Genomic DNA, 288,358 nt, shown 5'->3' with positions numbered 1-288,358 from the left:
CACCGCGTGAAGATGATCCCACCGGCAGCGATGACTCTCACCACTCCGTGGATGACCCCGACCAACCTGGCCTCTCTGGTGTACAAGCCCCTGCAGCACCTGCGTCAGGTACATCTGTGCCAACCACCACCCCCATTCCTGCCACATCCCAGGAGACACCCAGGAGCCCTGCTCGCACTGAACAACACAGCCAGTCTGACCATGAGGGACAAGGTCCTCCGGGCACCCAGGAGGAGGCAGGCAACCCTGCAAATGCCATCCCTCTGGGGTCCCGGAGACCGGATGTACCCACAACGGCAGGCCAGGCTCGTGTGGGCAGGGGTGGTGGGAGTGGAGGCAGGCGGAGGCGCGAACCTGACCAGCCAGCTCAGGACCCCGGTCTGACACACATACTCAACATCCTGGACTCATACCGGCGTGACACCAGAGGCATGGACCAGGTTGTGGCCAGACTTTCCGGGATGCAGGGGACCCTCGATGAGATCAAGAACCTGCAGGTCGAGCATCATGCCAGTCATCAACAACACCAAGGACGGATGGAGGCAAGACTGGCTGAGCTCCTGGCGGTGCACAGGGACGTGGGACAATCACTCCGTCAGATCACCCAAAGCCTGGCAAACCCTCCCTGTATCACCAGGCGTAGACCAGCACCAGACACAGGGAGGGACGAGGAGGAGGATTCGTCTGACGGAGCGTCCCTGACATCGTCAAGGCCTGCATCTGAGGGTCCCCAGAGGAAGGTGGGTCGTCCACGTAAGAGACCGTGAGAGTTACCGGACCATCACCGTCTCCCAGGTCACCTGGCCTGGCACCTGGCCCTCTGGCGCAACAGCAGCACCTCACCCAATGACATTCTCTGCCACATGGACTTGCTGGTCACAGTCTGACCAATGATGACCAACACTGTGGTCTGGACTCTGATGACTTCCAATGCCAAGGATGCCATCTCCCCCTGTGAACTTTGGATTCTATTCCCCCGGTAGAGCACCTTGGCACATCTACCACAAGACTCACCCCACCAAAAATAAATTCACATTGTCCTGCACATGAGATGTTGCTGTCATTTTGCATTATTCAACAACATATGTGTGTGGAAATGTCTAACTATGCCTGAGTGTTGAACTAACTCCAGCCATCCATACGCTGGGATCAGAGTCTGGTACAGGACACACATGGAACACAAGAGAACAACCGGAACACTCCTGAGGCGGAAGCCGGGAGATTGAGCTTCTGTATTTTAAAAATTGTGTCACTAATCTTGTATTTTTAAACGCACACTTTCACTCCCTTAGCCCCTGCTTACTTGGCTGTTGGGAAACACCTGCACAGCGGACTTTATCGCTGATTGACGGTGGGGAACAGCGCTGCCGCCTTCGCGCGCTTGACCCGCAAACCACGCCCACTTTGAGGCCACGCCCACCGCCACCATAACTATGAACCCTCCCCGGACGCGCAGCGGACGAGCGCAGCGGGAGCGCCGACTTCGCGCCGAAGTCGAGCCAAAGTCCAGCCCGTCTGCGCCCGTCCGCGTTCGTACGCGGTCCAGGGCCCCAACCCCTGCTCCTCCACAGGGTCACATACGGTGGAGCAAGCAGGACTTACTGAACTTATGCCACAATATCAATGACTCCTGCAAACATAGCCTATGTGTGGAAAACGTTATGGGTTGCGAACACTGTCACTTTTCATTTGACAACGGTAATAATATAAACAGTATGGGCTACACCTTACATTGCGGATTACTTAACGTACGTTCACTGAGAAAACATAGGCTAGACCTCTATGACCTACTCACCGAAAAACAATGGGATCTTATGTTCCTAACAGAGACATGGCTAGATAATGAGTCTACCCCCTACGCCCTTGAGGCAATTCCAGGAGGGTATACTATACATAGACAGGACCGACCCACTGGCAGAGGAGGCGGCATCGCAATTATAGCCCGCAAAACCCTACGCTGCCAGCTCGACAGCTCTCCCATCCTGGACAGTGAAGCAGGGAGCTTCTCTGTCAAAGTGAATAACAACTACACACTAAAGGGCATGCTTATTTACAGACCCCCAGGCCCTATAGCCAGGTTCGAGGAGAGTCTGGTTGAAGGAATCATGGAAACCGTACTGTGCAATGATAAGTTTCTGGTTCTTGGGGATCTCAATCTACATCTAGATAACCCTTCAGATAACGTCAGCAAGAATTTCGGTCAGGCACTGAGAGCCCTCCAACTGAACCAAATTGTTAAAGGCCCTACCCACCAACTGGGCCATCTGTTGGACCCCATATTTGTCAACTGGGGGGAAGTGGAAGCCCTGACCCCTACTCCCATCCCTTGGTCGGACCACTATCTGGTCCCTTTCTCCATACGAATACCCGGATGTAGACCCCCACAGCCACCAGTCATGTACCACCTTAAACGGAAATGGGCAAATTTTTCTCAGTCCAAATTCTGTGAAGAATTGACGAAAGGAGGAAGCCCAGGGGGGGAGGATGTGGACACAGCCAATACTAACTTCTGCACACGGATTAATGAGGCACTTGACTGCACAGCCCCCTTGCTAAAAACCAAATCTTGGAGCCGGGTAAACAAAACCGCCTCTTGGTTCAACGCCGAACTAAGAGTCCAGAAAACTGCTCTAAAAAGAACTGAAAGAGAATGGCGTAAGAGTTTCTCTGAAGAAACCAGAACTAAGTACCTAACCGAGAGACGAACCTACCATGGACTAATCAGAAAAACAAAAAAATCATACTTTACGTCTAGGATTAGTGAGGCGGGTAATTCAACAAAAGAGCTGTTCACACTCTATAAAACTCTTTCAGGTGGAAATTCAGCTACTATCCCTGATGACTGCTCGCCAGAATTGTGTGACAAAATCGCAGACTTCTTTTCAGAAAAAATAACAAAAATATACTTAGCATTCCCTACGCAGCCCAAAACCGGGGCAGAGTTCGCCGAAAACCCTAGGGAATGGGGAGATAAACCTATACTTACCAACTTTGTCACCCCTCCCACGGAAGATCTTCTAAAAATTTGCAGGTCGGTGAAGTCGGGCTCTCCTCGAGACCCAACCACACCCAAACGCCTAACAGATAGTCTAAGAGTACTAGAACCATACATTAGACATTTGCTCGATGTATCTTTCAGCACAAAGACAGTACCTAGGGATTGGAAAAAGGCGGTTGTTCTACCCCTTAGGAAGAAAGCCACCATCTGTTTTGAGAAACTCGACAACCTCCGCCCAATTTCACTCCTTCCCTACCTGGCTAAGGTGGCGGAAAAAACGGTCAATATACAGCTAATGGACTTCGTGGAAAAGGCTGCCCTATTACACGACACCCAATTTGGATTCCGACCTCGCCACTCTACAGAGTCTGCACTCCTAACAGCAGTAGAGACCCTACGCCAGGGGGTGGATGAGGGACATACCATGGCCCTCATCCTATTGGATTTGAGTGCAGCATTCGACACTGTAGCGCACTACAACTTGCTACAGTGTCTGAATAATGGAGGAATATCCGAAGCTGCACTCCAATGGCTACAATCCTTCCTGACAGGGAGAAGCTTCCAGGTTCGCCAAGGTGACCACTACTCGAGAGACATAGGCTTGGGACAGGGTGTTCCCCAGGGTTCGTCCCTGAGCCCAACTTTGTTTAATCTCTATGTCTCTCCAGTGGCTTCAATTGCCGTGAGTCACGGATTGAGCATCGTGTCATACGCCGATGACACGCAGCTGGCTATCTCCCTATCGCGTGCACCCGGTCTTGCGATGGACAGTTTCAGGGATTGCATGCAAGAACTTGCAACCTGGATGTCCACCAATTGCCTTAAATTAAACGGCAACAAGACCGAGGTGCTCGTGGTGGGGAGGGACCCATCTGCTTGGTCATCGACGTGGTGGCCTCCATGCCTGGGCGAGGCTCCCATACCCACCCAGGGAGTCAAAAATCTTGGCATATGGCTCGACGCTGACCTATCTTTTGGACCCCAAATAGACCGAGTTGCAGGGGTCTGTTTTGGCATCCTAAAAACCATAAGGAAGGTCCTTGACCTTCTCCCTATGTCAGCACGGAGAACACTGGTACATGCCCTGGTGACATCACGCCTAGACTATGGCAATCTACTTTACCTGGGCACCACCTGCAAAGCCATGAACCGCCTTCAGGTAATACAGAACGCGGCTGCCCGTCTCATCTTAAACATCCCAAAACGATCAGATACCAAAGCCGCTCTCAAAACCCTCCACTGGCTGCCAGTTAAAAACAGAGTGGTATTTAAAGCCCTCTGCACCTGTCACCGCATCCTGGCTAAAAAATCTCCGATCCCACTCCAGAACTTGTTGACAAGGTATACACCAGCACGTGATCTGCGCTCAGCATATGGGGGTCTACTACTGGTTCCAAGAATCAAAAAGGCCCGCATGGGCGGACGCTCCTTCCGCTATTTGGCAGCAAAGAGCTGGAACTCCCTCCCTCTCCATCTTCGCCTTGACTCATCCGAAACCAGCTTCCGCAGGAACCTAAAAACATACCTGTTCTCCAGATAAAAGATCTCCGGTCTGCAACCCTCGCAATGAGTTTTTCAGTTGTAGCGCGGGGACACGCTTCTGCGTAACCATGCGCTTTATAAGCTACCCTTATTATTATGGGTCACAAGGTATCATTCAATGTAGGCATGGAGCACAACACTCACCTGTGATGGCCTCTGGCTGCTGAGGGGGGGCTTGCTAAACTGTGCGGACAGACCTATTTGGGAGATCATCATCAAGGCGTAGAGGTCATGGCCCATGTAGAGGTACCCGGGGAGGGAGTCCCAGGTATGTGTTGGCAGGTGGGAGAACAATGTCCTGTATGCTGGAGTACGGTGGATGTTAAGAACGGTGGCCAGGGCAAGGTTGGATGCACGGAGTTGGCCCAACGGGATCTAGGATGACAGACGCACAAGGTAGGTTTGGGGTCGGGGTTGTGGACTGCCTCCTGAGTGTAGGTGGGGAGTGTGGAGGTCATCCTGCAGCAGACAGTGATCCATTGCAGCTATCTATGGTGGACGGTGAGGTGGCTGGGGCGCAGGGTGTAGAAGCTGAGGTGTGCAGATGCACCCTGGAAGTGGACCAGGTACCTGGGAGTGCGGATGTACTTGCACCGTAGAGGGCAGGCCAGTATATGAGACGGATGTTGTCATGGACCTGGGGAATGGTCTTTCGTAACTTGGAGTGGATCTATCTGTGGATCATGTGCATGATGCTGAGGGCGTTGCAGCATGAGGCACAGATGCTGTGGACTGGCATGGCATATGCGAGCGAGCCAAACATGATGCACACCATCTCGTGTGTGTGGCCACTGGGTGCATGTGCAGGGCCCGCAGCAGCAGGCGCCACCTCCCTGGAAAATGCCCCATTTTGCACACAAAGACTAGGATGTCAGAAGGACAACTGCAACAGGCGCGTGTGTAAAGTAAGGAGTGTCCAGTGTCACATGGCACACCCAGAGACAATGCATGCACAATCACCAAAGAGCCATTACACCGGATCAGGAAACTGAAGGGCGACTTGCACACAGGAGACACACCCTTAGCAGCTGGTGATGGCCCATTGTGTGGTCGACCTTGCTAAAAAACATACACGACCATGTACTACGTGCCCAATAGAGAGCCTAATCCATGAGCAACTGCATGCATGTCGCTAGACTACACATGGACTCCTAAGCATTATCGACAGCAAGTATGCCAGAGATGCCGCATGCCAAGTGGCAAGAAACCTGCATTGACAGAGACGATGCACCTTGGAGTGTGACGAACACCTTTATTACTCAGCCTCACACAAATGGAATTGCATCCGTTGGAACAGTATCACAGGTCATTCGGCTGACCATGTGTGACCCACACTGGACACCCCCTGCAACACACAGATGTGGTACATCCTACTGAGCTGGGACACAAGTGAAGGTGTTGAGCCTCACACCCCTTGCTGCACATGGAGAGTGTACAATTCCCCATTGAGCCTCATATGGGTATGTCCCACACCACGTCCACCATTGGCATCCCGTATGTTCCTGAGGGACGTCATACACACATTGATGCCTTCATCACAATCCACAATCCATGACAGATGACTGTCAGGAAGGGTGACTATCAATTCATGGGAGCCATGCAACACGTCAGGTGGCCCATGGTGGATCGACATGTATGCACGGTAATACAACATGCACAGGAGCTGTCCCCACATATCACAAACACGTACCACCCACAAAACGCCTTGCTGCACTCCTTACCCAAAATGACTTTTCACCATGTCTGTGCATGTAACTCTGCTCCAGCCCACGTTGCGATAGTCATGAGGAATAGCAGGAGTGCAATGATGACATGAGCAGACGACAGCCGCAGGAAGCTGGGGAGGACAGACACACAACAAGTCAGCGAAGAGCTAGCAATCCGCAGACATGTACATGCACTCTACAGGATTTATGTTGTCACCATGCTAATTATGAGATATGTGTGCCGCGGGAAATTTGGGGAATGACATCATGACTTGAATGACACATCAGAACACACCTCCGAGTCACTTAGCACACAGTCAGGTCGACACACACATTGCAACACATGCCCCACAAGGCCCGAAGCGTGCAAACTCAGACACAGGGACTCACCATCATGAGAAGAAGTTGCGGATGAGCTGACTCCGGATGTCCTCATCCTCATCCTCACTTGCCCCGTGCCCGAGCCCCTCATCCTCCACGGGTGGATTATCCTGCTCATCCGGATCCAGGATGAGTGGCACGGCCTCCTCCACTGCCATGTTGTGCAGCATGCAGCACACAATGAAGATTTTGCAGACCTTCACCGGGGCATATGGGAGTGCGCCGCCGGTCTTGTGGAGGCACCGGAATCTGCTCTTCAGGAGTCCAAACGTCCTCTCAATCACGCGCCTCGTCTGCCCATGGGTGTCATTGTACCGGTGTTCTGGGGCTGTTCTGGGGTTGCGGAGTGGTGTCATCAGCCATGGCATGTTGGGATAGCCAGCGTCCCCTACATGGAAACATCATGGACAGAAGTGGGTCAGGAGAAGCAGTAAGATATGAATATACCGCTGAATACAGGACTAACAGAGTATACCCACCAACAAGACATGCACGTTTGTTGCACAGCTGCAGCATCATTTCAGGCACCCTGCTACGCCTCATGATGTAGGCATCGTGTGCTGATCCTGGAAAACGGGCACAGACATGGGATATCATCATGTTAGCAAGACATACCACAAGGGCATTGATGGAGTGGTAATGTTTGCGGTTACGGAAGGCTACCTCCTGTGCGTGTGGTGGTACCAAAGCCACATGTGTCCCATCAATGGCCCAATGACGTGGGGCATCCCTCCCAGGGCATAGAACTCACCCTTGACACCTGTCAACTGCTCACGAGTCGGGAAATGTATGAATTCATCCAGGTGTACCAACATGGCCTCTAACACATCATGCAGGACATGGCTGAACATGGTCTGGGACATGCCACCTACATCAGCTATGGTCAATTGAAACGTACCCGTGGCAAAGAAATGTAGGGCTGCCATCACCTTCATCTTGGCTGTCAGTGCAGTAGGATACCTGTGCAGCGGTTGGAGGTGTGGTTCCAGCCTTGTGGTCAAGTCGTCAATCAACGGTTGGGAAAAGCGGTAGCGGCGTATACAGTCACGTTCCCTCATGGCAGCCAAGTCTGGCATTGGTTGGGGGAGAGGCGGTGCCCTGCAGAATTGTGGAAGGAATGACGAAGATTGAGTACAGCAGTACACCACTGTCAATGTAATGAGCACATGTTCAACAGCTAATACACATATGCTACATACAGAGTCTGTACTGTGCAATGCATCGAGGACACGTATGCCAGCCAGGTGACACCCCTGCCAACAGTCAGCTACACACGTGGGTGCTCAATTTCAACATGACATGCCATGTAACTAGCTGTGGGCCAGTGTAAGTGAACAGGCAGACGCATTACAGGAGTGACAGACAACCACATATGTGCATGAGAAGGATGTCTCATCATACAGACCGGTTGCGGAACACCAGATGCACAGGTCACATGTCCTTGAAATAGGACAGTCCACACCTTGCCATGAAGGGGTACATGTCAGGAATGATCACACATAGATTGAGACTATGCAGATATGTCCTTGTCTCGCAAGGCCATGTGCGATGCATGCAGACAGCCGTTACGTCTGATCCCACATGTGGCCTGGTGTGCGTAATAGTGTGCCATGCCCATCAACACGCACACACATGTTGGATGCAGCAACTGCAGATGCATGTCACGGAACAACTACAGCAAGCTCATGGGAACACTTGACACACACATGACATAGTCACATCGTGCAACGCCGGTAGTCACATGTCAGGTGTCATTATCCGTGTACCTGGCATCAGGGGACAGTTGCGGGTGTAGGTGACTGTGCCATGCCAGTGATGCAGTGCCCGACTCTCCAAAGAGGGTAGCTCCTCTGTATCAATTGAGATCAAGTAAATTTGCTGTTGTGTCATGCTCCCCATTGTTTCCCAGTGGCATGGTGGCTAAACCAACTGTGTGGTGTAGGGCCTACATATGTTTGTGGTATTGTAGATGACACTCATGTTGCTGTTCATGCAATGCGCTGTGTCCTATGTAGTTTGGACTCATGTGTCATATGTCTACAGGTGTCTGATCATTTCCTGTCTCTTCACCTTGACCACAGCATCGTCGGGGGACACCGAGGGAGACACTGGCACGGACGTGGGGGAGGGATCCAGCACCGGGGCCACCAGTGCTGGGGAGTCTGGCGCAGCAGGTGGCACGGAGGCCGAGGGGAGTCAGGCGGAGGACCTGTCCAGTCCCATCACCGCCCTCCCACTTGTTCGGGTCCCTTGTGTCCGTGCTAGGCGACAACAGGTGCGTGAGAGGCAGCAAGGAGGTGTATTTAAAAGGTGAAGGGTGCACTTCGACTCCAGATCATTCTGTGGTGTGTAGGCAGATTCAATTGCATGGTGCATGTCATATGCACGCTCATGTTTTAGCTTGTATTCTGAAGTGAATTTGTGTGCCAGTCATGACCCCGTCTTGTGCGCTGCTTGATAATGGTAATTATGTGCTGTTCAATGAAGAAGCTGCTGTGGGATGCTTCCGGGAATTGCTCACATCGTGACTGTATCAGTACGAGTGGTTTTCTGTCATTACGTCCTTTTCCCACCCCCGCATGGCCGGCTGGATGTATCCTTCTGGCCTTCCATTCCAACCTTGAAAGCAGAGTTCAACAAGATGTGCAGAATAAGGGCTCTATTGTCTCAAAAACAAGTCGTGTTGACTTCGTACCGAAAAACATTTGTCCTTCGCGTAGCTCACACGCGCACAGAGGTGCAAGCGCTTTTGGACACTGCTCTCCCACTACATATTTGGGACTCGGATTCAGACTATCTTTCATGCCTCGTCAACAGGTGGCCTGAATGTTTTTTTCAGAATTGTGTGCTCTGGCCTCGTGACCTCCTTCCATACTCTGTTTGGTGCGATCCCTGCATTTCATCATTCGATTTGTTCTAGCGTCTTCGGAGGTCTCCCTTTGCTTCTCGCACTCATGGCTTGGGTGCTATTGTTGATCTGCGTACTACGCTGTGGCGTCACAACTTGCGTTAGAAGACAGCATGCACCGGCTGCTCCATCTTCAGAAACAGATGCTTGAATTCTACGGCACTCTGCCGCTGGTGACCTTAAGCAGTGCCTATGGATTGTCCTTCCAGTTTCCCTTCTTTACCTGTGTGCAACCTGTCTTTCATTGCCTAGATTGTCCATTCGAATGGGCTCTGGATTTGTGCCTGTGTAACTCGGTGTCTCCTGACCCGGATTATGATCGACTGATGAGCCCCTTAGTGGCTCATGAGTTGGACTGCTCTGGCGTCGGGATTATGGCCTGTGCTGCAGCACATGGAGTCCTTGGGAATTGGGACATCGGAACCACTGCAACTGAATTCTTATCCAGAAGTTATCTTGATGTCCCCACCTGTTGTCCACAAATGGCGCTGGATGCCCCGATTGTTGAGGAACACGTCTATTCTTTCCCCCTGCTGAACTGGATGGCAGAGAATTTTTCGGAACGTTCGAATGATTTCCTCTTGGAAGCTGTTGCGACTTATTGTGCCTACACCTTGCTGGACTGACTTTAGCCCTGCTCATTTCATGGTGCTTCCATCGATGGTATGTTTTTCCCCTTTTACATTGTTCATTTCCCTGCAACATCGTTCATCATTGACATATCTTTCCTGACTGTTTTCGCTTCCCTTCTATGGACTTCCAGTTCATGCCCTTGGTTCCGTTGTATCAGACTTGAACTCTGCGTTCTCGATTTGGCGCCCCTAGTGGTTAGTGGCACGAACAAGGGGGGGTGTAGTCATGATTCCTATCTCCCTATGTACAATGCTAAGTTGGCACCACCGCGTTAGTTGTTAGTGAGCCATCTTGCCCATTTTGCGGCTTTTGCACGCGACACTGTAGTTGCATGTAATCCTTTTAAAAATGCCTACTCGAGTTAGCTTCACATGAGGACTGTCAGTTGTGTGACATCCTTCACAGTGAGGAGCGAGCTTGTACTGTACATTGTGTACACACACATTCTGGGTGACTAGACGGTGCATGTTGGTGTGTGCAGGTTGATCGCAACACTATTTGGCCATGACATGCACGCAGCTGCAGATACCTGATAGACGAATGCTTGCCATATTGTAGTGCAGCACGTTTGAGTTTCATTGTGATGGGGAACTTTCGCAGGGGGAGAGACTAGATGATCCTGTGATGTGATACCACTGGGCCGATCTGTAGGGTGGGGGGTCCCCCGTTCAGGCCTGGAGACCTTCTATTAGTCGATTGATACTACTATTGTTTTACTGGCGACAGTAAGATTGCTGTTTCAACTGTCATTTACTCATGATTGCTCCTTTCATTGTCTATGATATTGAAACTTTTCATGATGCTTCTGAACTTAACCATTTGTCTGCTTATGTTAGCCACAGTACTGCATTTTAGGACGCGAGGTTCATTGAATGAACTCTTTCAACTTTACTGTGTCTGTGTATCTTCTGTTGTGGACTGATCAGAGAATAATGACGTACAGGTATGTCTGATTCCCAGCATTCGTGAGAATATTGTAATGCGCTTGTTCTGGGTTGTCTATACATTGGGACCGCCGAGCTCAACCTCGGCTAACGAATGGGACACTAAGCTAGTCGGATGAGGGGTTCTGGGTTCTGAGGGGAGTTTGTGGTACACCAGACATGTCTCCTTCGTGCCAGGCTCCGCACCCCCTGCTCCTGTCTCCCCTGCTGCCGTCCATGCAGAGTCTGTGAACATTCAGCGCCAGTTGCAGGTTGGTCAGACATGGCTCCTGCGTGTCCTCCATGGCCACACCAGACTGCTGACACGAATGGTGTCGTACATGGAGGGCATGTCGTCAGCGATGTCTGACCAACGGATGTTGCTGAGGTCCATGGACTCGTCACTGACGGCAGCAGTGGCTCTCCTGCAGCGCTCCGTCCCCCCCTACCCCGTCACCATCCGCACTTCCCACTCCCATGCCTGTCCCATACACACCCAGACGTCCCCATGCTCGCACCACACCAGACACAGGCAGCACACCACCAGGGGAGGCCAAGCGCACACCTCCTGTCACGCACACACAGGGGGGACAAGGCACAGGCACTGGGTCGGGGGGATTACAGCAGCCACGCTGTCACAGTAGGAGTCCGCAGTCCTCACGAGCCACTACCTCCGAACCCACTCCCCTTGGCTCACCTGCCCACCAGTCGGACAGGGAGTCCTTCATGGCCAGTCCGTCCCCTGCCCCAGTGTGACACCACCACGCAAGCTTTTGAGGGATTCCCCGGGCAGGGTAGTTGATTCCCCCCCCTGTCCACACCCTCCCACAGTTGCGCTGCGACCCATCCCTCTGACCCCCCCCCTCCTTGGGGCCTGTGGTTCCTTCAGGTGCAGGGGAGACACTGGATGAGCTTGCTGCCGTGTGCTGCGCCATACTGACCTCCTTCTTTGGCACTGCCCCACCCCCTGTGGTGGAGTCGTCCATCCCTGCACCCACGACACCTACCCGTGCCCCTCCTTTCCCTGCGGTGCCTGGTTCTTCCCCCCCACATGATGCCCCCCACTCTGTGGATGATATGGTACAGTGCACTGTGCAGGCAAGCTGGGGGAGACGCGTCCCGACGTGTCCCCCCCAGGACTACGCATCTGGCGTGGCCCATGGGCTTGGCGAAGAGTGTACTGTAGCTACTTTACTTCGACATGCTGATTGTGGTTTATATTTTTTTCCTTTGCAAACGTATGTTTTTCTGGTATTGCTGTTGGTGCTGCTGCTCCCTGAGTTGGGGTGGTGATGATGTGTTGTGTGTCTGGGAAATGTTGTGGTGTGCTGCTCATGGGGTGGACCCTGGTATCTGCATGCCGTCACAAGGTGACTGCATGTATTCTTAGGTGATGTCCCAAGGTGTGTTCCTTACTCTGTGGCACCTGCCATCTTCCCTGCAGGTTTTTTCACAATTGTTGTGCTGAGCTGTGTCAACATTTCCTGGACGTGTGACACGTCCCTTTGACCTTCGCCATGCATGCTCTGCTATGTCTCCACCTGCATCGTTTGTGGCATCCTTGCTGGACACTGTACTTGTGTATGGAATGTATTGACATGACTTCATGTGGACATTTTCCCTTTTCCGCACTATGCATGTGTGTACTCCCTGCCTCACACACATGTGTTACGTGTTCTGCAGGGTATTTGGGCACTTGACTGACAATTGTGGGCATTGTATCTGTGTGTCCTCCACCCTTTTCCTTCCATGGGAGGCTACAACTTGTTGGCTGCCCCGGCACCTGTGCATTTCTATCATTCCTGGTATGTGGGTGACAGTGTGTGTTCCCTTCGGCTCTCTTACTTTAGTGGTGTTTGACATGAGGATACTGTCTTGTTGCATGATCTCAGTGTGTGTATTGTGCTGCCTCCGCCAGGGGAGGGTATGCATGTGTAATTTGTCATCACACCCACATGTGGTGTGTAATGCAGTGGGGGAAGGACCTCCATCCTCATGGGAGTGGGACACTGCAGTCAGTGATGTGTTGTCATGCCACTCTCAACATTGTCGCACATTGTGTATGCCTTCATGCACCCATGCAGTTTGGCTCATCGCAGGGTGATGTACACACCCCCATGACTCTGTCCACTGCTGGGGGTCCTCTGCACCCAGCCCCTCATATGTCTGGGCACTGCTGGGAGAACTCTGCACCCACCCCTCCTGTGTCTGGGCACTGCTGGGTGTGATAGGCACCCACCCCTCCCATGTCTCGGCACTGCTGGGAGGACTCGGCACACACTCCTCATATGTCTGGGCACTGCTGGGAGTGATGGGCACCCACCCCTCTGTATGTGTCCACTGTCATGGTACGAGCCGTACCCACGCGCTGATGTCCTGGGTACGGCCCATACCCCTGCGGCACCCCTACTTTGGGGGTGCGGCCCGTACCCATGCCTTTGGGACGTGGGTACCGGCCGTGCCGCCATTGTTGGTGTGACGTAGGGGTGGGCGTGGTATGTGCCGTACCCACACGCTGATGCCCTGGGTACAGCCCGTACCCCTACGGCACCCCAACTTTGGGGGTGCGGCCCGTTCCCATGCCTTTGGGACGTGGGTACCGGCCGTGCCGCCATTGTTGGTGTGACGTAGGGGTAGGCGTGGTACGGTCCGTACCCACGCTCTGGGGGGCGTGGGGACGTCCCGTACCACCATTGTCAATCAATCAATCAATCAAAGCATTTATATAGCGCACTACTCACCCAGAGGGTCTCAAGGCGCTAGGGGAGGGGTTCCGCTACTGCTCGAACAGCCAGGTCTTGAGTTGCTTCCTGAAGGCGAGGTGGTCCTGGGTCAGGCGGAGGTGGGTCGGGAGGGAGTTCCACGTCCTGGCGGCGAGGAAGGAGAAGGACCGTCCCCCTGTGGTGGCTCTTCGGATGCGGGGGACGGTGGCGAGGGCGTGGCCGGTCGATCGAAGCTGGCGTTTGGGAGCGTAGAAGTTGAGGCGGCTGTTGAGGTATCCTGGGCCTTGGTTGTGTAGGGATTTGTGTGCGTGGGTGAGGACACGGAAGGTGATTCTCTTGGTGACCGGGAGCCAGTGCAGGTCTCTCAGGTGTCCGGAGATGTGGCTGCGATGGGGGATGTCCAGGATGAGTCGTGCTGAGGCGTTCTGGATCCGCTGAAGTCTTTTCTGGAGTTTGGCGGTGGTTCCGGCGTAGAGGGAGTTGCCGTAGTCCAGACGGCTGGTGACGAAGGCCTGGGTGACCGTCTTCCTGGTCTCGGTGGGGATCCACCGGAAGATCTTTCGTAGCATGCGCAGGATGTTGAAGCACGACGAGGAGACGGCTTTGACTTGTCTGGTCATGGAGAGGGTGGAGTCTGGTCATGGAGAGGGTGGTGGTGACGGGTACGCGTCCATGTCTACTTCCGTTGTGGCGGGACGTGGGATTGGTGGACATGCCCCCCGTTGGGACCCGACCATGGAGGTAATTATTGTGCAGGTTGTATATGTATTTTGAGGGGTGTGGGTTATGTTTCTTGCCCTTGCACCCCACCCCCCCCTTTGCCCCTGGGGGTTGTTCTGACCTTCTGCGGCGTCTGCGGCGGTTTCTGTACACGAGGTGGTAGGCTATGAGGGCCGGGATGACGCGTAGGTTGGGGTCCATGGCTGTCCGTCGCGTACCGGTACTCCTTGTTCGCGTTATCCACAATTTCCCGGCAGTTTTTGGCTCCCGTAAAAACTGCTGCGTGCGGAGTGACGTCGGCACGAATCGTACTTGCTGGTCCGTAGAACGCTGCCTGACTCCGTCCGGACGTCGCGTATGCGCCGTCCAGATTCAGATTTGTATGTATTTTTTTGCCGGTCGGTGTTTTTTACGACTCGTACTGAAATTGTGTTTCTGTGCGAATCGTACTTGCGAGTTTGTAAGGTGTTTTTCCCGGTTACGAGTCGGACGGAGAAAACGCTCCGTCCGACGATTCGTACCCGTTTTTTCCAGGATCGGAATCGACACCTTAATGTTCGGGTTGTGGGGTTTATAGGTATAAAGGGTGGGAAGTAATTTAATTTTGATTAATGAATGAATAATTGCTAATCAATATAATTTTTTTAATTACTTATGTTAATTTTGCAAATATATTTTTATTTTAGGTGTGGGATGTCGGGTTTATAGGGGTACAGAGTGGGAAGTAAATTAATTTAAAGTAATTAATGTTAATATTTTTATTTAATAATGGTGATTTAATTTATAGTTAATTATGTTAATTGTGTAATTAAATTTTGTAACTAAAATTTTAGGTGTGGGTTTGGGTATTGGTGAGGTATATGGTAGGAAGTTAATTACATTTTAATTAGGTTAGCATTCCTTTTTTAATTAATAATAAATATTAAAATGAAAATGTATTAGGTTGATGTTTTAGTTATTTTTTAATACTGTTGCTCTGACTGAAGTGGGAATATCAATGTTACCCCTCCTCAACCCAACACTTTCCCTGCTTTTGCACTCATTGGAGTGGTAATACTAAATTTTACCCCTCTGCAATTAAACCATTTCCCTACTTTTGCACTGATTCGAGTGGCAATATTACATTTTACCCCTCCATAATCCAACACTTTCCATAACTTTGCACTCATTTGAGTGGGAAAAGTAAATGTTATCACTCTTCAATCCAACACTTTCCCTACTGTTACACTCAGTTGAGTGAGAATTGTAAAGTCTGCCCTTTCGCAATCCAACACTTTCCCTACTGTTGCACCTATAGGAGTGGGAATAGCACATTTTACCCTTCCGGAATTTAACACTTTCCCTGCTGTTGTACTTATTGGAATGGGAATAGTATATTTTATCTCTCTGTAATCTAAATATTTTCCTAGTGTAGTATTAATTGTAGTGCTCTGCAATACAATGTTTTGTCTCATTTTGCATTTATAATATATATATATTTGGCCACAGAAACAATAAATTGCTGAAGCTCAGAAACAACTGAGCGATCCTCAGTGCTATGCCAAATCCAGTTTAAAACACTACAATATTGCCAAAGACCAACTCAGAAAAATCCTTTTTAAATGGAAAAGAGAAGGGATGATTTCAATGCAAGAATACCAATTTCTTCATGTATAAAATCCAGTCCTACCAAAACTATATTTAATACCAAAGGTGCACAAAGAAATATTTCCAGTTCCACGACGTCCCATTATATCAGCCATACAAAGTGTTGCTGAACATATCACTGAATATATTGATTATTTCTTACAGGACCTAGTAACAAGTTTGCCAATCTATATTAAAGACACTGATGACTTTTTAAGAAAGATCAGAAATATTCCCCAGACTGAAGATTTGATATTTATCACTCTTGATATCAAATCATTGTACACTAGTATAGAACATCATACTAGGTTAAAAGCATTAGAATATTTCTTAGGAACCAGATCAGCACATTGTTATAGTCATAACAAAATGATTGTGGAATTGGTTACCTGGTGCTTAAACAACAATTATTTTATGTTTGGCAATGAAATATATCTTCAAATGAGAGGAGTGGCGATGGGGGCCTGCTTCTCTCCCAGCTACGCGTGTTTACACGTGGGCTGGTGGGAGGAGCAGGTCCTCAGGCGCACACACCAAGTGGCTTTCTCAGGCCAAGTGCTAAAATGGATGCGATACATTGACGACGTTTTTGTTTTATGGAAGGGTGACGAAAGCAGTGCCAAGACATACATCAGAGAAATCAATATCAATCATGAAAATTTAAAGTTTACATCGACCATCGGTAAACAAGAAGTAGATTTCCTAGATGTAAAGGTCTTCTTTCAGGAGGGACAAATAGCTATCAAACTCCATAGAAAAAGCACTGCTGGAAACACTATATTACACGCCAGCAGTGCTCACCCCAAACATGTCATCAATAATATCCCCTACGGGGAATTACTAAGACTTAAATGCATATGCAGTACAGAGGTCGATTTAGCCAATTGTACCTCACAAGCATTAGAAAGATTCAAACAAAGAGGGTACAAAGATGTTATTTTAAATCAAGCACTTAACAAAATTCAGGCTAGGTCGAGAGAATCTCTATTAATAAATGACAAAATTACGAATACAGATACAGTGACAGGCAACCCAGATTCGTCTCTGAGATTTATAACTACCTATAACCGCCAAGAAAGGAAGATCAGGTCGATTATAACACACAGCTGGCCTATTTTATTAACAGACGCAGTTCTAGCTCCTCGACTTCCCAATACTCCAACCATTACATATAGGAAGGGACCTTCCATGAAAACTCAAATCAGTAGAAGTTTTCCAGAACTAAGTAAAAAACAAATGTGGCTGCAGTCCCGGCCGGGATTCGTCAAATGTTCCAGCTGCAGGGCTTGCAGATTTGGAACTAACACCACACAATATACCACCCCATTTAGTCCAGAAATGGTTAACATCAAGGGGTTCTACAATTGTAAAACCGAGTATGCCATCTATGTCCTGACATGCACCTGTGGCCTACGATATGTCGGCGGTACTAAGCTACAGGTGCATGTCAGAATCCTCCAGCATCTCCGGGCAATCGTTAATAGCGATAGCTCGTACCCAGTGGCCAGACACTTTAAGTCTGTGCATTACAATGATTTGCAGTGCCTCAAATATTTTGTAATCTCATCAATTCCAAAACCACAACGAGGAGGAGACAGAGACAAAATGCTGAGAAGGATGGAATCAAAAATAATTCTAGAACTAGATAGCAAATTCCCTAATGGACTCAATACTACGGAGGACTTATATCACTTTCTATAATAGACGGCATCAGGAAAGTAGGAATTAAGAGATCTGCACATATTATAATAAGGCACCCTCCCTGCCGCACTTTTTATCTTACTTCCTTTTTTTTATTTTCTTTTCTACTGTAGAATAATTTTTACAAACATAAGACTTTTTTGTTATATCAAATTAAGCCCAATTTTAGGGAATTCGACAACATAAAAACTATTATAGTTTTTATGTGGGTTATATTTTTCACTATTGCACTTTAGGGAAAAAAATAGGGTTGATGTTCTTTCGTTCTTACAAAAGAGATGAAATAATATGTTTGCAAATTAATTTTATTTAAGAATTAGGGCATGTTCAATCATTCAGCATTCAGGCTGTATACAGATATTGTGATTCCAACCATTATGATAGTTAATATGTAGTATAGCCAACATCAGCGCAATTTGCACAATCCAAAATACCTTTGTTTACATAATTTATTTGCGTTATGTTGCACATGTATATGTTTACTTATTGCGTATTTTGCACATTGTTGAAAAAATCTATTTATTTGCGAATTTTGCACTAGAAAAAGTGGGGAAAAAAAGCGATTTTTGCACATGGTTATAAATACAGGCTATAAATACATATATGAATAGGTTGCAGGTTTCTCACAAAAATAGTGAGAAAGGAACGTAAAGTCAACACTATCATAATATCGATATGATTGATGGTTAAAAAACTGATGCTCATTTACAAGAGAATACTGCATTGATGCCGATAAAAAAGTACACATGTTTTCTCTTACAAATTACGCAAACAGAAAATCTCCTTAACATCACAGGTCAGATGATATCTGACTAGGTAGAAGAAAGACTTACCCTTTGACAATACAAAAAAGTGGTTAATAGTGTGTTGTCTATGTTTAGTATCACGTGTGATGTTTACACAGTGTTTGTATATATAAATTAAAAAAAGAGTCATGGCACTTAACAAAGAATGGATATTGAAAATATACTGTGACTCAGCAGCTGCATGCAGCAAAACAAAAAGATGTAACAAATGTCATAATATGTGAACACAGTGTGCAATTAGTTCAGCTGCTCATAATGGGTCATGTAAAAAACAAATATGCACCCCTTAAATAATAATATGTGAAACAATGTAAATAGCAATGCCACCACTGCATGGATTGACACCGATGCACCGCTTCACACTGATGCCCTGAGACTTCAGAACAGGAGGCAAGCTGTCCTCTCTGGTGCATCTTCCTGGCTGGAGGTGGAGACAGCATTGTCAGAGGCAGACCAGGCCCATTCAGGTGAAAGGAAATCTCCTCACCCTTCTTTAAATGCAGCCCAGGTCTATTCAGCCCATCCCTGACCCATCTCGACTCTCTGGAGCTACTGCTCCTCCCCAGCCCCTGTCATCCCAAAGCCAGACAGTCAATCCACAAACCCAGCAGAGGCACCCTGGATGGGTCAGCAAGAAAAGACCTACTTTCTAAAAGTGGTATTTTCAAACATAGAATGTAAAAATCACCTTGACTCTGAGTTTGGGCATACTGAACCTTAGTTTTCTACCTTATTCCCAGGGGTAGTTATGTTTATAAAATGTTATGCGCTAACTTCCCATTCTGTCCTATGGGAACAGGTAGCCTTGCAATAGTGAAAAACAAAAATTGGCAGTAGTTCACTATCAGGACATGCTACACTACACCCTGCCCACAGGGGTACCTTGGGCCTGACTAATATGTAAGAAAAGGGAAGGGTAGGGCCTGGCAAGTGGGTGCACTTGCCAAGTCCACATGGCATTACTAAACTGCACACAGATACTGCAGTGGCAGATCTGAGTTACCTTTTAAGGGCTACTAATGTCGGTGGCACAATCAGTGCTCCAGGCCCACTAGTAGCATTTGATTTACTGGCCCTGGCAATCTCAGTGCACTTTGCTGGGGACTGACTAGTAAATCAGATATGCCAATCATGGAAACACCAATCCATAAAAACAATTTACAACAGGAGCACCTGTACTTTAACACTGAACAGCAGTGCACAGAGACACTAAACCAGCAAAACAAAACCAGGAGGTCCGAAAGCAAAAAGACAGGGAAATCACACCAAAAGATGCCAAGTCTAACATTATCCATCCCAATTTGCATCAAGGATGAAAATGAGCTCATAGTGAGGTTTTGATTTTGATGTTGAAATGTCTTGTGACTTGTGTGCAGGGACATTCATTGTGCCATATGCCAGCAAACACATTTCCCTGTGTCTGTCTTTTGTATGTGAGATATTGTCTTAGTTTGAAGATCTGTGTCTTCCTTTATCCAAGGTTTTGGATGATGAACCATCCTTCGTGTACCTGCAGATTTGATGCCTGCTCCATGTGGACAGTTAGCACTCTGTCCCTTTTTTTTTCAAAACAGATATTATTAAGTTTCCATTGTATAGGGTGGGCAATGCCCAAAGCATATATTGCAAATACAATTCAACATAAGAAGTACCACGTTTTTGAAAAAAACAACCTCAAACTGTCTGGCCATACATCTGGTTCAACAACTAAAATGTAGCACAGATCACCACAAAATTGCCTTAAACGCAAATGACTAGGTGTATGTGTCCTGACAACAGAGGGGCATATTAGCAAGACCGGCCATTATCACAGTTTTAGCGCAGGAAACTGCCGCTAAAACGGCGATAATGGGCTTGCTAATATGCGTTATAGAATTCCAATGGAACCCCAGGTTAGATGTGCAGGACATCTAACCTGGGCTTCTATTGGAATTCTATAACGCATATTAGCAAGCCCATTATTACCGTTTTAGCGGCAGTTTCCTGCGCTAAAATGGCGATAATTTTATCGCCGGTCTTGCTAATATGCCCCAGAGTTATTTATCTTAGATATTTTAGTAATAGTCGGCCCGATTCATAAAAGTAATCTGAGAAAAAATCCTAACTTTACGACTTTCGGTATTCACAAAAGTCATTAAGGAGTAGTAAAGTTAGGATTCCTAACTTTACTACTCATAAACTGAGACAAAATCCTAACGTTATGACTTTCGGTATTCACAAAAGACATTTAGGAGTAGTAAAGTTAGGAATCCTAACTTTACGACTCCTAAACTGAGACAAAATCCTAACTTTATGACTTTCGGTATTCACAAAAGACATTTAGGAGTAGTAAAGTTAGGAATCCTAACTTTACTACTCCTAAATGCCTTTTGTGAATACCGAAAGTCGTAAAGTTAGGATTTTGTCTCAGATTACTTTTGTGACTCAGGCTCCAGGTAAATTAACCGGACAAGTTCATGGAGGGTCAGTGTGTGGCAGAGGGGGTAGGTCTATGCCTAAATATGTCACCCAGCCAGACCATATCTTCCTATGCTTCTGTGGGCAGCCCCTTGCCTGATAGACTGCAATCTCAGCCCCCATACATCCATCCATTGCCGTCTTCCACCAACCCACTGTTTGCGGGGAGGACGCCTTCAACGCCTGGGCATGTCCCTCTTGGCAAGTGTGAGGCCCAGAAACAGCAAGTGTTTTTTGTAGCGGTTCCCACCTATCTCTTCTGTACTATGGAACAAGAACAGCCTAGGGTTGAGCAGGAGGGTCCAGGACAGGACACGGCCCAGGCAGGACTAGATTCTCCACCAGTATGGCTGTAGCGCCTCGCAGCTCCAGACCGTATGAAAGAAGGTGCCCTCTGCGCACCCACACCTGAGACAAATGGTGGTCTGGATGACACCCATTCTCTACAGACAGAACCGGGTGAAATATGCTTGGTGAATTTATTTAAATTGGATAAGGCAGTATTGTGTGGAGACAGCAGCATCCCGGGGACTGGCAAGGGCCTCAGTTCAATCATCGTCTGTCAAGGTCGGTATATCTGTCGCCAATGCCTCCCTGATCTTGTGTAGTGTAGTTCAAGTGTGGGCAGTCATGGTCTGATATATTTGTCATATCCTGTGTGCCCCCAGGTCACCCATTGGTAGACGGCCCTCCAGGGGGTGAAATTCTGATAATTCGTCCAATGGGCGAACCAAAGGGGTCAGGGTATGTCTCAGTTGCAGATACTTGTAAAACTGCAACTTACATAGCTGGAATTCGTTTTGCAGTTGTCGGAACTATTTAAGGGTGAGACCCTGCATGATATCACTTAGTGTGGAAATCCCGAGGAGGTCCCATTTATGAAAGCCAGAGAGTTCAATGAGAGGGCGTAGGTATGTGCCCTGCCATAATGGGGTTGTTTATGTAAGGCGCCCTGACCGGCCCATGTTTTTAACAGTATATCGCCAGAGTTGAATAACCGTTTTGCTGGCCGGAGGCAGAGAATCTAGATTCATTTGGCTGCAGAGGAGTCTCTAGACCCCTCCTGAATGACCAAATAAAAGGAGAACCACACAAGCGTTATTATAAAAATATGTATTAATTACTAAACACTCTCTAATAATTTCTTTATAAGGTTAGAGCACAAAGCACATAATATTAAATCAATAGAACGATAGTAAGATGGCACAATACACAGCGGGCTCCAGGGGGAGACCGAACCATATACTAAGAAAGTGGTATAACAACCACAACTTTGATAGACACAGTGCCTAGAGCACGTAGAATCGTTGGGACCCCAAGGAGCCACACAGAGGAGTGACACAGGGAGCCCACGGAGGATGGGTGAAGTGTGAGAACACAGGCGCGTGCTCCGTACAACGCTATGGGAAAGTCGCGGTTTGAAAATTACAGTTTAAGGACACTTTGGAAAGGACTTAAAGCAAACCCTTTGGAACATAGAAGGTCATAAGGCCAGCACCCTTGTGAGTACTGAGGAACCTGTGTTACCTATCCCAGAGGAGCCGGGTGCATAGGGGTCAAGTGGTGGTGGAAACCCTTGTCGCTTTCAATGGCGTGATGCGAAGAAGTGCTGCTGCCGGGAAGATGAAAAGTGTCTGGTGGAATCCAAGCCTGGATCCGAGATGAGAAGAACCTGAAAGCAGAGGAGACAGAGTCTGGGTCACTTCAGAGTGACCAGGGGCCTGATAGACGAATGCCCACTGATGTCGGGTGCTTCAAATGTGAAGATGAGATGCTTGACTCTGCAGCCACGGGGACCAGGAGATGTTGACGACAACCAATGTCCGAAGGTGAGCTGTCCCATGAAGGATGTTGAGCTGGGGGGGTCAGTGTCCGCATCGAACACCAACAAGCCTTGGCAACTGCAACCCACGCGGGCAGAGGAAACAAGCTACAGTGAGGACCAGCAAGGTCCTGGGAACTCTCCAAGCAATGGAGAGTCAGGGCACATCTGGAGCTACAAGGAAAGCCCAAGGAAAGTCAAAGTTACCTTCACAGGGACCCACAAGCCAACAGACCAGGGATCGCAAAGGGACCTTAAGCTGAATCAGGAAATACCAGCCCACGAAACACTCATGGAGTGTAGGCCGTAAATCTTCAGTGGAAATACTGCTCGGGTCAGGACTACACGTAGCCCAAAGCACAGCCTCAAGGATTGCCAAAAAGCATATGCTGCTGCAAAAGTACACAGGGGTTCGGGTTGCACGGTCCGCACAAGGGATACTGGTCTCAGGATTGCTGAGAGAGCAGATCGACCTCAGAGACGCTTGGAAACCCACCTCCTGTGTTGCATAAATCTTCAGAGTCCACAGGAGCTTGGGAGATACAAACCGGTCAGATGCATTAAGGTGACTGCTGCAGGGAAGTAACTCCTTTACTCCAAGGGAGATTCTTCTGTCATCCAGCGAAGTATAGACCGTCGAAGTACTTGGTTTCTGTAGCAGAGTTTAGTCCAGGTAAAATTCAAAGTCCTGTAGTCAGGGTTCCTACTTTATACCCAAGGAAGGGGTTGGACAAACTCTGGGGACCCACCTATGGGAGGGTCAGGACAGAGGGGTGGCTACAACCATGTCTTTTATCCAGTTTCACACCAGAGCAGGAGCAAATGGCTCCTGCAATCAATTTGAGCTGGACTATGCACAGGGCCACCAAATGTGCCCCTAGTGCAGACTTTCTGGCACTCTCAGAGTACACCCACCCAGCCCCAATACACTAAAGCCTGTCTGGGAGGTGGATACACCTTCCTGTGACATGAAACCTGTTTTCAGGCCTTCCCCTGCTCGAGCTCGGCTCAGCAGCAGGAGGGCAGACTCATGTCTGTGGCTGGCAGCATCCATTTTGTGATGCCCAGATCAAGAAAGCTGGTACCGGGTGTACTGGTGTTCCACATAAGTCCCTCTAGAAGGGTGGAATCATACCTCCCCCGCCAGTTACTGGTGCGGAGGTATGATTCCAAAGTGTTTGACTCTAAACACGACATGTTTCTAAGCAGCGGTTTTAAAGTTAGCATTTATCGCGAGGTTATAATGCACTTGAATATATATGGTTGGCTGCATTACAGACAACCCCGGAAAATAGGTTCCGAAGGCTGCAGAGGGGCTCTGCTCATGCAGGGGCACCCTCTCACATAAAACCCAGCACCCAGCCTTCAGGATTGATAAGGCCTGCCATAGGGGTGACTGATAGGTTTATATGTGTAGTGATTTAGAATAGATATAGGTAACCTACATCTAAGTAAGGGGTGCATGCACCACCTTACACAGGCTGCAGTAGCAGACCTGTGGTGCCATTTTGAATGGTCTCTCAGGGGTGGCACAATACATGCTGCAGCCCATGGGAGGCCTCTGGGGTACCTATGACCTGGGTACATGGTGTACCATATACTAGGGACTGATAAGGGTACCCCAGTATCCAATCTGGAGTGTACCTAAGGTACATGCAATCAATTTAGATGAGAAAGCAGCTAGGCTGGGGTCCTGGATAGCAGGATCTCAGTCAGTCTAAGTCGAAAACAGTGATATATCAGCAAAAAAATGGGGGTAACCATACGAAGCAGATCCTACTCTCCTACACCTTTGCAGCTCAGAACGAAGCTCGGTCCGACCCTTTTGACCAGTGTTGTTTAAATTGATCGCTGGGATCTGGGGGCCCGATTCACAGAACTAACTTAAGACAAAATCCTAAACTTACTACCATTTTCGTATTCACAGAATACACTTACTCATTTTGGTATTCACAGAAGACACTTACTCACTTCAGTATTCACAGAAGTTAGGAGTCCTAACTTTAGGGCTCCTAAATGCCTTCTGTGAATACCGAAAGTCTTAAAATTAGGATTTTTCTCAGTTTAGGAGTCCTAAAGTTGGGACTCCTAACTTTACTACTACTGAACTGAGAAAAATCCTAATTTTAAGGCTTTCGGTATTCACAGAAGGCATTTAGGAGTCCTAAAGTTAGGAGTCCTAACTTTACTACTACTAAATTGAGAAAAATCCTAATTTTAAGACTTTCGGTATTCACAGAAGGCATTTAGGAGTCCTAAAGTTAGGAGTCCTAACTATACTACTACTACTAAACTGAGAAAAATCCTATTTTTAAGGCTTTCGGTATTCACAGAAGGCATTTAAGAGTCCTAAAGTTAGGAGTCCTAACTTTACTACTACTACATTGAGAAAAATCCTAATTTTAAGACTTTCGGTATTCACAGAAGGCATTTAGGAGTCCTAAAGTTAGGAGTCCTAACTATACTACTACTAAACTGAGAAAAATCCTAATTTTAAGACTTTCGGTATTCACAGAAGGCATTTAGGAGTCCTAAAGTTAGGACTCCTAACTTCTGTGAATACCGAAATGAGTAAGTGCCTTCTGTGAATACCAAAATGAATAAGTGCCTTCTGTGAATACCAAAATGGTAGTAAGTTTAGGATTTTGTCTTAAGTTAGTTCTGTGAATCGGGCCCTGGGTTTCGGAAGGATTCCGGCAGATTTCAGCTTGGGAAACCAGAGCCTCAGTAGGCTGCGTCTGCCATGTTGGCTCGTCAAACCACACCCCACTTTGTCCCTTACTTGAGTGCTGTGACTCCAAATGGGACATTTTGATACCCTGTCCTGACTGTACAGGTAGGTAACCTATCCCATGCCCTGCTGGCTAGTCTGAGTGAATAGTGGTGGGTGAATGGCACGGGTCCACCAGGGGCATGTCAACCTGGCCTGGCAAAGCATAGGGTGTCCTAACATTGCTGTGTCCCAATGTATTTGAGTGCGGTGTACGTGCTATCTGACCTGTATGCATGGTAGTGATTATATGTAAGGGATTCATCTGTCTGAGTCCTGCTCTGGATCCACACTGGATCCTTCCTTGGTTGTCATTCCTGGCACATCCTACATTCCATTCTGGTTGTGTCTCCCCATGATGACCTGCCAATGTGCCCTGCAGTGAGGCGGAGATGATGGTGGATGTAGGCTGTGTTGGATACCTACTCTGAACTGCTGTACTCATCAGGACATAGGATGTGAGACTGTGTGATTGAGCCAATGGGGAGTGGCAATCCAGGTTGGACTGAAGTAGTTAATTTGTTGTTTGTAGACATGTATTGATCTGTCAACAATTGGTGCATCAGGTAATGTGAGGTGTGAGAAGGTAAACAAGCTAGGCCTAGGTTTTCAATCTGATGGGGAAAGCATTGTCTTGCTACTTCGTAGATCAGCTATAGTATTTGACTTCACTTTCCTGAGTGATTTCTACATGTTGTTGTTTCTTTTGAAGCTATCGAGAGTAGATAATGTACTTCTGCTATGGTGTTTTGCAAGTGGCAAGGTAATTAGGATGAATGGTGTCACTTCCTGCAATGTGACTTCCTATGACATGAGATGTTGTGGTCTTTGTATGCGTTTCAGATATTTGGATTTTGCCTTGGAACTGATGCATGTACGTGTGGGCATGGTGCCAGTTAATATGTCTCTGTAGACATACTTTTGTGAGTACACTGAAGTTCTGTTGCCCTGTGATGTTTCATTGTGTGCTGTGGTGTACTCATCACGCACTCACTTTGTAATATATACATGTATGTGGCTATGGACGTTCTTAGTGTGTTTCCCCCAGTATTTTGAGGTCTGAATGAACCTGCCTGATGAGGACATTCCCTAATTTGACATACACAACATGCTACGGAACCAGGGTCGGATTGGGAACACGAATAGGCTTGGGCACTCTAAGAGAAAGTGCCCACATTCTGTGATCATCCCTTTCATTATAGCCTCAGGGCATTTACCTGGCAAGGGATATGTCAAAAAGCAAACTGATGCTGATCAAGGGGGTTGGGAGTAGGTGAAAATGGCCAAAGTAAACTTGCCCCCCCTGCAAGGCCCCTGCATACAACCCACCCTCCCTGCGCCTGCAATGACCTAACAGTGATGGCTTGGTGGGGGAGATAACACTGATTCTGGCAGGGCATGCGAGGAGGGGCGCCAAGGTGAGAATGACCCAAAGGATTGCCCCCAGCCTCAATTTACAGCGCAGCTGGGGAGCGAACAAGACACTGGCACCACATTGAACTGGCCTGGCGGGGACTGGGGAAGAAAGTCCGTCTCATGGGGTGGTTTACAGAAGTCCCAAAAAAACAGCCCACAGGTGACCCTGGGGCACCGGCTCATCGACGAATGCCCGATTGCTTGTCTTCCCAATCCTAGCCTGTACGGAACACTTTCTAGTAGAACGCAATGCCCATTGGGTGCACAGGGCTTCAGCCCTCCCATCGTGTGTGTCAGCCCCGGCTGAGACAGCTTCCCAGACACACACACAGACAGTTCTTGAGCTGCTGTGGGTGGCTGGTCGGGCATCTTATCGCAGCAGCATCCGAGTATTTCACAGGTCTTTAAAAGATCATTTACTTAATGACGAGGCTTTGTTGGTTTTTCACCCATTCCTAGAGCCCCTGCAGCTCCACTCTGCCCATTCCTTAAAGCTGCAAATTACTTTTTCTGCCACAGTGTGCAAATGCATTTCCTGAAAAGTAACCTTAGGCTTTTATTTTTTGCAGTTTTATGCAGCTCGAACTCCACCCGAAGGTATTGCTGCACTTTGCGTGAGCACCAGTTACATTATTCAAGGACACATTGCTGGAAATATTAGCCCCCCCACTCTGAAATATGGCTCTAGTTGCGCCCTTGTTTTCTACTGTATTGTTTTTTATGGGGTAGTTACATTATTCAGTAAGGGTAAGTGTCTAACTGTCGGCGACGACCGCATAGGTTGGGGTTGTAATATTCATCACAGATGCAACAATTAACACAACACACAAAGGGTTGAGGCAAGGATCCTGCACCTATTACTAATGGTGGTCTGATAATATTGTGATGGTGCTGAAAAAAACAGGAAGTGCACCCTTCTCCACTTCCTATTGGGTAAACTCAAATACAATCAAAGACAGAAAACGGAATTAGCACCCATCATTTGAAAAGTCTCATTGAAATGAATTAGGACATGAAACATCCATAGCGACCAGTAGAAGAAGCAGGTCCAAAATGTGCTTGTAGTCGAAAATAAGTGTTCTTTATTTAAATATATTCAAATGCTTAAAATCCAAAGACCATAAAAGTGAATCTTTTAGCCAACGCATTTCGTCTCTATCGAGACTTCTTCAGGGCTAAAACAAAACATATATACATTATTTACAATCTATACATATATACCTATATACAGAAGAACGTTTTAATCTATACATATATATATACAGATCTATATACAAAAAAACCTTTGTCAATTCATTACTCTTAAGAGAACACTAAAAATCACCATTTGGCTGGTTTGTATAATCACCATTTGGGTGGTTTGTATAATGTGGTATCATAATAATTAAATCATTAAATTTAACGTGAATCCCCAGTCATTCAGGGAGGAGAGCATACAAAAAGCAAGTACAATCTGTGTTGATATAATCATTACTTTCGTAGTTTGTCGAAAGAAAGATTTGCTTCATTACTTTATGCAAACACAATCATTTCCATCATAATATCATCGCATATAATTTTACAAATTGATTCCTGCACTGCATAGTATAACATACCTCAAAGTTAAATATTTGTAGATTCAATTGTATTCCACTTAGGAAAAGAAAAGTTTCAATGGCACAGATAAATGTTGTTGCACAATAGTTGTCTGGAAGACAAACAAAAAGATAGCATATAAAACCACATCTTAATCCTATAGATATGGGTCCTATTGGCCAAAATAAAGTATATAAGTACATGGCCAAAGTAAATAATCACTTGTGCAATCTTTTTCTAAGAAACAGTTTTGTTCTAACATAAAGTATATTAAGTAAAGGGACAATTTTGGCTTGTCTTAAAACTTTTCAAATTAGCAATGCTGTCTCATCAATATCGATCAGAACGACTCATATTGACATGTACACCATATCAACTACACACAAAAATCAACATGTGCAAATCTTAAGTTTGTTTAAACCCGTTGTATCTTGTCAAAGCTACTCTCATAATTATTATTTATAAAAGAGTTATTCTCCGCCAAAGAATGAACATCTGAAATGCAGCCTGGATATGTGCCAAACTTTGACTCACTCAATACTTATGGTAACTCGTTCACTCTTAAAAGATATGAAAATACCATTTTAAGATGTGAAAATAACACTGAATATAACATTTGCGAACCGACCACATCTGAGAAACATATCAACTACTATGACCGATATAAAATGGCCACATTTATCTTAAGTTAAAGATAAAATTAGTCGTCAGGAAAAATTAAATTAATGCGAAAATTCCGCTAAAACAGACCAAATATCATGTAGCATGTTAGCAGATAAGGATAACCTATCATTCATTGCATCTCATACGGGCCGTTTTTACCACAATTTTAAATTTGTATCTGCCCCATAATTTATGTTTCATTGTCTGAGCACATTCAATCCAGACGATATTAATATCATATTGTCATGGTTTTAATTTAAAACACGCACAAAAAGTGAAAAATAATACCTTAAGTGAGTTGTCATCAAATAATAACTGAAGAGAGAGGAGAAAAAGAAATATTATAACTTAGAGGGAAACCAGTAGGTACTGCCAAGCAAAAGATTTATTCCCGAAAAAGCTGAATGACGTTTTCATTCATTTGTTACATACCAAGATAGGCAGGGTAGCCAGCAACGATCTAAAGCGTCCGTATTCCAAAGCGGTAAACCGACTAATGAAATCTCTTCCATTTTTATATTGTATAACTTACTTAATTAACTTCACCTGTGTTATTAAAACTAGAGAACAGACAAAAAGTTAAACCAGTATCTTTTGAATAAAGTTGCGGTGGCCATGTTGGTGTGGGCTGCTTGTGGATAGGCCTGTTATTTACCGTATGTGGCCATATCCTCTTACTCTTCATTGTCCGTGATGCCACTGTCGTACTTTGGTATTCGGAACCGCGTAAGGGACAGGGCCTTACCTCTGTCCATTTTGGTATTAGCGAACCGCAAATGGTAAATGCGGCACGTACGAGTGCTTTATGTGCCGTTCCAGCTACGAATGCACTGTGTACACGTATTCTGCTCAACTACGCGGGTTCCATTTTGGAAGCAGTGGCCATCTTGTCATTGCCCTCACATAGGCTATGATGGAGTTAATACGGGCCTTACAGTACACGGGCTTTCCCTCTGACTTCTCTGTGACCTGGGCAGCTGGCTCTGCTGCCCCGGGTCAAACCGGTCTCACGAGCTCCCCTTCCTCCTTCCACCTGTGATTCGTATCAGGGCTTGACCCGTCATAAAACCCTTTCATTCTACACAATCTCCCGGCTAATCTCTTCCACACCTGCTTGTTCTTGCTTTATGACTTGTTTCTCTAAACAGGAGATGCCCATATTTATTGGGGGGTCTATTTACTTCAAACATGGGATCTGAACCTTCCTGTGTAAATCATTGTGGGCTGGCCGAACTGGAATGTGGGATGGTCATCATGACTCTGCTTTTTCGTTTGTAATGTATACTTATAATGGCCATATCGTAAACCAAGGAATGTATGCCTGGAGCATGATATTTTGTACTTAAGGAGAAGCCCGTTCCTATGATTTTCAGCAGTCTCCTGAGAACATACACGCTGTTGTACTTCTAGGATATCTGTCATTGGTCTGCAGCCAATAAACGATTCTTTGACTTCACCCAGAAGACTCTGTGTTTCTGTAGGTCCGGAACAGGGTGAAACCCCGAAGTCATAGGGTGTGTGCCCCTGCACCGCTGGGTCTAAAATACCCAGTACTTCACCACCAGCGGCCATTACGCAAAAACAGAGAGACTAAATATATTTGTATTTTTGAGAAATATCTGATATCATTGCAGAATTAAAAGTGACGTACCATTGAGAAAACAACTCCACTTGAGACTGTACAGATTCGAAGGCTTATAACACATCACAATCCACCGCCAACAGCCGGCATTTTGGTAAAGTTCCGATCTCTCAAACAAACACGGTACACGTCTAATAAATGTAGAAAGAGAAAATTATATTTTAACCTTAAATGAGAATTAATGCCACAATAAAATTAAAAAATAATCAGCAAAAATAAGATTTTATTAAAAGCTATAACACATTTTTTTATAGTTGCTGGCGACAGCAAAAGCGGCCATTTTAGCAAAGTTCCAATCTGTCAAATGACCAGCGAAGTTAGTATCAGCCATATTGGTAAATACGCGATGTATCCAAACGCAATGTTATATTTTCATCCTTAAACGACGGCTAATGTCACAGTATAATTAAAAAAGGAAAGAAATATGGATAAGGGGACGATTTCAAACAAAACTGTAAGCATTTGAAGCCATATCCCCACTTATAATCGATCACGGTAGCTCTAGCGTACATTTTGATAAAGTTCTAGTCTTTGAAACCACCAGTAATGTTGCTGTCGGCCATATTGGTAAAGATATAGAATATCGAAATGTAATGTGCTTGTTAAATCCAATCTGAAAAGACCCTGGTGTTATATCAATACAAGGACAATAAGTGTCAGAAATTCATATGCAAAAATAAGCGCCTCTAACATATATTTATAAGATGTTGCTTCTATTACATGATCATCCATATCTTTTTATCAATTCTGTACAAATGAGTGTAATTAACAATATCCTACATCAGCAACACATTTTTTTCTCTCCCTAAGGACCATTCAAAATCCAACTATTTTGTTCAGTAATTGCCATGTCCAACAGCAAAGGAAGACATAAGCACAATTGAATGCAAGGTGATAGTAACATAATTGAAACCTTAGCGAATACAAAAAATAATGGAATTCGTTGTTTTGATTAAGCCCAAATTTCACACTACAGAGACGACAAATCCACTTTGCCTCAAGCTGTCTTAGATACAGCTCTCTGTTTCCACCTCTTTCATTCAATTTCACGTGATCAATAGCATGAAATCCAATGATCTTGTTATTTGGATGTTCATCATAGATGTGATTCGCAACATGATATTTGAGATCTGCATTTTTAGTAGCCCTAACATGTTCTTGAATACGTATTTTCAAACTGCGTGTACTGCTACCAATATATGCTTTACCACAGTAACATATAATTGCATAAACGGTAAATGTAGTATTGCAGTTAATGAAGTAGTCTATTATATATTCTTTAGAGCTATTGTACAAAATCTGGTGGTTTTGTTCTTCCCAAATTTACATATGCAGCAACCACTGCATGTAAAAAAACCTTTTGGTTTATCTGGCAACCATGTCTTCGTCAATGAGTTAGATTTGACGTAGCTAGGACATAACATGTCTCTAAAGGTTGGTCCTCTTCTATAGAGAACCTTAGGTTTCTTTGAGACAGTGCCCTTTGGGATAAAATCAGAGCCCAAAAAGGGCCAGTTTTTTCTAAGCACATTGTAAATGTGACTGCTGTAGGAGTTATATTCAGTAATGAATATAACTTCTGTAGTGTTTTGCATAGTGTTCTTTCTTTGTTTCAGACTAGGGGGGCGATTCCGATGGCCAGTCGGTCAGCTGCCTGAAGTCTTACCCTGCGACCGACACGTACCCGGAGCCGGTCCGTCCTGTTGAGTAAGTACGATGCGCATAACTGCCAAAAACATGACCGACACGTAGGCTGTGAATCAAGCCCCATTCTCCGTCCGAGCCGTAACTCCCAAAGAGGAACCGTGTCGCCCGGAAGCAGCATCCATAGCAGTTTCCAGCATGACAAGTACGATGCGTACTTCCTACGCGCCGGACGGGTCGTCACGTACGGCACGTCACAGTATCCGGAAAACAAGCATATCAGCTATGATTCGCGCCACAAATCAATACACGGCTACGAGACGGACCAGCTTGCATCAGGTGCGAGATGGAGCAACAAGCAGCGTGTACGACACGAACACATCATGAATCCCATTGCGCAGGTCATACCAGTACTCTACATCTATGACCGGATCAGGGACCGATGCCAACGGCACAGGCAGTAAGTCAGACACCTACCACATAAACAAATGACACGTACCCGCAAAATGGCACACACTCACAGGGGATCCATATCCTGGCCACTAACAACAGCCCACCATAGTGGTTGCATGGCCAGCACCACTAACACCCCCACCCATACGGGGCCTGTTGCCCATCACTACTGCCACCCCCACCCATAGGGCTTATGTTGCCCATCACTCCTGCCACCCCCACTCACAGGGGACCTGTTGCTCATCACCCCTTCCACCCCCAGCCATAGGGCTTATGTTGCCCATCACCCCTGCCACCCCCACTCACAGGGGACCTGTTGCTCATCACTACTGCCAACCCCACCCATAGGGACTATGTCGCCCATCACCCCTGCCACCCACACCCATGGGGACTATGTTGCCCATCACCCCTGCCACCCCCACTCACAGGGGACCTGTTGCTCATCACTACTGCCACCCCCACCCATAGGGACTATCTTGCCCATCACCCCTGCCACCCACACCCATAGGGACTATGATGCCCATCACCCCTGCCACCCCCACTCACAGCGGACCTGTTGCTCATCACTACTGCCACCCCCACCCATAGGGACTATGTTGCCCATCACCCCTGCCACCGACACCCATAGGGACTATGTTGCTGTTGGACCCGGCCTCGTAGAATGGCCCTCCGTGCCCCCGCACCACCGAAACCTGGTACATACAGCCCAAAGCCCCCGGCCCAGCCGAACCTCCCCACCAGGACACACGCACCGACCCGGACATCCCCGTCCCTGGCCTCTCCCCTTTCGGCCACCACGGGCCCGCGTGCCCACTTCATGCACCAAGATGGCCGCCCGGCCCCAGCGCGACCCGGGCATAGAGGCGCCACTCCGGCTGGAGGACATCCCGCTTCCAGGGGATGAGAGAGGGAGGAGCCGTTTCTATCGCACCTCTGAACTCCCCCGGGACGATGGGTTTCGATCGACCCTCCGGCCTCCCTGAGGGCTGGCTCCACGCCTGCTGGGTGTCTGGGACTCCTCCCGACCCAGCCGTGAAAGAATCAAAAGACTATAGCAGGAAATCCCGACAAGCGACCCCCAGGTGACAAGACCCCTGCCTGCACAGACTCCGGACATCAAAGAGGGGTCGAACTATAACAAGGGGTGCTCTGGGGCTGTCCGGCAGATTCGACGCTGGAACAACGAGAGCCTGCTGACGTGGTCGCGGCTCCTGGAACTGGAACTCACCTGAGCCCTACTGAGTGACTCGCGGCTCCCTGAAGATCGTAAGACCTCCGAACTTGTACCTGAGCCCTGCTGAGTGACTCGCGGCTCCCTGAAGATCGTAAGACCTCCGAACTTGTACCTGAGCCCTGCTGAGTGACTCGCGGCTCCCTGAAGATCGTAAGACCTCCGAACTCGTACCTGGGCCCTGCTGAGTGACTCGCGGCTCCCTGAAGATCGTAAGACCTCCGAACTTGTACCTGAGCCCGCTGAGCGACTCGCGGCTTCCACAGACTCCACCGGTCCCGCCGGACCCCACGACAACCAGCCTACCCCCCAGCTCGAGGATTGTGAGCTGTGCGCCGGGTACGTCCCTCCTTTGAACCGTTACCAGAGACAGTCCCGCTACCCCCTACCTTTCCGAGACTCTTGAGCCCGTGCTCACCTTGTACATATTTGCAGTGATACCTGTGTGATAAAGCTTGTTCTAAGAATACCCAGTGTGGTCCCTCTGTGTCGTGTGGTGCCAGAGGTACGATCCTAGTTACGAGAGTCCTCCCCCTGGGGAATCTCCCGCCAGTGCCCGGCTACGATACTTTGAGGGGGGGTCTCAGGGTAGTCAGGACCCCTTTCCGGGCTCCTCTGAGGTCGCCGTCTAACATTGGTGGCAAGCGACGGGATTCGGGCCCATCACCTAGAGATCGTACAGTAAACGACGGACGCACGACCAACAAAGATGGCAGAAGGAAGCGCCACGAGCTCCGCAGAAACCAACGCCAACAGAGTGTTCCAGGTGGAGCATCTGGAAGAATACACACACAAAGAGCTAAAACAATTTTGCAAAGAACTTAAAATCGCTACCACTGGCCTCAACACTAAGGAAGACTTGCAGAAAGCACTGAAAACTTGGGTGGAGACCGGGGCCTCCCGCCCGGAAGGCACGGGGGAGCGCCCCGACGAAGCCGAACCCCCCCAAAGTGGAAGCAGTAGCAATCAGGTGCGAGGCATCGTACCAGACGGGGGCCTATCCCCGGAAGAGCTCGCGGACAGAGAGAGAAGCCGCAGTCATGAACTCGAGTTAGCCAAACTCAAAATCGAGGGCGAATTGAAGCTAGCAGAGAAGAAGCTAGCAGTAGAGCAAATGCGTGTACAAGGCGAACTGGAAGAAAAAAAGCTCCAACGGGAGCACGAAGGAAGAAAGCTCCAACTGGAGCACGAACGGAGCTTAAAGGAACTCGAGCTCAAGGCCCGAAATGAGGACGGGAGGCCCTCGGGGAACCGAGAGACGGCCCCCCCAGCGGAACAGAAGGTCCACATCCCCAAGGATGTGGTCAAAGAATATTATAAAAACGATGACATTCAGCAATGGTTTCGGGCCTACGAGGTCGCCATGACCTCCCATCGGATTCCACAGAAGGACTGGGGGGCGGGGTTGTGGGGACGGTTTCTGAGCGAAGGAAGGGACACCCTGCTCGACCTACCCCTCTCCCTGCAGACCTCCTACAGCCACATGAAAGAGGCTCTCCTCACAAGATACGGCCTCACCCCAGAAATGTACCGCCAACGGTTCCGGGACTGCAGGAAGATCCCGGGCACCACCTGGGTGGAGTATGTAAACTTTTTTAGTCGGGCCTTCGATGGGTGGGTCAAGGGCAGCAAAGTCACCACCCTTGCCGAACTCACTGACCTCATGTTATGGGAACATCTGGCTGCGAACTGCTTCGTAGAGCTACGTCAACATCTGCTGGATAGCAAGCTCACAGATCCCCGGAAGCTGGCCGTGGAGGCCGACCGCTGGACCAACACCCGGGTCTCCCGGGGCATGGTAGGAGAGTACCCCCGAACCAGTCAGGGACCACCCCGCCAGAGAGGGGGAGGGAACCAGGGAGGGCCGAGGCAGTCCCAGCCTAGCCCCCCGAAGACACCACCCCCAGCTTTCCCGGCGCCCCCCCACCAGTAACAGGGCCCCCTGGGAGACGGGGACACCGGGTGACCGTCACATGTTTCCGCTGCCAGAAACCCGGGCACTACGCCAATGACCCAGAGTGCCCCATGGCCACCCAAGTCACCCCTGCGAGACAGATAGCCAACGTAGCCCTAGGGGAGGAGGTTGAGGAAGCCGAGGAGTGGGAACCAGCCGCGATGGCCCTAGTATCCCTGGGAGATAGGGAAATGATCCCTGGTAGCCTCCTACCGTCCAACACACAGAAATATGGGCAGCTCGTCAAGATCAATGGCCACCAGGTCGAGGCCCTGCGGGACACCGGGGCCAGTATCACCGGTGTCCTCAGGCACCTAGTTCCCGAGGAGCAGATCCTCCCCAATGTCTTTTGCCCCGTGATATCTGCAGACAATAGGGAAAGTATGTGTCAGGTGGCCCTGGTGCCATTTGAGTGGGGAGGGGTGATAGGTAAACTCAAGGTGGCCGTAAGAACCTCCCAGCCGGTCGACTGCCTCTTAGGGAATGACCTGGAGAGTTCTCCCTGGAAGCACGTAGAGCGCAAGGCCCACCTAGGAATGATGGGACTCCCCGAGTGGGTGTGTGCCACCACCCGATCTATGACAGCCCGACTCACTCCCCGGAGAGAAATCGAGAGCACCCCGGTCGAAGTAGCCAGCACCGTCCCCGCCGAGGGTCCTCCCGTTCCCCCATCGGAAGGGTCCGTCGCCAGCGACGAACCCGCACCATCCGACCCCGCCCCGGTCCCCGAGTTGGGGGATCTACCCGAGTTGGCCCATTGGCGCAACGAGGGCGGGCCCACCCGAGAAGAATTTTGCCAGGAGCAAGCCACCTGTCCTTCCCTGGTCGGGCTGCGGCGCCAGGCCGAGGGCCAAGCCGCAGGTGACCAGACCGGAACGCACCGAATCTATTGGGAGAATAACGTCCTGTATAGTGAGCAGAAATCAGTGGAGCTGGGATCCGGACGGGTACTGGTGGTACCTCTCCGCTTCCGGGATTTCCTCCTGGGCTTAGCCCACGATGTCCCCCTCGCCGGTCACCTGGGTCAGGACAAGACCTACAGCCGTCTCGTGACCCATTTTTATTGGCCTAAGATGAAAGCAGCGGTAGAGGCCCACTGCAAGTCCTGCCCCACGTGCCAAGCCAGTGGGAAGAGTGGGGGGAAGCGTAAGGCTCCCCTCCAACCCTTCCCGGTCGTCAGTACCCCCTTCGAACGAGTCGGGATCGACATCGTGGGGCCACTGGACCCCCCCACCTCCCAAGGTCACCGTTTCATCTTGGTCCTAGTGGACCACGCCACCCGCTACCCAGAGGCTATTCCCCTACGCACCATTACGGCCCCCGTGGTGGGCCGGGCCCTGATGGGGATCTTCTCCAGGGTGGGTTTCCCCCGCGAGGTCGTGAGCGATCGCGGCACTAATTTTATATCCAGGTATATGACGTCCCTGTGGCAACAATGTGGGGTGTCCTATAAGTTCACCACCCCGTACCATCCCCAAGGGAACGGCCTAGTAGAGAGGTTTAATAGGACTTTGAAAGGGATGATCGCTGGCCTAGAAGAGCCCCTCCGGCGTAAGTGGGACGTCCTGCTCCCCTGCCTCTTGTTCGCTTACCGGGAGGTCCCCCAGAAGTCCTTAGGGTTCAGCCCGTTTGAATTACTCTATGGGCACCCCGTCCGAGGTCCCCTCAGTTTAGTTAAGGAAGGGTGGGAGGCAGCACCCCAGACCACCCCCCGAGATGTGTTCCAATATGTCCTGGCCCTCCGGAACCAGACCAGGAGGTTCCGAGAACTGGCCGAGGCCAACCTGGAGGCGAGTCAAGAAGAAATGAAGCGCTGGTACGACCAGAATGCTACTCTGGTCGAGTTCCAGCCGGGCCAGCAGGTGTGGGTCATGGCCCCCGTGAAGCCTGGCGCTCTCCAGGACCGATGGACTGGGCCCTACCAAGTGGTCGAGAAGAAGAGCCAAGTCACCTACTTGGTGGACGTCCAGTCGCCTCGGGATCCCCTCCGGGTCCTGCACGTGAACCGCCTCAAGCCTCACTTCCAGCGGACAGAACTGAGCCTCCTGCTGGCCACCGATGACGGGGCCGAAGATGAGTCGGATCCCCTCCCGGACCTCCTGTGTATCAAGGAGCAGGATGGCTCCGTGGAAGGAGTGAACCTCTCCCCAGCCCTCACTGCCCAGCAACAAGCGGACTGCCGCCAGCTCCTAAGACAATTTTCTGACCTCTTCTCCCTGACCCCCCGGGTCACCAACTGGTGTGTTCATGATGTGGACACCGGGGACAGCCCGCCGGTGAGACACCGAGCCTACCGGGTTCCTGACCGGGTCCGGTCCTGCATTCAAGCGGAAGTCTCGAAGATGTTGACCCTGGGGGTGATCGAGCCCTCTGACAGTCCCTGGGCCAGCCCCGTGGTCCTGGTCCCGAAGGCAGCGGCCCCCGGTGTCGCCCCCGAGCTCCGATTCTGCGTGGACTACCGGGGGCTCAATGACGTTACCCGAGCCGATGCCCACCCCATTCCACGAGCCGACGAACTCATTGACCGACTAGGGGCAGCCCGGTTCCTCAGCACATTCGACCTCACCTGCGGATACTGGCAGATTGCGCTCACCGAAGGGGCCAAAGAGCGGTCCGCTTTCTCCACCCCCGATGGGCACTACCGCTTCCGCGTAATGCCCTTCGGGATGAAAAATGCCCCGGCCACTTTCCAGCGACTGGTGAATAGAGTCCTGGCCGGGCTAGAGCAGTTCAGCGCGGCATACCTGGACGACATCGCTGTCTTCAGTTCAGGGTGGAGTGAGCACCTCCAGCACCTCCGAAGGGTGCTAATCGCCCTGCGCCAGGCAGGCCTCACAGTAAAAGCCAGCAAGTGCCAGATCGGGCAAGGATCCGTGGTCTACTTGGGGCACCAGGTCGGGAGTGGCCAGGTCGCCCCGCTACAGCCAAAGATCGACGCCATCCTGGCCTGGGAACCACCCATCACCCAGACGGAGGTCCGAGCCTTTCTGGGACTCACGGGCTACTACCGAAGATTAATTCGGGGGTATGGCAGCCTTGTCGGCCCTCTCACAGAACTCACGTCTAAAAAACAGCCAAAGAAAGTGCAGTGGACGGCTGCCTGCCAGGAAGCTTTCGATGCCCTAAAAAGGGCCATGTGTACTGCCCCCGTCCTCCAGGCTCCCGACTACGCCAAGGAGTTCATAGTCCAAACCGATGCCTCCGAGCATGGCATTGGGGCCGTCCTGTCCCAAGTAAATGACCAAGGCCTAGACCAGCCCGTCGCCTTCCTCAGTCGGCGGCTGTTGCCCCGAGAACAAAGATGGAGCACCATAGAGCGCGAAGCCTTTGCCGTGGTCTGGGCACTCAAAAAGCTACGACCCTACCTGTTTGGCACCCATTTCAGAGTCCAAACTGACCATCGGCCCTTACGTTGGCTCATGCAGATGCGAGGAGAAAACCCCAAGCTACTGCGGTGGTCAATCTCCCTCCAGGGGATGGATTTCACCGTGGAACACCGCCCTGGTACGGACCACGCCAATGCTGACGGCCTCTCCCGGTTCTTCCGCCTCAGCGAAGAGAACCCCCCAAGCTGATGGGCAGTTCTCTCCGGCTTTCAGCTGGGGGGGACGCGTGTTGGACCCGGCCTCGTAGAATGGCCCTCCGTGCCCCCGCACCACCGAAACCTGGTACATACAGCCCAAAGCCCCCGGCCCAGCCGAACCTCCCCACCAGGACACACGCACCGACCCGGACATCCCCGTCCCTGGCCTCTCCCCTTTCGGCCACCACGGGCCCGCGTGCCCACTTCATGCACCAAGATGGCCGCCCGGCCCCAGCGCGACCCGGGCATAGAGGCGCCACTCCGGCTGGAGGACATCCCGCTTCCAGGGGATGAGAGAGGGAGGAGCCGTTTCTATCGCATCTCTGAACTCCCCCGGGACGATGGGTTTCGATCGACCCTCCGGCCTCCCTGAGGGCTGGCTCCATGCCTGCTGGGTGTCTGGGACTCCTCCCGACCCAGCCCTGAAAGAATCAAAAGACTATAGCAGGAAATCCCGACAAGCGACCCCCAGGTGACAAGACCCCTGCCTGCACAGACTCCGGACATCAAAGAGGGGTCGAACTATAACAAGGGGTGCTCTGGGGCTGTCCGGCAGATTCGACGCTGGAACAACGAGAGCCTGCTGACGTGGTCGCGGCTCCTGGAACTGGAACTCACCTGAGCCCTGCTGAGTGACTCGCGGCTCCCTGAAGATCGTAAGACCTCCGAACTTGTACCTGAGCCCTGCTGAGTGACTCGCGGCTCCCTGAAGATCGTAAGACCTCCGAACTTGTACCTGAGCCCTGCTGAGTGACTCGCGGCTCCCTGAAGATCGTAAGACCTCCGAACTCGTACCTGGGCCCTGATGAGTGACTCACGGCTCCCTGAAGATCGTAAGACCTCCGAACTTGTACCTGAGCCCGCTGAGCGACTCGCGGCTTCCACAGACTCCACCGGTCCCGCCGGACCCCACGACAACCAGCTTACCCCCCAGCTCGAGGATTGTGAGCTGTGCGCCGGGTACGTCCCTCCTTTGAACCGTTACCAGAGACAGTCCCGCTACCCCCTACCTTTCCGAGACTCTTGAGCCCGTGCTCACCTTGTACATATTTGCAGTGATACCTGTGTGATAAAGCTTGTTCTAAGAATACCCAGTGTGGTCCCTCTGTGTCGTGTGGTGCCAGAGGTACGATCCTAGTTACGAGAGTCCTCCCCCTGGGGAATCTCCCGCCAGTGCCCGGCTACGATACTTTGAGGGGGGGTCTCAGGGTAGTCAGGACCCCTTTCCGGGCTCCTCTGAGGTCGCCGTCTAACAGTTGCCCATCACCCCTGCCACCCCCACTCACAGGGGACATGTTGCTCATCACTACTGCCACCCCCACCATAGGCACTATGTTGCCCATCACCCCTGCCACCCCCAGCCATAGGGCTTATGTTGCCCATCACTCCTGCCACCCCCAGCCATAGGGCTTATGTTGCCCATCACCCCTGCCACCCCCACGCACAGTGGACCTGTTGCCCATCACCCCTGCCACCCCCACTCACAGGGGACCTGTTGCTCATCACTACTGCCACCCCCACCCATAGGGCTTATGTTGCCCATCGCCCCTGCCACCCCCAGCCATAGGGCTTATGTTGTCCATCACCCATGCCCCCCCCACTCACAGGGCTTATATTGCCCATCACCCCTGCCACCCCCACTCACAGGGGACCTGTTGCCCATCACCCCTGCCACCCCCACTCACAGGGCACCTGTTGCTCATCACTACTGCCACCCCCACCATAGGGACTATGTTGCCCATCACCCCTGCCACCCCCACTCACAGGGGACCTGTTGCTCATCACTACTGCCACCCCCACCATAGGGACTATGTTGCCCATCACCCCTGCCACCCCCAGCCATAGGGCTTATGTTGCCCATCACCCCTGCCACCCCCAGCCATAGGGCTTATGTTGCCCATCACCCCTGCCACCCCCACGCACAAGAGACCTGTTGCCCATCACCCCTGCCACCCCCACTCACAGGGTACCTGTTGCTCATCACTACTGCCACCCCCACCCATAGGGCTTATGTTGCCCATCACCCCTGCCACCCCCAGCCATAGGGCTTATGTTGTCCATCACCCATGCCACCCCCACTCACAGGGCTTATGTTGCCCATCACCCCTGCCACCCCCACTCACAGGGGACCTGTTGCCCATCACCCCTGCCACCCCCACTCACAGGGCACCTGTTGCTCATCACTACTGCCACCCTCACCCATAGGGACTATGTTGCCCATCACCCCTGCCACCCACACCCATAGGGACTATGTTGCCCACCACCCCTGCCACCCCCACTCACAGGGGACCTTTTGCTCCTCACTACTGCCACCCCCACCCATAGGGACTATGTTGCCCATCACCCCTGACACCCACACCCATAGAGACTATGTTGCCCATCACCCCTGCCACCCCCACTCACAGGGGACCTGTGGCTCATCACTACTGCCACCCCCACCCAAAGGGCTTATGTTGCCCATCACCCCTGCCACCCCCAGCCATAGGGCTTATGTTGCCCATCACCCATGCCTATGTTGCCAATCACCCATGCCACCCCCACTCACAGGGGACTATGTTGCCCATCACCCCTGCCACCCCCACTCACAGGGGACCTGTTGCCCATCACCCCTGCCACCCCCACTCACAGGGGACCTGTTGCCCATCAACCCTGCCACCCACACCCATAGTCCTTATGTTGCCCATCACCCCTTCCACCCCCACTCACAGGGGACCTGTAGCTCATCACTACTGCCACCCCCAGCCATAGGATGGGTGATGCGCAACACATCCAGCATACGCAAACATCAGGTATGTCCTCAAAATACATCCCCGATGACATCATGACAACAGTGTGTAGTCTGTGACAAATGCCCACAACAGTGATTATGGCTACGAGCAAACAATGTAAGTAACAGCACATGTGTGACCAACACATGAGTGTGACATACACAAGGCAAGCATCACCATAGCACTGTGGCAATGTAAAAAGAACACCCCCTCACTGTGTAGAGCAGAAGTTAAGTGGGGGCTCACAAAATGCAGCAGATGTGGAGCATTGTGGTGATGGGGACCAAACCCCCCTCAACACAGTGCCCAAAAGGTAAGTGTCATCATGGTCAAAGCTGCAAATAACAAACAGCATGTATGATCCCTGCTCCCAACACATCAAACACTTCTGGGGCAAACTAGTGGTTGTGTCCCATACACACAGAGATGTGGTGAGGCTAACAGTGCTGTGAAAACATAACACTCTCGGCCATGTGCAGACAAGCACCACACATGGCGGCTGACAATGCACACAGCGTACAATGACACAACAGCAGAAGTGACCATCACCAAGCATGCACACATCTCGAAAATAGACACGCCAATCAAAACAACATGTGTAGACTGTAGGTGTCAGCTCACAAACTCACATTCCATGCCAGCAATGGCACCCAACAACCAGGATGAATGTGTACAATGATGTGAAATGACTCACAGGGACAGCATGCAAAATCACACAAACAGCATCCAGACAAAGGCCCACAACAGCAATACCAATGCACTGATGCAGATGCACAAACAGGCAAACCCACACTGCACATCGGACACAACATGTGTGTGTGTGTCACAGTATCCCCAGGCAACTACACAACACATAAGGGGGGCTGAACCACAGTGACACAGATGTGGACACAGTACCATACAAAAGTAAACCATCATTGGGACACCCTCAGTGGGCAATCAGGCGTTGGGAGATGAGAGGAAGCACAACAGACACATGTGACACAAGCTGGAATGAACACCAACTAACACAGCAAGAGACTGACAGTCTGACACACAACACCACTACCCCCAGGTAACAGACAGTGGGGGGACACAAGCATTCATGATACCTCCACTGTGATGACAAAGGCAGAAGTCGTACAAACTGGGAAACCCAGACATGTGTCCTGTGCCACAAATGTGCATCACACATACACAAACACAAATCACTCAGCATGGCCCCTCATCCATGGACAAACGGGAGCTGGGGGACCATCCATGCAAACATTCACATCAGTCCACCATCAACACCACACACCTGAACTGCAACAATGTGTATCTGTGAAGTCCTATGGACAGGTGACATTGCACATGCACCCATGACAAACACAGGAATGTTGCCAGGAACTAAGGTGCACACACACATCACACAAGGACTGTTTACAACCCTGGGGAATGACAGACACACTGCACAGTATGCGGTACATTGCCATGACCTCAAAGGTCATGTGGCCTTCAGAATCCCTGCCACAGTCCCAGGACTATGCAGATGCCAAGGAGGAACACAAGGCACCCATGCTGACACCTGCCAGCATCGCTTCCATGAACCCGACAAGTGGGAGCAGTCATACACACATACAAATGTCTCAATCACTAAAAACTACCACCTAGGGACAACTACATGATATTGTGAACAAACAAGTGCCTTGAGGAACCCTGACTGTGTCCCATCTGTGTCTGACAACATCATCAACTCTCAGAACTGACAAGTCACAATGATGATACACCAATTAATAGTAGTGAGTCGTGCACCCACACATCTGGTAGCCCATTGGAAAAGTAGTGGGATTAATCCAGTACCACTCAGCAAGCATCAACAACAGGAACATATCAAGTGAACACTGTCTGTGTATGAACAGAGATGCGGACACACACACATGCACATACAACACACACCATGGGCCCAGGCCATGTCACTGGACAACACACTAACTTGAGGGGACACAACTCCTGTGGGAGGGCAGCTATGCCAAACATATTCGCCGCAAGTTCCACTCATGTCTGCAGAACACTTGGTCAGTCAGCCATCAGTTACCACACAATTAAGGCTTGTGGTCACAACAGCCTGGGTATGGGAGTCTCCCCTAAGTCAGCTGCACATACCCCAAACATATGTCTAGCAAGTTGCACAGAGGACCCAGTTGCTCCTATTACAATGATGCCGATACCTGTAGGGCCACTAGTGATGAGCACGAAGTATGTTGAAGTGACAATTTGGACAATGGTAAGCACATCATATGTGCAGGGGTGCAAGCCACAGATGTGACCATGGCAATGAAATGCTCACAGAGAGATGTACACAAATAGTTGAACCAGACACACCCAGGTAGCTGCAAAGGATGACATGGATACCCACCAGAATAGGATACATATCTCATGGACCACAGGGAGTACCTCACATCAACACATCAGTATGCAGCATTGTACACCAAGCATTACAGGTGCAAGGGCATGTAAAACAACATCAACATGATGTACAGCTAAATCAAGTTCACAGGGACAAAGTAAAAAGCTTTATTCAGCATATGAAAAGTGAAACGTCTGTTCCAACAAAAGGCAAATGGCCAGTCCATGTCCAAATGGCAAGGAGTGAACTAGAGCGACAAATTCAGTATATGAAATGCTAAACGTCTGTGCAACCGAAAGGCCAATGGCCAGTCCATGTCAAAATGCCAAGGAGTGAACTAGAGTGACAACTGTCACACCATGCTTGCCTGCACTGCTAATGACCGGGGTCATCTCCTCGGAGGGGCATACATGGGGGCAGGCCAGGCACTGTAGGGACAGGATCAGGGTGCAGCAGAAGGAGGCAGTGAAGAGGTGGGGGATGCAGGCGAGACACTTGCAACTGCAGTGGAGATGACTGAAGTGGTGGGTGCTGTCACAACTGTGGGGCACAAGTCAGATGGGGTGGATGCCGGCACAACTCCAGTGGGCAAGTCAGATGGAGTGGATTGGCCCACCACTGCAGTGCCCAAGTCAGACGGGGTGGTCATGGACTCCAAAGCAGTGCCTACATCCATGGGAGCGGAATGGGGACAGGTGAGGACTGCAGGGGGTGGGGACACGGTCCCCATATCAGTGGCACCAACTGTCTGACCAGGTGTGGAGGAGCAAGTGCTAGGGGGGGATGGCCTTAGCATTTTGGGGATGGTGTATCTGTGTGTGGGGGAACCCGGGGCAGGGGTGGCGGGGGAACCTCTGGAGTGGTGGCCTGGGGGATGGAGGACGGAGACTTTGCCTTGGAGCTGCATGCTGGTGGGGGGCTCTTGCTCTTCTTGTGCCGGGGGGACTTGTGGGTGGGCGTCTCGGTCTGACTGCGCCTGGGGGAGGGTGTCCGGGTGTGAGGGGCACTCCCTTCTGTGTGTGGGGACTTCCTCTTCCCCTTTTAATCAGGATCTGCTGGGTCGGTGGGGAAGAGGCCAAGGTCACAGAGGAAGAGCTTCTGGGGGGATGGTGTTGCAGGTGAGGCAAGGGAAGGGGGCTGGGAGGGAGAGGTCTCGGAGGACTGTGGAGTGGTTGTGGATGACTGTGTGTGTTTCAGCAAACCAGCCCCTGTGAGTGTGGAATCAGTCCCCTGCGCTTGCTTGTGTGCACGTCTAGCCCTTGGTTTGGGGGTTTCTGTGCTTTGGACAGGTAGTGTGCTAGGAATCGTGGGTGGTGCAGGGGTAGGAGGAGTGTGGGACTGTTGGAGGAGGGACACTGCTGCCGTCAGGGAGGAGGCCACGGACTGGTTAGTCCTCTGTAGGGCAGACATGCCCGAGGAAATGCCCTCCATGAATGACACCAGTTGTGTCAACACACCTGTGTGTGCATGGAGGACCTTCAGCATCAACGTCTGCCCTACATGCATCTGTCTAAGTAAGTCCACAGACTCCTCACTCAGGGCAGCAGGGGACACAGGGGCAGGGGGTGCGGTGCCTGGCACAAAGGAGACATGCTCACGAAAACAGGAGCCCACAGGGACCTCTGGGATGGGAGCCGATGGGAGGGGGTGGTGGTGGTGGCAGTGGCGGAGACAGCCTCACTAGCTGGTGTGTGGTGGCTGCTGACACCCGCCTCCACAGGGGGGTCATCCTCAAAGCTGCTGTGGCCTTCAGCTGGGGTGGATGGTGCTGAGAACTCCTCTGTGTGGCTCAACTCGCCCTCCGTGCCACTGGGTCCACCTGACTCCTCTCCTTCTGTCCCTGTAAGGCTCTGTGGCTTCTCCTGGTCCCTGGAGCTGTCCCCTCCTGTGGCCGTGGATGTAGCTGGATAGGAATAGGAAGTAACAGAACAACATCAGCCACCTGCACCAACTGCACACACCACAGTGAGTATATCACATCACAGAGCAAGCCCTGGTATCATCAGCTGAACACAGCTCAAAGTGCCAACACTGTTTAGAATGAGACAAATGTCATTCTCAACATTAACCATGGCACACATATCCCTCCTTGACTTTCACACATATGTCCGTTGCATGTTGGATGCTAACACACCAATGTGCCAACATGCACCACGCACACATTAGTTGTACATGCAAGTGAACATGTAGGAGTATGTCACTAGACCCACAGCACATCTCTTGCGACTGACTCAGTACAGGTGTCCGGATGAAGGGATGGGCAGAGACTAAGTTCACATGCTTGGGATGCATGCCAGCAACACATACTATGATGTACTCATGTCCTGATGGGAAAGGCCACAATGGGGTGCATGGTGCACACTTGAACACAACGCAGGCTCACTCAGAGCAAGTTCAATGCCATGGCACTGGGATTCCCTGAAAGTCAGCCAACACTATCTCCTGTCACAGAGGCAGGGCATCCAGACAACAACAATATTCACTGACTCACAATCCTAGCTCAGGGGTAAATCTGACTCTGCAGATGAACGGCGCACTTGCCCATCCCATGCAAACAACATATCCAGGACCCAGAAGACCCCACATCATGCAACTCATTCATATGAGTCTCAGCAAACACAAATCCATGTACATTAACACATCACAGTCTGCTATGCATAAAACCCAGCTGCATGAGGGACAGAGTTGCATTCACCATTGTGTGCTGTCAGATGATCACACACCTATATGTCACACAGGTCTTGTCTCTCACAGTCACCTTGTAGATGTCATGCTGACCCTCTGAATCATGGACACCCCAGTTGTACGTAGCCACAAGCCACACCCTAATGACACAGAGGCACACACCTGAGGGCACATGTCACGAAGCACAACCTGCAATTTCATACACAGGAGTGGGATTACAGAGTGTTTCCGAATGCCCTTGAGGGGGCATGACTGGGCAAGACTAAGTGAAACAGTGTTTTGCCCCGGACAGTAGTCAGGTGGCTAAGCAATTGTGGCATACTTGATATACATACTCCTGATGCCCAAAAATTGGAGTCTTCTGCTGCATGGTTTTGTTTTGAATACCCCAGAAACATGTTGCGAGTCAGACCAGCAATTGGTACACATCTCAAGGGCACACACAGTTCACATGTCAAATCTCAGGCATTGTGTAAACTATTGAACCACCCATGAAACACACAACAGAGTCACAGGAACTGATGCTGACTGGTACCTGATACTTAGCTGACTGCAGGGACAGAGTTCCCTAGTGACACAAGCAAAAGACTATAGGGGCCACACCTGTGGAACAGATGAGGAGGGTGCATCACATAGATGAGGGACCTGATGTTGGGACTACAAGACCTTCGTAATGTGGAAGGGTGACCCGGACAAAAGACTGCTATTTGCATGTCAGACATAGTACACACATCGGGCAAGGACTTACCCCCTTCCTGCTGCTGTCTGGCCTTCAGCTGCCTATCCAGGTCCGGGAAGACTACCGCCAGTATCCGGAGCATGTGGGGAGTCCGCCCTCCTGTGTGGAGGTGACAGCTTCAGCTGGACTCTACCTATCCTCCGGGTCCAGCCCCGAAGGTCCTGCCACCTCTTCTGGCAGTTGCGGATGCGGCGCTTGTAGCCCCCCACAGAACTAACAGCCCGGGCGATGGTCAGCCAGATCTCCTGCTTCTGGTGGGCATCAACCTGTGAGGATGACAAAGTGAAAAGTACATTAACACACATGACCCAGATTTGTGCAGCACACAATTGGATATACATGTCATCATCACAAAGGGAAATAAATGACACAGGTGGTGCAACCATGGGGAATGAAAACTCACATGCATGTCTGACATGTTAACAATGCCTGGATAGTTTAAGCTTGCAATAATGCACTTTAGCAGCATGAAAACTATTCATTACATGTACCTACACACTTTGGTGGATGAAAGTAGTCAGTGAGAATGCTTGCCACTGCTGTACACACTGCTAGTACTGCTAGTCAGACAACATGCATAATTAGGAAGGCAGTGGACAGCACACTCACCTGCTCCCCTGGTGTCCCATAGAGCTTTCTGTACTCTGGAAGGAGTCCGTCCAGCAGGGCCTGGTTCTCCTCCTCAGTGAAGGCTGGGGCCCTCTCCAGTGTACGTACCCTAGCAGGAGCCAGAGGATGCAGAGACAGCAGCAGTGGTAGCAGGGATGTGGTCCAGTAGCATGTAGTGCAGGCAAGTGAGCTCCCTGGGGGCCAGCCAGCCTTATATCCGTGCTGCAGAGGCAGACTCTGTGCCATGTGTCCCAAGTGATAGGTCCAACACGGTTGCATTCTATGAATCTGGCCAATCCATTTAAAAGTAAGACTCGTCCACGCCTTCCGCATCGTTCAAATCTTCACCTTCAAGGAACACTTGAAATTGCAACATTGTTGTAGGCATCCAACTGAATTTCCAGTGCACAACTCGTACAAGTTTTGAATCCGCATCCGTCTCCATGACAGTCCTGAGCCAATGGGTGCGCCCGGGTCGTTCAACTGACTGTACAACGCGTATTTTGAATATACACATGCACCCGTCTCCGTACGATTCAATGGCCAAGGCGTACGCCTGTCTCGGACCATGCCTGTCCGACGTGTATGCATGATAGTCACCCGCATCGGACCTCATTGGTTTCAATGACAAGGCGTACGCAAGGCTCGGACATGACCCGTGTAATGCGTACGCATTGTCATCCGCGTCGGACCTCATTGCATGCAATGACAAGGTGTACGCACGGCTCGGACATGACCCGTGCAATGCGTACGTATTGTCACCCGCGACGGACCTCATTGCATTCAATGACAAGGCATACGCACGGCTCGGACATGACCCTTGCAATGCGTACGCATTGTCACCCGCGTCAGACCTCATTGCATTCGATAACAAGGCGTACGCACGGCTCGGACATGACCCGTGCAATGCGTACGCATTGTAACCCGCGCCAGACCTCATTGCATTCAATGACAAAGCGTAAGCACAGCTCGGTCATGAACCGTGCAATGCGTACGCATTGTCACCCGCGTCGGACCTCATTAGTGTGACTATTAGACGGATGCAACACACATATACTGGCCATGGACACCTGCATACACCTGCCACACTATAGCATTGGCCACACAGTGTCCCATGGCATGTGAGGCTGCATTCCCTGGGTGTTTGAGGGGGCCACATGTGTTTTTTTGGCTGGCACTTTGTGGAGCCACTCCCAGGCTGTTATCTTGTACATGGGGGCAGAGTCCTTTGTGTGTTGTGCACATTAGCACTGTGATGTTCAATTGGACAGTAATGGTCATGAGTGAAGGCCACAGTGTAAGGTTGGATATGTTTAAGACATGTCACATACACCCTGAGTCCTGGGGGTGATGGCATGTACGTCACAGTGAGACCTGTAGCCCCAATACTGATGTGCACCCACAGTCTGTGTGCATGTTTTGTCTCAGATGTGTCTAATCACATGTTACCAATGGGTGACAGTCTCCACATCCATGTGGTATATGCATCAACCTTGATGGGGTGTGTGTCTAAGAGACGTACATGTAGGGCCGGCATGAACAACAGTGGCCACTACCTGTGGGACTTACGCTTGCCTTGTGGTGTGTACATGCTACACCATGTCCATTGCTTTGTTGTGGGTTTCTGCATGGCAAAGATCTGTGATGTCTGGGATACATCAGACCTCAATTGTCACTGGGGTGTGTTTTTTGAATATTGCAGCAGCACATAGGTTGGGTGACACAGCCAGATGATTGGCCCATTGCACTACATGGCACTCATGTGGACATGTGGAATTGAGATGTGAGGTGGTGGTCTTGTAGGTGAAATATGTGTCCATGCCCAACAGCACACACCTCAGTACATTGTGTAATGTCATGAAATAGCATGTGAGAGTGATCGTGGTCATGGCCACATGGGTGGATGTACTGACAATCTTCCTTTGTGCATCTCTGTTCTGCAGGGCACCAGCTGTCCATCGTCCGTTCCCAGACCTTGCAACCATGCAGGAACGCGCCTGCATCAGACGGTACTGCTTCACTAGGCCACTGATTGAGGAGTTTGCGGAGCAGTTGGCGCCACATCTGATACCTGGCCGGACATACCCTACAGCACTTACGCCAGAGGTGAAGGTGATGGCAGCCCTGCACTTCTTTGCTACCGGTACCTTCCAGTACACTGTGGCTACTGCTGGTGGTATGTCGCAAACGATGTTTAGTCGGGTGCTACGCGATGTCTTGGAGGGGATGTTGCAATTCCTCGACCTGTTTATCAAGTTCCCGAGCCAAGATGAACTCCCTGAAATTAAGGATGCCTTTTATACACTGGGGAGGATGCCAAACGTTATTGGATCCATTGACGGGACACATGTTGCCCTGATACCACCACAGGCACATGAGCAGGCATACCGGAACAGGAAGCACTACCATTCGATCAATGCTCTGGTGGTCTGTCTTGCTGACATGTTGATCACACATGTGTGTGCACGGTTCCCTGATTCGGCGCACGATGCCTACATTATGAGGAGTAGTCACATTGCAACACTGATGTCACAGATGCCAGCTCAGCGTGCCTGGCTTGTCGGTGTGTACTGAATGTTTCTCATTGTGTGTGTTTGTCAGTGTTGTATTCCGCACTCCTACAAAACTCAGCTACTTGTTCATGTTTGTGTGTGTAGGTGACTCTGGATACCCCAACATGCCGTGGTTGCTGACACCCCTCAGAAACCCTGTGACAGCAGCCGAGCTGCGCTACAATGAGGCACATGGTCAGAGCAGGAGGGTGATTGAGCGGACATTCAGCCTCTTGAAAAGCCGCTTTCCATGCCTGGACAAGACCGGAGGGGCCCTCCCATATGAGCCTGCAAAGGTGTGCAAAATAATACTGGTCTGCTGCATGCTACACAACATGGCGGTGCGGAAGGAGGTGCCTCTCATCCAGGATGACGATGACGACGACCAACGTCCGGCACCTGTGGAGGATCCCGGCCTGGGCCAAGATGCCAGTGATGATGAAGATGATAGTGACGTCCGCTCCCAGCTCATCAACAACTTCTTCACCTGAATGTGAGTTTCCAGGGTTGTTATGTGAATGTATGGAGGTAGCCTGGGATGTGTTGAGCCAGCTCTGTTGCTGTCTGAGTGTGTCTGTTTGCCACTTGACTGGATGCGTGCTGTGATGTGTCCATTCAGGTGGTGTGTACTCCACAATAGGGTAGTCCTGCTAACTTGTGTTTGTGTAGGTGTTTTGCAACATGTTTTGTGCATGTGTATTGCATTTCTCTCCTGTTCGTCTGTGCTTTTGACTGTATCTTGTCTGTCCTTCCCAGGGTCCTTTGCCTGTTGTGTGGTCAACACTGACCCCCAACACCCAGAAGCCAACACCAGTGTTGAAGTTGACAATTCCCATCAACTGATGTACCACACATCCCTGGACTTCCATTCTCCAACACATTGTGAGCTTCTGTCCACTGTTACGTAGAATTACCGTGCAACTAGTGTGGAATAAACGTGTTGCTGATGTGTAATGAACCTGTGCTACGCTTTGTAATGTGCGTTGTCTGTCTTCCCACATCGGAGTGACATCTGCTTACCTCACCTGTGGACTTGTTACCACTGGCTGGGCTTGGTGTTGTGTCTGTGCATGCCAATGTGTTTCAGGTCAACATCATTGTGTGTGATGAGTAACATGACCATGGTGAGTATGTTTTGTGTTGCCATAGTGGTGTGTCTCCCTCACATGTGTCACATCCCCATGACTCACCTTACGTTGGTCACATTGTTGCAGTATTTGGCATGCTCTGTGTTGTGTAGCAGATCAACTTCGCCCTGAACATGACAAGTTGGAATCACAACAGAGGCAAGTATGGTGTACTGGTGAGTTTATTTACAAACATGTGTGAGTGAAGTGCACAGGATGGTGGGTGTTGTACAGTGGTTTGGAAATCCAAAGTTCACATTGGAGTTGGAAGTGCTAGAAGATGAAATGTCCAGAGTAAAGTCCACAGTTGTCTGCTACATTGGCCCAAAATGAACCCTCCATGTAATGTGGGCGAGTTGTGTGCAATTGGACAAGGTGAACGGGTTGCGCACAAAGAACATTGTCCAGAACAGGTTTAGAGTCCCTGGGGGATGTGCTGGGACATCTGCCTCTCACATGTCCTACTGCGGACGACCCCTCTTCTTCCGGGGTGGGGAGGATCCTCATGTGCAGGCCTCTGCAGTGCAGGGGACTCTCCGCCAGAGTCCTCCTCCCTCCCTGTGGCGCTGGCAGATGGTGTTGCGACAGATGTTGTGGGCACACAGGGTGGTGTGGACAGGTTGGTGTTGATCTGGCAGAGGCATTGTAATATGTCCCGATGCACCGCAGTAAGGGCATCCCACTTTGCCTCCATGTGGGCATGGTGGGCGACCTGCTCGTGTTGGATGTCCTTGAGGATCCTCACTTCCTGGCCAAATCCTCCGGTGCTATCCTTGTACGCATCTAAGATACGTGCCAGTTGGGGGTCATCATGCAGTCCAGACCCCTCTGCAAGGCATGCCCTGTGCCTCCCACCCCTCTCAGCACCCCTCTCCACACGGGCAGGACCAGCGGCGGTACGCACAGGTGACACAGGGACCCCTTGGGTGGTGTTGCAGGTGGTGTTGGCTGTAGCTTCCGGGGGGTCTTGTGTCCCTGTGCTGTTGGTGTTGATTGTCCTTGGCCTGTCCGTGTTGGCGGGGGAGCCCTGTCGGTGTCCAGATGCTGGAGGCGTGGGTACAGGGGGGCAGATGTTGCTGCTGCTGGTGCTGCATGATGGCTCACACCGGAGGGGCCAGGTTGGTCGTCGTCATCCGAAGAGGAGAGTGAGAGAGTCAGACCAGAGAGCTCAGTGTCCACCAGAGTCTGGGACTGGGTATCCTCGTCATTTGGCGCTGGGTGCCCAGCACGACCTGTGTTTGGAAGAGACACACAATGTGATTTATGTTTCTACATGCATTGTTGGTTCACAAACATGAAATTTTCTACTTTTCAAACAGATGCCTGCCTGTACACTGCTTTTTCCCAGCTTGTCACAGACAGACTTTGATCTTGTTGGCCATTTGCCAGCATGGCCTTGTGCTCCCCACAACAGAGCCCAGTGTCAGACATATTGTCAGTCCCTTCCCACTCCCTGTGAGGCGAGTATGGTTCGGTTTGATCTTTCTGGGCCATGTGGGTGGGTGTAGGTTGTCTGTGACTGAGAGTCCCATCATACTCTTGGCTACACCCCCCTTCCCAGCATGCCCATGCTTCCTCCCTCTTGACTCTGCTTCCCTGTGAGGGGGAGTGACATCAATGGCAAGATGGCTGACTGTGAGATCCTGGTGTTTGTTTGGCTACCAGTCCCAGAAAGGCCTTTTGCTCCCCACAACAGAGCCCAGTGTCAGACATCTTGTCAGTCCCTTCCCACTCCCTGTGAGGCGAGTATGGTTCAGTTTGATCTTTCTGGGCCATGTGGGTGGGTGTAGGTTGTCTGTGATTGTGAGTCCCATCATACTCTTGGCTATACCCCCCTTCCCAGCATGCTCATGCTTCCCCCCTCTTGACTCTGCTTCCCTGTGAGGGGTGTGATATCAATGGCAAGATGGCGGACTGTGAGATCCTGTTGTTTGTTTGGCTACAAGTCCCAAGTGAGCCCCTGTGCTTCACACAGCAGCACCCAGTACGAGGTATATTTTGCTGATATTTCAATGAGGTGTGTGTCAATGCATTGTACCCGGTGAGTTGTGTGGAGTTTGTGTTGGGGGGTGTCTCCCCATGCTGATTGGTATGGTCAGGGCTGTCAGTTCTCCTTCCCATCATGAAACGTGCTTCCATTGTAGGGCGTGCAAGTTGTCTTTCAGGATGTCAGTCAGTGGTGTCCTGCTTCTGATTTGCACACAAGCTATAGCAGGGCCTTGTGCTCCCCACAGCAGGACCCAGTGTCAGCCATCTTGTCAGTCATTTTCCACTCCCTGTGATGTGGGCATGTTTCAGAGGGGTCTTGATGGGCCAATCAGGAGGGGGAGCATTATCTGTGACTACAGGCCCCATCATGCTTTTGTCCACACTTACTTCACCTGCATCCCCACTATTCCTTCCTGACAGTCAACTGCACTGTGAGGTGGTGTGTTTGTGGAGGCAAAGTGTCTGGCTGGGTGTATTTGGCTTAGTGCCACTGGTTTGCTCTATTTGTTTGTAGGTTGGTACATGTCATGACACAGTTGCCAGTCACTATGAGATGGCAGGTATTGTGTTTGTGTGACTGGCATACACATCTTGGATTGATTATCTATTGGTTAGTGTAGCTTTGCTTGGGGTGCATGGTTTCACTGCCCCCTTGCCACACAATCTTGGGTATGTGTTTGTGTACTCACCAGGCTCTGGGATGTCTGTTAGGCCACGGACGCTCTCTGGTGGTAGGATGTCCCGCACCTTCTCCTCCCAGGTCCTGAAGTAGACTGGTTTGGCAGGAGGGCCACCGCCGGTGCGCTGACTCAAGGCGTGATCTTTATTGATGAGTTTCTTGACCCTCCTGCGCACGTCATACCACCTGTTCTGGATATCGTCGTTTGTGCGCAACGTTGGTGCTTGTGCGTTCACCTTGTCCACAATCCTCGTCCACATCTTGGTTTTCTGTGAGATGGGGGTCCTTTGAACCAATGTACCAAACAAATGTGGCTCTACTCTGATGATCTCATCTACCAGAACTTCTAACTCACTACCTGTGAACTTTGGATTCTTCTTTGGAGGCATGGTGATGAGTGGTGGTGGTGGGGGATGTGTGTGTGAGGGTGCAAGTGATGTTGGGTTGGTGTTGGTTTTGCTGTGTGTATGTGTGTGTGCTTTTGTATGAGGTTCTGATGGTGTGTGAGTTGTGTGATGGGTGAGTTGTGAGTGTGTCTGTGGTTGCTGTGTACTGGTGTTTGCTGCTGGCTTTGTCTCCTGTTTGCAAGGGATGATGGTAGTGATTGTAGTCCTTTATATAGTTGGAGTTGTGGGTGTGTCTTTGTCCAATTAATTATTTGGGGGTATTTATTGGCTTAGTCATTGCTTGTTTGGTCCTTTTTTTGTGTTTTTTCCTTTCTGTTTTGTAGGCATGAAGCAGATGTTCATGTGACGGAAACGGACGCTGCTGTTGTCTCATGCGAGCTTCTCTGCCTCGTTCACGCTGCCTGTCTTCTGTGTTTGGTATGTGTCGTTCGCGGCGGTCTCTATTGCTTGTGTGCCGGGTTGTCTGTGCGTGTCGGTCGTGCAGCTTGGTCTCCGTGCGGGTCGGTCTAGTTTTACATGCATTGCATCGTACTGCGCTAATCGTACATCGCGGGTACGGGTCGGTCGGGTTGATTCCGTGTTCGTGTCGGTCAGTGAAAATCGCGTCGGTTTTCCGGCCGGATCACTATTTTCCCTCCGGCTCGGTCATACGACTTGTGTTCCGTACGTGTCGGTTGTAATTCACTCACGTTGCATCGTACTGCACGGGTCATACAGCGCTGGTCAGTGTCTGTCAGTATTCGGTCCGGGTCCGTGTCGGTCAGTTTGTTTTGCGGCCGGAATCGGAATCGGCCCCTAGGTCTTATCATCTGTTTTCTATCCAGAACAAGTGCCCTGCCTTCAGCTTTGTCGAGACAATCCCTATCATAGCCCCTTTTTGCAAAGTTGCTTTTGATTTGATTTATATTCTTAAGAAAATCAATGTCACGGCTGCAATTTCTCCTAGCTCTCACCATTTCTCCATAAGGGATTGCTTTGATGGTGGAGCTAGGGTGTGAGCTGGTTGCGTGCAAAACACTATTGCACGCAGTACTTTTCTTAAAGATTTCACTATGTATGTTCCCTTCATACACATACAATCTTAAATCCAAGAATTCAATCTCACTAGTAGAGTGCTTAATCGTCAATTTCACGTTAAAACCATTTGCATTAAGATATGTATGGTAGACATTCAGACTCTCAGTCGAGCCATTCCAAATCATGATGATATCATCTATATAACGGGCATAAAAAATTATGCTGTCACACCAGGTTTCTGCTGCCGGGCCCCAGGCATGCTCCATCTCAAATAGACCCATAAAAAGGTTTGCATAGGATGGAGCAAACCTGGAGCCCATCGCAGTACCCTGTTTCTGCAGAAACCATTCTCCATCATGCAAAAAAGCATTTTGTGTCAATATCAATTCAGCCATATCCAATAGCATCAAAGTGTGCTCAAGTTTTTGAGCACCACGTTTAAACAGAAAATGCTTTAAGGCCCGTATGCCTTGCTCTTGTTTTATACAGGTGTATAGACTTTCGACGTCCATCGTTACAAAAAGTAACTCCACATGATCCCATGTGAAGTCCTCTAATTTGCTAAGTAGATCACCACTATCCCTTAAATAAGAGGGGAGATTTTGCACAATGGGCTTGAGATAGAAATCCACATATTCCGCTATACGTTCTGTAGACCCACCATTACCGGAGATAATCGGTCTACCAGGAGGGAAAATACCCCCCTTATGTACTTTGGGGAAAATATATATGCATGGAAATCTTGAGTGATGGGCCTGCAGGTATCGATATTCTTGATCGGACAACAAACATGATCCATGCCAGTCACACAGTCTTGCAGTGATGGCAGTTTCAATTAAAGATGTTGGATTTCGACTTTCTGCTTCTCTTATTACTAGATTTTCATCATTTTTCAGAGTATTCAATAAAGTCCAATCTTTTGTTGTCATATTTGTGTGATGTTTACATTTATTGGGTGATAGATGTTGTTCTTCAAGCTTATGAAGATCTCTAGTTACTTTGTTGTAAAATTCATCTATGACTGAATCATTAGATTGTGGTGGCATAAATTTGGAAGTGGTGCGTAACCTGCTGTCATTGTTAAGATCTTCATAAATGCCCAGCATATTGGTAAACTGTACAATATTGCCAATCTGATCCTCATCATATAAAGCTAGCAAATGTGAGCTATGAATATCTTCAATAGATGGTGTATTATCAGAGTGATTTAATACAGATATACGAGGCATGGTGGGATGTTCTTCAAAGTATTTTTTTATTTTTAGTTTGCATATAAACTTAAATAGGGCCAATTGAACCTTCTCAAAATTGCATTTATTAGTTGGACAGTAACTGAGACCTTTGCAAAGCACATCTAATTCGTGTTTCTCAAATTCCTTAGTGGACAAGTTAATCACACTTAATTCATTGGTATCAATGGTGTCACACAGGTTTAAATCAGCATTGCAAAGTAAGTTATCTATTTTTTCATGTTGGAACCTTGTTCTCTTACTTTTGTTTCTAATCTGGTATTTTTTGCCACCCCGCCTTGTTCTTCGTCTATGTTTTTCTTTCTATTGCCTAGACGGTATCTCTGCACCTCTAGTAAAAAAACAGACGATGTAATGTCTGTTGGGGCACTGCTGGGTCCTTCTCCTGGGTCACTCTCTACTGATGAAAGCGAGATTCTGCTAGATGATATACTGGTGTTGGCCCTAGGATCAGATGTCATCTGTGCTTTATTGGCAACATCATCATATTTCCTAGCAAAGGTGAATATACGTCCTTTCTTGTAATCACCCTCATCTCTTACAATTTTTCTGTGTTTTTTCTCCTTCAAATACAGTTGATAACTGTTAAGTTCTCTCTTTAGAATTTCATTATTTTTCAAAATCACATCTTTCAGATTGGATTAATTAATCTCTCTCTCTTGCTCCGTTATCTCCTCTCTGATTTTTGTCACTTTCCTCTCTGAGTTGGTAATAAGTGTCATCATCATTCTATAGGATGCCGTATATAAGCCTTCCTCCCAATCAGCTAAGAGGTCCTGATCCAAATCCTCAAAACTTGGAAATATCATGATTCTTAGACCTCTTGGAATGCGTTTGTTCTCAACGTGTTTCTTAAGTGTAGCACCATCCCACTACTTAGATAGCTCAGCTTTTTTCAATTTTTCAAGGCGTGTAAATTTTGCTTTTAATCCTTCATTTTTTAGAGTTGTTAAATCCTGCACAACTGACCTGCCCTTAGTCTTATCGCTAAATAAGTCATCAAACATTTGCTCGCGATTATCATTAAAATCCATTTTTCTATTGTACAATATATAATTGTTGTATAATACCAAGTAACAGTGCAGGGTGCCCACAATATAACAATTAACACAACACACAAAGGGTTGAGGCAAGGATCCTGCACCTATTACTAATGGTGGTCTGATAATATTGCGATGGTGCTGAAAAAACCAAGAAGTGCACCCTTCTCCACTTCTTATTGGGTAAACCCAAATACAATCAAAGACAGAAAACGGAATTAGCACCCATCATTTGAAAAGTCTCATTGAAATTAATTAGGACATGAAACATCCATAGCGACCAGTAGAAGAAGCAGGTCCAAAATGTGCTTGTAGTCGAAAATAAGTGTTCGTTATTCAAATATATTCGAATGCTTAAAATCCAAAGACCATAAAAGTGAATCTTTTAGCCAACGCATTTCGTCTCTATCGAGACTTTTTCAGGGCTAAAACAAAACATATATACATTATTTACAATCTATACATATATACCTATATACAGAAGAACGTTTTAATCTATACATATATATATATACAGATCTATATACAAAAAAACCTTTGTCAATTCATTACTCTTAAGAGAACACTAAAAATTATACCGAGCTAGCAGATCACCATTTGGCTGGTTTGTATAATGTGGTATCATAATAATTAAATTATTAAATTTAACGTGAATCCCCAGTCATTCAGGGAGGAGAGCATAAAAAATGCAAGTACAATCTGTGTTGATATCATCATTACCTTTGTAGTTTGTCGAAAGAAAGATTTGCTTCATTACTTTATGCAAACACAATCATTTCCATCATAATTTCATCGCAAATAATTTTACAAATTGATTCCTGCACTGCATAGTATAACATACCTCTAAGTTAAATATTTGTAGATTCAATTGTATTCCACTTAGGAAAAGAAAAGTTTCAATGACACAGATAAATGTTGTTGAACAATAGTTGTCTGAAAGACAAACAAAAAGATAGCATATAAAACCACATCTTAATCCTATAGATATGTCTCATATTGGCCAAAATAAAGTATATAAGTACATGGCCAAAGTAAATGATCACTTGTGCAATCTTTTTCTAAGAAACAGTTTTGTTCTAACATGAAGTATATTAAGTAAAGGGACAATTTTGGCTTGTCTTAAAACTTTTCAAATTAGCAATGCTGTCTCATCAATATCGATCAGAACGACTCATATTGACATATACACCATATCAACTACACACAAAAATCAACATGTGCAAATCTTCAGTTTGTTTAAACCCGTTGTATCTTGTCAAAGCTACTCTCATAATTATTATTTCTAAAAGAGTTATTCTCCGCCAAAGAATGAACATCTGAAATACAGACTGGATATGTTCCGAACTTTGACTCACTCAATACTTATGGCAACTCGTTCACTCTTATAAGATATGAAAATAATATTTTAAGATGTGAAAATAACACTGAATATAACATTTGCAAACTGACCATATCTGAGAAACATATCAACTACTATGACCGATATCAAATGGCCACATTTATCTTAAGTTAAAGGTAAAATTAGTTGTCAGGAGAAATCAAATTAATGCGAAAATTCCGCTAAAACAGACCAAATATCATGTAGCCTGTTAGCAGATAAGGATAACCTATCATTCATTGCATCTCATACGGGCTGTTTTTACCACAATTTTAAATTTGTATCTGCCCCATAATTTATGTTTCATTGTCTGAGCACATTCAATCCAGACGATATTAATATCATATTGTCATGGTTTTAATTTAAAACACGCACAAAAAGTGAAAAATAATACCTTAAGTGAGTTGTCATCAAATAATAACTGAAGAGAGAGGAGAAAAAGAAATATTATAACTTAGAGGGAAACCAGTAGGTACTGCCAAGCAAAAGATTTATTCCCGAAAAAGCTGAATGACGTTTTCATTCATTTGTTACATACCAAGATAGGCAGGGTGGCCAGCAACGATCTAAAGCGTCCGTACTCCAAAGCGGTAAACCAACTAATGAGATCTCTTCCATTTTTATATTGTATAACCTACTTAATTAACTTCACCTGTGTTATTAAAACTGGAGAACAGACAAAAAGTTAAACCAGTATCTTTTGAATAAAGTTGCGGCGGCCATGTTGGTGTGGGCTGCTTGTGGATAGGCCTGTTATTTACCGTATGTGGCCATATCCTTACTCTTCATTATCCGTGATGCCACCAGCGGCCTTTAAGCATAAACAGAAAGACTAAATATATTTGTATATTTTAGAAATGTCTGATATCATTGCAGAATTAAAAGTGACGTACCATTGAGAAAACAACTCCACTTGAGAGTGTACAGATTCGAAGGCTTATAACACATCACAATCCACCGTATTGTCAACAGCCGCCATTTTGCTAAAGTTCCGATCTCTCAAACAAACACGGTACACGTCTAATAAACGTAGAAAGAGAAAATTATATTTTAGCCTTAAATGAGAATTAATGTCACAAAAAAATTAAAAAATAATCAGCAAAAATAAGATTTTATTAAAAGCTATAACAATTCTTTTTATAATTGCCGGCGACAGCAATAGTGGCCATTTTAGTAAAGTTCCAATCTGTCAAATGACCAGCGAAGTTAATATCGGCTATATTGGTAAAGACGCGATGTATCCAAACGCAATGTTATATTTTCATCCTTAAATGGCGGCTAATGTCACAGTAAAATTAAAAAAGGAAAGAAATATGGATAAGGGGACAAACTGTAAGCATTTGAAGCCATATCCCCACTTATAATCGATCATCGATCACGGTAGCTCTAGCGTACATTTTGATAAAGTTCTAGTCTTTCAAACCACCAGCAATGTTGCTGTCGGCCATATTGGTAAAGATATTGAATATCGAAACATAATGTGCTTGTTAAATCCAACCTGAAAAGACCCTGGTCTTATATCATTACAAGGACAATAAGTGTCAGAAATTCATATGCAAAAATAAGCGCCTCTAATATATAATTATAAGATGTTGCTTCTATTACATGATCATCCATATATTTTTATCAATTCTGTACAAATGAGTGCAATTAACAATATCCTACATCAGCAACACATTTTTTTCTCTCCCTAAGGAGCAATCAAAATCCAACAATTTTGTTCGGTAATTACCATGTCCAACAGCAAAGGAAGACATAAGCACAATTGAATGCAAGGTGATAGTAACATAATTGAAACCTTAGCGATTACAAAAAATAATGGAATTCGTTGTTTTGATTAAGCCCAAATTTCACACTACGGAGACAACAAATCCACTTTGCCTCCAGCTGTCTTAGATACAGCTCTCTGTTTCCACCTCTTTCATTCAATTTCACGTGATCAATAGCATGAAATCCAATGATCTTGTTATTTGGATGCTCATCATAGATGTGATTCGCAACAGGATATTTGAGATCTGCATTTTTAATAGCCCTAACATGTTCTTGAATATGTATTTTCAAACTGCGTGTATCGCTACCAATATATGCTTTACCACAGTAACATATAATTGCATAAACGGTAAATGTAGTATTGCAGTTAATGAAGTAGTCTATTGTATATTCTTTAGAGCTATTGTACAAAATCTGGTGGTTTTGTTCTTCCCAAATTTACATATGCAGCAACCACCGCATGTAAAAAAACCTTTTGGTTTATCTGGCAACCATGTCTTCGTCAATGAGTTAGATTTGACGTAGCTAGGACATAACGTGTCTCTAAAGGTTGGTCCTCTTCTATAGACAACCTTAGGTTTCTTTGAGACAGTGCCCTTTGGGATAAAATCAGAGCCCAAAAGTGCCAGTTTTTTCTAAGCACATTGTAAATGTGACTGCTGTAGGAGTTATATTCAGTAATGAATATAACTTCTGTAGTGTTTTGCATAGTGTTCTTTCTTTGTTTCAGACTAGGTATTATCATCTGTTTTCTTTCCAGAACAAGTGCCCTGCCTTCAGCTTTGTCGAGACAATCCCAATCATAGCCCCTTTTTGCAAAGTTGCTTTTGTTTTGATTTATATTCTTAAGGAAATCAATGCCACGGCTGCAATTTCTCCTAGCTCTCACCATTTCTCCATAAGGGATTGCTTTGATGGTGGAGCTAGGGTGTGAGCTGGTTGCGTGCAAAACACAATTGCACGCAGTACTTTTCTTATCACAGATGTGCATTAGAGGGCTGACATGCACGATGAAATGCATAGCTGCATAGTCTCGGTTGCAGGAATTGTGTTGTGACGAGATTGGTAGTTGAAATACCCCCCTTCCTACTGCTCTGATGAGGTGGTTGGTCTGACAGATTTGGCATGTTGGAAGTACGCATCGTAATACGGCGTATTCAGAAGCAGCTCCGAAGTGCTCCATTCGGCGTTTCCGAAAGGCTTCTCGGTGGGAATATCTAGTCGGATTAAGACTGACTGAGTCAGTCGGTAAGCAATGGGTTTTGGGCATCATAATACGTTGGTTGGGAAAACCGCATCCGAAAACAATTCAGTCGGACGATCTGACTCTGACAGGTTCTCGGATGCCCTTCCGACTGACATCGTAATCGGCCCCATTGTGTCTAAGTTGAGCCTGACTACTTTTGTGCCAAGCTACCCTACCCAAGAGTCCAGCACAGGTTTAATTAGTGACTTTAGTGGCTCACCTTAACAATGATTGTGATTATTATTTAAGGTGTGTTTTCACCCCTTCAGCTAACTTTCCAATATTGTACATACTGACGGGTAATTCAACAACTTGCCCACTAAATTCAGTAATAAAGTGTCTATTGTCAAATTTAAGAAAGAGCCAAAAAAAAATCATGTTCAAGTCTTCGTTTGATATTTATTTAGTTCTATGCACAAATGTAGACTGTTACCTAGCACCAATAAGCTCCAGCGATGGTGTGCTGGGAAAATAACATAAAATAAAGTATGTATATGTTTTGCTGTTTTACGGGTCGTCGTGGCTTAAGAGCCTGACAAGGGACAATTGTCGCCAATGGAGGAAAATTCTTTGTGACATTTACCTACGGACAGCGAAGTTTTAAAAAAACCACACATATATTTCCCATATCCTAACAGCATTAAAATGAGAATAAATCAGCTTTTCTACAGATTGGTAGAGCATTTGCAGACTCACAAGTGTCATTTGGCTCTGCACTAATGTCTGGAAACGCCTTGCCAAATGAATTCGGAAACAAGGTTTATAAATGCACAATGGGGTTTTAATTTTAGCAAGCGACAGATTTATATTGTTCAAACTTTTCAGTCGGATTTCATGTGCCACTTAAAAATGAATTTTAATTTCGGGAAGAAATGCATTTGATTTGCAGAGTTTGTAGGCAACTAAATAATGAGCATTCTGAATGAAACTTCTTCACAGGTTTGAATACACAGTCACATTATACAGCAGCCTGTTAAAATTTGGCTCGGAGACTTGTCATTATTTTTATCTCCTAGTCTGGATTTATTTTTTTCCCAAAAAACGAAGCGTATCTTATTCCAAAAGTTTATAAAAAGAAATGTAGGCCTAAGTACTGCTTGAGAAAACAACGAATTCTTCAAATGTGTTAAAGAATATATCCACAATCCTAATTGGTGAAGTTAAGTAAAATATACAGCAGAGGACTAGAAAGTATTTGTTAGGGATGGGGTTCCTAGTTGGCTAGGGTATGCACCTAACTCAGGCAGAAACTACCACTCTAGTCACACACCCAAAATAACCTCTGCTTACCTCATTGGTAACCTGGCTGAGCAGTCAGGCTTATCCCAGAGGCAATGTATAAAGCATTTGCGCAACACACACACACATCAGGGACACACTAGGCACACCAGAAAAGAGACTCCACACAAGGTTATCTAAAAATATCACTTGATTATAAAACACATCAGACCACAATCAGATAAATCACTTTGCCAACTAGGCAATTGACATAAAATCACTGGTAGGGTAATATAAGCAATATAATAAACATATATATATTGCCCATGTCATCAGAGCATCATTACTATACATATTAAGTTTTTCCTGAAAAGGATACTTGTTACCCTAGCATGACCAGGTGTAAAAAAACATAACTCATAACATCAGGGCACCAAATGCAGTTAGGTTACACATGGGTCACCAGATAACAGTGTGCCCAAATCACCACTTTGTACCTTAAGTACGCAGCGACAGGGCCTCTTTGCTGCTTTCACAGGGTACAAAGTAATTACACAGTGCCCTGAGCAGGATTGGGGCCTCCGTCGAGGATCACTTCCCCAGTCCTGCTATCTGATTCCACTTCTCAGGGCCCCCATGATATCGACCAACCTGAGGGAAGGTTCCCAGACACTGCAGGGAAACTTGGGGAGATCTTGCTGTTTCTCCCTTGTGTGCTTAGGTACACAAGGCAGCTGTCGTGAGCACAGCGCAAAATGGACAGTAATTGGAGCCCTTTCAGCAGGATGAGGCTGCCTTTGAAGCCACCTGAACAGGGGCTACTGCCCGTGGCCCGCCTCATTAACGGTGCTCCTGGGGCAAGTGGGGCAGTCCCGGGGAAAGCCACTTGCTGTTAAGGGAGGACATGGCCTTCTTTGCCGGGCCCAACCTAACGCACAGTGTCAGCAGAGCTACTCCATCTGTGATGGGGCTACTGCCCTAGGACTGTGCCGGGCTCCCTTCACCACTGCAGACTCCTCTCTCCTGCTGGTGGAGGCAGAGCCAGGAAGTGGGGAACCCACTGAGGCTCTGGCATGGTTTACAGGTTCTGAGGTCAGCCACCCACCACGCTCTCCGGACTTGGGACCTGGGAAGCTTTTCTGGCCTGCCCCAATAGGGGATCGGCCACGTGCTGATCCCTCTGCTACCAGCAGCAGCCACCATGCGCTCTCCTTGGCACCACAAAATGAAGTGCTCACCATGTGCTTCTTTGCATAACGATGGGGAAAATGAAGTCCTCACCCAGCGCTTTGGGGCACAACAACAGGGAAAATGAAGTGCTTACCCTGCACTTTGTAGCACAACAGCAGGGAAAATGAAGCGCTCACCCTGCGCTTTGTAGCTGGTTTTAAAAAGGCAAAGAGCAGTCCAGTCCATCTCCTGCTCCAGCAGGAGCGGCCACTGTAGGTCGTCCTACCCCACATACATCAGGGGCAGTGCTCCTCACACAACTTCTCCAGCTCTCCTCCCAGGCAGGCTTTTTTTTTAATCCAGGAAGGATGTTTCTCTGAAGTATTTTATCTCCCTGAGACTTTCAACAGGAGGCAAGCACACACAAGCCCTTGGCGATTCTTCACTAGCAGGATACCACAGCAGGGCAAAAAGAGTCAGTCTTTTTCGTCCACCACAGACAGAAGCAGCAACTGCAGGCCAACCAACCTCTCACACAGAAAAGGCGGTGCTCCTCACACAGCTCTTCAGCTGTTCTTCTTGGTAGGGTACTCTTGTTTCCAGAAGTAATCTAAAGTCCTGGGGTTTACGGTCCAATGCTTATCCCCATTTTGTCATTGTTCTCTTTGTGACAGAGTCTCTGAGCTCAGTCCAAACCAGTTCTGTCCTCCCTGGTCTAGCATGACCACAAGGGGTGGAGACAGCATTGTGCAGAGGAGACACAGCCTATTTAGGTGCTAGCGAAACTCCTCACACTGCTCTAAATGCAGACCAGGTCTATTCATCCCAGTGATGAGTCACCCAGGCAAGGCATGACACACCTCAACCCACCTTGTGACTGTCTAGAGTGATTGCACATCCCCAGCTCCTGACATTCCAAAACCAGACACTTAATACACAAACAGTCAGAGGCACACAGAATGGTAAAGCAATAAAATGCCCACTTTCTAAATATGGCATTTTCAAACACATAATTTAAATAGGACACACACAAAGGAGGACAAAGAGGAGCAGAGGAACGCAAGAACTGTGGACTAGCTGTGGACTTGGTGCCAAACCCTGCCTGCTTCTGTTCTGACAATTGCAAAGACCAGACTTGTTTTGCAGCTGTACATCCTCCAAAATCCTCGGAGGGCTTCCAGCACTTTGATGATATGCCAGCTTCTCTGTTTAGGTGGAGGAGCCAATTACCTGCAGCCTACAGGTACGGACTTCACAGTGCAGTTCACCAAGCTGCTGACCTGCTTTTCCACAGCAGCCCAGGAGAACGTCACAGAATGTTCAGGAGGGCATCTCCATCGAACCATCCAGTCTTCAAGATTCTGATCCCCCTGGAGGCTCTCTGCACCAATACCTAGTGTACCTGATCCTGTTACAAACACCAAGGATTGTTTGTGTCCAGCCTGAACACTGCTGCTGTCAAACCCGACCTGCATGCCGAGGGCCTCCAACAGAGGCCAGCTCCATGTCAGAAATGGTCTTGCTGTGTTTCTTCTCCCTCTTCTGAAGATGCACTGAGAACTGTGAGAGCCTCAAACTTACCGACCCACTGGATAAAAAACACATGCACTGGAGCACCCGACTTGAGTCCATTGAAACTGACAGTGTCTCTGTGGAACTGATACCCTCAAGAGCCGAGCCCCACTTTGGGTTCTGCCAGACTGGTCCCCCATTAACCACTTGCAGCCTTTGTTTGCAGTACTCTTCCCCATTGACTTCAACATGTAGAGTTTGAGGCAACCCCACCAAAAAGCACTTCAGCACCTCAACACCCCAGGGCTGGTAAACTTGAACTCTTGGTGATTTCGTGGACATTGTACCCTACTTACCTTTAGTCCAGCAGAACAGTCTTGGAAGTCATTGAGAAGAGAACCTATGCAGTGTATGTTTCTCCCATAGGATAATATTACAGCGTTCGAGGCTCATGCCTCAAATCTGACAGCTGTATTTTCGATGTTTCTGAAAATCGCGAACTCGAAAAGTACTTACTTGATCAAGCAAATGAGTTTCTAGAGGCTTTAGGCAGGTGAAATATAACTTTTAAAAGTGCATTTTGTAAAATATGTGTTACAAAACTGACTTTACCAATGAATTGTATTTGTAGCCCATGATGCTACTTTTTCTCGGGTTCCTAGACAGAGATAACATTATTTAATTTAAATATTAACTCCCAATGCTTTCCTATGCAACAGGTAACCCTTCTGCATAGAAAATAGCTATTTAGGTCTTTTTACTTTTAAGGCATTGTTTAGTTTACACTTTTGCATGTCCTGCTCTTACATATCATAAACTCTGCCTTATGGGAACTTAGTGGTAATATATTAATATTTAAAAGGAGGGTTTAGGCCTGTCAAAATGGGTTTTTGACAGGTTGATTTGGCAGTTTAAACCTAAGAGACAGGTTACTGGTGACAGGCCAACTGCTGTGTTTGCATTGCTACTTTATTGGTGGCACAACATGTGGTGCAGTCCACTAGTGACATTTAACTGACAGGACCTGAGTACATTTTATACCATAGACTAGAGACTTATTAGTATGGTAAATATGCAAATTAGGCGTATACCAATTCAACATGATTTTAGGGGTCAGTTCACATGCAAGTGTAACTGGACAGCAGTGTCTCTGTGTGCAGAGTTCAATAATCTAGCAAATAAAGTAGGGTTGATCATGCAGAACGCTAAGAAGGCACGGAACAACAGCCATTCCCTTGGCAGTTCTTCTTGATTTTTAGAGGACAGAATGTGGGAAATTGCTCTACTTTGGTGGGGTCAGTTTCAGCCTTCTCAAGTGCACTACAAAGGTAGAATTTGAAGTTTTAGGACGACCCTCAAAGTCTACCTTTGACAGTACTGTTACTCTGTCACGTTCAGCCCCAGGTGCTATCCTGATCCAAGGAGAACCATTCCAAGCTGCAGACCCAACTAGGATAGCACTAACCCTATCCTACCCACAGAGGCAACCCGGCAGGTGAAAAGCACCAGCATGGCCAACAAGGTGATGTGGCACATCATGCCTCCCAGGTCTGGTTTCTATCCCCAAGTGAGAGCTTGTGCTCTTTAAAAGGCAATTGACCAACAGAGGTCACTAACAGTTGTCAGTGTCAGGAGCCAGACCCCTAGCCATCCGCTGACAGGTGGAAGTTTCAATCTGGTGCCTGGAATATCCACACTTCCAGCCTTGGGGCTGTCAAGGAGTCACCCACTTGCTCCAGAGGTCCCTCTGGCCTCTTAGGTCATTTCAAAGTTGGGGGCTACAACCTTAGGTTGCAGATACACTCATTACACTCTGACGTCTGCCCACTCAGGATCTGGACCCAGAGAATGAGCAGGTGCCTGACAAGCGAGGACTTCTAGGTGAGCATACTCTAGAGGTGTCTTGGAGGAGTCTGTCTCTCCCAGGTCCCCTGTGTCCTGTTGCTGTGACAGTGCAGGCAGCACCTCTAGGTCAGCAGTAGCCTCCCAAATGCCAGTCTTAGGGTTTTCTCTCATCATGGCAGTTAACCTCTGGCTCTCTGTTCCTCTCACGATGTGTGTTCTCCCTCCTACCATTTCTTCTTCTCCAGGGACTTCGGTACCCTTTGAATGGGGACAGTACTCTCTCTCTCTCTCTCTCTCTCTCTCTCTCTCTCTCTCTCTCTCTCTCTCTCTCTCTCTCTCTCTCTCTCTCTACATTTCGCTGTTGTCACCTCTGTTTTTGCTGGTAATAGATGCTCTGGGGGCTGTGCCACTGCCATTCAGTGCCACAGCGCAAATGCTCCCTGTGTAAAGATGACATGTGAATTGGTATATCCATGATTGGCTTATTTGGTTTACCTGTTAGTCCCTAGTAGCGTGGCCTGTGTTTTCCCAGGGCTGGTAAACCAAATGCTGCTGGTGGGCCTGCAGCGCTGGTTTGTGCCACCCACAGAAGCAGCTTGTAAAGTGTGTCTCAGACCTGCCACTGCAGTGACTGTGTGCAGCCTAGAGCTGCCATCTTGGCTGTGAAGTGCACCCACTTCCCAGCCCCTGAACCTTCCCTTGGCATCATGTAAGCCACCCTTAAGGTAGGGTGCATTGTATGTGTAAGGTAGGACATGCTCTGATGTGTATAGCGTGTCCTGGTAGTGAATTACACCCGATTTCGTTTTTCACTACTGTAAGGCTACCTGTTCTCCATAGGCCAGAATGAGAGGTTTGGCTATTACATTCTATAGTCCTAACTGACCCACAGAACATGGTAGAAAAACGAATTTAGTATGCCTGAGCTCAGAATATTAAAATACATCTTTTAGTGAAGTTTATTTTTATACCACTTTTAGAAAGTAGGTATTTTCTTGCCTAAGCCTTCCAGTGTGCTGTGCTGTTATGTGTATTGGCTGTCTGGTTTTGGAGGGACAGGGCAGGCTGAGTCAGACCTGGGTTGAATAGAGAGATCTGCATTGGAGTATGGGGAGGGGTAGCTCCTGGACCTGAATAGGGCTGTGCTTGGAAAGGTGAATGCGGGCTCCACCTCCCACTGTGCGTCTGATGGCAGACTCCCTCTTTCTGAAAGGAAGGATGCAGCCTGGTAAACAAAGTGCTCCAGGGCTGGGCAGAACTGGTTCTGGCTGGGTTCAGTGACTTGTAGCTTCTAAGAACAAAGACTTTTGGGGTATAAATATCTGTGCTGAAACCCCTACAATTTGTATTGCTCCTGGACAACAAGAAGAACCTCTGTCCGTGTAACTGAAGGAATCTGCAGGAGAGAACTGTCCTTGTGCGTGTGTGCTGTTTCTTGGACTGGCCTGCAGTGGTTACTACTGGACTTGGAAGAAGAGGAAAAGGACTTTGAAGGAACTTTTATTTTTGCTACAGCAATCACCCAAGGGCCAGAAGAGAGATAGCCTACTGCAGGAGTCTCAGGCACATCAGACTCCACCACCAGCCTCCTGTTTCCTCCCAGCGAGGATTTCTATCTGCAGGTGAGGCTCCTGTGAGTACCAGGGCCTCTAGTTCTACTGTGGAGAAGAGAGTGCTGAAAGTCGTCGCTAACGCACGTTAGCGAGCTGCCACAGCTGAAGAGCGTAAGGAAAATTATCGTGCTGCTGCCGCTGAGTGCTCGCTACCGGAGATCATCACATCACACGTTTGCAGGCTGCCAAATGCTCGCTAACCCGAAGATTATCGCATTGCATGTTCGCGGGCCTCAAAGTGCTCGCTAACCAAAGATCATCGCATCGAGTTCATTGCTTCACGACATCGCAGCGCGGACGCCGAGCGTTTGCCATTTTCATCGCATCAGGATCGTTGCTCCCTCGCGGAGCACCATTTCTTTTCATCGCAACAAGATCGCACACACAACAGGCTCGGCGCATCATCCTCCCTTCGCGGCAAAGATTTCATTGCATCGCCGGCTTAGCGTGTAGAAGTTTGTCGCTTTGTCCTGCACACAAATCAGCGCATCATCCTCCCTTGCGGCAAGGATTCAATGCATCGCTGGTTAGCGTAAGGAAAATCATCACTACAACTCCTCAGCGACATTTTGGTTGGTTTGCTACAGAATCCAGGTATCTTGTGAGTAAAAGGGTCGCAGAGACCACTGCCTTGAACTGAACACCTCTTTGCACATTTTGAACTATTTTTGCAGCATTTTAAGAGTAACCCTAATTTTCTAGTATTGTGGATTTTTACTGTTATTGGTCTTGTGTGAAGCCTATAGATAAAGAGATTATTTTTTATAACTACTTGTGTGGTGTCCCTGATCCAGCGGTAATTACCTGGTAATTTCCCTATTCAAAACCACATCACCTACGGTTTACCGCTGTAAAGGGTGAAAAATGATGGATTTTTTGATGATCGTGTTTCACCAAACAGGAGACTTTACATATATATAAAAATTAAATGCAAACAATATTAGAGGCAATAATGAGAGTGGTGAGTTATTTTAAAGGGTTTTATTTAAGTCAAAAGTTAAGGTTCTCTGACTCTTTATTCATTAGTCACATATCAATCAGGTTACAGAATTGAAAAATAGGAAAAATAGCATTAATACAGAACATATTACAGTCTGCATATAAGCATCACATATAGGAAGGGAAATGTGGCGCAAATTGTCAGTCAAAACTCTTAAAGAGTTTCTAAGAAAAAGAGTAAGTCTTACAAGGTTAATCAATAATTAATAATGGCAAAAATATCCCATAAAGAGAAATAAATGCAGTTTAGCACCTAAAATCTAAATCTGTTCTGATCCTTTCAGCTCTTTCCCTCTGCTTCGCTGTGCTAGTCTGTGTCTCTGTCTCAAGCTGCACCATAGCCCCCACAGAATGCAGCCCCTCCCTGTCTCTGTGTCCAGCACAGAAACTGGGCCTGGAGAGAGGCAAATAGCAAGGCAAAAAGGAGGCACTCCTCCCACTTGTAAGCCATATTTCAAGGAAAAGTTCACGTGCTCAGTCCTCATAGCTGGTCCAATCAGAACTTCAAGACATATCATCTCCCCATGGGCTGACTGGATACGTCATTAATCAGGCTTGCTCCTGTTCAAATTTCAGTCTTGTGATTTATGAAAAGAAAAGTGTGTTCTTCTCTCCACATTTAAACAGGCTACAAAAATATGCAACATTTTGAAGGTCGGAGGAAGCGGTAGGCAGGTTTTTTTTTATCAGAGCCCGTTCATTGAAAGTTGCTAGGGAAAAAGTAGCACATTCCAAACTGTTTCAGTTTAGTCCACTAAAGCAAACTAAAATCACGTGATTTTCTACACTGTGAAACTCAATTCAGCACATTTCTACTCTTGCAAAAATACATGATGCCATTTTAAAAGTACAAATACATTTTCTAAATGAATGTGCATTCTATAGTTAGATTACATATGGATTAATCACATATAAGCATGGCTGTTCAGCTAATTAAGCATGTTTTCACATAAAAGCACCTCCAAACTGAAGCCCTATGTTTTCAATCTGCTTTTCCACAATCTGCGTGCCATTATAAAACTCATGTCTGCAGCTTTTTGTCATATAATAATGCATACATTTTATAGGTGAAATCTAAGCTCCATCATCCCTTTGTAGTGTTCTTCACTGTGTTACTGTGTATGGTCATAAATGCTTCACACACTGCGTCTGAGATAAGCCTAGCTGCTCATGCTACGTTACCACAGGGTTGAGCAGGGGTTATAAAAGTGTGTAGTCTGCTTACTCTGATTTAGGACGAAGGGTCCCTACTTGGACAGTGGCCAGCCATTGCCAACTAGAGACCCCCATTTCTAACATATATATATATATATTTTTTTTTTTTCAATCTGCACTTTTGCCTTGTTAGCGCTTGGGAGTAAAGTACAGGGGTAACAGAGAACAGCGAACAGCGAGCAGCCCTGATGAAAATGAACTAATGACGCATTTAGATACACGTGAGAACTAGTAGATTTGGAGTTTTGCAATCCCATGTAACGTGAGTACTGACCTGAGATATTTTAATTTTAGAATTTATAAAATAACTTTTTTCAATTGGTCATGGCAGCACTTGAAAGGGAGACCGTGGTTTTCCCAGATCACATCTATGAATTATAGCGCGGAAACGAGCGTGGACAACATTTTATTAAGTAATTGAAATGTTTACATCTTTCAGTTCATCAAATTATCGAGTAATAATATAGGTGCACTATATTATGATTTGAAAAAGCAAAACAGGCAAGATGCTTGTCCCATTTATTTCTGTTCTCTCTCTACATTAACGATTTGGAGAGAAGGTTGGTTGCCTTAAATGTGGATTGTCCCAAAGCTGGAAATCGTCACATACCGGTTCTACTGTATGCTGATGATGCCGTCCTGCTTGCCAGGATGGCCGTCAGCCTACAACAATTGGTCAATGGATTTGTGGAGTTTATGGGCGAATTAGATTTGTCCGTAAATTTGAGCAAATCGTATGTCATGATAGCTGGCAAGAAACCAAGCAGGAAATTTGCTTTTAAGATAGGGTCGCACAAATTGGAAACAGTGAGCTCTTTTTCTTATCTGGGTCTACTGTTTGACGGGGATACAAATTTTGATCCGTTAATGTTGGATAGATGCAGAAAGCTGGTATCGGCAAATGGGGCTATTCATAACTTTGCTCGTAGACTGGGGAGGTGGTCGCCGGAACAGGTGATGAATCTGTATGTGGTGGTTAGCACTGCAAAAGCTATTTACGGAGCGGAGGTTTGGGGATTTAGAGATGTAAGGCCCCTGCAACTGGAGGAAGATAATTTTTTTAGGAGGATATTGAAGCTACCACAGGGTATCCCAGCAGGTATAACACACACAGAACTGGGGTTACCTTATATCACCGACTGGGTAAAGGTGAGACCCATTATGCTATGGCTTAGGTTATGGGTGAATCCCGCAGCGGAACTAAGCAGGCAAATAGCTCGGGACTGCTTGCAAATGGACAACCACCTACGTATCCCATGGCTGAGGTACATAAAAGAGACATTGGATTCAATCGACCACCTATCTCTTTTCAGTGACCCTACCTCCATTACCCCCACATGTAGAAACCAGATTAAGAGAGAGCTACTGGATAAATTTGAAGCACAAAGAGCAAGCACTGACTCCTTAAAGAAATCAGTTATAGCACACCACCGAGTGAGCAATGGAGCAGGAATGGAGCCCTATTTATATCTAATGCATAATCACCAGGACAGATTTTTAATGTGCCGTTTTAGGCTCAACCTGTTACACCACATTTTAGCTTATCCTCCAGGTTTCACAGTAACGGTTGAGCAGAAGGGTGCCTGCGGCTGCGACAATAGGTCTCCGCAGGATACCCTTCATTTTGTACATCTGTGTTCTTTTTATCAAATCCCCCGTCGCAAATTTCTTGTTCATATCCTAAAGGAGGCTAAAATACGTGAAGCCAAGAGTGCCCTGAATTTCTTACAAATGGCCGTGGACACCCGCACTTTGTGCTCGATTGTAAATTTCTTGAGAGTGTCGGTAAGATTGAGGAATACCCGTGACTGAATAATGATAAATTAATAATGTAATGTGCCCTTTGCAAAGTGCCTTTTTAAAGTTTCGTTTTTAACCTGTTTTTAATTTCCGTCGGCTCAGATCTAATGTAAATATACCGTACACTGTATATTGTATTTGTATTTTGTACTTTTTATGTTGATTTTGAATCAGCGAAATAAAGATTTACTGAAGCTGAAGCACTGTGAAACACAATTCAGCACATTTCTACTCTTGCAAAAATACATGATGCCATTTTAAAAGTACAAATACATTTTCTAAATTAATGTGCTTTCTATAGTGAGATTACATATGGATTAATCACATATAAGCATGGCTGTTCAGCTAATAAAGCATGTTTTCACGTAGAAGCACCTCCAAACTGAAGCCCTATGTTTTCAATCTGCTTTTCCACAATCTGCGTGCCATTATAAAACTCATGTCTGCAGCTTTTTGTCATATAATAATGCATACATTTTATAGGTGAAATCTAAGCTCCATCAATTCACCCTTTTGATAAATATCAAATCATTGTACCTTAAATGATTTCGAAATTTATCACACTAAATTTCAAGTTCAAAAGATCTTTATTAGAGAAATAAGGGTGTCATTACATAAGAAAAACTGGAACGTAACATCAATACGAGAGATGAATTAATAAACATGGCTGTGGAAGTAAACATGAGATTGAGAAATAACAAATAATTGAGGCTCTATAATAAAAAGCAGTATTGGGGACAATATGCATCAAAATGGATTATACAAATGCAACGGAACAAAAAAAGGTCAATCAGGGAGGCTTGGAGACCTCCTGCTGAGAGGGATGCAAGTGAGATGGGCGCTTAGCACAAAAATCAAGATACGATGTCACAGGAAGCCAAAGAGCATGTCGTTTTTTAGCCAAATTAAGAGGGTAGTTAAAAACAGTGTCCAGCCGATGATTATGACATACATTGTACCACCATGCTTTAAAGGAAATGTTAGCAAAATTTTTCCAATTAACAGTGATTTGCTGGAATGCAACAGCTAACAACAAATCAACAATCTGTGTATTAAAAACAACATCTGTCCAGCAGGAAGAGAGGCTTCCTAAAAACACGTTGGTGAAGGAGAAGGGAAATGTAGTGTGAAATATAGTATTAATCTGGGCCCAATCCAGTTTCCAAAAATTGTGTACAGCAGTACAGGAAAAAAGCATGTGGAAAAGAGTAGCCTTGGGTGTCGAGCAGGACCAACAATGGTCAGGAAGTAAAGGAAATCTCTTATTCAACATATGGGGAGACAGAAGAAGTCTGTTGTAGATAAAAAATAAGGTTTGCGTAAGGGAGGCAGCCCTGGAAGATTTGCGTAGTTTGGTCCATATTTTATCCCAAAGAGAGGTGGGCCAAGAGGTATCAAAATCAGACTCCCATTGTACCTCTACCATGGATTTTGGCCTGGGAGTAAGAGTCTGGTGAAAAGAGTGGTAAATTAAGGAGGCAGTAGTATGAGTACGGAGCAAGGCATGAAGGCGTCGAGTGGGATTGGAAGGGTCAGGCTGAACGGGAGAGTTGGAAAGTTGGGCATAGGTGGACAAAACTGCATTCTTGAGTATGAGGTATTTACGGGCAAAAGAGTGGGGGAGACTGAAATTTTGGCAAAGAACGGAGAAAGATAAAAAATCAGAGCCAGAGAAGAGGTGGTATACCCAAATCAGTCCTCTTTGTCTCCAGGATTTCCAATAAAAGGGCTTGTGATTAATAAGGATACTATTATTGTGCCAAATGGTGGTGTTAAGAAATTCGGCTACTGAGGAAGGAGGGCTTGGGGAGATGGAAAGAAGAAGTTTGGTGGTGAATTTGGGGATGGGAGTGGAAGTGAGTTGGGGTTTGCGAGAAAATGAGAGATATTCAGCGAATGTAAAGGGGGATAGAGATAAACGCTCAATAACAAGCCATAAAGGATGAGATTCAGCAGGATCTCGCAACCATAAGGAAGCTTGTCTTAGAAGGAAAGCTTTATGATAAGAGGGAACATTTGGAAAGTTGACCCCACCTTCTGATTTAGGGAGTCGCAGTCTAAACAAGGACATACGCGCCTTTTTGCCGGACCAGAGAAAGGCAGAGAGAATGGTGTTGATTTTCCTAAAAAATGTAGCCGGTATAGGAACTGGAATATTGGAGATAGTATAAAGAACTATTGGGGAAAGCATCATTTTAATCGTGTCTAGGCGACCCCACCAGGAAAGGTAGAGCGGATGCCATCTGGAAGTGAGATCAGACAATCTCTGTGTACACATGTTAAGGCATAACGAAACAGTATCGGGAAGGGAGGGAGCAATTTGCAAACCAAGGTATTTGATGTGTGAAGTATTCCAAGAGAAGCTGGATGCAACGAAATCGGGCTTGTAGGTAAACTTAGTAAGGGGTAAAATTTCACATTTGTCGTTATTAAGTTTATAGCCAGAGATTTGGGAATATTCATGGACTTCAGTTAAGAATGCAGGAATGGAGATGGTAGGATTGGAAAGAAAAAGAAGGATGTCGTCTGCATAGGCAGCAAGTTTAACGTGTGTTTGAGAAAATTGGAAGCCATGCCAATTAGGATTTTGGCGGAGTTTCGAGAGAAAGGGTTCTAAGGCCAGATTAAAAACGAAGGGGGAAAGGGGACAACCCTGACAAACTCCCCTACCTAAGTTGAAGAAAGGAGAGACTAGGCCATTGGCACAGACCGCTGCTCTAGGGTTGGAATAAAGAAAAGAAACAAAGGAAATAAAATTAGGACCAAATCCAAACCATCTAAGGGCGGAAAAAAGGAAAGTCCATTCTACCCTGTCAAACGCTTTTTCTGCGTCCAAAGCAATTGCTGCTAGTGAACCTTGGAATCGCGATGACTTGGATAGAACATTGAACAAAAGTCTGGTATTATCCGAGATGAAACGACCTTTGACAAATCCAGACTGCTCTGGGCCCAACAATTCAGGAAGAAAGGGGTCTAATCTTATGGCAAGGGATTTAGCATATATCTTATAATCAATGTTAACTAGAGAGATTGGTCTGTAGTTCTTACAATACTGGGTATCTTTTCCTTCTTTGGGTATTATGCAAATGTGGGCGTCTGAAAAAGTGCCAGAGGAGGTACCAGTGAGGATAAAGGAGTCAATAAGAGAGTGTAGTCTAGGTAATAGTAGTTTAGAGACTTGCAAATAAAATTCAACTGTAAATCCATCTGGACCTGGGGCTTTATCCCTCTTAAGAGACTGGAGTGCAATGTGTAATTCGGAACTGGAGATGGGCGTTTCAAGAATGGATAAATCAACAGGAAAATTGGGGGGAGCCTGAATACTAGAGAAAAAGGTATCAAGGGATTGGGTAGTAGGGTGAGTTCCAGAAGAGTAAAGCGTGGAGTAAAAACGGGAAAATTCCTCTAGAATATCAGCATCAATGTGCCTTAGAACGGAATTAACATCAAAAACAGATTCAATATTCAATTTATGTTGTTTAACTTTCAAATAGTTGGCTAACACCCTCCCCGCTCTATTCTTACCTCCATAAAATGTTGAGCTAGATTTCAACAGGTATAACGATGCATCATCAGTGGACTGCTTATTGAATTGCATCTTAGCTTCAATAAGGGTAGTCAAACTTTCCTGCGAGTGGGAGGTGTAAAAAGAATGCTCCAATTTTTTGATCGTGAGGAGAAGTTCACTAATACGTTGGCGGGCAATTTTACGCTTTTTAGCCACATAGTCAATGATGAAACCCCTTGCTGTAGCCTTATAAGCATCCCAGATAGTGTGTTTGGGCATGTTGGGCGTATCATTAATGGCAAAAAATTCTAAGGTAAATTCAACAAAGGAAGTTGTGAATTTGGGATCAAGAAAGAGAGTATTATTAAAGCGCCATCTTTTTGGTCCAGTGGATTTGGGTAGGATATCAATGTTAATCAAAACAGGGGCGTGGTCGGAGAACAGGATGGGTCCAATATCGGCATGAGTGAGGGATTGAGAAATGTGATGGGAAAGAAAAATATAATCAATGCGGGACTGTGAATGGTGAGATGGGGAGTAAAAGGTAAACTCTTTAGTAGTAGGGTTACATAAACGCCATGCATCAACAAGTTTGTGTTGGGATATCGCCTGACCAAATAATTTGTGAGACTTGTTAGGGATATAGGATGTTTTGGAATGCCTGTCTAAAAAGGGGTCCAGGGGCAAGTTGCAGTCGCCTGCCAGAATAAAATTATCATCGATGTATTCTGAGATACAGGAAGCCATTGTACGCCAAAAGGCGGTGTCGCCGCCAGTGGGTGCATAAATATTGAGAAGGGACATGGGGACACCCTTCGAGGAAAGTTTGACACACAACCATCTGCCATCGGGATCTGAATCAGAGGTCAGGAGCGAAATAGAGAGAGATTTGCGAATTAACACAGCGACACCATTTCTTTTACCATCTCCGGGAGCATAGATAACATTACCCACCCATCCCCTTTTGAGCTTAGCAGCTTCGGTATCAGACAAATGTGTTTCTTGCAAAAAGGCAATGTCTGTATTCAGCTTGGCTAGGTGGGAGAGAATTTTTTGCCGCTTAATGGGAGAGTGAAGACCTTTAACGTTCCATGATACAATACGAACTGACATTAAAGATTATTGAAAAAGCAATGTGGAAAGAGATTAGAGCATTGAGAAAAAGCCTCATGAAGAATAGAAAACGCAGAAAGAGAAAGGAAGAAGAAAAAGTAAAGAAGAACTAAAATAAACCAGAGAAAGAGGATTAGGAGAAGATTAAAAGGTACCATAGAGATAGAGGAAAACCAAAGTGCTACTAAAATCAGTGAGACGATAAAATGCAGTCTAAGGAAGGTCCAATAAGAGAGAAAGAAGGACATGCGTAAAGAGATCAATATAGAAAAAGGATGAGAGAGAGGACGGCTAAAAGGAGAGGAACATAAGTATGAGTCAAGGGGGAAATGAAGTGGTTGGGGGAAAAGATGGACAAGGAAAAAAAAGCATGACCAAAAGATGCAGTAAAGAGTAAAGAAAAAGAGGGAAAAAGAAAGAAAATATGAAAAAGGTCGCAAAGAAGATATTGACACCAATGAACCTGAAAACATAAAAAGACAAATCAAAGTCAAATGAAACAAGGCAAAAACAGACAATCCCATAAGGGTTTGAGGGATACTTACATAGGGTGGACTAGGGGAGAGACAACCAGGAGCAGGAACAAACAAAGACGTACGTAGAGACAAGGAGAGGGAGGTAGAACCAACTGGAGAAGGCAAGGCACTCGGGGTCCGTGAGACGTCCAACCAGAGGAACAAGACGGAACGCGGGAGAAGAAGCTATGAGCGAAGGAAGATAACAAAGTTAGGCGAGAACAAATGACAGAAGCACAAACAAACAATGGATAGGGTGAACCGAGAAACTACAACGCGAATAACAAGTGATTCGATAAACAGCAAAAACTCATCAGGAAAAATACATGTCTAAGAACATTTGAGTTAGAAAACTCAGCAATACATAAAATTGGAGCACTGTGCTACAACTTCGGAGAGAGTCACGGTGGGAGAGAAGAGGAAGGTTCAGAAAGTTCCATGTTGGTCTGGCCGCATGAGTTCAGGAAGCTCCTAAGTCGTATGGGTTCTTCGTATGTCGTAGTTTTATTGTTGTAGGTGACTTTGAATAAGCAAGGATGAAAGAGACCGTATCTGGCACCAATGGAGCGAAGGTCAGGTCTCATGTCCAAGAAGGCCTTACGGCGATTTGCAGTGGCTCTGGCATAATCTTGCGCAAAAAACAAAGTGGAGCCCGACCATGTGAGGCGGGGAGAGGCTCTGGCAGCTGAAAGAACTTTAAGGAGATCCGTGTATTCCAGGAAATACATTATTACACCTCTGGGCTTTCCTGGCGCAGAAGCAGAGGAGGGAACTCGTCCAAGCCTGTGGGCGCGCTGGATATTGAGCGTTGTGTCCTCGGGCAAGTGTAAAAGCTTGGGAAGAAAAGACTTGAAGAAGTTAATGGAATCACTCCCCTCGCATCCTTCCACCAGGCCATAAAGGCGAAGATTGTTGTGCCTGTTTCGATTTTCTAAGTCCTCCACCTGCTTCTGGAGAGAGGAGATCTGTGCATGCAGATGGGTGACCTTGGCAGCAGAGTCTTGGAGAGAAGAGACATCACGTTCCACTGACGACACTCTTTCGTCCATCAGAGCCCAACTGTCAGTAAGAACCTGTAGTTTGGCGTTGGTTTCCTCCATAAAAGGACGTAAGGCCCGTATCTCATCAAGAAGTAGCTCCATCGAGACAGTCGAAGAGGACTTGGGAGGCAAAGGTGGATCTTTTTTCAACCTCTTAGGCATCGTTTTCGCTGAAGACTGTGAAGAGGGATCCATCTGCGACGACATCTCAGTGAAGGAAAGGGACTGAGAGGCTTCCAGGTGGGCTAGTTCCGTGAAAAGCTTGGAATTTTTAATGTAATTGCGCTTATGGACTTTGGTGGAGCAATCAGCCATCAACGCGGCTTTGAAGTGTCGGGTCACTAGGATCACACAGTGCGACTGGAAGTGAAACAGACGCTTCGCAAAGTACCAAGAACACGAAAAAATAAAAATACAAAGAGAGTGAATATGCCAGGCCAGGGAGGAAAAATATCAAGAGCTGAGAGATGCTAAAGGAAATCTCAAAATGGCTGCCGGGCTTGAGGAGGACAAGACATATCCAGTAAATCACCAGAAAGCCATAGAAATAATAATAAAGTCACCTAAAAATGCAGGAGTGTGCCATCTGCGTCGCTAGTGGAGCTGGAAGCGTTGTGCAGTCATCCAAACAGCCAGAATGCCAATGCGCGGAAAGGCGCGTTGCTGAAGGGAGCCTGGGTGTGTAGAAAAAAAAATAAAATGGCGGCCGCGGCCGTTGCCGAGCCGCGACCGGGACAAAAAAGAGCAGCAGAGTCCCAAATAATACCGCCACAGCGGCGGAAATGAAATTAAGGCATTCCCGGCATCTTCTGGGGTTAAAAGCTTCCCTCTACGATTCGCGTGAGACTCGCGAACCGCCTGCAAGCTCCGGCTCGGACGGAGCCCTCACGTCGGCGCCACCATTCTCTTCGGGCGCTAGCCACGCCCCCCATCACACTAAATTTCGCATGTTACATTTGTTTAAAAAAAAACACATCATTAGTTGAGTCAAATATATGTTTTTCTCTACCTAAAATATTACTACTCATCTTTAGTACACAAGTGTCTAAAAGAAAACCCTACTAAATTAGTATGTTGTTTATCACTGGTTATTACAAAAGCTGAGCATATAACCATGTTACCTTTATTTCTAAGGCCACACAAATTTGGTCTGTAAGCAGATCATATATGGCCAAGATCAAATGTTGTTGTGCAGTTTTCTGTAAGTAGCTTCTTGGAACAGTTTGACAGTTCTCATGTATTTGTTTCAGCAAATGTTGGCTCTGTGTCACCTGCTTGCCTTCAGGGTGGCTCAAACAGTGTGGCATCCTTTACTTTTTCCAAGCATTTTGACCACTCAGGTGCTGAAAAACATTGACAGAGCACCATCAATTCTGTGCACTTTTCCAATCCAAGCCTTTCACTTTTATTTTCACTTTGATCAGATTCAGATGTTTCAGCTACGGGTGCAAATGATTTTTCAAGGGACCACTGCAAACGTTGTGGTTTTTCCTACCTCCACTCGTAGGCTCACAGCACTAATTTCTTCTATTGAGGCTGCATCTGACTCTTTCACCCTTTGGATACTGCTTTCATCTGAGTCAGTTTCTACTTTTTGCTTTTCAAGTGCCACCTCAGTTTTTTCTAGTGCTGCTTCAAACTCTGTGTGTTCCCTTACAGCTTGACTGACCCTCGTCTGTGGACTTTTGACCACTGCTGGCATTTTTTCTTGAAGAGGAGCTGTTCTATCAGGGGGACACAGAACCATACGTGTGTGAGAGGCATGCACCCAATTTGGAAGGCCAACAAATTTCACAACAGTCTTTGCCAGGATCATTTGGAACAGGCCTTTCCATTTCACAGCATCTCTCAGATCAAAGTTTTGACACCATTCATTATGTAGATCTTGTGTAGCAGCTGCAATCTGGTGAGAAACTGCACGCTCCACATCAGTCAGACCTTCACGGCAATGGCTAGTCTTTTCATTAGTCGTTTTCACAAGTGCATCTTCATGTAAATACTCAAGCAACTTTGGTGACGCTGAAACACAGTCTTTTGCAAAGTGTAACTCTGTGCTGCCTTTGTGTTGCTTTATTATGCTTGAAACTTCAGGCAGATAGCTACAATCCACTTCTTGTCCAGTCTGTGGTTTTGCACTCATCATCTTTGAGACCTCATTATGATCTGATTTCAGAGAAACTGGCAATCTATACCTGGGCATCAGCTTTTGCAATAACACATTTGAGACTAACAGGATACAATATTGTGCAACTGAATTAGCATTTCTCTTTCCCAGGACAACAGTGACTCTCAATTGAGAAATTATATTGCATGTTATGGTAAGGGCAATCAATCTCGAATTTTGGGCTGAGGTAAATGCTGACAGCCATGAAACTTTGACAACATAATGTATAGGAAGCACAGCATGTGCTGCTCTTAATGTGTCATTGTTGCCTTCCAAATATGGTCTATCTACAAAATGGTTGGGCTGAATCAGACGTTCATCATTAAAGTCTAACTTTGGTTTCAGGCAGAAATTCATGACATTTAAACATTTAGGTTCAGTTTGATCATAAACAGTTTCATTTGCTGGCTGTAAGCTAAAAACATTTGAATTTAGACATTTCTTGGTCACAATATTTTCCCAAAACAACTCCACAAAGGAAGCAACCATTACAATAATTGGAAATGCCATTATTATAAACTCACTCTTTTTATGACTGACATCTACCACAGCTACTAAATTAAGGCAGCTGGGCATTTCTGTGACGTTGGGTTCAAGGGTCATTGGGAAATACGTCACAGACCTTTGAACGCTTTCATGTTTTTGAACAGGCACTGAGAGAGCGCAGCCCTCCCTCTCACTGCACATCGGTGTATTTTCTTTTAAATAAACTTTCATTCCTAGTGTCGGGGCGCGACACCTTTTCACTTTCAACTCTAGGAATGTTTTTGTGCAATTGTTGTCCAATAGAAGCGGATCAGACACATCCTTGTGTGTCAGCCTCAGTAAAGGCTTAGCCACTAGGGAAAGGTTTAGTAACCACTCACTACAGCAGCTAACCATTCCCAAAAACTTCATGACTTCTTTCTGAATTTGAGGTGGATTCATCTGGTAAATTATTTCCACTCTCTCTGGTGACACCTTTCTACCTCCCTTTCCAATTATGTGTCCCAGCCATTCATTCTCTTTCTGACAGTACTCCTCACTAGTTTCATGCAATGGCACTGTGACATGAACTTGGCAAAAATCAATAACAGTAAACCATTCTTCAGCACATGAAATGTGAAAAAATATATTGGCTGGATTTGGTACCACAGGACAACATGGAAAAATTATGCTATTAATCTCCTGCTCTAATCTGTTCTTTTCATTTAGTTTCTGCGAACCTGTGATCAGAAAGTTACATAAACTTCCAATCAATTCCATCAAAAATCCTTTTACTGGTAAAATTCCTGCAACTGATGCTGTTCTTGAATACATGTCATCTAATTCTAATTTGAATGAGACATGCTCTGCACATTTTATTAATCTGACGTCTTTCTCTGTGAACTCTCTTATTTCTGTGTTTATTATTGCTTTCAAATCAGAAGGTAATTTTTCAACTGTCTTTTCTGAAAACAATGCTACAGCTGTCTCTTGTTGGGCCATTTTAAAATGTACATCCTCATCAGGAATCTGAAAATTAATATTATCTGGTGTACAGTAATCTGTGCTGTTTAATTTGCAAAACAATTGTTTTCCTGTCAGGCCTTGTTTCTGGAAATTATTCACATTTGCTCTGGACAACTTATTTAAATTAATTGTAGCATTTTCCATATTTTGTGGGACAATTTGGGCTTGAACAATTTCTGCTATAGGTACCTGTTTCTGAACTAACATTTGCATTTGCTTAGCTGGCACCTCTTGCACCTGCATTTCTCTCTGTTTTTTCACATTTCCTTCTGTTGCATCATGTTTACATTTGAATGTCTTCTTCCAGTGCTCAAATCTGTCACAAAGATGGTAAAAGGACACTTTTTCCAGCAGTACAACATCCATACCTGAATTTGCAGAAACCAAAACACCTGTATTTCCATCCTGTGGAACACCAAATCTTTCTTGAGCACTTTTTATCTCTGCTTGTGAAACATCACCCTGTACCACAATTGTATTCTCTGCAAACAGCTTTTTCTGAAAACGTTTCTGTGCAAACCTTCTCTGTACCATCATAGGTTTTTCTTCAAACTCTTTTGGCTTCATTCCCTGTCCAGCACAATAGTAACCTTCATCCTTCAGGTGCCAGTCTATTAGCTTTTGCTGTATGTGCACACTGATCTGATCAGAAAATATTAAACCAATAACCAACTGAGTCACAATAAATCTTATGCTAGTGGCATCAGGACATACTCTACCACTGTTTTGCTGAAACATTAAACACACACTTTCACAAAACTCATAAACCAATTTTAGCTCCTGTTTTGTTCTTTTAATCTGTACCCAATTAACATATTTTGCTGGCACTCTGCCCTTCATAAAAGTAATCACTGCTTCATTTTTCTCAACAACTAGAGAAAATGATGGTGCATTCATGCAAACATTTTTCACTGTCTCCTCACCTGGCCTTTGCACCGCAACTTTAGATTCAAACCATAATTCAGTTTGCATGGCAGTGTCCAAAATAATTTCCAAATTAATACACAACTCCTTTAAAATTTCGATAAATCCATCAACTTGTGGGTACTAGAGCATAAGTTTGTCTCAATTTCGGGAATGTGTTCAGAAATTCAGCAAGTTCACTTTTGTTCTATGGCACATCAACATGCACTTCTCCCACCATTTCTCTCAATGAGCAAGCAAAAGCTTCTCCCTCATTCTGCTTATTATTTTCCTCAACTAAATCAGGTGGTTTCTTTTTTTTTATCCAGTTTCCTTGCTAGGTCTGGTGGTTTCTTTTTCTTCTCATGTTTTCTTGTGCACTTGTCTCCTAATTTTTCAAACCCATTGCATTTAAAAATATATTTCGTTTCTGCAATATGCAATTGCATTTCTGAAGAACACATTGTCTCATTTGCCTCATCATCCACCTGTACCCTGAAACTTTTCTGAAATGGAAAGCTTCCTGAAACATTTATTTCATATTTTTGAGCCAAATCGGTCAGTCTACAATGTGTAGTTACTGCACATGTATTTGTTTCCTTCCTCAGGGAAATTAATTATTTTTCCTGACACTGGTTCATATTTCCATGATTTAAATAGCAAGGACTGTTAATTTCTTCGTGCTCAAATGTTGAATTTAAAACACTAAGCTGTTTCTCTTTTTCGGGGTCTGGGTTAATGTGTTCCCTCATGCTTTCTATCTTTTTAATTACCGCTGCTTCCTCAAAGTAGGTTTGAAAAATCCCATCTTCAAATATATTCATTTTATCCTGGGCTGTGGGTGCTGTAAACACCATGTTTTCCCCATCTTTCAATGCTTGGACTGTCTGGGGTAATTTTTGTTCAATAATCTGTGCATTCCGAGTTTCTGAAATAAGCCCTGACATATTTACTCCTTCTAGAACTCTTTGAACCTTTTGAGTAGGGCCCATATTAATTTGAACAGTCATAATTTGTCTAGGCACTGTCTTTACATCTGCAGCTTGTAGATTTTTCACTGAATCAGTCACATTTAAAGCAGTAACACCTGGAGGTATCACTGTCAGTGCTGAATCAACAGGTAGTGAGTCAATCTGAAATGTCTGCACATTTCTCTCATTCTGTATTTCTCTCTTTTCAACAGAAGCAGTAGCCACTGTAGTACTTACTGGTATACTATATTCAGTATTTTTAATAGGAACCACATAAAGTGGCGGACACTCAGTTAACAATGCATCCATTATTTCTTCCCCTGAATCATTATTTATTTGAAGCTTTTTATCATCATTAATTCCCTTCTCCTGCATCTGGTGCTTTACTTTTTTATCCTCACTTGCTTTGTCTCTTGCTGCTTTTTCCCACATGCTTAAGGCCTCAAATTGTGCAGCTCTAGATGGTGTCTTTCTTTCACATAACACTTCCCTTAATTTGTCAATAACTTGCAACTCACCCTCTTTTTCAGTAATCTTGCACCATTGGTGAACCCACATACATGAATTGTGTCCCAAATTGGTAGACATAAAATGCACAGGTGTTCCTTCAGGAGCATCACCAACAAAAAACGAATTTTTCACTTTACCTCCAAACAGCTTCTTTAAACCTTTAAACAATTCCATTTCTGCAATATTTTAATGCAATTTACTTTCTCCAATCCTGCCACAATTGACAGTTTCAGTCTGTTTAACTCCTGCTACAGACCCCTTCTTTTTAAACTGGGCTCACTTCACACCCTCTGTCTCGTCCAGTGCCAGCGTGGCCCTTTGGGACGTCAGTTTTCCTCCTGCTACTAGCCCTCCCTTTACAAAATTTGAAGGCAATCTTTTTCTTACGTTCTCTTTTACTCAAAATATGTTAGTAACGACATAAAAACGCCACCATTATCTGTTTCGCTAACCAAAGTATAGTTAATGACCTTTTTCACAAGAATTCCGTCTTTCCTGAGAGCAGCGCTTACCTCTGCCCTGCTACAGAATCGTTACTTCCGTTGATAAAGTAGCACATCCCTCTACCTTACCCTTCTAACAAGCATTAGCTAACCGTTTCTCCAGAGTTAAGACACATAGTTGGAGACCCAATGCTCCTGAGAAATAAAACCAGAGTTTCACAATTAACCTGAATGCTTTTACATTCACGCACGTTCACACAAGAAAAATGTAGTACATTCACACAGAATCCTGTCTTTCCCGAGAACAGCGAACAGTCTGTCCTACTACAGAATTATGACATATGTTAACAAAGCAGCGCTTACCTCTCCTTTGTCCTTCTAACAAGCTCAGAGAGTACCTATTACCTTTCCAGTGATAAGCATTATCGGAATGCCAGTTGGATCCCTGGTACCAAAGACCAGAAATTCACAGGTAACCTTCGCTATCATACACACTTCTCTCACACAGAAAATGTCTCTAATGGCAACACACGACGATGTCACCGAATCGAACCCAGACATTGCGTCGTGCAACTTCAATCGTTACATGTTTTCCCTGTGTACCTACAGGGCAACAACAATTCCGTCTTTCCCAAGAGCAGCGCTTACCTCTGCCCTACTACGGAACCGTTACAAACTTCCGACTTCCTACATCCCAGAAGCTGTGCAAACAACATATAACTCGACGCGACTCAACATAGAATGTTAGTACATAAATCAATAATCAATAAATCTGTCCTATGAAATTACCAATTCAATCAATAAAACAAAATAAAAAACATCAAGTCAAAATGAGCAAACTTTCATCCACAGTCAAAACCCTTACTATTTTTCAACACCTCAAAAACATACCTGCAGGCCCATTAACATTTCACAACCCTATTAATACTCACACCACTCCAGCAAGCTCCTTCTTGTATCACCTTTCCAGTACTGCTTTGCCAGTCTTCAGGTTCTGAGCACAGGAATCAGGACTTTGTCTAACTTGGGCAATTATTTTCCAGCGCTAGGCATTAAACTATTTATGCTCCTTTTGGTGATGGCACTAACCTTAACTCTGCTACCAAAAACTGATCCAGCGGTAATTACCTGGTAACTTCCCTATTCAAAACCACATCACCTTTGGTTTACCGCTGTAAAGGGTGAAAAATGATGGATCTTTTGATGACCGTGTTTCACCAAACAGGAGACTTTACATATATATAAAAATTAAATGCAAACAATATTAGAGGCAATAATGAGAGTGGTGAGTTATTTTAAAGGGTTTTATTTAAGTCAAAAGTTAAGGTTCTCTGACTCTTTATTCATTAGTCAAATATCAATCAGGTTACAGAATTGAAAAATAGGAAAAGTAGCATTAATACAGAACATATTACAGTCTGCATATAAGCATCACATATAGGAAGGGAAATGTGGCGCAAATTGTCAGTCAAAACTCTTAAAGAGTTTCTAAGAAAAAGAGTAAGTCTTACAAGGTTAATCAATAATTAAAAATGGCAAAAATATCCCATAAAGAGAAATAAATGCAGTTTAGCACCTAAAATCTAAATCTGTTCTGATCCTTTCAGCTCTTTCCCTCTGCTTCGCTGTGCTAGTCTGTGTCTCTGTCTCAAGCTGCACCATAGCCCCCACAGAATGCAGCCCCTCCCTGTCTCTGTGTCCAGCACAGAAACTGGGCCTGGAGAGAGGCAAATAGCAAGGCAAAAAGGATGCACTCCTCCCACTTGTAAGCCATATTTCAAGGAAAGGTTCACGTGCTCAGTCCTCATAGCTGGTCCAATCAGAACTTCAAGACATATCATCTCCCCATGGGCTGACTGGATACGTCATTAATCAGGCTTGCTCCTGTTCAAATTTCAGTCTTGTGATTTATGAAAAAAAAGTGTGTTCTTCTCTCCACGTTTAAACAGGCTACAAAAATATGCAACATTTTGAAGGTCGGAGGAAGCGGTAGGCAGGTTTTTTTTTTATCAGAGCCCGTTCATTGAAAGTTGCTAGGGAAAAAGTAGCACATTCCAAACTGTTTCAGTTTAGTTCACTAAAGCAAACTAAAATCACGTGTTTTTCTACACTGTGAAACTCAATTCAGCACATTTCTACTCTTGCAAAAATACATGATGCCATTTTAAAAGTACAAATACATTTTCTAAATGAATGTGCATTCTATAGTTAGATTACATATGGATTAATCACATATAAGCATGGCTGTTCAGCTAATTAAGCATGTTTTCACATAAAAGCACCTCCAAACTGAAGCCCTATGTTTTCAATCTGCTTTTCCACAATTTGCGTGCCATTATAAAACTCATGTCTGCAGCTTTTTGTCATATAATAATGCATACATTTTATAGGTGAAATCTAAGCTCCATCATCCCTTTGTAGTGTTCTTCACTGTGTTACTGTTTATGGTCATAAATGCTTCACACACTGCGTCTGAGATAAGCCTAGCTGCTCGTGCTACGTTACCACAGGGTTGAGCAGGGGTTATAAAAGGGTGTAGTCTGCTTACTCTGATTTAGGAAGAAGGGTCCCTACTTGGACAGTGGCCAGCCATTGCCAACTAGAGACCCCCATTTCTAACATATATATATATATATATATATATATATGTATATATATGTATATATATATATATATATATATATATATATATATATATATATATATATATATATATATATATATATATATATATATATATATCAGCAAAGCACTCTCCTCACTCTTGACAGAACCAACTGAGTAACAGGGAGCACGGACCACGGGATTCTTGTCCAATATCTGGTAGTTTATTCAAAGACCTCAGACAAACAAGACAGCCATTACGCCTTTCATCCCTCCTGGGGGACTTGATCACATGACCCAGATCTACCAATGGCATACGGTATTTAAAGAAAACATTTTTTTACATTTTTTGTATTTTTTTAAACATCATGTCTTCTGATTGGGCAGTATTTCAACAATGATTCCCTTTGCAAATAACATTTCTAATGTCGTTTAATCAACATAGATGTAAGCAAAATTTGGATTTTTAAATTTTCTTGAAAGATCTCAGGATAACTCCTGCAATGCTTACCAATGAACACTTATAGTATCAATTAGTGAAATCTGGACCCGTTTTGAAGTGATAGTCTGATATGACACCAATATTTTTCTAATGAAAATGAGGTAGAAATGTTGTAACTTGGTGCAAACCAAGTCTTCTCCAAAAATAGAGAGAGAGAAAATAAATAAATAAATAAAATATATAAATATATGATTTAAAAATATATATACATACATATGCATTCATTTGAAATTTCTCTTATAGTGTTAAAACCAACATGTTATACAATTTAGAAAATATATAAATAAACATACGCATGTCATAAAATATGAACTTATATGAATAAATATATTTCACAAATACTATTCTCAATTAGGATGGTTAAAAGCTGCTAAAAAGTTAATTGTATATAAATATATATTAAATTAAAAGCGTATAAATATACACAATAAATACCAAACCTTAAACATTAAATGTTGAATGTTAAATACCAATGTGTCTAAAAACCATCAATTGTTAAGAATTCAAAGTTGTCAAAGTTGGTTCACACAAAGTCTCACCAATCTGTGGACTACACTATCATTTTAGCTAGAAGGTCTGCAACAAGTTGGGTTGGGTCAAATGAACCAGAAAGTCATGGTGAGCATCCATTTCAATATATAAGTAAGTTGAACCACTGTTGGTGCCTGCCTATCAGATGACATAAGGTAGTGAGGGACTTAATGTCAAAAATAGTGAAACTAATTTTTCTTAAAATATATACTTAAAATATATTATAAGTACAGAAAAAAAAACACATTTAGTTGTGTGTAAAAAAATGTCTAAATCCACCGTGATAATTAAAACTGATGTGTTTGAGAGAAAGAGAGAGAGATCAGATGGAGGCAATGAATGACCTTATGACTCATAATTGGTGAATTTTTTTTTTAATTTTAACTTATCACTGCCACATTGCCCAAATATTTATGGCATGCTAGATAAGGTTTATGCCCTAAGTGACTTAGTGGTATAGGTGAGCAAATTAGATAGCACGGCCAAGAGGCTAAGGTGACTGAACATTTGGAGAAGTAATCGGTGGTAAACTTTGTTATAGACTCGCATGTAACTCCTCAGAGCTGTTGAGTCCATTAGGTTGTTTACTGTCCAAATTTAGAATGTAGTGCATTTCCAGTAATCTAAGGGATTTCTCCCTGTCACCACCCCTTTTGTTTCTAGGAACAGAATCAATGAAATAGTATTTGAGGTCTTTGGGGTTGCCTTCATGTTTTTCATGAAAATGCCGTGCTACCGGGTATGCCTGGTCTTTGTTCTTAATGGCTCGAAGGTGTTGGAGTACCCTTTTGTGGCCTGGTAATATAGTACTCCCTATATACCTTAAATTACATGGGCACTCCAAAACATAAACCACATAGTCTGTCTTACAATTAAGGGCTTTGGTAATGACTTTGTCTGGGCCGCCAAAAGGAGTAGAATAATTGGATGTTGAAACACCATGTTGACAGGCCTTGCAGGTCTTACATTTAAAAAAAACAAATCGTTGGGCCAGCCAAGATCCCTTGGCTGGAATTCCACAAGGATCATTGTCAACAAGTGAGTCCCTCATGGAAATCCCTTTCCGATAAGTCATCGAGGGTTTTCTTGGTACCAAGGTGCCTATAATAGGATCTTGTTTGACAAGGTACCAGTGTCTGTTGATGATTTTTCTCACTGAACTTTGGTGCTGATTGTAATCCAAGATGAATCTAAAATCATCGACAGTGTTGTCAGGGACCATGGACTGTACCCTCTTGGTTGGTGTGTTGTCTCTGTCTTGGAGGTTACATTTAAGGAGAGCTTTGTCAAGGCATTTTTTACTGTATCCTCTAGCCTTAAACCTGTTAATACAATCTTGTTGTGCTGCTATCAAGGCTTCTTGATGGCTACATATGCGTTTGATGCGTAAGAGCTCACCATAAGGGATGCTCTGTATGAGATGAATAGGATGTGCGCTACTCGCATGTATGATTGTATTTCCCGCCGTGGGTTTCCTGTGTAGTCTAGTTTCTACTCTGCCTTGTTCCACATACACTTCTACATCCAAAAACACAATTTTTGTTTTACTGATGTTGGATGTGAAGTGGAGATTAAGGTCATTGTTATTAAGAGATTCAATAAATTCCAAAGCTCCCTCCTCTGTACCCTCCCATACACAAAATAAATCGTCGATGAATCTCAATCAACATTTGACATTGCGTTTGAGGGTTTCTGAGTGTCTTACCATGAGGACCTGCTCCTCCCACCAGCCCATGTGTAAACATGCATAGCTGGGGGAGAAGCTGGCCCCCATCGCTACACCTCTCAGTTGTTGGTACATGGTGTTTTGGAACATAAATATGTTGTTCATTAAACACAGTTCAACCATATTTACAAGCATTCTGTTGTGTTCTTCATACTCAGTTCCCTTCTTTGCCAGATAATATTTCAAGGCTCGTAGACCATCATTATGTCTGATAGAGGTGTAGAGTGACGTAACGTCGAGGGTAATTAGATGGTATTCATCATTCCATTTGAAGATTTTAATCTTGGAAAGAAAGTCACCAGTGTCTTTGATATATGACCTTAGATTTTGTACATGGTCTTGAAGGAAATAGTCGACATAAATGGAAGTGTTCTCAAAAGTGCTGTTCCGGGCTGATATTATGGGTTGGCCTGGTGGGCTGGTTTTGTTTTTATGTACTTTTGGTATAAAGTATAGAATTGGAATTGTTGGATTGGGATTCCATAGGTATTTGTATTCATCTGATGTTAGCAAACCCTTTTCTCGCCATGCCATCAAGGTAATACGAAAAGACGCTTGAATCGCGTTCCAGGCCACTCTATTACTGTTTCCATAGCACGACTTGTCTTCCAAGTGTCTCATCGCTTCTTTAATGTACTCCTCTCTTTTCCAGAGTACCACATTGCCTCCTTTGTCGGCGCCCCGCACGACTATTTCCTTATCGTTTTTGATTTTGGCCATCAAAGAATGATATTGCAGTTCCTGTACATTCTTTTTACTGCGTTTTGGCCCATTCTGTGTCATTCTGTTTAGGCCTTTTAATTCAGTAATAACTTTTTCCTGAAATATATCAATGGTGTCTTTCATCATCAAAGGATAAAATGAGGAGGGTGGTTTAAAGGGTGTCACACATTTTACAGTTGTCGATGATTGGAAAAGGCTTCTTGGGATTCACATATTTGATTTCCTTCAGATGCTAAATCATAAAGTGTGTCAATTAATGATTGAGAATCAGGCATGATATTTGATTCGTTGTCCATTTCTTGTATCGGTGACTCGTTGCTGGCTAATGTTGTTACAGTTGCTGTATTCTTTTTCTTGGCCTGAGCGTGGAATTTTTTCAATTTTAGTTTTCTGACACTTTTGTAAATGTCAACTCTAGACTTGGAGTAGTTGAATGCACTTTCCGGGCAATAGGAGAGGCCTAAAGCAAGTAATTGTAATTCAGCTTTGTTCAAAATCATATCTGTTAGATTGATGACTGTCATATCACTGGAAACATCAGCAACACTAGGATTTATTTCTTCCAATATCTCTTCTGTTGCTTCTTTGGATACTTTTTGTATGATCGTTCTTCTCTGAGCTTTTCTCCTCTCTCTCCGTTTTTTATTTTTGATTGTGCCTGATTTTCCCCGGTTTGTTGTTTTCTCGGCCTTAGGGATTGTAGCCGTTCCATGCATAAAAAATCCAATTCATCTGTAAGGGAGTGCCTGCGTGATGTGCTTGGCTTAGCTTTGTTCAGAGTTTCCATTTCTGATCCACTTTCCGCTGCTGAACTTCCCTCAGATGCGGATGTTAGGTCAATTTGTTGGTATATATATTTCAATCTGCACTTTTGCCTTGTTAGCGCTTGGGAGTAAAGTTCAGGGGTAACAGAGAACAGCGAACAGCGAGCAGCCCTGATGAAAATGAACTAATGACGCATTTAGATACACGTGAGAACTAGTAGATTTGGATTTTTGCAATCCCATGTAACGTGAGTACTGCCCTGAGATATTTTGATTTTAGAATTTATAAAATAACTTTTTTCAATTGGTCATGGCAGCACTTAAAAGGGAGACCGTGGTTTTCCCGGATCACATCTATGAATTATAGCGCGGAAACGAGCGTGGACAACATTTTATCAAGTAATTGAAATGTGTACATCTTTCAGTTCATCAAATTATCGAGTAATTAATATAGGTGCACTATATTATGATTTGAAAAAGCAAAACAGGCAAGATGCTTGTCCCATTTATTTCTGTGATGTAGCATCGTGTATGTGTACTGTCTAGTTGTTATGCATGTGTTGGAGTTTTTATCGTGAAGATCCGACACTGTTTATGGTATTTATACCGGAGGTCTTCTCTGTCAAAAACACAAAGGGGCAGATTTACAAGCCCATTGCGCCACTTTTGCGTCACTTTTAACATGGGAAAAGTGACGCAAAAGTGGCGCAAGGGGCTTGTAAATCTGCCCCGAAGTGTGCAGTCACTAGACTAATTGCATTTTACTATGCAATGGTTGTCGAATAGTAATATTGATGCTCAGATATATTTAACATTTTGGCAATAGAACAGAGAATAGCCGCATCGGCAGTGTTCTTTCATGTCTATGCATCACGTGCACTGTTAAACATTTTAAATAGTGAATACAGTATGCCTCCTTGTTTGTGCGAGAAGGGCCGGTGCCTCGGCCGAAATGCGAAACAATGGCAGTTTTTCTAAATAAAGTTCTGTCTGGAATTTGATGAAGCTGCTGTAGAAAGAAATGAATGGGGGCCAGCATAGAAAATAGACAAGTTCAATCCTGCTAAACTTGTGAAATTTAACAGCTGTTCTGCTCTGTATCCGACGATTCAAGATAAGAATGTCTTGCCAGTGTGTGAACACTACAGTTAAAATTTGCTTTATAAAACAGCGCATCTTATTGGCGTAACAGCCGTGGCATACAATACTTCCTGGTTGAAGCATGCTTGAACGCTGTTTCTGATGACTCCCTGAGACATTTCCCTGTAAGCGCATGTTTCAGAGAGTCATTACAATATTATTTTTGAAGTTTCATTGTCCTTCCTCCACTTAATACAGTATCTCACAAGCTATCCGAAGTGTACCACTCTCAGTAAATTCTTGAGAGGGTATCCGGGCTTTCAGAATCTATAAGGAAGGAGCGTTCATATATATTAGAGTGACAGATGCTATAATTGTATAGTGTGACACTCCAGATGTGTACGTTGCCTTAATGGAAAATCACTCAGCAGCTCGCAGAAGACAAAAAGCAAGGGTTATGTTTAAACGAATGGGCAGATTGACAACCCCTATGGAAAATGCAGGAGCATCTTTGTCAATGTCAGCTGCCCAAAAGTATCCGATATTGGAGCAACTGATAAAGAAAGAAACCTCCATGTGGTGGGAGGCCACGCCATTAGGAAAATACCTGGAGGAAGGAAGAGTTCCCGGAGGCTTCAGAATATTGATAGCACTTTCATATGAGGAACCAGATCCAGAGCTAACAAGTGAGTAGGCCACCAACCTCACGGACTGTTCAAACCAGATGATGTCAATTTTAACCAAATATGCATGGAAAGAAGGAGAGAGCCTGTTGAAAATCATTAAAAGCCTTAAGGAAGAACTAAAAGAGGAAGGCAGTAAAGAAAATTACGACTCAAAGCTGGATGACATCTATAAAAGGAATGATAAACGCAAAGAGGAAATCATAGCTAAAAAACAGAGACAATTCCTGAGAGATCAGATTGATTATCAAATGGGTTGCATATTTACTTTCAGTAGAAAGTATGATACAATACGAAGTAATACGAAACCAGCAATGAAGGAGAAAGATCTGCACATTACTGATCTCCAAAGTGATGCCAGCGAAAGTGATGTTTCAGAAAAGAACTGTCAAAAGGATCGGGGAATTGGCAGAGGAAAAGGATCAAATGTAAGAGACAGAGGCAAAGGGAAAACAAATGAAGGAGAAAAAACATAATTTGCTGTAGCAAGAAAACAAGAAGAAGTCGGTGGAACAAGTGCATCTGCAACCGCATTGGGAGTGGAAACAAGGGGACAAAAGAAAGGTCAATGAAGATGAATTTGGTAAACTTATCTAAACGTATTTTGAATGATATAGAGATAAGAGTTTTAAGATATGGTTTATCTTTATGCCCCACTGCACCTTTTAATTACTCTCAGAGCAGAATTGACTTCTATCATTTCATTAGAAAATTAAAACTTTGTAAATGGCATAAGTTGAAAGTCAAAACAGCAGGTACATCTACAATTCAGCGAAATCAGGGCCTCATGTCTTAACTATCGGTGATATGGAAACACTGCTTACTTTGACTGAGCTACATTTAGATGGCATTGACCATACACCTGGTGATTTTCTACACTGTATTTTGTTATTGACGAGATCTGTCCTAACAATTTCCCCTCACTCCCTCCCAGTGCCATTGACACGTTTGGGGCCTTAATGGTGAAGGACCTAAAGCGTTTAGCAAAGAAGTCATGTTGGAAACAGGACAATCTGACATGAAAGGAAAGGCTGGCTTTGAAACAATTACAGGATGACCACAGTGTAGTGATCTGCCAGTCAGATAATGGAGGGAATGTAGTGGTGCAAAATGTTGAAGATTACATCAGCGAGGGTTTGAGACAATTGAATGATTTTGAATGTTATGAGACAGTCTCTAAATATCTAATAGAGAGCTCCAATGTCAAATACTGTGAAATGTTATCTGGGTGGGAGTAAAAGGGTCTTCTTGAATGGGATGTTTATGCCTTTCTATTGAATAGATTTCCAAAGATTGCAAATTTATATTTACTGCCTAAACTTCATAAAGATCCCATTAAAGCACCTGGGGAGCTCATCGTTTCCAGCCTAGGTTCCTTGCTCAAACATATCTCAAAATACGTTGACCATTTCTTGTGTCCGTATGTGCAAACTCTGCCCTCACACATACAGGATAGCAAACATTTCCTACACAAAATCAGGAATGTGGAATGGGAGCATGATTTCTTGTTAGTGACTTTATATGGGTGTAGTTTATATACGTCCATCAGACACACAGACGGGCTCAAAGCCTGTAGACATTTCTTGAAATCACAGTCGATCTCATATTTCCAACACACTGAGATGCTTCTATCCATAATAGAGTTCTCGCTTAATATCAACTTTTTTATTTTCAATGATTTGTTTTACAGACAGATACAGGGCACTTCGATGGGCACCTGCTTTGCTCCCAGTTATGCCAACCTGGTGGGAGCAGCAAGTGCCCAACAGCCACTCTCTAAATAGTGACCATGTGAAAATGTGGGTTCGCTATACAGATGATCTTTTCATTATTTGGAAGGGTGACAAGAAACAGGCAAATGGTTTCATTTTCAGTAACTTGAGGTTTGAGGGTAAGATCAGTGAGAGTGAGATTTAATTTTTGGATCTAAGGATCGAAGTCCGGGACGGGAAATTAACATCTTGACTGTTCTGGAAGAAGACAGCAGGTAACACTCTCCTACACGCTGACAGCCATCACCTTACAAATCGGGTAAGGAGCATCCCATATGGAGAGTTTTTATGGGCCCGCAGAAACTGTAGCTCTGAAACAGATTTCAAAGAGGAGTGTGAACGTATGTCTGAGAGATTTCTGGAGCGCGACTACAAAAGATCTGATATAGCCACTGCTTATAAAAAGATATCCAATGTAAGTCAGGAGACTACAGTCACTCCTAAAAGACCAGAGGAGAAACCTGAGAACAAACAGATTTGCTACATCACCACATATAATGCACACTCACAAGAGATTAGGAAAAGCCTTGTCAGGCACTGGGATGTCCTCAGAGTCAACTCTAACAGATGCCTTAGATGCATACCCTAACATCACATACAGAAAAGGGAATTTCCTCAGTGATAAACTGTGCAGAAGTGAAGTTAACCAGGGTAGATCTACAACAGAATCTATACATGGCTTCTATACTTGCACGACGTGCATGGCCTGCAAATACAGTACTAATGTTAAAAAGGTTTTCTTCCTAACACCAACATTTTTTAAATGATTGAAAAACATTTAACATGCCTCTCTGCAATTGGTGAAATGCACTGCCTGTTCACCTGAGAGTGCAGACAACCCTGTTTAGCTTCAGACAGCTTCTATAAACGCGTTTATTCCTTGCTGTCTATTTATCAGGTCTTTATTTGCCTGTGATGTGACACTCACTTAGACACTGCGCCAAGACGCCTTTCTGGTAGATGCATGTTTCACAAAATATATTAGCATAACATAACATAATATTTATACCTGTAGCAAGGGTTTTTTTGTGACACTAATATTGTGACAACGTTCACAATATCAAAGAAGGAGTACATTTTTCTTTGCAGTAACTATTGAAAGATGTTGATTGAAATCTTTATATTTTCAAAAATGTCATTAATATGTTAAAGTTGTGTATTGTTGTCAGGCCCCTGGAATGTTCATTTCTATGGCCAGCTTTGGGTCCCTTTAATTGTCTCCTCAAAGTTCCAGTTTGGGCTCATACAACTAAGAACTCTTTCAAAAGTGTCTGTGAGTGTCTCCTTTCTCTTTCCCATTTTGGTATCAATGCTTTTTGTGTCTTGTGGTCCTGTGAATCTGTATTTTAAAGTTAAAAGTTGGATCGTGGGCATCCAAAGGCTCACATGTTTATCTCCTGTATCTTGAAAAAGGTATTGATTGTTTTGTAGGCAACTGTCTCACATTTTGTTCTCTTGCCAGAATTGGTGAATTGTTGTCACTGATTAGGTTAGGTTTATTAAGCACGGGCACTTTCATAGTGAAAGAAACATGTATTTTGGAAACAAGTCTGCATGTAATAACATATTGTGATCATGTAATTTTGGAATTCATTAAGTAAATTGTTGCAAAATAATAATATTATATAAATTGGGTATGAAGTTTGTATGAATGAGGTATGAAAGACACATTTTTCCCAGCTGATGTACTCCAACATGAGACACTTGATAAGGTAACAGAATATCACATGGTACCGTCCAAAATGGCCAAAACATTTGTTTGCACTTTGAAAGTGTTTGAACTTTTCTCTGTTTCTACACCACACACGTTTGTATTGTTTTAAAAAGAGAAGGCAGGACAGATACAAATACAGTGAGCAAAGCATTGAGTCGATACACTTCTGTTTGTTTGTTTCACAAGGTGTATAAATAACCATTGGAGAGAATCCACTGGAGTGTTCTTTTGGAGTGTGGATATATATATCCCAATAATCTATCCTCCAATCTATCCTCTACGTAGCACAAAATCTCGACCTGTACAAGCAGCGGAACGGATCAATTCCGCATATTAATTGTACAACAAAAAAAACCTCGAACAGGTGCTTGGCTTCACTCCTTCAAGTCACCTCCAAAGCCCTCTTTCTCAATCTAACACTTGTTGGAGCAGTGTCTACTTCAGTCCTAAGTTAGCCTCCTGTGGTAAGGGCTGCCCACTTACAGCTACCAAGGCAGAAGCCACCTCCTTAAGCTCCTTAACTCTCTCTTCCATAGAGAGGACTGGCACTAATCTCCCCAACGTTTTGCCCTTACAGCACTGTGCACAGAGCAGCATCTTTCCTAAGTATTAGAGTACTACCCACCCCGCTTTCTCAACCTCTCAAAAATGCAATGCCTGCATCCTCATCACCCACTCATCACCCTTCTACCACATCCAGACAGGTCAGCCAAAGCTTGTTGCTTCCCCCCCCCAAAAGGCCTCTCTGTCACCCCTCTGAGTAAAATAGTGCCTGTGCGCACCTCTACGACCCATCACCTCTATCACAGGCTACACCAACGGACCTTGTATCTCTGAATCACCAAACAGTCAGCATATCTGAGAGAATCCATAACACTATTCTTGAAATGAAGAACATCTTACACCTCACCGATTCGCAAGTACCGCAAATAGATCTTCCGCGTTCAGAGATAAAAGGGTAAACAGCAACAACTTAAAACAAGTACCTCTACCCACCTCAACTACAAAAACAACACCAGGGAACTCCATGACACCGCTCTCTGGTCTTCTTCTTAATTGTCGATCAGCAGTGAAGCACGCCCCTGACATCGCCAAACTCATCTTAAATCAATCTGTTGATGTGCCAATCTTAACTGAATCTTGGCTTAACCCCTTCGATGCTGCGCAGATTCCGCCGCTGTGCTGACGGAATCTTGCGCGGGTGTGGTCATGACGGAATGGTTCCGTCATGAGCACAGCTCAACCGTGGGTCATGACGGAACCATTCCGTCATGAGCACCGAAGGGGTTAACAAAGTATCATCACACTGCATGGATTTGTTGGTTTCTCCAAACTACAACATTGTAAGGCTAGACAGACAAATTTAAAAAGGGGGTTGTATCGCCTGCATCCACCGCTCCGACCTCATCATTACCTAACTTCACTCTGATTCCCTTGACTCTTGCGAATACCTTGCACTCTCCATAAACAACGACTCTAACCTACTATGCAAACTGCACACCTTTTACCACCCCGGGTAAGAATGACCCATTCATCGACTGGGATGTGTAGTGCACTGGGCGCCTTGTCCAAGGCATCATGCACACAGTGGAGGGAAACTCTGTGAATATGTGCATTACCTTCCTTTCCTCCCTGTACACGCTGTGTGATCGCGACACTAGCCCTGTTAAAACTAAAAAGAATCCAGGTTAAAGACAAAAATCCCTGGTTTAATGGGTCCGTAAACAATGAAAGGAGAAATTTAAGGCTAACAGAATGGAAATGTGGACAACACCCCTACTCCCCCTAGCTAAATCTTCTTAGAAAGACCAGGAATGCATACAACAAAAGCATTCTTGAATCTAAAAAAATACTTCTTTAGATTGGAACTGGAGAAAACTAGAAACAGACCTCATAAGCTCTTTGAAATGGTAAATCAACAATCAAACAAACTGGCCAAATCCTCTAAAGAGGCAACAAAATCTCGAATAACCTGTGATGAGTTCTCCTCCTTCTTCTCAGCCAAAATCGGCTTGTTGGGAAACGAGCTGAAGTGCCCCGCTATCGGACAGACTCATCCATCAGCAGCAAAAATCACCGTGCCCATCAGGCAGCACCCAAAAATGAAGGCAACTGGACCACCTTCTATCTATAGGATGACCACAACACCTCAAAAACTCTGTCCTCCATAAAACCCAATAACCACTTCAATGACCCGCTCCCCTCAAATTGTCCATCCATAATCTACCAATTTATCCTACCCATCTGGACTACAATAATCAATGCTTCCCTAATGCAAGGTTCCATGCCCGACTCTCTAAAAACTGGTCAAGTCATCCCCATCTTGAAAAAACCACATTGAACCCTGATGAACCGGACAATTTCCGACTCATATCTAATATTCCCCTACTGGTGAAAGTGCTCGAGAAATGTGTGCAAAATCAACGTAGCCAACACATCGCTAAATTCAACCTGCTAGACGATTGCTAATCTGGTTTCAGGCCAGACCACAGTACTGAAACTACCATTCTCCATATACTGAATGATGCCCCTCAAGCCCTAGACCAGGACAAAACGCGTCTCTTAAATCTTCTGGACCTTTCATCTGCATTCAACACAGTTAACCATGAGAAGTTACCTCTCCGGCTCGAGAACAGGATGGGTTTAAGGGGAACCGGACTCTAATGGTTCAAATCCTTCTTAATGAACCGCTCTCAAATATTCTTAGTTATTCGTAATCTATCCTCTCCTTCCCTGATTACTATCGGAGTCCCGCAAGGCTCAACCTTCTCCCCAACTCTTTTTATCCTCTATCTGGAATCTTTAACTGAAATTCTGCTTAACGCCAACATCTCTGTCTATATGTATACAGATGACACACAGATCAACATCAAAGTTTCATCCCCAGAGGAGATCAAAACAATAAATGAGGCTCTAAAGCTGACTGTGCAATGGCTAGCTAGCAACCAGCTCAAACTTAATGCCCAAAAAACTGAATTCTTACTAATTTCCCCACCCAAAAGCTCCACTAACATACTGGAATGGACTAAATTGTTCTCCGCGCTGAACTGCACCCCGATCATTGTGGACTCAGCCAAATCACACCCGACAAGAACATGAACATGCAAGCCCACATCAACACACTGGCCAAAAAAGCCAGGTTTCACCTGAGCTAGCTTAGAAAGCTAAAACCATTCATAGATATGTCTGACCTCAAAATGGCAGTACAGGCTTTAGTTATCTCTAATATCGAAAACGGATGCACAACTCTCTCGGGTCTGCCCAGGATCTCAGCAGCTCCCCTAAAAGCCTGTCTCAACGCATCTGTAAGACTTTTAACAGGCTTAAAAATAATTGTCCAGATCTCACAGAACCTGAAGGCCCTGAATTGGCTTCCGTACGAAGACAGAATCCAACTCAAACTGGCTTGTATCACACACAAAGTGCTACACTCTAAGTCCCCTTTGTATCTTGCTCATAAAATCGAGGTATCCGGTGGAGGTAGGTACTCCCGGAGTGCCAAGGATCTTATGCTGAAACCACCCTCCTTCCGTAAGAAGAAATCTTAAAACAAAGCTTCCTCTGGGGCTGCACCTAGAATCTGGAACTCGCTGCCGCCAGTCATGTGAAGAATAACATCTCTGCCTAGATTCAAGAAGGAAGCTGAGACTTCTTCTTTATCTACAAACAAAACAAACTGCACAAAAATTAAAATTTCAAAATGTATACCTTTTATTTAGAACTTATGGAACACCTTCAAATTATTATAACTCACACACAGTGTAGTCAACTCAGTAGCTATGCTACATTACCCATAACTCGCCACTCTACCATGCACTGTGCTCTCACAAAAATTTGATTTGTGATGTCATAACTGTTCTAGTGTATACTATTATTTAAGATGGTATGAGTGAGATAATATAAATTGGTATAAGCAGTGCATGGAGAAGGCACAAGTTATAGTTAATGTAGTGGGGCTACCAAGTTGAATACACTGTGTATGGAGGTGTGAGAGTTATAATATTTGAAGGTGTTGCTCAAAACATTTCTTAAAGGTATAAGTTTAGAACTTTGAATTTTCTATAATTTAAGTTTTATTTGTAGATAAAGAACACATACAGTTTTATTAATTTAAAGGTGGCTCATACATTACAAATTTAAGGTATAAAATATAACTCAAGAATTTGTAAAGTTTGTATATTTTAGGTTTGGTCTGTATACAAAAAATAAATAAAATCTAACTATAAGAAAGGTTTAACCTTTGTATCTTTCATTGAATTTTAATGATTTTTTATATTTAGTACACATTTGTTTCAATTGTAGAGTGTACTGTTGTCGAGTGGAGTATCATTAACAGGAGTATGGTACAGAGAAGTGGGGGAGAGTGGTGTACAGTATACTGTCAGAGTATTGTGTCATAGAGTGGAGTTGACTGCAGGTGAGTAGAGTGGAATGTGGTACAATGGAGTTGTGAACAGTGGAATAGCACACAGAGGAGGGGTGTGCCATGGATTGGCGTGGAGTGGAATGCTGTACAGTGGATTGGGGTAGAGTGGAGTGGTGGAGAAGGGAGTGAAGTAGAATGGAGTATTGTAGATTGCAGTAGAGTAGAGTAGAGTGGAGTAGAGTAGAGTGGAGTGGTGCAGCGTACAGTGGAGCACATTGTTATATTCAATTCAATTAATCTTGTGTGTCATAAAATGATACATAAAAACTACAATTCATTAAAAATCAGGTATAGTAATATAAAACCAGATAAAAAAAAAGGCAAAGCACACATTAACATACAGCAGGTAAAGACTTTCTGCTCATTAATGTAGCACGAAGAAATCTTTAAAGTACCACGCATGTATACAGGTTTGAAAGAGTTTGCATATATAAGAATGCCGGCCTACATTGTTTTAAATTTAGAGATTTCATTAGGGGTACAATACAATAAAAGATCTTCTCAGATCTGAATAAAATTTACCAAAAAAAAGTATATGTATGGTTGATTGAATAAATAGGTTATCACAGGGGCAGGTTTTAATTCTCTTGACCACTTATTGACATTTGGGAAGCTTATTAATCGGTGAAAAATGTCCAATATAAAAGGAATTAGAACAAACCTATGTTGAGCATTAAGAACATTAAAAAGGTATGGTTGCAATAAAAAGGTAGTCAAAACCATTTGATTATGTTGAACTGTCGGTTTGGTAGATTCCACCCACAGCTTCAGATCCTACAATAAGTTTAAACACACTAACTTTAATGCCTTCCTTGTGATAGTTCTTAGTGTTTAAGGTAGGTCATGATATTCCGTACGACTAATATCTAACATACAATTCATATTAACTATAACCAGGAAATTTTTGAAGCCAACTCTGATTCACAGCAGTCCTTTACTATGGCACGATTAAATTCCGTATAGTCCGAGGTCCATATCTTGTGCCAGAGAAAGACTGGCTGGATCTTGATCAAATCTATTAAATGATTAGCGCCCAATTCAGATTGACATTCAAAGTTTGAGCAACTGGAAGGGAGTGCTAAAAGATTTTTTTAAAAGGCATTTTCCACCAACTGCAGTGATTCAGCATCTGCATATTTCCTTAATTCAGAACCATACATGGCAATAGCTCTACATTTTGCCTTGTAAATGGTTAACATTTCTTTCAGCTGATTACTCCCCAATTTCCTTGCAAAGTTACACAGAGCCATGATGGATCTAACAAATTGCAGTCTTCTCAAATTAATGGTACTTTTCCAGTTCCCTTCACAGTCAAATATAATGCCCAAATATGAGAAAGTCGGGTTTAGGGGAAGAATATCTTTTCCTATGAAGATGTTGCAGCACTTAGTTGTACTGCGGCCGGCTTCCATAACTAAAGTCTTATTTATATTGATTTGTAACCCCAGATTTTCTATATAATAGCCAAAACTATCCAGGAGATGCTGCAAAGCCAAAGGGGTACGTGCCATAAGTACCGCGTCATCTGAGTAAAGCAGAGCAGGTATTGGCCGGTATTTAATTTGTAGAAGATCTGTACACGTACTAGCAAGTGTGTCACCCAGGTTGTTTATGTACAGGTTAAGCAGAAAAGGTGTAAGTGCACACCCTTGAAGAACCCCTTTTTAAATACTAAAGGGACGTGTACATTCACCCTTTGTTCCAAAGCGGACCCTAGCATGACTGTTTGATTATAGATATCCTAAAAAAATAACAATGGTGCAATCTATTCCCATCGAGGTCATAGCAGACAAGAGCTTGTCAAGGATTACGCACTCAAAAGCTGATGATAACTCAACAATAACCATATACAAAGCACCCCTTTTAATGTATCCATTTTTCCCTAGTAATAGATTCAGGTTTATAGCTTGCTCCGTGGTCCCGATTCCCTCCCTAAATCCATATTGAAAGTCAGAAATCTTGTTGTTAAAATCTGCCCAGCTTTGTAATCTGCTTAAGAGTATACAGCCCACCACCTTAACCAGAGTATCTCGCAAGGAGATGGGTTTATAGTGTACGGGACAGTTACGGTGACCTTTCTTAAATATTGGCACAAAGTGCGACTCGGCTCAGGAAGTAAGAATCCCCACACTCTGACAGGATCTGAAAATAAGAGTCAAGTGGGGGCCCCAAAGATCAAAATTAGCCTTAAACAGGTCAATCGGGACCCCGTCCGGTCATGGAGCTTTGCCTCCTTTACTTGAACTAATTGCCAGGGTGACCTCTTCCAGAGTGACGTTAAGAAGGGACCAATCTAAGGTGGAAGTAGACTTCGGGGAATCTACCATAGGGGCTGGTGAAGGTTGGTTACTATCACATTTTGTTGAAGCTGCATATAAGTTAGAAAAATGGGCTACTAAGTCCTCTTCTGTTACTGCAACCTCTAATTTTGGCTCGTCAACCTCACTGAAAAAAGAAGGGTTGATGACACGCCAAAATGCAGTTGTATTGTTGCTTAGGCTAGCCTCAAACAGTTTATCCCAGGCCTCCTCTTTTAGAGTTTTTTTGCGTTTTTTTAGAGTGAGCCTGTATAAACGTCTCCGGTGTTGAACCTCCCCTGTTATCCTTGGTTTATTTTTCAGGCTCTTATTAAATTTTGATGGGCCTCGGTACAGGCATGATCAAACCAGCATTTCCTCTTGACCGCTCCTGTCATTTTTTTCGATGTGAACCCCACTTTAATAGGTCCGATAATTAGGCCAAAGGATTCCATAATCAAAGGGGCTTCGCCCGAAGTATCCAGACAGACTTCAAAGGCACTCCTTTGTTGCTGGATAAGTTCTTGCAGAAAGCTGGTCGGATCAATCATGGACCATCTTAAGGAATAGCCATTCGGTCTAGAGAGCTCTAAATTCTCCACGGACAAAATGTGATGGCAGTCCCATTGTTATATAGTTTAGTGGCATTTTATATAGTACAGTTGCTTGGAGGGCACTAAAGTGGAAAGGCATAGTGTGGAGTAATACATTGAAGTTGCATGTTGTACAGTACAGTGATCTGGTGTGTCATAGAGTATTGAAAAGTATTGTAGAGTTGAGTAGAGTGTTGTAAACTGGGGGGGTAGAGGTATAGAGTAGAGAAGAGAGTTGCACAGAGTGGTGTAGGGGTGTAGAGTACAATGTTGAATAGTGACGTGAGTGTAATAGGTTGTTGTGGAGTGGAGTTGCACAGAATGGAGTACAGTGTGGCACACCGGGGTGGTGTAGAATTAAGGCTTGTACAGTGCCATAGAGTGGGTTAAACTGTCATGCAGTGGAGTAGAGTGTAGTGGTGTCCACTGGAGTGGCGTAGCATAGAGTGAAGTACTTTGTTCTACAGTATAGTTGTGTGGATCGAGAAGGGTAGAGCGGCATGGCATACAGTGGCATGAAGTGTTGTAAAGTGGAATGCTGTGTGTTACAGTGGAGTGGACTAATGAGTTGTAGAATGTCAGAAAGAGTCCTAGAGTGGAGTACAGTAGAGTGTCACAGAGAGGATTAAAGTGTTGTACAATAGAGTTGGGTGGAGTAGAGTAGAGTGTGGTACAGTATGGTAGAGTAGAGTGGGCTAAACTGTCATAGAGTGATGTACAGTGGAGTGACATAGAGTACAATAGTGGAGTAGTGTCTCATACAATACAGTATATTAACTGGGGTAGAGCAGCATGGAGCAAGTTTTGTAGAGTGCTGTAGAGTGGAGCAGAGTGTCCCCAACAGCTATAGAGTAAAGTAGAGAGCTGTACAGGTATATTGAAAGGAGTACATTGCTTTACAATTCAGTACTATACAGTGGAGTATAGTACAGCACAATGTAGGGTTGTAGACTGTTGTTGAGTGGATTATAGTGTTGCTGAGCAGAGCATAGTGAAATGGCGTGGAATGGAGTTGGGTAGAGTGGGGTGGCGTAGATGGAGTAGCATAGAGGGAGTGGCATACAGTGGAGAGGCGTGGAATGACATACAGTGCAATGGCATACAGTGGAGTAACCTACAGTGGAGTGGCATAGAGTGTAATAGCTTAGAGTGGAGTGGGGTAGAGTGGAGCTACGTACTGTGAGATAAAGTAGTGTACAGTGTTGAAGACTGGAGTATTGTAGACTGGAATGGCATTGACTGCAGTGGCATAAAGTGTAGTGGTGCACAGTGTGACAGCTGATAGGGGAGTGCTGTTGAGTGAAGTGGTGTAGAGTGAAGTGGGATAGAGTGCAGTGGCATACAGTGGAATAGCGTAAAGTGGAGTGGCGTACAGGGGAGTGGCATAGAGTGAAGGGGTATATAGTGTAATACTATACTCTATAGTAGCATACACTGAAATATTGTACAATGGAGAAACGTAAACTGGAGTGATGTACAGTGGAGTGGCGTACACTGCAGTGCCCTACAGTTGAAGGGCATAGATTGGAATACCATACAGTTGAGGGGTGTAGAATGGAGTGGCATAGAGTGGAGTGGTATAAAGTGCAGTGGGGTACAGTAGAGTGGCTTACAGGGGAATAGTATACAGTGGCATGGCGTACAGTGGAGTGGCATACAGTGAAATTGCAGACAATGGAGTGTTGGAGAGTGAAGTGGCGCACAGAGGAGTGGTGTACAATAGAATACTGTATCGTGGACTGGTGAAAAGTGGAGTGGCATGGAGTAGGATGTAGGAGAGTGTAATATCAAAAGACACACAATTAATGGACGGCATGCAGAACAAATCAAAACATTCCCCCCCAGTCAAGAGATCTGGGTTAAATCCATCACTCTTTTGCTCACCATGCCACCCCAGTTTAGACCTGGCCATATGCAAATCAGTCTTGACCCTGTGCCTCATGGGAACAGTCCAGCCCTTACTGCCAAGTCAAGTCCTTGCTGGACCAGAAACAAGCATCCTAGGACCGGTTTCGGGGTTCCACTCCTTATCAGCCAGGATAGCTTGAATCCAGTGGCACAGTGAGCCCTGGACCCACGTCTGGGCATACCCGGCAAACTTTTGATGGACGGAATGCAGAATAAATCAAGCTGTGTCTGAACAGGGGTGTTGAGTTGAGCTAAATAATGATGATGGATTAAACCCAGATCTGTGACTGGGGGTGAGTGTCTGAAAAGTTTCAGCTCTCCGTCCATCATCTCCTTGTGTATGCTTAGTTTTCCCTAAGTTGACAGGGTATGCCCAGACATGGGTCCCGTGCCCACTTTGCCACTGGATTCAAGCTAGCCTGGCTGAAGAGGGGTGTTACCCCGGAACCGGTCCCAGGATGCTTGTTTCCGGTCCAGGGAAGAGATGGCTTGGCAGTTCGGGCTGGACTGTTCCCATGAGGCACAGGGCCCAGACTGGTTTGCATATAGCTGTGTCTGAACTGGGGTGGTGAAGTAAGCTAAAGATTCATGATGGATTCAACCAAGATCTGTGACTGGGGTGAGTGTCTGAGAAGTTTCAGTGCTCCATCCATCATCTCCTTGTGTTTGCTTTTTTTGACCTAAGTTGGCAGGGTATGCCCAGACATGGGTCCCTTGCCCACTTTGCCACTGGATTCAAGCTAGCCTGGCTGAAGAGGGGTGTTACCCCGGAACTGGTCCCAGGATGCTTGTTTCCGGTCCAGGGAAGAGATGGCTTGGCAGTTCGGGCTGGACTGTTCCCATGAGGCACAGGGCCCAGAATGATTTGCATATCGCTGTGTCTGAACTGGGGTGGCGAAGTGAGCTAAAGAATGATGATGAATTCAACCCACATCTGTGAATGGGGGTGAGTGTATGAAAAGTTTAAACAACCTGTCCATCATCTCCTTGTGTTTGCTTTGGTCGCCCTTATTTGACAGGGTATGCCCAGACGTAAGTCCCTTGTTCACTTTGCCACTGGATTCAAGCTAGCCTGGCTGACGAGGGGTGTTACCCCCAAACCGGTCCCAGGATGCTTGTTTCCAGTCCAGGGAAGACATGGCTTGGCAGTTCGGGCTGGACTGTTCCCATGAGGCACAGGGCCAAGACTGATTTGAATATAGCGGTGTCTGAACTGGGGTGGTGAAGTGAGCTAAAGATTGATGATGGATTCAACTCAGATCTGTGACTGGGGTGAGTGTCTGAGAAGTTTCAGTGCTCTGTCCATCATCTCCTTGTGTTTGCTTTGTTTGCCCTAAATTGGCAGGGTATGCCCAGACATGGGTCCCTTGCCCACTTTGCCACTGGATTCAAGCTATTCAGTCAAAGAGGAGCCAAAGAGGGAAAACGTGCCAGAACGCCCTCCAATCAACAATAGTTTCAACACAAAAAGTACTGGCACACTGTAGCAAACATTTATTTTTATTCTGGAATGAGTGGAGGAAGTGTGTTTTATCACAAACCACCCATGCTCATTATATTATATAGAATCACCCCATCCAGAATGCTACAAAGTTAAAAATTGTGTAAGTCAGTAAAGTCAGAATGAAAGAAATGTGAAGTCAGTCCACAGATAGAAAAACTCTACACACACCCTCGATGATGAAGAGGTGAAAAATGTGTAAAGAGAGAGAGAGTACCTCACGTGCGCACCACCAGAGGAGCTACTGGTTGGTTCTCACCAGCTTGCCCATGTCAATTTCATCATTGGTAACTCTCTCTCAGGAAAAAGGTGTGCAGTGTCCAGTGAAACAACACATAACACAAGACGGTGTAGTGTGAAAACAGAAAGACACATAAACTGTGCGAACAAGGACAGAAAAAAAAAAATGGGGAGGGGTATTAGACTCTCAAATAATTGTTTATTCTGGTTAGGAGTCTATCCCCCTATTTAAAAACACAGCATGTTGCATACCTTAATAATGACGGCCAACATGTTTCATTGCCAGTTCATTTGTGGCAAATTCATCAGGGCAAGAAGGAGTCAAAGATCGCCTTCTCTGGACACACACCTTTAAAAATGGACTGACAAACACAAAAGAGACGACATACAGCTTAATTGGTTCAGCGGGAAATATATACACTGTGCATCCCAAAAAAGGTTAGGATTATGAGCTCAGATCCATTACCTAGTTGGGGCTATGGGCCCACATACCAGCCACCAACCAATCGCAGGGGCGTTCTAACCTCTTTATTTTCGCCTTCCTGCTCTGCAAAGCACGACCGTAGTTGGTGCCTGCACCTGTGAAAAGAGTATGTCGATAATGTATGTCTAACCCAACAAGACACGATCCCTAATCTCGTAATGCTCCTAGAGCTCTCATGGATGCTTCACCTGACGAGTCGAAAGAGCACACTGGCGGCGATTCACCCATTTGTATAATGTACCGCAAGACTACCTAGTTCGTAGCTGTGTCTTCCTAAGTCACCAAGTTGGCTTAAAAACAACCCTCTAGCATGTGCCATGCTACAAAAAAGCTCGGGTACTACACACCATAAACTTCCATGCAACACTCTAAAATACGGGCAGCTTTCTCTCAGTGGCTCGTGTACCCCCCGCTTACCCTGTAACTTTACTGCCAGGCGGAAACTCAGCACTGGAACAGATTGCAGCCCGACCGTGTCTGTTTTCAAGACGGCTCTGGCCCCATCTCGCGAGACTCGGCGGCTTCACGTCTCGTAACGATATGTTCTTAGGAAATGCGGCGGCCATCTTAGAACTATCTCTGGTCCTATTTACAGATAGTGCGAGCCTTGTTGGAAAGAATGTTCCCAGCCACAGAGGGATAGTTGAGGGTGTGCCATTTGACTCTCCAGCTACGGGCATGCTCATTACCCATACCAATATCAACCAGAGGGTGAACAAGCCAATATAGACCATAGGGTGAAAAACGGGGCAGCCATCTTGACAGTGTGTTAGATATCGGAAGATATAATCACCTCAAATTTCAATAAAGTGTACCCCAGACTATAGCACAAAGCTCAATCATGGGTAAGAGGACACGATCGTGGGCCACTTGATATATTGCATAAAAAGAAAGTCTCAGCAGTCCAAAGAGAATTGTCCCACAGGCCCGGGAGCATTTCAGGGACACCATCAACCCCAATTGATCAATTCGGATCATAAGGCTATACCTATTATGTATTAGACTGCACTCAAAATATCACACATAGAACATCAAGAAAATGGCGAATGTCGTGGGGTCATGTTTGCATAATGTTATACTGAACTTACAAATGACCACCTATCTGCTCACTTTGTTCCACTCAATTTGGTCATTAATACCGATGGTATCCCCCTTCTCTGAGTAGATCCAGCGAGCTTCCTTCACAGCCAATTTTTTGTCTATTTCGCCAATGTCGCCAAAAACTTTTTCCAGAATGACCCATTTTAAAGATCTAAAGGGATGTTGCTGTTCTCGATAGTGTTGTACCAAGCGTGTGGTGAGCTTGCCGGCCCTGATCGTGCTCAGATGTTCCTGTATGCGAACCTTGACCTTTTTAGATGTTAGACCAATATAATGTAAGCCACATGGGCATGTCAGTCTATAAATTACATGACTTGTATTGCAATTGGTAAACTGGCGGAGAAATGCAAAAACAACAATTGATGGACAGAATGCAGAACAATGTCATACATTCACCCCAGTACAGAGATCTGGGCCTAAATCCATCGTTTTTTTTGCTCACCATGCCATTCCAGTTTGAACCCAGCCATATGCAAATCAGTCTTGACCCTGTGCCCCATGGGAACAGTCCAGCCCGAACTGCCAAGCCAGGTCCTCCCTGGACTGGAAACAAGCATCCTAGGACCGGTTTCGGGCTTTCAGCCCTCGTCAGCCAGGATAGCCTGATTCCAGTGGCATGGAGAGCAAGGGACTCACGTCTGAGCATACCCTTCCCACTCGGGGTGACAAATGCAAAAACAACAATTGATGGACAGAATGCAGAACAATGTCATACATTCACCCCAGTACAGAGATCTGGGCCTAAATCCATCGTTTTTTTTTGCTCACCATGCCATTCCAGTTTGAACCCAGACATATGCAAATCAGTCTTGACCCTGTGCCCCATGGGAACAGTCCAGCCCGAACTGCCAAGCCAGGTCCTCCCTGGACTGGAAACAAGCATCCTAGGACCGGTTTCGGGCTTTCAGCCCTCGTCAGCCAGGATAGCCTGATTCCAGTGGCATGGAGAGCAAGGGACTCACGCCTTAGCATACCCTTCCCACTCGGGGTGACAAATGCAAAAACAACAATTGATGGACAGAATGCAGAACAATGTCATACATTCACCCCAGTACAGAGATCTGGGCCTAAATCCATCGTTTTTTTGCTCACCATGCCATTCCAGTTTAAACCCAGCCATATGCAAATCAGTCTTGACCCTGTGCCCCATGGGAACAGTCCAGCCCGAACTGCCAAGCCAGGTCCTCCCTGGACTGGAAACAAGCATCCTAGGACCGGTTTCGGGCTTTCAGCCCTCGTCAGCCAGGATAGCCTGATTCCAGTGGCATGGAGAGCAAGGGACTCACGTCTGAGCATACCCTTCCCACTCGGGGTGACAAATGCAAAAACAACAATTGATGGACAGAATGCAGAACAATGTCATACATTCACCCCAGTACAGAGATCTGGGCCTAAATCCATCGTTTTTTTTGCTCACCATGCCATTCCAGTTTGAACCCAGCCATATGCAAATCAGTCTTGACCCTGTGCCCCATGGGAACAGTCCAGCCCGAACTGCCAAGCCAGGTCCTCCCTGGACTGGAAACAAGCATCCTAGGACCGGTTTCGGGCTTTCAGCCCTCGTCAGCCAGGATAGCCTGATTCCAGTGGCATGGAGAGCAAGGGACTCACGTCTGAGCATACCCTTCCCACTCGGGGTGACAAATGCAAAAACAACAATTGATGGACAGAATGCAGAACAATGTCATACATTCACCCCAGTACAGAGATCTGGGCCTAAATCCATCGTTTTTTTTGCTCACCATGCCATTCCAGTTTGAACCCAGCCATATGCAAATCAGTCTTGACCCTGTGCCCCATGGGAACAGTCCAGCCCGAACTGCCAAGCCAGGTCCTCCCTGGACTGGAAACAAGCATCCTAAGACCGGTTTCGGGCTTTCAGCCCTCGTCAGCCAGGATAGCCTGATTCCAGTGGCATGGAGAGCAAGGGACTCACGTCTGAGCATACCCTTCCCACTCGGGGTGACAAATGCAAAAACAACAATTGATGGACAGAATGCAGAACAATGTCATACATTCACCCCACTACAGAGATCTGGGCCTAAATCCATCGGTTTTTTTGCTCACCATGCCATTCCAGTTTGAACCCAGCCATATGCAAATCAGTCTTGACCCTGTGCCCCATGGGAACAGTCCAGCCCGAACTGCCAAGCCAGGTCCTCCCTGGACTGAAAACAAGCATCCTAGGACAGGTTTCGGGCTTTCAGCCCTCGTCAGCCAGGATAGCCTGATTCCAGTGGCATGGAGAGCAAGGGACTCACGTCTGAGCATACCCTTCCCACTCGGGGTGACAAATGCAAAAACAACAATTGATGGACAGAATGCAGAACAATGTCATACATTCACCCCAGTACAGAGATCTGGGCCTAAATCCATCGTTTTTTTTGCTCACCATGCCATTCCAGTTTGAACCCAGCCATATGCAAATCAGTCTTGACCCTGTGCCCCATGGGAACAGTCCAGCCCGAACTGCCAAGCCAGGTCCTCCCTGGACTGGAAACAAGCATCCTAGGACCGGTTTCGGGCTTTCAGCCCTCATCAGCCAGGATAGCCTGATTCCAGTGGCATGGAGAGCAAGGGACTCACGTCTGAGCATACCCTTCCCACTCGGGGTGACAAATGCAAAAACAACAATTGATGGACAGAATGCAGAACAATGTCATACATTCACCCCAGTACAGAGATCTGGGCCTAAATCCATCGTTTTTTTTGCTCACCATGCCATTCCAGTTTGAACCCAGCCATATGCAAATCAGTCTTGACCCTGTGCCCCATGGGAACAGTCCAGCCCGAACTGCCAAGCCAGGTCCTCCCTGGACTGGAAACAAGCATCCTAGGACCGGTTTCGGGCTTTCAGCCCTCGTCAGCCAGGATAGCCTGATTCCAGTGGCATGGAGAGCAAGGGACTCACGTCTGAGCATACCCTTCCCACTCGGGGTGACAAATGCAAAAACAACAATTGATGGACAGAATGCAGAACAATGTCATACATTCACCCCAGTACAGAGATCTGGGCCTAAATCCATCGTTTTTTTTGCTCACCATGCCATTTCAGTTTGAACCCAGCCATATGCAAATCAGTCTTGACCCTGTGCCCCATGGGAACAGTCCAGCCCGAACTGTCAAGCCAGGTCCTCCCTGGACTGGAAACAAGCATCCTAGGACCGGTTTCGGGCTTTCAGCCCTCGTCAGCCAGGATAGCCTGATTCCAGTGGCATGGAGAGCAAGGGACTCACGTCTGAGCATACCCTTCCCACTCGGGGTGACAAATGCAAAAACAACAATTGATGGACAGAATGCAGAACAATGTCATACATTCACCCCAGTACAGAGATCTGGGCCTAAATCCATCGTTTTTTTTGCTCACCATGCCATTCCAGTTTGAACCCAGCCATATGCAAATCAGTCTTGGCCCTGTGCCCCATGGGAACATTCCAGCCCGAACTGCCAAGCCAGGTCCTCCCTGGACTGGAAACAAGCATCCTAGGACCGGTTTCGGGCTTTCAGCCCTCGTCAGCCAGGATAGCCTGATTCCAGTGGCATGGAGAGCAAGGGACTCACGTCTGAGCATACCCTTCCCACTCGGGGTGACAAATGCAAAAACAACAATTGATGGACAGAATGCAGAACAATGTCATACATTCACCCCAGTACAGAGATCTGGGCCTAAATCCATCGTTTTTTTTTGCTCACCATGCCATTCCAGTTTGAACCCAGCCATATGCAAATCAGTCTTGACCCTGTGCCCCATGGGAACAGTCCAGCCCGAACTGCCAAGCCAGGTCCTCCCTGGACTGGAAACAAACTGGCGGAGAAACCAGGTTCTGCCACTACCTAGTACAATCTCAGTTGTTTTCTCCGTCAACTCACACACCCAGCAACTACCACAGGGATGATGTCCTGGGGGAAGGCTTACATTCTTCTTCCCATGCAAAGGTCTCGTATGCACCAGTCTGTCTTTTAAGTTTTGCGTCCTTTTGAACGCAAATCTGGGCTGGGGCATCTGAAAATCGCTGGTCGATAGCAGTGACCAGTGTCGCCTGATTATTTGTCTGATCTTGTTAGACAAAGGGTCAAACGTCAGAACTACTGGCAAGCTCTCCCTTGCTTCCTTTTTGTTCCTTTCAAGTAAGGCCTCCCTGGGTGTGTTGTGCGCCCTTTTGCGAGCTCTAGTGATGATTCTCTTAGGGTAAGCACGTTGTGCCAATTTCATACTCAAAACTTCTGATTGATGCAGATAGTCTGTTGTAGAGGAACAATTTCTGCGATATCTCAGAAACTGGCCAACCGGGAGGTTATCCCTTAGAGCTCTAGGGTGGTACGACTGGTAATGCAATAAGGAGTTTTTGTCAGTAGGCTTGTGATGAACGGCGGTCCTGAGTCTATCATCAACCACAATGATGTCAAGGTCAAGGTACGTTGCCGTTTCTCTACTGAACTGCCAGGTGAAATTTAAACAGGTATCGAGCGAGTTAAGCCATTCCAGAAATTCACAGAGGCGTTGTTGAGTGCCCGTCCAAATACATAGAACATCGTCTATATATCTCTTCCAGAGGCAAATGTGCCCCTGGAAGGGATTGGAAGAATGGTCCAGGTAGTGTTCCTCGAATTGGCCGACATAGATACATGCCAGGCTCGGCACGAAGGTAGCGCCCATAGACGTCCCAGAGGTTTGTAAATATAGGGCATCTTTGTGGCAGAAGTAGTTCCGAGTAAGGGCCAACTCCACACATTGCATGACAAAAGACTGGGGAGTATCGTAGAACCACTCCTGAGTCCCCAGGGCGCGAGCTGCTGCCACCAGCGTCGCGTCCTGGGGTATGCTAGTGTACAAGGACTCGATGTCGATGGTCACAAGTAACTGCTGAGAAGGATCAAAGTCCATTTCGTTGATGATGTTCAGGATATCAGTCGTATCCTGGACATATGACTGTTGAGTGATCACAGACTCCCTGAGAAAGAAATCAGCAAACTGGGAAAGGGGCTCAAGTACCGAGGAAATTCCCGACACAATCGGGCGGCCAGGGGGTGGACGCTGGGCCTTATGAATCTTCGGCAGAACGTAGAATGCCGGTATCCTGGGGTTGACGTTGACAAGGAACTCTTCCTCTTTAGCAGTGATCCATTTCTTCTCCCGCGCCTGTGCTACAATGATGGTAATCTCTTGCAGCAATTCAGCCGTGGGGTCACGTGCAAGAGGACAGTAGTTCCTCCTGTCACCCAACAACCTCAGCACTTCCGCCTCATAGTCGCTGGTATTCATAAGAACCACAGCGCCCCCTTTATCTGCAGATTTGATGGTCAATGCAGCGTTATCCTGCAGTGATTTCACTGCAGCCCAATCCAGTTTGCTCATGTTATTAAAGGTGTAAGTCTGTTGAGATTCCTCAAGTAGTTTAATCTCATTCAAAACCTTGTTCTCGAAGACTGCCACCTCTGGGCCCACTGAGGATAGTGATGGGCAGAACTGGGAGGGACGGTGTAAATCCATTGAAAAAACTGAGGCAGGAGTCTGTTCTTTGTTAGCAAAGAATTTTCTGATCTTACTTCTTCTCATTACTTCATGGAGTTCAGTCCGGCATTTAAAAGAATCATGTTTGGGGGTCGGGACATACCCAAGACCACGGTTCAGTACTTTTAGTTGGCCTGCTGTTAGCTCATGATCAGAAAGGTTCACAACAATGTTATTTACATCTACATCGGGGCTCGACCTCGACTGCGAGTTTGACGCGGGGAGAACATTTGCCAGTTCTGAGACTGGTTCTGTCTGGCTCTGCCCCGTCCCCTGTGACCTCCCCCTCTGTTGCCTTGTTGTGCCTGGCCCAAAAAAGAACGAATCAGGGAGCCAAGTTCTTGATTAGCCTGTGGTTCCAAATTGAATCTGACCTTCCCCTGGGCTGTAGATGTAGCGGCGTCATCATCCTCACTGGAGGTATTATCAAAGGTCCAGTTACCAGGTGTTCTCCTAGGCTGTTGACGCCCCCCTCTCTGGTATCTCGATGGAGGAATATTCTCACTGCTTGCCTGATAATATTTATCATCCACATAAGGGAAGGCCCACTCATGTGTGTACCTCTCCAAATTTCTTTTGAGTCCCTTGATTTTTTGATTGACCATGTAGTTTTTATATTCGGTCAAATCCTCTTGTATTCTCTGTAGATGATCTTTTGTATCAGTGAGAGTTGTATCATTTTTTATTACTTCCTCTAGATCAATAATTTCCTTCAATAGGGCATCGCTCAGCCTTTTGGCCGTCTGAATAATTAAGATAAGCCAATCCCGGGTGCATTTATTTGCGATGAAACTCCAATCCACCCGGAATTGCTTATCTTCTAGAAAAATCCTCGGTTCGATCCTAACCAACAAGCTAGCAGGGGCAGCCCCTGCCCGATAATATTCGGTCATTAGGGCACCGTGTAATGCCACCCTCACCTGCCATTTCTTTAAGCCACTTAACTTCTCCCATTCTTCTCTGGCGGACAATGTACTGGATAGGGATGAATCAGGAAAAAGTGAAGGGCCAGACAAGATGGCCGCAATCTGGTCATCCGTAAATGCAAGGCAATTTCGGTCCATACTTCACACAATCCACTCCCCTCAGTCCAATGGTCTGAGAAGAGTAGGACAGTAGAGAAAACTATTCACAGTTGCAAACACCAGCAAAGACCAACAGTGGGGTGATAGGAAAGGGAGATTTTCACAGTTGCGAGCACCAACAAAGACCAACAGTAGATATATACTAAGGTCTCCAGGGATTGGACACAGTCCCGAACCAAGAACAAATCAGCTGATGTTGACAGAAAGTTTTTTTTAAAAATCACACATATAGTGTAAGCTCTCACGGCTGATCCGCCGTTCAACGTATTCAGTCAAAGAGGAGCCAAAGAGGGATAACGTGCCAGAACGCCCTCCAATCAACAATAGTTTCAACACAAAAAGTACTGGCACACTGTAGCAAACATTTATTTTTATTCTGGAATGAGTGGAGGAAGTGTGTTTTATCACAAACCACCCATGCTCATTATATTATATAGAATCACCCCATCCAGAATGCTACAAAGTTAAAAATTGTGTAATTCAGTAAAGTCAGAATGAAAGAAATGTGAAGTCAGTCCACAGATAGAAAAACTCTACACACACCCTCGATGATGAAGAGGTGAAAAATGTGTAAAGAGAGAGAGAGTACCTCACGTGCGCACCACCAGAGGAGCTACTGGTTGGTTCTCACCAGCTTGCCCACGTCAATTTCATCATTGGTAACTCTCTCTCAGGAAAAAGGTGTGCAGTGTCCAGTGAAACAACACATAACACAAGACGGTGTAGTGTGAAAACAGAAAGACACATAAACTGTGCGAACAAGGACAGAAAAAAAAAAAAAAAATGGGGAGGGGTATTAGACTCTCAAATAATTGTTTATTCTGGTTAGGAGTCTATCCCCCTATTTAAAAACACAGCATGTTGCATACCTTAATAATGACGGCCAACATGTTTCATTGCCAGTTCATTTGTGGCAAATTCATCAGGGCAAGAAGGGGTCAAAGATCGCCATCTCTGGACACACACCTTTAAAAATGGACTGACAAACACAAAAGAGACGACATACAGCTTAATTGGTTCAGCGGGAAATATATACACTGTGCATCCCAAAAAAGGTTAGGATTATGAGCTCAGATCCATTACCTAGTTGGGGCTATGGGCCCACATACCAGCCACCAACCAATCGCAGGGGCGTTCTAACCTCTTTATTTTCGCCTTCCTGCTCTGCAAAGCACGACCGTAGTTGGTGCCTGCACCTGTGAAAAGAGTATGTCGATAATGTATGTCTAACCCAACAAGACACGATCCCTAATCTCGTAATGCTCCTAGAGCTCTCATGGATGCTTCACCTGACGAGTCGAAAGAGCACACTGGCGGTGATTCACCCATTTGTATAATGTACCGCAAGACTACCTAGTTCGTAGCTGTGTCTTCCTAAGTCACCAAGTTGGCTTAAAAACAACCCTCTAGCATGTGCCATGCTACAAAAAAGCTCGGGTACTACACACCATAAACTTCCATGCAACACTCTAAAATATGGGCAGCTTTCTCTCAGTGGCTCGTGTACCCCCCGCTTACCCTGTAACTTTACTGCCAGGCGGAAACTCAGCACTGGAACAGATTGCAGCCCGACCGTGTCTGTTTTCAAGACGGCTCTGGCCCCATCTCGCGAGACTCGGCGGCTTCACGTCTCGTAACGATATGTTCTTAGGAAATGCGGCGGCCATCTTAGAACTATCTCTGGTCCTATTTACAGATAGTGCGAGCCTTGTTGGAAAGAATGTTCCCAGCCACAGAGGGATAGTTGAGGGTGTGCCATTTGACTCTCCAGCTACGGGCATGCTCATTACCCATACCAATATCAACCAGAGGGTGAACAAGCCAATATAGACCATAGGGTGAAAAACGGGGCAGCCATCTTGACAGTGTGTTAGATATCGGAAGATATAATCACCTCAAATTTCAATAAAGTGTACCCCAGACTATAGCACAAAGCTCAATCATGGGTAAGAGGACACGATCGTGGGCCACTCGATATATTGCATAAAAAGAAAGTCTCAGCAGTCCAAAGAGAATTGTCCCACAGGCCCGGGAGCATTTCAGGGACACCATCAACCCCAATTGATCAATTCGGATCATAAGGCTATACCTATTATGTATTAGACTGCACTCAAAATATCACACATAGAACATCAAGAAAATGGCGAATGTCGAGGGGTCATGTTTGCATGATGTTATACTGAACTTACAAATGACCACCTATCTGCTCACTTTGTTCCACTCAATTTGGTCATTAAGACCGATGGTATCCCCCTTCTCTGAGTAGATCCAGCGAGCTTCCTTCACAGCCAATTTTTTGTCTATTTCGCCAATGTCGCCAAAACCTTTTTCCAGAATGACCCATTTTAAAGATCTAAAGGGATGTTGCTGGTCTCGATAGTGTTGTACCAAGCGTGTGGTGAGCTTGCCGGCCCTGATCGTGCTCAGATGTTCCTGTATGCGAACCTTGACCTTTCTAGATGTTAGACCAATATAATGTAAGCCACATGGGCATGTCAGTCTATAAATTACATGACATGTATTGCAATTGGTAAACTGGCGGAGAAACCAGGTTCTGCCACTACCTAGTACAATCTCAGTTGTTTTCTCCGTCAGTCCACACACCGAGCAACTACCACAGGGATGATGTCCTGGGGGAAGGCTTACATTCTTCTTCCCATGCAAAGGTCTCGTATGCACCAGTCTGTCTTTTAAGTTTTGCGTCCTTTTGAACGCAAATCTGGGCTGGGGCATCTGAAAATCGCTGGTCGATAGCAGTGACCAGTGTCGCCTGATTATTTGTCTGATATTGTTAGACAAAGGGTCAAACGTCAGAACTACTGGCAAGCTCTCCCTTGCTTCCTTTTTGTTCCTTTCAAGTAAGGCCTCCCTGGGTGTGTTGTGCACCCTTTTGCGAGCTCTAGTGATGATTCTCTTAGGGTAAGCACGTTGTGCCAATTTCATACTCAAAACTTCTGATTGATGCAGATAGTCTGTTGTAGAGGAACAATTTCTGCGATATCTCAGAAACTGGCCAACCGGGAGGTTATCCCTTAGAGCTCTAGGGTGGTACGACTGGTAATGCAATAAGGAGTTTTTGTCAGTAGGCTTGTGATGAACGCTGGTGCTGAGTCTATCATCAACCACAATGATGTCAAGGTACGTTGCCGTTTCTCTACTGAACTGCCAGGTGAAATTTAAACAGGTATCGAGCGAGTTAAGCCATTCCAGAAATTCACAGAGGCGTTGTTGAGTGCCCGTCCAAATACATAGAACATCGTCTATATATCTCTTCCAGAGGCAAATGTGCCCCTGGAAGGGATTGGAAGAATGGTCCAGGTAGTGTTCCTCGAATTGGCCGACATAGATACATGCCAGGCTCGGCGCGAAGGTAGCGCCCATAGACGTCCCAGAGGTTTGTAAATATAGGGCATCTTTGTGGCAGAAGTAGTTCCGAGTAAGGGCCAACTCCACACATTGCATGACAAAAGACTGGGGAGTATCGTAGAACCACTCCTGAGTCCCCAGGGCGCGAGCTGCTGCCACCAGCGTCGCGTCCTGGGGTATGCTAGTGTACAAGGACTCGATGTCGATGGTCACAAGTAACTGCTGAGAAGGATCAAAGTCCATTTCGTTGATGATGTTCAGGATATCAGTCGTATCCTGGACATATGACTGTTGAGTGATCACAGACTCCCTGAGAAAGAAATCAGCAAACTAGGAAAGGGGCTCAAGTACCGAGGAAATTCCCGACACAATCGGGCGGCCAGGGGGTGGACGCTGGGCCTTATGAACCTTCGGCAGAACGTAGAATGCCGGTATCCTGGGGTTGTAGTTGACAAGGAACTCTGCCTCTTTAGCAGTGATCCATTTCTTCTCCCGCGCCTGTGCTACAATGATGGTAATCTCTTGCAGCAATTCAGCCGTGGGGTCACGTGCAAGAGGACAGTAGTTCCTCCTGTCACCCAACAACCTCAGCACTTCCGCCTCATAGTCGCTGGTACTCATAAGAACCACAGCGCCCCCTTTATCTGCAGATTTGATGGTCAATGCAGCGTTATCCTGCAGTGATTTCACTGCAGCCCAATCCAGTTTGCTCATGTTATTAAAGGTGTAAGTCTGTTGAGATTCCTCAAGTAGTTTAATCTCATTCAAAACCTTTTTCTCGAAGACTGCCACCTCTGGGCCCACTGAGGATAGTGGTGGGTAGAACTGGGAGGGACGGTGTAAATCCGTTGAAAAAACTGAGGCAGGAGTCTGTTCTTTGTTAGCAAAGAATTTTCTGATCTTAATTCTTCATGGAGTTCAGTCCGGCATTTAAAAGAATCATGTTTGGGGGTCGGGACATACCCAAGACCACGGTTCAGTACTTTTAGTTGGCCTGCTGTTAGCTCATGATCAGAAAGGTTCACAACAATGTTATTTACATCTACATCGGGGCTCGACCTCGACTGCGAGTTTGACGCGGGGAGAACATTTGCCAGTTCTGAGACTGGTTCTGTCTGGCTCTAGCCTGGCTGAAGAGGGGTGTTACCTCAAAACTGATCCCAGGATGCTTGTTTCCGGCCCAGGGAAGAGATGGCTTGGCAGTTCGGGCTGGACTATTCCCATGAGGCACAGGGCCCAGAATGATTTGCATATAGCTGTGTCTGAAGTAGGGTGGCAAAGTGAGCTAAAGAATGATGATGGATTCAACCCACATCTGTGACTGGCGGTGAGTGTCTGCAACATTTCAGCACTTCGTTCATCATCTCCTTGTGTTTGTATTGTGTAATATCATTCACCGGAGTAGTGTAGAGTACAGTGGCATAGAGGGTAGCAGTGTGCAGTAAAGTGAGTTACATTGTAGTGGCATGCAGTACAATAACGTAGTGTAGTGACGTAGAGTGAAATGGCGTAGAGTGTAGTGGGGTAGAGTGAAACAGCATATAGAAGAGTGGCATACAGTGGAGTGGCATAAAGTGTATTAGTATAGAGTGGAATAGTATATAGTGTAGTGGCATACAGTGGAGTGGCATACAGTGGAATAGGACAGAGTGTAGTGGGGAGAGTGGAGTTGCTTAAAGTGAAATAATGTAGAGTGGAGTAACATTGCGTTAATTAGTGTAGAGTGCAATGTCATAGGCTGGAGTGACAGAGTGAAGTGGCATGGAGAGGCGTAGCATACAGTGGAGTGGCGTAGAGTGGAGTAGGATGGAGCAGAGTGGTGCAGAGTGGAGTGCCATACAGTGGAATAGCAAAGAGTGGAGTGACGAAGAGTGGAGAGTCGTACACTGGAGTGGCATACAGTGGAATAGTGTACACTGGAGTGGGGTAAAGTTGAGTGGCATAGACTGTAGTAACATAAAATGGAATACCTAGAGTGGAGTGCGATACAGGTGAGTAGCATACAGTCGAGTGGCATAGAGGAGAGGGAGGTATAGTTTAGTGACATGCAGTGGAATAACATAGACTAGAGTGGTGTATAGTTGAATGGCATACAGTGTAGTGGTGATGAGTAGAATATTGTACATTGTAATGAAGTATAATGGAGCAGGGTAGAGTGTACTTGGGTATACTTTAGTGGTGTACAGAGTAATAGCGTAGAGTGGAGTGGTGTACAGTGGAATACTGTTCGAATGGCGTGACATAGTGTGGAGTGGCATACAGTGGAGTATTACTGGCTCACAGTGTAGTGATGTAGGGAAGAGTGGCATATGGTGTAATAGGGTAGAGTGCAGTGGCATAAAGTGGAGTGTCATACAGTGGAATATGGTAGTGTATTTATTTTGTGTTTTATGTAGCGTGACAAGACCCAGAAATGGGTATTAGAGCGCTTCACATATATATAACATTGTAGTTTTAAACAGTATCAGAGTGTATCATATATATATAGCATTGTAGTTTTAAACAGTGCAAATGAAACCTATAAATGGTTGTAATTGTCTCATTAAAAATGTGAGATGAGGGGAAAAATATAAAACATTTGTACAATCACTAATACAATTAGAAACAGCCTAGGTTATAGCTTATAATACATTTGAGCTTGTTCAGGGTATTCTCAGTGGTGACAGTAGAGGTAGCAGTCTTCAAGCAGAAGTCTCAGTGCGAGTAAGGACCAGCAGGATGCACCTAGTAAAAGAGTCAAGAGCTCCATCTAGAGTCTTGTAACGGATGAGCTTACTGAGAGAGATACTCAGCAGGCTTGAATGGGTAGAGTGATTGTCTGAAAGGGACTTCTAGAACATGGAGTGAATGGGCTGCTGCGGCTTAAGGAAGGAATTCGCTCATTAGGATGGACTTAGCTTCTTTTTTGAATGTAGAAGTACAGTGGGGTTTTGTGATAGATTGCCTTATGAGTAATGCAGGCCATCTTTATTTGGATTCTTGCTTCATGAGACAGCCAGTTGAGAGCTTTCATATGTGGGGTGATGTGGTCAAATTTTATTTGATCATCTTAAGAGTCCTGCGGCTGCATTAAGACAGGCTTTAAGCAGGGCTGTTGAGACTTTGGGTAATCCTGATAGAGAAGTACATCCACATTTAAGTCTCGAGATGACTAATGACTGAACTGCAGTTTTGAGGTCTAACGGTTTGATGTAAGGTTTCATTTTTCTAAGGTAGCTGAGGTGAAAACAGGCATTTTTAGCCATCAAGTTGATGTGTGATTGCATATCATGGTTGTTGAATAGGGTGATTCCTAGCGACTTGGTAGAGTCCACCAGGATCGGAGTGCAATTTCGTGCAGTGATCATCTTTGGGGGGAGATTAGAAGGAATTTGTTTTTTGACAGTTTAGCTTAAGGTGATTGTTAGCCATTGGACGGTCTGTTTTAATGCTTGGTTCATCGTCTTAATCTCTTCTAGGGAAGGGATCTTCTTAATATATAGCTGAGTGTCGTCCGCATACATGTGGAAGGAGTTGTTATCCTGCTGTAACATTTTGGTTAAGGGTTCAATATAGAGATTAAATAGTGATGGGGCTAGTGTTGAGCCCTATAGGTTAGGGGATGGTGTGGATAGATTTTTATTCACCAGGAATCTTTGCGTTCTGTTGTCTAAGAAGTAGTAGGGTATAGTAGGGTAGAGTGTATTGGTGTAGAGTGGAGTGGCATAGAGAGAAGTGGCACAGAATAGAGTGATATAAACTGTAATAGCATGCATTGTATTGTAGTAGAGTGGACTGGCATATATTGGAGTGCCATGCAGTGCAGTGTAGTAAACTGCTGTGGCACATAGTGGAGTGGCATAGAGTGCAGTGACTTAGAGTGGAGTGGGGTAGAATAGAGTGGAGTTGCATGCAGTGGAATAGTGTTGAGTAGATTGGCATGCAGTGTAGTGGCATACAGTGGAGTGGCATAGACTGGAGTGTTGTAGAGGTGAGCAGCATACAGTGGAATAGTGTACAGTGGAGTGGTATACAGTGGAAAACAGTAGATTAGACTGGCGTAAAGTGGAGTGGTATAGCGTAAGACCACTGACTCACTGTCAGTGAAACTGCTCTCCCACCCTAGCAGCTCTACCATTAAGTGGGGCCTCTCAGATCCCTGCACTTCTGTTATGTTGGTGTTCGAGGTCCTCCTCCACCCGCAGGTTATACCTGCGCCTCATTCCTTGTGGTCCAGTGGACATCTGACTCCTTTCTCTTTCTCCGCTTCTGCCCCCTTGTGCTCCATTCTGCTCCATTTACACCTTACAGCTTTTTCACCCTTTCATCCTCTTTAGCACTTTTTTCCTCATTTCTGCCCCGTTTCACCCTTTATTCTTCTCAACTTTGTATTCCTTATTCCTTTTCTTTTTCACCCTTTTATGCTTTTTCTCTTTCCCCTGCTTTTCCCCCATGTTTTCCACTGCTGCTGCCCTCACAGCCCCTCCTCCCAGCGCAACCAGCCTGAGCCAGTTCCCCTCTCCGCCTCCCAGCTGTCAAGCCCTCCTCAACCCCTATTTAATGCCAGCTGAAGGTGCGCCAAAGGCAAGCCCGTCTCTGCCCATCCACCAGGAACCCTGTACCTCCGCACCGCCAATGATACATCCCAGCGGGACTCCACGCACTCAACCCAGGCCGCAACAACAACTGCAAGCTAGCATCACCAGCCGACACCCACGGACCCTTCAGCTGCCACTGCTGCCGGCACACGTACAGCTCAACCAGGAACACGGACCCAGCACAACCCACCCGCAAGAACACAACTGAACTGAAGACCCTGCAATGCATCCTCCTCAATGTCCGATCACTCCACTGAAATCTGGGCCCTCCTCGACAGCACCACCCTGGACGTAGCATTCTTCACGGAAACTTGGACCAACTCCACCACGGGACCGGACATCGCCCTCGCCATTCCCCAAGGATACAAGATCTCGCAGAAGGACCGCCCCACCCGCCCGGGAGGAGAAATCGCCATCATCCACAAATCCACCCTTCGCCTGAGCACACTCCTTGACGAGCCCACGGGCGTGATGGAACACCTTCACTTCAAGATACAGGCCAGCCCTACCACCACTCTCTGGGGAACCCCCATCTACTGACCCCCTGGACCCACAGACAATTCACCAACTCCATCACGGACATCATCTCCCGCAAGCCATCGCATCCACCAACTACACCCTGCTGGGAGACCTCAACTTCCAGCTCGTCAACGAACTAGACCCCAACACCACATCCCTCCTGGACAACCTCCACAACATTGGACTCCGCCAGATCGTGATTGAGATCATGCACTCAGCAGGACACACCCTCGACCCCCTCTTCACTACAGGAAACTCCATCACTTTCAGCCACACCACCGAACTCCAGTGGACAGACCATCAATGCATCCACTTCACCTTCAGAACACCCACCATCCACAGACAGCATCACCTGCTCCCACGGAGAAACTGGACCAAAATCACTGATGACCAGCATACCTCCTCACTTGGCAACTCTACCCCAACCACCACGGAAGACGATGACCCCAACACCGCAGCACAAACTCTGCACAGCCAACATCATAGCCCCCCTCAAGAAGAACAAAAACACACACGCCAAGAAAGCTAGATGGTTTACCACCGAACTTCGACAGTCCAGGCACACCTGCCGCTGCCTCAAGAAGGCCTGGAGGAACTCCAAATCTACAGAAGCCCACAACAACTTCAAAGCCGCCACCAATGCCCACCACCAACTCATCAGAAACACAAGGAAAACAGCGATCAAAGACAGAATCTCCACACGCACACAACAGCAAAGAACTCTTTAACATCATCGAGGAGTTCACCCAACCCACCAGCAAGTCTACCGACATTCCTCCCTCACAAGACCTCTGCAACAAACTCAGCACCTTCTTCCACCACAAAATCAAGAACATCCAAGACAACTTCAATGAAGACAACCAACACACTGAACCATCACCAGCCACCCCCGACCCCCTGAAGCCAATGACTGAGAGCTGGGCAGGCCTCACCACTGAAGACACACTGAAGAAGATGAAGTTAATCCAATCCGGGGCCCCCATGGACCCCTGCCCCCACCACATCTTCAACAGAGCCACCGACACCATCGTATTTATGCTCGCCACACCATCAACCGCTCCCTGGGGAACCCTCTTTCCCTGATGACTGGAAGCACACCAAGATCAACCCCCTCCTAAAGAAGCCCTCGGCGGACCCCACCGACCTCAAAAACTACAGACCAATCTCCCATTCCCAGCGAAAGTCATCGAGAAAGCCATCAACAGCCAACCTGCCGCCTTCACCGAAGAGCACAACATCCTTGACTCGTCCCAATCGGGCATCAGAAAAAACCACAGCACAGAAACCGCCCTCCTCGCCGCAACAGACGAAATCCGCTCCCTACTGGACAAAGGAGAAACATTAGCCCGCATCCTCCTCGACCTCTCAGCGGCCTTCGACACAGTCTCCCACTGCACCCCAACATGCAGAACCCACAGCGCAGGCATCCAGGACAAGGTCCTCGACTAGATTCACTCTTTCCTCTACGGCAGAATGCAATGGGTCAGACTCCCTCCTTTCCTCTCGGACTCTACACCAACCACTGCAGCGTCCCCCAGGGGTCCTCCCTCAGCCCAACGCTCTTCAACTTTTACATGGCTCCGGTTGCCCACATCATCAGAACCTATGGACTCAACATTGTTTCATATGCAGACGACACCCAACTCATTCTCTCCCTATCCAACAACCCAACGCAGTCAAACACAACTATCAAGAAGGTATGGAAGCTGTTGCCAAATGGACGAAAAGCAGCTGCCTACAACTGAACACAAACAAAACAGAAGTACTCATCATGGGCCCACATCCCGATGCCTGGAACGACACCTGGTGGCACCCCACCTTCAGAAGCGCACCTACCCCCACGGACAACGCAACCAACCTTGGTATCATCCTGGAATCCGAGCTCAAAATGGACCGCCAGATCAACTTCGTCACATCCTCCTGCTTCCACACACTCCGCCTCCTATGTAAGACCTTCAAATGGATCCCCCTCGAGCACAAAAAAAACGTCGCTCACGCCCTCGTCACCAGCAGACTCGACTACTGCAACGCACTCTACGCCAGAATAAACAAAAACCTCACCCGAGCTGCAAAACATCCAGAACGCCACCGCAAGACTGGTCCTGAACATACCAAGACACTGCCACATCTCCCAACACCTACGCACACTCCACTGGCTCTCCATCGAGACTGGAATTACCTTCACACACCCCAAAGAACCCTACAGTCAGCCCAGCTCTCCTACACTGTGGTTCCCCACTCCAGAAAGACCAGATCGGGAGGCCACTCCTTCTCCTTCCTCGTGCGCAGAGCCTGGGATGCCCTACCGCTCCACCTCAGACAGACAACACCATTCCCCATCTTCACGAGAAACCTCAACTACGCTCTTTGTGTCCCATCCTTGATGGACTGGAACCATGCAGTCGCGCTTAACAAACACGTGATTGATTGATTAGAGTGAGTGACGTTCATTGGAGTGTTGTAGAGTGGACTGGTGTAGAATAGAGTGAGGTACAGTGTAGTGGCATACAGTGGAACAGTGTAGAGTGGAGTGGCATAGAGTGGAGTGGCATACAAAGGAGTGGCATACAGTGGAATAGTGTACACTAGGGTGAGGTAGAGTAGAGTAGCATGGCACGGAGTGGTGTAGAGTCGAATAGCATAGAGTGGAATATAGTGTAGTAGCACAATGTAGTGGCATGGCATAGAGAGGAGAGAGGTACAGTATAGTTGTGTACATTGGAACAGCATAAACTGGAGTGATGTAGAGCGAAGTCGTGTACAATTTTAGGGACATAGAGGGGAGTGCTGTAAAGTTAAATGCTATAGAGTGGAGTGTTGTAGAGTTGAGCTGTGTAGAGTGTATTGAGGTGGACTGTAGTGGCGTATAGTGTGATAGCGTACTGTGGAGTGGCATAGAATGGAGTGATGTACAGTTTAATATCATACAGTGGATTGGCGTATAGTGGAGTGGTGTAAAGTGGAGTGGCAGACAGTGCAGTGTTTTACACTGAAGTGGTGTACAGTGGAGTGTCATAGAGTGGAATAGTGTGGAGCGTTGTGTCATAGAGTGGAGTTGCATACATTGGGATAGTGTTCAGTGTAGAAGCATAGAGTGGAGGGGCGTACAATGGAGTGAAGTAAACTGGAGTGTCATAAAATGGATTGTCATAGAGTGTAACTAGGTACAACGTAGTGGTGTTGAGTGGAGTGTCGTAGAGTGGAGTAGGGTAGAGTGGAGTGGTGTAGAGTGGATTAACATTGTGTGGAGTGGCATATAGTGGAATGATGTAGGGTGCAGTGAAGCAGACTATTAGTGTGGTAATTGAATCATATGTAGCTTAAAAGTGTGTGAACCAATGTAGGTGAAATGTGGCAGGAAAATATATCATTAGTTGTAAATGGTACTTTTGGGTAGTATGTATGAAAAGTGTAAATACTGTTAAATTTATAAATTTAAAAAACATAGTAGCAGATTACGATACTGTCGGAAAAGGCACCGATCAACAGATGTGCCGATTGGATTCCTTTCTGCCCGCCTCATTACAATAGAGGTGGTTGGAAAGGAATCTGAAATGTTATTCCGACTGGCCTTCGACCGTCCACCAGTTGGAATGCTGTCAGTAATCCCAAGGGCGGCTCTTTCCACCCGAGTGATTACGATGTTGGATTTTGACAGCCTTTCTTTGCTGGCCCTTCCGACACAGAAAGGCTGTCGGAACACGAGTTTGGGGTCCCCCAGCAGGGCCCCCATTGGTGCACGACCTCCGGTGTCCCACTGTTGATCCCTACACCTCAAGGTGCCTGCCACGCAGTGCAGGGATAAATAGGGCACCTCCTAATTTACAATGCAAGCCTGTATTCCGGCTGGAATACATGCTCCCATTGTAAAGGATAGGAATGCGGCCGAACAGTGTTCGGTCACATCCCAATCAGTCGGTCGGGACCGCCGACCGAGTGTCGGTCAGTCCCATGACCAAGATGCTGTCGGGTGGAGGAAACCTTGCCCGACATCGTAATAGGACCCTTAGTTACGTATTGTGCTGCGGTATAACACGTTAAGTTTGCAGTATACCACTGTACATGCACATGATAAGGCAGTAAGTGATTGGCCAATAGCTGTGTTCACCAAGCGTACAAAGCAACCATATTGTTATCAGCACAATTTGATTGTGTTCTGCGTTTCGCTGCAGTCTGGGTTAGGGTGTTAGATATGGGCCAAATGTTGGCTTTATTGTTGTTCCCTACCTATTGCTACTTTATTGAAGTGTTAAGAGGTAGGAAAATGTATTTATACGTTTCTATATATTTTAACAGCAGTTTAGGGAGAACTGAGCATTTGAAAAAAAAAAGTAGTGAAGATTTCAATATGTTAAAAATAGAAACTTCGCTGTAGTACCATATATTTAAAAAATATAGGGTACTATAGAGTATTTAAAAAATTTTAACATATTTTTTTGAATTGATATTAAGTACCACATTACTCCTGAAGCAGAACCACAGTACTCAGTAAAAAAAAATTGAACTATAGAAACATGAAAATATTTTTCCCTACCTAATGCCGCTTTAATAAAGTGGTAATAGGTAGGGGAAAAATGTTGAACCTCATTCTTATCTACATTTATGGGCGAAACGCATGACACAGCCAAAGTATAGCTAAAAACAACATGGCTAGCTATAACTTTTGTAAAGGTAGTCATTAGCGAATCAAACCTTGGCATATTATCACAGTGTACCATGGTACTTCTGCGAAATCCCGCAAATGTTCTTTAAAATACCACATCAGATATCACTAAGTTAAAATGCCTCAATATGTTTCACTTGTAGTATCTAAATGGATTATCTGTGCACCATATTGTCTAATCCTGACAAATTTCAAGTAAATATGTTGAGCTGTCTTCTCGTTAAGCAAGATACAAATGTCTTTGAAAAATGCATTGGTGGAAAATCCTTTTATCCCTTTTATCTTTGCACCCCCTTGAACAATCAATGTGAATCTTTTCATCTTCTGCCAATATAGAAAAAACAAAGGGTCTGGAAAGGTTTGTGGAGATTCGTCAAATGGGAACAAAGTTATTAACAACCAAAGTTCAGGGGAATTCCTATACCTGGGAATCTTAGCAATAACTAGAGTGGTAATATCTGAATGTATGTCTTCATGTATATTTATATACAAATATGTATAAAATAAATTTTAAGACATGGGGTGTGATTATGGCAGAAAACAGTAACTCTGCCACCCTGACGATCTTTCATCCGTCAAATTTAGAGATGCCTACCAGCCCATCAGTCATCACTATACATTGAAAGGAACCGCTAGCATGGAGGCCCATTTCAATGTACAAAAAGCTTGGTGGGTGGCTATTCACTAATCTTTCTCCTTGTTTCTGAAAAATGGACATGTTAATGGCCCTTATGCTCCAGGCATTTGTTTCCTGGGGCAAGAGGGCTCATTATTCATTTTTTATTTTCCTCATCGACAGGATTTTTCTTGTGGTGATAGACAAAAAAAAAACATTACACCATAAACCCTTAATTCGGCGGGTAATGTCCTAACAGCCCCCACTGTGTTGTATCATGAGAGGAAGTCGGAGTCAACAGGACCTCTTTAGACAGAATACTTAAGATCTACTCACCTATAAATGAGTTAGACAAACTGAGAGTTTGGCAGGCAGGGCACTCTTGTTTCTTTTTCAACAGAGTACCCTGTCTGCCAAATTTCAAGTTAAGCCCTTATACTGTAATCACCAAGACCTGTTATTGGGCATGATCCTGAATGAAATATTGGATTCTGCAAAGACAAATTGTCAACAGGAGTTCTACCTGTGCATGGCTGCAACAGCAGTAGAAAATGACCTGTGCTTGGCCGCAATAATTAAAGATTATTTGCCCAGTCGGTGACTATAAAGAGCACATAGTGTACATCCATGCTGGGCCCACCTGTTTGCACTGAGATCACTCACCAACATGGAATATCCCTCTTGTCTTCTGAACACCCAAAGGGACACAGGAGACCTCACCAAAAGCAGTCCGCACTGTCTAAGAGTGCGAAGGAGGCACTCCGGTAGCATGAATACACATCCCAAAGAGTGTTGTGTGCTGCCTGTAAGAAGAGAGAAGGAGGTTGAGAGTACTGAAGACAGTAAATTAACCAAAGGAGAATGAGCACAACGACATTAAAGGTGAGATGTGCATATGAGCCATGATGAAGATTCTGAGAAAATCCCTCTTTTTGAATGTTTACCCCAATTTGTTGTGGACTATTATTGCAATTTTTTTTAACTCTGCACACTGGATCACTGCTGTGCAATCCTCAGTGTTTGTGCTGTGATCCCTAAAACATGGTAAAACTGACTAATTCCTAGTTGAAATATTTCGCTTTCCACCGAGGCCTTAGTATATGGTGCAGGAAAATACACAAATGGCATGGAAATTTAAATGTCATCTAAGGCCTGTAGCACATTTCGTGACATCCACTAGATTGACAAGGAAAAATATGTTTGCAGAGTACCTTTGTCACCCGACTGCTGCAGCTTTTAAACCTGCAGGCAAACCTGTCAAAATGACCTGTTTTAATGGGAAACAGTCCTACTTCAACTGTTATACCCTTCATCTCTTGGTAGGCATTGCAGCCAACGAGGTAGGGTTCCAGCTTTTTTAAAATGGTACATGCAAGAATTTAGTGTTGCCATGTTTCTACAGTGATTAGCCCTGTATGCTATTTTCACTGTAAAAGTGCAGTCTCTGTCCCATGAGGAAATTAAAGTTCAGAATAAAATCATAACTCTGCTACATTCGGTTCGGTTTGGGACAAGCTATCTGAATGACTCAACCACTATTGTTAATCTTTGTTAAAAATTAAAATCACTGGTGAAATCAGCTTTTAACAAACATACAGAAAAGTAAGTTTTAAGCAGTTATACTTTTGCTGCCTACATGTCCAGTAGACTAATTAGCATTAGCCTGTCAGCAGATGAACCCTGGCAGTGCTTCCCTTTAATGAGGTGTGAAAACGTCTCCCAAAGCAGCAACAATGGCTTAGGAAGGGCAGCAGTAGAGGGTTCAGGAACGTCATTAACCTGAAATGGACCGGGTGAGGCTTGCACTTTCATAGTTGAGTGTAAAGGGAACACTGGGGAAGAGAATACATTGTTGCTTGGCCCATCTGTACCCAGCATGGCATCAGAGCTGTGGGAGTGGTACCTGGTCCCAGGATCAGTTTGTGTAGTTGTGGAGCGGGGGGCTGCTAATTTCCACAAACTTTCCTCTGCCTGGCACACCATCAGCCTCCAAGGACAGAAAGATGCAGCCAAATTAGATTTGCCTCATTGTGCGATGGTTTCCGGTAAGGCAAGCAGAATAAGTTTCAAAAGTGGGAAAGGTTGCACCTGGGAACTTTTTTTTCTTTGGTTAGATAGTGTCCAGGAGTCACCCCCCACCCACTGGCTAGCGAATCGTACAAAAATAGCACCTCACGCACAGCTCATCCGACCCCATCTGGACCTGCAGAAGAGGACTGGACCTGGTGTCTGTGACCTGAGTGGAGTCCTGAAGGGCTAGACTTGCTCACACATGAATCCAGGACTGAGAAGTTGAGTCCAAGGGTCGGTTGGTTGACCACCTATATGGCAAAAGGACACAACATGCTGAAAGAAGCCTATTTCCAGAAGTGACAATTTGACTTGTAACATCGGCGACTGGACTTTGCTGTTGACCTCTGCTGCAGTGTGTTCTGGCCTCTGAATACTGTCCCTGAGATCATGACAGCCCTAGAAGTGACCAAGAGGAACTTCTCCAGAAAGGCTGAAAAGTTGAAACTTGGACATTTTTGGGACTTAAAGGACCTCAGGAGCATCGGTGGAACCTCATTGCGAATGTGTTCAATTTTGACAGAACTTTGTGAGATCCATCTTCAATCTTGCCCCATAGGATGATGATTTTGAGCCCTAAGGAAAAGACTATGGGCCTTATTTAGATCTGGGTTACTCCATCACAACGGTAACGGATATCCCGTCAGCCGACATATAAATCTCATTTTATCCTATGGGATTTATATTTTGGCAGACGAGATATCCGTCACTGTTGTGGCTGAGCAACACGTCTGCCAAGATCTAAATCTGACCCTTTGTCCTAGCCTTGACGAGGTGAAAGTACAAAAAAGATCTGCCTAACAAGCCAACTTCAGAAGCAGCAAAATCTGAATTTCTGCCACTTGGAGCTTTTCCCAGCTTCACTGGGACCCCTTCCAGCGGCTATCTGACTATAAGATGGCTTCACTGGATACAGTATGAAGAGCTGCCTCACTGGAGGATTTTGACTTTCATTTCAATGACTCTGTCTAAAGGTAATAGTTTTGAACAGGATGACCAGCTTGGGTTCCTATCTCCAATTATATTTACATAATTTTTTTAAACATATTTCAGAAAATACCATTATACCATGGGAAAATATGAAAACTTCTAAAATGTAAGAACTTCAATCACATATTTCTTATTGTAAAGACAAAAAACAATTCATACATTTAAAAAAAATACATATAATGTCACTTGCTATGAGAATGGGTGCATTCCTCAAGGTCAGTGTAATGAGTGTCCTCAATTCCACCAACCATCTCATGGCTAATGACTTCTGCCATCTGATCCTCCATAGGCATCAAATCCCACTGGATGTCTGGACTTCCATCACTTGAGGTTTCAGTCCTCAGTGTTTGTGCCAGCTTCTTTTTAGTCCTACACTTGTAGTGATGCCACCGGTCCTGCTTGTTGGTGCCACAGCATTGTCTTTTCAATGGATTACACGTCATAAAACGGCCTTCTTAGCTAGTGGGACCTTTGAGATGATAAAAAGGTCTTATTCTTGCCTTTTAACCTTCCTAATCAAAATGTCAATCTCCTCCTGGGTAAAGTTAAGCTTTCCTCTTCCTAGTAGTCTGCTGAGTACCCTTTCCTCGTTGCTGTCTGCCCCCCTGACTCGCCACTTACCTTATTCCGGGCTTGCTATCTTTCTTTTCAGAAAATTCTGGTCATTTTGTGACCTGTTTACTCTACTTTTTAAAGTGTAGCACAATGCAGTGATAATCGGCTCAATGCAATACCGCTTTTCATGATGCAATTCCCCTTTACCTCGTGCAACACAGTGCTACAACACAATGGATTGGACCATTGTATAATGCATTTTAAATATGGTGCTTTATATGGAAAAAACATTTACAGCGCAGAGCGATTTTTGCTAAATATTGCCTAGAGTGCTTAATATCATCTGTGTCCTTCCGAAGGATTACAGCTGTGTTAATATTTAACAACGCTTTGAGCTGACAAATTAATTCTTTTTGAAAGAAGCCATGAAGTTTATAAGAATTGATGGTTTTCAAGTGTGAGATGTCACTTACATATGACCTAATATTAATGTATTCCAGCTCAATTAATGTCTGAAAGCCAGAGACATCAGAGGTACCACAAGCAGAATTACAGATATGATTAAAGGAGTAGGCGATTGATAAAAATAGCATTTACATTCAGATAGTCCTTATTAATGAAATCTCATTGATATTGTAAAAGCTAAAATAAATTGTTCTGTCCATTGCTTTACCTCAAGCATGACGAAATAAGTGAGGGCACTTTTTTGTGAACTGTTAGTTATGGTTTTGAAACTTAAGTCAATATAGAACAGAGGAAAAAGAGGTAAAATAGCCATTAGATCAGGTACCAACCTGGCCTTAGATTTCAGGTCCATTCAAGCTTTTTTGTGGCAAGAGATTGAGAAACTCTCTCCTACTAAGTCGCCACACCCCAGTGATGTAATATGAAAACTGATATGAGGGGCATGGGGCGAAACTGAGCTGGTGCGGTTGTCAGGTGAAGGTTCATGCATCTACAAATCCCATACCTCCATGTGGGTTGTGTTTCGTGAGAGAGGAGATACTGGAGCCAACCAAGTAGCAAGAATGACATTGGTCCTAATAGCATATATGAGGTGAATACCCTCTCCCATGGTTGGGCGGTAAAAGAAAGACAATGGGCTCATCTCAATGGTAGCAGGCAGTGCCCCTGCACCTGCTGATAGCTAAATCCCTGATAGAGAACTCAGAAAATACTGATATTAGAAATTCACATATTTTGTTTCTTCCATTCTTAGAAAGAAAATACACTTTTTTACCACTTTTAATTTTAAAACAAAATTATGTGGCATATTTTGTAGAATTTTTAAATGGGTCCAACATGCTATTATCTTTGAATATGTGATGGTAATTTTATGGAAAAGTGGCACAACTTCTTTCTGTTGGCATCTTTTGCAAAACTCAGTGTTAAGGTTAAAATGTGCAGATTTGAACAGACCTAAAATCCTCTCTAGATTTTAGATATTACTATGAAATATGAAAGTTACTTGATATTGTAGAGAAAGCCAGATACTAGTGTTTTAGCTGGAGATTGTTTTACACATGTACCTCATATTCCTTACAGGAAAACACTTTACTTTCTTACAAGGTCAAATAACTGTTTCATATTTTTTAACACACTTTCTTCCAAATGTGTTGATTATTGAAAATCACAAATTAAGGGAAATAGATAACACCACTAGAGATGTTTAATACATTTACTGCATAACAATGAACATTTTAATTGCATCCCTATTCAGTTGGCTTCGGTGCACAGTTCATTCCCTAATGAGCAGGGTTCAGCAGGAGCTATTCATATAAAGACGTGGGCATAGAGAGGTCAGAGCTATTCCTGCAATCTAATGTATGTGGTGTTTAGCAACTTGTCGACCTTCCCGAAAATGCTAAAGCCCCTCTGGCACATTCATGCATTTTATGGGGCTATATTAGCATAATGATTTTTCACAACTATGCAGAGTTAACTTTGTACTAGCTAGCATAGCCCAAATGCAACATATGCTAGGCAATATATTATATAATACATATTCTATTCTAATCTATTTAATTTAAAAACATTACATGATTTTACTTTTTTCCTATAATAAGTTCTGCAGAATGCATGCAAAAATCGGTAGGTCAGCATTTATGGAAAGAGTACTTTTCATTTACGTGTTCTTACAATCCATTGTGAATCGTGACCGAAATGTCCAACTCCCTATTACTAAAAGTGCAAAGAGAACACATCCCTTTCTATTTGTACTATTTGTATACGAGAACTTCAAAAATATGTCCATTTTATTTTCATTTTCGAAGTTTTGGGGGGCAATTTACAAAGGCATTTAAAAGTACACAAAAGAGTACACAGGACTACTACTTTACATACTCCAGACTGCATATGTGAAAAAGTCCCTAAAATTTTACTTCCAGTCACGCACTTCTCTCCTGGACCGGTTTAAATAGATTGCATTAGTGTCTTTAATGTAAGCAATACTGCAATTTTGCAAGATTATTTGCGATGGCGGGCCATTGAAAGCATGATGTTATGTTATGTTATGTTATGCAGCGGCGGACTGGGAATCAAAACCAGCCCTGGCAAAGTGCTTGGCTGGTCCCCCGGGGGGTTGGGGGTGCAGCCCAGCCATTTGCCAGGGCCGGTTTCGGCCAATTTTGTTACAGGGGCTGATATTGGAGCAATGCTGCAAAAATGGCCCTGTAACAAAAACGCCACCCCCGCCCCCCAGGGGCCCAAAATCGGCCCGCCCTGGCGGCCCACCAGGGAAATGCCCGGAGCCCACTAGGGCCAGTACGGCCCTGATGCTATGTTATAATATTTTGTAGAGCGCACAGCTACTCAGCAGAGTGTCCCGACGCTAGGCAGCGTGGGAACCAACAGGCAACTGGGTTAGCTGTTAAAGAGGTAGGTTTTTAGTTTCCTCTTGAACATATCCAGGTTGTGCATTATTGGAAGGTCTAGTGGGAGTCGATTCCAACAGAGAGGTGCCTGATAGGAAAAGGATCTCCCACCTATTCTGAGGCGACTATTGCGGGGCACCCTTATGATGGAATGACTCATATAAAATCAGATTTATCTCTGATCCGTCAGTGGTATGATCATTTATGCTCATCTTATTTAGTGGCATTTAATGACTCCCTTGCTGTCTTTCTTTTCTTGTCCTGCCTACTCTGGTCATATACACACATACTTGCAAACACCGATTCAACAGCATTGAATCTACCTGCAGACATCACTAGACAAGCAAATTGAGGAATGGATGGCGGACAATTTCTTCAAGTTGAATTCCTTGAGATGTGGCATTTTATCACTATCAACAAAATAAATGAATGATGTGAGCAAGCAAAGATCCTCAGAGAAAAGATAAGTGTAATAAATTGCTTGCATCAAACTTATGTAAAAAAAAATTGAAATTATAATGATCACAGTATTCCATATAGTATGGATTGGTTTGACGCTGAAGCACACCATAGGAAGAAAGAGACGCACACATAATGCCATCACTTTTATACTCCAACATCTTAGACTCCAAAATATATTAAAAAATTGACTATAAAGCTTAACGATTACTACAAGGAAAAGGAGTAAAGGCATTTAGTCTACTGGGAAGTAATGTTTGATATTTTGAAGTCAAACAATATAAGAGTATTTTGGCATTAGTTTGCTAAAGAAGAAATGGATTGAGTATGCACCTGTACTAAACACAGCTAATAGAGTTATAGCTACTGAAATTATTTACACAAGGAAGTGAACAACTAATGTCAATCGTAGGCATGCTCCATGTCACTCTTTTACTAGCAAACCTTGATTTAAAGAGACGGACCTAACCCTTGAAATCTTCTAACTAGGCTTGACAAGTTGTGTGATCTATCACAGCAACAACCAGATAACCTAAATAGGGAGGTACGATTACCTCCCAGACAGAATTTAGTGTATTAGAGCTGGGTGGGTGCTCTTGCCAGCGACTGAAATTGAGCATGATAGGCACATTTGATGTTCCTGTGTTCTAGTTCAAACCAGTCCTGGGAGCCGTTTGCTCCCGCTCTGGTGCAAAACAGCACAAAGGACATGGGAGCAACCTCTCCACTGTCCAGGCACTCCCCTGGGAGGGTCCCCTGAATCTTGCCAACCCTCTTCCTTTGGTACTTAAGGGCTTACCTGGCTGTAGGACCTCAGATTCGACGTGGACAAGATTCTGAACAAGAAACCACTGAACTTCAACCATCTGGATACTCTATAATTCACTGGACTTCGTTTGAGCCGGACTTTGTCTCCCACTCAGTCTGAAGCATCGCCTGTGCCCGTGCACCATACAGGGTCCGCGTGAGAGCTGTGGAGCATCAAGGACAACCGAAGATAATCTCCCTCGGAGTGAAGGAGTCACTACCCTCCATTTGCAGGCACCTGAACACTACTGACTGATCTGCTGATTCCAAGCTCCTCTGGACTCTGAAGGGTCCAGAAACACAGGAGGTGGGTTTCTACATTCCTCGAGGCCCGAGCTGCCTAGGCTAGTGTCCTTCGTGGGGGCTGCAATATCTGAACCCCTGTGCACAGCGTGTATTTGCAAGTGCATGCGTTTGTTTGCATTTCCCGAACAAGTGCATTGAGCTCCGAGTAGCCCCAACCTCTGGTACCATTTCCTACCAAGAACTTTGACCTCCTCACACTGAGTGCTCCTTGGGAGGCTGTTTGGTGAAATTGCTCGAGGTCCTCTTGTGACTCCTGTGCCTCTGGCCTCTGGGCCCAACTGAAGGTCAACTTTGCTTTTCTTGGGTTCCCCTGGTTGCTCCAGGTTCGTCCTGACTCCCCTGTGAGTGGTGAGTCTCCTGGGCCTTCCTGGTCCAAATCGTACACTGCCTTGACCTTCTGCGTGGTTTGCCATTGCCAAGGCTTGTTGGTACTCCTGCCGGACACAGACCCTTCAGCACTCAACATCCTTCGTGGGACAGTTCGCATCCGGCTCTTGGTTGTCCTCAACATTTCCTGGTCCCTGCAGCTGCAGACTAAAGGACTCCATAAACCAACCTGAAGCACCCGACATCGGTGGGCATTCGTCTAGCAAGCCCCTGGTCACTCCCAAGTGACCCAGTTTCTGTCCCCTATGCTTTCAGGTACTCCTCGACAAGAATCCACATTTGGATTCCAGTGGACACTTTTCTCCCTTCCAGCAGTGGCTCTTCAATGAAGTCCTCCATTGGGTTCGATGGCGGTTTCCGATGCCACGTCAGACTTATGCACCCAGCTCCCCTGGGATAGGTAACTTGGGTACCTTGGTATCCACAGGTGGGGTGGCTCTCCAACCTTCAATCCTCTACAGGGTTTCTTTGAAGTCCACTGGAAAGGGTCCTTAAACTCTAAAGTTCCAACCACAACTATAGAGTTGGACGGAGCACGCGGTCATGTTACCACACTGCACCCATTCTCCGTGGGGTACCTCTCTTCTCACCTTGGGTGGTTCCTTGGAGTCGCAGCAATTCTATGTCCTCTCGACACTGTCTTGACTCGAGTCGTGGTTCTTATACTACTTACTTGGTATATGGTTTGGTGCCCCCCTGGGGCCCACTCTGTATAAGTGCTATTTACTGTCATGTATGTGCTTAAGTATTGTGTGCTTTGTGATTATCTCCGTGTAGGAGATATTGTGTCATACTAGATAGTGTTATATCAATAAATACATATTTGTATAACTACTGTGTGGTTCTCCTTTCATTTAGTCAATACTATAAGGTTGCATTCTGGTAAAACAAGCTGCTTAACATTCCTTCAAGACTAAGCCTGAAGGCTGCTCTCCATAGTTACCACTTGGATAGCTTTCTTAGGTCATCTTTGACCTCTGAAATCATCATTAAGGTTGTTTGGATGGGTGCAAGGTGCCCAATTTAATTAGTGGACAGCATATACCAGGCCAACTTCTCACAACCTCTAAATTGCAAATTAGTGAGTATATCTGGTCAGGCTCGGAAGTCAGTGGAACAGCAGGATAGATTTACTGCTGTTTTGTGGACTTCCGAACTGCATTTGAGCTAGTAGATAGAGAATGCTTATGGGAGACGCTAAACAGATATAGTATCCCCGAAGATCTATTAGCAGTCATCCAAGGGCTGCATAGTGAAAACTGGGCACAAGTTATTAAAGATACAGCAGGAGGTTTGACTCACGAGATAGAAATCAATAACGGTTTAAGACAGGGTTGCGTATTGGCCCCTCTTCTTTTCTCAATTTTTCTTGCTGATTTACCTAAATTATTAATAACCGAATGAGGAGCAAGCCCAAAGGTAAATGGAAAGCATCTGTCTTGTTTATTGTATGCAGATAACCTAGTTATTTTTGATCAAACAGAACTAGGACTGCAAAGAAAGTTAAATGCATTTGAGACATATTGTGTATCCAAACACCTAACAGTGAATATGGAAAAAACAAAAATATTGTCTTTTGGAAAGAAATATCATAAATATAGTTGGTTCTTGGGGCAGACAAAATTAGAAGTTGATAATGAATACAAATATTTGGGAATATGGTTCGATAGAGCTTTAAATTGGGGCATGCATATACAGACCCAGAAAACAAAAGGCCTAGCAGGAATTTGTGGGTTGAAAAAATTCAATAGTAATTACGGGGCAAATGTCGCACAGACCGGTGTTGAAGGCTTTCAAGGCTATGATCCCCCCGCAGATGCAATATGGTGCAGATATTTTGTGTTTAGGGGGGAAATGTTCATGGGATAATGAGGAAGGGAAATGTTTAAAAACTCTTCTTTCTTTGCCCAGCTCTTCAATGATACAGGCCATTTGGTTAGAACTAGATTGGCCAGCACGGAACATACAAGTTCAGGTAAATCTATGTAGATTTTGGAAAAGGCTAGGATCAGGAGAGGAGGAGAAAGTGTCTTGTTGGTGTAGGAGGGAGATCCAACAGAGTAAACTGAATTGGGCAAAAGCTACTAGAAAGAAACTCCACTCAATTTAATTTGATAACTTAAAGGTGACCCGGAGTCGTTATGTATTGAAGGACGGAAGAGTGATCTAAAAACGTTGGGAAATGAAAAATCTAGACAAATTGATATGGATTACCTGAAACAAAAAGAGTCTGTGCATTTTATGTTAAATAGCTGGAGAAATGATAACTCGTATCCGTATTTAGATACTGTACCGAATCACAGGTTGAGATTGGAATTGCTAAAGGTTAGAACAGGCATTAATCCCGCACGTTCAAATGAGAAAATAAAAAGCATATTAATGGATGATGACGGTACATGTACATGCGGGATAGGCTTAAAATGTACCTGTGTCCATATTGTAATGGATTGCCAAAAATTGTTGTCTGTACGGCGATTGAATTTGGAATAAGGTCAAGTACGCAAGCAATCGAGTTTCTCATTGACATGCAGTTCTTTGACATTGCAATTGCTTTGGTGAAGTTTGTCCAAGTAGCTAAGAGATTTCTCATGGAATAAGGAATGGAAAGAGTGGCCCATGGAGGGACAAACAGAGTCAAATTGGTCAATTTTTTTAGTTCTTTTATGTATTTTCTAAACATTGAACTTTTATGTATTTGGACCTGGTTCATAGTATGATACTATGGAAACAAGTCTTTTTAATGAGAAATAATGAACTTTTGGTATTAGGTACTTTTACAAACCTTAACTATTGTACTTTTAGCTGTTTTATGATGGTATATGTAGTTTAAAGACCAGTTGGTCATAATAAACTTATTGTTGATTGATTGATTGAGTATTTCTATTGCTAATTCCATTCATGTCCATTTGCAAGTTAGAGGCTGAAAGCATTGGACCTGGCACTGTACCCTAGGGACGAATATGCCACCTTACTACGCATTCTTTTTCCCCGCAGGCAGTGGTTGCTCCGACTTGCGGAGTAATGGTATGCGTTGTTACAACACGGTCGTTGTAACGACTACGATGTAATTGCCTACGGGGAAAATAATTTGTGGTAAACGATGTGTACCCCTAGGGATGGTCGTATCACCATTTTTGGAGGTTTAGACAACTCATTCATTTGGAAGGGATGAAAACAGATTTTTTCATATTATCTTTGAATATTAATAAAGTATATATATTTATTTACACGTTTTTTGGCTCATATCTTTATATTTAAATCACATTAATTAATTGGTTGCTAAGGGGTTGTTTTTCTGCATTGTTGTACTTTCCCTGCCCTTGGAACCTTGATTGTCACACAGGGGGTCCCTTTTTCTGTACACTGATTTACCCCCGACTTGTCTGTGTGGGACCTTTGCTTTTCTATCCTTTCTGTCTTTCCTTATCTATCCTTAGGTTGGTCATCGATTTTGGAAAAACTCAAGATGTTCAGGTTTTCTGATGAAGATTTTGCCAAATTGGTAGGTACCCATACCCAATTTGACAATTTAGCTCACACATCCAGGAATCTACCCTGTCCACATTCTAGACCTCCCTCCCCGACCAACAGGGACCATTCTCCTCCCCTCCTTGAACTCCCAGCCTCATTCCATATATCTCTTATTACCCAGTCACTTTTCAACATAGAACACCATATCTCAACCCTGCTATTCGAACTTTCATCTCTCAGACAAGACTTCAATTCCCTCACCTCATCGAACCTCGCCAGCACCACATACCCACAGCAAGAGATTACTACCTCTCATAAATTGTTCAGATATATCATAGAACGCCTCGTGCAATCTCTCCTCCTCGGACTGCCCGGACCGCAATATCTCCTACCCCCTATCTCCTCGACTACGGACCAACCTTCCCTCTCGCAACTATTATTGTGATTCTTGGTACAAGTAGAAAACCTACCTCCCCAGTCTCTCCCAGACTCTCCCCGGACCTCTATAATTCTTACCCCCTATCTCCTCGACCATGGACCAACTGTTCCCACTCGCAACTATTCCTGTGATTCTTGGTACAAGTAGAATCCCTTTCTACCCAGTCTCTCCCAGACCCCCACCACAACTTACCTTTATCCACACCTGCCCCCCCCCAAAAAAAATAGCCCGAAACCCCTCACCTGCATGCTGGTTAACTGCCGATCTGCTGACCTACATGCGACTGAAATCAAGGAAACCATCCTAGGTGAAGACATTGACATCGCCTTCCTTACGGAAACCTGTCTCAAGGCTCACTCCTCATATATTCTCGACCTGCTCTCTCCCCCTGGTTACTCCATCCTCAGGAAAGATAGACTTGACAAAGTTGGAGGTGGTCTAGCCATCATCCATAAAAATGAACTTCAACTTTCTCTTGTCCAGATCTCCGATCATACTACTTTTGAATACCTTGGAGCGGAACTTAGAGTTCAGGGTTCTCCCCCTATACGTCTACATAATATCTACCACCCCCCTGGTGACCCTCCACCCTTTGCTGAGGAATTATCTGACCTTCTTACCCAATCCTCACTTTCCAACTCCAAAAACCTCTTCTTCAGAGACTTTAACCTCCACTGGAACAAAAAGGATGAACCAGCGGTTAGCCTCCTTAATGATTTACTCAACATTAATGACTTGAAACAACTCTGCCATTCTCCTACACATACTAAAGGGGCCACCCTTGATGCTATCCTCTCTAGCAATGATCTGGCCTCCCTTTCTTGCATCGTCCCCATAGATTGGTCTGACCACCGCCTTATCCTCTTCACGATCTCCAGCTTAGTGCCTCTTCCTCCCCCTAAAACCATTAAACATAGGAAATTGACCAGAAATTGACCAGAAATCTTCATCTTATTCCCCCGGGGAAACTGGAGACCAATGTTAAAGCTCAACTCCTGGTTGCTCCTCCCTCCCAAAATGCTAATGACCTCACCAAACATTTTAACCAATCCATCATTGAGGTACTTGACCAAATTGCCCCAGCTAAATTAAAACTGCAAAAAAACAATCCCTCCAAATCTTGGTTCAACACGAATCTCAACAATGAGAGACGCACCCTTAGGTTGATCGAACGCACATGGAGACAACATCCTTCCACCCCTAATCTTGCACTCCTCAGACCCGCTAGGGCCAATTATAAAAAACACATTATTCCGCTCTCAACTTGACAGGGTCAAAAAGAGACCCAAGGAACTATTTAACATTGTTAAAAATCAAGCAGCCTCTGCCCCTCCTAAGTTGTTGGCCACTATTGAGAGATGCGAAAAAATTGCGAACTTCTTTTCAGAAAAAATCGCCAAGATTGATCAATCCTTTGTCTTTACTCCCCCCCTTAACCCATTATCCCCCCCATGACCCACCCGCCAATTCACCTTCCCTACCTGCCCCTCCCCCTGGCGTTTCGCATCCCCCCCTTGTTGTCCCTCCTCTCGACCCCTACTCCACCAACCCACAGAAAAAAAATAATGCCTCTTGGCATCATTTTTGCCCAGTCACGAACGTGAAGTCCTCAAAATCATTACCAAGCTTAAACCTTCCTCCCATTCCAGAGATCCTCTCCCTGCTAGCCTGGTCCAAGATTTAAAATGCACCATTGCTCCATATTGGACAACTATCATCAACTCTTCCTTGGGCCACAGTTGTGTCTCTGTCTCCTTTCAGCTTGGACAAATCACCCCTACCCTCAAAAATTCTACAGTTGACCCCAACAACCTTAACAATCTTTCTCCGATCTCTAACCTTCCTCTTCTATCTAAAGCCCTTGAAAAATGCGCCCTACTCCAATTGAACAAACACATTGACACCTTCAACCCTTTTGCAGTACAGAAACTGGCATGCTTAACATAACCGACGACCTTCATCACTCCCTCGATCAGGGGGAGTCCACCCTGCTCATTCTCCTTGACTTCTCTGCAGCTTTTGATACTGTCAACCACTCTGCCTTGCTTAACACTCAGAAAGATCGTTTTAGCTTTAATGATTTTGTCCTCAAATAGTTCACTTCCTTTTTCCATCACAGATCCCAACAAATTGAAATACATGACTGCCTTTCTAAACCCATGCCGGTCTCCTTGGGTGTCCTCCAGGGCTCTGTTCTCTCTCCATCTCTATTCAACCTCTTCATGGAACCCCTCACCCTCATCCTTAAGCAAGCTGGAATCAATTACCACCTCTATGCCGATTCACACCCAATTTTACTACAAGATTAAATCCCGTGCGGACGTTCTGCACCTCATTGAGACCTTAACCAAGATTCAATCCTGGTTTCAAAATAACCACCTGAAACGCAACCCTGAAAAACTGGTCATTCTTTTCTCCCCTAAAAACAACCCACTCCCAATTCAACACTGGATTACTGACCTTAAAGCCCTCAACTGTTCTCTCACCATATCCAGCTCAGTCAAATCCCTCGTAATCAGTATTGACCAGAATCTCAGTCTTACATCCCACATCAAAAATGTGTCTAAAGGCACACTCTTCACTCTCCATCACCTTAAGAAAATCAAACCCTTCATTCCTGCAGATGACTTTAAATTAGTGGTTCAATCCCTGGTCCTGTCCCGAATTGACTATGGTAACGCCACACCGAAAGTCCACTTAGCCCCAATCAAGTCCATCCTTAACCTCGCTGCCAGTCTCATTATGGACTGTAAGCGATCTGATCACATCTCCCCCACTCTCAAAGCCCTCAAATGGCTTCCCATTGAAGGCAGATCCATCTACAAGACTGCTTGCATTACGCACAAAGACCTTCATCAAAACACTCCACTGTACATCTCAGACAAACTCCACAAAGCGAGCTGCTCTAGAGCATTAAGGAGCACTAGGGCTCTCATTCTAGTCCCGCCTCTGTTAAACAAGAAATCTACTCAATCCCGTTCCTTCTCCAGAAATGCACCTACCATCTGGAATTCCCTCCCTAAAGAATTATGTTGTAACCCCTCCTACCTTAGCTTCAAATAGGACCTCAAGCTGCTCCTTCTCAACAAACATTGGGGACCTTAATCCTTTTATCTGGATGCTAATCCACTCCCTACTCCCTACTGTATAGGTCTCCCCCTATTGATGTCTTGACTCCCTTTCCCCCCTCCTTCCAATACTACTGCCTTTCTCCCTTCAATTCCTCCCGCTGTTTATGCCCATCCACTCGTACTTTTTCCTTACCCATCACCTTCCACTGTTCCCCCCCACTTTTACTCCCCTCCTCCTCTCCATCCCTGACCACAGCACTCTCTTTATCCACTTAGGATTAGTTGTTTACCTAATGTAATCCTTATGTACTGTTTTTCATGTTCTCATGGCTCGCATATTTCCTCATTGTCCTAACGTTTCATGCAATCTTTCCTGCCTAAACCCTTGTAAAGTGCTCTGATACCCTCGGGTCCAGCTAGTGCTATATAAAACCTTTTAAATAAAATAAATAAACTCACACATCCAGGAATGAGGATATCAATAAGTTGATTTTCCTAAAAAAGAAAAACAAAAGAATTGAAGCTCAAGGACAGTTTATTTTGGAATGCCTTCAGGCAGGAGTAATTCCCCAAGGCCTTAGAGTGCTAAACATTCCAGGCTTAATTGTCTACATACGCCAATTTTTAGAAAAGTGGTACACAATAGCCAACTGATGCTCTAGAGACCTCATGATGTTAATAGTAGAAACAGCGAAGGAACTGATTCAAACGCTTGTGTCTGAACTGACAAAGTTAGAAGAAAAATTCAAAATAACCAATGCACTAGAAGATACAAAGACAAAAATTGGAAGAAGTAAATTAAGAATTGTCCTCATTCACCGACTATCTTACAAAAAGTAAGACAGACAAGTTGAACGAAGACATTCGCTATACCACACTTGAGAGGACATATCCATATTTATCAGAACAGTACTATAACCAAGTCCAGTACCAATATGGAGACAATTCAGGAGCCAACCTACAAAATAAAAGAGTACTTACTTTTTCTGACACCTCAGATTTGGATAATGAAGGTGGTTCCTACCAATTTGAACAAATAGGGAAACTTTACTCATTTAACAATAATCAAACTAGAGCACAGTCTTTTTTATCGAGTTGAGGAGGACAGAGGGGAAGACAGAAGGTTCGGTATCAAATGAACATGGGCAATTATCAACAAGTTAACTCCCAACCCAACAATTATCAAATGCTGGAGACCAGGAACGCCCAATAGTAGTGAGACAGGGAAAATAATACCCATTTTCAATCTTTCTCACTCAGGTATTGATCCATTGATTAATTCCTTCATATCTAAAGAGTTGTCCTATGTACCCCATACTAATATTAACATATTTGAAATGTATTAAGAGATCCTTGCCTTTTTCCATAAAGTACATTTGAAGAAATATTTTGCAGAAATAGACTCCACTACCGACCGTATATCTAATCATTCAGGTTTGTCCTCTCCATTAACTTTCACTCCTTCTTTCAACCAATTAGGTCCAAAAGCGACTGTTTTTGAACATTCTGTACTGAAACTACTTTCATAATAGCCAAAAATATTGAACAGATCACTCCAAGGGCCCTCCAACATGGAGATATCCGTATTAAAGAATTTCAATACTTTATATAAGAAATGTACAAGTATTCATATTTCACACGAGTGGCTATTTTATTGAACTACCTACTGGACCGTATAGCCACCAAGAGACCAGTTGTATCTTTATTGCCACTTACATTGTGACGTACGTGAACTTTACGTATTCTCTTCATATAACGGAAATACCAGCCTGGCATCCGGCTTTAAATAACTTAAGACAAAATCCTAAACTTACTACCATTTTGGTATTCACAGAAGGCACTTACTCATTTTGGTATTCACAGAAGACACTTACTCACTTCGGTATTCACAGAAGTTAGGAGTCCTAACTTTAGGACTCCTAAATGTCTTCTGTGAATACCGAAAGTCTTAAAATTAGGATTTTTCTCAGTTTAGGAGTCCTAAGGTTAGGACTCCTAACTTTACAACTACTAAACTGAGAAAAAACCTAATTTTAAGGCTTTCGGTATTCACAGAAGGCATTTAGGAGTCCTAAAGTTAGGAGTCCTAACTATACTACTACTAAACTGAGAAAAATCCTAATTTTAAGACTTTCGGTATTCACAGAAGGCATTTAGGAGTCCTAAAGTTAGGACTCCTAACTTCTGTGAATACCGAAATGAGTAAGTGCCTTCTGTGAATACCAAAATGAGTAAGTGCCTTCTGTGAATACCAAAATGATAGTAAGTTTAGGATTTTGTCTTAAGTTAGTTCTGTGAATTGGCCCCTTCATCTTAGACAGTTTGCATCTAGTTGTTTGTGATCAACTCCATTCATGTAAAAGCCAGTCAACCTTCGCAAAGGTACCCTGACCTTTAGATTGTTGTTTTCCATTTTCCAATTTGCTGATATGAAGTGCCTTACCTCTTTGCCATAATCCTTTATATAATTTTTTTCATTGTCATTTCTTTAACAGCTTATTTTTTTCGCTTTCACTACTGAATTAGTTTTGCACTTTGTACATACCAACATAGAGGCTAAGGTAAGTATGTGACTCCCCCCTCCATTTCTCTGTTACCTACATTACCTACTTGACCAAAGGGGAAACAATTCTACATTTTAAAATAACCTTAGATTAATATCACTAAATATGATTTTCTGACTCACTGGTGTCAACTAACGGATCAATCATTGATTCTCTTTCAAGTGCATGATTTTTACTATGTTGGCGATCATTTAACCCTGTCCTTTGTAAGGGTGTTTCCAAGGCTCCATTTTTGACCAACCTTTTTTGGGCTTTTCCTCAATGAGAAATGACTCAGTAGATATATACCAATAATTAATTTATTGAATTAGCTAAAATGAACATGTACATTTTTGCAGGTTCTCATTTCACTTCAGTTGTGGCTTTTCCTGAAGAAAGCATGCCTGTTTGCTGAAACACGCAACAATTAATTTACTGAAGTGGCTAACATTGGCAGGTTCTCATATCCTTTCATTTGAAGCTTTTCGTGAAGAAGACATGCCTGTTCGTCGAAACACGCATAGAAAATGAAAGTAATATTGGTAAACAATATTGTAGCCACTAAGGGGCCAATTCCGATCCGGGTCGGTAGGGCAACGAACGCAATCCGGACGGAAAAACTACGAGCCGTACGTGTGTTTTCCGCCCAACTCGTACAGCTGTACGAGCAAGCAAGTATGAGGCGAGCTACATGAAATTCACCGACCGAGTCGTTACCCGGTCCGAACCGCTCCATACGTCTCGGCCGTAAGCTAACCGTGGTGTGCAATGGATGCGATTTACGACCGAACCAGTACAATGCACGTGTTGGACAGCCGGTGCAAGCCGGAGTGTCCGGCTCGCAAAACGTCCGGGAAGTTGCCTTTGGGGATCCACGTCGGACCCCCTGTCACCTGCATCCCTACGACTCGGACACAGGGGGAGACCCAAGGGTCCCCCAACACAGGCATGTATGGTGCGGATGGCACCAACGCGTACCCACTGTAGGGGGCGCCCTTGTGCGAGATGTACCCATTCAGTCAATGGGAGCCCATGTACGCGTCGTACAACCAGCTACCATTGACTTCTATGGGAGTTCGACCGAACCGAGTCCGGCAGCATACGGCCGCATCGTACTCGCTCGGTCGGACTGCAGGACTCCGACTCGGTCGGAAAACACTCCGGATCTGACTCGGTCGGAGAGCTTTCCGACCTGGATCGGAATCGGCCCCTAAGTCTGAAAACATGTTGTTACGTAGTTAGCAATGACGAATTAAACCACTACTTGTGTTTTAACTTGTATATATTTCATGTTTAAAATAGGGAGAGGGGGGTCCTACTGGCCACATCGAGCAAAAACAAGAATTATGATTATGAGAATATACTACAATATTCTATTTGTGTTGTTACTCTCTATAGGGAGAACTCCTTTTGTTATATATCCCTTTCTCACGCATTGTGTGATTTGGAGGCAAAAATAACTGCACCTGAGGAAGAAATATTTCTCCTACTGGTTACTGGAATGTTTCTCAATAGGTGGGTACCTGTAGTAAATGTATGTGAATGTATGGATGTATGGTACATGAATTTTTGAATATGGTGAATGGATAGGTGTTGAATCATCAAGCATGAAACCAAAATGATAATATAAATGGATTGAATATATGGATAGAGAATTATTTTATGTTTCTTGTGGTTATATACGATCATTAGCAGTGGCATAATGAAACAGTATAACAATCGATTGTATTATAGCACAAGTTTTAAAATTGATCTATGTACTTGAATTTTAATTGTATATTTTATATATTATTGTTTTCAGATTTAGATTGGGAAACACTGATTCATAAACGTTAAGCTTGAAGAAGGTGGCGTATCATTTTGTACCACCGAAACGCGTCGCTGTGTGTTATTTGAGCACCCAAGCATCACCTGGGGTCACTGAAAATAAGGACAATACGAGATTGGGTTGACCTCTAAATCACTTGGTTGTAAGACTTGGTCTGCCAATGAAATAATATTGGGTCTTCTGTTTCCATCGGTTATTACAGTCTGTTAGATTATGTGTTTTTAATTTAAGTGTGAGCAAAATTGAATCTTTGATGTACACTCTGGATGTGTTTTTAGGAATTTATTGTACGCACTTTTTGAATTTTAGATCAGAAATATCTATATATGACAATATAATAAAAATGTAACTTTATATTATCCTTTTTTGTTTTTTTTATGATTGCTGATGATTTTGTATGATGTATGTATGACAATTGTGGGTACCCGTATGCTTATAATATGTGCCCAAAGGGATCTTGTTTGTGACAGAAGTGTCTTGTTTGGTGTCTAGTCCCTTTGGTGAGTAGGACCCCCCCTCTACTTATTTTGAATTTGTGCACAGTCCGTTGGACTGGAGGGTCTTTGGGCATTACCCATTCACTTTACAATATTAGATATTTGTGTTGTGATTGAGCCCCAGCTTATTAAGGCGAATGGATCAACTCAAAACCTTTGGATTTAGCGAGGACCAATATAACGGAATTATCAATACCAAAAAAAGGTAATACATTCACTGTAATCGCGGCCAAAGGCGAGAAATGGGGGATGTTGCAGAATTTAAAGAAAAAATTGATTAGTACCGAGGCCCATGCAGAGTTTTTGGTAGAATATGTTAAATCCAGGGTGAACCCAATTGGGTTACAGGTATGTAATCAACCTGGGTTATTCATTGAAAATAAGACATTTTTAGAAATTTGGACTCATATATCCAATCGCTGTAGTCGGGATTGGATGCTTCTAATCATTGAGACAGCCCAAGAACTAATCATTATAGAGAGGGAAGCCATAGAGAAACTAAAACTGGAACTTAAAGAGAAAACAGGTCTAGAAGATGCCAAATTAAAATTAGGCGAAATCAACAAGGATGTTGATGGCTATAGGGAGTATTTGATAAATAAAAAAACAAATAAACTCAAAAAGGACATCAATAGATTTAGCCAAGAGCTTGCTTACCCATACCTCAAAGAGAAGTACTATGAACAGAAAAATTACCAAGGGTGGGATAGAAATACATTTAGAAGACCGAGATACACTCGGGGGACAGGAAACATATTACTTTCTCTGAAAGATCAGGATCCAGCTGTGAAGAGGAATATGTACAAAGGGAAGATAATAGCAGGGGACCCAATGAATAACAGGGTAAATTTTTAGAGCAAAGAAACAGGAGGGGGAGATACAATGCGAACCAAACAGGGGCTCAACAAGCACGCAACCACACCCCACAGGAATATATGCAGTCCAGACGCCAGAGATATTGGCGATAGATAAAATCTGTCAAGCAGATCCCTTAGCAATAGTAAAACAGAAATTTTGGGCAAGGGTTTTAGTTTTGTTCCCACAGCGAGGGTTAATAGGTTTCAACTAGAGAGGGATTTGAGATCCTTCTTCAGAAAAATCAGACTAAGGAGATTTTTCGAAGATAGACCTACATGAGAGTCTCATAATATCACTGGATTCAAACCAAAATCAATTTTTACACCCTCCCTAGCTCAGGTGGGTAAAAACATTGAGACATTCGAAAAGGTTGTAGAAATTGATATCCAAAATGTCCTGAAGAAAAATATGTGTTTTACTCAGAATTTGGAGAAGACACAACGGATTGCCATTAGTACTCTGAAAGAAGACTACTCGATTACAATCAAGCCCGCTGATAAGGGCGGGGGATTGGTCATATTCGACACTCAAGACTATGAAAACAGGATGTTGAAACTTTTAAATGTACAAGCACATTATGAAAAGGTGAATGAGAGGGAACTAGTTGTACTATCCAAAAAATGCAGTGACCTCTTGGAAGAAGCGAGAGATAAGGAGTGGATCTGTGAGGAAGAGTTTAGTTTTCTTCATAATGGCAATCCTAAGATTCCAGCCATGTATGGCTTACCTAAGGTACCTAAGGATCATGAGGATCCTCCCATGCGACCCATAGTTAGCTGTTTAGGTTCATTATTAGAACCTTTCAGCAAATATATTGATTTTTTCCTTAAACCCTTGGTAAGTCAACTTAAGTCCTATGTGAGGGAGTCTACTCACATTATCAGTTTAGTGGAGAATAAACCCCTTTGTGTAAATACTCAATGTCTGGTAACCCTAGACATTGAGGCTTTATATACTAACATTCCACAACAAACTACTGTTGATGTTATACAGTCAATATTAGAAAATGTGGAAATGGAGGGTGTTAGTAAATAGTTTATTGTTGAATGTACAGACCTGGTTTTGAAAAATAACATCTTCCTATTCAAGAATCAACTCTTTCGCCAGAAGAAAGGGACCAGTATGAGCGCTACATGTGCTCCTAGTCTAGCATGTTTGTACGTAGGTGAATTTGAAAGACAACATATATACAATGAACTGGCACCATTTTATGAGAATATTGAGGGATGGCATCGATTTATTGCTGATGTCTTTTTTATATGAAATGGTCCCATAGAACAGTTAGAAGAATTCTTGAGTTGGCTCAACATGGGTGATGAGAACCTTCAGTTCACGGCTCATTACAGCAGAGACAGGGTTGACTATCTGGATGTTTCCATTGGATCTGTGGGTGGAAGGTTGGTTGCTGAACTTTATACCAAGCCTATGGCTAAGAATACACTTCTTCATTATTCCAGTTTCCACCCCAAATCCCAGAAGGATAACATACCGTTTAGCCAATTTCTTCATCTTAGAAGAAATTGTACCGAGCTCAATAATTTTTACAAACACTCAGAAATTTTGAAGAGCAAACTAAAAGATAGGGGATACCCTCAGAAATTAATATCACACTCTTTCAAAAGAGCGAGATTTTACAATAGGGAGGTGTTAGAAAAACACACTCCCACACCGGAAGGGTGGTGGTGTTCTCCCAAACACACTGTGGTAGCTTGGCTCGAGCGGGAAGGAAGGCACCGTGCTAAGCATACGTCATACCCACACAATAACCATGCGTGCATCCGTTCCAAAAACGACACTACACCTTAAAAATTATACTGAAAATATATCTCTTTATCTTCTTTTCTCTTAGTTGCTGATTAAATAAATAATAATACAATCACAGTACACAAGGCTTTTCTTGTGGAAGGGTAAGTCAAATCAATACTATCTTAACGATTCAATAAATAAGGTAGATCATAAATAATCAAGGCATAAATATAAGTGCATTACATGAAAGGCAATTAAATATTATGAGGCAATAAATACTGCGAGACAATAAATACTGTGCGACAATAAATACTGTGAAACAATAAATACTGTGAGGCAATAAATACTGTGAGGTAATAAATAGGATTAATACAATAAATACAGTGCTCTCAATAGATAATAAAAGCCAACAGTGACACTTGAAAATCAGTTCACATTCCTGAGGTACTATGGGATGATTTGACCCAATCCCAGCTTGTAGAGATTTGGATGGCCTGAGGGGTGTACTACTTGGCTTGGACAAGGCTGAGGCCTAAACTGAGGTAGATCAAGGGGGAATCTAGAGATCTGGCTCTCCCACACTACACAACCCCTCTGTATTAGTCTCAGCTCACCCCTGGCACTATCAAGCTGGTTCCAGCACCTCTCTAGCCTCTAGGATGGTCTCTTAGGGCTTCACAGGGCCTTAGGCGCCCTCTATTCCACTTACTGCCCTTTTTATGAAGTTCCGACGCCGCTGGAGTCGTGTCGACGCCGTGAGGCGGTTCCGGTTTGATGTCGGTGGCCTCGGCTCAATGACAGTTCTTGTCGACGCCGGGAGGCGGTTCCGGTTCGATGTCGGCGGCCTCGGTTCGATGACTTCGGGCAGTCTTGGCTCGATGTCGACTTCGGGCGGCTCCGGTTCGATGACGTCGGGCGGCCTTGGCTCGATGTCGACTTCCGGCGGCTCCGGAGTGCGATCTCCACTCCCGACCTCCGGTGCTCCTTTCCTCAGGTTCCGGCGACTCCGGAGTGCGACCTCCACTCCCGACCTCCGGCACGATTCTCTTCAGGTTCCGGCGACTCCGGAGTGCGATCTCCACTCCCGACCTCCGGCACACTTCACCTCGGTCTCCGGCGACTCCAGAGGGTGGACTTCACTCCCCCGTCGACGCCGCACACTCGACCTCGGGTGACTTCCTCCTCGACCTCTGGTACTCTCCACGACCTCCGTCGGCGCCCTCTCTCGACCTCTGGCGGCTCCGGGTACGACGTCTGCTTTCCAGTCAGCGCCGCTTCTCCACCTCGGGCTCCAGGTCTCCAGGCTTCTCGACGTCGGACTTCAAGAAGTTACCAGTAACCAGGTCAGGAACTTGCTGTTCTTTACTTTTAAGGCCTGTTCCTGCTGTCCAGGTCCTTAAGATGGTTTTTCTTGCTTTCTCCCACACAGGGCTCTAGGCTGGGCTCAGTCAGTAGGGACTAGTATCAAGGGTGGGTTTATGGACCCCACTCCAGGCACAAGTTTCCACCCCTGCTGCCTCACTCCTTCCTCCGTCAGTTCTGTGCTCCTCTCTCTTCACCAGTCAGGTGCCAACTGCCAGCTCCAACTGTCAACTCTGGCTTAGCTTCCCAACATTCCAAACCGCCTCCAACTGTCACAGGGTTCTGGAATGTTCTGGAAGGTGCTGGTAGGTTCCAGTGGGTTCTGGTGATGTCACAGGTGGCCACCATTTTGTGCTCCAGGCCCTCAGACAGAAGTTCCAGGGGTAGATAAAATGGCTCCCTGAATCTGCATCAATACTAAAAAGTCTGGTGGTTCCCAAAAAGGAAAAATACTAACAGGGTTTGAGGCAAAAGTGGGACAAAATAAATAATGATGAGGAGGGACCACCCAAAGGGCTGACAGGTCTAACACGCGTCCCCCCCAGCTGAAAGTGGGGAGAGCTACCCAACCCCTTGGGAGTTCTCATCACTAAGGCGGAAATACCTTGAGAGACCGTCTGCATTGGCGTGGTCCACTCCAGGCCGATGTTCCACCTGAAAGTCCATTCCCTGTAGGGAAATAGACCACCTCAACAACTTGGGATTCTCCCCCTTCATCTGCATCAGCCAACTGAGGGGTCTGTGGTCGGTCTGAACCAGGAAGTGCGAGCCAAACAGGTATGGCCGCAACTTCTTCAGAGCCCATACCACTGCAAAGGCTTCACGCTCTATTGCACTCCACTTCTGTTCCCTGGGAAGTATTCTCCGGGATAGGAAGACCACGGGTTGATCCAGACCCCCTTCATTGAGTTGCGATAACACTGCCCCAATGCCATGTTCTGATGCATCCGTCTGGACAATGAACTCCTTGGAAAAGTCTGGGGCCCTTAAGACCGGGGCCTCGCACATGGCTTGCTTCAGCTTCACGAAGGCCTGCTGACAAGCCTCCGTCCAGACTACCCGTCGAGGTTGTTTCTTGGACGTAAGCTCCGTGAGGGGGGCTACGATGGTACCGTATCCCTTCACGAAGCGGCGGTAGTATCCCGTGAGGCCCAGAAAAGCTCGGACCTCAGTCTGTGTCTTGGGGGGTTCCCAGGCCATGATGGCCTCGATCTTCGCCTGGAGGGGTTGCACCGCTCCCCTACCCACCAAGTGTCCAAGGTACACTACCGACCCCTGCCCGATCTGGCACTTGCTGGCCTTGATCGTTAACCCAGCTTGTCTCAGGGCCTGGAGAACAGCTTGCAGGTGACGCAAGTGATCCTCCCAGCTGTTACTGAAGACGGCTATGTCATCCAGATAAGCAGCAGAGAAACTCTCCATTCCGGTGAGGATCTGGTTTACCAGGCGCTGAAACGTGGCAGGTGCGTTCTTGAGCCCAAAGGGCATCACACAGAACTGGTAGTGGCCATTGGGCGTGGAGAAGGCTGACCTTTCCCTTGCTCCATCAGTCAAAGAGATCTGCCAGTACCCAGAAGTAAGGTCAAAGGTACTTAGATATTGGGCAGCTCCCAGCCGGTCAATCAATTCATCCGCCCTAGGGATCGGATGAGCATCAGTTTTGGTTACTGAATTCAGTCCCCGGTAGTCCACACAGAACCTCAGTTCCGGTTGGGCACCCGGTGGTGCAGCTTTTGGTACTAGTACCACCGGACTGGACCAGGGGCTGCTAGAAGGTTCTATCACTCCTAGCTCAAGCATCTTAGTGACTTCACTGTGAATGCTGGCCTTCACCTTGTCTGACATCCGGTAGATCTTGGACTTCACAGGTGGGCTGTCTCCTGTGTCCACGTCATGGACGCACAGGTGAGTCCTACCCGGGACAAGGGAGAACAACGAAGAGTACTGCCCCAGGACCTGGCGGCAGTCCTCCTGCTGTTCAGGAGTTAGAGATGGGGAGAGAATCACTCCCTCCACCGACCCACCCTTCTCTTGAGACGCAAACAAATCGGGGAGAGGCTCGTTTTCCACGTCCTCTGCTCCGTCAGTCACCATCATCAAAATGACTTTGGGCCTCTCGTGGTGGGGTTTGAGGCGGTTGGCATGCAGCACCCGTAGGGGCTGACGAGGGTCTTAAGATCCACCAAGTAGGTAGCCTTACCCTTCTTCTCCAATACCTCAAAGGGTCCTGACCAGCGATCCTGGAGGGCGCTAAGCTCTCCCGGTTCGATCACCCACACCTTCTGGCCAGGCTCCAACTCCACCGGGTGAGCGTTGTGGTCATACCACGCCTTCATTACTGCTTGGCTGGCTTCCAAGTTGTCAGAAGCTTGCTTCCACAACTTAGCCATTTGGCTCCGGAAGGCCAGCATGTAGCTCACCACATCCTGGGGAAGCTTTCTGGGAGTTCTTTCCCATCCGTCTCTCACCAGGTTGAGAGGTCCACGTACAGGGTGCCCATACAAAAGCTCGAAGGGGCTGAAGCCCACTCCCTTCTGTGGCACTTCCCTGTAAGAAAACAATAAACAGGGTAGGAGGACGTCCCATTTCCTCCGCAGGCTTTCAGGCAGACTTCTGATCATGCCTTTCAAGGTTTTGTTAAACCTCTCCACCAGACCATTGGTCTGGGGGTGGTAAGGAGTTGTGAACCGGTAGGTCACTCCACACTCCTTCCACATGGCCCGCATGTACGCTGACATGAAGTTGGTCCCCCTGTCGGACACAACTTCCTTGGGAAAACCCACTCGGGTAAAGATTCCCATCAGGGCCCTAGCCACAACAGGTGCTGTTATGGTCCTCAGAGGTATTGCCTCTGGGTACCGTGTGGCATGATCCACCAGAACCAGGATAAACCTGTGACCAGCTGACGTAGGCGGATCTAACGGACCCACAGTGTCGATGCCCACCCTTTCAAAGGGGGTGCTAACGACAGGAAGTGGTTCCAGGGGAGCTTTCAGCTTCACCCCTGTTTTCCCACTGGCTTGGCAAGACACACATGTCCGGCAGTAGGTATCGGACGACACTTTCATTTGAGGCCAATAAAAGTGTGGGACAAGATGGGCGAAGGTCTTGTCTTGCCCCAAGTGTCCTGCCAATGGGATCTCGTGAGCCAACTCCAGAAGGAAGGCTCGATAACGTTGAGGGACTACCAAGGCTCGTGACGATCCATGTAGGGGTGCCTTGGGTTCACTGTAGAGGAGGCCATCCTCCCAGTAAACACTGTAGTTCCCTTCAACGTTCCCTGCTGCCTGGGCTGCGGCCTGACGCCTCAGCCCCTCAAGGGTAGGGCAATCCCTCTGGCCCTGGCAGAATTCCTCCCTGGACGGGCCTCCCTCCACGTGCCACTCGGCCGGGATGGGTAGGTCCTCCAGTTTGGTAACATCCCCCACCGCGGACTCCTGGTCCACCACCTCCGGTGGCCTATCCGTCCTACGGGGGGCGGACGCCGAGGCAGGCTCCTCCTGTCCTCGGTTCTTCCCTTGACTGGCAGCTGGCTGGGCCTTTGTTCCAGGCTCCAGCCGAAACGAACTCCCTCTCCGGGTAGTCGCGGACCTTGTGCTCATACAGGCCCAGTCAGGTGTACCCAGCATCTCAGTATGAGTCCGGTATTCCACCTCCTTCCAAGCATTGTGCTCCATGTCATTCCCCAGTAGACAATCGACTGGCACGGCAGGGCTTACGGCAACTCGAAGTGAACCTGCAACCCCCTCCCATTCAAAGGGAACCTCGGCCACTGGATAGTGGCCTGTTCTGCCGTCAGCCATCGCGGCTGGGTGGAGTACATCGGGAATTACCTGCTCTGGAGACACCAGTTGGCTACGTACCATAGTCATACTGGCTCCTGTGTCTCTCAGAGCCTCCCCTCTTTGGCCGTTGATGGTGACCCACTGCCCATACTTTACGGTATTTGCGGGCACCTGGATCTTAGGAACCATCTCCCGTTCTCCCAGGGACACTAAAGTGACACCCGCCCACTCCCTTCCCTTAATTAAGGGCATCTCCTCCCCGAGCACTACACTAGCTACTCCGGGGGTCTTTCCTCCAATGGGAGGGGGTGGTCGTTTTGGGCACTTCGCATCTCCCTTATAGTGTCCAACGCCACCGCACTCGAAGCAATGGACAACCCTTGGCTGCTGACTCTGGCCAGGATTAGAGTTTCGGGGTGGGTTAGCCCTAGGGGTGAATCCTGTTCCCTTTCCTTGGAAGTTATTTTGGGGGCCTTTGGAGAACTCCTTTTTCTTTTCCCCTCCCTCTTTCTTCTGGGGGGCGCCCTGTCCGGCCTTTTGAGTATCCCCTCCAGTCCCCCTTGTGGACACCCGGGTACTAGCCCAAATGTCCGCCTCTTCAGCAAGCTTCCGGGGATTGGTCAGCTTGCTATCCACCAGGTGTTGACGCAGTTCAGGGAAACATTTTTCGAGCAGGTGTTCCTTCAGGACTAAATCAAACAACCCCTCGTAGTTCCTCACTTCACTGCCCTGAATCCAACCTTCTAGTGCCTTCTTTGCATAGTCCAGGAAGTCCACCCAATTCTGTGTGCCCAGTTTGTGACTACCCCGGAACTTCTGTCTGTACTTTTCGGGTGTTAGTCCAAACTTTCTTATGAGCGCCACCTTCATGGTGGGGTAGTGGGTCTGCTCATCCTCCTCTAGGGCCAATAAAGCATCCCTACCAGCTGGAGGCATGTACCTGTACAATCCCCCTCCCCAGTACTTCTCTGGAACCCCATGGGCCCTTAACGAGACCTCATAGGCCGCTAGCCACTTGGCAATATCGTCGCCCACTCCATAGCTAGCTACTATGTCCTTTGGCAGGTAGGGTTTGGGTTCCCTAGTGAACTCTCTTTCTTGGTCTTTGCTGCCACCATTAGGAACAGTGTGTGCCCCGACTCTTAGGATCTGAAGATCTATCTCTTTCAGCCTTAGCTCATGAGCCATCCTCTGTTCCTCCTTCTCTTTCTCCAGCCTTGCTAAGTCCCATGTGAGCTGTCTTTTCTCCCTCCGGTCTGTTAACTCCACTTCAGATAAGCCACCGCTAGAGACAGTGCTGCCCTTCCTGGAAATGGTTCTGGGCCCCGCTACTAGGTTCCCCACCTCAGGTTGGTACAAACCAGCTCCCTCACTGTCGGGCTCTCTGTCCCTGTCCTCCTCCTCAGCCTTGCTTTCTCGTCGTGCCTCCCCCCAAGCCCTTAAGCTGGTTTGGAGTGCACCCTTCTTTGCTCCTGGGGGACAATACACCCCCTCCCGCTGACAAAACTCCCTGAGTTGGGCCACAGTATAGGTTTCCAGGTCTTCTAGCACAAACTCCATTTTGCCCACTCAGGTCAGAGGACAGTTATTTGCAGAAGCTATGCAGGGGGGTACCTTATATAATACCTCCTCCCACCACCAGAGTAAATTTGGAAAAACAAAAACTCACAATTAGGAAGGCCGCTTTGAGAAAACTCCAGGTGTAGGCCTATGGACTACCCACAGTTATTGTCGAGTATGCGTAGGCACAGCTCAATCCCGCCGCTGAACACCAATCATGTTAGAAAACCCCCGGGCAACCGAGGTTAGCAGTCACCCGGTGGTCTCCCAACACACACTGTGGTAGCTTGGCTCGAGCGGTAAGGAAGGCACCGTGTTAAGCGTACGTCACACCCACACAATAACCATGCGTTCATCCGTTCCAAAAACGACTCTACACCGTAAAAATTTATGAAAATATCTCTGTGTTTATCTTCTTTTCTCTTAGTTGCTGATTAAATAAATAATAATACAATCACAGTACACAAGGCTTTTCTTGTGGAAGGGTAAGTCAAATCAATACTATCTTAACGATTCAATAAATATGGTAGATCATAAATAATCAAGGCATAAATATAAGTGCATTACATGAAAGGCAATTAAATATTATGAGGCAGTAAATACTGCGAGACAATAAATACTGTGCGACAATAAATACTGTGAAACAATAAATACTGTGAGGCAATAAATACTGTGAGGTAATAAATAGGATTAATACAATAAATACAGTGCTCTCAATAAATAATAAAAGCCAACAGTGACACTTGAAAATCAGTTCACATTCCTGAGATACTATGGGATGATTTGACCCAATCCCAGCTTGTAGAGATTTGGATGGCCTGAGGGGTGTACTACTTGGCTTGGACAAGGCTGAGGCCTAAACTGAGGTAGATCAAGGGGGAATCTAGAGATCTGGCTCTCCCACACTACACAACCCCTCTGTATTAGTCTCAGCTCACCCCTGGCACTATCAAGCTGGTTCCAGCACCTCTCTAGCCTCTAGGATGGTCTCTTAGGGCTTCACAGGGCCTTAGGCGCCCTCTATTCCACTTACTGCCCTTTTTATGAAGTTCCGACGCCGCTGGAGTCGTGTCGACGCCGTGAGGCGGTTCCGGTTTGATGTCGGTGGCCTCGGCTCAATGACAGTTCTTGTCGACGCCGGGAGGCGGTTCCGGTTCGATGTCGGCGGCCTCGGTTCGATGACTTCGGGCAGTCTTGGCTCGATGTCGACTTCGGGCGGCTCCGGTTCGATGACGTCGGGCGGCCTTGGCTCGATGTCGACTTCCGGCGGCTCCGGAGTGCGATCTCCACTCCCGACCTCCGGTGCTCCTTTCCTCAGGTTCCGGCGACTCCGGAGTGCGACCTCCACTCCCGACCTCCGGCACGATTCTCTTCAGGTTCCGGCGACTCCGGAGTGCGATCTCCACTCCCGACCTCCGGCACACTTCACCTCGGTCTCCGGCGACTCCGGAGGGCGGACTTCACTCCCCCATCGACGCCGCACACTCGACCTCGGGTGACTTCCTCCTCGACCTCTGGTACTCTCCACGACCTCCGTCGGCGCCCTCTCTCGACCTCTGGCGGCTCCGGGTACGACGTCTGCTTTCCAGTCAGCGCCGCTTCTCCACCTCGGGCTCCAGGTCTCCAGGCTTCTCGACGTCGGACTTCAAGAAGTTACCAGTAACCAGGTCAGGAACTTGCTGTTCTTTACTTTTAAGGCCTGTTCCTGCTGTCCAGGTCCTTAAGATGGGTTTTCTTGCTTTCTCCCACACAGGGCTCTAGGCTGGGTTCAGTCAGTAGGGACTAGTGTCAAGGGTGGGTTTATGGACCCCACTCCAGGCACAAGTTTCCACCCCTGCTGCCTCACTCCTTCCTCCGTCAGTTCTGTGCTCCTCTCTCTTCACCAGTCAGGTGCCAACTGCCAGCTCCAACTGTCAACTCTGGCTTAGCTTCCCAACATTCCAAACCGCCTCCAACTGTCACAGGGTTCTGGAATGTTCTGGAAGGTGCTGGTAGGTTCCAGTGGGTTCTGGTGATGTCACAGGTGGCCACCATTTTGTGCTCCAGGCCCTCAGACAGAAGTTCCAGGGGTAGATAAAATGGCTCCCTGAATCTGCATCAATACTAACAAGTCTGGTGGTTCCCAAAAAGGAAAAATACTAACAGGGTTTGAGGCAAAAGTGGGACAAAATAAATAATGATGAGGAGGGACCACCCAAAGGGCTGACAGGTCTTCGTCTTAGAAGAAATTGTACCGAGCTCAATAATTTTTACAAACACTCAGAAATTTTGAAGAGCAAACTAAAAGATAGGGGATACCCTCAGAAATTAATATCACACTCTTTCAAAAGAGCGAGATTTTACAATAGGGAGGCTATATTTGATGGCCCTAAAATTGAGAACAAAATGACCAAGATAGTATTTGTTAGTCAGTTTTATGAGATTAGCAACAAGATTAAGAATGTGATAAATAGGCATTGGAACATCTTAAATGATGAGGAAAACACCAAACTTGAGAGACCTCTGTTTGCGTACAAAAGAAATATCAATTTACGCAATGAACTAGTCTATACTTATAGGGAGGAACCTGTTCAAAGACAAAGGACTATTGATAACTCCATGGCTCCATGGCTAAAGGATTTTGGTGTGATCACCCCTGAGGCGGAAGCCGGGGGCTGTGTGAATGCTACGCTGTGTTTTCCAATTGATTCAAATTATTGTGAGTGCCAGTGGTGCGGTTGGCTGCTGCTTGGACCAGCATTCGCTAGCCTGCACGCTTTGCTTTTAAATTGCAATTTCATTTGTATGGTTTTAAATTGTAACTTTTAGCCTGCACTGCTCACCTGTGTATAGACCTCCGTGTCTTCACCTCACTCGCCTCCTTACCGGCAGGACTCCCTCTTCGCTCGGGACCCTGCCATTGGACCGAGCTGAGGGTGGGCGCCATCTTGGGAGTAGGTCGGGTAGCGCGCTAGTTGCGGCTGCCTCCCGCCCTCCCAGACTACTTAACTCGTCACCTAACATTCCCGCACAGATTTTGGTGTGATCACCCCTGAGGCGGAAGCCGGGGGCTGTGTGAATGCTACGCTGTGTTTTCCAATTGATTCAAATTATTGTGAGTGCCAGTGGTGCGGTTGGCTGCTGCTTGGACCAGCATTCGCTAGCCTGCACGCTTTGCTTTTAAATTGCAATTTCATTTGTATGGTTTTAAATTGTAACTTTTAGCCTGCACTGCTCACCTGTGTATAGACCTCCGTGTCTTCACCTCGCTCGCCTCCTTACCGGCAGGACTCCCTCTTCACTCGGGACCCTGCCATTGGACCGAGCTGAGGGTGGGCGCCATCTTGGGAGTAGGTCGGGTAGCACGCTAGTTGCGGCTGCCTCCCGCCCTCCCAGACTACTTAACTCGTCACCTAACATTCCCGCACAGATTTTGGTGTGATCACCCCTGAGGCGGAAGCCGGGGGCTGTGTGAATGCTATACTGTGTTTTCCAATTGATTCAAATTATTGCGAGTGCCAGTGGTGCGGTTGGCTGCTGCTTGGACCAGCATTCGCTAGCCTGCACGCTTTGCTTTTAAATTGCAATTTCATTTGTATGGTTTTAAATTGTAACTTTTAGCCTGCACTGCTCACCTGTGTATAGACCTCCGTGTCTTCACCTCGCTCGCCTCCTTACCGGCAGGACTCCCTCTTCGCTCGGGACCCTGCCATTGGACCGAGCTGAGGGTGGGCGCCATCTTGGGAGTAGGTCGGGTAGCGCGCTAGTTGCGGCTACCTCCCCATTCTCCTCCCCCTATAAATGGACACTGCCCCAAGACGGCGCAGCGGGCGAGCGCAGCGGGCGCGCCGGCGGCGCGCCGAAGGCGCGCAAAAGGCAAGCCCGCCTGCACCCGTCCGCGCCAGGACCGGGCCCAGGGCCAGAACCCCTGTTCACAACCCCCGCAAAGGTCCACTCACCTATTCAAAAACTGCGCTGCTAAAACTAGGCACAATGACTAACACTCAATGTGTTCGTCATGATCTCTGTAGAGTTTTGATATCTACTGACCTCATTTGTCCTTATTGTAATACCAACTTACATATAGTCAATGAAAAGATCAAAAGGAACCCCATGACAACTAGTACTTCCACATACTTTTCAATTGCACTTATAAATGCTCGTTCTCTAGTTAAACATCGGCAAGAAGTATCTGACCTCATCCTGGATAATAACCTAGACTGTCTCTTTATAACAGAGACATGGATGGACGAGGCATCTGACCCAGACATGGCAATTGCCGCCACTCCAGCCTACCTAGCCTACCGGCAAGATCGTGTCGGAAAGCGGGGGGGGGCGGGTTAGCCATTATAGCCCGGGATCATATCAATGTGAGAATATCATCCATGCCTTCCAGCCTTTTCGAAGCCCTCCAATTTGACCTTAAGCTCACTCCGTCATCTCATTTTAAAGGAATACTTATATATCGACCCCCAGGTGCTCGAACTGGCTTCCTTGCCAATCTTGGTTCGATACTTGAAGTATTGGCGATGGAAGACTCTTTCACACTGATGGGTGATGTGAACTTCCATCTTGAGAAATTATCTGATAGCGATACCCACACATTGATATCAGATATGAACACCCTGAACTTCCAACAACTGGTTACTACCCCCACCCACAGGGCTGGTCATATTTTGGACGGCATCTTCTCCAACTCGAAAGATCTAAAAATAATAGACACCCTGCCCATGCCGTGGACAGATCACTATCTCATTCTAATGAGGATTTCTGTCATAGCAAATAGAGCTAGGAGAGAACCTGCCCCGAGACCGGAATCTTTTAAAGTCTGGAAAGACATTGATCGTATGGAGCTCATCTCTCTTTTAGATAAGACCCGACCAAGCCTTTCCATTGATTCGAACACTGCTACCTGTCAATTTCAGGAGTGGCTAGGCTCTGCCACAAACACTCTAGCCCCCACTAAACAACCTTCCAGAAACAGAACAGCACCCTCGGCCCCTTGGTTCACAGAGGAATTACGTAAACAGAAACAACTCTGCAGAAACGAGGAAAGGCACTGGCGTAGTTCTTACAGTTTTGAAGACAAAGCCAGCTATAAGGATGCATTAAGGCTTTATAAAGCCCGCATTGTTGAAACCAAGAAAAAATTCTTTACAGAACAAATCAACAATGCCAAAAACTCGAGTAAAAAACTGTTCGAGATCACTAAGATCCCAGCGGGAAACGCTCCAGACCTTACCCCACCTCCTTCCCAACTTCTTTGCGACTCCTTAGCTAAGTTCTTTTTCACCAAGGTGAACGGCATCTATCAAGCCTTCTCTGAAAAAATTATAAATCAACCCACTTTATCTGATGGCATTACTCATGACCATACACTACCTCAATTCACGGATCTCACAGAGATTCAAATCAAGGACATCACTGCTACCTTAAATTCGGGATCGGCTTTAGATCCCTGTCCCTTCAAGGTTATTCGCTCAGTGATGGACTACCTAGCTCCTGAGATTACCTCAGTCTGTAATACCATGTTCAGAACAGGGATCTATCCGGACCCACTAAAGAACACCTTGATTAAGCCTCTTTTAAAGAAAGCCAATCTGGACAAGGAACAACCTAAGAACTACCGTCCCATAGCCAATCTACCTTTTCTAGCTAAGGTAGCCGAGAAAGCTATGAATACACAACTTTCAGAATTCTTAGAAGAACACCAATCCTTAGATAACACCCAATTTGGCTTTCGTAAGTATCATGGTACAGAGACCGCCTTAATCAAAGCCACTGAGGATATACGAACGATTCGTGATCAGGGAGGAACAGCGATATTGATACTACTTGATTTGTCTGCAGCATTCGACACGGTCCACCATAAGATCTTGATGGACCGTGTCGGAAAGATGGGTATTTGCTATCTGGCACACAATCTGCTTTCTTCCTTTCTGGCAGGGAGAACACAGATGGTCACACTGGGACATTGTCAATCTGACAAGTTGTCACTACCGTGTGGAGTTCCTCAAGGCTCATCCCTAAGCCCGACACTATTCAATATCTATGTGTCGGACTTGGCATCTGTCATCAAAGCCCATGGGATGAGTCTTACTTCATACGCAGATGACACTCAACTTGTGTTAGCCATTAACGAGGATGGAGAGAGAGTAGCAGGAAATCTCCAGGAAGGCATGCAGGCAATTGGAGACTGGATGGCCTCTAACTGCTTAAAACTTAACTCCGAAAAAACGGAGGTGCTCATCTTTGGACATCTTTCACCATGTTGGTCGTCTACCTGGTGGCCTCCCTCTTATGGGACCCCCCCAGAACCAGTCACTTCTGTTAGAAACCTAGGAGTGATTTTTGATGATAACCTGAATTTTATGGCCCATGCAAATAAAACAGCAGCTTCTGCCCACTATAAACTGAGGCTGATCAAGAAAATACTGCCATTCTTACCATCCACAGCCGGAAAAACCCTGATAAGTGCCTTAGTGCTGTCCTCCCTTGATTACTGTAATGGCCTGTTTGTTAATGCCCAGGCTAGAGTGATCAATAAGCTACAAACAATTCAAAATGCTGCAGCCCGTCTTTTATCAGGAACCCCGAAATATAAACCTATCTCAGATGCAATAAAAAATTTGCACTGGCTCAAAATCCACAACAGGATCAAATTTAAAACACTCTGTATCACATATAAAGCTCTGCACAATCAAGGCCCTGACTTCCTGAAGGTCCATCTTCGGCCATGTCCATCTATTAGATCTCTCCGATCTAACAACCTCAATCTTTTGCAAGTACCTCGAACCAAAACAGTCGCCTGGGGCGATAGGCGCTTTCTGGTGGCCGCACCCAGGCTCTGGAACTCGGTACCAATTAACATCAGAGAAAGCTCATCTCTGATGTTATTTCGCAGAAAATTGAAGACCTGGCTCTTTGGTCAATAATTACTCTTCTCAGCTCTGTGGGTTCTTCACACTGTTTTTCTCAGCGCCGAGACGCCTATGGGCATTTGTTCGCGCTTTATAAATTTCAAAAATAAATAAATAAATAAATAAATGTGTCCTCAATGCATAATACCAAAGGAATTGAAACATAATGGCAGAACGATTGTTGCGCACACTTTAAATAATTGTCGCAGCAAGAATATTATCTACTTGATTAGATGCCCCTGTGGATATGCATATGTAGGGGAAACTGGCTGTGAGTTGAGAATACGCCTGCTGGAACATAGATCGGCCATCAAAACAAAAAAGCTTAATGCACCCTTGGTAGCACATTTTTTAGAAATGGGACATAAGGAAACAGATTTTGGTTGGTACATACTGGAAAAAGTCATTATGAACAAAAGAGGTGGCAACATGGAAGAGAAAAGGAAGTGTAGGGAACAATGGTATATATCAATTCTAAACACCATTAGACAAGGATTAAACTCTCGAGAAGAATGGGAACGACTTATCCAATAAGATTTGCCTAACAATAACATATAAAGTTATGTTCTGGCATTAGTTGAGATTTGGTATTTATTCATTACAGAGTGAACATGTGTCTTCCGCCTAGATAGTGTGGGAGACATCATGATCAGACTTGATGCGATAAGATTTTCAGAATAAGATTCACTAGGAGGGTTCACCTAACCTATTAGTTGTTTTTTGAAGTATCCTTGATAATGTCTAGGCACCATGAGGTTCAGGTGCATTATCATATGAAAAGTGTGTAATCACCTTATGATTTCATCATATTTTTTGGTAGTGTAGATTTTGATTTTGACCGTTCTATTTTAGCCTCCGTTGTCCCATCTGTTAATAAAATTTGGGGTTTAGGTTGAGGCTAAATAAACACTTATCAAAATCGATTTAGATCCCATACGATTTTAACAAGATAGATGCTCTCGATGGACCACATGCGGGTTCCGCTGAGACCGTCATTTCGAGTATAGCTCCCATATAGGCAGTTTTTAGCGATAAAATATAAGAGTTTTGTTCATCGTAGAATTTGAACAACGGCAAGCAATAAGGGAATAGGTGCAAGTGAAATATCCATATTGCATGTACCAATTGATCTTAGTATTCTCCAGTCCAGGCTAAGAAGGCGCGCGTTTTACGAACATTAGTCCACTTTCCTTGTCCATGAGGAGTCCCATTAGTAGAGAACGTTGGAGGACTATTTATGGGCGCGCCATTTGGCTTGCCGGGAACGATCAGTCGGACGCGGAGACGTTTGGAGCAGGCTCGGAGACTTTTTTAGGTCCCGGTGAGTTTTAGTATGTATTTCTTTTGGGCCACGCTTTTATTGATACCTCGTGGCAGTTAGGAGAACACCACTAGCTGGTTCGGGTAGAACGGACACGTGATACTTTTAAAATCTTATTGCCGTCATTTATGTATGGAATACCGTTATCGCATAACTGTGTAGCCGCGTGAAGGGAGATTAATGTTTATGTAATTTCCGCTACACGGACATGCGACTTAGGGCTGGTTAATACTAGTGCCCTTCGATAGTGGATGATAGGATATAGTGCATATGGTTTGGTAGTCGCTTCGGGCAATGAGTGAGGGAGAACCCACCATTCTATACATATTGTATATTCTGCAGACGATGAAATAGGATTGTTTTCACATGCTGGTTTGTTTTAATTATGATTAGGATGGTCATTACTTGTTTTTCACACTTAGACTACTGGGGATATTGAAGGAGTGATTTCTTTAACCAACCAAGAGGCTGTCCAAGTTTATAGAAGATTTCTCGCCACAGCTCCAGGGGCGGAACATAGATGGAATTCTACTAAGGTAGCAAACCGTTTTGGATATAATAAGATGAGCTTTATAGGGACGGGTGGACGGGTGGAAGTGAATGTTGATAATAACATATCATTACAAAAGAGCTTTTTTATTGTAGGACTTCATTATTCGTGATCGTTGAAAAAGATTGAAGGCTGATGCAACTTTGTGTACAGTCTGTCCATTTACAAGTTCAAGAAAAGAACATATTAAAGGAAACCATAAATTAAGGTACTGCCCCTCTATATGGTGGGCACATCGAGCAAAAACAAGAATTATGATCATGAGAATATACTACAATATTCGTTTTTGTGTTGTTACTCTCTATAGGGAGAACTCCTTTTGTTATATATCCCTTTCTCACGCATTGTGTGATTTGGAGGCAAAAAGAACTGCACCTGAGGAAGAAATATTTCTCCTACTGGTTACTGGAACGTTTTGCAATAGGTGGGTACCTGTAGTAAATGTATGTGAATGTATGGATGTATGGTATATGAATTTTGGAATATGGTGAAGGGATAGGTGAAGCATCAAGCATGAAACCAAAATGATAATATAAATGGATTGAATATATGGATAGAGAATTATTTTATGTTTCTTGTGTTTATATACGATTATTAGCAGTGGCATAATGAAACAGTATAACAATCAATTGTATTATAGCACAAGTTTTAAAATTGATCTATGTACTTGAATTTTAATTGTATATTTTATATATATTGTTTTCAGATTTAGATTGGGAAACACTGATTCATAAACGTTAAGCTTGAAGAAGGTGGCGTATCATTTTGTACCACTGAAACGCGTCGCTGTTTGTTATTTGAGCACCCAAGCATCACCTGGGGTCACTGAAAATAAGGACAATACGAGATTGGGTTGACCTCTAAATCACTTGGTTGTAAGACTTGGTGTTCCAGTGAAATAATATTGGGTCTTCTGTTTCCATCGGTTATTACAGTCTGTTAGATTATGTGTTTTTAATTTAAGTGTGAGCAAAATTGAATCTTTGATGTACACTCTGGATGTGTTTTTATGAATTTATTGTACGCACTTTTTGAATTTTAGATCAGAAATATCTATATATGACAATATAATAATAATTTAACTTTATATTATCCTTTTTTGTTTTTTTATGATTGCTGATGATTTTGTATGATGTATGTATTACAATTGTGGGTACCCGTATGCTTACAATAGGAGCCCAAAGGGATCTTGTTTGTGACAGAACTATATTTCATGTTTTGCATAATGGTATGAGATTAAGTATGTCATGCTCTGTCTGTTTATATTGCCATTATGTTAATATTGAACACTGTTAGTCTAAACTCTTGTTAATTTCTAAGTATTAATTTTGTGCTATGAGACACTGCTAGAACATAATTTTGGAGGTTTTGACACCCCATTCATTTGAAAAGGGATAAATCAAGATTTTTTAATGTTATCTTTGAATATTAATAAGGTATATATATATATATATCTATATTTATTTACATGTTCCTTTGGCCAATGTCTTTAGATTGAAAATGCATTAATTAATAAATTGATGATTAAAACATGATATTAATCATGATTCATAATTATGAATCTCTAGGCAGCAGGTAAGTCAAATATGCACAGACCCGTAAAATTAATTTAATGTAGTGGTAATGTAATTAGTAGTTCTAAATCTGACTTATAAATTCTGTCGTCTTCCGAAATGTAAACTGCAATGTAAACTGCAAGCACCAGAAGAGTGAACAGTGCCTTCTGAGTTACGTCTGATCCAAAGCTATAGCCACAGGACTGTGTGGGCCAGGACAGTCCATGTTAGTGTCTGGACATTCCAAATGAACCCGACAGCTAGAGTGCCTTGTAAACATTTTTTATTTACCTGTAAAAATCTAAAAAAAGAAAATAAATAAATCACCCTCAAAATACAATTTACATTGACATAATATTAAGACACTGCATACCAATCCTCTAATAAAGCCCAGCAACCCTGAATTTATCAAATAATTTCAAATTATAACCTCTCCAAAAGTCAGCAATATTTAAAAACAGATTTAAATACAATGAAAACTATTAAAATATAGTAAATTAATTAGTTTTAAAATAAAATTAATCTTTTTTCAAAAATATCCTACTTCTTCAGATAATAAATTTCTACTCATCAAGACCCCTAAAATAAGCCACACACTTAAAAAAAAAGGATAAAAAATGCAAGTGAAATTTAGATAACTAAGTTAACATAACTTCATTTAAAAGAACGAAGCAATATATATTAAAAGTAGATAATTGCTAGCTATATTTAAAGCAATGATATTTTAGTAAAATATATTTTAATCCTCGAAATTGTTGACAGAGAAAATCGATATACTTACAGTATATCTATTTTGGCTATCATAATATTTTCCACATGATATTTTAGCTGAGCTATATTTCCTACTCAATAGTCTGGTGCCATGCCCCACTAAACTCCCTGATGGATGCTCTCCAAAGACCCTACAAAGTTATCTTAAACGTTGTGGTGGGCTAAGTTTTCACTTGACTCATGAAGTCAGGTGAAGTCTGGGAACTTGACTCTTCACAAAGGTGGCTGAAATTTCCCAAATTTTTAAGGTGTCCTTTCATCTGAAAGGCGCTTTGGCAGATTTAATTTCCCACAGTAGAATGTCGCATCTACAGATGACGCAACATCCTGCGGCAGTACAACCGCCACGTCAGGCAAGTGGTGCCAATGGGGCTCCCAGCAGTGGACGGCTGCAAAGTAGTGATAGTCATCTACTGACCCTTCTGGCCCAGAATAATAGCGAGAATAGTTTTCCCACTTCTGCGAAGGGCCGCAAAATGAGGGCCTGATTACAATCTTGCTGGACAAGGTTACTCCATCACGAACATGACGGATAACCCGTCCGCCAAATTACAATTTCATTATATCTTATGGAACTTGCAATACGGCGAACGGGATAACCGTCCCATTTGAGGCAGAGTATCCCATCTGCCAAATCGTAAAAAGACCTAAACACCTTTCTAAACTTTTTAAACAATGAAAATAATGGGGCAGATTACACAAGCCCCTTGCGCCACTTTTGCGTCACTTTTAACATGGGTAAAGTGACGCAAAAGTGGCGCAAGGGGCTTGTAAATCTGCCCCAATGTGCGCAGACGCAAGTCAGCTGACTTTGCAACTTTGTTCACTCCTTTAAATCCATTCATGCTGTTCATCAAGTTACTGGCTGAGTATGGGTGTATTTATTCGTGTAGTTTAACAAACCCAATGGCAAAACCTACCAAAACCGAATACATGCTTAATAATCTCCAAATATGACACCATTTTCTAGTACACGAATCTGAGAGAGGATGCTCTTAGTTGCCCATATGGTATGCTACATTATTTTTTAAGGACTCCCTTCTATACATATTCTCTTTAGTAACGCACCTGCTGCAAGCAAATTCTCTTACAAGAGTCATTGACGAACATAATTCACCAAAACAATTCTCCTACATTTATAATAGATGACATTTGCATTGTTCGCGTGTATTACATTTCAAATTCATTTTTGAAAGGTAAGTACCCAAATATGGGTTCTCGTCATTCAATTAGTTACTGTGCAAATACTGGCGATTGGAATAAAAATCATCAACGACCATTTTTCTCAGGTTAACTTCTGAGTAACTGCCCACACATTTTGGGCCCCATACAACACTTGCCACAGCTGACAACTTTCATTAAAGTTTTCCTGGTGTTTGCTTTCAGTAGCTATAAATGAAACTAAAACTCCATACCTGCCTCCAGGCTATAGGCAATTTCCCAGTTCCCATCACTCTGAAAGTCCAATAAAAGGAAAAAATATATATAAACTTTCTGATTTCCTGTCATGTATGCCTTATCTGTAATATAACAGCAATGGGAAAAACAAAGGCCCTGAATAAAATGGGATTATTGTAACACAGAAAAAAAAATGGAGACAGCAAAGGAAGAGAATTGCAATTACCTAAAGTTTATTGCAGTAACTATTCAGGCCCCAGGTGTTTCTATATCATCCAGCAACTCTGGTGGTGTTCGGTAAAAAAAAGCCGCAGCATCCTGCCAGGGTATGAGCCATTATTTCAGTGTCACGGGCGCCCGGCCAACAAACATACCTGCGGTTCTCATTTTCCCGCTAAATCAAAAAAATGCACAGTGTGAAACGACTGCTGCAGGTTCTGACATTAGAGCTGTTTATAATTGCATTGTATAAACAGGGTTATTAAGTATGACCTTGATGAAATCCCTTAGCAGCGGGAACTGTAATAGCCACAAAATACTTGCTTCAAGGTGTTCCGACCTGATAAACAGGGGTGAAATTAGGTCAATCTGTTAATCTCCATATCTGAGCAACTTTTCAAATGGAGGTAGGTTTGGTTGTTCTAATTACGTCAGTCAAAAATTGCACTGCACAGGGCTTAATTAGGAAGATTATTTTTGTGTTTCTATTGTACGCAGAAGGAGCCCGAATGGAGAACGGGAGAGAGATATGTGACACAAAAGCTTCTTCAAAACAAACATTGGCAAAACCAACAAGTCTGGCTTTCTCGCTGTTCATGCACAGATAGAAAGACATGCTCTGATTTATGTTATTATTGATCAGTGCAGGGCTGGATATCATTCTATTCTTCGCGCCTCCCTAAGGCTTTTCAAAATTAAAAATGCTGAGTGTAGGAGAAAATAGAGTTTTGTGGCACCTTATTCAAGAAAGCTTCAAAGAGCCTGGCACAGTATGTGCTGCTGTCAACAACAGATGGTTATGAGAGTCCACTGAGCGATGGGAAACACTGCCTTCCCTCGCATTGATCCACAATATTATAAGCTGCCAATTGCATTTTTACAGGTTTTCTGATTCCATATAGATTACCTGATTCCCTTATAAAGGCTCACTCATTGCCTCCTTGTTCAATGGTAAATGTCAGCTTTTTGGAGGGAGGTACTGTTTTTTTTCCTTCCACAGAAGAATGCTTTTGGGGACGCTTCTGCCATTTCTTAGCTTATCCAAACGCAAGTACTTTTGAACATTTGGCTCCTGGAACCCTTTGATAGACCCACCCCAAAGCTTTGTTTCATTTCCTTTCACCTCTGCAAGGCTGAAGACTTTACCACTACACGCAAGGATTATGAACAATGGACAAAAGGTAATACTGCGCTTTTTGCCTTTAGCTGTATCCGTGTGTTCCTATCCATTCACCACAGCTCATTTTGGACCTCTCACCAATATTACTATTACCCTTTACATAGGATATCGATTTCCAAATTGTAATGCTGCTCTCCATACATTCTTATTGCAAGGTTTCAGCGCTTTCATTCAAGCCCTTCCACTCATGTCTTACCCCCCCCCCCCAGCTTTATGTTATTTCCCAGAGGGCAACCTAATACAAACTGTTTCAGAAAATGTCTCTAAAATATTACTGTTGAGTCATGCTCCATAGTTGTGCGTCCATTCAATGACTCCGAGTATATAGATGCCCATCAACTGTAGTTACTGAGACTTATGGTTGATGTAACTTTAGGCAATCTAACCTGGATAACACATGTCTGCTAGTGTATACCAGCTTGTCCCTGAATTTGCTCTCCTGTAAGATTTACTGTTTGATACATATGTAGTCTCATCTGCACAGTACAAGACTTCAAAATTAAATCTGTCACAAATTCACTAAATACAATCATGCTCTGTGAAGATAAATGTAACTTAAGATTTTTATAGTGTGCTACATGTAGATTTTGAGTTACTTGAAAAGCACAACGAAATAGTAGCAATTTTCAACTGCGATGAAACTATTTAGGGGAAGAACCCATTCAACTCACAGCTGTTTTTCTGCGATCACAGGGGCATATTATCAAGGGCCATTTCGCCGCTTTTTTGGCTTTAAAAGCCAAAAAAGCGGCGAAAATTACATCCCCCTATTTTCTAGGTGGTGCTAACATGCATTAGAGCATGTTAGCAGCTGGATTCCTAACGCCTCGCCTCACATCTCCATTGAGATGCAAAGTAGGCGTTCTCAGAGGCAAAGTAGGCATTCCCATGAAAATACAACATGTTACCAAATCGCAATTTGGCATTGCGAATACCTTCCAATTTGGTATTAGGAAGGGGCGTGTTTAGGGTGTGTCTTCCTAATACCGAATCGCAGTGGTATGCAGGAATGTTTTACGACCAAAATTCAGTCGCGAAACATTCACATTTTACATCAAGTAGGTGGTAACTCATTCGAGACCCCTTCCCCTTTGTGAAGGACAGAGAATTGTTTTTTTAGAGTAGGCAGTGGTCCCACAGACCGCAGCCTGCACTTCAAAAAATGAAAAGAAAACTTTTCATTTTTCTTTTTTAAACCCAATAAGGAAAATGGGCTGCATTTAAAATAAATGTATTTATTTGTTTTAAAGCAATCACAGACATGGTGGTCTGCTGACCCCAGCGGGGCCACCATCCTTGTGATTTTAGTGATTACAAATGGGTCGCAAATTGCTGGAGGATGGGTTGTTTTGGAATACTTTGGCCAAATTAGGGTGACCAAGGCAAACACAAGGAGATGATGGTTGAATTGCTGAAACTTTTCAAACAGTCACCCCCATTCACAGATCTGGGTTGAATCCATCATCATTCTTTAGCCCACTTCGCGACCCAAGTTCAGACCCAGCCATCTGCAAATCAGTTTTGACTCTGTTCATCATGGGAACATTACAGCCCAAACTGCCAAGCCAGGTCTTCCCTGGACCAGAAATAAGCATCCTGAGACAGTTTTTGGGGTAACACCCATCATCAGCCTGGAATCCAGTGGAATAGTGAGCAAGGGAACCATGTCTGGGCATACCCTGCCAACTTAGGGCAAACAAAGCAGACACAAGGAGATGGTGGATGTAGTGCGGATACTTTTCAGACACTCATCCCCAGTCACAGATCTTGTTTGAATCCATCATCATTTTTAAGCTCAATTTGTCACCCCAGTACAGACCCAGCTATATGCAAATTAGTCTTGACCTGTTCCTCATGGGAACAGTCCAGCCAAAACTTCAAAGCAAGATCTTCCCTGGACCGGAAACGAGCATCCTGGATCCGGTTTTGTGGTAACTCCCCTCATCAGCCAGGCTAGCTTGAATCCAGTGATAAAGTGAGCAAGGGACCCATGTCTGGGCATACCTGGCTGCCAACTTCGGACAAACAAGGCAAACACAAGGTGATGATGGACAGACAGCTGAAACTTTTCAGACAATCACCCCCAGTCACAGATCTGGATTGAATCCATCATCGTTCCATCATTCCAGCCCAAACTGCCAAACCAGGTCTTCCCTGGGCCGGAAACAAGTATCCTGAGACAGATTTCGGGGTAATACCCCCCATCAGCCAAGTTTTCCCTGGACCTGAAACAAACATCCTGGGACTGGTTTCATGGCAACACCCCTCAACAGCTCGGCTGGCTTGAACCCAGTGGCAAAGTGAGCAAGGGCCCAATGTCTGGACATACTCTGCTACTTTAGGGAGAACAAAGCAAACATAAGGATATGATGGATGGAGCACTGAAACTGTTTAGACACTCACCCCCATCACAGATCTGGATTGAACCCATCATTGTTCTCTAGCTCACTTCGGCACCCCAGTTCAGACCCAGCCACATGCAAATCAGTCTTGACCCTGTTCCTCATTGGAACAGTCCAGCCCGAACTGCCAAGCCAAGTCTTCCCTGGACCAGAAACAAGCATCTTGGGATCGGTTTCGGAGTAACACCTCACATCAGCCAGACTAGTCTGCATTTACTGCCAAAGTGAGGAAGGGACCCACATCTGACCATACCCTGCCAACTTAGGGCGAACAAAGCAAACAGAAGAAGATGATGGGGGGAGGGCTGAAGCCTTTCAGACACTCAACCCTAGTCACTGATCTGGGTTGAATCCATTATCGTTTCTTAGCTCACTTCACTACCCCATTTCAGACCCAGCCATATGCAAATCAGTCTTGACCCTGGTTCACATGGGAACAGTCCAGCCAGAACTGCCAATCTAGGTCTTTCCTGGACCGGAAACAAGTATCCTGGGACCAGTCTCGGGGTACCACCCCTCATCAGCCAGGCTAGCTTGAACCCAGTGGATAAGTGAGCAATGGACCCACATATGGGCATGCCCTGCTAACTTAGGGCAAACAATACAAACAGAGATGATGGACAGAGAGCACAAATGTTTCTCACACTCACCCCCAGTCACAGATCTTAGTTGAATCCATCATCATTCTTTAGCTCACTTTGCCACACCAGTTCAGACCCAGCCATATGCAAATCAATCTTGACCCCTGTTTCTCATGGGAACAGTCCAGGTCTTCGCCTGACCGGAAACAATCATCCTGGGATCGGTTTCAGGGTAACATTCCTCATCAGCCAGGCTAGCTTAAGGCCAGTAGCAAAGTGAGCAAGGGATCCACATCTGGGCTTAGACTGCCATCTTAGCACTAAAACGTTTCAGATACTCACCACCAATCACACCCTGCCAACTTAGGGGGAACAAAGTAAACACACGTATATGATAGAGGGAGCACTGAAACTTTTCAGACACTCACGCCCAGTCACAGATCTGGGTTGAACCCATCATCGATCTTTAGCTCACTTCACCACCAAAGTTCAGACCCAGCCATATGCAAATCAATCTTGACCCCTGTTTCTAATGGGAACAATCCATGCTGAAATGCCAAGCCAGGTCTTCGCTGGACCGGAAACAAGCATCCTGGGACTAGTTTCAGGGCAATTATCCTCATCAGCCAGGCTAGCTTGAATACAGTGGAAAAGTGAGCAAGGTTTCCAAATCTGGGCATATCCTGCCAATTTAGGGCAAACAAAACAAACACAAAGGAGATCGATGGAGTGCTGAAACGTTTCAGACATTCACCCCCAGTCACAGATCTTGGTTGAATCCATCACAACTCACTTCAACTCCTGAGTACCAACCCAGCCATATGGAAATCAGTATTGACCCAGTTTCACATGGGAACAGTCCAGCCTTAACTGCCAAGCCATGTCTTCCCTGGACCGGAAACAAGCATCCTGGGACCGATGTCGGGGTACCACCCCTCATCAGTTAGGCTAGTTTGAACCCAGTGGATAAATGAGCAATGGCCTGACGTCTGGTCATGCCCTCCCAACTTAGGGCAAGCAATGCAAACACAAAGAGACGATGGACGGAGCACTAAAACGTTTCAGATACTCACCACCAATCACACCCTGCCAACTTAGGGGGAACAAAGTAAGCACAAGGAGATGATAGATGGAGCACTGAAACTTTTCAGATACTCAACCCCAGTCACAGATCGGGGATGAATCCATCATCGTTCTTTAGCTCACTTTGCTATCCCAGTTCAGACCCAGACATATGCAAATTAGTCTTGACCCTGTTTATCATGGGAGAATTCCAGCCCGAACTGTCAAACCAGGTCTTCCCTGGACCGGAAACAAGCATCCGGGGACCGGTTTTGGGGTAACACCCCTCATCAGCCAGGCTAGCTTGAATCCAGTGGCAAAGTGAGCAAGGGACCTGCATCTGGGCATACACTGCCATCTTAGAGTGCACAAAGCAAACACAAGGAGATGATGGAGGGAGCGCTGAAACTTTTCAGACACTCACCCACAGTCACAGATTTGTGTTGAATCCATCATCGTTCTTTAGCTCACTTTGCTATCCCAGTTCAGACCCAGACATATGCAAATTAGTCTTGACCCTGTTTATCATGGGAGAATTCCAGCCCGAACTGTCAAACCAGGTCTTCCCTGGACCGGAATCAAGCATCCGGGGACCGGTTTCGGGGTAACACCCCTCATCAGCCAGGCTAGCTTGAATCCAGTGGCAAAGTGAGCAAGGGACCTGCATCTGGGCATACACTGCCATCTTAAGTGTACAAAGCAAACACAAGGAGATAATGGAGGGCGCGCTGAAACTTTTCAGACACTCACCCACAGTCACAGATTTGTGTTGAATCCATCATCGTTCTTTAGCTCACTTTGCTATCCCAGTTCAGACCCAGACATATGCAAATTAGTCTTGACCCTGTTTATCATGGGAGAATTCCAGCCCGAACTGTCAAACCAGGTCTTCCCTGGACCGGAATCAAGCATCCGGGGACCGGTTTCGGGGTAACAGTCACAGATTTGGGTTAAATCCATCATCGTTCTTTAGCTCACTTCGCCACCCAAGTTCAGACCCAGCCATATGCAAATCAGTCTTGACCCTGTCCCTCATGGGAACAGTCCAGCTCGAACAGCCAAGCCAAGTCTTCTCAGAAACAAGCGTCCTATTTCCATCCTAATATCAGAATGAGAGAATATCCATCATGTTATGTTATGTTATCATGTTGATATGTATTTTGTGATAGTCATATTTTCTAGTGTGTTCTATCACTGAAAGTATATTGGAGCTAAATCTGATTAACAGCAATACCACAAAACGTAAACTCTGGGACAGTACACTTTTGCAAATAAACAATTCAGGGAGCCTGTCTGATTTTCAATCGTTAGAGTTCCAATTGCAGGGCCAGATGGAGGGCGTTCCAAATCTTAGTTGTGATAACGAGTGGGTGGTCATTAAAAAAGAGTTTGATGCTGTGTATAAAAAATGCCATGTATCTAAGTTTGGTGTACCTAGGTCCTAGATACTTAGGTTTGAGCTAGGTGGCCACAGACCTAAAGGAGAAGATGGAGACAAAGTTGACCATGTCACTGAAGCAAACTGAACATGAAATCCCATTTTTCCCTTATTGGCACAATATCTCTCTGATCTTTCCTCCTCCACCATTTACACCAACATGTCTCCCTTCCACCAGGTATTGTCTTCTCTTGCATCTTCCTACATTCTTCTGCCCACTGCTTTATTGCTGCCAAGGAGGCTCGCACCAAATAGTATGTTTGTGGGGGACATATTGATGCTGTTAACCAATTAGCAACATGAGGAAAGTCATTGGTGCCTCCATGCATGAAGTCATGAATACCACCTACCAGCCAAATTCACAGCTTGCTGACCAGCACCCTCAAATGAGTTCCACTTTTTCTCATGCAATTAGAACGCAGGTTTATGACCCCAAAATATGCCCCCAAATATCAATAGCTCCTAACGCACCACTACTTACCACACGCTACCCCGTCCTAATCAAGTTATTGAGGGGTTTGGGACAAATGCTCTTCTTCCTCTAGCCATAAAAGATTAGGTTTTTGAACCTTAGGGACATTAACAGGAGGTGAAATATTCAGCTGAAAATTACTGAACTATATCTGAAAAAATAAGTGGACCTGAGGAGATTTTTTCATTTCCGCAATTTTTCCCCATGCCTTTTTACCTGCACCCTTCGAAGATGACAGCCTTTTGTGTTTCATCAAAACAATCAATTTGTTAATCGCTTTGATATGTAAAATAATTGCTATACTAATCATAATCAATCTAAATAATTTAGATGGGAGAAAAGAAAAACCTTCTAGTAAAATAGTTGACACGTGTTTGCAGGTATGGTTAATTACCTGTAAGAAAAATCTGGAAAACGATATCAGAAACATAAATATACTGTGTTTAATGCTAATTAGTTCAACAGTTAGAGTAATATTTTGAGAATTCTTTTTATCCTTAGACTTTAGGCAAATGTATATGATCAGTACGTCAATGCTACTTAAAGGGGCCAACCAGTGAATGATGTCACATTAGATGTGAAATCGCAAGCAGGCATGCTCAAGTAATGCAACATTTAGAATGCTTTTTGATGGAAATCCTTAGTGAGGCAGGACTGGATAAAGAGAATTGTTTCTTCTCGACTCTGAATGGCGTCTTTAATCAACGTAAGAACAAGTTAAGAAGCACGTTACTAGACTAGTAGTTCCAAATTACAGAAAGGAGAGCGTCTGCATGCATTTGGTCAAGTATTTCAGTGTTTGCCTTACCAAATTGTGCGTTGCTGTACAACATAAAGCTAATGTCCCATTATCTTTGTTTTGTAGAAATGTTTTGTGAGGCTATTAGCAAGTATTTTCTCACTTTCTGTAGCAAGGGCAGAAGAACAGGAAGTGGAGAGGCTTGCCAGGGCGTTTATCATCAGAAGGTACATATGTACAGTGGTTAACAGAATTAATTGAGACAGCTGGCCATCGGTTTACGCTAGTACTACATCAATGTAACTTAATAGATCCACTGTCATGAACACATGCCTAATAGAATGCAAACTGTAGTTTATCATTCACAAACAAATATTATTTCATTTAGAAAAGACTTTCAGTGCTAAACAGTTATCACACTGTGGATAAGTGAAGAAACGGTGAACAGTGGCGGCTCCTCGAGGGAGTGCTGCGGGGTGGTGGGCGGGGGGGAGCGGCAGGGTAGTAAACTCCAGAATGCAGCCGAACGGAGTTGTGTATATAAATAATTAAAAACAAAATACATTGCGCGCGCTGCAATGCCAAATCAGCAAATATTCGTACTAATTTTAAATGATCATTAAATTGTATCTCAGCACACCTGCCTATGTTCAGCACAGTATTGCTTTCCAGTAAAATCCACACACTACAAATGCTCATACAGACATGCATAAGTACAGAACCCTAAGATTCCGCTGCATAGAGGGTCGGTGAAGCACTGTTTCCATGTAAGGAGTGATGGCAGCATATGAAATCACACAGCCTCCAAACAGTTTTCCTATATCTGGTGAGCGAAGCAGTAAAATAAGCCAAAGCGAGGGAGCATGAAGTGTCACATTATATATCTAAGGTATAAACATTTGACAATGGCTGTAGTTTTGTACCAATTATGCTAGCAACAATCCTTACAGATACAGATTTGAGAGTCTCTACCAGGAGATTTTACATTTTGTTTCACTTATGATGAACCTATTGTCTGCACTAAAAGTTTCAAAAGTTTCAAAACCCTCGAAATTATTTTAGAGTAATTGTTGCCCTTGCCAAGACAATTGTGACAGAACAAAGGTACCTAGGAGAACAAGCGATTTGCCAATGCAGTTTATGCAAGATAACAAATCAGATATCACATCAATTATCAAACATATATACTTGGAGCGCGGTCGACTTGCTTATAATATATTTTATATTCAATCAGTATACAAATCATAGAAAGTGCTCTGTGCTCAAGTGATCACATGGTGAACTGCAGTGAAACAGTGCAATGGTGTGTATAATACAAAAGGGTAGTAGAACAATAATATACATTGCAATGTATATCCAATTCAAGGATCTCGGAAATTCGGACATTTATACAAGAACTCCTATAGGAACACAAAAACATACAACTTGTATAGGAATCTTCTGCTTAATTATTCAATGGGTCTGTATCTCGACCAAACTATGGAACCGGCCCAAAGAAATCCAACAGATTTTTGCAGATCTTTTGGACCTAGTTTAGCCTCAACAGTTCCCATCTTCTGTGCATTGAATGCAGAAATTTCCTCAAGACATGAAAAAATATTGTCAGTGATAAACCGCATGAGCAGACTGGGTACTGGTCTTGTTGCTAAACTCATAAATGCATAGGAGAAAGGGATCCTGTGCATACAGCACTTCAAGATGGTATGTTCTTTCCCAACTGTCCCAGACTTTAAGATAAAAAAAAATCATGTATCTCTTGTGATCTCCTGTGGCGGCACGCAATGCATTCCAGTTAGTTTTGGCAAAGTGATGTGTCTTATTCTGAATAAAGTTCTAGCAATCCTTTCCAGTGTCTGCACAACCACTGATATCACTCGATTTCACGCTCTTTAGGAGCATGAGTGTAGCCTCTCTACGTCCATTGTCATACAAATGCTGTGCTGTTTTCTTTTTATCCTTCTGGCTTACACTTATTAAGGATGTGTGTGCTTTGTGAATAGTTTGCATTCATCACATCCTAATTATGTGTATGTTATACAGAGATACTTTAAAAATTATTTTGTGGGAATATTTCTTCCAGGAAACCAGGAAATGATTCCAGGATGCGAGCACTCCAGGCGCTTGCCTTTCAAGTGGAGGCATCCATAGCACACTGAGGCTCCATTGGACATGGAGTTCTTCTTGTCTTCACTGAAGTGCTTAGATTAGCATGCCCATTGGAGTCACAAAGCCTACTTCCAGGGAGTGCACCCCATCATCCTCTTCTACTACTGAAGACGCACAAGTTCTGAAGGTTTGGGGTAGAGTGTCACAATGTGGGACCGCCTGGTTGAGGCAAGAATGTCTCATGCATACTGACAGTCTGCAAATAAAATGCTTTATAAAATCTTCTACTAATGTTAGGCTAAGCCCTCCTCCGTGAGGATGGTCATGGTGTTATTAGAAGCACCTTTATTATTCCAACTGTACGCTTTACTAATATATGCTTCAAAGTTATCAGAATCTTTTCGAAATCTCAAAGATTCTACGTTCAAACGATTATAACTAGACAGAGACCAACTTCCAGAGAACTATACTGAGACCAGAAATGTTAGATGTTGCATGGAGGATAGTTTTACGATGAGCTCGCATCAATGTAAGAAAGCCAGTCAGTAGGGATTCTCCACAGTGCCATTTAGAAAGGATGTGAGATTGTATGGCAAGATTAACATGTGTCTTGGGGGTAAAAGGCTTGAATCTACTGATGCATCAGAAGTAGAATGTTATCCTTTGTGCTATATCATAGTATGTTTGCATTGCGGAATGTCAGACCAACTTGAATCATTCTGGGCCTCATTTATGAAAAGTGTTGCATCGCTGCATGAAAACAGCGATGGAACTCTTTTCAGTGCGCCCTCCCTGCGACACGATGGATGCGCTGTGTTTACTGTACAGTGCGCCATGTCGCAAGGATTTACAGATACATCAGTTATCCCGGCGTACTGTAGGTGCAAAAGTGACGCATTACTCGGGTGTGTCTGAAAACAAACGCAACTCCAGCAATGTGTGTTTTCACATGGAGCAATCCCCATGTGAAAGGGTTTGCATCACTCCTTATGCTTGCTGTGAAGCCTTTTTTTGCAGGGGAACGCCTGCCCTGCATACATTATACCTGACGCTGGTATAATGTAGCTCACGGGTTTACGAAGTGACGCTTCTGCGTAGATGCATCACTTTGTAAATATGGCGCAGTGCGGCGCATATTTTACGCTGCCGCAGCGTCAAGAACAGTGACATAACGGCGGCGTAAAGGGCTCATAAATAAGGCCCTCTGTCCTCAAGAACAGTAGTGATAAATTCCCGCTCATTATGGGAGGGGATATTATGCCTAAACCGGCTACTGTGTGAATAAAGGTGCTGTGAAATGATACATCTATAGAGAGTAGAGACTACAGACGCCATGTAAAATTTGAAAAGAGCGATGTTTCAATTGTAAAAAAAAAAATTAAAAAACGAAAAGAAAGAAAAGAAAAGTTGGGAGCAAAAACGCTCATAAAAACCATTGGGGTCAAAGTCCAATGTAATTGAGTTACCAAAGACATTTGATAGGGTAAAACCTTTGCAATATTCCCATGCTATTATCCACATTGTTTGGCTACATGTTTGATAACTCCATGAGCACTCAACACGTTCTCAGTACAGAAAGGATCTTATTCCTTATTTACCAACGGTAGAGACTGGCAATGCAGACCTAGGGGTAGATTCGCCCTGCTTCTTAATTTATAGAAATGAACCACCTCCAACTGCAAGAATAAAATAGGAAGAATGTTCCGATGCTGTGAGCTTTTTTTGTTCAACGTCACCATGACATCATGAATTATGTTCTCTTGGTGAGTGACATCACTAGGACCTATACGGCCTGTGGTCCTTCATATATTTAGATGAACTATCACGTAACAAACTAGCACTTGACACAGCCAGATTTTGTTCAAGCAATATCATATTTGGGTAAATTTCTGCAACACACCTTTCTGTTGTCAATGTATATGAACAGGTTCACCTTATGTATGGTTATGAGACAAATAAAAAAGAAATCGACACATTCATATTTCTCTTTCTCATTCAAGCTAACTCGTTGTGAATTGACACGGGGATTGGCAGACGTGATCACCCGCACGAGCTTCAGATCTACTGAGTAGAGGGGCATTTCCTGAAAAACAAAAATCACATTTGCACGTGGTATTTTTTGCTACAAGAAAGGTATGAAACGCGCTGTAACTCCACTGATTGCAAAGATGATAATTAAAGTCAGTGCTGACTGTAAAATAAAAAATATTACTATATTATATTGTGTGTCACCTGCCCTTGCCTTTAAACATGAGAGGATTACAGAAGCATTTCCCGCCTATTTAATCTAGCATGTAAGGAGAATGTACTCCTGTTACAACAATACAGCCTTGCACAACACAACATTACAGACTAGTTAGTGGACAAGCACTAGAAAGACAGCACAATTTTAAGGCGAATGAAAAACCAAATAAGAAGAATGCGAACACTAAACAAAAAAAAACAAAAAAAATTTTATAAGCAGCAGAGAACATAAAATTGTATTGAACTATAAACTGAGAGCCCTTTGCACCGCTGCTGATTTAGAGCGTTATAAATCAGGAAAACTAATTTAATTTAATTGCATAGTCTGTATGCTAGCAAAAGAGAGGAGAGAGCTAAATTGACTTAGTAGAGGACGGCAGGGAGGTCTGGAAAGCATTAGCAATTCGCAATTTTAGGTTTGGTATAATATATTCCAACAGGTTCATCATGCGTAGTTTTCAGGTCCAGTCGCTCATGATGACGTGAAATGACCTTCAAATATTAAAAGGCGTGAAGGCATAAAGCGTAATACAGCAGCCAGTTTAATACAGGTCTTATATTATGCCGTATATTATGCCATGTTACTCACACTAAATATATGTTAGCAGGGTGACACTGGGCACAAATTGTGGCAGGGAGGGGCACACAAGGTGTATGAACGAAAACCCTCACGCACCCGAGGGTGACATGCTTCATCATAGGGATCCTCCAGCACACCGGCACCACAAGGTACCAAGTGTGGGCTACAACTTCCCCGCTGGGAAGGAGTGGGAGTGTTTTTATCAATATAGCAAGCGAGACTGAGATACCTCACGGGTGGAAGTGAGGGGCAGAGTGCAAAAATAAAAATAGTGTATGTTAAAACTATCTTCGAAGGTACAACACCTTTATTAATATGTCCTGGGGGATAGAGAATAAAAGCAATGTGAGACAGGGCTATGGATGTATACCCTGAGATCGGGTCAACATGTTTCTGCCCTAGGTGACACCTAAGTTCAGGGCATTCGTCAGGACCAGAATCTTCATAAAAATGTGAATAAACAAAGAAGAAAAATGATACTCAGGCCTTTAATCGTGACCAACCATGCATTGCATTAACAATCAGTCTGGTAGGTCAGGTGGCCCTAAGAACACGAATCTTAGGGCTAGGAATCTTACCACAATTTATACATAGATAATCAATATTCTGTTAAAAGGATATACTAAATTATAGATTAAAAAGAGAACCTGACGATCTTCTGAGTCTCAGACGTGCTGTTTACTTGTGGCTGCCAGGAATTGCCTCAATCGAACACTATACTAAGCACTAAGGTGTTTGTTTGTTGAGGTTCATGGATGCCAAGATTTTCTCACAGGTCATTATATGGGATTTCCCAAAATTCGTTTTTATGTCAATGGTACCTATAAATGACACAAGAGATTTGACTAAAATACACAGAGCACAGTGTGTCCAGGCCATCAAAACCGCGCTGTCGGCATATAATAGTACTGGGACGGTAGGGTTGGAAATTTTAGGCACATTCCGGGTAGAGCTTGTTAAGTGAGTGTTCAAGTCGTTATTATATAAGATGAAAAGCAGGGGTGCCAAAACGCACCTCTGATGCACCCTACTTGCTAGCGGGAAGATGTACAAGAGTTCCACTAAATGTCGATACCATACCCTTTGCTCATGAAGGACGTGTAAACTATATATAGTATGGCTGATAAGGAAGAAGTTGATTCATGTCTCAGTGCCGCAGGCACAGGAGAAGAATGCATAGTATTTCATCGTAGGATGGAGGAGACACCATGGCTCGGCCACACCATTGTCTGACATCAGATCTTTTAGGGCCATCCAGTTTTTGTTATTAGTAAAGTCCAGTCTCCCAGATATGTCCAGTACTGGGTTGAGAGTTTTGTTCTAGTGTCCTCCTATTAAGAGTTGGGATCTGGAAAACATTGTGCACAGTCTGCCAATTCGGTCCAGGAAGCTTCCCTGCTGTGAGTTGGGGGATATATAGAGCCAAGAACCAGGACCAGGATAAAGAGTTTAATAATGACATGTCTCCCTTCTGTGTCTCCACAGGTCTGAAGAGTTTTCACTTGCAGGGAATTGTAACGGATCATGGCCACTCCCTGCTTGCTGTATGAGGTATGGGTGTTTGTGGTCATATGTGAAAATACCCCACAAAATCCCTTAGAAGTTTGGCAGATTCTATATCAGAGAGGTGAGTTTCTTGCAGGAGGACAATGTTGTGCTTATGAGAAGTCAGATAGGTTAGAATTTTCTTTCACTTCACGTAATATGAGAGCACATTGACATGGAATGACCATACAGAGAGTTTTTCATGGTAGACATCTGTTTAATCAAGGTGGTAGGGCGGTGACCAGAGACCAGTTGAGCCCATACAGGTCTTGTAGATCAAATGGGACTCATCCACCACAGACAGACCACACAGGTCTGGTGTGTATACTCTCAGTGGTTGCTAACACTAAGTGGAAAACTTGAAATAGGTGTGCATAACTCCTATGGCTGCAGCTCTGCTTCAGAAACAAAGATATGAAGCAGTTATAACAGGAAGTTGCTTTTAAGATATAGAAGACATATGGGGGCATGGTGTTGACCAATAAGGCATTGCAGGGAGTATAGACGAAGGTCTCACAGTTTAAGCGGGGATGTAGATTGGTCTCTTGGCAAGGGCTAACCACTTTATTCCACTTCTCTTATAGCAAGTGCCTGGTGATGTGGGGGGGGGGGTCTGGGCCTATGCCTAAAGAGGCCGTTGGAACAGTGGTGATTACTATACAGTGGTGAGATCGGTCCTCAGTGGAGGTTGGTCTCCATATGGGAGTCATCCATATTGGAGAGGAATAGCTCAAGCTCACCAGGATCAGTGAATTCTTGGGTTACCCCATCCACCATGACAATCATAATGGCAGGCTCAAGTAAACCATACCATATGTTCAATTTCTGCGGTTGGGGTCGTAGGGCTAAAAACCTCTTCTTCAGAACATTGGTATCATGGGAGTAGCTAGCCTTCAAAGAGATACCATTACCTTTGTAGCCCAATGGGCCAGAGTGCTTGAATGCCTGCAGAAAGGCCCGTACATAGTTGTGCTTTAGTAAGCAGGCTAAAAGAGTTATAGGAGTCAAGAATTTCTGATGGTTTCTCAAACAGAGTCTATGCGCACTCTGGAATTCAAGTCGTGGATGAAATTTTAGGCCTCTGAGCGTAGGTACAAGCTCAGATAGGAATGAGTTCAGATTCACATTCTTATCCAGTTCTGGAAGCCAAGGGATTCTTCTAATATTCCTCCAGCTCTTATTCCCCAAGTCTGTGACCTTCTGTAGTAGATTCCAAAGCTTATCTCCCCAATCAGGAGTAGCAGCATTTCTGCTTTGCAGTGCAGTAAGCTGTTGTTCTGCTTTGCCTATCTGCAACTGGAATTGCATGAGTTCTGCATGGATACCTTTTTTCCAGATTGATGGTGGAGATGTACACTTCCACGGCATCCATAGTGACCTTCAGGCCTTTTAATTCCACCATCAGGGAGTCTAATGTGACTCCTGACATTATGGATGCGGTGGGCATGTTGGTTGAAGGTAGGGTCCCCTTATGGCTTGAGGCTACTATTTTGTAGAAAAGGCACTGTTTACACTGTTTATTTTTTGTCATTTGGCTTCTCTGGGAAGATGTTGAACTACGACTCCATCCAATAATATGAGGGAGGGCATCAGCTGTCAAAATAGAGCACTGCCCCTTTGAGTATGGAACTTCAAGCAATAAAAGTAATCTGAGCGATCCTCAAAGAGGGCAGGAAAGGATATGGCAGAGTCCTCTCTGCTGTCCTCCGCAAATTCAACAAGCATTGGCATAGCCAATAGGTCTCGCCTTTGGGGCCTTATAAGTATTTAGTTATGCAGCACAATATCCTACCTGCAACAACATCAACTGTTGCATGGCAACTTATAAGGTCCCAAAGGCGAGACCTATTGGTTATGCCAATGCTTGTTACGGTTGATTTCCCTGATATTAAAGCAAACATTGCTTGTGGCAAGCCTAAACCCATGCAGTCTTCTATACCTTGCAAAACACGTATAAGGTGTGTATTTATAAGTTCAAATCTGCACCAATTTGCAAACATGGACTATTTTTTTATCTATCCAATTCACTAAAAGGCAGGGGTGCAACTAGGTCTTAACTTTGGGGGGGCTAACATGGCAAACAAAGGGGAGTGGTTAACATGTTAATCAATGGGGAGGGGCTAACATAGCAGGCAATCAGGATTGGGTAATGCTCAGGCCAAGCTGAGAAAAAGAAGTGGCAAATTCTGCACTCGAAACTGGACAACAACCAGATTTATGAGAGTTAAATTGGAGAACAGAGGGTAATGTGAACCATTTATGTAATAACAGACAAGGGATTTGTTCATCTTGCAATAAACTGTCACTCAAATACATTATAGTGTCTCACAACGATATCATGTAGACGGTTAAAATTACACCCTTTTTTCTAATGGAATGCCCATGAAACTGGGTCAATCCTAGACTGTTCACAGATATAATTCAACCAATAAAAGGGAACTCTGTCCACCCCCCCCCCCGACGACACAGGAGGAATTTCAGATTTTGCAATGTGTCCATTTGCAGTGTTGTTACAAACTATAGCACCAACAGACATTAATTTATTGGCAGTACAGACATTAGAGCATGGTGCTTTAATGTATAGGCAGTGGAAGTAGGGGTGGGTGGGGTGCTGTGCAGCAGCACCACCAAAATACCCATGCTAGAATTCAGAGGGTGCATGAGAAATATTAAAGCATTTACATTTTGATAACATCATGTTACATTTGCTGTTCTTCAAAAGACAGGTCAAATGCCAGGCTGTTGATACTGCGAAAAACACAGAACTTGGTATTATATCCCTGTCACAAAGTTGCAATCCTTTGGCTGGTGCAGCTCTTATTGTAATTGCATTTATATAGCGCTTACTAACCCTGACGAGTTGATTAAACGCTTTTTCAGTGAGTGGCACGCTACTCTGGAACCCATAGAGGATCAGTGGTGAATTGGTATAGTGAAATATGAGAGTAATTTGAGTGGTAGATATGTTATTTGGATTGAGAAGGATAGTGGAGGGATAGAAGAGGGAAAAGGTTTGCATTAATATAGCACTTACTACCCCATATGAGGTGTTGAAGCTCTTTTTGGTGGGTAGCACGCTACTCTGGAACCCAAACAGGATTAGTGGGGAACTGGTATAGGGAAATATGAAATTAATCTGAGTGGTGGAGATGTTAGTCTGTTATTTGTATTGAAAAGGAATAGTGGAGGAATAGAAGAAGGAAGGGTCTAGAATGTGTTTTTTGGGGGGGTTCATAGCAGTAGGAGAGGGTTTGGGATGGAGGTGGAAGAGCCACAGGGAAGGGTATAGAAAGGCTTGTTTGGGAGATCTGAATGGTAAAAGAGGTATGAGATGGAAGGAGGGGTAGAGGAGGTAAGAGTATGGGGTTTAGATGAATGAAAGAGTGGAGATAGAGAATAGATTGATAGAGATATAGGGTTAGAAATAGGGCAGTGCATTGGAGAGAGTAGTAGAATGAGGTTTGAGATGAGTCAGAGTGGAGGTTGAGAATATATTGTGAGATATATATGGTGAGAGCTAGGGTAGTTCAAAGTAATAAATATAAAGCTACATAAGTACATGACAGGTATCTAAATGCATAAGGAAGGTAATCTATGTAGAATAAAGTTGCATTTAATAAACTAAGGGGCGGATTTACAAGAAAGTGACGCATCTGTAGAGATGCGTCACTTTCCCTGCGCCAACATGCCAAATCCTTGCGTCACCATGGATGCACCGTATTTACAATACGGCGCACCATGGCGCACGGATTGACAGATGCATCAGAAATTCTGACGCATCTGTTGAAGGAAAAGTCACGCATTGCTGGAGACATGTCGCAAGCACGACGCAACTCCAGCAATGCTGAGGGCCGCCCTATGCCTAACATGCTGCGTCAATTCTTACGCCTGCTTCAAGCAGGCGCAGGGTTTTGACACAGCATGGACGTAAAAATGACTCAGTGAAATCTTGTAGATTTCACTGCGTCACTTTTACAGGGCTTCCTGCGACGGAACGCCCACCCTGCATACATTAAACCTGACGCAGGTTTAATGTGGCGCAGGGCTTCACAACGTGACGCATCTCCCTAGATGCGTCACGTTGTAAATGAGCCGCAACATTTACGCTGCCGCTGCATCACAAAAATGACGCAAGGGGCTTGTAAATCTGCCCCAGAGACTTTCTGGTGTTTTTGTACTTGTGTGTTTGTGTTAGGTGTTAGATCATGCCATAACATTACAGACCACTATCCCACCTAAAATAAAGGAAAAAGCTAAAAACCTGTATTTTCACACTATAATTCCTTCCACCAAGCTGAATCTGTTATCAGTTTCATATCTATAGCACCAAGAGGCTCCTAGCGTACATGTTTAACAAATGGCCAAATAATACTAAAGAATGAAGAAAATAACAAAATGAGACCACACACAAGCCAATTTGCCTAGTAAACAAAATATGAAATGAAACTAAGAAAAAGTAATTATCCTAGGCTAGACCCATGGCCTGGGAACAAGCGTGGGGTTATATATCAGCTTAACACATTGGGCCTGGCTTCAGATGGAGGAAATTCTTACAAAGAACTGCCGGTTACTTGCAAGAGGCATCTTAAAATGTGTATTATGATGGTGTAACAATTGTATTACAGCACAGTGAATGTTTAAGATTGGCAGGTTTTATCTGTATTTATTGAGATAGAGGGTGAATCGAAGAAAAACATGAAAATAAGCTAAAAATCCACAAATAAACTTATGAACCTGCCTGCAATACACATACTACCAATCCAAACTTAGGACATGGTAGACATATTCGGCCATCATCTGTTGTTACAGTCCTGCAGACTACTTTAGAAAGGCCAACCTACCCCTTGACTGGGGGGGGGATGGAGGGGGCACACAATGGAGCATCTCCAATGGGCGTGTACCCCTATTCAGCTCACAGGGGGGCAAAGCAAATGCAGGAATAGTTTGGAAAGAAAAATAATATGTAAGACAGCAAAGCATTTCCAAGCTGTGATAAGGTATTTCGTACTAACACCAGGATACAGCCTACAACCCCATTGCTTGGGAATTTTTCCATGGCCTCAGGTTATCAAGTGGTTTACATCCAGCTAATACCACTCTGACTTTACAATGGACTAACACTAGTACACGTTTTACGACATACTAATGTAAGGACTCCACCAGGCTGAGGTTTAGTAAATATATTCTAGTCCCAGTGAGACTAGTAGAGGGAGGACACAGGTGGACGGTATCCACTATTTCTACAGAAGGGACGCCCCTCCCACTGAGCCCAAGGGAGTGGTGAAAGAGATTAACTTATTGGATGAGTCATGCACAAATCTCACCTGTTTGCATGCAAATGTGGCATCGCAAGGTGTTTTTTTTTTTAACTCTTCCTGACAGCAACCTCTTTGCCTGCTGAATGGCCCACGGAGAGAGTCATTTTGGGGCTCTTCCCTGCAGAGGGAAGTGCCCACCAGTGACACTATATTCAATGAAGTACGAATATTTTCAGCGTACTGCGAGAAGTACTTTAGTGCTCAAACTGGATAAATGAAGATCACTAGGACTCAAACGCTTTACCCCAAACGTATTTATGAAGTACCAGAAAGTGCAAGCTGCACTTTTTGGTTAGATTTAAATCAATCTACCTTTAATATCAGTCTAAGTTTTATTTGTTATTAAGAATTTGATCTAAAAGTGTTCCTCACTTTCCTACTTGCGATTACATGTAGTTTCTCCAAAATCGCCCAGCAACTGGTGGTAGGTGAGCTATTAAAAAGGAAAATCTTAAACGAAGAATCAATTAATGCCTAAAGTTTTCACAGACAAAAAATTATGTTTGAATGTGCGTTTGGTTATTAATACATACTTTGTATACATGTAAGTACACTAACAATTTATATAAAAAGAGTACCACTTGGATGATAAGACAGACAGTTAACATACAGGAAAAAAGATACTAGTGGAATTAGTGTCTATGTAAAAGTGAGTTTAAACTTTTCAATACCTCTAATGAAACCATCGTCTTCCAAAGGAATAGACTAAGGCCGCCTAGTTAGATGTACCAACTAATGTTCCGATTAGATTACACTTCACGAGAAACAGTGTAGCTACTGACTAACAGATTGCTGTGGCGTTTACTCACGGGAAAATAAAAATATAAATACTACTTGTAATGGCATAGCACAATATCCGTCAGCCGGAGATTGCCACATAACTACTGTGGCCGACCTATGATGGCACCGGTTTTATGCGGCTCAAAATAACGAAGGTGTAAGTCAACATGACACAGTCAAGCGCCTGGATATAAACACAGCCTCCTCATTAGATGCCGACAGATGTAGGTTCACCCATCATACCTTACCGGAGAAACATTCTATTATTCAGCTCCTGTAACATGCCCAGAGAATCACACTCTGCACTCTACACACAGCACCGGTAGCAGAACGTCATGACTGAGCATCTTGCGAGAAGAAACAAGCGCGCGCCTAGCGCAAGTAGGGGGTGGGGGGAGTGCGGTCGAGTGCAGGCAGCGTTTCCCTTGCGGGAGCGAGCACAATAATTGCTACCAAGTGGTGCCGCTCGCTCCCGCATGGAAATCACCAAACATGCACGCGTTGCCATTCAAAGTAATGCAACGCGTGCACGTTTTTGCCTGCAAAACCGGCCCGAATTCTAAAGGTCTCTTTATCTGCAGCGCATGCGCGCTGCGTAGGCGAGACCTAAATAGGATGCCCTCACGATCTGGGGGCCATTATCAGGTTGAGGATCCTTTTATGTGCAGAGACTCTTCATTTATCAATATATTAGAAGTAAAATATCTTTGTGAATAGAAAACAATTGTAACTTACATAAAAGTTTATCATTGTGAATCGGCCTCTCATTTGTAAAGCATGCACTTCGAATAATGCATTTCATTTGAGCTCTCATGTTTTTGTACCATGTTTTTTTCCACTGATGTTTCTCAGTCAAAAGGTTTTAAGGAGAAGCTCTTTGGAAGAGGCATGGCGAAAAATGTACAATAAAAATACACAAATCTCATAATCACAGTGTGTAGACAGCAGAGTTTAGGATTTAATAGGATTATACAGGAGTATAATTTCTCTAATTAAAGAGCCTTGCAGGTTCTGCCAGCAGACCTGTTAAACCAAGCATGTAACTATTCAGGCTATGGTTGCAGACTCACAAATTAGCTTTAGCATTTTGTCCTCAAATATTAGATTTTCCCTTTCATGAAAATAACCACATTTCGGTATCACATAAACACTTTGAAAATAAATTCCCCAGGATAAAAGTTAACATTTTTCATCTAAAGATAAGACTAATTTGCCCTAAAATACCAGCTTGTTAATATTCCATGAAATATCAACAATTTGATAGAGCCAGCATTAGCTAAAAGGGTCACCGTCATGTAATGGACACTCACAATACACCAACAAGTAACACAATTTGTCCAGTGCCAGAACTATACCACGTTTGACCATAATCATGCCATTGATGAACACAATATACCTAGATTGACCACCATAAGGCCAGGGGAGCATTACCCAGTGATGGGTAGTGGGCACATCGCCCTTACACATACAAAGTTGCAAAACTCACTCCATCTCTTCGCTCCAAATCCTGGACCCCATTCCTGTCACATGGCAGCCCCTGTGTCACACTTATAATGAGATTACTGTGCAGAACTTGATTGAAGGACGTATGCTGTCAATCACGCTGTAAGTGTGGCACTAGAACCGGTGTAGGTTTTTATGGAGAGGAGAATACGATTGAAGCATGTCTGATGGGCGAAGCATGAACCTACAGCCAATCAGGGGTGTAAAGTTAGCAGTTTTGTCTACTGTCACTCGCAGAGTGTGCATATGCTTTGGTGCACCTTTTTCACTCACAAAGCAACAAGGGAAACATAGGTTGCACCCTAATGTGTCAACCAACCCTGCTCTCTTCTGCCATGCATCCTTCAACATTTTCCTTCTCTCCATGTATCAGGTATCCAATAATTGTTTTCTGCCTTGTCTTGTGTCACTCTTTCCTGTGTGTCCATTTTATCCACATTGCATGTCTCTCACCCTTACTTGACCTAAAATGTCATTCTCTCCTCTGTGCTATCTCTCTTTCTCTCTGCTGTCTTTATTTCTCTCCTGCCATGTCCGTCTGCTGCATCTGTTTGTCTTTCTAGCCTCCATTTTCTATATTACCTGACGTCATGTCACTGCTCTCTCTCTCCGTGTGTCTCTCTCTCCCACTCCGTTATGTCTCTTTTACTCTGGTTGCTGTCTTAACACCTATTTTACAATATCTCTCACACAGTTGTCTCTGTAGCCTTATCAATTATCTATCTCCATCGTCATCTAGTCAACTTTTCCCTCTCACTTCTGTCCAGTGACGTAAAGAAAAACTCAGCGGGGCCCCTCAAGGTAAGGTGAGGGGGCGTCCGTGACCCATTCTTTTAACTACCTTGTCCCTGTTTTTTTCCTACAGCAATGTACACGTTTAGGAAAACCAGATCCTGAAAAGCATTTTAGTAATTTCATAAAAACCAGATTATCAACATTTGTTCATGAAAATGAACCTTTTTCATCTTCCATGCTTCAGGGACATTGCTATCCAGAGACGAGGAATGCTGAAAGCATCACCAAGCAGAGGGCTACGATGACATCACACTTGTTATATGGAGAGATGCCTGCTTTTACCCATTGAGTTCCTGCATGTGGTACATATATTATTTTAGGAAAAGTCTCTAAATGACTCAAAAAACACACCATACAAAGAGCTACATAAATTGTACCTCTGTATCTCCTAGGAGATAACCGTATATTATCTCAGAGTAAATCTGTAATAATCAAAGAGTTGGATAGTTCTAACCTTATAGTGTCTGACTTAAGACCTTATATTAAAACTTTGATTATGTTCATAATAAAAGCATTAACAACTCTGTGAGTTATACCCCGACAGTGTCCGGAATTGGACTGCATATTATCGGGTGATTGCTTTGTGAATAGCCAGTGCATCTTCCACCTTATAAGGTGATAGTGAAGACACACGTGCAATGCAAGCGCTCTGTGTACATCCTTTTAAAAGATACACAAAATCCCAGTCTTTTACCACCTCTGTCCCATGGATGCCGTTTGGGAGCAGTCAGGGGTCACAACTGTGACCTCTAGCTTGCTCCCTGCTACTCCTGGCACTTCCTTTGCGACCCCTGGCCTCAGAGAAGGCAAAATTACGTCCATGCTCTGCCCCCTTGACATTTTATCCAGAACACCTCCATTTTGGATCCATTCTATCCCAAAAGAAGAGAAAGATTCTGCTTCCCAACTACAAAAATACAAAATGCGAGAAAACAGTGTCTTAAATAAAAAAAGGAGAAAGCTAGGAGGCTAAAGGCACCACTACCTTAAATATGTGCTGGACTCATCAACACCAGACTTTCCTTCCATGCTATTCGGGAGTAGGGTGCACTCATAACTTATCTTGGGCCTTGAACAAAGAGTTTGCTACAGTACCTAATTTGTAAAACAAACAAATACGTGCAGTTGCCTAAAACTTCTCTGGCCCCTTCCTACACTGCTACGGCCCTCTGCCTGCATGGACAATGACAAAGTTGCATTGCTTCAAGCAAGCATGCCTTTCTTAAAATGGATCAGCGAGGTTCTCAGTCAGGGAAAAGGTTGAAACTATTGGACCAAATAGTTAATTTTAGATCCCGTTTTCACATAACATAATTTGAAAGAGCTCTTCGAAGCTGCACCCTTTTAAGGGACTGAGTCACAAAGAGCCTCTGCGCGCGGTTTGGAGGCTTCGCCATTGTGACGGGATCTCCGCTCTCATGATGGGATCCCTGCACTGCAGTTTCTCATTTCGGAGACCCCACCATGAGTGCAGAGTTCCCGCCATGACTCTGAACCTCCGCCACAACTGCAGAGGCTCTTTGTGAATCGGGACTTCATTGTGTTAGTTTGCAAGTTTCGCAATGTACAAAGCATAGAGTCAGTGGCAGTTCTTCCGTTATGGCGTAGGAGTGTCGCCCCTCGCACCCCACTAGCAGCTTCAAAAGTTGAAAAATAAAATGATAATAGAACAAGTTTATTTTCGTTTTATTTCACAACTTCTAAGTGCAGAGTCCTGGAAGGAGGGGGGGGGGGGTCATGATGGAGCAGTCACAAGGGAGAGTGGTAGATACTGCTATCAGTGTGCATGTGGGTTTGGCCAACCGCCTCAACCCACATGCGCACTGAGCTGTCTCCAACCCAAGCTGCTTTGTCGGGTTGGAGACAGCAGGCAGAGGCACCCAGTCTCTCTGGAATGCACATTGAGGGTGCTCAGGCAATCCTCAAGCTGCTCGCATGCATGAAAGCAGCTTCAGGATTGGCCGCAGTGGAGGCTGGGACCCACTGCCTGTAGTGGAGCCATGAGAGGAGCAGGAGCCCACCAATGCGGTGGGCTGCAGGCAGCAGGTAAGTTATTTTTTTTATTCTTTCTCTTGTTTCTTTTTCAGCCCCCCCAATCCCACCCTTGCTCCCACCCCTGCTCCCACCCCAGCCCACCACTCTGCCCTAACTCTAGCCGCTACTGCATACAATTTTAAAAAAGTATGCAATGTTGCGAGTCAGCCAGCATAGAAAATCTGCACACCACTGCCTGCACTATAAGTAAGCTTTTCACAGGCACAATGAACAGCAAATGTCCTGCAGCATGGGCATTCCTAGGCCGGATGATGAATACTGCATCGCTAAAAGAAGTAGAGACCCGGCAGACACCAGACACTAACGCATCCTCAACCATGCAAGTTATAGTTTAACCATTTTCTTCTTCAACCATCTAAGCTAACAAAGGAGAGTAATGCATTAGAACATAACATTCAACATGGATTACAACCTCTAGGGTGACTAGTTCTGTCTCTCTCTCATGGCTTTGCATCCTCTCAACACTTACTTCCTCACGTTGCTGTCCAGTCCTGTTGTATTTCAAAATCATAAGAGCTCTTCACATCTCTAAATGTGACTCATTCATCGCATAGCAATTTGTTTTTTTACCAAAGAATTTCTTTTTCCTTATTTTTATAGTGTTGTATCTTGAAGTGAGTGCACCTTTCCTTACCTCCTTCTCAAGGTATAAGATTCACTTTGCCTTTAACCTCTGTTATTGCCCGCCTGAGAAGTGACTGACAGAGGAACCAGTAATTCCCCCCGACAAAACAATCTCTAGCCTACCCTTTACATATTTCCATCTAGTTACCAGATTATTTGGGTGGCTGAGCAAACTGCGGGATGTGATGACTCAATGATGATCCGCCAGAGGTCACAGCACAGGTTGCTCGTCGTGGTTGGCAGCTCACATCTGAAGGAGTATTTATGACTGCAAGGCTGCACGTCATCATAGACACATGCCCTACTCTGAAGCCTGTGCTATGACGTTTTGTACACTCAACACTGCCTAATGAAATCAGCTTCTTTGTGGCTGCGTGCTGGAGTGCAGTAGTGCATCTAGACCAGCCTGCACTCGGTGCAGAACACTACCGAGAGGTGACCTGCTGGTGTTCACATTCAGTGACCAGGCTGGAGGCGCATTTTAGGGATGCTCCTTCCGGAAGAGTGCGCCGTGAGCACTGAAGCTATGATAGGCTGTTAGTGCTTCAAAGCTGCAGTTCAATATTTGTGTTAATATAATTTCAAAAAAGTCTTGTGAACTGTGTCTTCGGGTTTCAAACTTAGTGCACTGCTATGTACTGATTCAATGACCGTGCAATTGTGAAAGCAGGGCACAGATATCTTGAGTAGAATTTCCCCCTCTAGGCTGCTATGCAGGGATCACAGACAAGCAAAAAGAATACATCTCTTTCTCTTACCCCTGCACACAGTATTCGCTTGACCACATTAGGGGCTGCTTAGCAGTGGTGCACAGCCTTGCTAGGGCTCGAGATAGTTGCAATATTGATGAACTACAGTCTGTTCATGCTTGCCTTTCTTCACTTCTTTTACAGAATTGATTTATGTAATGTACTATTACAAAAAATACTGCAGGCTGATTGTGTTTAAAGAGAAGTAGAATGAAAGGGAAGCACAGGCACATATGTACTTTACTTTCACTAAATGTTTAAAGAAGAATGATCAATTCTATTCTCACACATAGTTTTTGGCTCATCGCCTTTCTTCTTTTTTGGCAGTAAGTGAAACTGCATGTGCGTGGAGCAGTACGCGGGTCAGAGGACGTGACCAAGACAGGACACAGAAGGGAGGCCTATAAGGACATGCTGAGGACAGCCCTGTGGCCACATTTCAGATTTATTTTCAGTGGGCATCGCTTTCCACTACACATTAGGTTGCTGCAAGCCTCAGCCATTCAAACTGCCATAATGGAAGAGAGAGCCATTATCACTCATGAGAAGAGTTTCATCTTATAGGTACTTGTTCAACACAGCACTACAGCGGGGTGCCGCTCGTAGGCTCGGATTACCTGATTCTCTGCATTCCTGCATTCCCGTAATCTCCATCCAGTGGATTCTTTTCTGAGGACTGTTATTTTAATTCAGAAATTGTGATCGGGACTGCGAGGTCCAGCGGGCTTTGCAAAGGGACAATTGCCAGCAGCTGGGGGCCTCTTCCCGACCCCTCCCTTGCACGGAGTAAAACGCCTCGCGGCCCCTGCTTCACGGGAGCCGCTCATAGGCTCGGATTACCTGATTCTCTGCATTCCTGCATTCCCGTAATCTCCATCCAGTGGATTCTTTTCTGAGGACTGTTATTTTAATTCAGAAATTGTGATCGGGACTGCAAGGTCCAGCGGGATTTGCAAAGGGACAATTGCCAGCAGCTGGGGGCCTCTTCCCGACCTCTCCCCCTGACTATTTTAGATATGCCTACTAACGCGTGAGCGGGACGCGAGCGGGACGCAGACCGGGGCGAAGCCCGGGCAAAGGGCGGGCCCGTTTAAGCCCGTTCAAGCATGGGCAAGACCGGACCGGGCCCCCCCCCTGGCCTTCGTCAACCAAAGAAGAGTGAGGCCATGTCATCACGGGAGTTGAGAAGTAAAGCAACGCCGCTAAACCCTATGGTTGCAGGTACTCTTGATAGCTTTCTCATCAGGGCTAATTCTGACGTGAACAATGAACTAAATATTCTGGAAAGACGGCTCTCGGATGGGATTGAAAGCACTAGAAGTTCTTCCCTGGGTCTAATGTCAACTGTTAGAACTCTTGAGAATCTGGATGATTCTCATACCGCCCTTATGGACAGTATTGACCAAACGATAGAATCTGTCTTGCAAGAACTAAGGACATCTTCACGTCGAGATTCGCTTCAGCCCATCCCTGAGGGTCCACTTGTTCCCACCTCCGAAGTTGCCTTGTTTGCTCAAGGGGGGAGTGATTTAAAGATATCCTGCATACGAGGGTCTCGCGAGTGTCCTGTGCCAAAAAGGAAGGGAGTGAGGAAGTTTAAAGGAGGAAAAAGAGCTAAAATAGATCGCCCCCCATGGCAATCAAGCGACCGCGACACTTCCAGTGGATAGTTTGTTAACTGTAAATTCTAACGTAACTCCCGTTTTACCTGACCCCGTACAGTTGCATCTATCATCGCTATCACAGCCTCCTTCTGCTATGTCTGAAAAGGGGTTTGGAGGCGGGGGAGACTACTCAATTAATGTCCTTATTAATGTTTTGAAGGAATTTTTTGCCCCTGTGATGGCCAGATTTGATACTATTGATGCTAGGCTTAACAAAATAGAACTGGTTACTGGGGATATTGAGAATAGTCTGAGGCTCAAGGGAAGTACCCAAAGCGTGGCTCCAATAATTATGGTTGATCCTCCTTCGCTTAACTTTATTGGTCCGGTAAACCCTGCGTCAGGAACACAACCTATTCCAGCATGAAAATCCTCTACCTAATCCCTCACTTCTTTCCACTATAACAACACTACCCTCCCACGGGCAACCTCCCTCCCGCGTAAGGAATTCTAACCTGGTAGATAATACAAATTCAACTAACCCAGCGAAGACTTCGATTGAGACTGGTGGTCGTGCTATCCCAGACTTAGACACTTTAAGTAGGAGAAATGTAGTAAATCTTCCGCCAGAGGCAGCACCCTACGTAATTATTTTAAGTGGAGCTCCTGAGCTCACTAATCCTGTATTAGAAACATGTGACTCTTTAAAAAACAAAGTGATCAGTTGGCTGAATACTCATAGACCTCTCCCCACAAATATGAGAGGCGAGTTGCTGATGCTCAGGAGGGTGACTTGGTTGGGTAATACTGTAAAGAAAACGAAGGGTGACTGCATTTTGGTGAATTTTAGAAATCCGCAAATTGTCTCTCATATCTGTAATTGTTTTGGTAGCAAGGAAGGCACATCAATTCAACCTCTCCCACTCTCTTTTTATTACCCCCCACGAAATACTCGTACTAACCCAGGGATGGATGATGAATAATCTCCAAGGCAAAAGGCACAGGTACATTCAGTATGAGGCACCTATTTTAGGTGATTATGCATGCACCAATAGATACAGTTGCCTTGAGCAGGTAGATTGACTTTGTGAGGAGGTCGATATTGGGGGAGGTGATGGTGGAAGTCCTCATTTAGTGCAGCCGTGGACTTCGATAGCTGCCTCGGATAGTGGCCATCCATTACGAGGACACTCAGCCTTTGGTATAGTGAACCCAATTAATGAAGGTTTTCATATGCAACCCTGCCATTCCCCTCATGGTCTATCTGTATTAAAAATTCTTTCCTGGAATGTAGCAGGCCTTGGTAACAAGCTGGCCTGCCCTGAATGGAGGTCATTTATAGATCATCACGATATTTGCTTCTTTCAGGAAACCTGGGCGAGAGAAGAGCTATTTCGTTTGAGATATGCCTCATTCTCAGTCCCCGCTAGGTGGGGAGGAAAAGGCCAACCGTCTGGGGGTTTTATAATCTGGGTTGCATCCCATTTGGGTTGCAGTGCAAGAGTGCTGGACACAGGGACTGACGATGTCCAGTGTGTGTTTCTGGAGTGGCGGACTGGCTTCAGACTTGCTATGGTTAATGTCTATTCTAGACCTGTGAGCCTCTCCGCTGAGTCAGGGGCAATAGAAGAGCTATCCTCTGTTTTGGCCAAAATTCCTGAGGGTGTTGTGTTCGTGGTGGGAGGAGATTTCAACTCCCACTTTGAACCACTTGAAAGGTTGCTGGATGGTATTACTCTGGAGGCGGACGATCTCTGGAAAATTCCACCTATTGTAGGGCCGCCGGCAAGGTCGTGGGCTCCTCTGGCCGTCCAAATTACATCCCTGACTATGGTCCATTCGATCAGGGCATGTAATGGCCGTGTAAAATCCAACAACCCCTCTATGCCTACGTTTAATAAAGCAGGGAGGGAGGCACGACTTGATCATATCTTTGTTCAGTGTAGGGCTTGGCATAGAGTTTTAGATTTTAGGGTGGTTTCTAGGGGAGAGAGCGACCATAATCCCTTGATTCTGGATTTCTCCGTACCAGATGTTAGTAAGGGCAGACCCCGATTGCTTTCTGATACATCTAACAGGGTTACCCTCTCTAGTAACAGACGCAGGGTAAGATGGGACAAGTTGATCGACAACCCTGAGGAACTATCTGAACTGTATAGTAGGATTAGCCCAGTATTGGCTGAGGTGGCCGCCCTTATTGAACAACAATCTGTGTCCGACTTCTTTGGAAGACTGGGAGATCTTCATAAGTTATTATTTCTTAGTCTCTCAGATATTTTAAACCCCCCAGGCCCCTGTGGGAAAAGGAAACGAAGGAAGTTATCCTGGTACAATAGGACATGTAGATTAGCGAAGAGTGAACTCCTAGATGCACTAAAAAATAAAGCAAGCAGGGAAATTATCCAACAAAGGAGGCAAATATATCGCCAGGTAATCCACCAGCCAAGCTTGAATGGGGGAACGAAAATTGGGCTAGTTTAACAGCAGCTCTAGCGGCTAAGGATGCAAGGAAGTTTTGGCAGATTGTGACTACTGGCTCAGCTGATCTTGACCCAGCAGTAATGCCGAATATAGCGGCAGAGGTATGGGAAGATCATTTTAGCAATCTGTATAAGGGGGATAACCCCAGTGAGGAGCTGCCCTCGGGGGATAGGTCCTTGAGTTGTGTTGATGGTTCACCACCAATCATCTTTACCCTGGCCGAGGTCTGGGCTGCTATATCTAAGCTTCCTGTGGGAAAAGCACCAGGGTTGGATAGGGTCCCCGGAGATCTCTATAAACATGAACCCGGGGTTTGGGCGCCCTATCTATTAACAATATCTAATGCTATCTCTGGTGGTATGGCGGTCCCCGCTACTTGGCTGGGAGCAGAGGTAGTCCCTATTTTTAAGAAGGGGTCGCCCCTGCAACCAGCCAATTACAGGCCAATCAGCCTAATAGATGTAGATCAGAAACTTTTTGCTAGGCTGATCTTGGATCGTCTGCTAGATTGGATCGAGGACTCGGCTATGCTTTTCTGGAAAACGGCCAAGGTCGAGGGCGGCTCATTATACACTGTCTTTGTAGACCTGCGTGCGGCCTTCGATTTGGTTCCACGCAGGAAACTTTGGAATGTGTTATGGGATTTAGGAATACCAGTCCCTCTCTTGGATATCATAATTTGACTCCATACTTATAATTATGCAAGGGTCAGGTGTGGGAGAGAAGGCAACTTGTCATCCAGCTTTCCCGTTGATAGGGGGGTTAGGCAGGGTTGCGTTTTGGCACCAACCCTGTTCTGCCTCTATGTAAACGGAGTTATCTCCCATCTGAACGCGGTCCCTAATAGAGATGTTCCAAAGCTTGGCGGCACAGGGATTTCGGCGATTATGTTTGCCGATGATACCCTGCTACTTGCTAAAACTCCTATGGACATCCAGCGAGTTCTGGAGGGTTTTGTTTCCTTTTGCCATGACCGGGAGCTGGAAATAAATACGGCTAAAACGAAATTCATGATTTTTAATCCTCCATAGTCATCCCGCCCAAACCCTGTCATAAATGGTGTGAGCCTGGAAAGAGTTCAGACGTTTGAGTACTTGGGTTTGACTCTTAACAAAAATATGACTTGGGCTCAACGTCAGATTAGATCTCACCTAAAGTTAACCCAAAAGGCGGGCGGGATTATTAAATTATGGAATAAATCTACCACAAAACCCATCAGCCCCCCTCTCGAAATGTATAAAATGCAGGCATGTGGGGCAATAACCTATGGTGGTGAGTTGTGGTGACACAATTGCGCCCCTGCAATCAGTGCCACGGAAAACAAGTTTCTTACGCAGTTAGCTTTCCTGCCTATTAGTTCATCCCTTCTTCCCCTTAGGCTTGATTTGGGAATTGGGGTTGAAGCCTTTAACTTTTTGGAGGCGTTTGTGGGTAACCCCCGAACTTTTTAGCTATAGGCAGGAGCTTAAGGAATTATTAAAAATCCCAAATATATGGAAACTTCCCTGACTAAAATATATAAAGCAGGAATTCGAGAGGTTGGGCTGTCCCTCATTATGGACAAACCCGGAAGAGGCTGGTAGAAATATATCCCGCAGTGATCTGGTTAACATGTATTATGATTATAATCTGTTTGCTTGTTCATTGAACGACCAATTGGGGACCATGTCTAGTACATTTCTAGTAAGAAAGACTATTATAAGATGGAGACTGTTTTGGATGACATTAGTCACATTGGCCTAAGGAAACTTTTCCTCCAATGGAGATATAACTCTTTACCCATAAGAGCCCTTACCAGTAGATGGCACCCACCTACTAGCAAAAACTGTCCAGCCTGCTCTGAGGAGTTGGAGAATGATATTCATGTCATGTTCTGCTGTCCTTCCTATCGGAAGCCCAGGAAGAAGTGGATCATTCCCATATGCAGAAACTGGGGGTTTAGGCAATGCTTGCATTCTTATCGAATACTAAAAACTGACCTATCCCCATTAGCTGTTTTTGCTGTAAGTAAATTTTTAGCTGCCATGTGGAACATTAGAAGAAATCATGTGGTAAAATGAGATTGGGTGTATTAATGTTTAGCTTAAGGTGCTTGAACCCTACTCATGAGGAGTGGGATTTTTAGTTGATTTTATGTATATGCCAAGAAAACGTTATGACCAATAACTGTGATGGGATTTTATATCATAACTTGTAATGATTTGTTTAGGCAATGTACTGTGATTTCTTTTATGACTTTTTAAGTCGAAATAAAGATTGAATGATGATGATGAATTGATAGTTTGCTGCCTTTGAAATGAATCCAAATGACAGACTGCAGCCCTTGCACCTTCCTTGTGAATATTTTTCAGTCAGCCAGCCTCTGAGTGGGACCCTTTCGTTTGAAAGGCAAGGGGGGCATCACACCGCGGAGGCTGAAGGGGCCTCCTTTACACCCCTGCTTTTCTTTTTGCGTCTGCCAAGACTACTGCACCCACTAGACTTTATAAATGATCGCTTAGCTGGCGGTTATTTATAAAGGCACTGACAGGAAACGCTATCATGGAGTTTCCTGTCGATTCATTTTTTCTATTTCCTACAGGTCTGTGTCGGAAGGACGCAGCTCTGAACCAAAGAAAAAAGTAATGCTTCCCTCTCCATGGGAGTCTTCTCCAATGGCTTGGGGAGCATTATAACATTTTTGTTATTGTTGTTGCTTCTCTTTAACTTACTCATGTTTGTGTCACCATACATTTTTATGTAGTTTGAATGGTTTCCCTGCAATCCTTTATAAATCTCCTTCTGTATGAATTTATAGGGAGACACAGAAAAAAAACTTTGCTAAAATTATTATGGCCATAAAGCAGATGTGATTTAGATATTACTAACATGAAATGTTATGCACCATCCAATAGAATCCTATCGCGAAAGACATTTGGATAACCTGCAGATTTAAAGGTTGGCATGCAGAACGCAGCAGTGAATTTTATTTTTGTGCATTTTCAGTAAACATAACTGAACCAAACGCCTTTGGGCTGAACCTCGGCTCAGAAACATGAATTATACTGGAAGCTTGGGGAGCTTCATGTATATAAAAGACATCAGTATAAACTCTGTTAAATGTTTCAATAGTTTCAGAGTTTCTGTAGAAATGAGAAAATGGATGAAATCATCTTTTACATACAATGTACGATTTATGGAGGATTAATAAAGATCGACTCTTTTTTGTTTTTTAAGGCCCATGTGTGAATACGGTGGGAACTAATATATCTGGGCTCAGATGTTCTATGAGTTTGTGTTGGGGCTGCATCACTTTTGTGACAAACACCTGACGCAAAATCCTTTTGGCATTTAGTAAGCCATGGAAAGTCCCTCTGAGTGGTTTGGTAAATAGAAAGTAACGCGAGGCAGCACCAACACTGCATTCCGTTACTTTGCATTGGGTAGGGGTTACTTGGGTGGACCATTGGCATTCCCATGCATCCACCCATGCATTTTAGCACAATCCCAGATTTACAAAGGCTTGTAAACCTGGGTTTACTCCATATTGGTGTGCCAAACCAACAGAGGCGTAACGAGGAGAGATACCTTTATTTCTCAGTGTTACTACCTTTTCCCATTTATTATGCATTCAGCGGCACACAAAGAAAGAGGCATTAGTAACTGATTGGATATACATTTGATATTATCTGATCTATAGACTGGCACCATGAAATAGATGCATTTAAAAAAAAATCTGTTTACTTACATGAGGCATAGAATCCATTGTGAGGACATGTACTTGTCAACAATGTTACTGGAGTTGATATCTCCGTTTATTGTCTGTTAGCATATTTATTACACCATGTGGTAAGGCAGCCGTTCTTCTCTAAATAACCTCTGCAAGGAAAATGAGTTGCTGATGGTGGTGATGCATGATAGATAACTTTATTGTTTGCAGCATAAGAAATAACAAATAATAAGCAATGGAGTACACAAGCCCAATCATTTTTAAAATCCATACGCTAATAATATTTTGACAATACAAAACTCTAAAAACGTGTGGGAATATTATCAAGACAGGCGATAAAATTATCGCCGCTTTAGCGGCAGAAAACTGCTGCTAAACGGCGATAATGGGCTTGATAATATGCTCTAGGGAATTCCAATTGAAGCTCAGGTTAGATGTCCTTCACATCTAACATGGACTTCAATTGGAATTCCATAGAGCATATTATCAAGCCCATTATCGCCGTTTTAGTGGCAGTTTTCTGCCGCTAAAGCGGCGATAATTTTATCGCCTATCTTGATAATATGTCCCTTAGGGGCATATTATCAAGGGCGGCGTTAACATTATCGCCGGTTTAGCGGCAGAAAACTGCCGCTAAACCGGCGATAATGGCCTTGATAATATGCCCTGGAGAATTCCCATAGAAGCCCATGTTCACACCAGAAAATGGGCTTCTATGGGAATTCCATAGAGCATATTATCAAGCTCATTATCGCCGGTTTAGCGGCAGTTTTATGCCACTAAACCGGCGATAATTATTAATGCCGTCCTTGATAATATGCCACTTAGTTATTAAAACAAAACATGAGTACTGGGATAACGTCAGTAGTAAAGAAAAACCTCAGCAGGTCAGGCAACCTTTGCATCACTACTTTCTCAATAGAAGCCATGCTGCCCAAATATAACTTTCTACAGACATAAATATTTCTAGGATATCTGATCCATTTCAAAGTGTCAGAGCATTTTTACTTGATATTATGCAAAATGACTTGGATAAAGGTACCAGACATTTGCGATCCCTAATTCTTAGTTTTTATGCAAGAAAGCATAAAAGTGTATCATGTCCCCCCCATATTTGTGACTATAAAACTCATTGTTCACAGAGCTTTTGTTAATCCTTGGACAGATATGCTACAGTAGGGAGACTACCTAGTCGAAATTTCAAATATAAAGTGTGACGTATCTCTGGTTGAATTCAAGATTATGCTCAAGTTTAATTGATTGTTTTATGAAAAACAATAACTAGCAGTCATGAGGATGTCTCTGAAGTCTCAATCATTCTCTCATGCTATGCGACCAATAGGGCTCTTTAACATGTTTGTCAGCATCCAAACAGATCATACCAGGATTATTCTGAAAGTGACCAAACCCTAGATACAGTAGAATTGTTTGACATGTGCTGCCTGCAAATTATTGTAACAATCCCTTCTTTGGTTCTATCTAAACTCTCTCTAACTCACCTATGTCCAATTCACCAATCTGCCCAATCACTTCTACCTTTCAACCTCTTTTTTGCAACCTCACTTCGCTCTCTACCAATGCTTGTGCTTACCTCTATAGCTGTAAATTTATACCCCCCCATTCTACCTCATAACCCTCTCTGTACCTCACTTCTGTTTCCAGCTCACTTCTCTCTATCTCTCTTCCAGCTATCTCACTTGTCTCTCAACATCATATCTTGCTTTCAGTTTAGCACAAAGAAATACATTTATTAATAAACACAGCCTATTAAAAAAACACAGCTTTTGCCCACCCTCAATCTTAACAACAGTGAACAAATATGGAATTAAAAATATCAGGAGACAGAAATATTTGGAAACTAAATATCGTGCCATACAAATATCGTGATACCCAAATATCGCTTAAAAAAATATAGTTTTTGGAGGTAAGTAATATAGCTGTAAATAATAATTACGTTTTTAATATCGCTTTCACTAATATAGTGATTAGAAATATTGTTTTTTTAACAATTTTAATGTGTTTTAGTTGATATATTAATTTTGTGTTACTCTTGTTTATATAATTGTTAAAAATTGTTTTTAACCCCTTAGCGGCTGGGCCTCCCCCTCCCCCACGCACACACACACAGTGATGAGCCCTTTTTTGGCTACTTGAGGCAATTCATGCTTTGGGTCCATAACTTTTTTCCACATAAGGTATTCACACCAAATGTGTATCCTCTGTTCTAACATCTGTTCTAACATCCTGAAGAATGTAAAGGTACGCAGGGTATGTGGATTCCCCTTGAAGAGACCAAGAAAATAGACAAAATACAGCAAAATGTTGAGTTTTTTTTAGAAAAATAGGGGAAAAGTGCTCCAGATAAAGGTGTCTGTTTTTTCCTCTAAAAATGTTATCCACAAATTGTTTGCTATACTAATGTCACCATCTTCCCGGGTTTCAGGAACATGCAGTGCTGAATCCAAAAACTTATTTTGTGTTACAATTTTAGCACTGTTCTCTCAACCTACTTCCAGTTTGTGGTGGTAACCAGTGTTAAACCCACGAGTGATCCGGAAAAGCTGTAGATTTCTGAAAGGTAAACAAAATTCCATATTCAACAAGGGGTCATATGTGTAGATCCCTCAAAGTTTTGCTAAGGAAAATAATTGCTGAATTAAAGAAATACTGAAAATGAGTAGGAAAAAACAGGCATGTGTGACAACATTTTCAACTTTAACTTTTTGTCGAAATGACTGATTGACAAAAGCAATATACCATTTCATCTGCTAGTCCCTTATGGTTGCTGGGATATATAGGGATTGTAGGTTCTCCAAGAACCCAAGGAACGCAGAGCCAACAACTGAGCTGCACCGTACAATGGTTTTTCATTGAGTATCGAGTATAGACCAATTCTCATAGCCAAATAAGCAGTGATAGATGGTTATTAAGGAACATATGTATTTCTGAAATGAGCACAAGATGTAGATTTTAGAAGCAGTGGTTATTCCTTCATCTCTGAATTTGTGTGTACCCTTCCTAGTGTATGATTTGGAGGGTGATTTTCAAAATTTCATTTTTCCTATAGACTGGCGTGTATTTAAAAGGCATAAATGCAGCAAAATCCAATAGGTAATAACAAATGTTCTTCTATTCTATGCTCCCACAAGTGTTCCAATCAAAATGGTACCTCACTTGTGTGGATAGGCCTAGTGCCTGCGACAGGAAACAGCCCAAAACACAACAATGGACGCATGGACTGACTTGTGTGGCTCTCACCAAGTTTTTTCACCTAGAATTCCTTATAAACCTCAAACTTTGACTAAAAAAAATATTTTTCTCACATTTCTGTGATGGAAAGATCTGGAATCAGTAGGGAGCCACAAACTTCCATCCACCCAGCATTCCCCCAAGTCTCTTTATAAAAATGGTGCCTCACTTGTGTGGGTATGCCTGATGTTCACGACAGGAAACAAACCAAAATGCAAAATGGACATTTTTCCCAAAAACTGAGCCTTTTTTTAAATGTGGTTAGCTCTAGATTTTTTACCCCACTCAGCCGACACCTATGGAAACCTAGCCAACATTTTTGAAAACTAGACTCCTAGGAAAATTCAGGGGGTTGGGGCTGGCTTTCATGGGTCTAACTAGGTTTTTGTTTACCCAGAATCCCCTGCAAATCTCAAACTTTGTCTAAAAAAACAATTTTCCTTGCATTTCTGTGAAAAAAAGTCCTGAAATCTGCAAGCAGCCACAGATTTCCAACCGCCCAATGTTCACCCAAGTCTCACAAGCAAAAAACACTGCCTCACTTGTGTGGGAAGGCTAAGTTTCCATGACCTGAAAGGGCGCCAAACGCTATATAGGTGCATTATATTTGTTCACTGAAAAACCATTTTTGCATTGTGGGTAGCTGTGGATATTGGGCCCCAGCTTAGCTTGCACTTAGGGAAACCTACCAAACCAGCACATTTTTGAAAACTAGACACCTGGGAAGTCCATGGTGGGATGACTTGCATGGCTCTCACCAGGTCAAAATTTTTTCCTGCAAAAACATATTTTCCTTGAATTTCTGTGAGGAAAAGTCCTCTAATCTGCAGTCAGCCACAAGTTTCCTACCACCCACTGTTCCCCCAGGTCTCTCGATAGAAATGCTACCTCACTTGTGTGGGTGGGCCAAGTGCCCACAACACAGAAGGACCCAAAACCTATTATGGACACATCAAAATTGTCTCTCACAAAACAACCTAGGGGCATATCAACAACAACCGGCGATAATTATCTCTAAGCGCACTTAGCGCTAGGATAATTATCGCCGGCTAGCGTGAATTTTTATCGCTGAGATTGCGTGCTATTAGCAACGCTTATCTCAATAGCGATAAAAATCCTCACGCTAACAGGCTAACGTGAGATTATCGCTGGAAACCCAGCGATAATCTCACGTTACCTTGTTGATAGGGACAGGCAAACTTAGCCATGATATCCTCCTTCCATAGGATATCATGGCTAAGTCAGAAAAATACCAAATGTAAAAAAGCAGCGTTAACCGCGGTTAGCGCTGCTTTTTTGTCTCTAACAGTGTTAGCGACATTCTTGATAATAGGAGAAATGTCGCTTAGCGACATTTCTCCTATTATTTTACTCTGGAACGCCCCCTTTGCATCTCATTAGAGATGCAAGGGGAAGCGTAGAGTAAAAGAGTGCTAACATGCACATTTGCATGTTAGCACCCTGTTGTTGATAGGGCGCTAGTTTTATCTCTCCTTTTTTGGCTTTTAAAGCCAAGAAAGCAGAGATAAAGCCCTTGTTGATATGCCCCCTAGTTTTGCAAGTGAGCACCTGCGTTTTTGGTCTCGGGCTCAACGGTCATCTGGGGAAACTTACCAAACCCAGACATTTCTGAAAACTGGCTACCCAGGTTGGTTTAGGGAGGTGTGGTTTGCATGGATCCACCAAAGTTTTCTTGTCCAGAATCACCTGCAAACTTAAAATCTTGCTACAAAATCATATGTTCCTCACATTTATGCGGGATCACTTTACTGGCACAAATTTCCTACCACCAATCTTTCCCGTCGGTCTCCCGATGCAAATGATATCTCACTTATGCGGGTAGGTCAAGTGCCTGCGACAGGTAAGGGCGACAAATGTGTAGAGAATGAGGAACTAATTTGGGTTCAAAATGGCAGTTCTTTTTTTACCATGTTTTAAGGTTGACTCTGCTTTGGACATCCATGGGTGTCACAGGCACTTTTATGTGTTTTTTTATGCAAAGTTTCAGCTTTGCAAGGGACTCTTAGGGCCCGATTCACAGAACTAACTTAAGACAAAATCCTAAACTCACTACGTTTGGTATTCACAGAAGTTAGGATTTTGTCTTAAGTTTGTCTTAAGACAAATTTAAGACAGACTTAAGACAGACTTAAGACAGACTTAAGACAGACTTAAGTTAGGATTTTGTCTTAAGTTTGTCTTAAGTCTGGAAGTCTGTCTTAAGTTTTTCTTAAGGTTGTCTTAAGTCTGTCTTAAGTCTGTCTTAAATCTGTCTTAAGTTTGTCTTAAGACAAACTTAAGACAAAATCCTAACTTCTGTGAATACCAAAAGTAGTAAGTTTATGATTTTGTCTTAAGTTACTTCTGTGAATCGGCCCCTGCGTAACAAAACCTGGTTTGGTTGATTAGGAGCCGGGGCCCAAAATTCACAGCTACCCATAATAACAAAAAATAAATGAAAACAAGGAGTTCTTAGTAAGGACCATATCTCTGCAACAGATCTGACCTCGTATGTGAGCTACAGGGACGCAACAATCTTCCAGAGACCTCTTCTGCTTCCCGGCTGACCAGACCAAGTTGGACCTGACGCGGTCCCCTCTGCTGGCCTCTATGGGAGTGAGTCCTGACCCACCAATTTCTGTCCTCCAGGTCCTGGACCCTTTGCCTCAGTCAGAGTGTACTCCTCCCGGTGCAACTCAAGGTTTCACCAGAACTGATGCAACCCGAAGCAGGACTTTGTATCACAGCACCTCGCATCTCCTGATCGGTGGCTTAAGCAGAACCGATGCAGCACAATGCTATCTGACACAAGACCTGGCATCACAGTACATTGTAGCTCCTGATTGACGGCTTTACCAGAACTGATGTAGCGCAAGGCAACCTGACGCAGGACCTTGCATAGCAGCATCTTACAACTCCTGATAGAAAATTTCATCAGAATCGACGCTCAGTGACGCAAAGCTTTGCTGCAAAAACCTGTCGCCAAGGACATAAGGAACAAGCCCCAGTGGGTCTAACTGGGTCCTATGCTCAGCATCCGCTACATCCCAGGTCACCTGAACTTTTGACTTTGTCCCTGTCTAGTGTGACTAGATACCCTCAATTTGCGTTTTGTGCCTTTGGCACTATTTTGACCTAAAACTTTAAATTTCAATATCTCCTGTTCTACTTTTTGTAGTTCTGAAGTCATTTTATATTTATTCAAGTTTGCTCCATTTTTTCTATTGGTTTGAAATTATTCATAAGCTGTGTTTTCTTTTTATTACTAATTTGATGCTCCATACAAACTTTACATATTGCCTCTAAGTTAAGCCTGACTGCTTTCTGCCGAGCTACTAGAAGGTTAAGCACAGGTTAATTTAGTGAATTTTGTCGTTAAGGATTGTGGTTGTTGCCTGAGTGGGGCTTCCACCCCTCTCAACCAATCACCCAATTTCTAACAGCTGCCAATGAACTTTCAGTGCTGTGCTTGGCTGAATTTTATCAATGAGTGCCAGGAGCAAGATAAACAAGCACTGGCAAATCTGTTGAGACGAAGAATGTTCAGTAGGTCTCAGCACTAAAAACATTGACTTTGCTTGTTGGTGCTAAGGGACGAATCGGCTTAGTTCCGGCAATTCTAGGGCAGTCGCGGAAGATGTGTGGCAAGATGTGTGCGCATCTGTGGTTCCTGCTTTTAATCTATTCTGATCAAACTTTAACAAAATGCATTCAAAGGTGGTGAGCTTGACATTTTTTGCTTCAAATTGTGGCTGTATTTGCATTCACTTGTTTATGACAGTCAACAGTTCTCGCTAAATATTTGCCATCACGAGATCTTGAATTAGCCAAAAATCTGTGATAAATTGAAAGTTGTCCAGACACATCCCCCAAATTATGGTTCGCTCGGGACCCTGTTGATGACACTGTTCTGTAAGAATATTACATAGAAAAGTTTCACTAAATTTTGAATCCTTATTGTGAGATTAATAATGTTTAACACTGTTTAAACTAGCACGATGGTGATGTTTATGGAGTTATAAAACAGACGGATTTGCCACTGCTGCAAACTAGCCTTCATTGACAAGTTGTCAGTGCCATTTTAGCCTGCGTACAGCAGTAGTGTGCCTGGCTGTCACTTGATATTTCCGTTTCTGCACAGCTTGACACACAAAGACGGGGCAGAAAGGCAAGGCAGATCGCCTGAGGCATGAAGGCTTTTCATGGGTCACCAGGTTTCTTCACCTCTTCTCACAGCCTCCGGCACCTCTGCAGTGGACCCGCCATTTTGTTCAGGAACTCTGTGCGGTTTACGAGTAATTGCAATGGAAAGTGTTCAAAATACATTCATTTAAAATATACCTTCTGATGTGTTGTTGCTTTTTTAGTCCAAGGAGCAGAGACAGTGATTGGCTGTTCTGAACATTTCACACACCTCCCTAATGGCAGTAGATTTATTTTTGGAATCAATTGGTAGTCATGTGGAGTAAAGTCCTGTAACCCGCAGTACTGTCATGCACAATTAGACACTTCCAACAAGTCTATTCAGCAAGGCGCTGTCAGTGGAAGTGACACGGTTCAGCAGTAAAAGGCACTGCAAGAAATTGAGCAGAAAGGAAACTATCAATTCTGACGCTGTCGATTTCTGTTTAACCAATCAGCTTTCACCAACCTATAGAAAACCTCTGTGAAACCCGTTTTAATATTTAAAACATGTCCCTGCTCCTAATAGGATGTGCCTGACATTTTATTTTGAAAGTTTTTTCTTTGCAAGCATTGCCTCAAGTACATTAGGGAAATTATTAGCAAGAGCGATGAAACTGCTTCTTTGCCACATCGTTTTCTTGCACAATGAGTGTATTTAGGTGGTGCGTAAGTGTTTGTTTAAATAGGGATTGCACCACCGTAACCTCACTTTTTACGACTTTCCGGTTGCGCAATGCCCTGCACCATATTTACAAAGTGGCGTTAAGCCAGTTTTCGTGGCTTAACGCCGCTTTGTAAATATATATCCCTTTCACGCAGTTATCTGCGTGAAAGGGGCAAGCAATGAATGTTGCTTGTGGACGTTCCACCACAACATCCATTGCTTTTTGCCACTGCCCCAGATTTACAAGGATCTGGAAATCTGAGACAATGTCAAAAACTAAGGCCATGCAAAAGCAGGCATTAGATTGACAAACACAAAAATGATGTTTACCACGATGCAGGTATCTGTGTTGGCACATGTCTGCCAAAATTGCACCAGCCCAGGAAGAGAGCAGCACAGCGCCACACCTTAGTTGATATGGAGCAGTACTCCCTTCTCCCGTTCACGAAATGCAGTGCGGCAACTGTAGTTGCTGTGATGCGTTGCATGAACTCTTTGTAAATCGAGCCCAAAGGAACAGGATGGCAAGTCTGTAGCTTTTGAGAGAAATTAACGCAAGATTAAAAAGAAAGATAAAGAGGGCAAAGAAATAAAGATGGAGGGCCCGATTCACAGAACTAACTTAAGACAAAATCCTAAACTTACTACCATTTTGGTATTCACAGAATGCACTTACTGCTTTTGGTATTCACAGAATGCACTTACTACTTTTGGTATTCACAGAATGGATTTACGACTGCTAACTTTACGTCCGCACTCGGGCCGGTAATTCCGACCCGGAGGTGGGGCTTCCGGGCCGGAGGCGGAGCTTCCGGCCCAGAGGTGGAGATTTTGACCATGGCTAAATCTCTGCCACTGGCCGGAGTCCCCACCTCCGGGCCAGAAGCTCCACCTCCGGGCCGCAAGCTCCGCCTCCGGGCCGGAATTTCCAGCCCGAGTGCGGACGTAAAGTTAGTAGTCGTAAATCCATTCTGTGAATACCAAAAGTAGTAAGTGCATTCTGTGAATACCAAAAGTAGTAAGTTTAGGATTTTGTCTTAAGTTAATTCTGTGAATCGGGCCCAGAGAGAGCATAGAGTTAGATCAGCGAGGTAGAAGATGAGGTGTCTTGAAAGTCGAGATGTTAGATTTGGAGAAAGTGACGTTACCCCAAGCTGCCTGAGTCCGCCGCACCCCGTGATGGAGTTCTGGATCAAGGCCAAGTCGCTGACTTCGGTGAGGAGAGTGGGGCCGCGCTCCCCCAGGTAACATGGATCAACACCTGGGGTGGGGTGCAGGCCCGGAGGTACACTCTCTCGGCCTCCCGATTTAGTCAGCTGCACGAGCCGCTGCTTCGGCTCGTATCCCAGCCCGTGCTGCCCCAAGGAGGGACAGTGCTGGGGAGGGGTGGGTGGAATTCGCGGTACGTAAAGTTCGGCGAAACGGTAAAAAATCTCCGCGAGCACGCAGAAATTCCGCGAACACGTGGAATTGCTTGTTCGCAATGCTTTTTTCCTGTTTGTGAACGCTGTTTGCTTGCTTGGGGGAAATATCTCACAAACACGCATTTTGAGAACACAAACAATCAAAGAATTCCGCGAAGCCGCGGAACACATAATTTTGGGCAATTCGGCATTCTCTGCGGAACGCAATATTACCCAAATTCTGCAAGTTCCGCCAGCGGAATGGAATTTACCGGCCAGGCCTAGTGCTGGGGCTGGAGTGGGAAGCAGTGCTTTTGTGTCATCATTTGATCCATAACGGGGGCACTGTTAACGGAGCACGGAAAACTGTCGTATTACACTTTGCATTATTGCTGCTAACGAACTATCGAACTGTCATATTACGCCTGACCTCATTTGTGCCTGACAAACTACATGCTTGGAGCGCTACGCACTGCGTTATTTTTCCCTTGCATATTACCTGATTGTAATGTGGTGCATTGCATTATTTCTTCAGTGCATAGTATCTGAGTATAAAGTGGCGCAGTGTATTATTTCTTCATAGCATCGTACAGGATTGTAGCGTGACGCATTGCTTTGTTTCTTCCTGGTACAGGGCATGCTGGTGGTGATACACATTGCATTATTCCTTCAATTGCAAAGTACATGACTGTGGCGCTACATATGGCATTATTTCTCTGTTGCACAGTATAAGAGAATATCGTTACGCATTGCAGTATTTGTTTCCTTTTGCAACATGTATAATTCTAGCAATACGACTGCCCTAACCTTTTAGAAACGGTTAGAAGTGAGCTTAACTGTTGGTCAGAAGCGGTGGTTGGGATTAGAACCTACCAACCCACCGGAAAGAATGCTACCCATTCTTATATGCTGATTTTGTATCGTGTGGTTATATCGTATAATTGCTTATATAAAGATTATACTCATTTGATTAAAACTTGTGTGGAGTCTATTTGTGGTGACATCATGGGGTTGCTGTGAGCTTGGTTGCACATACTGAACACTCTTTCCTTGGATATACGCCTGGCTGCTTTTGCCAAGCTACTAAGGGGGTGATCAGGGCTATCTCAGATGGTGTGCTTACTTAGCCTAATGTTGAAGCAAGGAGTCGGGGACTCCCACCTCCAGCATTTGGTGGCGGCGGTAAGCGATAAGGACCCCCACTTCCAACACCCTCCAATGGTTCTTTCCATCTGCAAACCCTTATTAATTACCATACTTTGCCAATTATTCTCCCTATCAAAAGTAACCCCCAGATAAAAAACATCCATGACCTCAAGAGTTCAGCCTTCAATGTGCATTTTGGGATATTTCTTGAGCTTTTTGCCTGCCACAAGAACAAAGGACTTTTGATTAATTTACGTTTAGGGCCAAGTTCCCCATAAAGATTGTGTACTCCCCTATACGTTTTTGGAGTGCATTGCGGTTACATGCCAGCAGCACTACATCCTCTGCATAAAGCAGGATGGAAATCGGGGATGAGTTGATGATGGGAACGTCCCTAGTGGATCCCTTTAGGGCCTGTTCTATGGCATTAGTGTATAAAGCAAATATAAAAGGGCAAGAATGCATCCCTGTCGTCCTCCCTGGGTGATGTTAAAGTGTCTCGTACACTCACCCTCTCTGCCATACCTGACTCAAGCGGTAGCGTCAACGTACATCCCTGAAATAAAATTAATTATCATTGTATCAGCTACCATTTCTCCCATAATGGTCCACAGCTTAGAATGGACTACACAATTGAACACGCTGACAGGTCCATAAAGGCCTTGTACAGGTGGTTTGTCTTTGGCGTGATGTATTTAGCTATAATCAAGTTAAGGTTTAAGGATTTATTGATTATCTCCTTTCCCTGTCTGAACCCATATTGAGAGGGTATTAGAATGTGCCTTTCCGTGGCCCATTCCTCCAATCTATTTAAAAGAAGCCGGCCCATTAATTTAGCCATAGAGTCCAATAAAGAAATCTGTCTGTAATTTTTTGGATTGGCGCTGTCCCCTTTTTTAAAAATAGGTATTATGACTTTCTTTTTCCAAGAGGATAATACACCCATCTTTGCTATGATGTTGAAAACGTTAGTAAGGAGTGGTGTCCAGAGTTCCTGATTATTTAGGAAGAAGTCTACCGGGACACCATCAGGTCCCGGTGCATTTAGCCTAGTGGACTGTGTCAAAGCGTGATTCATTTCTTCAAGGCTGAATGGTAAAAGACCTTGTAGGGAGGGCACCGGTGGACCTATAGACAAAGAGGGTGCCTCTCCAACATTCCTGAATGCTGTTTCAAAGTGGTCCACCCAGGAATCTTCTGCGACATGCATGTCTAGGGTGATGTATTTGTCTACTTTTAGAAAGGGGGCCTTTATTACACACAAGAACCCTTTGCTATCACGCATTATTACTATGCTTTGTAATTTCTCCAATGCCTGTTCTTTCAACACCTTCAGTCTTGCTAACCTCGCCGCTTTATGGGTCTGACAGAGAGATCTCACCAGAATAAAGTCTTGTGGGATCAATTGCAAGGCCATATGGAGTGATCTTGGGGCTTTCGAACAAGCACCATCACACCACCATAACTCCCATTGTTTATTCTGTGTTTTTGGATGCAGTAAATTCTCTTTAATTTTTGTTAAAAGCTAAAGTTATCATTGTATCAAATGAATTTAGGTCTAAACACATCAATTTCTTCTCTCGTTTTAGACACAACACCTCCAGTAAAATTTAGAGTGTTAACTTTTTCCCAATTTAGAGTGATTCCATCTTTCTTCCCAATGAGAGGGCTGAGTAAAGGATTCCAAATAGGTTTTGGTCTTTGGGCATATTGCATATGTCTACTGATCGCTACATGTTCACTAAAGGCAATAAAGGTTATTTTTGTAAGTGAGAAATGCGCTCTAATTGTTCCAGAAGTCAATATGTAGTCTAACACTAAGTAGTAGGTTCCAGAGGAAAACGCAGGATCTAACTGGCCCGAAGTATCGTTACAGGGGTTAATGATTTTAAGATTAAGGGTTTTTAATGGTCTTCTCAGACTCTCTCCATACTCATGTTTAAAATGAAGGAGGCACTTCTCATTATTATCAATCATATCGCAGGCTGTGGTGACCATCGGCCTACAGTTATGGGAGCTAAAATCACCCATCCAAACTACATCAAGATTGTTTGGATGGGAACTATTGAGCAGATTAATATCCCTTTCCAGGGGGCCTTATACTGTTGGCATATTGGTACGGAAGTTGCTATTATAGAAATTAATTAAAATCATCCAATTCCACCCTTCGTACTCTTTATAGGCCTCACATAATAGTAGGTGAGAATGGGGTGAAGTAGCTACATCTTTATCTTAAGCCCCACAACATTAGACACAAGGGTCAATAATCCCCCTCTATATCGATAAGCAGCGGAGGGCGCTGCATAGGTCTGGCAGGAGGAGTACCCATCTATATGGATGTCACCAATTCCCCATGTTTCTTGAAGGCATACAATGTCATTCTGTGTTACCAGTGCTAGTCAATCAAAGTTGGCTCTTTTCTGGTTACACCCCGCTATGTTATAGGACATAATTTTTAAATAGTTTGGATCATTTTCTATCTTTGCCTCGCTGTTGATATTCTCTACATCAGACGGGCTTTTTGAGGTATTGTTTAGTCAATCATATGCTTCTAGATCTCACAGTGGTGCAAACCTAATGTTTAGGGGTATCACAGGGTTCATTTCTACAAGAGAGTGGTTTGGAAAGGCACTGATATTGGGTCCTAAATGGGTGAGATTAAAGGGGGAATTGTGAGAGTTTATTTTAGCATGTGCAGGTGTAATAGGGCTATGAGGATTATAAAAATAGCCTAATGGCAATGCAAAGATCTCAGTATCAAATGATGGAATGTTCGGCAGTGTCCTCAACAGTTCACCCACCAAATACTTGTTGTTAAAATGTGTGACAAAGCAGTCCCCTCCTATTCTCTTCTTTGAAGTCCCCACCCACTTTACTGTTCTTACCAAAATCAAATGTTGGTAAATATCAATCCCACCAGTATAAAATCTAGAGATCCAATGTAGAACGTTATGCATTAATTGCTCTGTTGTTTCCCGTTGACTGGGCTTCAGAATCAGGGTACCTGCTAAGATGAGTGCAAAAGAGCATGCAGCCGGGGGGAGATCCAAAGTCTCTCCATATTTGGGTGGAGGAATTCCCTGGGGGAGGGGGTGCCCATGTTCCAGGATAGTGCCTGCATGTCCTGATTCACTATCTCCAGTAAGGGCAATGTCCATTTCCACCTGTCCCCGCCTACTCTCTCAGTGTCCTTCCTCCCTTATAAACATATGGTTATGGGTTAGCGGGAAGGGAGGGTATAGAGTTAGTATTGTCTCTTCCCACTAATGCAAAGTCTGCCAGTTGGGGATTCCGCAGTTCAGATCGGGGTATAGTCCCGGTTGGTAGTTGAGAAACTTGTGATTATGGAGGGACGGGGGCTACATAGGAAGGCTGGCGGGCACAAGGGCCCGGGATTTTACAAGTGCGCTCTGGTTCCCATCCTCTGGACCAACATCAGTGTCCCTTTCAATGAGCTATATAAGAGATTCCTATTTTGGTTAGTCTGACTATGATGGGTTGCAGATGTGTTGAAACAATTAATTCTAGTTGTTTAAAGAGTAATGGGTATGGTTAGGGGCATGAAGTTGTCCAACTTGCTGTACCCATTAAGGTTGCCAGAGTTTGTGGTTTTACCATTTTTAATCGGAATCCATTTCATTTTAGACCTTTACTGCTTTTATTTTCTTTGGCGTCCCTAGCTCGGGCGAAAACTCATTAGCAAATGTACTAGGAGGGCCTGGTGAGGTCAGGGTATGGGGGCAGTCATTGTGTTACCATTTAGCAAAGGGGATAGAGCAGGGGATAGTGCAGCTGTTTCTTTTAATTATTATAGCGGTTCTTACCTCTTCTAAGAAGAGGCACCACTCCCTGAGCTCTATCTCCTTTGAAAGGACGTCTGCTGCTCTTCTCAGGAATGAGTCCGAGGTATCAGTGATCGCTCCACCTTGCTCTGTGGTTTTCATCTTCCTTCTAGTCGCTCCTGGTGCCGGCATGTTCTTTAATATTGGGCAGGTGGTTCCTTACTAAAAAAAAAAACCTGTGCAGGGTAAAGGTCAAGGTGGGTGCCCAGCCTCCTCCGGGAGATGGCCTGGTCTACGCCCAGTCACGTGCCGGGGCGTGTCCTGTGCGACCCCCCGCTGGTCCTTAAAGGCGCCTTCGGGCGTGTGGAGAATTGCATGCTGATCGCATGGTCTCTGGGCCCCTGGGACCTGTAGTTTGGCAGCCCCACCTCTTAGGAAAAGATATGGGTGTCCTGCGCTGAGGGAGCCCTCACCGGTCCTTAAAGGCTCCTCCAGGCACGTGGAGAATGGCCTGCTGACTGTGTGGTCACTGAGGCCTCTGGGGCCTGTAGTTTGGCAGGCCCAGCTCTTAGGCGAAGATACGGGCGTCCTGCACTGCGGGAACCCCCTCCCATCCTTAAAGGCGCCTCCAGGTGCGTGGAGAATGGCGTGCTGGTCGCGGGGTCTCTGGGGCCTCTGGGGCCCATAGTTTGGCAGCCCCTACCTCTTAGGCAAATTATTTAGTGATCACAAAACGAAATGAAAATTAAATGTTTAGAGCACTCTACTGCCTAAGGGTGTCTAGGACAGTGTATACACTACATAGCCATAGACCAAGGTTTTAAAAGAGTATTAGAGCATTGGAATGTGGAGCACTCCACTGAATACAATGGAGTGCTCCGTGCTTCTACAGGCCGGTAAAAGCCTGCAGAGCAACATTCCAATATTGCTTTTGTTCACAGCCGTTGCTATGAACAAAGGCTTCTCGGAGCCCAATGGGAAAACTCCCTTGGGCTCTAAGAGGCCTTTGTTTTATTTGTTCGAACATTTTGCCCTTTAGTGGCAGGATGTTCTAATAGCCTTATAGCTCTTCGTAGCTGGGCTACACCGGCTATTAAAGTCCCGCTCCCTTGTTAAAGGCCCTCCTTCTTTGGCTCGGGACTTTAACTCTGGAGCAGACCTTTAATGGCCGGTATATTATTATGTTAGCATTTTATTGTGCTTTGCATTTTGTGTACTGTAAATCATTTGAATTCTCATTTGTACTGTCTGAAATAATGATGCAAACTACCTTGAGGCAGCCAATCTCATCAATGCATGCGATTCTATGGGGCTGAGACAAAAAGCCTTACACTTCTCTGTAGCCGAATGCTGAATGGTAGGTTCTACAGCATAAATGAAATTACTGCTGAGCAGCTGATTCCTCTTAAGTAAACCTACCACTTCACCATCCTTTTTTTATCCATCTTATTAAAATATATATATTTGTAAATCTGAATATTGATATTTCCAAACCCGGACCAGTTGCAGAGCCTACACCATAAAATAAGTATTTCAAATAGTTAATGCTTTTTCTTGTTTTGCTCCCTTTAACATCCAGCTTATCAGACATTTAGAAAGATGAAACAGGCACAATCACCTATACTTTCCACATTCCCCAACTGGAGAATCTTTCTACCCTGTGATCTTGCTAACATTGTCCCCAGAGGGATATCCCCCTTCACAATATTTTTCTGCTCATTGGCCTTCTCATTACAGTATTTAAATCAAGTACTGTCAACTCTGGTCATCTTAAACTCTTGCCCTCTATGCATTGTAAGAATACCAAGGAAAACAGAGTGACTGGTCCAGAGAAATCTCTGTTGACAATGTCTAGCTGAGGGTTGTGTTTCCTCCAACTGGAAAAGAAAGGTCATAGTAGTCCTTCTCAGGAAACCCTTTGGTGATCCTACCATTGTAGCTAATGTTTGGACTATATTGCTTCCTCTTTTTCTGTCTAAAACCAAAATATATTGAAATCAAGGCCAGGTCAGGAGACTTCCAAAGCAGTTTCATTCTAGTCCACCAGAAAAAGATTTTTATGGTTTCTGGACTGGATGATTTACACATTTCCTTGGATGTGGGTGAGGTGGATCACTGCCAGAATATCGGGAGTCAGAATATTAACCTACAGAAATATCGACGCAACAATGTCGATGTCCAGAATATCGAAGTCCTATCTACATAATGGTAGGTACAAAAATATCGATAAAAAAATATCGTTGTTAAAAATATCGGTTTTTTAATGTATAAAAAATAATGTAAAATAAAGTAAATAACACATATAACTAAAATAAACATAGTTAAAAATATTTTAAAAAAAATATATATAAGTAATACATATAGGTGCCGATTCCGATCCTGTAAAACCCGGGTACGATTCGCCGTACGGAGCGTATTCTCCATACGATTTGTACCCGGGAAATCCACCGTACAATCCAGCAAGTACGATTCGTACAGAAATTCCATTTCCGTACGAATCGTACAAAACACCGTACGGCTAAGAAATACCTACGAGTCTGATCCTGGACAGCGCGTACGCGACGTCCGTACGGAGTCAGGCAGCGTTTTACGGACCAGCAAGTACGATTCGTCCCTACGTCACTCCGCACAGCAATTTTTTAATGGCAGCCAAAAAAAGCCGGAAAAACTGAGTCCGACGTGAAAAAACGGAGCCCCGGTACGCGACGGACAGCCATGGACCCCCATCCTACGTGTCATCCCGGCCCTCTTAGCCTACGACCTGGTGCACCGACCCGACGCACACGCCGCAGAAGGTGAGAACAACACCCAGGGGCCAAGGGGGGGTGAGGGCCAGGAAACATACCCCCTACCCAAATTAAAACCTACAATATTGAGGACATACATTACCTCAAGGGTCTGGTCACTCCGGGGGGCGTGTCCACCAATCCCTGCGTCACGCAACTATGGAAGTGGACGTGAACGCGTACCCCTACGGCAACACTACAATAGTGATACGCACCGTATTCACACATACATAGCGTGGGTACGGTCCGTAGCACTATCTTAGTGGTGCTGTGGGGGTATGCGTGGTACGGACCGTACACACGCCCTCAGAGTGTGTGTACGGTCCGTATCACCACTGTAGTGGTGACGTAGGGGTACGCCTGGTATGGACCATACACACGCCCTCAGAGCGTGTGTGCGGTCCGTATCACCATTGTATTGGTGCCGTAGGGGTATGCGTGATATGGACCGTACACACGCCCTCAGAGCGTGTGTACGGTCTGTAACACCATTGTAGTGGTGCCGTAGGGGTATGCGTGGAACGGACCGTACACACGCTCACAGGGCGTGTGTATGGGCCGTACCACGCATACTCCTACGGCACCACTACTAAATTGATTCGGACCGCACCCACACATACATAGCGTGGGTACAGGCCGTATCCCCATTGGATTTGTGCCGTAGGGGTACGCGTTGTACGGACCGTACACACCCCATGAATGCGGGGGTACATTCCGTATCACACGTACCCCTATGGCACCAGTACATTTGGGATATAAGGCGTACACACGCCACGAATGTTGGCCTATGGCCTGGTGCAGCATTTTACCTCTATATTGGTGTGTGTGTAGGCCCAGGACAGCAGTGTACTGCACCAAGGGGGTGGGCGGGTGGGTGGGTGGGTGGTTGGTTCAATAGGATTCCCAGCAGTGGACATACATGTGAGGGGTGGGTGCAGAGGACTCCCAGAAGTGGACAGAGACATGGGGGTGGGTGCATATCACTCCCAGCAGTGGACCGACATGTGAAGGGTGGGTGCAGAGGACTCCCAGCAGCGGACAGAGACATGGGGGTGGGTGCACAGGACTCCCAGCCGTGGCCTGCAATATATGGGGTGGGTGCATATCACTCCCAGCAGTGGACAGACATGTGAGGGGTGGGTGCAGAGGACTCCCAGCAGTGGCCTGCAATATGAGGGGTGGGTGCATATCACTCCCAGCTGTGGACAGACATGTGAGGGGTGGGTGCAGAGGACTCACAGCAGTGGACAGAGACATGGGGGTGGGTGCATATCACTCCCAGCAGTGGACAGACATGTGAGGGGTGGGTGCAGAGGAATCCCAGCAGTGGCCTGCAATATGAGGGGTGGGTGCATATCACTCCAAGCAGTGGACATATATGTGATGGGTGGGTGCAGAGGACTCCCAGCAGTGGACAGAGACATGGTAGTGGGTGCACAGGACTCCCAGCAGTGGCCTGCAATATGAGGGGTGGGTGCATATCACTCCCAGCAGTGAACAGACATGTGAGGGGTGGGTGCAGAGGACTCCCAGCAGTGGCCTGCAATATGAGGGGTGGGTCCATATCACTCCCAGCAGTGGACAGACATGTGATGGGTGGGTGCAGAGGACTCCCACCAGTGGACAGAGACATGGTAGTGGGTGCACAGGACTCCCAGCAGTGGCCTGCAATATGAGGGGTGGGTGCATATCACTCCCAGCAGTGAACAGACATGTGAGGGGTGGGTGCAGAGGACTCCCAGCAGTGGCCTGCAATATGAGGGGTGGGTCCATATCACTCCCAGCAGTGGACAGACATGTGATGGGTTGGTGCAGAGGACTCCCACCAGTGGACAGAGACATGGGGGTGGGTGCACAGGACTCCCAGCAGTGGCCTGCAATATGAGGGGTGGGTGCATATCACTCCCAGCAGTGAACAGACATGTGAGGGGTGGGTGCAGAGGACTCCCAGCAGTGGCCTGCAATATGAGGGGTGGGTCCATATCACTCCCAGCAGTGGACAGACATGTGAGGGGTGGGTGCAGAGGACTCACAGCAGTGGACAGAGACATGGTGGTGGGTGCATATCACTCCCAGCAGTGGACAGACATGTGAGGGGCAGGTGCAGAGGACTCCCAGCAGTGGACAGAGACATGGGGGTGGGTGCAGAGGACTCCCAGCAGTGGCCTGCAATATGAGGGGTAGGTGCATATCACTCCCAGCAGTGGACATACATGTGAGGGGTGGGTGCAGAAGACTCCCAGCAGTGGACAGAGACATGGGGGTGGGTGCATATCACTCCCAGCAGTGGACAGACATGTGAGGGGTGGGTGCAGAGGACTCCCAGCAGTGGACAGAGACATGGGAGGGTGTACATCATTATCACATGACCACAACTCCATGGGTGTATGTACGCATCCCTAACTGTGGACAATGATGATAGTGCCATAACAACACATCACTAACAGCAGTGTCCCACTCCCAGGAGGATGGATGTCACTCCCCCACTGCATGACACACCACATGTGGGTGTGAGGACAAATAACACATTCATACCCACCCCTGGCGGATGCAGCACAATACACACACTGAGATCATGCCACAAGACTGTATAGTCATGTCACTGCCTACTAAACTAAGAGAGCCAAAGGGAACACACACTGTCACGCACATCCCAGGACTGATAGGAATGTTCAGGTGCTGGGCCAGCCACCAAGATGTTGTCTCTCATGGAAGGACTAGAGTGGAGTTCCCACAGATACAATGCCCACAATTGTGAGTCAGGTGCCCAAATACCCTGCAGAAAAAGTACCATATGTGTGCTAGGCCGGGAGTACACACATGTATAGTGCTGAAAAGGGAGAATTTCTCCAGGAAGGCATTTCGACATACTCAATACACAAGTACAGTGACTAGCAAGGATGGCACAGACGATGCAGCCGGAGACATTGCTGAGCAGGCATGGCCATAGTAGAAGGGATCCGTCACCAACAAAGGAAATGTAGACACAGTTCAGCACAACAATTGTGCAACTCTTTGCAGGGAAGATGTCAGGTGCCACAGAGGAAGGAACACTCCTTGGGACAAAGTCTCAAAACCAAAATAACACACACTACCAATGATTCTTTGCAGAGACCTTGTGATGGCACGCAGAAACCATGGTCCACCTCATGACCATCAGAGTAGAACATTTCTCAGAACCATAACACATTACCACAACACCAACTCCAGGAGCCTCAGCACCAACATCAATACCTGAAATGCAATAGTGTGCAAAATAAAAATAAAATGCTTTATTCAGCATAAAAAATAATAATGAAATTACACTATATACAAAGGCCAATGGCCAATCCACAATAGAAGTCCTTGGGGGACACATGGGCACGCGTCTCCCCTAGCTTGCCTGCACATTGGAACCCTCAGGTTCGTCGACCGGGGGGGGCATCATGTGGGGAAGGTCCAGGCACCGCAGGGACAGGAGGGGGAAGGGCAGGTGTGATGGGTGTAGGGGTGGACGTCTCCAACGCAGGGGGTGGGGCAGTGGCAAAGGTGGATGTGAGCACGTCGCTGCACACCCCTGCCAGGGCATCCAGGGTAAGCCCTGCACCGGAAGAAACCCCAGGGCCAACGGAGGGGAGGGAGGCCAAGGGATGGGGTGCAGCGCTCATGGCGGAGGGGGTGGACAGGTGGGGCGACTTGACTACCCTGCCCGGGGACTTCCTCGCCCGCTTGCTGAGTGGTGTCACAGTGGGGGTGATGGGCAGCTCTTTGGGTATCAGTTTGGCAGGGGAGCCAAGGGGAGTGCTTTTGGAGGGACTGGGTTGTGAGGCCTGCGGACTCAGACTGTGGCTGCGTGTATATCTTTTTGCCCCAGACCCAGTGGGTGTGCCTACATCCCCCTGAGTGTGCGTGACAGGAGGTGTGCGCTTGCCCTTACTTGGTGGTGTGCTGCCTTTGTCTGGTGGGGTGCGTGCTTGGGAATGTCTGGGTGTGCATGGGACAGGTATGGGAGAGGGAAGTGTGGATGGGGTAGGGGGGACGAAGCACTGCAGGAGATTCACTGCTGCCGTCAGTGAAGAGTCCATGGACCGCAGAAACCTGCATTGTTTAGACATCGATGCTGACATGCCCTCCATGAACGACACCATCTGTGTTAGCAGTGTGGTGTGGACATGGAGGACAATCAGCACCGATTCCTGCTTAACCTGCAACTGCCGCAGTATGTCCACAGACTCTGCACTGAGGGCAGCAGGGGTGACAGGGGCAGGGGGTGCGGTGCCTGTCCCGAAGGAGACATGGTGGTGTCCTGCACGGACAGAAGGGACCGGAGCAACTGGGAGGGCGGTGCTGGGAATGGAGGAGGCGGATGTTGGGCTGCTGCCAGGTGTTGTAGCAGCCTTCGCCCCCTCGGTGAGGTCAGCCTCGGACCCGCCTGCGTCATAGTTCGAATCGCCACCAGACAGGTCCTCTGACTGACTCCCCTCGCCCTCCGTGCCACTGGCTCCCGCAGATTCGCCAGCACTGGTGGCACTGGTGCTGGGTCCCTCATCCAGGTCCGTGCAGGTGTCTCCCTCGGTTTCCAATGATGATGCTGTGGGCAAGGTGAAGATACAGAAAAACATCAGTCACCTGTATACATCTGACACATGAGTACAAAAACAATAGGTCACAGTGCATATCAGGCAATGCATCATCAGTAACAGCTAGATTACTCCGCACATATGTAAGCCCTGTACTCCCCAGTTGGTAGACCCACCATGGCACTTGGACACAAAGAACAATAGGACACACCAGCCCAAAACTTGAATGAGAAAACACTGAGGAGCTAGTGTCTGGGAACAGGTGAGCACAGCAATACAATGAAGTCATGCCACCTCTTGTTTACCCTGAAAGAAACAGTAGTGGTGCACCCAAGGCAAAGCAACACACCTCAATACCAAAGGTGTCCCCACACTCAGAGACCTGTAAGTACTTTGGAACACAAAACGAAAAAAAGTTGGTCCCTTGGGAATCACAATACTTGACACAATCAACATGGTCAGAATGTGGGAATGTGCCATTTTGTGAACAGAACACACATGTGCCTTCATAACAGATGGCTCCTAAGGAGGTGCACACAAAACTACATTTACCCAGTCATTGAAGAAGCTGGCAGCCTTCTTTAAAGAAGCCACTGTTAGAAAGAAATGGTGTTGCAGAAAGTACATATACATGGGTCCACGGAGGGCTTGATGACTTGACACTCGTAAGTTTGTATCACCAACAACCAGGGACTTACCCAATTTCCACAACACTGGGTGAACATGTATATGTATAATCAGAAAAACAGTCTCATTAGAACAGTGCCTTCTTTAAAATTGTGCCAGCGTGTTCCCTGAAAGTGTAAAGGTGGTTTGGTGTGCACTTCCTTGGGAGACATCTGTCATGCAGGCACATTATTGTTCTTAACAACAAAACATCAAACTAAAGCATAGAAAACATGAAGACCTGTTGACAAGTGTTGTGAGTGCCAAGGTACAATACCTTGTGACTAACAACTTGAATTATGTCAGTTGTCACATGGCCATCCGTTACCTGATGACACAGTTGCCAACACATCTGACCCACTGCCTGTCATGTGGAGTGGCACACATGTCCAAACCCAGGACAATGCATGAGCTAATGGGCCTGCAATTGTGTTGTAAAAAGGCATACCTGCACTGAGGAGACACCCCCATGGCAAGCCAGAATGTCCACACAGATGTCAGCACACAAAGACCAAACTACGTAGCATCTTGACCACACACTGGTGCCAAAAATGAATGAGCAGGAATCATGTATTTAAACAATTGACACATGCTGCAAAGCACAAATATTAAACCCTGCACAACATCACTGGGACACTGCACGTTGAGTCTCTGTCCAGCTAATTATCACACACAGGTCAGACCTGGCAAGGAGACATAAGGTCTGGCCATGTAGGCCTCGCCCGCACAAATCCCCCATACCTGAGACAATGTGATTGAGACAGATCAAGAAGTACCACCTCTTAATCAGGCTTTACTAAAATGTGCAGCAAGACTTCCCAAATGTACTCCACATCACCTCGTGAGGCTGCCAACACATATTTGTGACTAACAACCATCGAAAGATAGTTGTGAATAGACACACAGGCACTGCCCAGTGTGAGTATGCACAAGCTAAATGGGGTCTCCCTGTCCAGTGGACACATGTAGCACACTTTGGATAAATACAAATGAGGCCAGGGAACAATGCCACAGAGGCAAACCTATGCTGAGCACACTGAGAATGGACACAGTGTTGGATGACACACATGATTACGAGGCAAGGGTGTCTGAGGGGACTGTAGTGGGCACACTGCTCCTTGTTCCTGGAATGATCTGACTGTAACATGAGCAACCATCCTGGCACTATGCATATCTCCCACTCATGCACATCATGTCTGAGGCCACAACATTGGTCATGCATGCTGCAAGGTTGTTCATTTGAAACCTCACACTCCCATGTTGAGACTCATCATCAGTGCCAACAAATATGGACCCCCAACAGAGTGAACAGGACAGGGCACAGGCAAGGTAACAACACATGTCACAGACCGCCCTCCCACATGATGCAGAAAGCAATGTGCACTTGGATCAACTGGCAGGCTAGATGACCATGTGCAATTGTGATTACACACAGACCAGGGGACACATGTCAAGCAGGGGAAGGGACGAATAAGAGCACCGGTTGACTTTGGGGAACAGAACATGCACTGCACATATAAACCCTGGCAGTGTATCCAGGCTACAGAGCACTTCCAAAAGCTGGGGATACACAACACAACAAACAGACAGGTACCTACCCCCTCCTTGCTGCTGTCCCTCCTGTAACTGCCTATCCAGGTCAGGGAAGACCACCGCCAGGACACGCATCATGTGGGTGGTCAGGCGTCGGCGCCCGCCGTAGGGGTGTGGAGGTGAGAGCTCCAGCTGGACCCGGGCAATCCGCCGGGTCCAGCACCGGATGTCCTGCCACCGTTTTCTGACTTGAGCTAGGCTCCGACTGCGACCAGCGTGACTCTCACGGCCCTGACGATCTGCTTCCAGATACCCCCCTTCTCGTAGGCAGTTACCTGTGAGGATGACAAAGTGAGACAACATCACTACACCTGCTCCATGTCACAGAGACACACATTTGAACATCGATGATATGTTGAACAGGGCATACGATGCTGCCAAGGAATAGCATCTTACTCATATAGACATTGGCCTCTGTGGAAGCCCCAATGCACTACATGGCATTGAAACTACACAGGTGGCAGGAGTGGTGCGACACACTCCCTGATCATGGCACACACTGTGCATCACATGCAACACCAGGCTGATGGACAGCACCTCAAAGCAGTTACATGCCCCAGCCCACTGACGCAACCTCAGCAGAGTACACAGACACACACAGGCACAGATCAATCACCTGCCATTGGCAACAGCGGATACATACCTCACTCTGCACATGTGCCACTTGCCTGTGGGGTGTCACAGGTGTCAGGCTAGCTCAGCAAGTCAGACACACAGCACGGCTTACTTCTCACATCAGATGGGTAGAGCTGTTGCCTCCTCCATGCAGCTGTGGTGCAACACTTCACATAGACACTCACCCACATGACAAGGAACCTTCACACACATCAATGTCCAGGAGGGCGTACACATCACTTGGACACTCTCACCACAGCTAAACTCAACTCATACACATCTGTGGGTACAGTCACCTGTCACACCGGGGGACCACTGAATCACCTCAGGACAATAGCAAAAAAATGCCACCAAGGATTTGCCAGGCTGAATGTGTCATGCACTATGCAGTGAATGTCACAGTAAGCACAATGCAAGTGAGGACTGCACACAGGAATTACTTCATGACAGACATAAGCCTTTCCCCCCCCTGGGACCCACTCGAAACCTCATTGCATGTCTTTCACACCTGGACACAATGCCAGAAGTGACAGTCACGAAAAAGGTGCACAGTCAAAGGTAGTGGGGTCAGCACTCACCTGCTCCCCTGGTCTCCCATACAGGCTGGGGTACTGTGGGAGGAGGACATTCAGCAAGGCCTCATTCTCCTCAAGTGTGAATGGCTGGGCCCTCTCCACAGTCCGCAACATGGTGCCAGAGGAAGCACAGACAGCAGCAGTGTGGTCGACAGGAAAGTTGTGCAGGCAAGAGCCCTCTCATGGGTTCTGGCTGACTTATATCTGTCTTGCTGGGGGCTTTCATTTACAGGAGTACAGAGTGATTGGTCAGACTCATTTGCATCCTACGTTTCCTCCAATCCCTTTAAACATACACCAATTACACGAATTTGCATGTTCAAATTTTGAGCATCATAGCAAGCCAAACACCACTTTGCAACATTGTAATTTTAGGGCCAACTGACTTTTCAAGCCCACATGATGGCCACATTGCAACTGAAATCTCTGTATCCATGACAACCAGCATGCATTTTGGGCCTAATACTTGTCCCCTATGTAATTTTTGATTAAAAAAAACATGTACAGTGCGTTTCACACGTACCCGTACACATACGGCACCACTACAATAGTGATACGGACCGTACACACGCTCTGAGAGCCTGTGTACGGTCCGTATCACTGTAGTAGTGGTGCCGTAGGAGTACACGTGTGTGTACGGTCCGTACCATGCGTACTCCTACGGCACCACTATTATAGTGATACGGACCGTACACATGACGTGTGTACGGTCCAAACCACGCGTATTCCTATGGCACCACTACTATAGTGATACGGACCGCACATACGCTCTGAGAGCGTGTGTACAGTCCGTACCACGCATACTCCTACGGCACCACTATGATAGTGATACGGACCGTACATACGACATGTGTACGGTCCGTACCACGCGTACTCCTAAGGCACCACTACTATAGTGATACGGACCGTACATACGTTCTGAGAGCGTGTGTATGGTCCGTACCACGCGTACTCCTACGGCACCACTATTATAGTGATACGGACCGTCCACACAAAGTGTGCACGGTCCGTACCACGCGTACTCCTACGGCACCACTACTATAGTGATACAGACCGTACATACGCTTGGAGAGCGTGTGTACTGTCCGTACCACGCGTACTCCTACGGCACCACTACTATAGTGATACGGACCGTATGGTGCGTTTCACACGCTTACACTGGTGATAGGAAGCGCACACGAAAGGACTCGCACAAGGCTGTACATCAAGTCATCGTCATTGCAGACTTTCATGTGCAGGGCCTAGGTGTGTCAGGCAGGGATATTGCACATGTCTCCTCATGTAGTTGCACAATTGATGTGTGATGACCTGTGTACACATGTCATGTGTGATGGGGCACTATTTGGCACACTTCCCCTTAACACTTTGCACATGTGTGCCTGTAGTACAAACGTGTCAAGCACAGCATCACTGGTATGGCACAGTCACCACCACCCACAACTGTCCCCTGATGCCAGGGACAGGGACACTAACAACTGACATTTCACAATCAGTGTGCCCCGATGTGATTATGTCATGTGTGTGTCATGTGTTCCCATGAGCTTGCTGTTACTGTTCCGTCAACTACATCTGCTGTTACTGCATCCAACATGTGTCTGTGTGGAGATGGGCATGGCACACATCTACGCACACCATGCCACATGTGGATTCCCACGTAAGCAGGGTATGTATGCATCGGACATGATATTTTCACATGAGGACATATCTGCGTCGTCTCAATGTCTGTGTTTTCTGTTTTCACGTGTACACCTTCATCGCAATATGTGTGATCTGTACATTTGACATTTCATGTGACCTGTGCGTCTAGCTTGCCGTCAGCTGACTGTATCAGATGACATCCTTTAAATGCATCTATGTGGATGTATGTCACTCCTGTGATGTCTCTGGCTGTTCACTCAGACTGGCCCCCAGCTCGTTTCAGGGCATGTCATGTAGACTTGGCAATCAACGGGTGTATCTGGCTTTTCATAGGAGTATCACCAAGCTAGCATATGTGTCCTGGATGTATTGCACACACCAGACTCTGTATTTAGCAGATGTGTAGTAGCAGTTGAGCATGTGCTCTGTTCATTGACACTGATGTTGTTATGCTCTCAATCTTCGTCATTCATCACAATTTTCTGCAGGGCACCACCTGTCCCCCGACCAATGCCAGACTTGGGTACCATGAGGGAACATGCCTGCATCCAACGTTACAGATTCACTCAACTGTTGATTGAGGAATGACCGCCAAGGTGACACCACACCTCCAACCGCGACACATGTATCCCACTGCGCTGACCCCCAAGATGAAGGTGATGGCAGCCCTACATTTTTTTTGCCACAGGTACGTTTCAATTCACCATAGCTGATGTTGGTGGCATGTCACAGACAATGTTAGCCGTGTCCTGTGTGATGTTTTAGCAGCCATGTTGGAGCACCTTGATGAATTCATCCATTTTCCGACTCCTGAGGAGTTGACAGGTGTCAAGGGTGATTTCTATGCCCTGGGAGGGATGCTCCATGTCATTGGGTCCATTGATGGGACACACATGGCTTTGGTACCACCACAGGCACAGGAGGTAGCCTATGGCAACCGTAAACATTACCACTCTATAAATGCCCTTGTGGTGTGTCTTGCTAACATGCTGATTTCCCATGTCTGTGCACGTTTTCCAGGGTCAGCACACGATGCCTACATCATGAGGCGTAGCAGGGTGCCATAAATGATGCTGCGGCTGCACAACGAACGAGCATGTCTTGTTGGTGGGTATACTCTGTTTGTCCTGTGTGTTGCGGTGTCTCTGGCTCTTACGGCATCTCCTGACCCACTTATTTACATGATGTTTCCATGTAGGGGACTCTGGCTATCCCAACATGCCGTGGCTGATGACGCCTCTCCGCAACCCAAGATCAGCTGCAGATCACCGGTACAACAATGCACACGGGCAGACCAGGCGAGTGATTGAGAGGACGTTTGGCCTCCTGAAGAGCCGATTCTGGTGCCTTCACAAGACAGGTGCGTCCCTCCCACATGCACCGGCGAAGGTCTGCAAAATCTTCCTTGTGTGCTGCATGCTGCACAACATGGCAGTGAAGAAGGCAGTGCCACTCATCCTGGAGCAGGATGAGCAGGAACATCCACCTGTGGAGGATGAAGGGCTTGGTCACGAGGCAAGTGAGGAGGAGGAGGAGGAAGAGTATATCTGGAGTCAGCTCATACGCAACTTCTTCTCATAATGATGAGTCACTGGGTCTGAGTGTGCACGCTTGTAGCCTTGGGTGGCATGTGTTGCAATGTGTGTGTCCAGCTGACTGTATGCTAAGTGACATAGATGTGTGTTCTGATCTGTCACTCGAGTGATGATGTCATTCCACACATTTTAGCAGAGACACTTTCTTTTAAATTTTCATGGGGACAACATTGTTCCTGTTTAGTAAATGACCATGTATGCGGAGAAAAATCTTTTAGCTGACTTCTTGTGTGTCTGTCATTCCCAGGTTCTTGCGCATGTTGTCTGCTCGTGTCATCGTTGTCCTCCTGCTATTCCTCATGAGTATTGCAACGTGTGCTGAATCAGCGTTCCATGCACGGACATGGGGAAATGTCATTTTGGGTAAGGATTGCAGCAAGGCATTTTGGGGGTGGTACGTGTTTGGAATGTATGGGGACTGCTTCTGTGCATGTTGTGTTACCATGCATACATGTCGACTCACCATGGGGCACATAACATGTAGCATGACTCCCATGAATTGACAGTCACCCTTCGTGACAGTCATCTGTAATGGTTTTGGATTCTGATGAAGGCATCAATGTGTGTAAAAATTCCCTCTGAAACATACGGGATGCTACGGGTGGACATAATGTGGGATATCCCCATGACGGGCTCAATGGGGAATTGCAGCCTCTCCGTGTGCAGCAGGAGGTGTTTGGCTCATCCCCTTAACTTGTGTGCCAGTTCATTTGGATTTACAACATCCGTGTTGTGAAGGGGGTGTCCAACGTAGGTCCCACATGTTCAGTCAAATGACCTGTGAGTCTGTTCATATTGATGCATTTCCCTTAGTGTGAGTTTGAGTAATAAAGGTGTACCTCACCCCCCGAAGTGCCTCATCTCTGTCAATGCAGGACTCTTGCCACTTTGCATGTGTCATCTCTGGCATAGTTGTCAAAGATTGTGCATATGAGTGTATGTGTAGCTCGGCAACATGCATGCAGTTCTTCATGGATAATAATCTCTATTGTGCATGAAGTCCATGGTTGGTTATGTATTTGGGCAGGTTGCTCCCACCAACGGGCCGTCAACGCCTGCTGAGGGTGTGTCTCCTGTGCGCAGCTCAGCCTTCTGTTTCCTGATCCTGTGTCAGTCATCTTTGGTGATTGTTCATCCATTTTCTCTGGGTGAGCCATGAGTAAACTGACACTCCTTCCTTTACATGCATCTGTTGCAGTTGTCCTTTCTGACATCCTTTTCTTTGTGTGCTACTTTTGGCCTAGTTTCCAGTACATGCCGCCTGCTGCTGCGGGCCCTGCGGCAAGGGCCCACCAAGTTCCCCGATTCTGCAACCCACACACCTCCAAGATGCTCCTCCCTTCCTCCCTCCACCCATTCATTAGGCTGTCATCAGCTTGTCTGTGCCACTGTTGCGGCTAGGCGGTGCCAAAGGCAGGACCGTCAGCGCATGCAACATGCACATTGCACGACCCTCATGTCCTTGCATGACCCACATCACACAACAGTCTCATGTTGCAGCCACTGTCCAAGCGAAAATCAACCGCCTGCTCTCAGGCATACCCTAAGCGCACACACCACACCTTCGCATGCTGAGTGTGCAACTCCAACTGCCTACACAGCGCTGCCCCGCCTTCCAGGCCCTGTCACACCAACCAGGTCATGTCCCTCCTACTCCACACCGGCTCCGTCCAACAGCACACCATTGGACTCTGTTACCTCCTCAACACAACAGGCCCACACATCATCATCATGACAGTGACCTGTATGAAAGCATCCTCAGCACACAACTTCTTCATTGCCATCTCAGATGGATACAAGAACACCCGCAGGGACGGCACTAACAATCCCGGAGGATGAATTGATATCTATTCCCAGGTACGCACTCAGGGTCACAAATCCAGTTTGGCACAAACCCCCTGCAAAGCCTCAGAGTAACACTCATCTACAGATCTCCAGGCCTACATCCACAATTCCGCAAAGCCATCAACACGTCCATCGTCACACACGCCTCACATCCACAGGATACATGTGGGTGTGGGCCAGGAACTTCTGGCTGGATGAGAACAACACCAGCATCCATCATTGGTCCATCCACATTAGCATCCACGTCTCCGACGGGCAACACACTGCCACACACGCTGCTACCAATCCCCCAAAGATGCTTGATGTAAGTCAACACAGACATGCTGTGTGGGACACTGGACCCAACACCACCGCCACACCCTGCAACCTCACACACTGGATCAGCAACTGATCCAACAATTTAGCCACGTTGATGGACTTTCCTGTGACGCACATCAACAATTAAGGCAGACCTGGACTCATACACGTCTAGCAGGACTCTTGTGCACAGCTAGCAACACAAATAACCATCAGTGGCCTTACAACCCTGGAAAACGGCACACACAGCCATCACCATATCATCAGCAAGGAGAATTGGAGATCCTTCAGATGGGGACGAGGCCAAAAAAACGCATGACATCAAGGAGCTCATCAGCATCGTGAGTGCACTGACATCAGCTCTCCATCCATAAGGCACCCCACCCTTGCAAGGCTGAGCCAATCCCTTGCAACTTTTTACCACTGCAAGCTCATGGACATACACGCAAGCCTTGGCACACAGAGGTAGAACGCACTATTATACGCGGGACCAACCACCCTCAGGTTTTGGACTTCCATCATCAGCAGATACAACACCCTGCTCATGTGCAACATCCCCTGGGGATCTCCATCAGGACCCTTCCCACACAACATCTCAACCACATCATTCCCCATCCTTGGAGCCCCCGTCCAGCATGTCATGTATGTATCATTGGAGTTAGCCACATTCCATGGTAGATAGAGGCATGCAGTGACCCAGGCCCTTCTTAGACAATGGACGGCAGGAACACTGGCTCTCAAGGAACCTCAACATGCTTCCCTAGCCAGAAAATGTCATCAGGAAGACAGTCAACGAGCAACTGACAAACTTCCTCCATGCAAAGAGCTCCAGGCAACCTGCACAAGACCGTCTTCCACAGTAATCACCCCACTGCAACCGTCATCATTGCCACCAACACCGACAACTTTGCCCTGCTCAACAATGGTGAGGCCACCCCCATTGACCTCTCCACAGTATTATGCACGATGTGCTCACACACTGTCAGCTCACACATCTCCAACACTGGTATCCAGGGGATGGACCAGGATGAAATCACCAAGTGGCTCACCAGCAAGGCCATGGGAGTGGGACTCAAGCCTTCAGCATGTAGAACAGTGGCTTCATCTGGCACATGGCCCAGGGCTTATCTCTCAGCGTTTCAATCTTCAATGTGTCCATGACCCCCCTCTCCACCATCACATGCGCACACAACCTCATCATCATCTCGTATGCCATTGACAGCCAGCTGCTCCTCACCCTCACCAAAGACACAGCCATTGCCAGTTCCAACCTTCAAGAAGGCATGAGGTCCGTTGATGAATGGCTGAACATCAGCCACCTGAGGCTGGACTTGTACAGGACTGAAGTAATCATCTGAGGATTTTTCCTTTACAGCTGGGTCAACTCCTTGTGTCCCACCCGCCAGGGCACTGCACCAGCACCCAGTGGCCACGCACACAAGATGGTGTGCATCATGGACTCGTCGCTCACAATTGCCATGCAACTCACCAGCATCTGTACCTCATGCTGCAACACCCTCCGCATGATGCACATGACACACAGATAGATCTACTCCAAGGCAAGACAGACCATCCCCCAGGTCCACGACACCAGCCATGTCAACTACAGCCCCACCCTCTACGGAGCAAGTACAGCCAAACTCCCGGATAACTTGTCCACATCCAGGGTGCATCTGCACACCTCAGCTTCAACATCCCGCGCCCCAGCCACATCACCGTCCACTTGAGGTAGCTGCAATGGATCACTGCCTGCTGCAGGATGACCTTCACACTCCTCACCCACACTCAGGAGGCAGTCCACAACCCCAGACCCCAAACCAACCTTGGACGTCTGTCATCCAAGACCCCATTGGGCCAACTCCGTGCATCCAACCTTGCCCTGGCCACCATTCTTCACATCTACCGAAGTCCAGCATGCAGGACATAGTTCTCCCACCTGGCTAAACATACCTGGGACTCCCTCCCCGGGCACCTCCACATGAGCCATGACCTCTACACCTTAATGATGCTCTTCCAAATTGGTCTGTCCACACAGTATTGCAAGCCCCCCCCGCAGCAGCTTGAGGCCATCACGGGTGAGTATTGCGCTCCATGTCTGTATTGGATGATACATTGTGACCCATGTGTGTCCTGTACCGGACTCAGATCCCAGGGTATGGATGGCTGGAGTTAGTTCAACACTCAGGCATAGTTTGACATTTCCCCACACATATGTTGTGGACTCATGCAAAATGACTGCAACATCTAATTAAAGAAATTTAATTTTATTGTAGGTGGGGGGCGTCTATTGTGGGTAAAAATAGGTGCTATACAGTGTGCCTAGGATCCAAAGTTCACAGGGGGAGATGGGATCCTTTGCATTTGAAGTCATCAGAGTCCAGAACACAGTCTTTGTCATCATTGGTCAGACTGTGGCCAGCAAGTCCATGTGGCAGAGAATGTCAGTGAATGAGGTGCTGCTGTTACGCATGAAGGCCAGGTGCTAGGCCAGGTGACCTGGGAGATGTGGATGGTCCGCTGCCTCTCACGGTCTTTTCCGTGGATGACCCACCTTCCTCGCATGACCCTCAGATGCAGGCCTTGATGATGTTTGGGACGCTCCGTCGGACGAATCCTCCTCCTCCTCCCTCCTTGTGGCTGGTGTTGGTCTTCACCTGGTGGCACAGGGAGGGTTGCCCATGTTGTCGGTGATCCGACGGAGTGAACGGCTTATGTCCGTTTGCACCGCCAGGAGCTCAGCCAGTCTTGCCTCCATCCGTCCTTTATGTTGTTGACTGGCGTGTTGCTCGGTCTGCTGGTTCTTAATCTCTGTGAGGGTCTCAACTACCTGGCTGATGGCCCTGGTGTCATGCCGGTATGCGTCCATGATGTTGCGTATGTGTGACATACAGGTCCCTTCAGCTGGCTGGTCAGGTTCTCGCCTCCGCCTGCCTCCACTCCCACCACCCCTGCCCACACGAGCCTGGCCTGCCGTTGTGGGCACATCGGGTCTATGGGACCCCTGAGGGATGGCAGTTGCGGGGTTGTCTGCCTCCTCCTGGGTGCCCGGCGAACCTTGTCCCTCCAGGTCAGACTGGCTCAGTTGTTCAGTGCAGGAAGGGCTCCTGGGTGTCTCCTGGGATGTGGCAGGAGTGGGGGTGGTGGTTGGCACAGATGTACCTGAGGCAGGTGCTGCAGGGGCTTGGACACCAGAGGGTCCAGGTGGGTTGGGGTCATCTGTGGAGTGTTGAGAGACATCGCTGTCGGTGGGATCAGGTTCCTCCCGAGCCTGGGACTGTGATTCTTCCCCCCTATTGTTGGGGGGAGATCCATGACATTGCCCTGTGTGTGAGAGAGAGACAATGTTAATGCTGTTTCATGCGACATCCATGTTTCATACAAATTCAAGTTGGCACAGTTCCTCCAGGTAGTTGTATGTGCCTAGCATTCCCCTCACTGTTCACTTGTGGATGGGTATGTTGCAGGGGACAGATTGATATGTTCTCCTGAGTGTTTGACATGTAGATTTTTGGCTTGGATGCTTCTTTGGCTATGGATTGATCTTGTTGTGTCACATGTCCATTGTGAGAGTGGGTAAATCCATTGCCTGCCCTGGGGGTGTGTGCTTGTGTAAGGGGTGTGTGTGACAGGGCCTGCTGGTGGGTGTAGTGTGATTTGGCAGTGGGTCTCCCAGGTGATGTATCTGTCTCCTCATGGTGCATGCTGCCATGACAGTGAGTGTGAGTTCCTGTCCTAGATATCTGAGCTTGTGGTGTTGGTGTTCGAGTTTACAGTGGTCACAGGAGGGCCTTGTGCTGGCTACAGCAGGGCCAAGTGTCAGCTACCTTGTCAGTACTTTGCCAGTCCCTGTACATTGAGCATGATGCATGGGTATGCACCTGGGCCATATGGGCCGAGGGCAATGGTGTCTGATTCAGAGTTGAACAATGTGTTTTGTGAGCCCCACCCTTCCAGCATCCCGGACATCCAGTCTTGGGTTTGTGCTTTGTGTAGCCTGGGACATGGCATGGCCTTGCTTTGTGGATGGGGCATACACATGGTAGTGGCATGAGCGTTGTTTTTGAGTGTGGTGGTGTCCGGTGAGGGCTTGGGGGTAGTTGCGTGCATTTGGTGTAGTTGGGGTGTGGATGCCATTACCCCCATGTTACGTAAGTTGTTTGTGTACTCACCAGGCTCTGCAGCTCCTTCGACTCCGTGTACTCCCACCGGCGAAAGCAGGGCCATCACCTTCTCCTCCCAGGGATGGTAATGTACCGGTCTGCGGGGCAGCCCACCTCCAGTGATGTTGCTCTGGGCGTAGTCCTTGTTAATTTTGCGCTTGACTGCCCTCCGCAGATCGTACCACCTGGCTTGGCATTCATTCCTGGTCCTTCTGATGGGCGCAACAGCATTCACCTTATCGACGATCCTCTGCCACAGGTGTGATTTTTCGGCTATGCAGGTCTGTCTGACCAATGTTCCAAAGAGCTGTGGCTCTGATGACTTCGTCCAGCTCCTCCCTTGTGAACTTTGAATTCTTGTCTTTGGGCATGGTGTGGGGTGAGGGCGTGGAGGGTTGTGGGTGTGTGGGTGTGAATGTGAAGGTGTGTGTGGGAATGTGGAGAGGGGGTTTGTGTGAAGGAGTGTGTGTGAAGGTGTATATGTTAAGGAGTATGGGTGCAGTTGTTGGGGTGTGCTCTGTAGCTGCAGTGAGTCTTTTACAAAGGCTCATGGTTTGTGTGTGTGGGCCCTTTTTATTGGTCTATGTGTGGGTGGGCCTGAGTTTGAAATTTTGGTGGATGTGTTATAAGAGGTGGTTGTGAGTTTGGGCCTCTGTTTACCTGTTTGGATGTGCCAGGTTAGTCATTTTGATGTTTTTTGTACTGTAGACGTGTTTTGTGGTGTTGTGCGAGTCGAATTGACCCTCCTTGTGCTGTTTTACAGTGTCCTGGTTCAGTACGAGTCGTTTTCGCGTATGTAACGTACGTCCATACGCGATGTTGTTGTACCGTGCTCGCATACGCAATATTTTTGTAAGGTCCGTACATACGCGATGCTGGGGGACGGTGCGTACAAGTACGGTGCTGGGGTACGGTGCGTCCAAGTACAGGGCTGGGGTACGGTGCTGGGGTAAGGTGCGTCCAAGTACGGGGCTGGGGTACAGTGCGTAGAAGTACAGGGCTGGGGTACGGTGCGTCCAAGTACGGGGCTGGGGTACGGTTCTGGGGTATGGTGCGTCCAAGTACGGGGCTGGGGTATGGTGCTGGGGTACGGTGCGTACAAGTACGGTGCTGGGGTACGGTGCGTCCAAGTACGGGGCTGGGGTATGGTGCGTCCAAGTACGGGGCTGGGGTAGGGTGCTGGGGTACGGTGCGTCCAAGTAAGGGGCTGGGGTATGGTGCTGGGGTACGGTGCGTACAAGTACGGGGCTGGGGTACGGTGCGGACATGGGGTGGTACGGTGCTGACATACGGGGGTACGGTGCTGACATACGGGTGGATGTGCGGACATACCCGGGGGGGCTGTATGACTCGTATCCCGGGCACAAGTTTACCCGGGATACGAGTGGTACAGAGTTCGCTCCGTACGGGACGTTTTCCATACGCTTGTATATTCGGAAGGGCGTTACGGATCGTACTTGTGTGCTTGGACTTCAGTTTTACGATTTGTATGTAAAACTGTCCAGGTACGTCTTGTAGACCTTTTCCCGAAGCGATTCGTATGTATTTTTCACGTATGAATCGTACTTCACCGGTGGGACGGGACTAGTACGATTCGTACATAAAAATATACGGATACTAGTCGTACGGGAAATAATTTTACCCGATCGGAATCGGCACCATAATGTAAAAATCAATTAAACATATATATCTATAAAATATAATATATATATACTTACTTAATAATATTTTAATACATTGTTTTAAAGCATATTAAAAATTATAAATACATATATATCGACACATACACCAATCATATAAATTAAAATTTAAAAATATATATAACTAATTAAATTATTACAATATTTTTTATCTTTTTAAAATACATTTTACACTACATTAACTAAAACAGTAGAGAAAATATTGGATAGCGGAGGGGATACAATTACTATTCCTACTCCAGTGAGGGCAACAGTAGGGAAGGTGATAGATAGTGTAGGGGTAAAAATTACTATTCCTACTCCAGAGAGTGCACCAGTAAGGGGAGTGTTGGATAGAGTAGGGGTAAAAATTACTATTCCCACTCCAGAGAGTGCAACAGTTAGGAAAGTGTTGGATAGCGAAGGGGTAACAATTACTATTCCCACTCCAGTGAGTGTACCAGTAGGGAAAGTGTTGGATAGCGTAGGGGTTAAAATTACTATTCCCACTCCAAAGAGTGCAACAGTAGAGAAAGTTTTGGATAGCGTAGGGTTAAAAATAACTATTCACACTCCAGTGAGTGCAACAGTAGGGATTGTTTTGGATAGCGGAGGGGTACAAATTACTATTCCCACTCCAATGAGTGCAACAGTAGGGAAAGTATTGGATAGCAGAGATGTGCAAATTACTATTCCCACTCCAGAGAGTGCAAGAGTAGGGCAAGAGTTGGATAACGTAGAGGTGCAATTTATAATTGCCACTCCAAAGAGTGCAACAGTAGGGAAAGTCTTGGATAGCGTAGGGGTAAATTTACTATTCCCACTTCAGTGAGTGCAACAGTGGGGAAAGTATTGGATAGCGTAGGGGTAAAAATGAATATTCCCACTCCAGTGAGTGCAACAGTAGGGAAAGTGTTGGATAGCGTAGGGGTAAAAATTACTATTCCCAATCCAGTGAGTGCAACAGTAGGGAAAGTGTTGGATAGCGTAGGGGTAAAAATTACTATTCCCACCCCAGTGAGTGCAACAGTAGGGAAAGTGTTGGATAGCGGAGGGGTAAAAATTACTATTCCCACTTCAATGAGTGTAACAGTAGGGAAGGTGTTGGATAGCGGAGGGGTAAAAATTACTATTCCCACTCCAGAGAGTGTAACAGTAGGGAAAGTGTTGGATAGCGTAGGGGTAAAAATTTCGATTCCCACTCCAGTGAGTGCAACAGTAGGGAAAGTGTTGGCTAGCGTAGGAGTAAAAATTACTATTCCTACTCAAGTGAGTGTAACAGTAGGGGAAGTGTTGGATAGTAGAGGGTTACAATTTACATACTTGTCAATTAAATAATTATGAAAAATAAATAACCAATTAATAATTAATTATTTATGAAGTATTTATAAATACTAATAAATACATATTAATAATTACTTTTTTATAATGAAATTACTTCCCACCCTATTCCCCTATAAACCCATAACCCACTCATAAAAAACACAGTTAATAGAATTCTCAATGAATTAATTAATACTAATTAATAACCACATATTTAATTAATTAATAACAATTAATTATAAATAATAATACATAAATATTAATAATTACTTTATTAAATTTAATTACTTCCCACCCTACTCCCCTATAAACCCACAACCCGCTCTTATAAAAATAACTAAATGAATACAAGTATCTATTATTTAAATAAAATGTATTAATAACCAATTAATAATTAATTATACACAAATTATAAATACTAATAAATGAATATTAATAATTACTTTATTATAATTAAATTACTTCCCACCCTATTCCCCTATAAACCCACAACCCATTCCTAAAAAAATTAGACAATTTAAATAATTATCTATTAATTCATTATTAGTAATTAATAACCTTTAATCAATCATTAATGAATAATACATTAATTATAAATACTAATAAATAAACATTAATAATTACTTTATTATTATCATATTACTTCCCACCCTATTCCCCTATAAACCCACAACCCACTCCTAAAAACAATACACCATTTATATAATTGTCTATTAATTAATTAATACTAATTAATAAACAATTAATAATTCATTAATAATAAATTAATTATAAATACTAATAAATAAAAAATAATAATTACTTTATTATAATTAAATTACTTCCCACCCTATTCTCCTATAAACCCACAACCCGCTACAGAACTAAATTACGCAAAACTTATTTTACATCAAAATATTTACTGCTAAAAATGTAACACATACATAAAAAAAATACACTATACCAAAAAATTACCTCACATACTTTTAACACACATACTAAAATACAGAACACTAATATAAACATCGATATTATTAACAACGATATTTTTACAAATTATATTACTGTCTTTGATATTAAATAAAACAAACTATATTTCTTACCTTATCTGTACCACGATATTCTTGATGTCGATATTCTTGACCTACAATATTTAAAACTCGATATTCTGGTAGGTCGAAATAAAAAACTCGATATTCTATCTTTTCACCGGGTGAGGCCACTGCCATTGTTTAACCTCTTCCCAGAGTTCAAACCTGTCTCCTACTTTGTGCAACTTTATACTAGTGAATGAATGAGTTTGATGAGTGGCTGAGTGGTATTAGAGTGACAGTCAATGCGTGAGTTTGGATGGGTTGTTTAAGAGAGTCATTAGATTATCAGTCAAAGCCTGGGACTCGTCTTCCTTTCTTACCGCTCAGGATCAAACAGTCTATATTCCATTAGTCTTAAACTCTGGGTTGCCCTGAGGATGTCTTGAGTCTGAACTTCTTCAACATATATATTGCACCAATGGTTGCCATCATCTGCGGACTGGTCTTTTTAAAAATTCCTAAACCCACCCTTGGTCATTGCCATGAAGGGTGGCACTTCCCTATCCCAACTCAAATTCTTTTTTTTCCGCATATATCCATTTGGCTACAAACAAACTCCATTTAGCTTAAATCTGACAAGACAGAGGTGCTACATTTTTGGAAAGCATTATGAGCTCCCAGTCTCTTGGTCACAACTCTAGAGGCATACTGACTTGGGAACATCCCCATGACCTCTGTATCTTCTCATACACTTAGCATTATATTTGAAAGCTAGCTTTCTTTCCTTTCTAACATCAACACAGTTCCATCTGTGTACAATTTACTCCTTATTGTTTTACGGAAGATTCTTCCACTCCTTTAATCTGCCTACAGAAAAACTGATAGTAAGCATTTTGTCTCACCTTGATACTGCATCATATTCTTGAGCTTAACTATGTATCTCCTTCCCAGACTCCAGGTACAGCAGAATGTGGAGGAACACCTCATCCAATGCATCAGCAGATGCACCTACATTTCTACAAAACACACTGTTGTCCTTGACAACCTGTGAACAAATAACCTTTCTTCAAGTGCATCTGCATTTGTCAACAGATATGTCACCTTGATTCTGATAGGGAAAGCTGTCTACAACTTACTGAATTCACTCCAATCATCACCGTTTACACAGCAAAAGCATGATTTCTATTTTGCCAAATCCTATCGGAGTTATATATCCATTATTCCAGGTTACAAGTATCACCACAAGCACACCACATTTCAGGGTAGAAGTTTGTACTTTTTAAAATGTACTCATTATGATCATTTTATTGTCAGAGAGCAATCATCTTACATTTTTCTGCCTCTCACCACCTCCACACTGTGATCCCATACAGTGAGAATATGAGGGCCAGTAGCAGAAATGGAGGAACTGGAATGGGATAATAGAGAACATGAAGACAATGGACATCACTTCTGCTAGGCACTGATATAGGCAAGTTGAGGGGGGTCTCTAAAAGCTATCAGAGATATTTAGTTTTTTTGCAGTTTTCACTGCCGTTTACCACCATGTTTTAGCTGGCTGTGACGGACAATGAAACTGGTCATGTATTTGCCCACTCTAAATCGGGTGGGAAAACAAGTAGCCAAACAAAGTTAGTTGGTCTTTCTTGAAGTCAGGAGTTCTTCCGTGTTTGTGGCCATTTATCAGGTCACAGAAAGGAAATCACTTGACTCCTGGTGGGGAGTTCCAGTCCCTGCATGCCAGTAGGAGTCAGGAGTGATTGGCTCTTCTTTTCTTCCAGTGGCAGACAGTATAATATTCTTCAATATGCTGATTTCCAAGAGCTTGAACTGGTTTTCCCTTCTGTTGGGAGCACAGAAAGCCATTTGTGTTGCCAACTGCTTTTAGTTCTCTTCCTGATGGCTAATCACTGCTTAGTGACAACTGTCAACACCACTCATGCGTTCCTTTTGTCTACCAGGAAACCTGTCATAAAACAAGTCAACCAAAGATGCGTATTTAGGTGCCGATTACGATCCGGTAAAAACCGGGTACGAACCGTCGGTCGGAGCGTTTTCCCCGTCCGACTCGTACCCGGTCGTAAAACTTTACAAACATGGAATTACGATTCGCACGGAAAAACCATTTCCGTACGAATCGTAAAAAACACCGACCGACGAAAATATACATACAAATGTGATCCGGGAATGCTGCGACGTGACGTCGGGACGCTTTCAGGCAGCGTTTCACGACCCAGGAATTACGATTCGAACCGACAGCAGTCCGGACGGCAATATTTTCACGGCACCCAAAAAGTGCCGCAAAAGCGAAGTACGGCGCGAATCGACCAGAGTAGGTGGCCCGGTACGCACCGTACCCCCCCCCAGCCCCCGTAGGTACGCGCCGACCCCCCCCCAGCCCCCGTAGGTACGCGCCGACCCCCCCCAGCCCCCGTAGGTACGCGCCGAACCCCCCTGTATGTACACCCGTGTACGTGTCGAACCCCCCCGTGTACGTTCGAGTCGAACCCCCCGTGTACGTTCGAGTCGAACCCCCCGTGTACGTTCGAGTCGAACCCCCCCGTGTAGCGCTGGGGGTACGCACCGTACATACATGGGTGGGGGTTCGACTCGAACGTACACGGGGGGGTTCGACTCGAACGTACACGGGGGGTTTGACTCGTACGTACACGGGGGGTACGCACCGTACATACACGGGTGGGGGTTCGACTCGAACGTACACGGGGGGTTCGACTCGTACGTACACGGGGGTACGCACCGTACATACACGGGTGGGGGTTCGACTCGAACGTACACGGGGGGGTTCGACTCAAACGTACACGGGGGTTCGACACGTACACGGGTGTACATACAGGGGGGTTCGGCGTGTACCTACGGGGCTGGGGGGGGGTCGGCGCGTACCTACGGGGGCTGGGGGGGGTCGGCACGTACCTACGGGGGCTGGGGGGGGGTTGGCGCGTACCTACGGGGGCTGGGGGGGGGTCGGCACGTACCTACGGGGGCTGGGGGGGTCGGCGCGTACCTACGGGGGCTGGGGGGGGTCGGCGCGTACCTACGGGGGCTGGGGGGGGGGGTCGGTGCGTACCTACGGGGGCTGGGGGGGGTCGGCGCGTACCTACGGGGGCTGGGGGGGGGGTCGGCGCGTATGCGGGCACGTCTCCATGGTTGCTATGGGAGTTCGGTGCGGACGGTGATTTTTCCATCCGGTTGTAACCTCGGACGCACGGGATGGATCGTGATTCCTCGGTCGGACTTCACCTTTCACGTTTGTACGGTAATTCGTACGAGGACGTGTCGGACACATTTTCCGACCCGAGGCCGTGTCGGGAATGATTCCCAATGCGGTTCGTATGGACTTTTTACCATGCGAATCGTGATTGCCAGTTCGTACGGCACTTGTACGATTCGTACGGTAAAAAGACCGGATACGAGTCGCACGGGGATATTTTTTACCGGATCGTGATCGGCACCTTAGTCTTTTTGGCATGGTCGTGATACAAACCAGTTCTGCAGTAGTTCACTCCGCAGGCAAACCAAAGTACACTTTTCTAAGGTCAATTTTCCACTAAAGTTATTAAAACTCTAGTTTCATAATCTCCTTTCTCCAAATTCCGTTTCACAAATAGATTTTTTAAACTAAGTTGAAAATAACATTAACTGCTCTGGCATTTTCCCATGCCTCTATATTTCCTAGAACTAGTCATGGAAAGTGCAACTTTAAGAACACATTGATCCACAGCTTTTTGTCACTGTTCACTCTGGGGCAATACTTTTCCTTTTTTTCTAACATTCCTCTCGTTTCACAAATTAAGTACCGACATTTGTGTGGTTTTAAGGAACGCTTTGAATGTGATTTGAGTAACATGTATTTTTTTACATGACAAATGCCCTTTTCTTTGCCAAATGACACTGCAGTACTTTTAACTTCTACCCAATCAGAGCATTCAGTCCACATATGCCATTTAACTTACACGACACTGGTGCTTTTTCTTTGCCATCTACTATTGATTTCTGAAGTGGTAAATAAGCTAATTAGTTGGGGAACAAGACAGAGTCGATGTTTCAGGGGGAATAAAGCACATGCACTGTAATACTGTAAAGTAGTATCATAGTACACAGGGTTCTAAATCCAGCAAATCCAGACAGGAAAATATGGGAGGATTGTAACAAGTCAATGTTTATTGTATGTTTAATAAAAACCTTTAGAAACAGTAAACATTTTAACAAAATTATGGACTTATTACAGTCCTTAAATCTCAAGATCCGTTGCGGTTAGTGATCTCTATGCGTGGTTCCCACATTGATCTACCACAAGAGTCACCAACATGTCAATCACAAGCCATCAGTAGTTCACAATCTATCCTGGAGTAGCTCACTGCCTGTCACTCCATTTAGGAAAATGCAGCTGTGATGTCTCAAAAGGTAACTGCCGGAACAATATGAAGCCTTTACTCTTTTTAAATAAATAAAAAAAACAATGTTGCTTATACAAAGCCTTAAAGAAACAATGAATACACACTTTATATCAGAGCACACTATTTAAAAATCTTCACCCTGCAAAAATATAGCCCCCCTGATAACAAGTGTCATTCAATGATCTATTTCCTTAATGTCAATGGCAGTCAAATATATGGAGACGAGTTGTGCTTCATTTACATTTACTTTTTTGTGCTTTATTTCCTGTTTCTTTCTTTCCTTCCTTCCTTCCTTTTTCTTTCTTTCTCTTTCTTGCTTCTTTTTCTCTTTCTTTCCTTCTTTTTGTTTCATTCATTCTTTTTTTCTTTTTCTTTTTCTGTATCTTTCACTCTTTTTTATAATCCTTTATTTATTTTTTTCTTCGTTCTCTTCTCTTAGTCTCCAAATTCATAAATTTTTGTTTCATATTTGCCTCAGAGGTATACTTACTACGGTAAAGGGGATGGCTGCGGAGGTATGTTTACTTGTACAGTACTACGAAAATGTACCTCTTCTTAATCTTAAATCGTTATGGTAGCTTGAGTTTCTGGACATTAATGAATGTATTTTTAGGACAATTAGCCATAAAATTGGTCTTTTGACTCCTAGCTCTCTTAATGAGGACATTGTCATTGTATGTACTGCATGACTACGAGACTTCAAAACAGTTGAGACATCTCCCATAGATGATTTATAAAGGAGAGTAAATGGACAACACTGGCTCTTGCAGAGCACATACCTCCACAATCTCGCCCCAACAGCTCATCTCCCATTAATGGTGTGAGATAACTGCATCAGACCGGGTGCTCTAGGGGCAGTGCTTTAGCAGTGTGATCATTTTTGTGCATTTATCTAATCCATACATAAGGCAGTGGCTCAGGACATTTTTCATAGATCGGAAGTAGCTCTCACTATTGAAAAAGTTGGAGACCAGTGATGTATCATGAGTGCCGTGGAATGCTCCTCGAGCTATACCACTGCTTGAGAACTGTATACATGTGCGAGACATTATAATAGAGTAATTACATTGCGCCCGTTCTAATAAACATGGTAGAGGATGTGTCTGGACCTATGCGAGTCAGTTGAGTCCATTTCAAAACAACCTCTCACGCTAAACGAGTGATGTGAGGAGAAAGAAAATCCACTGTCTGCAGATGATTGTTCTGGCGATCAAATTCAAACAAAAAATGTAACATATTTCTTATGTGCTAGTAGCCCATCTTGAAGTAGGAACACCAAAAAAGCTTGCTTAATTCTGTTTCAAAATATCATATACTTGCATGCTTCTGTGACCAATGGAAATGCGTAGCGGAGGACAATTTAAATAACCTGTAAGTCTTTAGGTGCACAATAGCTGCATGTGAGACAAGCCATATTCTCTTTTTTCTCAATCTTAACCAGCTTCTTAGTGGTGAAATATCACCTATAAATTGAGAAGAAATGGTCTGACAATGTTATGAAGCATATTTGTGTGTAATTGTCATAATCCTGGACACTTTGGCAGAGACAAGCATCCCTGCCACAGCTGTTCTACTGGCTCCATCTCAAACACAGCAATTTCCTGCTGCATTATGTGCCACTTTGCAATCTCCTTTTTGGAGGGAAACTGTGTTCATAAGGAGAGTTCAAAAGCCAAAACAAGTGGCGCAGGAATATTGATATGTACAGAGAGCAGATCAAAGACAGAATATGCAAAAACATACATTCTGTACACCTCATAACCAGTAGCCTTTAAGGTAGACGACGCAGACCATCCTTCAGACAATCTTCTGACCCCATAAGTTCCAACAGGGATGAAGTACACATGATTCGGATTCCCAGCTACATTTCTGATACTGCACCAATTGCTAGAAAACAAGGGTATTAGTTTTGCAGCGGTTGAAATTTGTACAGAGATATAACTCTGGGGCAGCAACAGGAACGCAAGAAAACAATTTGATATTTTAGAGATATCTACTCATCGTGTAAGCATTGTAAAGTTATTATATGTTATATTGTGCACCCAAAAAATGAAAATACAAATCAATATTGGTTTCCCCTATGTATACCACGACATCTTTCACAAATAACCTCAATAAAAGGGGGGTCAGTACACAACTTTGCCATATCCCTGATGATAGATATCACTGCATTCTCCCATTTGCCCAAAGCCGACACAAACCTCTAAAGCAGTATGGACGCCATTTATAGCTGAAAGTAAAGTTTGAGCTACTCCCATTTTCTGCAGAGCAGTCAAAAGCTCAGTCTACTGACCAGATCAGATCTGCTTTAAAATCAATAATAGTCAAAAGTTGTCTTGATGACAACATATTTTACAGATAAATGATAAAGGTGAAATGCTTAGTCCACAACCCTCATTCCTTTTAGAAATCCGAACTGAGGATTTGTAAGTAAACAATGGCTGACCTTCATGGTGGAGGGATGCAATTTAAAGTGACCACAATATTAAATAGTTTGGTTAAGATATGTCAAAAAATGTAAATCCACTTGAAAGAAATCTGTTGGAACCAGATCGGGGCCAAGTGCTTTATTTACATTTTGGGCATCAATGGCCATCACCTCCACAGAAAATATTATACCCAGAATATTTACAGATTATGGTGCTGTTGTTTTAGGAAGATTAGTGCGTAAAACAGCTGGCTAGTCTGCTTCAAAATGTTTAAAATACAGCTTTTGAAAATGGGATACGCAAACATTTTCTCCAAGATGATGCTCCTCCTTGCTTCTCCCCCGTCATTATATCTGGAGGCTACCAGTTCACAAAATATTGTCATTGTTTTCTTTTGCAGCATTGTGCAGTTTACTTCATACCCTGGCTTCAGTAACTACTTATAGTTCCTCCTTAGTTCTCTAGAGTGGGAATCGTTTGATAATTGTCTATTCCCAGGGAAGGTGCAAGTTCTTTTTTTTACTTTCAGCATTCTATATCAAACCAGTCTGAAATATTAAAACACTTCTTCCGGTGGATCTTTTTGTGTTTGTCCTTAAATTCTCAATATTGTCAACGACAAGCTTAAAGGAGTCAAGGACTGCCTTTTCCTCACCTTGCTTTGCTGCTAGTAGTGATGCTATATTGTTACATAGTTGATGAGTAGTTGAACATAATAACAGTTGAAACTTTAGTTACAAAATAATCAATAGCCTGTATGGCCATCAGTAGCTCACGGTTACTTTCTGCTCTTTTAACTATTTTCTTGCCATTACTCTTTTCCAGGCCTTTCTGTTAGTAAGGATGTGACATATCAGACTTGCCTTTTTTCCTGCACAAAAAGTATAATTAGCAAAGTAGTCAGCATCAGTAATTATGAGCATTCAGCAGCGGCCAGTGCAGGTAAGCGCAGTAAGGCAGAGGAGCCGGTGGGGGGATTTTGACAAAATTATTTATTTAATTTTCCCTCGTGGTCATCTGTCCAATCTCCCCTCAACCCAGCCACTCCACCCCACCGCTCTTACCTTCACGGGCTGCTGCTGTGAGCATTAGGAAACGCAGACCAATATTTAGCAACAGCACCATGAAATCTTTCCCTTTCATCAGTTTTATTTTTGCCAGGATTATTGCTTCAGCTTTCATCCTTCTTGAGTATTACCTCTTCGTCAAGACCTTTTGGAGGTGGGAAGCTAAGGGCTCTGCAAAGCAATCATGTGTAGTAATGTTGCTGTTAATTGTCAACCCACAGTCTCTTTACAACACTTTCCAGTGCAATATTCAATTTATTATCATTAGAACAGCAACCTGGGGACATATAAACATCCGCTAATCAATTCAATGTAGAAGGCGTCAAATCAGATTTTAGAAACAGGTAACTGATTTATATCACAATGGAGTGTAGTTGAAAAAAAAGAAACTGACAGCCCCCAGAGGTCTACCATTATCATTTTTTCTTGCCGACGTTAGACTCCGTTAAAGCCCACTTTTCCTGGAAGCAACAAATATCTTCTGTCTTTATAAATGATTGCAGACCAGATGAGCGAGAATGGCATTTCTTTAAATAAAATTCAAGTAGGTATATTAATGTATTGCTTCTGGTGCTTTCCAAAATGGCTGCCAGCCATGGCCTATATACTGTTGATGGTTTATCATTGATGCAATTTGCCGGTGGCCATATTTGTGCTGCCATTTTACTGTCTTTCTTGATAATATTAATTTGGCTAACTTCATTTGATTTCTTAGAGGTGTATTCACTCTTTCTGAGTTATGTGCTGTTGTAGCCGAACTTGGGGGCATATTATCAAGAAACGGCGGTAAAATTATCGCCGCGTTAGCGGCAGAAAACTGCCGCTAAAGCGGCGATAATGGGCTTGATAATATGCCCTTGAGAATTCCCATAGAAGCCCATGTTCTGGTGTCAACATGGGCTTCTATTGGAATTCTCTGCGGCATATTATCAAGCCCATTATTGCCGCTTTAGCGGCAGTTTTCTGCCGCAAAAGCGGCGATAATTTTAATGCCGTTTCTTGATAATATGCCCCATGTTGTCCTGTTTCCACCAATCACATGTTAATGGGAATTCTTGGTCAATGGAAGTTGAGTAAAATTCAACTTTTGTTTTTAGTGGGATATTTCTGCATTAGGTTCTACTTGTTTTATATTGCCACTAGTTATTAGCTTCAGGGGTGTTATGACATAAAACAAATTGAGCTGATTATCTTCAACTTGTTAATACTTTATTTTGTTTGCTGATTTAAAAGACCTTTTTCTAACAAGGGAAGTAAGTATTTTGTGCTCTTTCTTCGTTTTTCTAACCTGTACATTCAGACTGCCCTGTGTGTGGGTCATTATCACACTTTTTGTCCACTGCCATGCAAATATGGGGTAGAGGCAGGATCCTACAGGATTGTTCTTTTTCTGTAGTTTGAATGGGTATTAGAGACTTAGGGCCTCATTTACAATAATTTGACACAGGGCAGTGCTGCACCTCACTTTGCTGCCATGAGTCAAAAGAAAAGGTCAGGAATGCACCAAATCCATGAGATATGGCGCATTCCTGTCCTCTTACAGTGCGCTGGCGCAAAAATGGCTGTCTAGGGCCAGCGCAGACACCATTGCACCATGGCCCAAGGGTGCCTACATTGAAATCAGGTTGTTTTTGTGGAGGAAGGGTCACCTTCCTTCACTAAAATAACTGTTAAGCCACCCCTGGGGAGGCGCAGGGTTTTGACACATTCCCAGATTTACGCTCTGCTGTAAATCTGAGAATGTTTAAAAAACCATGGGGGTTGAGTGGGAACACCCACCGCAACACCCATGGCACACCCTGGCAAGGCAGTGTGAGGCAACTCAGCAACTTGTGCTGCATTGCCTGACACCATTCCTACGAGACCATGAAAAGCCATACAGTGTGGCTTTTCCATGGGCTCGTGGATATGATTGAGAGGCCTGTGCCACAGGAACTTCATTTAAAGGGATGCTCCGGCAGCACAGGCCTCTTGTAAATGAGGCCTTCAATCTCATAGACAAGTTTCTATAAATTATATTTTGCTATAATTAACAACATCATGTTGCCGTTGTTTCTTCCCCTTCTATGTATTTTTGTTTTCTGTCTTTTCTTGAGGAGCATTTTAGGAGCTTTTATCATCTTCAGCCTCACATTAAGTCCTGTTTCATGGTCCACATCTTTTGCCTTCATTTTAGTTATTGGGTTAATTAGTTTGTGCCTTGCACATGACCTTTTGTTGTCTCACCATGCTTGATGGAAATGTCTGCATTACTTTTATGGCAGTTAGTATAAGGACAGTGATTCAGGTGCTAATTGCTAGAAGTCGAATCTACTATATCTGTGTCGAGTAATAACATGTTTGGGTGGCTACATTAACTGTTTTTACTGTAGGAACCAAAGGTCGAAAATCAGTTTGGATTTTATGATTAGTGTAGGGCACAGATTGAGTTAAAGCTTGTAGTACCGCTTTCAACAAGGATGAAGTATCTTCTGTTCCAGCTGTTAAAAAAACCCACAATATGTCAGGAAGCCCTCTAGTCTAACAAACATGTACTGCAAAAGTAGCAAGCATCACAGAAGAACTGACCTGTATGCTCTCACTAGAAAAGGGTCACTTGAAGCCTAATGCTAAAATACATGAAATGTATTACAGTTTATACATGGTTTCTCTCAATGCAGGTCTGTCAAACCTAATCAAGATACAGACATCTGTTTATTTCAGCAAAAAAGTATTTAATGAGTAGGTGACTGAATATTCTTCTGGATGAAGAACAGGACGTTCTTGAAGAAAAGATATCATTAATGAATTCAATATTGAATTCATTATTCTCCTGTAATCCCACTTCCAATTGCTATCATTGAGAATTAGGTTATTTCTTTAAGAAATGTACAAATGTAATACTTTTGAATAAAATGTCTTCTGCGCCTCCTAGATTCATGAAACCTGGTGAGCATAAATGAGGTTAAAGACACTTCAGATCAGTAAGAAATGATATCCATTAGATCTGCATCTCACTGAAGACCATTTGGGGTTCAGGAATAAATTAAAATTGTGGTGGTTTAGGACATAAGACACAGGTTTCTGTGCTATCTAATGCCTCTACAAATGATATCCCCTGGGGATGATTGATGCGCTCTACAAAAAAACATAAATAAATTAGCATCTTGGCATGGGTTTCTAGTTGCTCTGCCACTTATCCTAAAGCTCGTGTGCTAGAATTAGCAATATCTTTAAAGATCTCTGCATTTCTTTTTATTTGAACTAAAGCACCAGTCAATAGGAACATGGAAATGAAGACACCTAAGAATTATTAGTAGTTGAAACATCCCATCTATCTCTCCTTAGTTCTAATGGATAATCATCAAAGTCAGAACAATGTATTTTGGATAGAATGTTCCAGTCTAAGCTAAGGGCAGCCAAGGATAGGCTAGGTACCCCCAAATGAAATCATCATGACTTTCTTGGTGGTAGCGCAAGTGAAACTACAGTCTAAGAAGAAGACTATTCTCAAAAGGAGGTAATTTAAAAGGAATGTGCTCTAATCATAAATCATTTTACTATGTCCAACAGAAACACTGGAGATGTTGCCTCTTATTGCTCGCAAATAAATCCTTGCTAAGTCATCTGTTAATAGGATTGTTAAACTTTTTAAGTCCTGGGTAGGAAGTGGAGAGATGCTTGCAAACTCTGGCATTCAGTGACCATAGCAGAAAAGATTAAAGTAAGCGTCATTATAACTGATGGCTACTATGACCTTATCCCCCAAAATCAATGAGTATGTGTGAAAATCCAGCAGCAGGAACAATTAATCGCCTATACTTTTGCAACATCAACAATTACAAGTTACCGTTATACACAGAAAGTTCAGCACAGTTCCATCTCAGAATAACTCTCCATTCTGCAGCAAGGATATATCCCACCATAAACCTGATGGGTACAGCGGTGGCAAAGACAGCAGGCCAGAACCACAGAGCGATCTGATATTGGGACAGTTGTGCTTACCTTGGACTTTGGTGGCAATGATGAGAGGCAACAGGGGCAGCATCACACGGGGGTGTGAAGCTGGCAGAGAAGGTGGGCCCCGATGAACTGCCCCACCAGCAGGCAGCAAGGTAGGAGTAGCGACAGTCATCTGGTCCATTTCTACATCTCTGACAAGTTGTACTAAAGTTAGTCAGCATAAAAACATGCAAGGAAACTCACTGCAAAACTACAAGAGAAGAATTACTCTGAGAGCATTATCACAAGTGAATTATGGGCTTAGAATAATAACAGGGATCAACTACTGGTGACCTATGATAAAAAAAGAAACAGAGAGGCTGATTTTTGTGACTACCCTCAGTCCCATCTCAAACATTTTGAAGAAATTTGTGAACAAATATTGGTATATCATCATATCTGAGAAGTCAACCAATGTGGTTTATGTTCTCTTTTACCTGTGTGGGCATAAGTATTTTGCCATGTTATCAAGTAAGGTGCACATCAGAATGTACAAACATTGAAGCACCATAAGACTCAAAAAAGAGATTGTAAAATTGATGAAACATTTTTGGGAAAAGGTTCACAGAGATATGAGGTGGCTCATCTCTGAGAAGCTCAGACCATTACATATGGATATGGCAGCGTCAGTCCTGTTCTTTGAAAAACGCTGGATATATAGGGTGAGAACAGACAGTAGAGGCCTGAACAATGATATACCATGGGCACAACCTAGTCAAAAACAGAAAAACTAAATGCACCATAGTTATTATGCTCAGCTTTCTGGTAATGATGGAAATAACTTTAATTAGTATAAACAGAGACCCACGTGAAATCCTATTTGTTTTCCTAATTATAACCAGGCAATGTTTTTAAAGAATACTTCATGACCCATTAGGACTATTTGTAAGGAGTAATATTTATAGATGATTAAATATAAACTAATGTTTGTTCTCCATGTTTATAGATGATTAAATATAAACTAATGTTTATACTTCTTAATTTCTAACGGAGATCAGTATTGGCTGTAGACAAACAGTGTCTGTCATTTTAGCTCTTGTTTTTTTTCTTTTTTTAAAATGCTTTGTCTTCTCTTTTGATTCTGGTGCTCTTAAGAGTTTGAGCCAATGTATTAAGATGCCCTTATAAACAGCTTATTTTGAAAAGATTCTCCCTCTAAAAAGATTTGCTTTTTAAATTATGTTTCAATGAAAGAAATTAGTATGTGCAAACAATGCGTTACTTTGATTCACATATGTGATTTTAGCAATATCTTTTGTGTATGAAACTCAATAGACCTCTGTCAACACTGCAACTCTCATAAGGCCTCATATACCTGTGCAGCTTCCGTGCTTTCTCGACTATATGACTGCTCACAGCAGATGCTAGGATCTATGGAAGTGCTGTGCTTTAAGCAGCCAGGCATATCTGTCTAGCCGGACTATTACAGCTGGCAATTCATGGAGAAATAGGGGGAAAAGATTGGCCATCCTCTTGAGAGAGTACCTGTCAGCAAATACCTTGTTAACTATATCGAAACTACGCCCTAAGGAAGTCATCCAGCCCCACTGTTAACAAATTATATAAATTGAGGGCTCATTGATTGTGACAATTGACGGTGAACACGATTGAGTGTTGTCTGGCATGGATAGACGTCAACATTATTCATATGGAGGAGCCTATTGATTAAAATAATAGTAGAACAGTCTGAACAGGTCATCAAAAATGCTTTTGAGACAGTGTTCCTCATTAGATTTCCTTTCTCACTTATGGACTACCTCCCGGTGGATTAGATCTTGAAATAATGCATTTACCACCATAGTTTTGAAACTGTACAATGAGAGACAAGAAAAACGCAGTGCTTCTTCTATATAATGAATGTTTGTAAAGTTCATGTCTCACTTGTGTATATATTATGTGTATTTATGAGTAATAAGAGATGGATAGAACAAGCAGATGGAAAAAGTGAAGGTTAAATTGCAAAATAATGATTTCACTATGTACTTTGAAATAATTAAAATATATAAGCAGTGCTTGAATCTCTGATGGTAGGGATGTTCAGAGTAACACAATTGATTGTTTGAGATTAAGTCACAATCCAATGGAAATGGTGAGTCTATTGGGGTATAATCATTTATTCATGTTTGTCACCATTTGTAGCCATTCCATACCTGTTGGTTTTAACCTTGCCCAGGCCCTGTGGGACAATGTGGGCAGACCCTTGTTCTTCTTAGGAGTATGTGTGCACCTTGTTAGGGGTGTGGGTACCATAATATTACATATAATGTAATTCTAATGGTTTTCTAAGATATGCAAAATAGTTCTCCCTATATATTCATCCCTATATTGTAAGCTACACTGAAAAACAGATCAGTAAGCTGATGGAAAATCCATCTCTTCTGAGTGGAGATAAAGAAACACCATTCAATACAAATTTAAACAAAGTAGAGAAATTGAAACAATTGAAAAAGAAGCATATTATACTCAATTACATGCACAAATACTTTTAGAATGTTTAGAAAAACAATACCATCCTGTAGGTCTACAAACAAATTACAGCTGAGCAATTTTTTTGTCAACGATCCCTATGTTGATTTGTCTGATAGGCAATAATTTACCTCCTAGCTGTGGCCTTGGAAGCTTCCCATATGGGAACCGAAGAAGCTGTGTACTGATTTAGTTGAATGAATTCCTGGATACATTTCCTCATATCGGTGAGCCATGCTTGATCTGATAATGAGTGGTCCAACTGCCACCTAGGCCTATTGTTCTGAGTTGCCACAACCTCTATAATAACTGAGATAAGCGGATAATCATAAAAGGAATTGGCTCTGATATCGGGCCCAACCCTTGTGATCGAATGAGAGAGTTAAAAGAAATCAATACGAGAAGCGGTGTGATGCCGACATAAAAAAACTGGTGAATTGTTAAATACTCGGGTGGTCAGACCTCCAAGGATCTACTAAGTGGAAATTATTCTTAAGGGTATCAATAACCTTTTTAGTTCGAGGTTTTAATTGTTTTTTTGCTCCATTAGAACTATCATTGGCAAGCTCCTGAATGTAATAAAAAATCCCCCCAACAAAATAATCGGCCGGATCGCTCCTAACACAATCTTATAGAGTTGCTGCAGAGTTTCAGGCTCATTAACCACTGTGGCATAGGATTTTATTTTTTTGAAGGGGGAGCCCATTAATCATAGCCTTAACCCAAACCCAGTGAACCTGTGGATCACTTATTAGATTGTTACAGACCCAGTCCAGACCTCTGCCCAGATAGATCACAACCCCTCTTACTACCTTGGTATATGAACCTCTAGCGAATTGACCTTACGATGAGTATCTTGTAAAAACAATACTTCAGAGGGAAAAGACCCAGCCATCTCCTCAATGCACCACATTTGCGTCTATTAAGAATACCATTTATATTACAGGATAAAATTCTAGCTTTGGGACCCATTTTCAGATATAATGCGTATCAAAAAAAGTATTTTCAGTACCCCTTGACCTTAACCAAAGAGGACCCTCAACAAACTGTTGGGTTTTTTATGCCCCTAAAATTTTAGAACACCCCCTGCCTTTTCCAACGGGAATTCATAAAAAATCTGCTAATTTTTTGACATATGTGCCTACACCCCCAGCCCTACCTCCACCCTGTAGTGACCCCACAAAAAACATACTGTAAAGAAACTACAGAGAATAAAACCCATCCCCCAGCGAGAGGGGAAGTACCCACAATACTCCTCCCAGAGTGTACCTAACTAATCTTAGTGCCATGCCACTGCACCCTTTTGCACCCACACCCCTCACCTTCACCAATCAAAACAAAAAAGCCCATCCTGATTACGAAATGAGCTGCTAGATCCCTACGGACGGTCAGTTGCTAAAACGCTGCCTATCTTGGAAACATGCTAATAATTTTTAATGTAATTTGCTCTTTGCTGCTAACTTCGTTTTCATTGTGCCAAAACTTTTAAAAAGCCATTTTACTCTGTGTGTAAATTTAAATCTGTTTTTACCTGCCACATTTGTTTAATCTGCACCCTCCGGTCCGCCACAGTCATTCTGATTGTGCGGAGAGGGCTGCCTTCAGGACACAATCGACTCGGGGCTCTCGCTGAACGGTGCCATCTTGGTCTTGGCTGGCGTTACAGCTGGGGAAAGCCTTCATTTCCGGGTGGGGAACTATAAATATCTAATGGAAGGGCGAGCGCGCAGCCCCAAATCTTGCTCGCTCACGGGTTTATTCCTCCTCCAACCTCAGGTACCTTTGGGGAAACTGGGCTGTGGACCCTTATATTCAACAGCGGTTAGACTCTCTGAGGATTTCTAGTACTACTAGTGCTGATTGTACATTAACCTATATTCCCCCTGTTTTGAATACCCCTAGTATGTCTAACGCACTTTCCATCCCCTTATCCAGCACCATAAATTCGGGACAGGAGCAGCTATTTATTTGCTATCTCAATACCCGATCTATGGTGAAACACCAACTTGAGATTTTTTATTTTTTGGAGTCCAATAATCCGGATATCCTTCTTCTATCTGAAACTTGGTTGATGGAAGAATCCAACCCTGATATTCTAGCCGCACTTCCAGACAACTATTACATTCTCCAATCTAATAGGTTGGAGAATAGAACTGGAGGGGGTGTAGCAGTTATAATTTCTTATAAACACAAATTTAATTATTTTCTCACCCGGCGTATTCCTTTAGTTGATTATCTTTTTTTAAAATTTGAATCCGATTATTCCTCTTTTGTCTGTGCCGTATTTTATCGGCCTCCTGTACCTATGCCTACCTTCTCGCAAACATTGAGTGAAGCTATTGCTGGTCTGACCATTAGTTATGCGAGTGTATTGATTGTTGGCGATTTTAGCTACTGGCCCAACAATGCACAGGAAGGCCCTCATTTGCGTGAGTTTACAGACTTGTTGACAGGAATGAACTTCTTTCAGCATATCAAAGTCCCTACTCCCGCCAAGGGTAATACTCTAGATCAGGTTTGGACTTCTAATTTAGAATTAGCCGATCTAAGTATCTCTCCCTGCTCTTGGTCAGATCATCTGTTTATTACCTTTTCCATCCTAAGTTTCCCCGTTTTTAAATCTTCACCTCCGGTCTCTTTCTCGGCTAGAAATTGGAGTCAGGCTAACACTAAAGAATACAGTACTATGTTAATCGCATCCCAACCTCTTAGTACAGTGTCTTCCCTTCACTCCCAGGCAGAAAATATCAATATCTGGTTAGAATCTGCCAGAGATAGTATTGCCCCGCTACGCACAATCAAAAACAAAAGAGCCCACGAAGCGCAGCACTGGTTCTCGGACAATCTGAAGTCCATTAAACTAGCTCTTCGTCAATTTGAGCGGAAGTGGAGACAGGATTACTGTCCCCACAAGCAGCTCATATTTACTGCCGCACTTAAAGACTACAAAAATGCTATTATTAAAACTAAATCCGAATACTTCTCTTCCAAAATCCTGGCATCCACTAACAGGGCCAAAGACATTTTCTCAATAGTTGATGAACTCGTCAAACCTGATCGTGTTGTCATCAAACCCACTCCCTCTCAATCTCTATGTGATTCACTCAATAATTATTTCATTGGGAAAATTGTCAACATCAAACTAAGCATTTGTAAGCCTCCTGCTTCTGTGGCTTTTTGTGGCCCTAACATCAATCCTCATTGCTTGGACTGCTTTCCTCTTATCACGCAAGAAGCCTTTTTCTCCTTACTCAATAGGGTTAAGTCAGGATCTCCCTCAGATAGCTGCCCTCCTTCCATTCTTCGGGAAGTTTTTTTCTCCTGTCCTGTGCCCCCTATGACTCTCCTTAATAATTCCCTCTCTTTGGGCATTGTTCCCAATCTTTTCAAGTTTGATGAAGTGGTCCCTATTTTAAAAAAAACAGGCTCTGATCCCTCCACTCTCAGCAATTTTCGACCCTTTTCACTGCTGCCTTTTTTGGGAAAAATTTTGGAATCCATGTGGATGACTGTCTCAGCACTTTTGTTGAGCAGTCACTTTACTTAGACCCCCATCAAGCGGGGTTCAGACCCAAACACTCCACGGAGTCTGTCATTTTGGCAGTCCTTGATGAACTTCGAAGAGGGGCCGACTTGAGTTCCACGCAAGCCCTGGTACTTCTAGATCTCTCAGCTGCTTTCGACACGGTCGACCACGATCTTTTGGTTGATCGGGTCGAGAGCGCCGGGATTCGGGGTCCTCCGTTGGACTGGATCTCCTCATTTCTCTGTGACCGCTTTCAAGCAGTCCGTCTCGCCAGTTTTCTGGCTCAGAAAAAGAGACTGACGTGCGGTGTCCCTCAGGGCTCTGCACTATCTTCTCTTCTTTTTAATCTATACATCCTTACTTTAATTTCGGCCCTTCAAAAGAGAGAGGTGGTTGTTTTTAATTATGCAGATGATCTTCAATTAGTCTTCCACAACGACTCCTCTCCCTCTTCTATTGAAAACTTTCAATCAACCATGTTATTCATCAGCAATTGGGTGAGTGCCAGCCATCTCAAGCTAAACCCAGATAAAACCGAGCTGATCCTTACGGGTGGCTCAGGGAATCCCTGGAATTCCAACTTTTGGCCCCATTCCCTGGGATGCCCCCCATCCCCTGTGAAGTCGGTTAAAAGTCTGGGAATTGTAATCAGTAACGACCTCTCGATGGAAGCACAGATTAATTCTGTGGTATCTGCCTGTTTTTTTCACCTTCGAAGAATTCGTAAAATAAGCAGGTACCTGACATTTGAGGCTCGGATTCAAGCTGTTCTTGCACTGGTGATGTCGCGTATTGATTACGCTAATTCCCTTTATGCCGGTATTCCGGCCTACCAATTACATCGACTCCAACTGGTGCAGAACCAAGCCGCTAGGCTTGTATATGGTCAATCTAAATCTCATCATGTGAAACCCCTACTGAAAAATCTCCATTGGCTCCCTGTATTTCAACACTGCCTCTTTAAACTAGGGTGCACCGTTTTTAAAGCTCTCTTGGACCACGGCCCAGCTTTCATTATGTCTAGATTGTTACGCTATGCCCCTTCTCGAGTACTGCGCTCTTCAAATATGAATCTTCTAACGCCTCGCCCATTTAAGCGTAAAAAACACGGGGGTCTTTGCTTCTCATTCTTGGCGCCTCAGCTTTGGAATTCTTTTCCTCCTGATCTACGACTATCCTCTTCTTACGCCCAGTTTAGGTCCTCTCTTAAGACCTGGCTGTTCATCCAAGCTCATAACTGAACCTTTCTTTTCCTTTTCTTTCGTTATGCAGCTGTCTGACTCCACTTAGCGCCAAGAAACCGTTGGTGAACATGCGCTGTATGAGTACTTTTTAACATAAAATAACATAACATACATCTGCCAACAATAATAATAGTAACAATATACCACAGTTCATGGCAGTATATGACCATAACTGATTAGGTCTTATTATAAATCTGCTGCAAGAGCTCCTTTGCCTCAGGGACATTACAGAACAGATGGAACTGCCACTTTACCAGAAACTTTAGTTTGCTGTACAATTGCTGCTTGTGCACCCTGTGCTCGGAATAAGTGATGCATTTTTACAAAGTCCTTTCTCCGTCTGCCTGCAGAGGCAGACAAATCAGTAGAGATGCGGCAAAGGGGTATATCAGGTGTAGAAAACTGCCTCTGGTAATTTGCTTTTGACAATCCTTGCTCTTCAACTCATTGGTCACCAAAATTAACCATAATGGTGCATAGGTGTTTTAAGCTGAGGGCACACTGCACTGGGACACGATGAGCTCTTGGTAATGTCAAATCACCAGACAATTTTGGCAGAACGTGGGTTTTAATAAATGAATTGACCCACTGAAGCATTTGTTGGCCCTCACAGCCCTCAAAAATCCCATCAATACGCAAATTGGAATGGAAAGAGTGATTTTCAAGTTCCTCAATTTTATTTTCCAGTTAGGGCTGTAGAATATGCAACTGTGTGATTTCCTTCTGCATCATAATGAGATGGTCTTCCAACCCACCTGAAATTCAGCCTCCTTTAACCTCTCTGGGAGAGGGGCAATCGAATCTTCAATTTTGGAGACCCTGGCATATACAGCAGCAGACTCTGACACTCGAGAGGCCCTTCACTCCCCAATCTCGTCCAAGATAAAATTTAGCATATATTTGACTTCCTGGTGCATAGTGCGGCTCTCAACACCCTGCTGGCAAGTCTCCTGCTGTGACTCAACAGCCAACTTGCCCAATTCAACCCCCCAGCTCTGCTGCCAATCCATTTGACTGCAAAGCACTTGATGCAGCCTAGTACCGGGTTAATTTTCTTGACCGGTAAATGAGATGGAAAACATCCTCCGTTTTTTAATCTTCTTCATCTATTAATTTCTCTACTTAATACCACAATTAGTTCCTTGCCATGCAAATGCCCTTTTATTATTCATAATGGTTACGGCATGTAATTACATTGTATCATCTCCGCGATCGATGTAGGTAACTCTGTGATCACAGATCAGAAGATAGGATGCGACTGGCAGCGATCGATCGTATGGTCTGCTGTTTTTCCCGGTCTTTTGGTGGGCAAGCACACCTTTTATACTCCACCGCAGAGAGTGTCGTCCCCTTGTCAATACACAAGATGAGACAAACTTGTGCGATTCTCCTTTCCTAATGCGTAGCGGCTGTACACGTCTGTGGTTTCATCCTGCGGTCATCATTGCTGCAAAAAAACAGTAAGAGCTCATGTTTGTTAACACTGCATCCTTGGCTACATCTGCAATTCTTTATTTTTGCAGAAACACGTTAAATCCACACGCACTGTCGTGTTTACTCGTGCCTAACTAATTATCGACCACACAGATTGTCGTGTTTTTATGGAAACAGATGCTGGTCAATGTACATAGCACATACCAAAACTGTCCTTCCCCTCACTGGGGTAAGTCTCTTTTTACCATCGTTTTTTACCATGAGTATTCACTTCTCCACCGTAGTAGTTTAATATGAGGTCTCATTGCCCCCTCTTTCTCATTTTTATAAGTTCCCGGCTGGGTCCCACGTGCATACTTTTCCCATACTTTACCTTCCTTGGGGTGCATTACTGTCACTTGGACAGCATATTCCTCTTTCAGGTACTTGTTTTATCGCTCATTAGCATATAATTACAGCCTTTGGGCTGTGTTTGGCCCCATCCTGATTTATGCTATTTTATTATCATCTTACAGATGTTAACGGGGTCGAAACGCCGTTGACAATACTTAAAGCGAACCATTCACCAGTCTCTGTTACCATATTAGAAGGCTGTGTTCATTTTGTACTAATTTGAGGGTCGACTTTGTCACTATGGAAAACATTTCTCTATGTCACAAAATGTCACGCACTGTTTTGTAGGTTCCATGTTCACTTGGGGACACTATGCACTTATCTTGAATATAACTGTTATGATTTATGTATATAAACATTCTGTATTCACAAGTATCACGCTGTATATGGTCTTACTTCTCGTTTGGACATTCTCCTTCCCCTGTTTATTGCCATTGTGAGTATCAATATTGTTTATTGCTTACATTTTTTACAGGAACCACTGTTTCTGGTTATAGATTATGTACTCTGGTTCCATGTGAGTAGGGTGTCACTTGTTTTCCTTTACACATGCTACGTTGCATGATAGGGAAAGAGCAGGAAGCGCCATATCCACAGAGATACTGCACTCTCCTCTCCTCTCCCTAACACCAGTGCAGAATTTTGCTACCGTGAGCCATGTACATACCTTTGCGCCATAGTTAAGGAATGTGTGTGCATGAGTGTAACATACATTTGTACTGGAAGGGTACCCTTACTGTACAAAATGCTATATCTAGACGACTTTTAAAACATGTCCTACTTTGTATGTGTGCTGTAAGGTGCTGCACACATGCAAAATCGGAAAAGATAGAAGAAATGATTTTTTTTCCCTTTTAATGCCTGCTTTCAAATGGTGTTAAATTTTACAGCACAACCCTGTCTCAAAATTTTGGTAGATATGGTTTTGTGGCAAAAGCATGAGTGGTTGTACGGGAATGCCCATGTAGCGTCCCCTGAGTAATGCAAAGCAGCGCTTCACGCTACTTTGCGTTACTTTTAGGCAATTTCCAGCGCAAAAACAAATCTTGCACTGAAAAGTGAATAATAAAAAAATATTTGCTGCTGGTTTGTGTCACTTCTGTGATGCAAACACAGCACATCATTTTGTTAAATCTTGTCCAGTGTGTCCTGAAAACAGATGCAATCCGGGCTAAAATGTACGATGGAGGAGAGTGGTAGGGGTGTCAGTTTTTGACAATTACTTGTTCATTTCTCTTTTTTCTTTGTTATTTAGCCATTTTGAAATCAACTTCAGTTGTATCACTCTCAGTTGATCACGTGGTCTGCTTTTACATTCTAATGAATACAATTCGTTCGAAATCCTTCTAAAAGCTATTATACGCTCATCCAGTCTGACCTACATTGCAAAATGTGTCTTCTGGGCAGGAAAATGACTCTTCGCATTAAGAGCAAAAGGGAGTTGTGTGCCTAAATGGCATCTAATATTACCAAGTTGGCGCTACAATATTCAGCCTTTGGCAGACAAACAGTTAAATGCTTTTACACCTTTAAATACCACTTCAAAATATAATTCAAGCACAAGCTACTCTTTTAAAAATATATTTTAACATTCTGTATGGTTATGAAGTCTGATTCAGGAAAAAAAGCAAGCTTATAGGCGTGCCGAATGAGATATAAATCCTATTTCTATTTGCATTTCTTCGCCCTGGGATTTATTAAACAAGGGCGATTCAAACCACGTCTGGAAATCAAGTGACAGTTAACTTTTTGGATGAAAGCCGCTGGAAAAAAACATAATCTCTTATTTCACTGCCTTAGAGGATTGAACCGAGCCGCAGTGTTGCTGCTGCAGATTCTAATTCTAAAAATGTTTTTCTTTCCTTAGCCAGGCACTTGTGCTTTGCTTTGTGAAGCAGACAAAAGGCACAGGCATTGTCTGAGCACTCTTGCGTTCCTTATTTTAGACTGATGTTATAAAAACTATAAAAAAATGATTATATCTAACTATTTTATGTTGCACCAACGTATTTGACCCAAATATTATTGTGCATGTTTGCTAATTTACAATGTTGCTGTATTTAGTTACATTTTTGCATATATTGTAGACAGAACAGTCCCTTGGTAACTTCCAAGTCCCTCTTGACTATTTTGGGCACAGATTTAGTAAGTGTTAGAAATGGGGGTCTCTAGTTGGCATCCATGCTTCTATAGGGACCCTTGCTTCTAGTCAGGGTAAGGGGATACACACTTTACATAACCCCTGCTCACTTCCCTGGTTAGCTTGGCACGAGTAGGCAGACTAATCCCAAAGGCAATGTGTAAAGTATTTGTACTCAAAACACAGTAATACAGAGATAACACCATAAATGGATGCCACACCAGTTAAACAAAATAAAGTATCTTTATCTAAACTCAACAAGACCAAAACGACATAAATCCAACATACATGCAATAAGAATATGACTTTAAAAATGTTTCATACAACTTGGCACATAGAAAACAATGGATGCGTGATTTCTCACAAAGTACCTGTAGCCGGGTCAAAATTCACAAAGCCAAACAGCCGCAGAGATGGGTAGCATAAAAAACACAAAGCGATGCATCAGTTCCTGAGACCATGGGGAGGCGATGTGACACTTCTGCTGCACACAGGAGAAATGATGCGTCACATCTGGTCAGTAGGGGGAAGTGATACGTCGACTCCAATAAGTTTCTGGTCCGTGGCTGATGCATCCGGAAAACCTGCCGATAAGGTGTGATGTTTGGAAATCCGTGATGCATCAGTCATTTTCTTCAGCCGTGATCCCTTAATGCCTTGGTTCTTGCAGCATCGACAGGCCCTGCGTCGGTTTCGGTAGTAGTGCAGTGATTTGTGGAGATTCTTCTAGCACTGTGGTGCTCCGTCGGAAAAACAGCAGCGAGAAGAGCAATGGGTCGATTTTCTTAGTTCTTCAGGTTTCTTCCAGCTCCCAGCAGCAAGCACAACCTCCAGAAGCCCAGAACTGGACCAGGCACCTACTGGCAAGTCAGAACTCTCAGCTGCGGAGTTCAGGGAAGCTGGGGGTGAATGTTTTGTGTCCTGAGACTTCAGAACAGGAGACCAGCACACATAGGCCCTTGGAGATCTACTTCAAGCAGGTTCAAAGCAAAGTTCCAGTCTTTGTCCTTTCCTTGGCAGAAACAGCAACTGCAGGTCAACCCCACACAGCTAAGTGGCAGTACTCCTCCTTACAGCTCTCTAGCTCTTCTCCTTGGCAAAGGTTCCTCTTCAGGCCAGAAGTGATCTAAAGTTCTGGGGTTTCAGATCTAATACTTATATCCACAAATGTCTTTGTGCTCTTTGTGCAAGGGTCTCTGAGCCCAGTCCAAACCAGTTCTGTCCTCACTGTGCAGTATGGCCACAGGTGGTGGAGACAGCATTGTGCAAGGGAGACAGGCCCTATTCACGTGCAAGAAAATCTCCTCCCACTACTATAAATTCCGCCAAGGTCTATTCAGCACAGCACTGCGTCATCCAGGAAGGGCCAGGCACACCTGAAGCTTCCCATTGGCTGACAACAGTGAATGCACATCCCCAGCCCCTGTCACTCCAAAACCAGTCAATGCACAAACAGGCAGAGGCACACAGAATGTTTAAACATGAAAATGCCTACTTTCTAAAGATGGCATTTTCAAACACCCAATTTAAAAACCATCTTTACTAAAAGATGTGTTATTAAATTCTGAGCTTAGAGAGCCTAAACTGTATTTCTCTATCTTGCCCCAATGGGAAGTTTTACTTGTAAGATGTTACAAAGCATTTCTAGATCTATCCTATGGGACAGATAGCCTTTCAATAGTGAAAAACAAAATTGGCAGTATTTCACTATCAGGACATGTCACACACACCAGTACATGTCCTACCTTTCAAATACATTTCACCCTGCTCAGGGGGGTACCTTGGGCCTACCATAGGGGTGCCTTACATGTAAGAAGAAAAAGGGAAGGTTAGGGCCTGGCAAGTGGGTGCACTTGCCAGGTCGACATGGCAGTTTGCAAACTGTGCACAGACACTGCAGTGGCAGGTCCGAGATACCTTTTCAAAGCTACCTATGTGGGTGGCACAATCAGTGCTGCAGGTGCACTAGTAGCATTTGATTTACAGGCCCTGGCACACTCCAGTGCACTTTACTTGGGACTTACCAGTAAATCAAATATGCCAATCAGGGAGAACCAATTGTAACAACAATTTACACAGGGATCATTTGCATGTTTGCACTGATCAGCAGTGGCAAGTGCCTAAAGCATCTAAGCCAGGAAAAATGAAATCTAGCGCAGCATCAAAAATACAGGAGGTAGAGGCAAAAATTCAGGGGAAACCAGGCCAAAGATGCCAAGTCTAATAGTAAGGTTATGAGCCAGTGTGACACAAGGCAACGCAAAGTTGTGCTGGCTATTAACTTCTAACACAAATACGTTTTCAGCTGGAAAAGTGAACTTTTCGTATCTTAGAATATGCTTTGCTTCACTTTGCATTGGTTTGCCTCAAGGGAATGGATCAACACAAATACACATCAGTTTTGACGCAAAGCACAATTTTTTAAGATAGCCAGACGAGAGGGTTGAATCAAAAACAAATGCTTACGTAGCGAAGGCAAAAACAAAGGCAACTGTGTCCATTTCTCAAAAATTATGACAATTTGCATATGGGTTCCAATGCACAGCAATCTTCTAATGCATGGGGACTCTTCTGTGTATGATAACAGCATGGCTCTTTTGATTTTTCATAGACCTCACTCAGTAAGTTCAATTGATGCTCACTCAGTTCTTTATTTTTTCACAATTTAGGAATATTTTGCATTTAAATGATCAAAAGCACACATGTATATCTTTACAAATCATTCATAATAATCTAAATGTAGTTAGATTGTCCAGGTTACAACAAAACTATAAGGAGAACAAGAACATCAAGAATAAAGAATTTCTCTCTGAAATTCTTCTATTTCCACTTTGCTAAGGTGGAGGGTGTAAGAGGGGTGGCATGGGGACTCTCTAAGGGAGGGAAGGCATCGGAATAGTTATCATGTGATAAGGTGCTGCTTCATTTGATGGATTTTCAGTTCCCGGTTAAGATGGGATGGAGCCTGGAGCATCTGGACTGGTTTGGCATTCCAGGCAGTAGCAGTGAAGTGGAAGAATACTCTTTGTCATGTCTTCTGTTTCTTGATTTTCACTATCACACTTCTGCTGCATAGAGTGTGAGCCCCTCTAGAAGTCTCAGTTTGGATCAAGAGGTATGGTGGGATGCCAGAGCTGACTGCCTTGCAGACAGTGAAGCAGGTAATAAATCTAATGTAGCGGATAGTGAGATCCATTGCCATTTTCTCAGGGTAAGTGGTACCCTGTTCTACTTGTGAAAAACTTTGTGGAGTTCTGCTGCTTGGAGAATGTCTCTCAGTGGGCCAGATTCAGATGTATCTCCAGAACAATGGCAAACCAAAGGATGCCTCGGTCAACATGGGAAAGGACCAGTGTGTCTACAGAATCTCTGAACTGTTGTTTTTTGGAAAGGCTTTTTTCTGCAGTCTAGAGTCAATTAATGAGAAGCAGCTGTTGTCCTGTGTGCAATGTGAGACCTGACGCTGATTAGTAATTGGCAGAAATTGCAATTTGCGATAATTCTTGGACATTCAGACCTGAATTGTATCAAAGATTTCCTAATTGATGCTGTTGCATTTTAGGATGGTAAGATAGATTTGAATGTCATTAGTTTACTACCAAGGCATCTTGGATATATGTACGCATGAGGAAGGCCAATTGAAATGGATATGGGTGAAGTCCTAGGTCATAGCCAGATAAGACTTGAAAAACTGCAGGGCAATAAAATAAAACAACATTCTGAATGTGAGGCCTCTCAATAGACATTATAGACATTGATGTCGAAATAAGTGGCTGTTTTTAGCAGTAAGGGGAGTCAGAACACCATTTCAGATGTGTACATCATCAACCTGGAATGTTGCTCTCCCTGTACTACATTGAGGTCTAAAACTAGATTGCCATTTACGCAGGAGGGTGTTGCTTTTTATTGTGGTTGTGGAATTGGTTGACAGTCAATAGTCTTTCCTCAGAAATAGTAGATTGCCTTCTCCTAATGCACTGAAAATGTTATTAAAGCTTTATCTCACCTTTTTTGTGTCTTTATGAGGGAGGTCCTATGTGGAGTTTGCACTAGCTCTGGTTGAGGCCTCACAGTAGGTGGCAATGCCCTCTATGATAAGCAGCCTCTAGGTAGTGTGGATGTTGATCCCCATGTTTTTCCTGATGTCCTATAGTTCATTGACAATTAATTTGCTGTTATTAAGTCCTTGGCTCTAACAGTGTGCAAAAGGCATGGCCTTTGTTATTCCTGACAGCCTTGGGGTGGTCTTCCCCCCAACTTTTGGCATACCTCCTCCATTTTTCTGACCTGGTTTTTGCTGGCTTTAGGACTGTGTGCGCTTTATCACTGCTAGCCAGTACTAAAGTGCTTGTGCTCTCTCCCCCAAACATGATAATATTGGCTCATCAACAATTGGCATCTTTAATTTACCTATACGTCTCTAGTAAAGTGCAATACAGGTACCAGGGCCTGTAGATTAAATGCTACTAATGGGCCTTCAGCACTCATTGTGCCACACTCTGAAGTGGCCCCATGACCATGGCTCAGGCCTGTCATCGCAGAGCCTGTATGGGTAGTTTATGCTGCCATGTTGACCTGGCAAGCTACACCTCTTGCCAGGCCTAAACCTTCCCTTTTTGTACATAAAATTTACAATGGGAATTGCCTTATAACATCTTTTAATTGTAATTCTCAATTGGGAAGAGATACACTTTCCAAGTTTGGTGTCTCTGGAAGCTCGATTTAAAATTGCAACTTATGGTGTAGTCGGATTTTAAATTGCAATTCTAAAAAATGCCACTTTAAGAAAGTTGGCATTTTATTACTGTAGCCATTTGGTGCCTGCTGCTTTTCTCTGATACACATCTGGGGAGGATACCAGCTGGCTGTGTGTATTCCCCCTAGACAGCCACACACAATGGTAGCTTAAGTGTGACTTGTTGAGCTATCCTGGGAGGATAGGAGGGAGGAGCTGAACCCATACTTACTTACACCTGAATAGGCTGTTTCCTGTCCCCACACAAAGGGCTGCATAACCCTCTGTAGTAAGTATGGAGCCAGGGCAGGAAGGGAGGACCTCAGTGCACATAGACCTGTCATTGAAGTCTCCTCCGCTCAAAGGCACAACTGGGTATAAGTACTGGTCCTCTGACACCACCACTTCAGTACACTTCTGGTCCTGTGAAGGACTGTTGTGCTGCTGAAGGATTGCCATATTGCTGGACTGCTGTTTTGCTGATTAGATTAGATTAGATTAATTTATTTATTGCACAATTATTTAAAATCTATACAATCAGTTACTATCATAGTGAAAAAACTTCATATTAAAAAGACATCTATAACAAAAGTATTTTTTTACACACACATAATTAATTGATAAAAACAATAATAGCAGCCAGAGGGATATTAGGATTAAGTATTTCAATTTAAAAATCTGCCTCCTGCTTTGTACCTCCTGTGGCAAGAAGTAAGTCGGTTACTCAGATTTCTCAATCTGTAGCTGCTTGTGCATTTATGCAGTAAGGGGGTTTCCTTCACCCGACATCATCTCTTATGATTGACAAGCAGCCTTCATGAATTTCAAAATTTAGCTGCCAATTTTACAGAGTCCGAGTCATACTGCTACCACTCCTCAGCATGTCTGGGTGTTCAAGTTACGTCAAATTGGTCAAAGACAAAATCTACTAAACAAAATTAGATCCTTACAGATACTTAGCTGCTTTGTTAAACTCCTTCCCTGTTGGGCTGCCCTGCTGCCTGCTGTTCCCTAGCCTGGGTGAGAAGGATTGAACCTGCATCTCTTAAACACAGAATGACTTCAAGTGCTTGCTGGCTTGCCTCCTCCTGATCTGAAGTCTCAGGGAAATAAAGGAGTTCCAACTCCTTGCCTGCTGCACCTAGACTGTACCCTCTGTGAGTCTTCCCTGCCAAGTGGTGCCACCGCAGGCCTGGACCCTCGGAAGTGAGACCTAAGTTGCTTGCTCCAGTGAAACCCACGCATCTTCCCTCAAACTGGCGCATCAGTGCTGTTCCATGGACCAGAACGGGCACATTGCCTCTGCTGTGCGAGTCAACCTGACTCATCACCTTTGGAACCAGCACTTCGTGACGCTCTACCCGAGGTCTTTGGATCTCCATCAGACTTGATACCAACGCCGAGAACTTTGCATCACAGCCCCTGCGCTCATCAGAGCTGACGCATCGCTGCTGTTGCACGGAGAAGGGCCAGCGCTTTGCCGCCAATGCAAGGATCAACACCGACACATCGCTTTTGTTGCACCCCGCATCTCCTTTGGCGCAGCCAGGATCAAGGTGCTTTTGTCTGGGGGGCCCAACTGGGTCACTGTAACCAGCCCCAGCTCCATCGCAGTCAGCCTGAACTTTTTACTTTGTCCCGGTCCAGAGTGACCAGATATTCCAAGTAAGCGCTTATTGCTTTTGAGTGCTATTTTACGGTTTATTCTTTAAAAATTCATATCTGAAGTTCTACTAATCGTTTTTTTTTTATTTGAGCATGTTTTATTTATTAAATTAAGTTATATTTTTTTAACTTGGTGTGAAATCTTTCTGTGTGGTGTTTTCACTGTTTCACTGCTTGAAGTGTTGCACCAATACTTTACACATTGCCTCTTAAGTTAAGCCTAACTGCTCTATGCCAAGCTACCAGAGGGGGAGCACAGGCTAATTTAGAGTTTGCCTGCTTTTTACCTTGACTAGGATTGTGGTTGCTGCCTGGCTTGGGCTCATGCCCTGGTCAACCAACAGCCACTTTTCTAACTGTCTTTAAAGATCAGGGCTTGACATGGGCATTTGTTGTCACCTGAATAAAGGTAATTTGAGCAGCCCTTTAAAAAAACGGTGAACTGTACTAGCTGAGAGATTGGAATCTCCAGGCAATGAGTGGGCTCATGAATGTGGGAAGCCAAATTCTGTCCTTGAATCTGAGAATTGCCAACTCTCCCATGTGAAGTTCCTCTTGTTTCAATCACAACTTCAACCTCTATCATCACATGGTCACACACCCTGAAAACACCGTTCCACACTCCTGTGTTCGTGCCTCTAGGAGCATCCCTAATTAAAGATTTTCCTACTGTTTGAACTTCTTCATGGGCTCCAATTTCTACCCTTAATTTCAGCCACTAAATATTGCATGAAGTCCTATGATACTAGTAGACTCTCTTCCTACTGGCTCACTGAAGACTTCTGTTGATCCATTATTAGTCAGTATAACTTAGGTCAAGTTGCAGTCTTATTGTTTCCTCTTTCTCAGTGAATATAATGCATGAGTGGAAGATGCTTTATTCAGCAAAGCTGTCTTGCTGATAACTCCTCTGCATCTCTCATCTTGTATATATTGGTTGTTAGACATGTCAGCCTTAGTGTGGTCTTTCCTTAAACATTTTGCCTTACTCCTACATTTTGTTGGCGGATCTGGTTTTTGTTGGCCTTAGGACACTTTGCACTTCACCGCGGCTAACCAGTGCCACGGTGTGTGTGTGCTCACTCCCTAAAACATTTTAACATTGACTTACAACCAATGGGCATATTTAATTTACTGGTAAGTCCCTAATAACATGGTACTACATGTACACAGGGCCTGTAAATTAAATGCTGCTACTGGGCCTGTAGCACTTATTGTACCACCCACTTATGGAGCCTTTGTAAACATGTCTCAGGCCTGCCAATGCAACCTGTGTGTGTGCAGTTTTAAACTGCCAGTTTGAACAGGCAAAATTAACGTTTTGCCAGGCCTAAACCTTCCTTTTTGATGCATATAAGTCACCCCTAGGGTAGGCCCTACACAGCTCAGAGGGCAGGGTGCATTGTATGTAAAAGGTTGCACTTTTAGGTTTATATGCCCTGGTAGTGAATAAGTATTAAATTCATTTTTCACTACTGCAAGGCTTAGCTCTCCCATAGGATAACATTGGGTTGACTCATTACATCTAATAAGTGATAACGCTCAGTTGGGAGTAGGTAGGGAGGTTGAGTTTGGTGTCTTAAGAATTGTAATTTGAAACGCTCTTTACTGGTCGGATTTAAGTCACAATTCTGAAAATGCCACTTTTAGAAACTTGTTATTTTCTTCTTCTAACCATTTGGTGTCTGCAGCTTGTATCCTGGGTCACAGGACTAGGTGTCACTGACAGTTGGGCTTTATATACTGCTCTCAGACAGTGAGACAACGGGGGGATAGGTCTTGACAGGACAGTCCATCTCTGATTTGATATGGGGACAAGCTTTCACCTACCACACTTGCAAATCAAAAAGCCTCTGCCTGAGCTCATTTACAAAGGATTTCACACCAGTTCATTCTACCCCCAGACAAGCTGGGGCCAGGGCAGGGAGGCAGGAAATTCCAAACACCTTTGAGGTTAGAAACCTCCAGAAAGGTCTGCAACTTCAAAGCTGGCAACAAGTATAAATATGGGACCCTCTGGCCCAACTCTGCAGTCCACTAATGGAACTGTGCAGGGCTCAGAAAGACTGCTGTGCTGCCCTGCTGCAAGAAGGACTGATATACTGCTGCCCTACTGTTCTGCTGACATGCTGCCTCAGTAAGAAGGACTGAACCTGCATCTTGACCCCATGCCCACTAGAGTCACTCCAAGGGCTAGTTGGCTGACCTTCTGATCAGAGCTCAGAGTCAGAATGGTCCTATCATCTGGAACACAGCACCACAACTCTTCCTGCTGTGAGTCTCCCCCCTCTAAATTGGTACCACCCCAGTTCTGGTCCCTTGGAAGTGGGCCTGAAGTGCTCTGCCAGCCCTACTGTGGTCTCCTGGGAAAAACAGATGCAACATGATGCATCTCATTGCAGCTTCGCATAGAAGTAGTTGCTGTGCAATGCATCAACAATTCAGGACCTCGCATTGCAGACTGCAGGCTGTCAGAACCACTGCAATGAGATACATCACCGATGCAGGACCTTGCACCGCTGCCCAAAGCCTCTCGGAACTGCCAATGCACGGAGCATAATGGACATAGGATGTCACAAAACTCCTCAACCAGGATTTAAGCTTCTTTGTTCAGAGGGCCTAACTTGGTCCCCGTGTCCGGCCCATGCTCCATCGCAGTTGGCCTTTACTTGTGAATTTGCCCTGGTCTGGTGTGACCAAAGAACCACTGTTGGCGCATTGTAATTCTAGGCACTCCCTTTACCTAAATCTTTAAAATTGCATATCTCTGGTTCTACTTATTGGATTTTTGTCATTTTAATGGCAAATAATGTATTAAATTTGACTCTATTTTTCTAAATTGGTGTGGGATTTTTCTTGTGCTCATTTTTTAATTTATTACTTTACACATCAATTCTAAGTTAAACCTGACTGCTTTTGGGTTAAGCTACCAGGGTTTATTTGCGGTTTTCTTGTGTTTCACCCTGACAAGAGTTGTGATTACTGCTTGAGTAGGGTTTCACCCCTCTCAAGCAGTAACCCAATTTCCGACATTGGTTATATGGTTTGGGGGCCATAATCTTGACCTCCTGTTTTCAAGTCATCATACTGTTCTTTTTACATCTACTTAGCCCTCATTTATGAGTTTTTGGCATAGGGCAGTGCAGCATGTCACCTTGTTGCACTGCCCTACACCAAAGTGAAAGGGCTGGAATGCACCGTATTCATGCAAAACCGAGCATTCCTGTTCTTTCTTCCTTCACTGGAGCCTTTTCATCAAGGGTGCCTCCATTGCATGCAGGATTGTTTTTATGCAAGAAGGGGACCTCAGCGTTCCTAAAAGTCATGTTCCTCTTTCTATGTGTGCTGCAGAATGCAACCAGGTTTATATGATTTTGTAAATCTAGGGAAGGGTCAAAATCCATGGGTGTTGCATTAAAATAGCAATCACAACTCCCCCTGAGTGCAGAGTAAGGCAACGCACTGATTTGCGCTGTGTCGCCTTACTCAAGATTTATGAGGCCACTCAGAAATACGCAGGGTGGCTTTGCGTGGTCTGATTCAGAGCCCTGTGTCATACCTGTATCACTTTACATGGTACAAAGGTGATGCAAGGCTCTCTTAAATAACCCCATTAGGAGCTCTTATTTTTTCTAAATCCTCACACTGATCAGCCATCTGTTGATAATGCTTATCCAATGAAGTACGGAAGAGCCTGGTCAAGAGAAAAAAAAAGAGAATGTCGTTACTATTTTGGAAACTTCTGCTTTTTTTCCGAAAAGGGAATATTAAAAAACCTTTCATGTCTTGCGTATCAAAGGCCTCTCAAATTGATTAATTCTTAAAGAGCTCTTGTGTCCTAACTGTTTTAAATGCAAAAAGAACAATTGATGGACAGAATGCAGAACAATGTCATACATTCACTCCAGTACAGAGATCTGGGCCTAAATCCATCGTTTTTATGCTCACCTTGCCATTCCAGTTTGGACCCAGTCATATTCAAATCGGTCTTGACCCTGCGGCCAATGGGAACAGTCCAGCCCGAACTGCCAGGCCAGGTCCTCCCTGGATTGGAAACAAGCATCCTAGGACCGGTTTTGGGCTTTCAGCCCTCATCAGCCAGGATAGCTTGACTCCAGTGGCATGGAGAGCACGGGACCCAAGTCTGGGCATACCCATCCCACTCGGGGTGACAAATGCAAAAAGAACAATTGATGGACAGAATGCAGAACAATTTCATATATTCACCCCAGTCCAGAGATCTGGGCCTAAATCCATCGTTTTTTTGCTCACAATGCCATTCCAGTTTGGACCCAGCCATATGCAAATCAGTCTTGACCCTGCGCCCAATGGGTACAGTCCAGCCCGAACTGCCGGGCCAGGTCCTGCCTGGACTGGAAACAAGCATCCTAGGACTGGTTTCAGGCTTGCAGCCCTCATTAGCCAGGATAGCCTGACTCCAGTATTTTGCTTTCTTGCCCTAAGTGAGCCAGGTATGCCCAGACGTGGGACCTGGGCTCACTGTGCCACTGGAATCAAGCTATCCTGGCTGAAGAGGGGTGAAACCCAGAAACCGGTCCTTAGGTTTCTTGTTTCCGGTCTATGAGGACCTGGCTTGGCAGTTCGGGCTGGACTGTTCCCATGAGGCACAGGGTCAAGACTGATTTGCATATGGCCAGGTCTAGACTGGGGTGGCATAGTGAGCCAAGTGAATGATGGCTTTAACCCAGATCTGTTTACTGGGGGTGCATGTTTTGATTTGTTCTGCATTCCCTCTATCAATTGTGTGTCTTTTGCTTTCTCGCCCTAAGTGCGCCATGTATGCCCAGACGTGGGTGCTGGGCTCACTGTGCCACCGGAATCAAGCAATCCTGGCTAAAGAAGGGTGAAACCCAGAAACCGGTCCTAGGATGCTTGTTCCGGTCCAGGGAGGATCTGGCTTGGCAGTTCGGGCTGGACTGTTCCCATGAGGCACAGGGTCAAGACTGATTTGCATATGGCCAGGTCTAAACTGGGGTGGCATGGTGAACAAAAGAATGATGGATTTAACCCAGATCTCTTGACTGGGGGTGAATGTTTTGATTTGTTCTGCATTCTGTCCATCAATTGTGTGTCTTTTGCTTTCTCGCCCTAAGTGCGCCAGGTATATGCCCAGACGTGGGTCCTGGGCTCACTGTGCCACTGGAATCAAGCTATCCTGGCTGAAGAGGGGTGAAACCTTGATACCGGTTCTAGTATGCTTGTTTCCGGTCCAGGGAGGATCTGCTTGACAGTTCGGGCTGGACTTTTCCCATGAGGCACAGGGTCAAGACTGATTTCAATATGTCCAGGTCTAAACTGAGTGGCATGGTGAGCAAAAGAATGATGGATGTAACCCAGATCTCTTGACTTGGGGTGAATGTTTTGATTTGTTCTGCATTCCCTCCATCAATTGTGTGTCATTTGCTATCTTGCCTTAAATGTGCCAGGTATGCCCAGACGTGGGTCCTGGTCTCACTGTGCCACTGGTATCAAGCTATCCTGGCTGAAGAGTGGTGAAACCCCGAAACTGGTCCTAGGATGTTTGTTCCGGTCCAGGGAGGACCTGGTTTGGCAGTTCGGGCTGGACAGTTCCCATGAGGCACAGGGTCAAGACTGATTTGCAAATGGCCAAGTTTAAACTGGGGTGGCATGGTGAGCAAATGAATGATGGATTTAACCCAGATCTCTTGACTGGGGGTGAATGTTTTGATTTGTTCTGCATTCCATCCATCAATTGTGTGTCTTTTGCTAATTTTCTTAAAGGCCAATGCTCATATGATGGGCCTTATACACCAAGGTAAACGTAAAAGTATACTTTTGTTCATGTATATATTTATTTACTACTATACTTAGGTGTAACTCTCCTCTCGTTTGCTATTCACCATTTCCAAGTGGAGACTAACACCTAGGAATAGACTTGCATGTCTTCACCACTTAAAGACAGGAAGTGGAACCTCCTCTAACAGATTTTTGTTTGTTTAGTATTGTTAATAGTAACTTTTCATCAATTGGTGAAGATTTCCATTACGTAGGTATTCGCCCTATGGGAAAGTGTAGAGAAAAATCATTCAAAAATTATAAAATGTTTTAAAGTATAAAATAAATGTGAATTAAGTAAAAAAATTGTGAACCTCGAACTCATAACAGTTCATTACCTCATCAAAGTAAATGTTTATAAAATAATGAATTAATTTAAATATATTGTTTTAATCTATAAATAACAATTTTAAATATTGTTTTCAAAGCTATTCACCCTCGCTAAAAGTTTGATTTGTATTTAATATTTAGTACATTTTGTTAAAGGTCACGTGGTTAAGTGTGTTTTATTTCTTTAATAAAAGTTTATTTGTTTTTTAATTACATTTTTTGTGAATTTCAAAATAATAAATTAATCAATAATTATATGCATTTAGCATGTCCCCCCATAAGCCACTTCCTTAAATTTCCCTAAGCTGCTCTCATTTAGTAGTAGTTGCTTTTCATTTTCCCATCACTGATCTCTCCCACATTTATACTAAAACAAACCTACATTTTTGGAGATCTCCTCAATTGACACAGAGAATATATGAGAGTGGGAGGTTTCCAGTTGTAGTGTTGTGAATTACATTTTGTAGTTCATGAGTATTACAATATAAAATATTAAAAAAGCAGATTATGAATGGGACCCAATGTATCTTTCCATCCTCTTGTGTAGGGGTCTAGTGTCCCTTTGGTACTCCAGGCAATTTGGGCACCATTCTCTATGACTACATCTTCCCTCTTCTAGGAAAGTGAAAATGCTTTTACAAATCTCTCTAGGAAGCAAATATTGAATTTGAAAGTGAGGCCTGCTATGTGTAAATGTTCAACCTCATTTAAAGCCCTTTGGTTATATTTGCATGAGATATATTAGAAATACACTCACCACCACACACCCACACACAAATACATTCAATGAAAATATAATGAACCCACTGTAAGGAAAAAACAGTAAATAGTATTTCACACTAATACACAGTAACCTATTAGTCCCAGTTAGACAGTTCAACTCAATCGCTGAAGATAGATTTTCAGGGAGTGTGCAGTAGTTAGCTAATCATACATTGGAAAAAAAAGGTGAAAACAACAATTAATTTCTTCTATTTTCAAAAGTTGCAGAAGATCAGACGTATAAGATTGCAGAGCTATGAAGCATGATTATCATCTTCATTTAGGGTTTGAAAGCTGTGATTCTGGGCAAGAGCATGCCTAGAATATGTGCAACTGCCAGTACCACAGAGAAAACAAGAGGATATGGGTCATTTTCCTCTATCCATGATATCAGTATCTGCTGAAATGCCAGACCCAATGATTCCTTGGAATTTGGTGGCACATTTATTTGGACATTAGCAACCTTATGTATGGTACAGTACATACTTTGCCCTCTTTAGGGTTCTATTAAAACATCTATGAGTGTGGGCTTTTTTAAATGGTCTAGAAATCTTTGTTGTTTGGATAGTGTCCAGGGGAATATACAGTATGTACAGTAGTTGGGCATCTGCAATGGTTAATAATGTATTTTAATCCTTTTGGAATACCTGCTTATAGCTCTGTATACTCTACAGACCTACAGCTTGGAAATTGTCTAGTTCAGGCACCTGTGGAAGTCAATCATTTATTCAATCAAAAACATTTGTGCAGCGCGCAGCTACCTCATCTGAGGCGTCTCGGTGCTTAAAGCAAGTCTGAAGAATAGATTCGGCCATCACTATCTAAGCTTGATTGAAGAGCCAAGTTTTAGAATCTTTCCTGAAAGTAATCCAAATGCGAAGTCACCAATGCTTGGATTATGATCATTCGGGTCTCCTCTGATGAAGAAACCTGCCGGATTTTCGACGCAAAAGAGAGATCAAAATCAGCTGAAGAAGCCGGTTTTGGTGGAAGTACTTGCACAGTCGGGATATTGCCAACCAAGTCTGTGCTATCAGCAATAAAGTATGGAAGTAATGGAACTATCTCCTCCTCTCCCCCAATAGACGGAGGCGGCTCTTCTACCTGACTCATAACTAATACCTGGATTACATCCACACTGATAATGCACTATGTAATGGCAGACATGTATTACATGAATTGTGTGTTGAGCAGCAAAATGTAAATTTGGGCGTTCCCTTTTTTCACAGACCCACATGGTGCATGGCACTATTTTGTGTTATTTTGTACATGCTTAATGCACACAATTAATTATTTTATACAACAAAATTGACTGTGCAGCTCGAGGTTATAGTTGGCATTTTAAATTACCTTCAACAACCATCTTGCCACTATGAAGGCATCCTAGTCTACCGGCTTCCAATGTAAACATGGTCCTAAACACCCACTGCAGCAACTGTGGTGTGGAGCATACCGCGGCCACATTTGCTTCCTGGCCAGATCTGCTTTCTGGAGATATTTTGTCACCATTTTCTAAAGGTTTTACTTTGTGGACTCCTTTTCTTCATATAATTCATGAACTTTGCTGTTGCAGTCACAATACTGACCTTTCACTGGATAAGGCTCCATGTGCTGCTCTTAGGGGCATATTCACAAGGACGTATCTCCACCTTAATGCACCAAAGTGGAGCTAGATTAAACACCCCATTCACAAGCCGGTGCAAACTGCAGACATTGCCAGTATTCCCGCGATAAATGCCCCAAAAGTTAGACCCATGGTGGACACCACCAACTAACCCTAATGAGATGCAGAGTAGGCGTTCCCCTGCAAAAACACAAAAAAAAAAACCACAACACCACTTTCACAACGAACTACCAGATCTGCGAAGCGAGCCAAAAACAGGCGATAAGCCATGGTAGCAGCAGGTATTTAACACCTGCCTTTTGCTGGTGTTAAGCAGAACGACGCCCTGCAGTAGGCAACGGAGCCCAGCACACAGTCACACCCGAAGAACAAACGCCGCCTTGGAGCTACTCATCATGCAGCTCGGAGCCGCAACAGGGCCACAACACCCATCGCCTTCACCCCCAGGACCGCCACCACCCCCAGGATCCGGACCCGCCCCCCCAGACCACCACAGAGGCAGCGCAGAGTAAGACAGTGGACCTACCGAAAACGCAGCACTCTCACAGATCTAACGCCCGAGGAAGTGTTTGCCCACTGCAGGCTCAAAAGGTCAACCATCATCCGCATCATGACTCACATTGCCCACAGGTTGATGGTCCCAACACAGCGGGGAACCAACATCCCTCCGCAGACAAAGCTGCTGGCTGTGCTGCACCTGTTGGCCTCTGGTACGTTCCAACCAACAACTGCCAGAGTCGGAGGGGTCTCACAGCCAGGCCTATCAAAGTTCATCAAACCTGTCCTGTATGCCTTCATCAGCTTCATACCCCAGTACCTTCACTTCCCCCACACTGCGCAGGAACAGCAGTAGACCAAGCAAGGCTTCTATGCCATAGCTGGATTCCCGGCAATGTTGGGGGCAATTGACTGCACACATGTCCCACTTGTGCCCCCTGCTGAAACTGCACACCACTACTGCAACAGATAGCCCACACACTCCATCAATGTGCAGGCAATAGTGGACCACCAGGGAATGTTCACCAATGTCGCCGCAAACTACCCCAGCAGTGTGCACAATTCCTACATCTTCCGACAGTCCATCATCAACCAGCGCTTCCAGGATGGCACATATGGAACTGGTCTGCTTGTTGGTAAGTGCCAAATCAACACACCACACACCTGAAAGCCACCTTCACACAACGCACAACTGTAGGAATGCACACGTGACCAAAACACATACAACATGTCAATCAACATGACCACCTACCAGACATGACAACACTACTCCATGGTGATCCTGGGCTATCCCTGCACACAACACAGCAATATCATGGCACCACAGCCACACAACAGCTGAATGTCTGGAGATGCGGAATGCAGCCATGTGTGAACGATGCAAGTGACCCGTGAATGGGAATGTACACAACGACAAGTGAGGCGTGGATGTGCAGGACAGACATGGGTATGCAGCCCACAGATATGTCCATGCAGACCACAACTGCTGGTGACTGAAGATTAGTGAACAGTAGATGCAACCATGTCACCCCAGGCCGTGGGTCAGATAGCTGAAATGTAGATCGCTGCGTCCCCCCGTGTGCGTGAGCATAGTGGGCTGTCCCTGAGTACGCCAGGACTGCGCAGGGGTGTGGACAAAAACCCCATGCCGCAGAGCGTCGTTCTCTCCCGGAAAGGCCAGCATCACTGACAGGGCGGCACCTCGTAGACCGCCACGAGGCCGACGCCGTGAGCTGCGGGGCCTGCGACCCTGTGCGCCTGCTATACCCCAGGATGCTGATACCCAGACCAGGCCTGCCCGCCCCAGCGCTCCAAGGCCGCACTGCTCACCTGCAGACACCGTCGTGTGTCAAAGAGGGTCCACGACATGCTGGTGCAAGCTCCAAGCCCCAGGTCTGTGACCTCTGCAGCCTCCTAAGACCATGGCTGGCCCCCACGACTCTGGCTCACATTACTCCTCTCTCATTGACATACTCCACCGGCGTCCTCTTTGTCCTAGTAGGTCCCACATGTGGAACTGTGTCCTGAGTCCTGAATGGCAGTGACCCCAAGTCCGTGCCAGAGGCCAAAGCACCAGACTCCCTTTGCTCAGTGAGGCATAATTTCATATCGCAGGCCTGCGACACGTGGTGCCACTAACCCTGTTCAACGCAAGACGGTGACACGTGGTGACACTAACCCTGTTCAAAGCAAGCAGGTGACACGTGGTGCCACTAACCCTGTTCAACTCAAGCCAGCGACACGTGGTGCCACTAACCCTGTGCGCCGTGAGTGACCGTCAGCTTCCAGCAGAACATTGTTGGTGTCTGAGCCTGTAGCCTGGGGGTTGTCATCAGCAATGGACATGTACGGACTTGGTGTCTGGCATGTGTCTGTGGCATTCATATCTGCCATGTTGCCAGACACAGCCGGCATGTGCCCTCTGCATCATGCCCTGGGAGTAGACCTCCCATTCTCCCCTGAGACACTCCGTGGAAGGCACCTATGACACATACGAGACCCTGCTTTGCCCTCATGGCCCTACCCCAGTCTCCCGCAGGTCAGCGTCCAGTGGCGGTGGGCCCGTGTCGGCCGCTGTGCATCTGGGGCCACTAACCCTGTACAACTCAAGTCATCCCCCCTTGTTGTTCTGACATTGCATTTATGAGTGCCTGATGACTGTTGGGGTTGTTGCCAGCACCAGCTACTCCCTGAGGGCTGGCTTACACTCACCACACACACAGCCAGCACAGGCGTCACTGGATTAGTGGGCCT

This window comes from Triturus cristatus, chromosome 2_2 (assembly GCF_964204655.1).
Source record: "Triturus cristatus chromosome 2_2, aTriCri1.1, whole genome shotgun sequence".
Taxonomy (NCBI): domain Eukaryota; kingdom Metazoa; phylum Chordata; class Amphibia; order Caudata; family Salamandridae; genus Triturus; species Triturus cristatus.
This window is presented reverse-complemented; position numbering follows the sequence as displayed.